Source organism: Balaenoptera borealis (assembly GCF_965194805.1).
Source record: "Balaenoptera borealis genome assembly, chromosome: 8".
In the NCBI taxonomy this organism is placed as follows: domain Eukaryota; kingdom Metazoa; phylum Chordata; class Mammalia; order Artiodactyla; family Balaenopteridae; genus Balaenoptera; species Balaenoptera borealis.
The window spans coordinates 76,773,024-77,061,381 of record NC_138865.1 but is presented as its reverse complement, the minus strand read 5'-3'; the positions used below and the strand labels follow the sequence as shown (position 1 = coordinate 77,061,381).

General features: G+C 35.2%; 2 long non-coding RNA genes across 2 annotated transcripts; one reads left to right on the top strand and one right to left on the bottom strand.

Annotated features, from left to right (window-relative positions):
* The first annotated feature begins 117,703 nt into the window (after positions 1–117,703).
* On the top strand, positions 117,704–138,071 carry LOC309633135. The gene is made up of 2 exons (XR_014247334.1): positions 117,704–122,857; positions 122,901–138,071. It is a non-coding gene; the product is annotated as an uncharacterized lncRNA (long non-coding RNA).
* Positions 138,072–139,771: 1,700 nt separating this feature from the next.
* Positions 139,772–231,240, bottom strand: LOC309633145. The gene is made up of 2 exons (XR_014247344.1): positions 219,101–231,240; positions 139,772–140,182 (listed from the first exon to the last, which is right to left on the bottom strand). It is a non-coding gene; the product is annotated as an uncharacterized lncRNA (long non-coding RNA).
* Between the last annotated feature and the right edge of the window lie 57,118 nt (positions 231,241–288,358).

Here is a 288,358-nt window from a genome sequence, read left to right as displayed (position 1 = left end):
AACAAACATTTACTTTTGTATTTATTTATTCACATTTTAAAATTTACTATTTTTAATGCTTCCTGATAGATTCAGTTGCTGAAGGCATGAATACATTTGACATTTTGCCGAGACATGCAGTTTAACCATAGGTACTGCCAGACTGTTGTGTGGACAGTCACTGGTCTACGGAGTGAGTACTCCTGTTTGGCTGCCTTTAATACACACTTCAAAATGGCTTAGCTGTTGGTTATTATCCTTGCCACTACTGTGATGCAATTTCTGAGATTTAAATCCTGTTTCCTTGTGTAAATTGGCTCCAGAAAGAAAGACAGTCAACATCTAGTATGATAGGCGTATTCGTAGACTTGTGCAATAGTCTAATAGGTCTTCTGACATAGGCCTTGGGAAACCATAGATTCTCTGAAAAAATGCATCTTTGTGTTTATAAGAAGAGCAGTAGTTACTCTGATGGGAGCATGGAGAAATGCTCCATTAATATGTCCAGAGGAGGCAGAGAAAGCTTCATTAAAGACATAACTCTTGAGCTGAGATGTGAGGGTTGAGTAGATAAGAGGGCTGTATCTTCTGGCTGGAATGCATTGTGTACCCTTTATATGCTCAAGTATGGTGGTCTACTCCAGCATAGTGGTAGTGGCGATTGAAATGTTTGGGCAGACATGAACTATTTCAGAGGTGGAAATGGCAGTGCTAGATGATTGAATATGGTGGCAGTGGGAAATGAAGGGTCTAAGAGGACACCCAAATTAGGCTTAAGCAATTGGTTCATTAGGGATATAGGAAACAGAGGTATAGGGAATAACGGAGAAAAGACAAGTCAGATGGAAAATCAGTATGTTTAAAATGGGGATAATGATAACACTTATAGGTTTGTCATGAACAGTAAATGAGTTAATAAATATGGAACACATAGAACAATGTTTATGCATTGTAATTACTTAATAAATGTTAACAGTTATCATTAAGAGACATAGTAAGTAAATTAATGTATAACAAATGGATAGACTCTCATGGTAAATAAATAACATGCCACACAGTTTAAAAATTTCCACAGTAACATAAGGAAATAAAAGCGTACTCCTTAATTAAGTGATCACTATGATTAATGTAATGTGAAATATTGAGTCAAAGTTGTAAAGAGATGCTCAGAAGTGAAATCTGTTTAGTTAGGCTGGTGGGACTAAGAGAAATTTTTCACATTAAAATTTTTTCTCTGGAAACATTAGAATTGAGTCCTTCTGTAAACTTTGAGGTGAAAATGGGTACTATATGCAAATTGCTCATGAGGCATACTGTATTAAAAGAGATGCTAAACTAAAGAAACAAGAAGGGGAACAATTGAGTTTGTAATCTCAGTTCAAAGAAATTCTATGAAATTCTCTGACTGTAAGAGCAATGGTTTTACAAAGAGATGGTGCTAGGATTGGGATGAGGGATGGGAGGAAAACTAGGAAAAGAACAAGGGACCAAACGAGAAACAGCATGGAGAAGTTGGCTGTCACAGGAGAAAGGAGGAGAACACACGGAAAACAAGGCTTTGCTTAAGAATATAAAAGATAAGTGGAGCTCCAAAACTCATGGAGAAAATGGGACCAGTGTTTCTAAACAAACACCAAAAGAAGGAGGGGAAGAGGTGAAAAAATGTAATCAACCAGACCTGATGTGAGGAAAAGGGATAGAAGTATGTAATTTACGAAAGAATTGATGAAATAATTGAAATCACACAAATATTGAGATAGCAGTTTAAAATGAAAAAAAAATGAAGACTATATAGGAAAAAAGGGTTTTACTTATGGTACATTCTGAAAAACTGAAGTTAGGTATACTTTAGCATAAAAAATTTGGCTTGTTTTAGATATTAGAGAAACATTTATTGCAAGTCTTAGGGCTGAGATTGGGGGATTTTGCATCAGTTAACAGTGGATGAGAGCCATACAAGAATGATATTTATGTTAATACATATAAGGTAAATTTTTGAAACATTCTGAGTATGTTGGAATGCATGAGGTCATATATAAGACTTTGGAAAGGTTTAAAAATGAAATGTATAACAATCTTAAAAAATCCCCAAAGGAATGTAAAAGATAAAACCATTTAAATTTATGCTGATACTTTGCACATAACATGAAGGATAATATTGGAAAGGGATTTCAGTGTTCATAGAAAACATGCAAGTAAATGAAAATTTTAACTAAAACTTATCTCTAAAACCAAATATTTAATTGGCATATAGAAATGGAGATACAGAATCACTTATTTAAATGCATATGCTAACAGTTTTTGAGTATTTAATCAAAAGGGGTAGAAATACCTCAGCAAACTTTTTTAAAAAGGTGCAAATAAAAATCACTTTTATGTCTTCTTCTGGTGATTCTATGGTATTAGACAAAAAGAATCACCCCCAAAGTGAGTAATTTGGCAGCTGTGTATAGAGTATGAGTAAATCCCTATTAAAATAGAAATAAATGGAATAATAAGAATGATCAAGTATATGGGAGCTAGTCCCTTTCCAAGATGTCAGAGAAGTTTGAGGGATCATTAGCAATGATGGAAAGAAAGCTCGTGAAAGGAGAGGTAAGTCTGAAGAATTTAAAGACCTAATGAAGTATTCCCAGTTGCAAAAGTGTTAACAGAGTGCTTAGTTAAAATAAAAGCAAAATAAGATAAAAAAATAATAGTAAAACAGAAAATTTAATAAATTTATTTAGATGGTATAAGGATGGATATAATAGAGGGGGAAAATGTTAGGAATGAATCCAAGTATATTCAGCTTAATTCACAGAGTTTTCCAGAAGAATAAAAAGTAGTGAATATAGATTTAGAAGAAAAAGTGTTTTAAGATGGTTTGGAAGGAGAAACTGTAGACAATAAATAAGGTGTTTGAAGAATTATCTTAAAAGCAAGGAAAAAATATCAGTTTCCAAGAAAATTAAAATGAGTGATTTAAGGGAAGGCATCAAGATTCAAAAAAGGGTGTCTGGTCTTGGTTGGACAGTGCTTCAGGGCTAACAGCTCTACTTCTGCATTTTCCACGACTTCTGAGTGTAAAGGAGACCTTAGCAAAGGGTTAGACTTGAAAGGTAGGTGTTCCTAATACAACATCATTTTAAGGATGTTGAATTTTATGGGACTAACACTGTAATATCACTGAAGATTTTGGGCAAGAGGGTGACACACTCATTTGTGTTATAGAAAACACCCTCTTGACATCTTGTTTTAGCAAGGTAGTGGAATAAATTATCTAAAATCTTTCTCACTACAAATGTCTAAAATTTCTGCGTTAAAAGCTAATAAGAATTATTTTTAATGTGTAACAGCATTCTCCTTTGCAAGAAAGAAAGAGGAAAAACTCACATGAAGGAAACAGACTAAAAGTTACAGGCATAAACATTCAAACTTATATTACAGATGTCCTGAGAAGATTTATTTTTCCTGATTCCCCAAGAGCTCTGTTTAATTCCTACTCTTGGGCAGGGAAAGTGGCTGAGGGTCTGTATGAGGCAGAGACTTAGAAGTCATCAGCATAAAGCAAGGGCTTTGGAAAAAAAAACCATACTCTCCTATAAAGGGTGACCAAGACACATTCCACTATTGGCACAGGGAAAAGACAATGAAGTTTGATTCACACTGACTTGAGGTAAAAAAAATATCAAAGTGTTCTCTAAAAATGTAAACTCCAATTCTGTTTTTTTCCATTTGTGTGTGGTCCACATTTATTCTACTTGTATGGTTCAGACAATTTCAAACTGAAAAAAATAATACAAAACTTGGTCTCAAGGTTGCGATTCATTCAGGTTCTGTCAGAGAAAATACAAACTGTTTTAGGAAAAACTCTCACAAACAATGCCCTACAGGATACATGTTATAAATCATATTACCCAAATTTAAAAATAACTCAAATTACAGTCCACCAAAAGCATGATTTTAGGGGGGAAAAAAGGAAAAATTACAATTGGAGAACTCCAGATACTAAGAAAATGTTTTTAAAAAGTTATAAAACAGGGCTTCCCTGGTGGCACAGTGGTTGAGAGTCTGCCTGCCAATGCAGGGGACACGGGTTCGATCCCTGGTCCGGGAAGATCCCACGTGCCGCGGAGCAACTAGGCCTGTGCGCCACAACTGCTGGGCCTGCGCTCTGGAGCCTGCGAGCCACAGCTACTGAGCCCGTGTGCCACAGCTGCTGAGGCCGACATGCCTAGAGCCCGTGCTCTGCAACAAGAGAAGCCACCACAATGAGAAGACCACATGCAGCAATGAAGACCCAATGCAGCCAAAAATAAATAAATAAATTTATTTAAAAAAAAAAAAGTTATAAAACAAATATGCCTAAAATGATAGTTGAAGTAATTGAAGTTCAAAGAAAATAATAACACAATGTGGGGAAAATAGTAGCATGTTGAGATAATTTAAATAACTTTAGAACTGAAAAATATAGTAATTGTAATTAATATAGTAAGTGTTACATGGAAGTTTAGATGCAGATGAAGAGAAAATGAATAAATAGAAATACTGATGTCGGGAGATTACCCAAAGTGCAGCACAGAGACAAAGACATGAAAATTATGAAACAGAGGTTAGATAATTCAAAAAGAGTCATGTATCACAATGTTCATTACAGCACTACTTACAATAGCCAGGACACAGAAGCAACCTAAGTGTCCATCGACAGGTGAATGGGTAAAGAAGATGTGGCACATATATACAATGGAATATTAGCCATAAAAAGCAATGAAACTGAGTTATTTGTAGTGAGGTGGATGAACCTAGAGTCTGTCATACAGAGTGAAGTAAGTCAGAAAGAGAAAAATAAATACCATATGCTAACACATTTATATGGAATCTTAAAAAAAAAAAAAAAAGGGTTCTGAAGAACCTAGGGGCAGGACAGGAATAAAGATGCAGATGTAGAGAATGGACTTGAGGACACGGGGAGGGGGAAGGGTAAGCTGGGATGAAGTGAGAGAGTGGCATTGACATATATACACTACCAAATGTAAAATAGATAGCTAGTGGGAAGCAGCCACATAGTACAGGGAAATCAGCTCGGTGCTTTGTGACCACCTAGAGGGGTGGGACAGGGAGGGTGGGAGGGAGATGCAAGAGGGAGGGGATATGGGGATATATGTGTACATATAGCTGATTCACTTTGTTATACAGCAGAAACTAACGCAACAATGTAAAGCAATTATACTTCAATGAAGATGTTAGAAAATAAATTAAAATCAGAGAACCTTGGAAGTAAATAAATAAATAAATATAACAGAGGTTAGGAAAAATAAGAGTAAACTAAGGAAGTCTAATGTGCATCTAATAAGAGTGATAATAGGAAGAATAGAGAAAATATGTTTAGAGATAATGATTAAAAGTTTAGAATTTATGAAAGACGCCAAACTTCAGGAAGTAAAACTAGTTGAGGGAAAGAAAGACAAAATGATTCCACACCTAGACACATGGTAGTGTAATTGTAGATTTCCCAAAATAGATTCTTAAAAGCTACTAAAAAAGCAAAGACCAATTACCTACAATGGAAGAATAATTAGCCTGAAATGGCATTCTGAAAAGTAAAAATAGGCATCAGATGACATTGGATTATCTTCATAGTGCTGAAGAGAATATTGTTAAACTAAAACTGTATACCCACCTAAAAATAAGAAAAGAAAATTAAATATATTTTCATACAAAACTAAGGAAACTTACCATTGAAAAATCTTCAAGGGAAAAAATTAAAAGGGTTTATTTTAGGAGGTAAATTAAACTCAGAAGGAAGGATTATTATGCAAGATGAAATGGCAAATTTGTAGACAACTCAGAGTACTTATGATGTAAAATAGTGACGATAAAATAATAATAGCAACTTTTTTGAGGTAGAAATAAAGATAAAACTAATAATATTGTAGACAATGGTATTATGTTCATTGAGGATGATCCAGTTTTGTTTGGGAGGAAGATAGAAAAACTGAGTATGTTAGATTTTGTTATATAAAATATTTAAGTAAATTTTAAGGACAATACCTAAAATATAGAAACATCATGTACAAACTTCAAAATTGTAAATAAGGAAAAGAGAAAATGAAGGATAACTTCGTGGAAACAATAGAAGTCAAGAAAGAAAAACCAAAGAAGATGCATCAAAATGAGCAATCACAAAATAGGAGGATAAAAATAAAATCAGAGTAGTAACTGCAAAATTTTAAAAGATTAAATTCACCACTTAAAAGAGAGACTATTCTAATTGTTAAAAAAATAATTAGTAACAGCACTTGGCTCTATGTTCCTACTAAAGACATATGTAAAAGATGACAAGGGAGGTGGAAAAATAGTGGGAAAAGATATAACAGTTCAGATTTTTCAGTTTCACTTTCTCTGTGATTCTTTCGCTTCTAGTGCCCTGAATTTTCAGATACTCATGTCCCCAGATTTGGTCTCTGATACCTCAAGCTGGTAAGGCTTCCATTCTCTGCTGACAGCTAAGTGCAGTTTGGGGAAGACATTGAGTCAAAAGCATAGCAAACTTGCAGATCTTATTAGGAGCAGTTCTGTCTTTCAAGGGTACTCTTCCAATTTCAGTCCCCTTCACCTCTGACTGATTTTGTTGTAGTCTCCCTAGAATCTACAATGATTAGCTGTCAGTCGGTGGTTGGGGAAAAAATACACTCAGAATTTGGATTGCAGTCCTTTTATGGTTGTCTCATTTCCAGCATTCCCTTATATTTCCAGCTGCTCTGCTGTTCTGAATTATAATGTCTGCCACCTGAAACCAGTGAGATTGCAATTCTCCACTTCCAGACCTAAAAAATGGAGTGTCCTCTAAGCAATAAAATCAATGTCTTTTAGGGTTAAATGCAGTGAAGTAGGAATTTTTTAAAAGTATAACCTTACTCAGGTTTCTGGCTGCCTGTAGTATTTTCCATTGCCTTCAAATAGTTGTTTTTAGTATTTTTGTTCAATTTTATAATTGTTTTCTGTAGGAGGAATCATTTAGAATGTTCACACCATCATTTCTAGAACTTCTACCCCGTTTTGTTTTTTGCTTATTTTTAGTTATTAAAAATTTGTGAAAATGAATACATATTAATTTTATATTAAGATAAAGGCCATTATTCAAGTTATCAAATCGGAGCATTGGTTTTTAGTGTGAGGTGCTTTCACAGATTTGGTCCCAGAGTATTCTCAAATCCAAGAGTCCTATCTAGGTGAATGGTGGCAGATGAGGAGGTAGATGGAGTAATTGTTTACAAATCTCTTTGCTGGAGCAATAAGCTAATTGTATTTTCTTCTTGAATTTTAAAAGACTGACCACATTGCTGTAGAGCTGTTGTAATACGCTGATAATTTGGGTATTAATGGATAAATCATATATTTCATTGAATGAGTGTAGCTCGTTTATTTTTTTAGATTGTCAACATATTTCCCACAAATATTTTTATGGTGTCAGAACCAACCCTTTTTGAGTTCCTACCAAGAGATATTTTTACCTAAAACCTCAAATAACTTAAATATAGGATATGTGTGTGTGTGTTTGAGTGTGTTGTGGAGTCACATTTTTCTTCTAGAATTCAGACATACTATTATAATAGTATCAACTGAAGAAAATAGTCAAAAATTGATGCAAAAGTTGTATGGTTAATTGTATGTATGTAATTGTATGGTTAATTATGCTTTTAGTAATACTGGGTGTAAAATGTACAATAAATATAAGGATTTATTAAAGAAAACCTGGCTTTGGGTCCTGTTTGGAGCATGTGCTTTGAACTTTCTATTTTTATTTTTTCTTCATTTCAGTAAATGATAAAACAAATATCTATATTTATGAATTTCCTGAACATTAAGTTTCAAATTTTGGGCCCAGTGAGTAAAAGTTGTTGTGACCATATAGAACCCATGCATGACGATAATTTCTATTACTCTGGCTGCTGGAAACATTTGGTAATCTCAAAATAGCACAGTGTATTTAATACTGTGGAATAAAACATATACCAGGACAATATAGGGTGCAATAAGATTAGGTTGCAAATTTCAATCTTTATCTTTTTTATATGCTTCCAATTTTAATAGCATATTTACACACTGAGGATTTTATATGTAAATTTTCAATCAGTCGCTTCCTTTTCAAATAATTTAGATTTACGCATCAAAAATATTTACAGTTGGTTAATAAAGATGATACTGTACTGTGTGAATAGAATCTATTTTAGTGTTTTATATCTGTATTCTTCTTTAAAATGAATTATAGCAAATAAAAGAAAGTGTTCGTATGTTCACTTTCCTATTACTACTGAAAGAAATTTATCATAATATTCATCTTTACTCAAAATATATCAAAATATATAGAATTTTCATCTTGCAATATTTTTGTTTTCAATGAATATCAAAATAAAGGTTCTTAAAGTTTTTGAAAATACTGTGGAGACATGATAGTATTTACTCTGCCTAGTGTTGTTTAAATTGATGCTTCCTTATTATAGACTATTTATAAATTGTACTGTGTTCAGGGAGCTAAAGGACATCAAAACCCCATTTTTTCCCTTTAAAATTCATCTTGGATTCTTGCCATAACTATATAATATAAAATTTTAAGTGATCTGATCAAATTTTAATGCAAAATTATTGCTCAGAATGATTAACTGCATGGTACTGAAGCATAATGAAAGCTAGTGAAGAGGAGCAGAAAACCAAAATTGGCAGAGATATTATAGGAAGTTGGTGAAATTATTGTAGTAAGAGAATTATTTCTTTTGCACTGTGGCTTTCCATAATATTTTAGAAAAAAAATAATAAAGTGGCTGTGAAAATTATTTAAGTGTGGGGTTCAAAATATCTTGAATGTTAGATTCAAAGAATTCTGGTTTAGGCAGTTGACTTGTTTGCTTCCTAATTACTGATTTTCTGAGGCTTTTCATTCATTTCCAAGTTCATAATCAAAATGCAATAAATGATTGAAGGAAAACCTTGGTTACAAAATGTGTATATTTTACACCATCAAAATTCTCAAGATTTCTTAATGAACTTAAAAGCTCTCTCTTCTCATTATTTTCACTTGGCTCTGAGTCTTTTACAGAGATAAAGTTGAGGTGTGTTTCAACAAAGATATAGATTAAGGTAAAATAAATCTAGAGGGAAAATAGCAGAAGGGTGAGGCTTTAGAAAGGAGTATGAGGCTAAAATAGATGGTTACCAAAAATAGATTAGAACAGAGAGATGGCAACATTAACAGAGAAATAAAGAAAGAAAAAATGAAAAGTAAAAAACAAAAATGAAAGGGAGTGGCAAAAAGAAAGCAAGAATGTAGTAATCAGAGGGTTTAGGAAAAAGGCAATATAAGATGTGTTCATATGTTAGACAGATATAAATAACTTATAGAAAAATTCTTGTCTTTTAAAATGAAATGAAATGTATTACCTAGCACTTAAAACAGAAGATTTCCTTGACCTTTTGTTAATAGAAATGTAGACATGCAGCAATAAAAAACAGTAAAGTTATCTTCTATTGAATTTTATAGATTTCTAATATCTGGTAGTTCTATTTTTCTGAAATTATATGTGAAGTAATATGCATATTATTCTTGAAAAATTAGTAAATTAATTAGTACTACCTTGAAACTTAATGGTAGTATATAAAAACCCTTCCCCTAAATTATTCAAGATTATAATATGGGTTAAGAGTAAAGTCTCATTTTATTAATATATTATTCCACATAATATATTAATTATCTGGAATAATATATTAATTATTAATATAATATATAATATAATATATAATATATTATTAATTAACATATTATTGACTTTCTGCAAAATTTTGTCCACAACTACCTCTCAAATAACATGAAATACAAATATATACTTTAATTCAGTTCTTTTTTTATATTACAGGCAATTAGCACTTATTCCCAAAGGAATAATTTTAAAAGAGCTGTTCTATGATTTGTGTTCCTCCATAATATGCACTGGTATTGCTACCAATTATATTACATTTTTTCAGCTTTATAGAGATATAGTTGACAAATAAATTTGTAAGATACTTAAAGTATACAATGTGATGGTTTGATAGGTGTATGCCTTATGAAAGTATTTTCCTTATCTAGTTAACACATCTATCACCTCACGTATTTACCATTTTTCTTTGTTTGTTTTCTTGGTAAAATGGTTAAGTTCTAATCTCTTAGTAAATTTTAATTATACAATACACTTCATCAACTACAGTCACCATGTTATACATTAGAACCTCGGATCTTATTCATCTTAAAACTGAAAGATTTTACCCTTTTACCAACCTCTTCCTACTTCCCCCAACTCCCAACTCCTGGCAACCACTTTTCTTCTCTCTGTTTTTGTGAGTTAGATTTTTTTTTTAAGATTCTGTGTGTAAATGATACTGTGCAGTAATTGCCTTTCTCTGTCTGTCTTATTTCGCTTAGCATAATTAATGCCCTTCACGTTCATCCATGTTGTCATAAATGGAAGGATTTATTTCTTTTTTAAAGCTCAATGATATTTTGTTGTATATATATATGTGTGTGTTTTATATATATACTACATCTTCTTTATCCATTCATCCATGGACCAACACTTAGATTGTTTCCATACTTTGGCTATTGTGAATGATGCTTCAGTGAACATGGGAGTGCAGATATCTCTTCATTATCCTGTTTTCATTTTCTTTGGATGTGACAGAAAAGTGGAATTGCTGGATCACATGGTAGTTCTATTTTTAATTTTTGGAGGAACTTCCATGTTGTTTTCCTTAGTAGTTGTACTTGTTTACATTCTTATCAACAGTGTGCAAGGGTTCCCTTTACACCCTTGCCAGCGTTTGTTTTCTTTTGTCTTTTTGGTAATAGACATCCGAACAGGTGTGAGGTGATATCCCATTGTATTTTTAAACTTCATTTCTCTGATGATTAGTGAAGTTGAGCTCCTTTTCATGTATGTGTTGGACATTTGTATCTATATAAGTTCTTTGCCCATTTTTTAGTTCGGCTATATGTTTTTGGTTTTTTTCTTTTCTTTTTTTTTTTTTTTGATATTGAGTTGTAAGTGTTCCTTATATATTTTGGATAATAACCCCCTATTGGATATGTGGTTTGCAAGTATTTGTTTCCATTCCATAGGTTACCTTTTCTCTTTTTGTTTTTTTGATGACTTCCTTTCCTGTGCAGAAGCATTTTACTTTGATGTAGTCACGCTTGTTTGTTTTTGCTTTTGTTCCCTTTACTTTTGTAAATATCAAAATATCTTTGCCAAAACCAATGTCAAGGAAATGACTCATGTTTTCTTCTAGGAGTTTTATGATTTCAGGTCTTATGTTCAAGTCTTTAATCCATTTTGAGTTGATTTTTGTGTATGGTATATGATAAAGATCCATTTTTATTCTTTTGCATATGGTCATGCAGTTTTCCCAACACTGTTTATTGAAGAGGCCATCTTTTCCCAATTGTATATTCTTTGCTCCTTTGTTGTAAATTAATTGACTATATATGCAAATATTTATTTCTGGGCCTTCTATTCTTTTCCAATGGTCTATGTGTCTAAAGAATGTTTAAGAGCCAATTTTAAAAAGTCCCCAAGTTTAAGTAACTCAAGACAAATAAAGATAATTTTATGAAATAGTAGATGTTAATAAATTTAATATAATATTTAGAATGAGCCAGGAAATCATGTGCTTTTACTTGTATTACTCATATTAGCAATTACATAAGGGAAATTGACATCCCCCAATTATAAAATTAATATCATATGATATTATAATAATACTTACAATTTCTTGAATGAAGAGAATAGTTGACCCAGAGATACTATAAGTTAAGCACTCCTGAGTCTTTTGACCTCCACCTGGAATGATGTTGTCTATAACCAACAAACATCACCACAAAGTTCCAGCCAGTCATAGAGTTTCACTTGCATCTACTCAGCTTACTATCTTTTCCAAGATGAAAGCACTTCTCTTAAAGTCTCATCAGGCACATGTGTTCATCCTGTCAGTTTCCTCCACTATCCTATTTCAGGGCATGGTGGATATATGACTGTGCTCCTATCTCCTCATTGCAAATACAGACCATGACTTCCTATCACTTCCTGTGTGACATACACTCATGGAACTGGAAAAGCCCAGTGAGAGCAGAACAACAGAGAGTGGTACCAAGAGAAGGAGTGGCTGAGGCTGTTAAATATTTCATTAGTGGGAGCACATTTTCATCAGAGTCATGGCCTTCTGTAATATAAATATATACATTTAATTTTGTTATACATAGACTATTTTTATAAGTAAAATAATCCTAATTCTGTTTAGAAAAAGAAATCAGGAGAAGAAAATGAATGTAATGGCTCAGAATTATTTCCATTCTTTTTCCTTCTTAGTGACTCCCTCATTCACCTCTATCAAAATTGTAACTAAAATGATGTGTAAGATGCCAAGAAATTATTTAATATAATGTCTTTCTGAAAAATAGAGCAATCGATATCCTTAGAAGAGTCATAGTTAACATGTTAAGTCAGTCATGGGAAGCCACTGGTGAAGTTGAATATCAGTGAGATGAGATACTGTAGGAAAATAAATACAGCTGGTTCTGGACACTCACTGTGTTGAACATTTTTCCTGGAGCATGGGGACCTTAGGATCTTAACTGCTTCAAAAGAGAATGGGAAGATAGGGAGCCAATTTGATAAATTTTAAACCAATTGTGTATGAATTCATTTTGGGTTCACATGCTTACAACTCTTTTAGACGCATTTGATCTCCTCAGATTTTAAATATTAATTCTCCATAAAAGCAGACATATTACTTCATACACTTTTACTTTTAAGCAGCTTGAAGAGCATCGTACGAAACCAACAGCCCCCTCCACCTCACCCACACACACAGCATCACAGGAGACTCACTTGCTCCTTTGGGCTACACAAAGCCTGTTGTTACCTAAGGTAGTCAGGAGTGATTGGTTAACTTCTGAAAGCTTTACCTAAACAGTTTCAGAATGAATGTTAACTTTGATCAACATGCTGTTCTACAAAGAACATTCATGGGTCAGTCATGTTGGCACAGCCTCAAGGCAGAGACTGTGCTTTACACAGAAAAATCTGAAAGGGCATCTTGATATAAATATTTTTTCTGTGAATATATCCTTCATAGAACTTATAATCAGATATGTCCCTGACTTGGAAGTTATTTCTTACATAAAGGGTGGTGATGATGATGGTGAAAATAATGTTTGATAATGAAAATAATCTTTTACACATATGAATGAGATGTTGACCTTCAAAATACTGTTAGATCATAATTCGGTTGTCTGAAGAAGTTGCAATGTGATTTGGCCAAGAGTAAAAATCACAGTGAATTCTAAAGAAAACAAAGAAAAAAAAAAAAAGCACCAAGATTTAAGGTTTCACTTTTTTTCTCAGGGGGCAAATGTAATACACATACATACATACTCACTTACATGCACATATATACATATACATACCCACAAATACCTACAAACCACAGACATATCTGTATCTATTTATATCTATACACATACAAACACACGAAACCTTGAATCATTGTAATTGAGAAAGGAAGGCATTAAGCTAAAATGTATAAGGATTTTTTTATTCTATCAAATGGCTAAGTTAGGGGATGCTCTGAATTTTGGATTTCATTTTGATATTTTTCTAACGTCTACTTTTTGGCCTTGGCTTTGTTCTTAACTATTTGAAGTCTGTACTGCTGAATTCCTGTTTTAAATATCACTTCTGATACCCAGTGATGAATAATCAGTATAACCATATCAGTAATAAAAACATATAGGTCATTAGGATTTAGTGTTAAAATTGGAATATTTACTGCAGTGGTTTATATATTTGTGTCCCCCACCCCCAAATTCATATGTTGAAATCCTAATCCCAGTGTTATGGTATTTGGAGATGGAGCCTTTGGGAAGTAATTAGGTAATAAGGGTGGAGCCCTCATGTTTGGCATTAGAGTCCCTGTAAGAAGAGGCCAGAAAGCTAGCTGACTCTTTTTCTGCCTTATGAGGACACAGCAAAAAGACAGCTATCTGTAAACCTGGAAGAGGTCACTCACTAAGAACATGACCAAGCTGGCACCCTGATCTCAAACTTCCAGCCTCCCGCACTATGAGAAAAAAAAATGTTGGTTGAGGCATCCAGTCTATGGTAGTTTGTTCTAGCAACTCAAAATGATTAAGACATTCCCATTGAAATATAGATAAACATTCTATATGCAAATTTGAGTGAAACTATCCTTACAGGATCTATATTTTGAAATTCTGTCAGTAACTGGGTTTTTAAAAATGCATGTATCATTGCAAGAATAAAATGCTTCAGTAGTTGATGATTGTGAAAGTGCTTTACCTACAAATTATTTAATAACTTTCAAATAGTTAAATAAAATTTAAATAAAATAGATACTATATGAATAAATTTCCCCTTTACCATGGAGATTCTGAGGTTTTTGAAGTTTCAAAGTGAGATGCAGAATACTGGGGAAGCACATCAGCCAGATAACACAGGAATGAGAATATTAGGTGTTTTTCAAGCCAACAATTTTTAAGTACTATTCTGAGAATTCCTCACAGAGAAATTATTTTTTCTGTGTTTATAAACCTATTTTAAACATGATTTCTAAGGTATTTTAACAATGAAATCATAATGATAATTAATATTATAGGACTACAGATTCATTCTTTCATCCCCAAATTTTGTACTATGATGGTGATTTTGGCTTTGGTCTCTGCTTCAGCTAAGGATTTATTTTACTACTTGGCTAATCAGCATTTGGCAAAAATGTATGAAATGTATTTTCAGGCTAACTTAGATCCTGGGAGCTCCACAGTAATGGTATCATCTGTCTATCTATCTATGTATCTAATTTTTTTTTTACCTCCCTTGATGAATTCTAGAGGATGCTAGTAATAGGGTACAAGGTTTGCACCGTAATTCCTATGCTCATTTTAATAATCCTTTGAGAAGGATCAGTGCTGAACATTCTAAGAGTCAGAATGTATGTGGCTATTAGCATTCACAGGGTTGAGGCTAAAGGATTAGATTAAATTTTATTTGCTCATCAGTTCACAATGAGCAGTCAAACAAATAAATAAAACAAAATACTAAGCTGAGAGAAACTAAGTTGCATATGCCAGGGTGCTTGAAGTATTCAGAGAATTGTTCCAGAATACACTCTGAGATTCTCAATGTGGTGTATACTGCAGCCATAAGAGAAGATATGTATTTTGGACTCATGAAATGGTGAAACTTTACATATTTCAAAAGTATGACCTTAATGTTATTCTTCATGGACCAAACACGTGTGACTCTTAGATTTTGGTGAATATTCCTAAAAGGAAAAATAAATAAAATGCTATTACTTTATCAAGATATCAATGCCAGGGATCATTGTTGAGACCTGCCTTTCTGGATTCTAACATTATCATGTCATAGTGGCCCTGACATGCACAGTTAAAGCGTGGGTACCTCAATAGCCTACTAGTCTTATTGCACGCTCTTTCCTGTCCATGGAAAAAAGTCAGGTAGGAAAAAATAACAAATGCATGGCATACTCTCATTTAAGAAGCAGAGCTATAAGGAGAAGGTAGTCGAGTGTTCTGTGGAAAGGAATTTCCTTCTTGGGCCTTCATTTTGGAGAAAACCAGTGCTTGCATATCCTGCTCATGAATGTGGTGCATTTGAAAACAAATGTGAAATCTAATGACATTATAAAGCACCTTGAAAGGAGATTGTTTTGCCTAAAGAAGTTTACAAATAGGGGAAGCATTAATTAGTAAGAAGGCAGGGCAACGCAGCAGAGGGCCTCAAGAGAGACCTCTCACCCCATAAGCCAAGGAACACATCACCTCGCTGCTTTTATTTCAGGAAAAGATGGCTAAATTTTCATTGCTGAAGGGTAGTCAGGCTAAAGGGTCTATGGTTGGGTTGCTATGCATGAAATACGTCTGAGCTGAATTCTTAAATTCTAGAAAATGAGGTTGCCGAATACATACACAAACACACATGTACAAACACGCACATAAATACTATATGTATGTGTATACAAAATCAGTATTGCAGAGAACCAGTGTATTTGAAGGCTGACATTTTTAACAATATCTCATATGCAGAATATTAGGGTTGTTGAGATTTACCTCCTTGGTTTTGACCTATCTTTTATTTTGCAGCCAGGTACGCAGCCCCCATCATCTATAGAATAAAATAAAATTTCTTAATGTGACAATGTTCATGTTTCACCCCCTACCTTATCTTGCAAACTTCATCTAGACATATCTTAATGTTTTTGTTCTTATCTCTCCCTTAGACTTAACTGTCTGCCTCATCCTTTCCACTGATTTATAGACTGTCTATAAATCCTTCAAGATTCAAGACAAAAGTCTCTTCCTGTAAGAAACATTCCAAAATACCTCCAATCATAAATGAATACTCTTTCTTTTGCCAAATTAACAATTAGTTCCTTTTTTTCTGCCCTGTGCTCTAGTGGGACAGGAATCATCTGTGTTTCAAGGTCAAATGACACTACTGCAGTTACCCCAGTTAAGATGACCGTTATCTATTTCTGGCATTACTGCATGGTTATTCCTAACTAGCTCTCTTGGATGGAATCTTGCTCCTTCTAACAATTCATTTTCTACCCCCGTAGTTCTCCATTGTTAGTCTATAGCACAGGATATAATTCAAACTATCCATAGGCTGTGTCACCAGATTTTAATGAATATGTGAGTTTTATTTTAACTAGAGCTTTATAAATAAAGTGTTAAAATAGTTTGACAAGATGCTGAGCAGGGTAGGACATATAAAACTGGGGTGCAGCTTGCTCCAAGTCATAATATAATGTGGAATTTATACCAGAGGAAAATCTAGTGTATACTAAAACATGTAAAAACACTTTGTCTTTGATGAAGCAGGAGAACTAAGTTTATTAAACAGAGACACAGAAATGAAGGGCAGCCGATGAATCAAATTCAGTCCGGATGCTTTTCTACACACCATAAATCATTTTTATACTACCCTAATGTCAGAGTCATAATTGTTACTCAGTTGTTTGCTTTGGTTTTCAGACTTACACTGCCTTCATGTGTGTCTCTTAACATTTTTGATATGTGTCCAAAATCCCCCATTCTCAATTCTGAATTCAAAATGCTCTGACACCAAATGTTTCATCTTAATCCTTTTAGCGACAAACCTGATCTGAACTAATTAGTTTCATTTAAGGTGAAACTTATACATTTTGATGGAGGAGATATTTTCATGTATTTGATTGTAGTGTGTTGCTTCATATCCCTCTGAGGGGTCTTATATAATATCCAGGGCATTTACCTTATTACTTTTCCAGAAGTCCAACATATTCTGAATTCTAAATCATATCTGGTCCTAAGGGTTTCAATTAAGAGATTGTGGCCTTGTATTTAAAGTTTGTCTCTCAAAACAAATGTTCAGAATGGCTGATATTCAGTGAAGTTTTCCAAAAGGCCAATCTGACTCTGCCTCTCTGCTCCTTTAAACTCTTAGTGTCTCTTCGTTGTCCTCAAGATTCAAGCTCCTCAATCCAGCACATGTGGTCCTGTATGATTTTGCCTCTGTTAACATCTCCATCCTCAACTCCTGCTCCAGTCATACTGAAGCTTTCAGAAATTGCCCATGCTCTTTTGTAACTACTGCTTTCCACATGTTTATTTCTCAGCCTGATATATTTTTTCCACTCTACCCAGTTTATTAACTCCTACTAAGTCTTGTGTTATTGGTTTAGTTTACTTACCCCTTAAGACTTGACTTGTTGTCACTCTTACGGGCTCCCATTTTATCTTGCATTTTCTCCAGCTGTAGCATTATTCTATGCTTTATTCTAATTTCCTGTTAACTGTACTCTACTTACTCCTGTTTTGTTGTATCTTTAAAGGATGAGATCTTGGTGGCCTCATTGTATTCTTAGTTATTAGTAGAATGGACAAACAATAAATATTTGTTTAATAACTGCATTCAAAAATGAATAAAATGTAGTAGTCTTTAGTTGAATGCAGCTCTGAGGAGAGAGAATATTTGTTGATTTTTGATGATGTATGTTGATATATATGTAGAACTTTTATAATTTAGCATAATCAATGAGTACGATGTTTTTACCTAAAATTTCAAATGATCCAGTCTGGATCCAAAAAGAAAGAAAGTTGAAGAACTGATCCACGTTAAAAGACACTAAATAGATGTGACAAGTAAATATTGCACATAATCTTAAATTTGATCCTAGACCTGGAAAAAATAGCTATAAAGCATTATTAGGGAAATTTTTAACATTTAAATATGGGGTATGGATTAGATAATCATAACATATCAATATCAAATTTCCTGATTTTGTTAACTGAACTGTGAATGAATCATATTCTAAAATTCCTGCATTAAAATGATTGATGAGCACCTGAAATAAAAGCACCAGATATTGTTGATGAAAAAACCTCATGTGCTTTATAAATCAGGAATGCAGATGATGACATTGACATTTGATTAGGAAAACTAATGCCTGACAGTTTTTTCATAGTCATAGTTTAATCCTTTCCTATTTTAATCAAATGGAATTTTCAAATTGGTTTATTATTTATTAGTTACTGATAATTTATTCATTTATCTCCAAGTTTTTTAGGGGAGTATGAACAGGAAGACAGTACTGATTAGAATTCTTTGTTATAATAGTTTGAAAGATAAGTGTGAGAAAAGTGACACATGTTTTAGAGGCAAATCATTTTCTTGGGTATTCTTTTAATTAGATAGAATTTCAAACTTCAGTTTGTAATAATAGTAAAGAGTAAAAGGAACTTCACTCTGCTTTTTACGCAGGTTCACTAATTGTTTCATGTATACATACACACATACACACACATTGTTTTTTCTGAACCATTTGAAAGTAAGTTGGAGACACCATGCCTCTTTAACCCTAAATAATTTTAAGTGAACTTCCTGTGAACAAGGACATTTTCTCACATAACTACAGTTAATTTAACAAAATCAGGAAATTTGATATTGATATGTTACGATTATCTAATCCATACTCCATATTTAAAAGTTAAAAATTATCCTAATAATGCTTTATAGCTATTTTTTCCAGGTCTAGGATCAAATTTAAGATTATGTGCAATATTTACTTGTCACATCTATTTAGTCTCTTTTAATCTAGATCAGTTCTTCAACTTTTCTTTCTTTTTGGATCTTGAGATTTTGAAGAGTAAGATCCATTTATTTTGTAGAATATCCCTCAATTTGGGTTCCTCTGATGCTTCCTTATGATTAGATTTATGTTAGGTAATTTTGGCAGAAATATCATAGGTGTGGTGTTGACTCTTTCTCAATACATCATATCCAGAGACACATGACATGGGTTTGTTTGAATATTGACAAGGCTTTACTTATTAGTTAAGTAATTTCTCTATCCAGTAAACATTTCTGTAGACCTATCCAGTTTGAGTAACTATGCACATTTCTGTTTTGAATATATTCAGCATTTGGTCTAATCAGATTTCAGGTGAGATTACGAATAATTGGAAAAAAGAAGAGACATAGGCCCTACTTTTAAGGAGTTTCATATATCAATACAAAGAGACAAAAATATAAAAGCAAAAAATTTGAATAGAATTCAATAACTATGTTAAACCTATATTCTTAAAGCTTTCCTAATGGCTCTTTTAAAAGAGTTTTCTTCCTGCTCTGCCCATCCATAGCAGCATAATGTCAAAGGGAGACTGCATGATTTGACTTCTGAAGTGCACTCTAATTTGTAAGCAATGACAACTTAAACACAATGCATTCACTCTTGTCATATTCGTTAAATGAGGATGATAATAGTGTCCTTACTAAATAGGTCCTTACCGATAGATTAAATGAGAACATATTTGTGAAAACATTTGGTAATCTGTAAATTCTACACTGACCTAAGATGGTATTATTTATTTTGGTAACTATAATAGAGAAGGCACAAAATTTGTAGTCAGTGGTCAAACAATACAGACAATGGTACTAAATTCTCCATAGGATAGTGATGAGCATCAACTTATAATATTTGTGAAAGTATGCTTAAACTGATGCACTTACATATACAAACATCTTTATGGTAATTCTGTTGACTTGTCAATATACAAGCTTCAGTCAATTTTGTTATTTTTGAGAAGAAACTGTGTCATTTTTCTTTGTATGTCCTTCAGGGTGCTTTTCAGTGTATTGTACTGAGTAACTTTGTTGATGTTATTGATTACGTGTTCAAAATATTATGAGCTATAATAGCTGTGTACATTTAAATCTCGTATTAACAAAATACTTTTTAAATGTTTCTAGACCTTAACTTATGGCATAGTTCAATACTCTCATTAATGTGTTGGGACACAAAATGGTTGGATGCATGTAGGTAGAGGGTCAGTGAATGAGTGGAGGACCTGGCTTCCTATCTGCTGTGTGGTCTTCCAGAAGTCATTTGTCCTCTTTGGACCTAAGTTTTCCTTTCTTTACATTATGTTATATGTTCCCTTAAAAAAATTCTCAAATGCTTTCCCTTGTCTCAATTTTTGCCTCTGCCTTAAATGAATTCAAGAAAATGAACATCCTGGAAATATGTTTTAAATATATGGTATTAACTTAGAAACTTAGTAAGAAGACAAATGAAAGCAAGTAAACTGGCACATGACTGTTTCTGTCATTTTACAAATTCATAAACAATAGTTAAGATGAAAATGTTACATTCTCCAGCCTGTTTGCATTAGTCATCTTTTCATCTTTTCCCACTTATTCCTTTTTGGTCTTTCAAATAATAGTTACCCATGTGTCATTGAAAGGATCTGAAATGTTCATAAATGATAGTAAATGGTCTCCACTAACTGTGACCACATCCAATTTAGCCTTGAGTAAGAGCATTTTAACTTTGGCACACATTGAACTCTATTTCCTGTTAGCTTCAAAGAGCACACTTAAACCCAATTCCTTTAGATAGTTTCTTCAGCTTTCTTGGCTTCTGAAGAGAGTACAATTTGTTGATGACTCTGCCCATGACTAGACATCCAGTGTCTGTGTTCTCAAAGACAGCATTTTAGGTGCTTGAGTTTTTGGTAATCACACATAATCATCTTGTTTGAGTAATTTCTCAATAGCACTAAAGCACAGTCTATGTGATCTGTATCCCTTTATTAGGACTAATTTCTCCAGTCAGTCCCCTCTAGGCCAATAGTACATGGTACGAATTATTAAACCACCATTATTGCAACCATAAGATGATTTAAGAAAGTGGCCAACAGGGTAAAAAGCCAAATAATCTCATGCCCAGGCAGTAGTGAAGGGTCTGAGTGATATCTTATCCAGGGATAAAGGAATGTATAACTTGAGATGAATTTGCCTTATTGAGTAAAAACTATACTTAACACTAAAGAACATGCTAGCATACAGTTATTATTTACATTTGATTGGACAGGAAGACAAACCATTGTGCTATGTGTTAAATATACCAAGAGGTCTTAAATGAGTAACGCCCTCCAAATTCAAGAAACCTATAATGCTGGAGAGGGAATTAGCCAATAACACACACACACACACACACACACACACACACACACTCACACGCACAACCAGTAATATAGCCTATAGTCAGAATTGGGATTATTTAGTATAAATAAGTGTAGAGAGGTGATGCCTGCGTAAAGGGGTAAGAACGGCTTCAGGGACTGGGTGGCATCTGAAAGTGTCTGAAAGGATAGTGTTATTGACTCTATTTACTGAGCAAAACTCTAACATGTACTAGGCTATGCATATATTTTCTCTCTAATAATTATAATTATACTGATAAGAAAATTGTTATTATTTCTATTTTATAGGTGAAGAAACCTATTCAGATAGTACAATTTAGTGCTTCTCAGACTTGAGCATGCATCAGAATTACCTGGTGTGCTTGTTAAAACACAGATTTCTGGGCTCCACTCCCAGAGATTTTTTATTTGGTAGGCCTGAGGTGCAGCTGAAGATTTTACATTTCTACTACGTTCTCTCGTGATGCTGATGTTGCTAAGTCTGGGACAACACTTTGGGAAGGGCTGGTTTAAGTGATTTGACCCAGGTCTCACATGGTTAGTATGCAGCAGAGTTAGGACTTGAATCACAGGTCAGTCTGCCTGTGTCAAAAGGCTGCATTTATTCTTGCCATTGAACCTATGCATCCTCCAAGTCTATTTAGTGAATGAATGAACGCATTTGATAAGTTAGTTCACTTTATCCATTACTCTTCTTCTCTTGTTTCTTTCTCTATATTAATGCAACATATTTTTTTTCCCTGTCACTTAGGGAAATCATTTACTTGTTTGCAGTTATACATGTTCTAGAACAGATCAAGAGAGACACTCAGAGGAACACACCATATTAGAGTGACATCTAAGAAATGACTTCAAGTGAGAATTAATGATTACCATTTAAACTATAAATTAATTTTTGGAAACATCTATATTTAGTATCAATAAAGACACCCATTTTAATCCTACTGTATACCCTACATTTGTACTGTGCTTTGTTAAGGTTTACAAACTCCTGTGTATTTGCACTAACTTCTTTGATTCTCATGGCAACTCTGTGTCCAGTTGGCAGGGCACATTTTACATCACTGTAACCCTGTAACATAGGAAGCCCAGGATCAGAGGATGAAGTGACTTCTTCAAGGTTCCTAGGCTGGTTGGCCTTCTGAATTTCCACGTAGTACGTAACTCTCACCAGTAGAAAAGGACTCAAATGCATTTTAAAGACAAATTTAAAGAAATAAGGCTTTGTGACAGCAGATTGGTTTTTATTTAGAGTATGGTTATCTTTAATTGCTGAAATAATGATTTTCTACTCAAGAACAGAGAACTTGAGTTTTCAGTAGTGGAAGAAGAGGAAATAAAATTTTCAGTTCTAGTTGTATTGCTAACATTAATACAGAGGGTTAAATATGATTATGTTAAATTTCACAGTCTTTTACATCAAGAGGGACCTCTGTTTGTGTACATAAAGGTAAAGAAAGGCAAAGGAAATTTAGTATTAATTCCACTTTCTCAGCATACGTATATCTCTAATAATTCCACTTTTGTAACTAGAGATTCACTGGGTCTCTTGCCCAGAATGATGACGATTATTACCCTTTTGTAAAAGGATCTGGAACACAAGTATCCTGAAAGATGGTTCTTTTCACTTACATTGGGCAGGAAAACTTTTTACTACATGCAGAGCTTCAGCAGTACTGAGTGAGTTGGTAAAGTGATATTCCTTCCTTCTTATAGTAATTGAAGAAATTTCTGATGTAGAGACTCCCTAGACTTAACTAGATTACCCGAGGGCACTTAGGGAAAGAAGTCCCTAATGGAGCTGAGATCCTAAAAGTAGAACAAAAATTTCACAGTCAAGAGGGACCTCTGTTCTGTGCCTGAGGTCCATTCAAATTGAAATCCATGCGGCACTTCTTTTACACTTATAAAAACCAAGCTTTTTGAATATACTTTACTTTTCATATTTGCCTCTGAGGGACTATCACAAAATGAACCAAATGTTTAACATGGCAAATTATGTTACTATATAATAGGATTCCTGAAAACCTGCAGCACTGGCTATTGAAGGAAATCACAGAGAAGGGGGACACTGTGGTAGAGTGTGTCACTGAAGTTTTCTAGCCAGAGCTTTGGGGAAGCAACAACAGTGGCATATCAAGTTCTTACTGCTTTGTAGCAAAGGCAGGTCAACTCAGTGTAGGAAAGGAGGTCAGGCTTTTTCTGTGACAAACAAAGTTGAAAGCAACAAAGGCCTTGCAAGTGGTGGTCCCAAGCACTAACCAAAGAACAAGCTTCTGTGTACTCTGTGGAGAGGTCTGGGGTCACACGTTGGCTCTTTTAGCAACCTCCTGCATGGAGGAAAGAGCATGGGCACAGACTTCATCTTCAAATACAGGGCTGATGACACACATCGCCCGGTCCTGCTTCTCACTCTTGAACAGATGACAGGATTTGCCTTTCTCTTTTCACCAAGTTGTTGATCTCCTATGAGTAGCTCGGTGAGAGGCATCCTTTTGTTCTATACTGGGGTGAAAATACATGACTATTTCTGAGCTTAGAGCATCCTAAAGAGAACAGTGCATCCCAAACCTAAATTTCAACTCATTTTGTATCTGGAATTAAGGTGTTTAAATAACACAGACATACAGTCATACAAAGATTCATTCTACTGAAGTTCAATGAGACTCTAATGACAACAGTTTCACATCTTAATAACTGCAGTTGCACAACACAGAGGCTTAGTATTTCATTTTCCCTCAATTAGCCTTCCTGAAAGATGCTGAATAGTCAGCATAATTATTTTAGGGCCAAAAAAATTGCCTTTAGTGCTAATGGTAATGGCACCCTATGGTTAATCACTTTTGGTGATAAGTTCTGAAAGAGTTTGGTGTTTTGTATTTTTCATTTACAGTACACTTAGGAATCTAGAGTTAATAAAGTACACTGCATATAAGATAGTTAAAGGAAAGTGTCAGAAGTTCAGAGTATAAGTTTTTGTAGTTTTTATTTTTAAAATGTGATTATCCTAATGAAGCAATGGTTTACGTTTGCTTTATTATTATTATTTTTTAATGTTTGCTGCATATTGCCTATCCTAGGCACTGCTGGAAAAATAAAACTCTGTGATCCCTGACATGAAGGAGCTTACCATCTAGTTAAAAATACTAACAATCAATCAGCTTCATGGTACAGAGACTTTGCCCAGATAAATGCCTGGGCAAATCAGTGTTGAATGAATGAATGGATGGATAAATGAATATTTTAAAAAATAACTTAAAAACCTAAAGGAGTAAATACAACCATTGGCAAATAAAATGGTTGCACCAATACACATTACAGCCATTGTGCCATCAATGTTAGAGAGGGGAGAGAGCAACATGAATTCAAATGGTTAAAGCAGGCCTCTTTGAGCCTCAAATTCCTTATTGGTAAAATGCCTATTTATATCAGCTCAATTAAGTGAATTAACTGTGATTGTCTGTGGAAACACTTTGTAAACCACAAATCTGTGTTCAATAAAAGGACATTGTATTTCATAAGGAAAAGTGGAATTTAACCTCAAACTATGGTCATAATTTGGCTGGCCAGGAATGCAGTAAATATACATTTCTATGACTGTAGAAAAGAGGAAGGCACACCTAGGAGACAGCAAAAGACAAGTATACCTAACTAGATTTATATATGGAGTATAGGATTGGTACTGGAAAGATAAATAGGAGTTAGAGGGGCAGATTTTGGGATTTTTGTCTTATAGAAGATGGAGTCTCAGTGAAGAGTTTCAAATTGGCAGATAGCATGATGAACATGGTGTTTTAACAGTGTAATTTGAAGGATGGTGAATAGGCAGAATTGCAAATAAGAAGAGCTTAAAGTCTGGGAAGCCACTGATAGGGTATCAATTCAGTCTAGATGATATTCACCTGGAACATGGTGGACAGGACTTGAAGCCATGAAGAGATAATCCCTGATGATGATCAATAAATTCATTAACATAAGATATAATATGCAGAAGATATAAAAATCTCATCTCAGTCCATGTTTCTTAATATTTCAATAATTATGATTTTTTGATAAACATATAATTCTCAAGACTCCATTCTACTCAGTATAGATAGGCATCCCTTGTGGACTGTTTACTCTCTTCCCAATACAGCCAATCTAAATGACTGCAGTTCAACATTATTATCAAGTACTTATAGGAGATGTTTAATATTAATTGGTTCAAAAATTTCAGATCAAGTGGTGTTCAGGCCTAATTGAAAAAAAATGGTGGACAAAAGTCCTCACTGGGTTGTCTCTGATAATCTATAGTCTAAAGAAATTTTCTATTAAATGTAAGATATGGAAAATAAAATGAACTTACCCTATTTCTTAGCATGCAGATGTCACTAAGTGATAGATGAAATATCTGTAATTAACAATAGGAAATGATTTTTTTCTAACAATTTGAAACTTTGTTTTCTATTTTTTATTCAGGAAGATTAATCACATGCAAATTCAGTTATCAGCACTTTTTCTGTGAGGAAAAAATCCTTGAAAATGTGACCACTATCAGACCTTTGTCATATTTTTTATTTCTGAAAACCTAGAGGAATAATGTAGAATGATATATATGTATATGAAAATTTTATCAACTTGATTGAACTTGATTAAGAACAGCATGTAATTTGAAATATGTGTCTGGTATCTTTGAGATTATATGCTATAGGCCTTAAAAAAAAGTAAGAGGAAAGTACAGTTTCTTAAAAGAAAGTGACTCTCTAAATGAATCCACAAACCAAAGAGTGAAAATGTAGTTGAAAACAAATACATTAGAATAATAACATACAGAAACTGCTGGATAATAAATGTTATGAGTTTATAGTATAGATCATCTCTTATATGAATTTGGATGACTTCCCTCTAATACTGATTATAAAATAGGAAAAGTATAAATATAATACGTAAAAATTATGAGGAAAGAGAAGAGTAGACTTTAAACTTAGACATCTGCTGGAAGTCTTACTTTTTAAAGTTGTCTTACAAAGAGAAGAGGCAGTATTCAGCAATTGCCTTCTGACATTTTCCTTTTTCAAAACTTTAGGCAGCAAATGAGGAGAACCTGTAGTTAATTATTTCAAAAGAAGAGAATTTGTCAATAATTAAAACTGTTAGAAATATTAAAAGAAATTGGACATCTTTTTAGAGTTTAATGAGCCAAGGAAGGAAAGTATTGTGTAGGTGTAATTGATTAGTTAGTCAGCTGCTAACTATTAGAAAGTGCTATCTGTTTGACAATGAATTTTCTACTTGGCTGGCGGACACCCTCTGAGAGATGGTATCTTACCTGGAAAATGGAGATGATAATAGTAATTATTGTATAAAATCTGTACCTACCTCCTGGATCTGAGCCCCTACACATTGGAGTGCCTTCATTGAAGTTTTCTAGATCCCCTTCTGTGCCTGGGACCAGCCAGCAGTGCCACACATGGAGAATGGCCTGACTCAATCACCTGTGTGTCATGGTCACTGAAAGTGCCATCTTCATAATTTTTGAGTTATCCTTTGGTACCTGGGAGTAGCCAGGGTTGGCAATACCTCATGAGAGGGTGTCCTGGACCTGCTGTAGTCCCACTCCCTTCCCTTCTTCTCTTCTACCACTCATCTGTGTCAGTCCATTTGGGCTGCTATAACAAAATACCACAGACTGGTTGGCCTATAAACAGCAGACATTTATCGCTCACAGTTGTGGTGGCTGGAAGTCCAAGATCAGGATGCCAGCATGGTTGCTTCCAGGTTGCAGACTTCTCATTGTATCCTCACACGACAGAAGAGGCTAGAACTCTCTCTGGAACCTCTTCTACAAGAGCACTAATCCTATTTATGAGAGCTCTACTCTCATGATATAATCACCTACCAAAGGCCGCATCTACTAATACCACCATTTTGGGGAGTTAGGATTTCAACATATGCATTTTGAGGGGACACAGACATTCCAAACACCACTGGTGGGGTTGCCCAGATGTCCCAAGAATTTCCAGGACACATAGCTATGGGGTCATTTTAGGCCCTAGTTCTCAGAAGGCATCCTTGCAAACAAATCACTGTTTCATAGTATCACTTGAAATTGGGCTGTTAGAATGCTGCATACACACCGATTTTTGTTATTCAAATTATTTATACAAGCATACCTCGTTCTATTGTGCCATGCATTACTGCACTTCGCAGATACTGCACTTTTTACAAATTAAAGGTTTGTGACAATCCTCTGTTGAGCAAGTCTATCAGTGCTGTTTTTCCAACAGCATTTGCTCACTTCATGTTTCTGTGTCACATTTTGATAATTTTCACAATATTCACAATATTTCAAACTTTTTCATTATTATTATATTTGTTATGGTGATCTGTGATCAGTGATCTTATGTTACTATGATAATTGTTTTAGGGGCACAACAAACTGCCCATATAACATGGCAGACTTAAATGATAAATGTGGTATGTATTCTGACTACTCCACTGACCAGCCATTCCTCTATCTTTCTCCCTCTCCTCCGTCTTCCTTGTTCCCTGAGACACAAAAGTATTGAAATTAGGCCTATTAATAACCCTCAATGGCTTCTAAGTGTTCAAGTGAAAGGAAGAGTTGCATGTCTCTCATTTTAAATCAAAAGCTAGAAATGATTAAGCTCAGTGAGGAAGGCATGTCAAAAGCCAAGAGGCTGAAAGCTGGGCCTCTTGCACCAAACAGTTAGCCAAGTTGTGAATGTAAAGGGAAAATTTCAAAGAAATTAAACGTGCTACTCCAGAGAACACACAAATGATAGAATGATAAGAAAGTGGAACAGTCTTATGGTTGACATGGAGAAAGTTTGAGTGGTCTGGATAGATCAAACCAGCCACAGCATTCCCTTAAGCCAAAGCCTAATCCAGAGTAAGACCCTAAGTCTCTTAAATTCTATAAAGATTGAGAGAGGTGAGGAAGCTGCAGAAGAAAAGTCTGAAGTTAGCAGAGGTTGGTTCATGAGGTTAAGGAAAGAAGCCACCTCCATAACATAAAAGTGCAAGTGCTAATGTAGAAGGTGCAGCAAGTCATCTAGAAGATCCAGCTAAGATAATTAATGAAGGTGGCTACAATAAACAACAGGTTTTCAATGTAGATGAAGTCTCATACTAGAAGAAGATGCCATCTAGAACCTTTGTAGCTAGAGAGGAGAAGTCAATGCCTGGCTTCAAACTTCGAAAGACAGTCTGACTCTCTTGTTAGGGATAATTCAGCTGGTGACTTTAAGTTGAAGCCAATACTCATTTACCATTTTGAAAATCATAGGGCCCTTAAGAATTATGCTCAATCTACTGTGCCTGTGCTCTATAAATGGAACAACAAAGCCTGGATGACAGCACATCTGTTTACAACATGGTTTACTGAATATTTCAAGCCCACTGTTAAGACCCACTGTTCAGAAAAAAAAAATTATTTCAAAATATTACTGCTCACTGACAATGCACCTGGTCACCTAAGAGCTCTAATGGAGATATACAAGGTTAATGTTGCTTTCATGCCTACTAACAGAACATCTGTTTTGCAGCTCATGAATCAAGGAGTAATTTTGACTTTCAAGTCGTTATTTAAGAAAAACATTTCTTAAGGCTATAGCTGCATAGATAGTGATTTCTCTGATGGATCAATTACAAACCTTCTGGAAAGGATTTTCCATTCTAGATGCCATTAAGAATATTTGTGATTTGTGGGAAGAGGGCAAAATATCAACATTAACAGAAATTCGAAAGAAGTTGGTTTCAGCCCTCATGGCTGACTTTGAGGGGTTAAAGTCTTCAGTGCATATGTGATGGAAATAGCAAGAGAACTAGAATTAGAAGTGGAGCCTGATGATACAACTGAATTGATGCAATCTCATGATAAACTTGAACAGAGGAGGAGTTGCTTCATATGAATGAGCAAAGAAAGTGGTTTCTTGAGATGGAAGCTACTCCTGGTGAAGATGCTGTGAACATTGTTGAAATGACAACAATAGTACATAAAGGTAGTTGATAAAGCAGCAGCAGGGTTTGAGAGGACTGACTTCAATTTTGAAAGAAGTTCTACTTGGGTAAAATGCTATCAAACAGCATTGCATGTTACAGAGAAATCATTCGTGAAAAGAAGAGTTAATTGATGCAGCAAACTGCATTGTTGTTTTATTTTAAGAAATTGCCAAAGCCACCCCACCCTTCAGCCATCACCACTACCCTGATCCGTCAGCAGCCATCTAGACAAGACCCTCCACCAGCAAAAAAGATTATAACTCACTGAAGGCTCAATGATGGTTTGCATTTTTTAGCAATAAAGTATTTTTAAAATAAGGTATATACATTGTTTTTTTTAGACATATACTGCACACTTAATAGACTAATATACTGTAAATGTAATTTTTATATGCACTAGGAAACCAAAAAATTCATGTGACTCAATTTATTGTGATATTCATTTTATTGCAGTAGTCTGGAACCAAACTCGCAACATCTACAAGGTATGCCTGTATACCCAGGAGTTCTCCATGAAATGTTTACATAAAATCTCAACAAAACCTGTTAGCCACTTTATTATTATTATTCATAGGTATAATTTTAAAATTGTCTAGAATATTGGTTTAATGATTTTTTGTTATAATAGTCATATGTGAAATTTAAAACCCTTGTGATTGACATCAGGCAGCCAACTATAATTTCCTGGGAAGACATTGAAAAAATGATATTTTAGTGCCATAAGGAGGTAAAGATGATGCCTCAGAAAAGTCACATTCCTTTAAATTAAATATATTTTGCTTCATGAAAAACTCAGTATTTTGCTTCTTTTTTTCCACAATTCACCAGGAACTAGCAAAATCTGTCATGGCCTAACATACCTGCTCTTGGTAAAGCCTAATCTAAAGAAAGTATCCAGAGCCATAGGGAAAATGCATTCTCAGAGAGGAGGGAAGCACAGAACTGACATCTGTATAGAAGAAGAACTACCCACACACCTTAGCCCTTGAACATGATGTAGAATTTGCACTTTTTCCTCTTTGCACAAAGCAACCACCAAGTACCCTCCACCCCTCTCTTGCTTCCTTCCTGCTTATTACCCTCTTCCAACAACAAAGAAACATATACACAATTTCAGAGGTCATAATAATAGAAAACAGCCTTGTGTAATTGTGAGAACCTGGGGACTCCAGGAATACAATATATCAGGGCTATTCTGTTTGGGGACAGGAGTCAAAGAATGAGAACGGATTTTAGTAGAGGAGGTAATTTCCTCTACTGAATAACAAATGAACTGAAAATGAGTCATATTTGAAAAGGAAAGAATGACTAGAAATGAATATACTAGTCTATTGTTAAATTAAATTAGTAATAAAACAGCAAGGAGAATTTGTCCATAGAATTTCCTGAAACATATACATGAATCGAAACTAGGTTATACATCATTAATCATTAGAGAAATGCAAATCAAAACTATAATGAGATATCATCTCACACCGGTCAGAATGACCATCATCAAAAAATCTAGAAACAATAAATGCTGGAGAGGGTGTGGAGGAAAGGGAACACTCTTGCACTGTTGGTGGGAATGTAAATTGATACAGCCACTATGGAGAACAGTATGGAGGTTCCTTAAAAAACTACAAATAGAACTACCATACGACCCAGCAATCCCACTACTGGGCATATACCCTGAGAAAACCATAGGTCAAAAAGTGTCATGTACCACAATGTTCATTGCAGCTCTATTTACAATAGCCAGGACATGGAACCAACCTATGTGTCCATGGACATATGAATGGATAAAGAAGATGTGGCACATATATACAATGGAATATTACTCAGCCATAAAAAGAAATGAAATGGAGGTATTTGTAATGAGGTGGATGGAGTTAGAGTCTGTCATACAGAGTGAAGTAAGTCAGAAAGAGAAAAACAAATACAGTATGCTAACACATATATACGGAATCTAAGGGGAAAAAAAAAAAGGCCATGAAGAACCTAGTGGCAAGACGGGAATAAAGACACAGACCTACTAGAGAATGGACTTGAGGATATGGGGAGGGGGTGGGGTGAGATGCGACAGGGTAAGAGAGTGTCATGGACATATATACACTACCAAATGTAAAATAGATAGCTAGTGGGAAGCAGCCGCATAGCACAGGAAGATCAGCTCGGTGCTTTGTGACTACATAGAGGGGTGGGATGGGCAGGGTGGGAGGGAGGGAGATGCAAGAGGGAAGAGAAATGGGAACATATTGTATATGTATAACTGATTCACTTTGTTATAAAGCAGAAGCTAACACACCATTGTGGGGCAACTATACTTCAATAAAGATGTTTAAAAAAAAAAAAAAAAAACTAGGTTATATTGTTACTAAATCTCAGATCACTCAATTTTCTATCTTATTATATGATGGTGGTCAATGGGTTTTTAAAAACATGTTTCATTTTTCTGTTTTTTATTTGAGATTTCAGTTTTGAAGTATGTTGAAAGGAAAAACTACTTAGTGAAAGACATATGAAATAGGCAGATTGGAGTTAGGAGTGATCAGTCTCTCCAGTGCTATCAATGAAGGGAAAATTGAATACAAGATTAACAAAACTCTGAATATCTTTACATTCATTGGAAAGTTTAGAGGAAAGGGATGGAGAGATCTGTATTTAAAATAGCACCAGTCTAGAACTCTGAAGGCTACAAAAAATGACCAGAAATGTGATATTGGATAACACATAAGTCCATCTGTGCACCAATCTCATAATTTATAGAATAAAGTGATTAAATTATCGCTTGGATCTTTTCCAGTTGTAAGACTTTATGCTTTAAGATCTTAATTTATATATCACTCTAGCAGGTAAGATATGATGTTCAGGAAAGAAATAATAAATTTGGGGAGATAAATTGTATCATTACATTAATGTACCAAGTTTAGCAACTTTTTCCACTGTATTTAAACTAAACTTGTAATTAATAAGAGTATATTTTGTAAGAAAGAATATATAAAACAACTTTGAGTGTAAGGGTTTCCTTCCACAACATATTTTATTTAACTTCTTAGTTAAAAGCCTACATTATATGTATATACACACACATGTACAGTCTCATCCAGTCTGTTAGAATTTGGAATAGTGTGTCTACTGTTGCTTTAGAATTACAAAAATGTGAACTAAGAGGGAAAACTCATCAGTTCAAAAAATATACATTGTTTTTAAAAGAAAAATATATGTAGCAGAGTTGATTAAACCATGGAAAGAAAAATGTTATGGGAATTAAAATTGAGTGAAAAATCAGTGGGATAGAATACTTGACCTCACTGGTACTATATCAAAAGGACCTAAATTAGAGATAATGTAATTTAAAATTCTACAGAGTTTATTGGATGCTTTCCAAATTGCACAGGTGTGATCTTTTGGACTCAGAAAGATACTATGTTGGCAATGCAGAGAAATAGGTGGAAAAAATAACCTGTCTTAGGATAATGTGTGAAGACTAGAAAATATTGATGGCACATTGATATGATTAATAGGATGTAGAATTATTAGAAGGGAAAAAAATTGGCACAGTTAGTACTCGAAACAGGAACAGCTGAAAGAACTACTGAAGGAGCAGTTGGTGAGAGGAGAGAACAGACACTGTCATAGAAACCTGGGTCAGATAGAATCTGTCAGAAAATTTGGAAATTTACTATTTCCGTGGTTTCTAAGAAAAGAATAAAATTTACATTCCTTTAGCCAACAAGTTATATTTTCCAAAACATATTCATTAATCTTATTTTATTTCACAAGTGTTAATTTTAAGGTGAGGAAGCAAGTATATAAAATAACTAAATGGCTTTCTAAATTGGTATAGGTTATTGTAAAACTGAGATGAGAAAGCAGGTATTCTTGTTTCATGGTTGGCTCACTGTACCACTGTATTTAGAAGACAGACATTGAAAATCTTTGTAAGTGTAAAGATATAAGATGGACTTAGAAAATTGTTATTTTTATTTAATAATTTTAGTTAAAATATTGGTATACATAGGTAAGCATATATAAGAAAGCTAGAAAAAGATCAACAGGAAGAATAGGAAAGGGAAGAAAATTAATGAAAAATATTTAAGGAAAGAAGAAACCAATATGTATAAAACTGGACTGGATATAGAGAAAATGATTAGAAGAGATCAAATGGTTTTCAAAAGATAGGGGAGATTTTTATCAAGGGCAGCCCATTTAAACACTCCTAGGAGTCCTGTATGTGGCATCTGGGCCCTTTGTGATCTGTCTGCATTGTATTCAATAGCCTTTCTCATGCTTTTCTTCATAAACCCAAATCCCCTCCTTGTTCTGGATCCATAATATTTTGTGAAACCTGGATGCTTTACCCCAGAGCCTCATCACAGACAAATCTCATTCATTTATTCTATTATCACTTGTATACCATCTCCTAGCAGTAATTTCTCCGTTCTCTGATCTTCTGTAACATGTGTTTAGATCTTTGACAAACTATCCTTTATAATTTACTGAGATTTATTTTATGATTAATTCTGTATTGCTTTTCTAAGCAGGAAGCAGTGAGAGACTTCTTTTAATTTTGTGTTTTTAGTATCTATATCTAGCAGTGTGTCATGATTAGTCCTGATATTGTGGAATAAATAAATGATTTCTTGGTCCTTGACTGAACCACACTACTCCATGTGCTACAACATACAACATATTTTATAGTAAAGCATTTATTTTACTTCAAATTTACTTTTAAGCATTTATTTTACTTCAAATGAAGTAAAATAAAAATCTAAGTTTAAATGATTATTTTTTGAAAAAGAACAAGATATTTAAAAAGAATAAGATATTAAGAAAAAGAATAGTTGTGTGTATATCCATGTCCTCTCTCTTTCTCACAAATTTTTCCTGGTTAAAGCAAACAACAGAACTGTTGGTGGAACCTAAAAGTATACCTAAGAGTTCTCCATAGATGTTGGGGGAAGAGAAGGTGATGGATTTCATTCTCCTAGATACTGTGTAAGAAACGGTGTAAAAGATCTGAGTAAATAGCCATAATTATTATTTAATTTTAATATAAAAGTAAAAATATGTGGGTTACATAATGACTCCTGATGGTGAGGTAGGGAATGCAAGGGAATGAAAAGAATTTTGATGAATCCAGAAAAATAAGAATTGGATAAAGGGGAAATAGACACAAACATATATAGTGATTAAATATAACTAACATGGGAGAAATAAAAACAACTATATAAGACATGAGAATAATTGCCAAGGAACTGAATTCCTCTACAGAAAGACAAGAAGATGGTAAGAGAATCAAAAACAGAAATCCAGCTATGATTTATTTACAAGAAGAATATCTAAAAATAAAATGACAATGAAAACTTTAAAATAAAGGGCAAGAAAAACTGTCTGGTATATATAAAACAAGAAAGTAGAAATGGTAATATTAAGATTAAGGTGTAACTCAATAACAAAGATTTAAGGAGAGTAAAAATAAATTTATTTTTAATAAAAAGTTAAAAATAATTAAAGATATGCTTACTACCAAAAGTATATAGAGAACAAGGTTAAAGAAAATATATATTAATATCTTCCAAAATATTTTTTGAGCACCACCAATATGAAGATACTTTTCATGTCAATGGGAAAATAGCAATACACAAACAAAAACAAAAAGCAGACAGAAATTTGTAACTCTCAAAGAGAAACTGTACATTATTCTCATGGCCAAGGAATTTTTCTAAAAAACTGGTCATGTAATGAGTCAAAAAAGAAAACATTACTAACGTGGAATTAGTAGCATCGCATAATGATTAATCTTAATTTCTATTGTTGAATAGTATCGTTGAATAAATGAACAAATAACTCAATGATTTCTTGGTTCTTCATGATAAAAATCAGAAACACTTAGTGCCTGGAAAAATAGATTATAAATAAACTCTGGATCAAAAATAAGGTAAAAAAAACCTTGAAAATTATTTAGAATTAATGAAGAGAAATTACTGGGACACAACTAAAGCTGTACTTCAGAAGACAATAGCAGGTCTTCAGTATTCCTAAAACTAACAAGAAAGAATGATACTATATAAGATTATAATTAAAATCTAGAGGAAAAAGTAAAAACAGGATGAAACAAGGCAGAAGGAAGAAATGCATAAGAATAAAGCTGAAATTATAAAACAGAATAATAGGCAAGAAGGATAAATAAGATAAAAAATGATTCTAAGGATAGACTGCTAAAATGGAAAAATTTTTGGTGAGTCTGATATTAAAAAAAGATAAATATAATAAAAATATTGCAACCCTTAAGAATGATGGAAAACATATAACCATAAACATAGAAATGATTAAAATTTTATGTGCATCTTTCCAGTATTAATTTTAATACCTAATGTGAAAGGATCGTTTTCTGGCAATATATAAACTAATAAAATTGACTCATAGAACCAAATAACCATAGAGAATTTGGAAAACTAAAGACCTGCAATTAAAAATCTGCCATGTTTACATGGTTTTATCACAATATTTTATCTAACTTTTAAAGTGCAGATAATCTCTTTGCAAAAACTATCCCAGATAATATAAAATTTAAAAAGATTTTATCAGTTTGTTTTATGAAGCTGTCATGCTTTTACATGAAAACTTGGGAAAATAATAGAAAAAGGTAAATTATAATTAAGTAATCTTAGTAATAAATGCTAGAATTTTAATTAGATAATAATATAATGAATATAGCAATATGTTAAAAGATTAACATACCAGTACTAAGTAGGATTTCCTTGAAAAATGGAATGACAGTGAAGACCATAAAATCCATCAATATAATTCATAAAACCAACAATAGAAGCTTAAATAAAATTTAATAATACTTAGCAAAAATTCCAAATAAAACTTCTATGTAAAATAGGCATAGATGGAAACTAATGTGTTAAAGAGTATCTCAGCTAGGAAACTGCATTGAAGAGTGAAATAATAAGTCTAGTTCCACTGTATTTGGACGTACGTTACCACTGCTATTATTGAACACCATTCTGGAAGCACTAACTAATGAAACAAGACAAGAAAATGAAGTAATACATATAAATAGTGAAAATAAAGAAGTGAAAAAGTGTACATTTTAAAGGATATGTTTGGTTACCTATGAAGCATGCAAGATGAGTAAAAACAAGATAGGATTACTCAAATAATCAGTTGATTATGTATAAGGTAAAAGTTAGCAACACTTTGTTCAAAATAAAATAAAACAAAAATATTAGTTTAATAGTAAAAACATTGCAAACTGATAAGAAACAGTTTAAAAAGAAAAATTCAGATCATAAGAAAATCTCTAAAGTTTTTCTGAAGTACAAAAACTAAATGTAGTAAATGAAGAGAGACTATTACAAAATGTTATGTTGTACCTAAAATGCAAATACTATCAATTTACTATTTTCATTAAAATCAAAATGAAAAAAATTAACAAAAATTCTGCAAAATAATTTAATATTGATTGGGAAGAAAAACATTTCAGAAGAAAGTCTGAGAATGGCAAAGCTTTAGGAGGAATTGCATTATTATTATATATGAAGTTTTAAAATATCATAGTTATTAAAAGAAATTGACACATACATATAAATTTAGAAAGAAAATATTTATTTTAATAAAGTACTAATAAAAGTGGCTCTCTATTCTTAAGAAAATACCTATTGAGCTCTAATTTACGTAGTGGGCAAATATAAATTTTACATGGATAAATATCTACAGGGAAAAATATAATGAAACCTTAACATATAAAGACAAATGATTTGGAAGCAACACAATCGAAAGAACCATCATAATATACCAATTACGTGAGAAACATTATTATTTTTTAAATAGAAAGACAACCACATCATCCAGTTTCCTGTAGATAAATGGGCACATTCAAGTAATACACATAAGAAGAAAGTAAAATGGTCAATTAACATATATTCTGGTTTATAAAAAAGGAACTAAAATAGTAATACAACCAAATAATGATGTCACCTTCACCTACTCATTACATTGGCAAATATTTAAATGAAGATTTCAAGTTAAGTGTTGGAAAAGGGGGAAGGATATTGGTACTTCATTACGTTATTTGTTAAAGGCTGAATAGTTACAATATTTTATGAAAATAATCTGGCAGTTTCATTTAAGTGAATATTCTGCAAAGTTTTTGACCTAGGATCTCACTCTGAAGAAATTATTCTACAGAGTAAATAACACTAGAATGTATAGTGATTTTATATATTAACACATAATACGTATATAAGTAAAAAAATTGTATCATATCACTATTGTAGCTGAGTCGTAGAAATTATATGACTTTTTCAATGTACATAATTATGGTAGTATGGAGTAAAATGCAACAAGAAAAAAGTGATATATATGTGTATATATGTATATAGTGAACTGAAAGGTATTGTCACTAATGTTCTATTAATACATTACATTTGTTTAAAAAAACCTATTATGTAACTACTTCTTTGATTTTTTGATATCTTTATTTTACAATTCTTCAATAATGCTCTAAAAATCCAATACTTATTTATATGTTGGTACCTTTGAGATATAATTCTTCTGTGTCTAATTTGTACAAACAAAAAGATATGGCTTTCCTACACAACTCACTACCTTCAAATAAATGAAACAGAGTGAAAGAACTGACTAATTTTGATGGCAAACTTGAGAGCTGTTTTCATGAAACAGGTGTTTGGTCTGTAGGTAGTTTATAAAGAAAACATTATTGAAGATAAACTGCTCATTCTTTCCCTTCAATAATGACTGTGATCTGAAACCGAAATGAACAGTTTTGTTGCACGTAGACATTTATTGATGAACGCGATATTATTTCTCACTTTTCTCTGGTCATATTGTGCAATTCCCCATCTTTAACTACCAGTTACATTCGGATAAACCCAGGCCTGTGTCTCCAGTCTGGGCCTTGCGCCGCAGCTAGACTAATATCCAGCTGCACACAGTGGATCTCTATAATGTCTCACAGACCTCTCAATTTCAACATAACCAAAGCTGAACTGATGGGGAGGGGGAATTCTGTGAAGGATTTAAGGCTGGGCTTATAACTTCATATTTGATATTTGGTAGCTGTGTGATCTTGGGCAATTTATTTAATGTCTTTACTTGTTAGTTTTTCTTAAGTTATGTGAGTGTTAATAGCTATCTCATAGACGATTAAATTGTATTTGTGTATAAGGAAATCTCTAAATAAACTTGCCTCAAGAGGAGGAGAAATTCTTGGCCCTTTGCCATCTGACAGTGCTTCCTTCTTCTGTGAATAGATGGGCTTGAGAAGCTATTACTGGAAAATATTTTTCTGTATTTTATTCAAAAGTGCAGAGAATAAAGGCAATAGATCTTACATGGTCTTTATAAAGTCTACGATGTTATGAGACTTTTTGTGTGCTTGACTTTATATTATTTCTATAAGAGAAGACAGAATGATCTAGCAAAGTACCATAATTGAATAAATAAAAATTGTAATTGGATGTGAATAATTGTCAGGCTTCTCAGGCCTTGTCAAAGAAGGTGGCACACTTTGAGGGAACAAAATTGACTATGGATGGATGACTTTCTTCTCTCTTCCCTAAGATGTGTGGGTGGTGGAGTTGGGGGGCTGTGGGCATGGAGGGGGTCTCTCAGTCTGTCTGGGCCTTTGAAACAATTCAAAAATTCATCATTCTTTAACATTATCTTATTTAAAAGTAAAGGAACTTTGTTGAAAGGCACTTCTGATATCTCTTTTCTGGAGTTTTAATTATTAATTTTGCAGGGCCTCCTAAGGAATAGAGACTCTCCACCCTGATCTGTGCTTGAAATTTGCCTTAATGTAATTTGTTTTACATTTAGCATGGTACTAAGTACAAAATAAATTCTCAGTAAACAATAGATATCATTGTATTCAGGAATTGTTCTGCCTCTCCTGACACATGGACTACTGTTCTTACCTCAGTGAAAAATATTACCATATATTCCTTCCCACGTAGGAAACCTGAAAAATGATCTTACCTTATAGTCTTCTCTTTTACCATCATCATCTCTTCATCATGTCCTGTCAGTTTTACCTCCTGGTTGACACTTATTTTGAGTCTCCTCCTCTACCTTTTCATCATTGCTGCCATAATTGGCACCTTCACTGCTTTCCTCCTAAACTTTACAATAACCCACCTACTTCCAATTTTGTACCATTCTATTCTCTATACTGTTGACAATATTAACCTTAAAAATGTTTAAATCTGATAAAATGCCAGTCCTAGAATCCTCCTTTCCAGATTGAAGTTATACATTGAATCTCAAAAGTTTTCAAAGATATTATTATTTCTCCAGTTACATTTTCAAGATTCATTGTGCTCAGAATTTCTTTCACCTCACCAGCTATTCTATTACCACTCAGCAATATTGACAACTTATAATTCCCTAAATAAATCTCATTATTTCATGTTTCTGTGCCTTTTCATATATGGTTCATACTGCCTGAAACAACAACAAACATTATCCTATGGTCTTGCTTAGTTTTAGTTAACATGGATTCATTCAAAGTGGGTTGAGCACCTTTTGTCCTGAAAGGTGAGATGTAGGAGGAGCAGACATTATCCTCACGTAAGTCATAGTTCATTCAGACTGATGGGGCAAAAACACTTGAATGATTAACTTAGCTCTGATCTAGTGATTAAAATATATGTTTTTGGTTATATGGTCTTCCCATAAGTCATGGTTTTTAAAGTACCAAACACAAGCATTTTTGCAGGTATAACTCCTCAGCAGCTTGCGCATCTGCAATACCATTCCTGGATCTCTGACAGCCTCAAGTCCCGACAACCCTCTTTTTAATTCTTGGAACTCATCCTATCTCCTGTTAATTTTCTATTCATGTAGCCTGACCCACAGCCACCATAACAGAGGCAGGAAGAATCCTCTGATACCTACGTTTGTCTTTAGTGGGGAAGGGTATTCGTTTCATCATGGGCAGGACCATTCATCCTGGATTAGTGAGGAGAAAAATCAAATTTACAATTTTCTGATGTGGTATCTTAGAAGCTTCATTCAAGGACACTGAACAGAACAGAAGGTTACCAAAGCAAAGAAGATCAAAGAAGCACCAGGATCAGGGAGCAGAAAACAGTTTATTTTATAACTGTAAAGAAGCCTTAATATTTGTCTGTTCTTATCAATTTATATTTTTCTTGATTTTTACATATATATACATACATACATAGTTTTAGCTAAAATATATCAAATATTTAACAGCACTACTTAAAATGTATTCTAATTAATTAAAAAAAAAAAAGACCTAGTATTATTAACTGAAATAAATCCTGAAAGAAGAGCACTGTAATTCTACACTGAAATTGCAATCATTAATTTGGTCTGCAAAGTAATAGGGCACCAGGCATGAAAGTCAGAGTATAGCAGAATATCAGGGCCAAATCAGGACGATGGAAATGAATGTAACAGTAGTACTCAGAAGATTTGGTGTGTCAAACTGAACAGAAGATAGATTTTTCTCATTCAGAGCTTCGTTGCTGCGGATTCAAGCAAGAGATTTAGTAGTGGGAAAGAGAATAAGCCTATCTGAATAGCTTTATGTTGGAAACGATGATGTGACTAGGGAAGTAAACAGGTCAGAACTTGACCTTGGATTTTGTTTTAGGGAAAAGAGAAGAATTTGATATTGCCTCTGATAAAAATAATATTTGAGCAGCTGTAGAAGATTTTTTGGAAGTAAACCTAGATTTTTGTGTTTGTCCTACTGAATTTGTTGTGTATTTAGAACTTACAAATAGAAATACTTAAGCTGGTGAGAAAGTCCAAAAAATTTAGAGGCAAAAAAAACAAAACACGAAGCTAGGTCTGAAATCTTTCTGTACTAGGTAATAAGAGAAATTATGAAAGAAACAAAAGCCTCCAGTCTTGTGTAAATGGAAGTGCATCAGGATTATATTTCTAACTTTTTTGCGGGGGGAGGTATAAATCACATATAGCCTACACATAAGGAAGAGACCCAGAGGTATTTATCTGAAATGTGAGATCTTTGCTATTAAATGTCAATCCACCCAAAGTAGGACCTTGCAGGCCCTGAAGGGTTAACACTCCTCCCAAAGGATCTTATATCCAGAGCCTGGTACAGGAGGGAATAGAGCTCAATTTCTAATATGATTCAGTCTAAAGATAATTAGAAGGCTTAGTTCAGTCCCTAAAACCCTTCCAGAATTCACGTGAGTTTGCTGGAGCACTAATGGACTTTGCCTCGTCATGAATTCCAGCTTGAACTTGCTTATTCTGAGTTATTTTAGTATTCACCAAAGAGAAGTTAGTGTAAAATTTTACTGCTTGGATTTCTTCTGTCCCTGGAACACAGGGAGTGACTGATGATCTAGGTAGTGATTCTGCCCCCAGTTAGCCACATTGGGGTCAGCCCCATAGATTTCCCTGAAGAGCAGCAAAATACTAATGAAAATAAGGTTTGAAAATAGGGCAAGAGAGAAAATAAAAAGAAACCCACTCAAATATTGATAGTTAAATTACTTTTTTATAGAAACCTGAGAGACAAATAACTAACAGTCAAAAACTTATTCTTAATTTTATAAATGTTGGCATAAGAGAAACTCTTAGTTTATCTCACTCCCCTCTCTCCTTTTATAAGGGAGATTCTATGAAGTTCAGTGCCAACAGCAGAAAAAACCAAAAGGTATAAACTAGATTTCTTGACCTCTTCTTTTTGTCAAGATCACACTGTTGAGTAATATTCACTGATAGCACAATATTCAACTCCAGTTTAGCCCTCTCAATTTAACTAGATGCATAGATACATTGTCCTTGGGGAAGCCATTTTCCCATGCAGAGCCTCAGTTTTCTCATAACTAAAACTGGCATAAGAACATTGCCTGCTTTACTTATTGGCCAAGATTATTATTCAGTTTAAATAACACATATATGTGTGTATGTGTATTTATATATATATATACACATATATATATATATATGTGTGTGTATATATATATATATATGTGTATATATATATGTAATTGACCTATATTAGAGTTGTTATAATCTTCAAGTTTTTACAAAATCATTTTTAAGATTGAGGGGACAGATAAAAAGTTATGATTTAATTTCTTTTCTCAGGGATTTACCTCATCATTGTGATGTGTTTGCACTGAAGAGAAAGGGAGAATAATTACGTTCTTTCATGTTGGAAATGTGGGCTGGCCTGGGAACAACAGTGACTTTGGACAGAGATTCTCAAAGTGTGGCTTCCTAAGACACTTTCAGGAGTTCATGAGATCAAAACAATTTTCATAATAATGGTAAGCCATTACTATTTCTTTTTATTTTATTCTCTCATGAACATATAGTGTAGTCTTCCAGAGACTACATGTCATGTGATATCACAATAATTTCAGTACAGAAGGAAATTTGAGAATCCAGCTGTCTTCTAATAAGCCAGGCAACGTTTTAAACAATGTTTTAAAAATGTAAAGCAATGCCATTCTTCTCAAATTGTTATGGGATATTGGAAGACAGTTATTCTTCAAAAAAAAACGATGTTTGTGTTAATATGTAAGAGACATTGTTATTTTAAGCTAAATAAATAATTTTTAAATTTCTGTTTTAAATTAAAATATAGTAAATTTTCATATATATAGACAATGTAAACAAAAACTCTTAGGGGTTCTCACTAACTCTCAGAAAGTAAAAAGTTCCTGAGGCCCAAAACTATGAAGAACCACTGACTTAGAAGTTAGCAGAGGATGGTCAGTGGATTGATAATGAGTAATTATGTTAATAAATAAAATGTTTATATCATTTTAGTAATTACAAAGTGCTTTTCACCTCTTTCAATGATTTGAATCCATGCTGTTTTGGTTATTTAGGTTAGTGATCCTTCCTATCATTTCTCTAATCTTCCCATGTCTTCAATTCTCAACTCTGTGTCGTATTGAAGGCATTGGTAAGGACAGTTTTCTCTATCAAGTTCTTAACATTAGATCGGTGGAACAGTGAAGTCGAATTCTAAAAATGAGAGTCGAGAAATGCAAAGAGTAGGTCTTTACTTCAGGCTCAGTTTCCTTTTGTGAGCCAGAGCAGCCTTCTTCAGGTGAAATCTGGAGGCTTCCACTCTTCGGTCAGCTTCTGCACCTGCTCCTCCATAGGTACTGAAGGTTCATCTTTCTTGAGGCTATTCATGGAGTTCTCCTGCCAGACTCTCCAAGACTTGAATCACTGAGGAGTCCATTTCTTTTCTTTTATTCCATTATTTCTAGCTTTTTTAAACCCCTTGTGGCAAGCTCTATCCCCACTTTCTGTCTGTCCTGTTCTGAGTTGTCAATATTTCTGTTTAATCTCCTATCCTGAGTTTTGTTTTATTTCAATTCATTTCTTATTTATTTATTTATTTATTTATTTATTTATTTATTTATTCAACGCATGGGGAGTTTTATATTTATGTGAAGGAAGGAAAGAGTAAGAGGGGGAGAAGAAAATTTCTTGCACTGCTGTATGTACATATGTATGTATGCATGTATGTACATGCTCAGACCCGATAGGAGAGAAATGAGTATGTGCCAGGTGTAAGGGGAAGGAAAAAATGCCATCCAGAGAAAATAAGTTCAGATGGAAAGACTTGGTGGAAATTTAGATATGCTTTTTCTCTCAATTACCCAGCTAAACTAAGAATCTAAACCCAAATGAAAAGTTATTATATTTTAAATGACATCTCCTAGAAAGCTCAAAAGTTTGTGGAGATCATTCTATGAGAGGTTTTGGCTGATCTTTTGAAAGGAGGGCTTACTGCCTACACAAGATTTAACTCTAGGGCATTCAGAGTGATGGTAGATAGAGAAGAATACTGAATACTGAAAAGATTGAGAAAGAAAGAGAAAAAGATGGAAAAGAGGGAGGGAGGGACAAATTAGGAGTATGGGATTAATAGATACAAACTACTATATACAAAATAGATAAACAACAAGGATATTCTCTATAGCACAGGGAATTATAATCAATACCCTGAATGGGATATAATCTGAAAAATAAAACTGAATCACTTTGCTGTACACCTGAAACTAACAAAATATTATAAATCAACTATACTTCAATAGAAAATGTATTTTCAAAAAGATGGAAAGTAAAATTAAAGACAAAAAACTAAGCAGACATTTATGAGGGTCGTTGTAATTTGCTGAAAACTTAGGGAAAGAATTTAAAAAACCAAGTACTTTTGCATGGGACAAAGGCTCTAGAGAAATACTAAAAAAAAAAAAAGAATTTTTCTAGCAGGCTGGTGATATAATGGTTTATTCTTTTCTTCTTTCAGATTTCCACTGATTTTTGGTTGTCACATAATCTCTCTTTTTTAACATCTTTATTGGAGTATAATTGCTTTACAATGTTGTGTTAGTTTCTGCTGTACAACAAAGTGAATCAGCTATAAGTATGCATATATCCCCATATCCCCTCCCTCTTGCGTCTCCCTCCACCCTCCATATCCCACCCCTCTAGGTGGTCACAAAACACCGAGCTGGTCTCCCTATGCTATGCAGCTGTTTTCCACTAGCTATCTGTTTTACATTTGGTAGTGTATATATGTCAATGCTACTCTCTCACTTCATCTCAGCTTACCCTTCCCCCTCCCCATGTCCTCAAGTCCATTCTCTACATCTGCGTCTTTATTCATGTCCTGCCTCTAGGTTCTTCAGAACCTTTTTTTTTTTTTTTTTTTAGATTACATATATATGTGTTAGCATACGGTATTTGTTTTTCTCTTTCTGACTTACTTCACTCTGTATGATCGACTCTAGGTCTATCCACCTCAGTACAAATAACTCAATTTCGTTTCCTTTTACAGGTGAGTAATATTCCATTGTATATATGTGCCACATCTTCTTTATCAATCCATCGGTCGATGGACACTTAGGTTGCTTCCATGTCCTGGCTATTGTAAATAGTGCTGCAGTGAATATTGTGGTACATGTCTCTTTGAATTATGGATTTCTCAGGGTATATGCCCAGTAGTGGAGCTGCTGGGTAATATGATAGTTCTATTTTTAGTTTTTTAAGGAACCTCCATACTGTTCTCCATAGTGGCTGTATCAATTTACATTCCCACCAACAGTGCAAGAGGGTTCCCTTTTCTTCACACCCTCTCCAGCATTTATTGTTTGTAGATTTTTTGATGATGGCCATTCAGACTGGTGTGAGGTGTTACCTCGTGGTTTTGATGTTCATTTCTCTAAAGATTAGTGATGTTGAGCATCCTTTCATGTGTTTGTTGGCAATCTGTATATCTTCTTTGGAGAAATGTCTATTTAGGTCTTCTGCCCATTATTGGGTTGGGTTGTTTGTTTTTTTGATATTGAGCTGCATGAGCTGCTTGTAAATTTTGGAGTTTAATCCTATGTCAGTTGCTTCATTTGCAAATATTTTCTCCCATTCTGAGGGTTGTCTTTTCATCTTGCTTATGGTTTCCTTTACTGTGCAAAAGCTTTTAAGTTTTTTCATTAGGTCCCATTTGTTTATTTTTGTTTTTAATTCCCTTACTCTCAGAAGTGGGTCAAAAAGGATCTTGCTGTAATTTATGTCACCGAGTGTTGCCTATGTTTTCCTCTAAGAGTTTTATAGTGTCTGGCCTTACATTTAGGTCTTTAATCCCTTTTGAGTTTATTTTTGTGTATGGTGTTAGGAAGTGTTCTAATTTCATTCTTTTACATGTAGCTTACAGTTTTTCCAGCACCACTTACTGAAGAGGCTGTCTTTTCTCCATTGTGTATTATCGCCTCCTTTATCAAAGTTAAGGTGACCATATGTGCGTGGGTTTATCTCTGGGCTTTCTATCCTGTTCCATTGATCTGTATTTCTGTTTTTGTGCCAGTACCATACTGCCTTGATTACTGTAGCTTTATAGTATAGTCTGGGAGCCTGATTCCAGCTCCATTTTTCTTTCTCAAGATTGCTTTGGCTATTCGGAGTCTTTTGTGTTTCCATATAAATTGTGCAATTTTTTGTTGTAGTTCTGTGAAAAATTCCATTGATAGTTTGATAGGGATTGCATTGAATCTGTAGATTGCTTTGGGTAGTATAGTCATTTTCACAATGTTGATTCTTCCAATCCAAGAACATGGTATATCTCTCCTTCTGTTTGTATCATCTTTAATTTCTTTCATCAGTGTCTTATAGTTGTCTGCATACAGGTCTTTTGTCCCCTTCGGTAGATTTATTCCTAGGTATTTTATTCTTTGTGTTGCAATGGTGAATGGGATTGTTTCCTTCATTTCTCTTTCAGATATTTCATCGTTAGTGTATAGGAATGCAAGAGATTTCTGTGCATTAAATTTGTATCCTGCTACTTTACCAAATTCATTGATTAGCTCTAGTAGTTTTCTGATAGCATCTTCAGGATTCTCTATGTATAGTGTCATGTCATCTGCAAACAGTGACAGTTTTACTTCTTTTTTTCTGATTTGGATTCCTTTTATTTATTTTTCTTCTCTGGGTGCCATGGCTAAAACTTCCAAAACTATGTTGAATAATAGTGGTAAGAGTGGGCAGCCTTGTCTTGTTCCTGATCTTAGAAGAAATGGTTTCTGTTTTTCACCGTTGAGAATGATGTTGGCTGTGGTTTTGTCATAAATGGCCTTTATTGTGTTGAGGTAGGTTCCTTCTATGCCCACTGGAGAGTTTTTATCATAAATGCATGTTGAATTTATTCAAAAGCTTTTTCTGCATGTATTGAGATTATCATATGGTTTTTATCCTTCAGTTTGTTAATATGGTGTATCACATTGATTGATTTGCATATATTGAAGAATCCTTGCATTTCTGGGATAAACCCCATTTGATCATGGTGTATGATCCTTTTAATGTGCTGTTGGATTCTGTTTGTTGTATTTTGTTGAGGATTTTTGCATCTCTATTCATCAGTGATATTGGCCTGTAGTTTTCTTTTTTTGCAACATCTTTGTATGATTTTGGTGTCAGGGTAATGGTGGCCTTGTAGTATGAGTTTGGGAGTGTTCCTCCCTCTGCTATATTTTGGAAGACTTTGAGAAAGAGAGGTGTTAGCTCTTCTCTAAATGTTTGATAGAATTCGCCTGTGAAGCCATCTGTTCCTGGGCTTTTGTTTGTTGGAAGATTTTAAGTCTCTGTTTCAATTTCAGTGCTTGTGATTGGTCTGTTTATATTTTCTATTTCTTTCTGGTTCAGCCTTGGAAGTTTGTACTTTTCTATGAATTTGTCCATTTATTCCAGGTTGTCCATTTTATTGGCATAGAGTTGCTTTTAGTAGTCTCTCATGATCGTTTTTATTTCTGCAGTGTCAGTTGTTACTTCTGCTTTTTCATTTCTAATCCTGTTGATTTGTCTTCTCCCTTTTTTCTTGATGAGGCTGGCTAATGGTTTATCAATTTTGTTTATCTTCTCAAAGAACCAGCTTTTAGTTTGATTAATCTTTGCTATTGCGTCCTTCATTTCTTTTTCAGTTATTTCTGATCTAATTTTTATGAATTCTTTCCTTCTGTTAACTTTATTTTTTTGTTGTTGTTGTTGTTCTTCTTTCTCTAATTGCTTTAGCTATAAGGTTAGGTTGTTTATTTGAGGTTTTTCTTGTTTTTTGAGGTAGGATTGTATTGCTATAAACTTCCCTCTTAGAATTGCTTTTGCTGCATCCCATAGGTTTTGGGCCATTGTGTTTTCATTGTCATCTGTTTCTAGGTATTTTATGGTTTCTTCTTTGATTTCTTAAGTGATCTCTTGGTTATTTAGTAGCATATTGTTTAGCCTCCCTGTGCTTGTATTTTTTAAAGTTTTTTTCCTGTAATTGATATCGAGTCTCGTAGCGTTGTGGTCAAAAAAGATACTTAGTGCGATTTCAATTTTCTTAAATTTACCCAGGCTTGATTTATGACCCCCGATATGATCTATCCTGGAGAATATTCCATGAGCACTTGAGAAGTGTATTCTGTCATTTTTGGATGGCTTGTTGTATAAATATCAATTAGGACCATCTTGTCTAATGTGTCATTTAAAGCTTGTGTTTCATTATCTATTTTCACTTTGATCTGTTCATTGGTGAAAGTGGGGTGTTAAAGTCCTCTACTGTTATTGTTTTACTGTTGATTTCCCCTTTTATGGCTGTTAGCATTTGCCTATGTATTGAGGTGCTCCTACGTTTGGTGCATAAATAAGTACACTTTTTATATCTTCTTCTTGGATTGATCTTTTGATCATTATGTAGTGTCTGTCTTTGTCTCTTATAATAGTCTTTATTTTAAAGTGTATTTTGTTTGATATGAGTATTTCTACTCCAGCTTTCTTCTGATTTCCATTTGCATGGAATATCTTTTTCTAACCCCTCACTTTCAGTCTGTATGTGTCCCTAGGTCTGAAGTGGGCCTCTTTTAGACAGCATATATCTGAGTCTTGTTTTTGTGTCCATTCAGCCAGCGTGTGTCTTTTGGTTGCAGCCTTTAATCCATTTACATTTAAGGTAATTATCAATATGTATGTTCTTATTACCAGTTTCTTAATTGTTTTGGGTTTGTTACTGTAGGTGTTTTCCATATCTTGTGTTTTCTGCCTAGAGAAGTTCCTTTAGCATTTGTTGAAAAGCTGGTTTGGTGGTGCTGAATTCTCTTAGCTTTTGTGTGTATATAAAGGTTTTAATTTCTCCATTGAATCTGAATGAGATCCTTGCTGGGTAGAGTAATCTTGGTTTTAGGTTTTTCTCTTCCATCTCATTAAATATGTCCTGCCACTCCCTTCTGGCTTGCAGAGTTTCTGCTGAAAGATCAGCTCTTAACCTTATAGGGATTCCCTTGCATGTTATATGTTGCTTTTCCCTTTCTGCTTTTAATATTTTTTCTTTGTATTTAATTTTTTGTTGGTTTGGTTAATATGTGTCTTGGTGTGTTTCTCCTTGGATTTCTCCTGTATGAGACTGTCTGCGCTTCCTGTACTTGATTGACTATTTCTTTTCCCATGTTAGCGAAGTTTTTGACTATAATCTCTTCAAATATTTTCTCAGACCCTTTATTTTTCTCTCTTCTTCTGGGACCCCTGTAATCTGAATGTTGGTGCATTTAATGTTGTCCCAGAGGTCTCTGAGACTGTCCTCAATTCTTTTCATTCTTTTTTCTTTATTCTGCTCTGCAGAAGTTATTTCCACTATTTTATCTTCTGGGTCACTTATCCATTCTTCTACCTTAGTTATTCTGCTGTTGATTCCTTCCAGAGAATTTTTAATTTCATTTATTGTATTGTCCATCATTGTTTGTTTGCTCTTTAGGTCTTCTAGATCCCTTTTAAACCTTTCTTGTATTTTCTCCATTCTATTTCCAAGATTTTGGATCATCTTTACTATCATTACTCTGAATTCTTTTTCCGGTAGACTGCCTATTTCCTCTTCATTTGTCTGGTCTCGTGGGTTTTTACCTTGCTCCTTCAACTGCTGCATATTTCTCTGTCTTCTCATTTTGTTTAACTTACCATGTTTGGGGTCTCCTTTTCGCAGGCTGCAGGTTCGTAGTTCCTGTTGTTTTTGGTGTCTGCCCCCAGTGGGTGAGGTTGGTTCAGTGGCTTGTGTAGGCTTCCTGGTGGAGGGGACTGGTGCCTGTGTTCTGGTGGGTGAGGCTTGATCTTGAGGCTGCATCTGGTGCTGTGTTTTGGGGTGTCTGTGAACTTCGTATGACTTTAGACAGCCTCTCTGCTAATGGGTGGGGTTGTGTTCTTGTCTTGCTAGTTGCTCAGTATAGGGAGTTCAGCACTGGAGCTTGCTGGCCATTGAGTGGAGCTGGGTCTTTGTGTTGAGATGGAGATCTCTGGGGGAAGTCTTCCCAATTGATATAATGTAGGGCCGGGAGGTCTCTGGTGGTCCAACGTTGTGGACTCAGCTCTCCTACCTCTTTTGCTCAGGCCTAACACTGGGCCAGAGTTCCAAGACCCTGCCAGCCACATGGCTCAGAAGAAAAGGAAAAAAAAAAAAAATCAAACAGATATAACCCCAAACCAAATTGTAAAATCAAAACTAAACAGACAAAGTCACACAAAGAAACATACAGACACACACACACTCATAAAAAGAGAAAACAAACAGGCAAACAAAAAATGAACAGCTAGAACCCTAGGACAAATGGTAAAAGCAAACCTAAACAGACAAAATCACACAAAGTCACATACACACTCATAAAAAGAGAAAAAAGGAAAAAAAATAATAAAATAAAAAGTAAAAAAAAGGAAGAGAGCAACCAAACCAATAAACAAATCGACCATTGATAACAAGCACTAAAAACTAAAGTAAGGCAAACATAGAACGAAAAACAACTCAGATGCAGAAAGCAAACCCCATGTCTACAGTTGCTCCCAGAATCCACCACCTCAATTTTGGGAACGTTCGTTATCTATTCAGGTATTCCACAGATGCAGGGTTTATCAAGTTCATTGTGGGGATTTAATCTGCTGCCCCTGAGGCTGCATGGAGAAATTTCCCTTTCTCTTTTTTGTTAGCACAGCTCCTGGGGTTCAGCTTTGGTTTTGGCCCCGCCTCTGCATGTAGGCTTTCCTCAGGTGTCTGTTCCCTGCCTAGACAGGACAGGGTTAAAGCAGCAGCTGATTAGGGGGCTCTCTTGCTCACTCGGGCTGCGGAGAGGGAGGGGTATGGTAGTCATAATTGGAATGCAAGGCAAGCCTGCGGTGGCAGAGGCCAGCATGACATTGTAACAACCTGAGGAGCACTGTGTGTTCCCCTGGGGAAGTTGTCCCTGGATCATGGGACCCTGGCAGTGGCATGCTGCACAGGCTCCCGGGGAGGTGTGAGTAGTGACCTGCGCTTGCACACAGGATTTTTGGTGGCAGCGGCTGCAGCGTTAGTGGTTCATGCCCATCTCTGGGATCCGAGCTGATAGCTGTGGCTCACGCCCATCTCTGGAGCTCGCTTAGGCAGTGCTCTGCCTATGTGGGCTAAAGGAGCAGGAATCGCCTCTCCTCACACACCCAGAAACAATGGTCTCTTGCCTCTCTGGCAGGTACACACTTTTTCCCAGACTCCCTCCCGGCTAGCTGTGGCTCACTAGCCCCCTTCAGGCTGTCTTCACACAGCCAACCCCAGTCCTCTCCCTGGGATCTGACCTCCGAAGCCGAGCCTCAGCTCCCAGCCCCCACCTGCCCTGGCAGGTGAGCAGACAAGCATCTCAGGTTGGTGAGTGCTGGTCGGCACCGATCCTCTGTGGGAGTCTCTCCGCTTTGCCCTCTGTGTCCCTGTTGCTGCATTCTCCTCCGTGGCTCCGAAGCTTCCCCACTGCCCACCCCCCGTGGCGCCAGTGAAGGGGCTTCCTAGTGTGTGGAAACTTTTCCTCCCTCACAGCTTCCCCCCCAGAGGTGCAGGTCCTGTCCCTATTGTTTTGTCCCTATTTTTTTCTTTTTTCTTTTGCCCTACCCAGGTACATGGGGATTTTCTTGCCTTTTGGGAAGTCTGAGGTCTTCTGCCAGTGTTCAGTAGGTTTTCTGTAAGAGTTGTTTCACATGTAGATGTATTTTTGCTCTATTTGTGGGGAGGAAGGTGATCTCCATGACTTACTCTTCCGCCATCTTTAAGGTCCCCTTACACTGTCTCTTAAATAGCATTTTACAACCTAGTTCTTGGGAACCAATGATTAACTAAATGATTAATTTGCCAGGCTCTAAAACATGGTTTAAAAAGTGCTCTCAACCTTAAGGAAAAAAAAAAAACTGGCAGTTAAATAAACAGTTAAGTTGCAAATTGAAGTTCACCACAGGCACTAATTAGTCTGCTGAGGTCACTTTTTATGGACTTTTGAAATAGATGTCATTTAGAGTGTTCATTTATATTCTAAAGAAAAAAAGGTGTAACTTCTTTTTCACCAGTTTAAAAACATTTCTCCTGAAGATTGGCCAGTCTGGCCAAAACTAACCCCTCCTAGACTTTGGGAAATACTGACAATTACTTTTATGCTTATGATTAAACAAAACAAAAACAGAATAAACAACTTTTCTAAGGAGATTACTTGAAAAATCCTCAGTTTAGACAGAGACAAATAGTTTCAAGTTTTATTTTGTGTTTACAAAAATTTGGTTCTACTGGGTTATTATTCTGAACACTTTAAGATGCAAGAAGAATAAAATGGGCTTTGGTAAGAAAATGTATAGTTTTCAGGTTGGAGAGGCTGGGAGAAGAGTAGCTATATATTCTGGGTATTTCTGGAAGAGTCAGGAGCAGAGGTGGTAAACCCCTGTAATGAGTTACCTAGGGGTGATGCCTGGAAAGAAATAGCATAAAATAAATGAAGCCCCCCTTAATTTTGGCCTATTCCTTGCCTTACTCTTCTAACATTCAGAAAACAATGTCACCTTTTTAGATTTTCAGAAGATGAGTATTTAGACTTTGGTTTAGAATGTGATGAAGTGAGAAGAATCTTCCCTAAGTCTCATTGTCCTGTGTCTGCATTTCTTTTAAGATACTGAGCCATACTCTATATGATTATTGTTTACACATGTGACTTGTCTTCATCAGCACATAAAGAATTCTCTGGGGTCAATTTTCAAGATCTATTCATCCATATACCCTATTGTGATTATAAAGGTATTTTTCTAAAAGCAGGTAGTTAAGTTTTCTCAGTGAATGAATTAAAGGTGCTGTCACTAGTTCTCATTTGTACTTGTATTTTCATTATTGTTGAACAAGAACATATTAGATATGTGTTTTTCATTCAACTCTGTTTATTGAGTATCTATTACGTGCCAAAGCAAACATTGTCCTAAGCCCTGGGGATATAAAAATGAACAAGAGATAAGAGATTTCCTCTTATAGGGAACATGGCAACAATACTTCTGTTGCCATGCTCCCTATAAAAGCACCAAAATCCACCCAGCCTCTTGGTGATGATATAGATGTGTGTTTATGAAGCACAAGGGCTTTCAGGTGACACCCAAATTTTTGGTTTAATAAGTGAATATGTAGGAGTATCTTTTGTTAAATAAAGGATGAGAATTCACATTCATTTAAAGCAAAATCTTTATATTCTATCATTTATGATTTTATAGTGCATAGCACAGTGACTGCCACATAGCAGGGACTCAATAAATATATGTTGTCTTGCTTTGAGTAAGCGGTGAATAAAGTTTCGTGTCAGAAGAAACCTTAGAAGAAAGGTTAGAGGTCACTGTATCTTTATTTTACTAAGAAGGAAATTGAAGGCCAGAGATCTGGAGACTCCTGAACTTATAAATAGCTAATTTGTGACAGATGGGATCTAGAACTCTATTACCTTGACTTCCAGTCCAATGTTGAGTCCCTAGAACAGGCTGCAGTTCTACTTCTTACATCATCTTCTGAGTAAATTGAAAGTTGGAGGGGATAGTGGTACATTCTGTTGTTTACAATCAGGTTCAATACTTCCCCTAAAAAATAAGGTAAGAATTAGCCAAGACTTATTAAGTCTTTTTATAGAACTGTATGTTCTATAAAATGATTATCTCCTTCACAAAATTAAATTGTTTAGCTTAATCAAAATCAGCCAGTATTCTATTGTTTAATTAGTCACCTGCTTTGAAGCTAAATACACACTCTTATGAAGTTTTAAATATAATCTGAGGTCATCCTGTTTTGCTTAGTGTTAGCATATGCTAAGAACTCACATTTCTATTTATGATCCAATTTCTACTTTAATCATTTATTAATATAAAACATTTTGTTCCTGTTTTGAAATAAATGTCTTTTCTGGTAGAGAGTCTTAATATAATTATAATAATCAGGATCTACTAATTATTTTTGGCTGTATAACAGATAACATTTTATTAGAAAGTATTCAATAATAGGACATAAATACCTCTTTCCATAACTAGTGTCCATTAATAATTTGTACTTGATTGAGTTACAAATTGTTTATGAAAACATACGAAGTAATTGCCTTTCATGATTAGAGTGGGGATAATGTTGATTGATAAAATTCCAGAAAAGATCAGAATCCTTTCCTTGAGACGATCTAGATCTAGGGTAACATAATGGTTCTGAATTATTTTAGGACTATCATCTGGTTTCTCTCAGATCTGAATGTCATTGAAACCCTTTTCAAAAACTCTTGGAAAGATTTATTGGTTATGAGAGTCTCCTGTTCCTGTTGAAAATTCATCTTTTAATAAGATAAAGTTTCAAGTACAAGGATTTTTACTGTAGCATCAATTGTAAAAGAGAAAACTTGGAAATAACTTAAATATCTCAATAGGAGAATAGGAAATTTCAGCAATTCAAAAACTAGCAAAATGAGGCAAGTCTCTTTATGTTAACAGTTCCAAGACCTAATGTAGAAAGAAAAATTATCGTAACAGAAGTAATTAGTTACAATATACAGATGGTGGAAAATATGCAAAGTAATAGTAAATATTTATGGATTTTTTGATCATATATATTAAAAAAACCTATTTTTAAGAGCAGTTTTAAGTTCACGGGAAAATTGAGAGGAAAATGCAGATTTCCCATATACACATGCACATCCTCTCCCATAATCAACGTCACTCACCAGAATGGTACATTTGTTACAACTGGTCACAGTGTACATTAATGAACCTATATTGACACATAATCACGCAATCATCATCCATGGTTTACATTTTTGTTCACTCTTGGTTTGTACATTCTATGGCTTGGATGAATATATAATGACATGTATTCATCATTAGGATATCTTGCACAGTATTTCCACTGCCCTAAAAATCCTCTGTGCTTTGCCTATTCATTCCTTCCTACCACCACCACCCCCAGCCCCTGGCAACCACTGATCTTTCTTTTGTCTCCATAGTTTTACCTTTTCCAGAATGTAATATAGTTGGAATCATATAGTATGTAGCCTTTTCAGATTGGCGTCTTTCATTTAGTAATGTTTATTTAAGGTTCCTCCATGTCTGGGGCATTTTTACATATATAAATACATAGAAAAAATGTCTAAAGGAACTTACATCAAATTGGTCGTAGTGGTAACTTCTGGGAAGAGAGTAGAGCAATATGCTTGGCAACAGGAGAGAGTCAAAAATAATTTTTTCTTATTTGTAATATTTTATTTACTTATAAGGAGAATGTATTCCTTTGCTTTATATAATTTCAAATTATTTTAAATGTAAATGAATAGGAGTATTCTAGTTTCTGCTTTGATATGTAAATGGCTTGGAAGTAATCCCTACAGTTCTCACAACAAGAAAAAAAGCTGAAAAATCGCAAATCAAAATTCTTCTTAGACCCATCAGAGAAATGAGGTAAAAAGTTGCAAAAATGGTAGATATTAATCCAACGATATCAATAATCATCGTAAATGTGAATAATCTTAATACACCAATAAAAAGACAGTGGCTGTCAGAGTGGATAAAAAGCTAGACCCAACTATAGTTTGTCTACAAGAAATTCCCTTTGAAGGTAAAGGCTCAGACAGGTTAAGAGCAAATGGATGGAGAAAGATATATCATATTAACACTAATCAGAAGAAAGCTGGAGAAGCTATATTAATTTCAAACAATGCAGAGTTCAGAACAAGAAAAATTAACAGGGACAAAAGGTGCATTACATAATTCCAAAGGGTTCATTCTCCAAGATGACATAAGAACCTTAAATGTGTATATATCTAACAATAGAGCATCAAAGTACATGTGGTAAAACTTATAGAACTACAAGGAGAAATAAACAAATCCATCATTATAGTTGGGGATGTCAACATCCTTCTTTCAGTAACTGATACATTAAAGAGGCAGAAAATCAGTGTGGATATAGATAACCTGAACAGCACTATCAATCAACTTGATCTAATTGACATTTATAGAATACTCCATCCAATGACAGCAGAATACACATTCTTCTCAAACTCACATGGGACATTAACCAAAGTAAACCACATTCTGAGCCATAAAACATACCTAAACGAATTTAAAATAATAGACATCATACAAAGTATGCTCTCAGATCCCAATGGAATTAAACTAGAATTAATAACATAGTGAGAGCTGGAAAATCCCCAAATACTTGGAAATTACACAAAACACTTCCAAATAACACATTGGTTAAAGAAGTCTCAAGATAAATTTCAAAATATTTGAACTAAATGAAAATGAAAATACAACTTATCGAGTTTGGGGGTGATAATAATGTTTAGAGGGAAATTTATAACATTAAAAGCATACATTAGAAAGTCAGATAGCCTAAAATCAATAGCGTAAGCTTTCACCTTAGAAAACTAGAGAAAGAGAAAGAGCCCTGTAAGTAAAAAGTGAACAGAAAATATAGAAATAATAAAAATTAGAACAGAAATTGTTGAAATTGAAAACAGTAAACAGTAGAGAAAATCAACAAAACCAAAAGCTATTTCTTTGAGAAGATCAATAAAATTGATAGACCTCTGGTCAGTTTAACCAAAAATAAAAATAAAAAAAGAGAAGATAAACATTGCTAATATCAGAAATAAAAGAGGAGTAATTACTACTGATCCTCTGAACATAAAAAGGATAATAAGCAAATATTATGAATAATTCTATGCCCACAAATTTGATAACAAATGAAATGGACCAATTATTTGAGGAACAACCCCGTCCAAACTCACACAAAGAGAAAGAAATGGCTTGAATAGTCCTATAACTATTAAGAATTTGAATTAATAACTTTTTTTATAAAGCACCAGCTTCCAAAGTTTTTATTTATGAATTTTGCCAAACATTTAATTAAGAAATGATACCAATTCTCCACAAACTAGTCCAGAAAATAAAAGTAGGGGAAACATTTCCTAATTAATTCTATAAGGTCAGGATTATTTTAATACTAAAATAAGATTAAGAGATTACAAGAAAGCAAAAAAATCTACAGACTGATCTCACTAATGAACACAGATGTAAAAATTCTCAACAAAATACAAGCAAATCAAATCTAACAACGTGTAGAAAAAAAAATGCACCATAGCCAAGTGAGATTTTTTTCTAGCTATGATAGGCTATTTCAAAAATCAATCAATGTAATCCACTACATCAGCAGGCTAAAAAAAAAATGATGTAATCTTATAATTTGAGAAAGAAAAAGAAAGATACCTATATAGTAGAAATAAATCTTAGTGGTTACTTTCTCCTTGGTGGAACAAATATAAATTATTTTCTTTATGCTTTTTAAAAAATCAGTTAAACGGGAATAACTATTAATTGCTATTCTGAAAAAATAAAATTTGAAAATACAAATTAAATTTTTTGCTACTGAAGTTATTTGTATTATATTTTGTTCAATAATCATATTCTTCCTATGATTAGATAAATAGATCTTACTTGTTAACAGAGTGTTTCTGAATGGTTTCCAGACACTTGGTCCTGTCCAAAATGTCCATAAGACATTTGGACCATAAGACATTTGGTTCACTGCAGAAGGTGCTTGAAATTTTGTCCTATCCAAAATGTCCACAGGCATATTTTGTCCATGCCAGATGGTTTTGGACAGGACCAAATATCAAGAACCCTTTGGTATGGACCAACTGTCTAATGGACATTTTAGACGGGACCAAATGTCCTGCAAGGAAAGCTATAAATATAATATACATCTGCTCTGATTGTATCTGAAGACTCTTATTTTACATTAATTTAGTAAACTACCTCACATCATTTTGGACATAATAGAAATCCTGAATAAAAAAACTTATGAGTAAATAAATGCTCAAAATTGGACAGTCTCATGCATTACTCATTTATTTATGATATAGCTATTTTGTTTATAAATTGAAATGAGAAATATTCTGTCTATTGAAAATCTGTCAGTTATAATTATGTCTTCGTTGAATCCGTGTAGAAGTATCAAAGTATCAGCAGTATTTAACTCATTCATGTGTGAAAACTGAGAGTTTACATATTCTAACCTCTGAAAAGGATGCCTGAAAGACTATAATTTTGAAACCAACAAATATGCAAAAAGTATGATGAAAATTATGAAAAGCAAAAAATATTTTGTTAATCTGCAGTGAAAAAAATTATTTGGTAAATATGCATAGGGATTCCTATGTTAGAATGTCATGGATATATAATAGCATGAACAAGAATAAAAAAAAAAAACAACTACTTTGAAATGACCTGATGTCAAAATGTTCATTTTGGGATTTGAGTAAAACAATGAACAGCTCACTGATACTCTTTTTACTTCTAAAGTCTTCAGTTTTCTACTTATATCACATCTCTTGTTTTCTTTCTCTTCAAACTTTTTGGTTATTATTTGCCTAGTATATATGTTTTCATCTCTTAGTTTTCAATCATTTTGTATATTTTTGTTTTGTTTTGTATTGTTCATAAATAGTCTGTAGTTGAACTTTATTTTTTGTTTGATTTCAGATTGAGAGTCAAGCATTTTTAATCAGTTCATTTATCCCATTTATATTTATTGTAATTTATATTTTTTTTTGTTTTTATTCTACCAGTTTATTTTGGATTTTTATTTCCCAAGATCTTTATTTTTCTTCTTTTCTATCTTTTAATTATGACGTTTCACTAGATATTTTTTCCATTTTAAAACTTTTATTTTTTTATTTCATAAGATTGGATTTTATTCCATCCTTCAGTTCTTATGTTTTAAATATAACTGGTATCTACTGTTGTTATAAAGCTCAAATTTATTTAGCTGATTTTCCTAGGTAAATATTTTTTTCTGATTGTTTTTAAGATTATTTTTCTTTAGTACAGGTAATGTCATAACAAAATACTACAGTATATCTATATTGCATTGATTTTATCTATCCATTTCAAGAATTGCATTGGTTTACTACAAATATTCAATCTTTCACAATTTTGGTTTTCAGTTTCTTTTAATTTCTGACACCTGGGAATTTCTTTAATGTGCTCAACAATGTATGTAAAAGATAATTTTGTTATATTTTTGCTGTCATTTCTAGGTGTTTACATGTCTTGGGAGGTTTGTCATTATCAACTTACTTTAAGCCATACAATGGAATAAATTGGGAGAGTCTGTAACTAAGCTCTTGCCTCATTTTGTTTGTATGTGAGCAAACCCACTTTGTACTCATTCTGTCATCACAGGAAAGGCACAGAATTTCCATATGACATGGTGAGCTGCTTTCTGTAGCTGTCCTTGTCACAAGGAGATGTGTTTGTTCTATATAATAGATAATCTTCAGGAGATGTCAGAATTCACTAAATTTGCCTTCAGTTGTCTGGCTTTTTTATCCCCACACCATGCTCAGTGCCCCAGTTTCATTTGTTGTTAACTTGCTTCCTTTGTTTTCTTACTCCCTCTGCTCCCCAGGTTTTTCTCTGACCTCAAAATGGGCCTCAATCCTGGCTAAGTTTTTCTGATACATCTTATAACATGAGTGAACCTCAAAACGTTATGATGAGTGAATGAAGCCAAATATAATAGATGCAGTATTGTGTAATTTCATGTATTTAAAATTTCCAGAAAAGGCAAATCTATAGATATAGAAAATATCAGATTAGTGGGTGCCTGGGGCTGGGGATGGTAATGAGGATTGTTTGAAAAAGCATGAAGGATCTTTCTGGAATGAAGTGAATGTTTAAAATAATTGTGGTGATGATTGAACAATATTTCTGGTAAATTCATCAGAGATACTGAATTGTACAATTACAATGGACGACTGTTACAGTATGTAAATTATACCTCAAAAAAGCTATCTAAGAAAAACAAAGGTAAGACTTCCCAAATATTCTCTTTTCTCTGACCTGAAATGTGGAGTTGAAACCTGGAAATGCAGCACCTTTACTGCCACCATGAAAAGAAAAGCTACATGCTAACTGGGGTCAAAGTGAAGAGAAGGAGTCTTGTTCATTATTGGCATAGTCTCCATCAGGACTTACTTTATATGTGAAAACAAGTATATGTTTTTCATTTAATTTTCTAATATATATTGTTTGTATATCCATTTTTCTTTTTAAACATTTGAGTAGTATTCCATTGCTTGATGTCCCACAGTTTATTCATTCACAAGTTGAAGAACAAGCTGGGTTGTTTCCTGTTTTGACAATTATGAACAAAGCCACTATAAACATTTGCAAACAGATTTGCTGTGAATATAAATTTTCATTTCTCTTGGAGTGGGATTCCTAGTAAATGTATCTTTAACTTTGCAAGAAACTGCCAGCTTGTTTCCTAAAGTAGTTGTTTAATTTTCCATGTCCCCAGCAGTGTATGAGCATTCCATTCCAATTATCCTATATCCTCTCCACAACTTGGTATTGTCTTTTCTTTTTCTTTTTTTTTTTTTAAAGCCATTTTATTAGATGTGTAGTGGTGCTTTTTTTTTTTTTTTAACTTTTTTTTTTCCTTTAATTAATTATTTATTTTTAGCTGTGTTGGGTCTTTGTTTCTGTGCGAGGGCTTTCTCTGGTTGCGGAGAGCGGGGGCCACTCTTCATTGCGGTGCACGGGCCTCTCACTATCAGGGCCTCTCTTGTTGTGGAGCACAGGCTCCAGACGTGCAGGCTCAGTAGTTCTGGCTCATGGGCCCAGTTGCTCCGCGGCATGTGGGATCTTCCCAGGCCAGGGCTCGAACCCGTGTCCCCTGCATTGGCAGGCAGACTCCCAACCACTGCGCCACCAGGGAAGCCCTGTAGTGGTGTTTTAATGGGGTTTTATTTCTGATTTCCTAGTGATAAGTGATGTCGAGTGTCATTTCCAGTCTTTAGCTACTCTAAATGATACTGCAATATTGAGGTAATATTCAAAATACTTAACAACTACCAGTACGAGGTGGGCACCAACCAATAATTACAGACACAAGGCAGACCAATCAGAGCAGATGTTAGCTGTACACAACAGTTTGGGCATAACTGGATCTACTAGTCAGCATCAGCCCAGCATATATCATTTCACATGGTTGTGAACATAATTATGAGATAATTTCTAGATGTAGAATTGAGAGGGAAAATGACAGTTGCATTTATAATTTGGCTACTCTTTTTTGCTAATTTTCCTTTTATAGTTGAAATATCACTTAAACACTGCTTTCACAGAGGAGACTATCTGCTCCCTCACGTACTTGGTATTACAGTGAGATTGAACTTTTGGTTCTTTGACAATCTGTCAGGTGAAAACTGGTCAGAGAAGTTTCAATTTGTATTTTTCTTATAATGATTGAGATTACCTTTGCATACAATTAGAGTCATTTGAATTGTCTTTTCTGCAAATTATTGGTGCTTTTATTGTCTATTTTTTTTCTAATTCATAGTATTTTTGTTATGGGCTTGTAACAAGTCTATATTATATGTGTAAAAATTAGCTCATAGTGATATGATTTGTAAACCATTTTTTCTAGTTTTCAGGTTGCCTTTTGGGGTTGTTTATTGTGAGTTTTCCTGTGAAAACTCAAAAACAGAGTCAAATTAGTCAGTATTTTCTTTTGTGGCTTATGGATTTATGTCATATTTAGAAAGATTTTTCACATTCTGAGATTAAATTTTTAATCCTTCAAAATTTTCTTTTAGTGCTATTATTGTCTTTTTTGATATTTAAATATTTGATTCGGGTAGAAATTATCCTTATGTAAGTGTGAAGTGTAGATTAAACTATTTTGCCCATAGAGCTATTTCTTTTTCCAAGTACCATTAATTGAAAAACTCTTCCCTCACTACATTGAAATATCGTCTTTATCATAATAAGAAACATAATTATTAGGTGTATTGAAGTCAATTGGACTTTTGATTTTGTTCCATTGCTCACTGCTCTATCATCTACAAATGTGACGATAATGCATATTTTAACTATTGTAGCTTTAAATATATATTTTGACCCCTTAGGAAAATTTCCTCTCATTTCTCTCTCTTTCTCTTTCTCTCTCTCTCTCTCTCTCTCTCACACACACACACACACACACACACACACACACACACACATTTTTCTAGCTGTTCTTGCCTGTCTTTATAATCAACTTTCCTAGTTTTAAAACCAATCATCATGTTTTTTCCTTAGGATACCATTAAATTTATTGATTAAATTATGGTGAATTGACATCTTTATAAGGTTGAGGTTTTTTGCCTAGGAAATGATGTAACTTTCAATTTATTCAAGTTTTCTTTTGTCTCTTAGACACTTTATTTTTCTATTTATGTGGATTTTGTAAAAGTTTATCCTTAAGAATTTTATTTATTATTGTTTTCCTATTATAAATTGGGCATTACTTATTTTATTACTTCTACAGGGTTGGTGATTTTTGTATATATGAAGATTATTATTTTCTGTGTACTGGCATTATATTCTGTCACCTCATTGACTAACATTTTGTTTATGATGCTTTTGAAGTTGGCTTTCTTGGGTTTCCTAGGCAGCTAGAAATTTATCTGTAAGTAATTGATTTTCCTCTTTCTTTTCAACTAATTTTACATATTATTCATTTTAATTCTTTAATTTTGTTGGCTAGATCACTCAGAACAATAGTAAACAGTGGCCATTTTAGTGGAAATTCTTGTATAAATGGGTATACGCCTGGGGTTTTCCCATTTAAAATTGATGCTGTCCTTGGAATTTTAGTAGATGTTAAAGAAATATATATATATATATATATCTGTTTCTATTTATTAATAACTTACTGTTTAATAAAAATAGAGATGTAGACTTTTATCAAGTGATTATTTAACATTGATGGACATTAATAAGTTCTTTTTTTTCTTATATCTATTCATATTGTAATTTATATTAATAGGTATTCTAATATTGAACCATGTTTGATTTATGAAATATGCTTCTGTTGATCGTAGCAGATTATTATTATTTTAATGTGCTGTGGATTCTCTTTGCCAGTGTTTTCTTTAGGTTTATTTTCATTGATATTCATGAGTGGCACCGTTAGTAGTTTTGTATTTTTAGATTTTTTTTTTTGCTGGGCATTGGTAACAATATTATATTTTACTTATAATAATGTGTTAGAAGAAATTTTTCTTTCTCTGTGGTCTTAAACATTAAAAAATGAGACTACCTTTTACTTTATGATTTAGTAGAGTTCTATTGTGAATCTTGCTTGACCTGATGTTTTCTATGATTTGTTCTCTGAAAACTTTATTTTCTTCTGTTGACTCCTACACCCACCCTCAAAGTTAATTCGATTATTTAGATCTTCCGTTATTCTGGAGTCCTTTTTGATGCATTTTGAATTATTGAATCCAAGTTTTCAAATTAATTTGCATAGAGTTAATATTCCCTTATGGCTCTTTTAATTCCCTCAGTTTCTTTAGTTATCTTCTGTTTGGTATTTTTTATTTCCTCTTTCACTTCCCTCTCTGTTCTCTAGTTATTTGCATATTAAGATTAAATAATAATTTAAATATGTTTTTTTATCTTTAAAATCACTAGCTTTTAGATTTAAGGTTTTTAACTTTTTTATGTTTTTTGCTAACTCAGTTTTTGTTTTCATTAGATTTTGTGTCTGCTTTTTTGTTTTCATTTTTGAGTTAGATATCTATATAACTTATTTTCATTACTTAATAACATAAATATTTAGCACTATGAATTTTCCTCTGAGCATTGTTTCATTTATAGCCCATGAGTTTTAGTCACAGGTTTTTTTTTTTGTTTTTTTTTTACAGTAAATGTTTAAAGACATACCTGGAAAATTTCAAGGTAAGAGTTTTAAATTTCTAGTGTTTTAATTTTCTAATTTTTAATTGTCATCACATAATGTTGTTAGTACTCTTTTATATTTATTTTATGACCCAACGAAAGTCAGTTTTTATGAATGTTTCATGAATCCTTGTATATCTACAACATATCTACAATATATCTCAATTAAATACACTTTACTGATTATATTGTAGTTTTTAATGCCGTTTACAAAATATTTCTGGGTTGCCCACCTCTGCACGCAGTGTAGAGTTGCATCTCTCTGCCCCCACCTTGTGGTTAGGTGGGACAATGAAATGAATTCTACACAAAAGTGACATATGCCATGCAATTGCTGGCGAGATATTCCAGAGTGTTCTTTTCCCATCAAACACAGTAGTTGGTAATGTTAGAGACCGTGGCTAATCTACTATCCTGTGTCCCTTAGTGAGTACTCTGAGCAGAGACCTCTTCTAATCCTTGAAGACATGTGGTGAAAGCAGGAAATAAATACTTGTAATTTTAAGACATTGGGGTTGGGGTACTGTTTGTTATTGCAGCTAAACCAAACCAATATTGATTAAATTATCTTTCATAATGTTACTTACTTTTGTTCACTTGATTGATCATTGTTAGGAGAGTTGCAGTCTTTGTCTCCTGATGTGTCTGTCAGTTTCTACTTGAATCTAGTATAGTTTTTGTTTTATTAAGAATGATGCCAAAGTAACTAGCATCTAGGTCGTAATAACTGCTATATTGTCATAATTAATTACACTATTTAGCATTATAAAATCACCTCTTTTTTTTTCACTTAATGCCTTATTGCATGTTTTAAGCTCAGTTAAGATAGCAACACATGATTTATTTTTATTTGTTTTTATTTATTAGATCCCTTTGACCCTCTTTTTGTCTTCAACATTCCTAGGTCACAAAGTTTTTAGGTATGTTTTTTCCATAAGGCAAAGAATATGGGGAATTTAGAGCATTTTTGCATAAATGTCCAAAGGAACAATATTGCTCTTTGCTCAGTCTTATAGTATTGTGAGATTTCCACTTTTTAAACAGATTTTAAAATATTGTTCAATGTATGACCACTTTGTTTTTTTCCTGAGAGTTAAGAAAGTTTTTATTTTCTTCTAGTAGTTAACTTTATTATACTATATTATAATATAATATAATATAATATAATATAATATAATATAATATAATGTTATATTGTATTATGTTCTTAAGAATAAACACACATACACAATGTGTAGACATATGGGGTTTTTCTTTTGTTTTTTACTTTTCCATGAGAAAGTGATTAAATTTGCATGTTTCTTCCTTCTTACCTTCTTCTTTCCGTCCGCAACCATCTATTTCTTGTTTGTTATATATTTTTTTCTTTTTTTATCCAGTACAACAAATGTATGTATTTACTTATTTATTTTAACATCTTTATGGGAGTATAACTGCTTTACAATGGTGTGTTAGTTTCCGCTTTTTAACAGAGTGAATCAGCTATACATGTACACATACCCCCTTATCTCCTTCCTCTTGTGTCTCCCTCCCACCCTCCCTATCCCACCCCTCTAGGTGGTAACAAAACACCGAGCTGATCTCCCTATGCTATGCGACTGCTTCCCCCTAGCTATCTATTTCACATTTGGTAGTGTATATATGTCCATGCCACTCCCTCACTTCATCCCAGCTTACCTTTCCCACTCCCTGTGTCCTCAAGTCCATCCTGTATGTCTGTCTTTATTCCTGTATTCACCCTAGGTTCTTCATAACCTTTTTTTTTTTTAGATTCCATATATATGTGTTAGCATTCAGTATTTTTTTTCTCTTTCTGACTTACTTCACTCTGTATGACAGACTCTAGGTCCATCCACCTCACTACAAATAACTCAATTTCGTTTCTTTTTATGGCTGAGTAATATTCCATTGTATATATGTGCCACATCTTCTTTATCCATTCATATGTCCATGGACACATAGGTTGGTTCCATGTCCTGGCTATTGTAAATAGACCTGCAATGAACATTGTGATGCATGACTCTTTTTGAATTATGGTTTTCTCAGGGTATATGCCCAGTAGTGGGATTGCTTGGTCATATGGTAGTTCTATTTTTAGTTTTTTAAGGAACCTCCATACTGTTCTCCATAGTGACTGTATCAATTTACATTCCCACCAACAGTGCAAGAAGCTTCCCTTTTCTCCACACCCTCTCCAGCATTTGTTGTTTGTAGATTTTTTGATGATGGCCATTCTGACTGGTGTGAGGTGATACCTCATTGTAGTTTCAATTTGCATTTCTCTAATGATTAGTGATGTTGAGCATTCTTTCATGTGTTTGTTGGCAATCTGTACATCTTCTTTGGAGAAATCTCTATTTAGGTCTTCTGCCCATTTTTGTATTGGGTTGTTTGTTTTTTTAATATTGAGCTGCATGAGCTGCTAGTAAATTTTGGAAGTTATTCCTTTCTCAGTTGCTTCATTTGCAAATATTTTCTCCCATTCTGATGGTTGTCTTTTTGTCTTGTTTATGGTTTCCTTTGCTGTGCAAAAGCTTTTAAGTTTCATTAAGTGCCATTTTTAAATTTTTGTTTTTATTTCCATTTCTCTAGGAGGTGGATCAAAAAGGATATTGCTATGATTTATGTCGTTGAGTGTTCTGCCTATGTTTTCCTCTAAGAGTTTTATAGTGTCTGGCCTTACATTTAGGTCTTTAATCGATTTTGAGTTTATTTTTGTGTATGGTGTTAGGGAGTGTTCTAATTACATTCTTTTACATGTAGCTGTCCACTTTTCCCAGCACCGCTTATTGAAGAGTCTGTCTTTACTCCATTGTATATGCTTGCCTCCTTTATCAAAAATAAGGTGACCATATGTGCATGGGTTTATCTCTGGGATATCTATCCTGTTCCATTGATATGTATTTTTGTTTTTGTGCCAGTACCACTGTCTTAATTACTGTAGCTTTGTAGTATACTCTGAAGTCACAGAGCCTGATTCCTCCAGCTCCGTGTTTCTTTCTCAAGATTGCTTTGGCTATTCAGGGTCTTTTGTGTTTCCATACAAATTGTGAAATTTTTTGTTCTAGTTCTGTGAAAAATGCCCTTGGTAGTTTGATAGGGATTGCATTGAATCTGTAGATTGCTTTGGGTAGTATAGTCATTTTCATAATATTGATTCTTCCAATCCAAGAACATGGTATATATCTCCATCTGTTTGTATCATCTTTAATTTCTTTCATCGGTGTCTTATAGTTTTGTGCATACAGGTCTCTTGTCCCCTTAGGTAGGTTTATTCCTAGGTATTTTATTCTTTTTGTTGCAATGGTAAATGGGAGTGTTTCCTTAATTTCTCTTTCAGATTTTTCATCGGTAGTATATAGGAATGCAAGAGAATTCTAAGGATTAATTTTGTATCGTGCTACTTTACAAATTCATTGATTAGCTCTAGTCGTTTTCTGGTAGCATCTTTAGGATTCTCTATGTATAGTATCATGTCATCTGCAAACAGTGACAGCTTTACTTCTTTTCTGATTTAGATTCCTTTTATTTTTTGTCTTCTCTGATTGTTGTGGCTAAAAGTTCCAAAACTATGTTGAATAATAGTGGTGAGAGTTGCCAACCTTGTCTTGTTTCTGATCTTAGTTGAAATGGTTTCTGTTTTTCACCGTTGAGAATGATGTTGGCTGTGGGTTACTCATATATGGCCTTTATTATGTTGAGGTAAGTTCCCTCTGTGCCTACTTTGTGGAGGGTTTTTATCCTAAATTGGTGTTGAATTTTGTCAAAAGCTTTTTCTGCATCTATTGAGATGATCATACGGATTTTATCCTTCAATTTGTTAATATGGTGTATCACATTGATTGATTTGCATATATTGAAGAATCCTTGCATTCCTGAGATAAATCCCACTTGATCATGGTGTATGATCCTTTTAATGTGCTGTTGGATTCTGTTTGTTAGTATTTTGTTGAGGATTTTTGTGTCTATGTTCATCAGTGATATTGGCCCGTAGTTTTCTATCTTTGTGACATCTTTGTCTGGTTTTGGTATCAGGATGATGGTGGTCTCGTAGAATGAGTTGGGGAGTGTTCTTCCCTCTGCTATATTTTGGAAGAGTTTGTGAAGGATAGGTGTTAGCGCTTCTCTTAATGTTTGATAGAATTCTCCTCTAAAGCCATTTGGTCCTGGGCTTTTGTTTGTTGGAAAATTTTTAATCACAGTCTCAATTTCAGTGCTTGTGATTGGTCTGTTTATATTTTCTATTTCTTTCTGGTTTAGTCTCGGAAGGTTGTGCTTTTCTAGGAATTTGTCCATTTCTTCCAGGTTGTCCATTTTATTGGCATAGAGTTGCTTGTAGTAATCTCTCATGATCCTTTGTATTTCTGCAGTGTCAGTTGTTACTTCTCCTTTTTCATTTCTATTTCTATTGATTTGAGTCTTCTCCCTTTTTTTCTTGATGAGGCTGGCTAATGGTTTATCAACTTTGTTTATCTTGTCAAAGAACCAGCTTTTAGTTTTATTGATCTTTGCTATTGTTTCCTTCATTTCTTTTTCATTTATTTCTGATCTGATCTTTATGATTTCTTTCCTTCTGCTAACTTTGGGTTTTTTTTGTTCTTCTTTCTCTAATTGCTTTAGGTGTAAGGTTAGGTTGTTTATTTGAGATGTTTCTTGTTTCTTGAAGTAGGATTGTATTGCTCTAAACTTCCCTCTTAGAGCTGATTTTGCTGCATCCTATAGGTTTTGGGTCGTCATGTTTTCATTGTCGTTTGCTTCTAGGTATATTTTTATTTCCTCTTTGATTTCTTCAGTTATCTCTTGGTTATTAAGTAGTGTATTGTTTAGCCTCCATGTGTTTGTATTTTTTACAGTTTTTTTTCCCTGTAATTGATATCTAGTCTCACAGCGTTGTGGTCGGAAAAGATACCTGATACAATTTTAATTTTCTTAAATTTACCAAGACTTGATTTGTGACCCAAGATATGACCTATTGTGGAGAATGTTCCATGAGCACTTGAGAAGAAGTGTATTCTCTTGTTTTTGGATGGAATGTTCTATAAATATCAATTAAGTCCATCTTGTTCAGTGTATCATTTAAAGCTTGTGTTTCCTTATTTATTTTCATTTTGGATGATCTGTCCATTGGTGAGAGTGGGATGTTAAACATCCCCTACTATGATTGTGTTACTGTCGATTTCCCCTTTCTTGGCTGTTAGCATTTGCCTTATGTATTGAAGAACTCCTATGTTGGGTGCATAAATATTTACAATTGTTATGTCTTCTTCTTGGATTGATTCCTTGATCATTATGTAGTGTTCTTCTTTGTCTCTTGTAATCGTCTTTATTTTAATGTCTATTTTATCTGATAACACAATTGCTACTGTAGCTTTCTTTTGATTTCCATTTGCATGGAATATCTTTTTCCGTCCCCTCACTTTTAGTCTGTATGTATCCGTAGGTCTGAAGTGGGTCTCTTGTTGACAGCATATATGTGGGTCTTGTTTTTGTATCCATTCAGCCAGTCTATGTCTTTTGGTTGGACCATTTAATCCATTTACATTTAAGGTAGTTATCTATATGTATGTTCCTATTACCATTTTCTTAATTGTTTTGGGTTTGTTATTGTAGGTCTTTTCCTTCTCTTGTGTTTTGTGCCTAGAGAAATTCCTTTAGCATTTGTTATAAAGCTAGCTTTCTGGTGCTGAATTCTCTTAGCTTTTGCTTGCCTGTAAAGGTTTTAATTTCTCTGTCGAATCTGAATGAGACCCATGCTGGGTAGAGTAATCTTGGTTGTACGTTTTTCCCTTTCATCACTTTAAATATGTCCTGCCACTCCCTTCTGGTTTGCAGAGTTACTGCTGTAAGTTCAGCTGTTAACCTTATGGGGATTCCCTTGTATGTTTTTTGTTGTTTTTCCCTTGCTGCTTTTAATATATTTTCTTTGTATTTAATTTTTGGTAGTTTGATTAATATGTGTCTTGGTGTGTTTCTCCTTGCATGTATGCTGTGTGGGACTCTCTGCGCTTCCTGGACTTTGTTAACTGTTTCGTTTCCCATATTAGGGAAGTTTTCAACTATAATCTCTTCAAATATTTTCTCATTCCCTTTCTTTTTCTTTTCTTCTTCTGGGACCCCTATAATTCGAATGTTGGTGCATTTAATGTTGTCCCAGAGGTCTCTGAGACTGTCCTCAATTCTTTTCATTGTTTTTTCTTTATTCTGCTCTGCAGTAGTTATTTCCACTATTTTATCTTCCAGGTCACTTATCCGTCCTTCTGCTTCAGTTATTCTGCTATTGATTCCTTCTAGAGAATTTTGACTGTCATTTATTGTTTTGTTCATCATCATCGTTTGCTTGCTCTTTAGTTCTTCTAGGTCCCTTTTAAACGTTTCTTGTATTTTCTCCATTCTATTATCAAGATTTTGGATCATCTGTACTATCATTACTCTGAATATTTTTCAGGTAGACTGCCTATTTCCTCTTCGTTTGTTTGGTCTGGTTGGTTTTTACCTTACTCCTTTATCTGCTGTGTGTTTCTCTGTCTTCTCATTTTGCTTAACTTAACTGTGTTTGGGGGTCTCCTTTTCACAGGCTGCAGGTTCATAGTTCCCGTTGTTTTTGATGTCTGCACCCAGTGGCTAAGGTTGGTTCAGTGGGTTGTGTAGCCTTCCTAGTGGAGGAGTGGTGCCTGTGTTCTGGTGGATGAGGCTAGATATTTTTTTCTGGTGTTCAGGACCCTGTCCAGTGGTGTGTTTTGGGGTGTCTGTGACCTTATTATGATTTTAGTCAGCCTCTCTCCCAATGGGTGGGTTTGTGTTCCTGTCTTGCTAGTTATTTGACATGGGGTGTCCAGCACTGTAGCTTGCTGGTTATTGAGTGGAGCTGAGTCTTAGCTTTGAGATGGAGAACTCTGGGTGAGCTTTCACCGTATGATATACGCGGAGCCGGGAGGTCTCTGGTGGACCAATGTCCTGAACTCGGCTCAGAGGCACAATCCTGACCCATGGCCAGAGCACCAAGACCCTGTTAGCCACACAGCTCAGAAGACAAGGGAGAATAAAAGAAAGAAAGAAAAAAATAAACTAAAATAGTTATTAAAATAAAAAATAATTATTAAAAATAAGAAAATTGAAAAGTATAAAAAAAAAGAAAGAAGAGAGCAACCAAAGGAAAAAAAAAGTCACCAGTGATAACAAACACTAAAAACTATACTAAAAAAGAACAAAAAACGGACAGACAGAACCCTAGGACAAATGGTAAAAGCAAAGGTATACAGACAAAATCACACAAAGAAGCATACACATACACACTCACAAAAAGTGAAAAAGGAAAAAAATACATATATATATATATATTTTTGCTCCCAAAGTCCACCACCTCAATTTTCGGATAATTCATTGTCTTTTCAGGTATTCCACAGATGCGGGGTACATCAAGTTGATTGTGGAGATTTAATCCGCTGCTCCTGAGGCTGCTGGTAGAAATTTCCCTTTCTCTCCTTTGTTCGCACAGCTCCTGGGGTTCAGCTTTGGATTTGGCTCTGCCTCTGCATGTATGTCACCTGAGGGCATCTGTTCTTAGCTCGGACAGGACAGGGTTAAAGTAGCAGCTGAGTAGGGTGCTCTGGCTCACTCAGGCCAGGGGGAGGGACGGGTAAGGTATATGGGGCGAGGCTGCCTAGGCAGAGGCCGGAGTGACATTGCAACGGCCTGAAGTGCACCATGTGTTCTCCCAGGGTAGCTGTCCCTGGATCACGGGATCCTGGCAATGGCAGGCTGCACAGGCTCCCAGGAGGGGAGGTGTGGATAGTGACCTGTGCTTGCACACATGCTTCTTGGTGGCTGCAGCAGCAGCCTTAGCGTTTCTTGCCTGTCTCTGGTATCCACGCTGATAGCCGCGCCTTGCGCCCGTCTCTGGAGCTCATTCAGGCAGTTCTCTGAATCCCCTCTCCTTGCACAGCCTGAAACAATGGTCTCTTGCCTCATAGGCTGGTCCAGAGTTTTTCCCAGACTCCCTCCCGGCTACCTGTGGTGCACTAACCCCCTTCAGGCTGTTTTCACGCAGCAAACCCCAGTCCTCTCCCTGGGCTCTGACCTCCGAAGCCCGAGCCTCAGCTCTCAGCCCCCATCCGTTCTGGCCGGCGGGTGAGCAGACAAGCCTCTCGGGCTGGTGAGTGCTGGTCGACACCGGTCCTCTGTGTGGGAATCTCTCCGCTTTGCCCTCTGAACCCGTGTTGCTGCGCTCTCCTCTGTGGCTCTGAAGCTTCCCCCTGCCACTCCCCACGTCTCCGCCAGTGAATGGCCTTCCTAGTGTGTGGAAAGTTTTCCTCCTTCACAACTCCCTCCCAGAGGTACAGGTCCTGTCCCTATTCTTTTGTCTCTGTGTTTTCTTTTTTCTTTTGCCCTAGCCAAGTAGTGGGGAGTTTCTTGCCTTTTGGGAAGTCTGAGGCTTTCTGCCAGCATTCATTAGGTGTTCTCTAGGAGTTGTTCCACATGTAGATATATTTTTGATGTATTTGTGGGGAAGAAGTTTATCTCCACGTCTTACTCTTCCGCCATCTTGAAGGTCTCTCCCTGTTATATTTTCTTTCATAGTATTTTAGTGTTTAACCCTATAATTATATAAAAGCATAATTCCATTAATTACTTTGCAGGTTTGTGAATTTTGTTTTGACTTTCAGCAGCATACTATCACTATGTCCAATCTTTGACTCCCAGTTTTTCGTAGTGTAATATTTCTTACCATAATTTCTCTTTTTATTAGTATTAAACTTGAACAGATATTTACTAACATTGACTCAGAAATGCTTTGAGTACTTTCATGGCTGGCTCTGTTCTATCACTTAAGAAGAGTTCATGGGAACATTGTTCCCTCAGTTCTTGCATGTGTATACTTAAGACTGTTTGTTGCTTTTGTATTAGAATGAAAATTTAGCCAAGAAGAGAATTCTTCTTTTTCTTTCTTTAAAATTGTAGGTATTGCCTCACTGACTTCTAGCTTTTAATGTTGCTGTTGTTAAGTCACAGGACAGACTGATTTTTATCTTATATATGCCTTTATTGTTATTATATTTAGAATCCTTGAAATATAAAACTTTCTTTCATTGAAATATGACAAATTTATTAGGGTAGGGGAAAATTCATTAGTCTGATAATTCTGGATTAATTTTCTCAGTGTCATGGTGACCTCTTCAATATATAATCAATTCTTCTTTTAAAGACCTTTTTGTTTTCCTGACCAGGGATTGATCCTGGGCCCATGGCAGTGAAACCACCAAGTCCTAACCATTGGACTGTCAGGAAATTCCATCTTTAAATACTTGTTCATTTATATTATTCCCATTTTTTTTCATGGATTCCAATTATACATTTAAAGAATCTCTTTTGGCATCTTTCATACCTATCATTTTCTCTAATTTATTTATTTATTTACATCACTTCCTATTTATTTATTTATTAGTAGTAGTATTTTTTAAATATCTTTATTGGAGTATAATTGCTTTACAATATTGTGTTAGCTTCTACTGTATAACAAAGTGAATCAGCTATACATATACATGTATCCCCATATCCGTTCCCTCTTGCATCTCCCGCCCATCCTCCCTATCCCACCCCTCTAGGGGGGTCACAAAGTACCGACCTGATCTCCCTGTGCTATGCAGCTGTTTCACACTAGCTATTTTCTCTAATTTTTAAATTCTCTATTTTTGTTTCATTTTCAAAACCTGATTTCTTTATTGTGCTCTGTGTTATTCATTGTATTGTTAGCGCTATACTTTTGCTTTTACCAATTTAATCTTCAAATCTGACATTTCATTTTTCCATTATTTCTCAAGGTCTACTAAATTATATTTTGAATCATTATGTTGTGTTTTATCTCTTCCTTGAGTTTTTTTAATTCTGATTTCTGTTCTTCTTCCATAGTGACTATCATTATTATTATAAATTATTTAAGTTTTCTCCACAGCATGGCGACAGTTTTCTCTGAGAATTCTACACTAAGCATTTGCTTTTACTTTTTTTATTAAAAAAAAATTCTTGCTGAAGGAATTAAGTTTTCTTACACAAGCCGTTTTGAAGGGTATTTGTGTAGGCAGAGACTAGGGACAAATTCTAAGCCAATGAAATTTTCTTTGAGACCTGGGTTACTGTATTGCTTCTTTTAGTCTTTCCTTCTCCACTAACCATGAAGATGGGGAGCTGAAGATGTATTTTTTTGCACATTTTTTTAAATTAATAAACTATTTTTAGGTTCACAGCAAAATGAAGCAGAAACTGCAAGGAGTTCCCATATATTCCCTGTCCCCACACCTGCACAGCCTCTCTCACCACTGTCAGCATTCCCCACTAGAATGGTGCATTTGTTACCATTGATGACCCACATTAACACATCATTATCATCCAAACTCTATGGCTTACATTAGGATTCACTCTTGGTGTTGTACATTTTATGAGTTTTGTAAAATGAATAATAACATAGATCCATCATTTTAGTATCATACAGAATAGTTTTAGCACCCTAAAAATGCTCTGTGCGCTGCCTATTCATCTTTATGTCTCTCCAACCCCTGGTAACCACTGATCTTTTTACCTATCTTTTTACTGTCTCCATAGTTTTGCCTTTTCAGATTGGCTCCTTTCACTTAGCAATATGCATTTAGGTTACTCCATGTTTTTTCATGGCTTGATAGTTCATTTCTTTTTGGCACTGAATAATATTCCACTCTCCGGATGTACCACAGTTTATTTATTCATTCACCTAACGAAGGACATCTTGGTTGCTTCTAAGTTTTGCCAATTTTGAATAAAGCTCCTACATACATCCATGTCCATGTTTTTGTGTGAACATAACTTTTTAACTCCTTTGGGTGAAGACCAAGGAATGCAAGTACAGAAATGATAATAAGAGTATGTATAGTTTTCTAAGGAACTGCCAAACTGGCTTCCAAAGTGGCTGAAAAATTACAAGCTCAATCAAAAGAAAAAAAAAACCTATCAAAATGTATTTGTAAAATATAGAATAGTATTTATTTTTCAAAGAAGAATGATATTTATTCATATTTCATCCTGTTTTCCTCAAACACTCAGAAAGCTAGATTATTTATCCTGCATACTCAAGCTGTGGGGGAAATTAATTTGAAAATTGAAGAACATAGAGACACAAACATTTAGTTCCATTTTAAGGGTAATTTATTTGTAGAGATTTAGCTTTTCCAAACATTAGTATTAATCTTTTTATATTTAAAAAGTACTTCATCATTTTTTATAACTTATTTCTCATCTAAAACATATGGACCACCCAAAAAAACAACTGAAAAAAAAAAACACTCCCCTTATTTTAGGCTTTATCTGTGCCAGTGCTGCAATTAATTTTGTAAAGCTAACAAGGCTCCTATAATTCTATTAGGCATATAATATTTGTATTAAACCTCTCCACATTTAATAATGTCAAAATTCCATTGAGATGTTTAACCCTTACTTATTCTCATGACGCCAATCCAATGCAAAACATGCAAACTTAAATAAATGGAGAGGAATGAAACTAACCTTTTTAAATACCATTTATATGCCAGGCATTCTTCTTGCCTGCAAATACTGTATTTCCTTCTTCCAACAATTCTGCAAGGTAAGGATTGTGACCCTATTTTGTAAGTGAGAAAATAAAAGTTCAGAGTATTTGGTAAAACTAAAACTGTCTGACTTCAATGGGTGGTCTTTCTTATTACTTCAATATACTGTATTCCCAACAGCAGTAAAACACACTCCAAATTCCTTCACTAACTAGGAACATCAAACAAAATGACCCTGAAATACATGTCTGAAACGTTTTGTGTTCACTAATCAGTGGTAGTGTGGAGCAGTGGGTGAAACATGGTCTTTCAACCAAGGTGAACACTGGTTAAGAAACAGGATCTGCCTCTTAAAAGAAGTATGTATGACCTTATTTCCTCTTCTACAAAATGCAGGTAGTAATAACTACCTTGAAGTGTTTTTATGAAAATTGCCAGCAATTTATTTTAATCATGTAACATTTTTCTTGAAACACTATGGTTTCAATAAACGCTATCTTTTAATATATTAGAAGAAATTATACCAGTTTCAACTGTACAAATTTTTATTTGTCCTATGCTACTAATCTAATTTGTTGGGCAGCTAAAATACAAAGATGTTGTACAAATATGAAAGTAGTTAGATTTTAGTAATTCTAACTTTATCAAAGAAATAATGCAAGGGGTCATTATTTTCCCCAAGAACAGTTCTTTTTCCATTTTCTTTTTTTTCCCCTGCCTATTTGCTTGAAGTCAAAAGGAGGGAGAACCGGTGAACTAATAACTATGCTCTGTGTCCCTCTTTTTGAATTTATTAATTTCTCTTTTAGCTATTTTATAAAATGGGATTTCATGATATTTTGTTTGAATAAAGAGCCCCTTAGCCAGCAGACAAACAGCAAACATAGTCTTTGTCAAACCGTCCTAGCTTATGGATACATAAAATTAGGTCCAGGGAAAATGGAACACAAATGTAGAAAATATGGACCCAAGGTCATAACAGAATCAGGTCTAAGATGTACTTATGTCTAGGGAATTTCAGTGGTATTTTAGTCCAAATTTATTTATTTATTTATTTATTTATTATTTTTTTAAACTTTATTTTTTTTTTTTATACAGCAGATCCTTATTAGTCATCAATTTTTTACACATCAGTGTATACATGTATACATGTCAATCCCAATTGCCCAATTCATCACACCACCACCCCTGCCCCACCGCCATTTTCCATCCTTGGTGTCCATACATTTGTTCTCTACATCTGTGTCTCAGTTTCTGCCCTGCAAACCAGTTCATCTGTACCATTTTTCTAGGTTCCACATATATGCGTTAATATACGATATTTGTTTTTCCCTTTCTGACTTACTTCACTCTGTATGACAGTCTCTAGATCCATCCACGTCTCTACAAATGACCCAGTTTCGTTCCTTTTTATGGCTGAGTAATATTCCAGTGTATATATGTACCACATCTTTTCTATCCATTCATCTGTTGATGGGCATTTAGGGTGCTACCATGACCTGGCTATTGTAAATAGTTCTGCAATGAACATTGCGGTGCATGTGTCTTTTTGAATTATGGTTTTCTCTGGGTATATGCCCAGAAGTGGGATTGCTGGGTCATATGGTAATTCTATTTTTAGTATTTTAGGGAACCTCCATACTGTTCTCCATAGTGGCTGTATCAATTTACATTCCTACCAAGAGTGTAGGAGGGTTCCCTTTTCTCCACACCCTCTCCAGCATTTGTTGTTTGTAGATTTTCTGATGATGCCCATTCTGACTGGTGTGAGGTGATACCTCATTGTAGTTTTGATTTGCATTTCTCTAATAATTAGTGATGTTGAGCAGCTTTTCACGTGCTTCCTTGCCATCTGTATGTCTTCTTTGGAGGAATGTCTATTTAGGTCTTCTGCCCATTTTTGGATTGGGTTGTTTGTTTTTTTCATATTGAGCTGCATGAGCTGTTTATATATCTTGAAGATTAATCCTTTGTCCGTTGATTCGTTTGCAAATATTTTCTCCCATTCTGAGGGTTGTCTTTTCGTCTTGTTTATGGTTTCCTTTGCTGTGCAAAAGCTTTTACGTTTCATTAGGTCCCATTTGTTTATTTTTGTTTTTATTTCCATTACTCTAAGAGGAGGATCAAAAAAGATCTTGCTGTGATTTATGTCAAAGAGTGTTCTTCCTGTGCTTTCCTCTAAGAGTTTTATAGTGTCCGGTCTTACATTTAGGTCTTTAATCCATTTTCAGTTTATTTTTGTGTATGGTGTTAGGGAATGTGCTAATTTCATTCTTTTACATGTAGCTGTCCAGTTTTCCCAGCACCACTTATTGTCTTTTCTCCATTGTATATCCTTGCCTCCTTTGTCATAGATTAGTTGACCATAGCTGCATGGGTTTATCTCTGGGCTTTCTATCTTGTTCCATTGATCTGTGTTTCTGTTTTTGTGCCAGTAGCATATTGTCTTGATTACTGTAGCTTTGTAGTGTCGTCTGAAGTCAGGGAGTCTGATTCCTCCAGCTCCGTTTTTTTCCCTCAAGACTGCTTTGGCTATTCGGAGTCTTTTGTGTCTCCATACAAATTTTAAGATTTTTTGTTCTAGTTCCATAAAAAATGCCATTGGTAATTTGATAGGGATTGCATTGAATCTGTAGATTGCTTTGGGTAGTATAGTCATTTTCACAATATTGATTCTTCCAATCCAAGAACATGGTATATCTCTCCATCTGTTGGTATCATCTTTAATTTCTTTCATCAGTATCTTATAGTTTTCTGCATACAGGTCTTTTGTCTCCCTAGGTAGGTTTATTCCTAGGTATTTTATTCTTTTTGTTGTAATGGTAAATGGGAGTGTTTCCTTAATTTCTCTTTCAGATTTTTCATCGTTAGTATATAGGAATGCAAGAGATTTCTGTGTATTAATTTTGTATTCTGCAGCTTTACCAAATGCATTGATTAGCTCTAGTAGTTTTCTGGTGGCATCTTTAGGATTATCTATGTAGTGTATCAGGACATCTGCAAACAGTGACAGTTTTACTTCATCTTTTCTGATTTGGATTCCTTTTAATTCTTTTTCTTCTCTGGTTGCTGTGGCTGAAACTTCCAAAACCATGTTGAATAATAGGGGTGATAGTTTGCAACCTTGTCTTCTTCCTGATCTTAATGGAAATGGTTTCAATTTTTCACCATTGAGAATGAGGTTGGCTGTGGGGTTGTCATATATGGCCTTTATTATGTTGAGGTAAGTTCCCTCTATGCGTACTTTCTGGAGAGTTTTTATCATAAATCGGTGTTGAATTTTGTCAAAATCCTTTTCTGCATCCATTGAGATGATCATATTGTTTTTATTCTTCAATTTGTTAATATGGTTTATCACATTGATTGATTTACGTATATTGAAGAATCCTTGCATCCCTGGGGTAAATCCCACTTGATCATGTTGTATGATCCTTTTAACGTGTTGTTGGATTCAGTTTGCTAGTATTTTGTTGAGGATTTTTGCGTCTATATTCATCAGTGATATTGGTCTGTAATTTTCTTTTTTTGTAGTATCTTTGTCTGGTTTTGGTATCAGGGTGATGGTGCCCTCATACAATGAGTTTGGGGGTTTTCCTTCCTATGCAATTTTTTGAAAGAGTTTGAGAAGGATGGGTGTTAGCTCTTCTCTAAATGTTTGATAGAATTCACCTGTGAAGCCATCTGGTCCTGGATGTTTTTTTGTTGGAAGATTTTTAATCACAGTTTCAATTTCATTACTGGTGATTGGTCTGTTCATATTTTCTATTTCTTCCTGGTTCAGTCTTGGAAGGTTATACCTTTCTAAGAATTTGTCCATTTCTTCCAGGTTGTCCATTTTATTGTCATAGAGTTGCTTGTAGTAGTCTCTTAGTTATGGGATTTGATTTTACTGTGATTGCGCCCCTCCTACCGTCTCATTGTGGCTTCTCCTTTGTCTTTGGATGTGGGGTATCTTTTTTGGTGAGTTCCAGTGTCTTCCTGTCGATGATTGTCCAGCAGCTAGTTGTGATTCTGGTTTTCTCACAAGAGGGAGTGAGAGCACGTCCTTCTACTCTTGCCATCTTGGTTCCTAATCTAGTCCAAATTTATAATACAGAGTTTGATCAGTTACTAGATAATAGGCTTGAAAGGAAAATAAGTTGTATTTCCTGCTTACCCCATAAAATCTTCCCTACAATAACTGAAATTCCTGAAATTTGACATTTATGTATGTGAACAACCCCTCTTTGAAAATTCAAATTCTCTGTAAGGATAACCAAAGTTGTAATCATAATTGTAAAATTAATATCAGATTGTTTTCCTCATACAACCACTCTGGAGGAAATGGATCTTCAATTGAATAAGGTCTGAAGAGGTAAAGGTAAATTTGAAGTACATAGAGCTAGTGTAGAAGACAAGCTTAGGTGGGGGCCTTACATTGAGAAGCTCTAGAACAGTAGAGAGCAGCCAGTGATACTAGAGCCTTTGTCTAGGTTTGAGGAAAGATGCCAAATAGCAGAGGGAAAAACAAAGATGAGATTCTTTCACTTGCAGCTCTGCTTTAGGTACACATGGGTTGTAGTGAATTAGAGAAGTGCTTTCCTGGAAAGTGTGTTAGACTCAGTTCTTGGGTTCAACCTCCAGAGAATATGATTTTGTAGATGATATGAATCACCATGGTTTGTGTTCCAGTGAACTAGAACATAGGCAGAAAACTCGAGAATTGTGGGTCTCAAACCTGGATGTACATTAGAATCACCCAAGGAGCTTAGAAAACTTCTTCTGACCACTTCCTCAGAGATTCTGACTCAATTGTTCATGATGGATAAAGGGAATTCATACTTTGAAAAGTTCTACCAGATGATTAGCATGTGCACCAAGTTTGAAAACTACTGGAAGGACAACACCGGAAGGGCACATAGTGTTTCAATATAAACGACTGCAGTTGGCCCTTTAGAGTGAAACTAACTGTAGAGTGCTAACAGGCAAGCAGTCACTATCCTGTTCCAGCTGATTATTTCTATGAGGGTAGGCAGACTCTGTGCTGATCTTTATGTTGTTTTGAAAGAAGATTAAAATCAAATATTTTGAGAAATATCTAAATATTCAAATATTGACAGCCATTTCAAATAAACTTTAAACTACCATATGGGTAAAAGATAAAATGTTTTTGACCAAATATAGCCCACAGGACACAGGTTGTAAACTTTTGATTCAGAGAATTTCCAAGCAAATGGTCTGTTGGTTCTAATTAGTGTACAAATAGGGTGTGGGTTTTTTCATGTAGAATGACATCTAGTTTTTAAAAACAAATTGGAGTTACAATTATGTTGAAAGAATGATCTCTTCTGTATTTGGTTGAAGGAGGTAACCCAGATTAAAATGGCTTGAAAATGTTAATTAACTACCCAAATATGGTGAATTATTATTATTTTGAAATAAGAGGTTCTGAGATTTGAAAAATATTTGAAAATAAAATGTATTGTTTTGGGCTCTAACAATATGTCTCACCAGTATAGATAAAGCTTTATTAAATCGGATCATTCGACAACTTATTTTGCCTTTATATCTATCCAGAATTTTAGATTGCACTCTAAGTGTACGATATATTCTGTCCCACAACTAATCAATTCATAGATAACTGTGCCCTGAAATACTATACATTTCATAATTATAAAAATTTCATGCTGTGTGTGTTTAAATTTGCAGTGTTATAAATGATGATAACTCAACTAAAATATTATTAAAATTAAATATGTAAAGTTAAAAAGAACTCTAAACAAAACATTTTGTTTATACTGTTAGAGCATCTGTTAGTCTAACAGACCCTTCTGTGTAATTATTGATGAGGTCTATATAACAGCTCTCTTACTGCTAAATTAACTGGATTTTTAAAAAATACAGTAAATCTGTAATTGAAATCTGTTTCAGAATTTTCACACACATGTGATGCAAAATGAATGTATCATTCAAACATAGGCATAAAATGAAGATGAGTCAGAAATCATTCCATACCATAATGAATACATCAAAAAATGTCTTCTTCCTTTTTACCTAGCATCACATTATGATTCTAATACAGTAGGTGAAATGGAGACTCAAGTATTTCCAAGGTGGAAGGGCTATAAAATGATTTTATATAACATTAACACACATTTTATACTATTTTTATACATTTTACATATCCTCTAGATCCCTTGGTTTTAATAGGGATGTTATAACAGAGACTCCATTTCTTCAATCAGCGACATATGACCCTTACAGATAGTTACCATACTTCTGTCTACGTTCTCAAAATGCAAATCAAAACAAAAAGGAAGCTACAACTGCCAACAGTGACTTACAGCAGGGGTCAAACAGTCAAATGCCTACAGGGGAGAAGCAGGTGACTTAAATGAGGAGAGCAGGCCAGAAATACATGCCCTGTCTATAGGTAGAGTAGCTCTTTAGATATAGCTAACGGCTGTCATGAACAATTGTAAGTCCTGTGTTGTAATAGATTGTTCAACAGAAGCCAGAAATCTGGATTTTTTCAGGGAAAATATTCTGCTTTTTAAATATTTCCAATCTATAGAAATGCCTTTATGACATTGTATAAAACAAACAAAATATCTCTGTGCAACATCAATCTCTGGCATAAAGGGGTAGAGATGACAACTAAGGAAACTGAGATAAAATTCTTACCATGGTTGTATTACAGAAAACACATATTGGACAAGTCATACACATACAAATGCCTGTGTGCACAGACACAACTTCCTCACTGAAAATTTGTCAGCAGAAGATTGTTAAATGTAAATGAGTATAAGGGGCTGGGGGCTGTGATAATAAGGAACTTTTCATTCATTCATTCATTCTGCAAATACTTACCAGGCCCTGTTCCAGGTGCTAGGAATATAGTATTAAAAACATGGTCTTTTTCCCTTGGAGTTTATACCCCAGGGAGGATATAGCCAAACAAATAAATATTTGATATGCGTTAAAACTACACCATCATGCAGTAAGTGCTATCAAAAATATTTAGCTATGTAAGTTATAGGATTGTCATTTGTAAGGTTTATGAAAAAGAATGTTTAGTTCTTCTTCTACTTATTCTGTAAAGAAAAAAAAGAAAAAGAGTTCTTAATTATTTTAGCTTGTTTATTTCATGGGTAAAAAACAGACATCATTAAATCATACAGACAAAGTAGAATGGGGAGTTATTGTTTAATGTCTAGGATTTCAATTTTCCAAGATGAAAAAAGTTCTTGAGATGGATAATGGTAATGGTTATACAACAACATAGATGTGCTTAAACCCACTAAACTGCAAATTTAAAAAATGGTTAAGATGGTAAATTTTATGGTATATGTATTTTACCACAATAAAAAAATTGGGGAACAAAGTAAAAAAAACAGGTGAGGGCCAGAATTTGGCCTTCGGGCTATAGTTTATTGACCCCTGACTTATTGTATACCCGTCTGGGTTATCTGATTCTGATCTGGCATTGCTTTTGAGCTATCTTACAATCTGTAAGTTGCAGATAACTGATAGCAATGCAAAATAATTATTTTCTAAACATGGAAAATAAATTATGTCCAGTGGAGATTCAATTGATTTCCTTCTCCCCCATGGACAAAGTCATTTTCATGTCCATTTGCAAATTTAATTTCAATATTCCTTTACTTCCTATAAATTTGTATTTCTCTAACTTTTCATTTGAACTGCTTATAACATCTAAAACAGGTACCTCACATAATCAGTTAAAATCTTTAATATGTGCGTTTTTATAAATAGCTGTATGTCTTATGATTTTACCTTTTTTGGAAAATTATCCATTAATAGTGTGCATATTGTTGATACCTGTTTCTTTGAAGTGGAAGGAGTTGTATTGCTATCAAATTATATAATTATGTGGTTGTTCATTATAATTTCTTTCCAGGAATATTTGTTGAATGAGCCATTTTATCCAAAGAATAAGATTGTGTTTTCACTTAAAAATAGACAATTTTTTTAAAAAAAATGTGTGTTGTATATGGAAATGAAAAAATCCCAAATGAGGTATTTATCTAGTCATTCATTCCCTGTCTCCCTCAGAAGAACTTGTTTTTCCCTCTTCAAAGATAGGATCTAATCACCAATTACCTTATATACCCTAAGTCTGTGTTATTTGTGTGATTCTCAGTTGATGTAACATCAAGTATTGAAAAGTCCTCTGAAGAAGACTAAAATAAGAGCTATCTTTCATGGAGGTCTTCTTGTTTGCCGGCAGACAACTTCCATTTCGGTTCCCACTTAGGAATACATTATACCTTACTGAACCTTATTAAATGAAGAAAAACATGACTAAGGGAAGAGAAGCTTTTCAAAATTAAACGGCAGTACAGAGCAAGTTCTCATTCAAAGACTATTGTTTAATTTTCCATTTATATCAGTCTAGGTTCAACTTATAGCAGATACACTTCACCCTAGCTAGTTGATGCAGAAAGAAAAATACTAAATGGAAATAAATGGATTTCAGATTTGTTAGAAGGCTGAAGAAACAAGGTTTAGGCTGACTGTGGAGCTTGGTTTCTCAAAGCCACGCCATATAACTGGGGCTCCAAGGGAGTTGATGATCTTGCCAACATCAGGAAGATGCCTGCGTAATTGGAAACCTCAGCTGCAGCTTCTGACTCCAGACAAGTCAGCATCTGATAAAACCCAATCAGCAAATTGGAAGCCTCAAGTCCTGCTTCTTTCTCTCCTTACTTAATTCAGTTCCTGTTGTCTGCAGGTGCTTCTGATTGGTGTAATCTCAACCACAAGCCGAGATCTAAGGAATTCTGGGAAATGTATCTTGTGACTCTCCGTCTCTGCGATACAGGAAATCACCAGGAAGACACCAGAATATATGCTGAGTAAGTTAATGTATCTAACTTCTCCCCCAAATTATTGACTCAGAATGGTGCTCATTCCAAATCCTCCCGTCCTTTAACTGTCCTGTAAAGGTAAGGCTGAGGGTAATGAGAGTTGGGAGATGTCCACCCTCCTGAGCCGCTGCCTCCTGGTTCTTTTAATGATCGAATGTGTTGTTTATAGTTTGGGGTTTTTCAGCATTTACGAATAAAGCTGGTATAATCATTCAAATACAGGATTTTGTGAGAACATGAGGCTTTATTTCTCTCAGACAAGTACTTAGGAATGGTATGCTGAGATGTGTGGAAAGTATATGTTTATTAGAAACTGCTAAACTGTTTTCTAACGTGACTGTACTGTATTGCTTTCCAACCAGTAGGTTAATGAAAAAGAATATTGCTTCATTCTTCTTACAGTTATTTTTTGTAGTAAATGAGAGTTCCAGATATTGCGTACCATCATCAGAACTTAATATTGCTATAACATTTTTGGTTTTGGTTTAGCCTTTCTAATAGGCACGCAGTTGTAACTGATTGTGGTTTTAATTTGCAGTTGCCTTTAATTAGTGATGAATGATGTTGGGCATGTTTTCATGTGCTTTCTTGCCATCCATACATTTGTTTTGGTAGAACACTTTATTTTTTGAATACAGGTGTTTTTTAAGATATGTGCCTTGCAAAAATCCCAGTCTGTGTCTTGTCTACATATATGTATACATAGAATAAAAAACACAAAACCCAAAAAACAAAAAAAAAGAGCAGGTATTAAGATAATACTCATATACTCTGTCTGCAGTTTCCCTAATATCAGCATCCTGCATCATTAATGTAGTATATTTGTTACAGTTAATGAACCAATCTTGATGCATTATTATTAACTAAATTCCATAGTTTAAATTAAAGTTCACTCTGTGTTATATAGTTCTATGGGTTTAGGCAAATGAGCAATATCACATATCCATCATTACAGTATCATACAGACTAGTTTCACTGCTCTCAAAGTCCCCTGTGCTTCATTTATTCGTACCACCCTCAAAACCCCTGAGCCCCTGGCGAACACTGAGCTTTTTGCTGTCCTCTATAGTTTTGCCTTTTGCAAATGCATGCAGATTTAATCAAGACAGGTAAAACCGCAAACTACCAGCTATAACCTTTTCAGATTGGCTTCTTTCACTTAACAATATGTATCAAGGGTCAGGTGGATGAGCACAGATGTGGGAATCCTCTTACTGCCAAGGGAGCCCTGAACAAAAGGTTCCTGTAGTTTTATGGACCTGGGGTCGAGTGGGGAGGGAGAGGGAGGAGGGATAGGAGTGGAAAAGTACTGAGTCAGAGTAGAGAAAGTGTTAAGTTTCCTTCTGTGCTCCCATAAAGATGTTTTGGCTGAGGTACCTGAGGAAGGCATTGGCCCAAAGCTCCAGATAAAGAGACCTTCAGACTGCAGGCACCTGGGCTAGGAATGCAAATATCCATAAGGACGTGGCTGCCCAGGAGAGTCTAAATCCTTGACTACAGCTTCGTTCAAAGATGGTAGTGAATGGTTGGGGAAGGGAAGTTCTCCTCTGTGAGGCCTGTCAGGTAAAGCCTTTGTCATTGTCTGTGGTTGGGCTTGAAAAAAAATCACACGTGGGTCTTTTAGTCAAGAGCCAGTGTCTTCAGTAGATTTTATTGTTGTTTCAATATGCAGTACCCTGATGGCATATAATGTCGAGCATCTTTTCACATATTTATTTCCCACCTGTAAATCTTTGGTGAGGTGTCTGTTCAGATCTTTTGTCCATTTTTAAATTGAGTTGTTTTCTTATTATTGAGTTTAAAAAGTCTGTGTATTTGTATATTTTTGATATAAGTTCTTTATCAGATATGTGTTTTACAGACATTTCCTCCTAGTCTATGGCTTGTCTTCTCATTCTCTTAACAGAGTTTTGGCGGAACAGATTTTTTTAAAATTTCACTCAAGTTCAACTTACAGATTTTTTTTATTTCATGGATTGTGCTTTTGGTGTTGTAACTAAAATCTTTTCTTCAAACCCAAGGTCACATAGAATTTTTCCAAAATTATTATAGTTTTGTATTTTACCATTAAGTATATGATTCATTTGAGTTAATTTTTGTAGATGGTATAATAAAGTCTTTGTCTCTCTCAGCAGAAATTTGTAGTCTTCCTCATATTGATCTTATACGTATTTTCTTAAATTTATGCCTAAGTTTTTGATTTTTAGAAGATGCTAATGGAATGGTTCCATTTTTTCTAAGTTTTATTTCTGAGCAAAGAGTTGTTCTTAATATTTTCTTACTATTCTTTTAGTGTCCATGGGATCAATAGTGATGATCCCTCTTTCATTTCTGATATTAGCAGTTTGTTTCTTGTTTTTCTCATAGTTACCCTGGCTAGAAGTTTATCAATTTATTGATCCTTTTAAAGGTTAAGTTTTTGGTTTCATTGGTTTTCTCTGTTGATTTCCTGTTTTCAATTTCATTGACCTCTGTACTAATTTTATTTTCTGTTTGCTTTAGTCTTAATTTTAATTTTTTTTTCTCTAGATTCCTAAGGTGAACACTTAGATTATTGATGTTAGGTCTCCTCTTTTCTAATATATGTATTCAATGCTATATAGTTCCTTCTAGTTCACTGCTTTTGCTGCTTCCACAAATGTTGGTAATTTGTATTTTCATTTTATTTTAGTTAAAATATGTTTAAATTTTTCCCGTCTTTTTATTTTTGACCCATGTGGTATTTAGAAGTGTTTTGTTTAATATCCAAATATTTGGGGATTTTTTTGGCCATCTTTCTGTTATTGTTTTCTAGTTTAATTCATTGCCGGCTGAGAATATATTTTGTATAATTTCTGTTGTTTTAAGTTTGTTAAGATGTATTTTATCATGAGTCTTTATTACTCCTTCACCTTTGAAGGATAATTTCACTGAATACCGAATTCTAGGTTGGTAGGTTTTACTTTGGTGCATGTGCCATGTGAGCGTGGGAAGAATGTGTGTGTATTCTGCTGCTATTGCAGTAAACATACTTGTCCTATGGTCTGGAGGGAGACATTGTATCTATCTTCCAATGATAATTGCCGTATAAAGATTCTTGAGAAGATTGTGCCGAAAAAGTAATCAGTGCCTCATTCCAAGACATGCAGAAATACTGGGAGAAATCCAAATGCAAAAATTACAAATGCACCCTCTTTAATAGAGTACTATTCAAGTTAGCTATTTTATTTTGAGTGAGCTTTGGTAGTTGCATTTTTAAAGAAAATTATCTATTTCATATAATTGAATAAACTCAATTATATGAATTGTTGAATTACTGGGTATAGAGGGTTTTTTGTAACATTCCTTTTTTATTCTTTAAAGTCTATAGACTTGGTAATATTTTCTCTTTTTTATTCCTGTTACCAGTAATTTGTATTTTCTCCTTTTTTTTGTTAGTCAGTTTGGTTTGATATTAATCAATTATAATAATCCTTTTAAAATACTAGTTTTTAGTTTCATTGATATTATCTATTAATTTTTGGCTTTGTAATTGCATTGACTTCTGTTTTTGTTTTTGCTATTTCCTTCTCTATGCTTTCTTTGTGTTTAATTTGCTCTTCTTTTTATAGATTCTTTTTTAATTTTTAATTTTTAAAAATTTTATTTATTTTCGGCTGTGTTGGGTCTTCACTGCTGCGCACAGGCTTTCTCTAGTTGTGGTGAGAGGAGGCTACTCTTCGTTGTGGTGCACGGGCTTCTCCTTGAGGTGGCTTCTCTTGTTGCAGAGCACGGGCTCTAGGTGTGCAGGCTTCAGTAGTTGTCACGTGCAGGCTCGTGGGTCAGTAGTTGTGGCACGCGAGCTCTGTAGCACAGGCTCAGTAGTTGTGGTGCACAGGCTTAGTTGCTCTGTGGCATGTGGGATTTTCCCAGACCAGGGATTGAACCCGTGTCCCCTGCAATGGCAGGCAGATTCTTATCCAGTGCACCACCACTGCACCACCACTGTGCTCTATAGCACAGGCTCAGTAGTTGTGGTGCACAGGCTTAGTTGCTCTGTGGCATGAGAGATTTTCCCGGACCAGGGATTGAACCCGTGTCCCCTGCAATGGCAGGCAGATTCTTATCCACTGCACCACCAGGGAAGTCCCTAGATTCTTTTTTTAAAAATATTTATTTATTTATTGGCCACGAAGCATGCAAGATCTTAGTTCCCCAGTGAGGGATTGAACCCATGCCCCCAGCATTAGGAGCATGGAGTCTTAACCACTGGACCACCAGGGAAGTCCCTGTAGGTTCTTAAAGTGGATCATTGATTTGAGACCTTCTTTTCTAATAAAAACATACAATACCATAAATTTCTAAGCACTCAACAAGTTTTGTTATATTTTATTTTAGCTGCACTCAACAAATTTTGTTATATTTTATTTTCATTTTTATTCAGTTAAAAGTGTTTTTTAATTTTCCTTGACCCATGAAGTCCTTCCTCTTTGAACCATAAATTATTTGTATTCCAAACAGTTCTATGATAAGCCGTCCCATTTTGTGTTTTATTTCTTTTAACTTGCCATTTGTATTTTTGATTCCCTTACTTCATTCTTGGTAAATTGTTTAGATATATCTTCCAGATTACTAATTTTTTCTTTAGCTAATCTATTACAATTTTTATTTTATCAGTTACATTTTTTAATTATGGAAATTAATTATTCTCAACTATGTTTATTTTTCATGGTTAACTATTCTCACCATTTCTATAATTCATATCATTATTTCTTTAAACATTTCATACAATTCTGTTTCCTGTATAGGATAATGACAATTGGCAAGTCTTTAGTGACCAAATATTATGCTGTTTGTTTGTTTTGACTTTCAATAGTTTCTTTCTCCTCAGTCTGGTGATGCTTTGTGTGTGTGCACTTGTGTGTTTTTGTGATCATTCAGGATTTTAATCGCTGGAAGTTCTGTTGCTTACCTTTAGGGACACTTCAGAAAGAGAGTTTGACTTTGCTTTAAGGCCCCAACTACTTTTTTTTCTTTTCTTTTCTTTTCTTTTTTTTTTTTTTTTTTTGAGGCCCATCCCGATTCTTGGTCCTGGGTGTTCCTACTCTGCCTCCAGGTCATAGACATTTGGGCTTCTGGCCAACATTATACCCCCTACCCGCACCCATATAGAGCATGGTATTCTTATTTGTTTTTTTAGGAGATACGGGGAGACCAGCAGTGCCACCAAGAGTGTGTCCAATCTGGAAGTCTGCTTGTTGTGGATCAGGGGTAGTTATTCACAGACTTGCAAGCATAAATAACACCAGTTAGTGTAATCTTTATGTACTAATTGCTGAAGTTCAAAATATGATCAAACTTATGTTAAGAAATTTCTTAACTAGTCTTCTTACTATTGGGCTATATCTTTCACATGAGTACAAATGAGAAAATTTATTTTGTTCTATCCCTAATTAAAATCTATATTGATTCTCCCTTGCTTGCAGAATAAAAATCAAGCTCTTCAGTATAACCTTCAAGTCCTCTCTTCATCTTTTTCCAATCTATCTTCTTAAACATCATCTTCTTCCACTTTTCTATATAAACTTGTTGAACCAGAACATCTAGGCTCTACTTAATATGTTGTAATCTTTCAACAACTATTGTTCTTGATGTTTCCTCTGTCTGTGCGGGCCTTCTGTTGAAATTCAGATATATTTGTTCCATCCTTCAAAATCCTGCACAAGTATTGGCACTATTATGAAGGCTTGTCTAAGTTTCTCTCTATAAGAGGAATAAATGCTATCCTTCCCTCTTCTTCCATACACTCAGAGCCATTTTTTATGCCCTGTTATAGTTCATGGTTTTATGATTTTTTATGTATCTATTTTGACTTACTGATGATATATTCTTAAGAAATGGGAGAGCGTTCTCTGTATCCTCAGGGCATAGCAATCAGTATATGCAGGTGCGTAAAACAAATACTAAGGTATAGTTGTTGACAGTGTATATCTAGACAGAAACAGCACATTACATGGAAATATTCTATAATTGGTGTAAAAAAATCCATTTTGAGTTCTGTATATTATCACTTACTCTCTGTCTTCGGCCAAATCTAAATATTGACCACGTTAAAGCTGACTTTTGTCATCTACAGATAAATACTTGCTTCCCCTGAAATATACATTAGGTATATAGCATCTTTCTACACTGAGAAGCATTATGATAAATAGCTCTAAGAAAATGAATTGGTATCTAATGAAGGGTGTCTTTGAGGTTGGTGTTTACTGCTTTACTTACTGTCCTATTGTAGAAGAAGGGAAGAAAATTACCTTTTTTAATTAAAATAATTCATTGGTCCTGCATAACTATTTTGTTATTATCCCTTATATCCTCAGAATCATATGTTAATTGTGTTTCCCTCTGCTTTATTTTCTAGACGTTCCTTTCTGAAATGTGTGACTAATTTCTGGTAGGCGTATTGGACTTTCTGACGTGGATTTATTAACTTTACCCTTATATTAATATATTTTTATTTATTTTCCCCTTGATCTTATGCTTACAATAATCCTGGTCATCATGTTATATTGTATACATTATTACAAATCCTTCTCAATCAGCGGTCCCAAACCTTTTTGCACCAGGGACCAGTTTCGTGGAAGAAAATTTTTCCACGGAAGCAGGGGCGGTGGGGATGGTTCAGGCGGTAATGCGAGCGATGGGGAGCGATGGAGAGCAGCAGATGAAGTTTCTCTTGCTCTCCCACCACTCACCTCCTGCTGTGCAACCCAGTTCCTAACAGGCCACGGACTGATACTGGTCCCCGGCCCAGAGTTGGGGACCCCTGCTCTAAATAATCTTTGGAATTATGAAACTTTATCAAACATTAAATAAATCAGTCCTTTTGGCTTACTCATATAGTTGTTAGGAGAAGCAAATTAGTTGGTGTAAGTGAAAATACATTGTAAGTTACTAAGCATTTTGTTTATACAAACAATTATTATTTGATCCCATAAGTTAATGGTAGTACATCATCTTTAGTGGTTTATAAGCAAATTAGAGTCAAATAGGGAATTATCTAACCGATAATTTGTATATGCAGTCTCTTTCAGAAACTAATAAATTATTGAATAATTTTAATTAGGCAACTTCTCAGAGTGCTGAACATTATTATCATTACTAATAAAAATCTATTCATTTATCTAATACCAAATCTGTGACTATAATAAAAGTCTGTGGATAACTTTAAAAAATTCTTCTACCTTCCCAAAAGTGATACGTTGAGGTTTTTATACAGGATCCTTAACTACCCTGGTGTAGTGTAAATAGCATGGATTATCATCTTGCCTAAAATTAGACCAAGTTGAAATCATAGTTCCCTCAACTATGAGATCCAGAAAATGTACCTTACCAATCACTAAATTGCAGGAAGTATTAAATCACATACTATGTTCATACTAGACATTCTTTAAATATTGGTGCTATTTTCTTCTTCCTTTAGCTAAATTAGGAACTATATGAACTAGTAGAATTTACAGTGGCACCCTCTTAATTGTTGTTTGCTTTTTGTAGGACCTCAAATAAGTTTTGACTCAAAAATCTGTCATTTTATTGACTTGTGTAAGTGTTCCATCCTCAATTTGCCTAATCCTCAAAAAACTCTCTTCCTCTATGCTCTCTCAATTTTCTTCCACCTTAGAGGAAAAGAAAGTGATTGGCTTAATTTATATTTTGGTGTAAAAGACTGTTTTCCTTACCCTGCATGGGAATGTTCATATTTTTTAAAAGGAAAGGTTTTATATTAAAGAGATCTTTAGTACTTAGATGATAAAATAGGTTTGCTGACTCTGAACCAGTGAATTACCAACTGGACCTAGAGGGGGGAGACGCACACACACACTCACTCTCACACATTTTTTTTCCTCTGACAAGGAGATAATCTGAATATTTAATGATAATAGAGGTCAGGCCAGAGAAAGATCAATGTAATTATTTTAAAAATTAACAAAAGTTTTTTTTTTCCTCTGGAATTTTAGATGATGCATTTTATCCATGTAGCTAAAAATGGGAAATTTGATAGAAAAAAATTACTTCTTTATATGAGGACATTAAAAAAATTCTAGATGTAGAAATTAAAACATGCCTAAATCAGTTGTACATTTATCTCAAGTACAGATATGTATAGTAGCCACTATCATTTTAGAATGTGCACTTTTATTCTTTGACATGGATACACATCAGTTCAATAAAACTGCATAATTTATTTCATCAGAGATTTTCTGTCTTTGCCTCTTGGCTAAATTGAAGGTAAGTTGTAATTTTTCAAATTATACAATGGGTATTCTCACAAGGATATTTAAAATTTTTTGGCTAACCAAAAATCAGTTACTAGATAGAAAATTTACATGAAATCATTCTGTGGCTGCTTTCTCAGTATTATAGAATGGTATACAATCATTTCTAAAATAGTTCTTTTCTATTTTAATTATGCTACTTAAATATTACGTCTTCAGCTTTCAATGTCAATTAAGCATTACTGTATGCTTATAAATTTTAATGTCTAATTAAATTTCGCTGTTGAAAACTTTGTTATTCAATTCTGAGATCTATGAATCAACAAGAACTTGATAACAGTGCGAAAAAAGAAAATAGTATTAGTAGAATCACTAATATAGATGTAAATGCTTGTTTGTACACATATTCAAATATATTCAACTAACATTTTTTCTTGTAAGCCTCATAGATCCAAAGTATTGTTTTTCTCACTTTGATGCATTACGGAAGTTGTTCTTAACTGGGGCGGGGTGGGGGCGGGGTGTGCATTTTGCTCCCAAGGATACATTTGGCAATGTCTGGAGACTTTTTTCATTGTTACAGCTGAGGTGGGAGGTGCTACTGGCATCTAGTGGCTGGAGGACAGGGATGTTGCTGAACATCTTAGACTATACAGTACACCCCCTCTTCCCCAACAAGAAATTATCCAGTCCAAAATGTTAGTATTTCCAGGATTGAGAAACACTGCCTTACAGTCTATTATGTAAGATGATATAGATACATAAGTAACTACAGTTAAATTAACAGTAATAACTAGCTGATTCTAGGCATCATGAGGAGTATTCTATTCAATATTTAGCTCTTCTAATTTAATTTTCACACAATCCAAGGACTGTTATTATCATTTTATAGACATATGAGGAAATCTAATATAGCTCATATAGAAAGTAATAATTGTCAGTCACTTAATTCAAAACCAATATTATACTAATAACAAAACTACTGGAATTTCAACCACATACTACAAGTGATGGTAATGTCACACTTATCTTGCTTCTCTTGGTACCAGATATAAATAATATATTGGGCAAATAATTTACCAACTAGCTGTGTTTCAGACAGGGAAGGAAAGGATCACAAATTTTAATGTCTAATTAAATTTTGATGTTCAAAACTTCGTTATTCAATTCTGAGATCTACGAATCAATAAGAACTTGCTAACAGTGCCAAAAAAGATAATAGTATCAGTAGAATCACTAATATAGTGATTCCAAGTCCCTAAGGATCATTATTAGGCTAGAAAGCAGTTAACTTTTTGGCATTTACTTTGTTTTGTCTACTTTTTAATGCATTTTGTAAATACTATCTTATTTAATTGTAGCTATCCTGTGAAATAGATATTATACTGATTGCATTTCATACTGGAAAAATAAAGCTTAAGAAATATGGCAGAATATCACAGAGTCAATCAATAGAAGACTGGGTTTATATCCTAAATGTGTCTGGCTACAGAGCAATGCTGTTTCTAACACTATGTGATCTCTTCCTATTTTTACTTAGAGATGAGATATTTTGCCATCTGGGCCAGTAGAAAATAACCCAGATTAGTAATGATTACAAACTTAACACAATGTATAAGTAATTCCCAAGGACTAGTATATAAATTATAAGTTTTGAAGGCTAAGTGCCAACATTATTAAGATGTTGTACCTGTTAGGAATGGCTTTGACTGCGATTAATAGAAAACCTTACTAATAGTGTCCTAACCAGTAGGGATTCCTCGCGTAAAGAGAAAACATGAGGTAGGTCTTCTCATTATAGTAGGAGTGTTTCAATGATTCAGTGAAGTCTGGGTCCTTGGTTAGGACCTCTTTTATTCTCCTGGACTTTTTCTCATGGTCACAGTTTGTTTGGAGCAGCTCCAAGCATTATTTTGTCACACTACAGAGAGCAAGGAAGAGAGAAGCAGAAAGGGCTTTATTTTCACGATACTTTGGCCGGCGGATGGGGGTGGGTGGGGAGATAAAAGAAAAAAAGTTTTTCCAGAAGCTCTAAGTAGACTTGCTTTACATTTTATTGGTCAGAACTAGATCACACAGTCACCTCTAGTCACAAGGTTAATTTTTCTTTCCATTCTTTCCAGAACCAGGTTGGGAAATCTCTTAATGAGCCAATGAAAAGTGGCACTACAGATTTTGTAGTTAACAAAGCAATTTCACATGTTTTATCTCATTTGCTGTATGTATAATAAAAAATAACAACAGAATGCTATATAAATATCCTAAAAGTAATGCATTTATTAGTTAACAACAACATTGTTGAAGATTATTTGACCATATATATGAGGGTTTATTTATGGTTTCTCCATTTCATTGCTCTATTTGTCTTTATGCCATAACCACACTGTTATGAATACTGTAACTGTAGTATATTTATAAATCAGGAAATGTGAATCCTTCAACTTTGTTGTCCTTTAACAAAATTGTTATGGCATTTTGGATTCCCTTGAAATTCAATATGAATTTTATGATGGATTTTTTTAATTCTGTAAAAAAAAGGCTATTGGAATTTTGATAGAAATTGTGGGGCATGTGTAGATCACTTGGGTACTATGAACATCATAACAATCTTATTTTTTTTAATACATGAACACTGGATGTCTTTCCATCTATTTGTGTCTTCTTTAATTTCTTTCAGCAGTGTTTTGTAGTTTTCAGTGTACAAGTCTCTCACCTCCTTGCTTGAGATTATTTCTATATGTTTTATTCTTTTTGATGCTATATAAATGGAATCGTTTTCTTAATATCCTTTTTGAACTGTTTATTGTTAGTGTACAGAACCACAACTGATTTTTTTGTGTGAATTTTTTATACTGCAGCTTTACTGAATTTAGTTATCAGCCTAACAGGTTTTTGTTTTCTTTTGTTTTGGTGTGTATGTGTGTGTGGGTGGAATGTTTAAGGTTTTCTACATAAAAGATAATGTCAACTGCAAATTACCTTACTTTCAATACGGCTGCTTTTTATTTCTATTCTTGCTTAATTTACCTGGCTAAGACTGCTAATACTATGTTGAGTAGAATTGGTGAGAGTGGGCATTCTTGCCCCGTTCATGGTCTTAGAGGAAAAGCTTTCTTTCACCATTGAGCAGGATGTTTCTTGTGGGGTTTTCATAAATGACCTTTATTATATTGAAGTAGTTTCCTACTATACCCGGATTACTAAATGTTTATCATGAAAGTGTATGTCATTTTGTCAAATGGTTTTTTTGCACCAGTTGAAATGATTATGTGGTTTTTTCCTTCTTTTTGTTAATGTGATGTATTCCATTAATTGATTTTCATACGTGGAACCATTCTTTCATTCCAGGATTAAATTCCACTTGATCATGGTGTATAATACTTATAATGTGCTGCTGAATTCAGTTTCCTAGTTTCAGTTCCAGTTTCTTTTAGGGTTTTTGCATCACTATTCATCAAGGATATTGGTCTATAGTTTTCTTCTAGTGTCTTTATCCATCTTTGGTAACAGAATAATGCTGGCCTAATAGAATCTAGAGGTTGGAAATATTCTCTCGAAATTTTTGAAGAAATTTGAGAAAGAATTGTATTAATCCTTCTTTAAATGTTTGGTAGAATTCTCCAGTGAAGCCATTTTTCCTGGGCTATTCTTTGTTGGGAGGTTTTTGATTACTGATTCAATCTCCTTACTAGTTATTGGTCTATTTATATTTTCTTTTTCCGTGTGATTCAATCTTGGTAGGTTGTATGTTTCTAGGAATTCATCCATTTCTTCTAGATCATCCAGTTGGTTGGCATGCAGTTGTTCATAGTGTCCTCTTATTTTTTTTTTATTTCTATGGCATTGGTTGTAATGTCATCTTTAATTTCTGATTTTAGTAATTTGAGTCTTCTCTCTTTTTTTCTTGATTAATCTAGCTAAGGGTTTGACAATTTTGTTGATCGTTTCTGCTCTTTTTTCTCTTCTCTAATCTTTTTTATTTCTTCCTTCTGTGAGCTTTGGGATTAGTTTGTTCTTTTCCTAGTTTCTTGAGGCATAAAGTTAGGTTGTGGGTTTGAAATATTTCTTCTTTTTTAATGTATGCACTTACAGCTATAAATTTCCCTGTTATCACTGCTTTAGTTGTGTCCCTTAAGTGTGTGGTGTGTGTGTTTTCATTTTCATTTGTCTCAGGTATTTTTTCTAATTTCCCTGGTAACTTCTTTGGCCCATTGGTTGTTTAATAGTGTGTAGTTTAATTCAAGATATTTGTTGATTTTCCAGTTTTCTTCGTGATGCTGATTTCTAGTTTTATTCTATTTTAATCAGAAAAGACATTTCATAAAAGTTCAGTTTTCTTGAATTTGCTAAGACTTGTTTTGTGACCTAACGTGTTCTGTCATTGAAAAGGTTCTTTGTGTACTTAAGAAGAATGTATATTCTGCTGTTGTTGAGTGGAGTGTTCTGTATTTGCCTGTTACCTCTGATTGGTCCATAGTGCTGCTGAAGTCTTCGATTTCATTATTGATGTCCTTTCTGATTATTCTATTCATTATCGAAAGTAAGCTAATGAATTTTCTTACTTTTATTGTGTTGCTGTCTATTTCTCCACTCAAGTCTGTCAAAATTTGCTTCGTATATTTAGGAGCTCTCAGTTTTAGAGCATAAATATTTATAATTATTTTATCTTCCTGGTGAACTGATCCTTTTATCATTATATAATGTCCTTCCTTGTCTCTTACAATATTTTCTGAATTAAAATCTATTTTGTCTGATATTAGTATAGTCATCCTTGCTCTCTTATGGCTACTGTTTGCATGGAATATCTTTTTCCATCCTTTCACTTTTAGCTTATGTGGGTCATTAGGTCTAATATGAGTATCTCACAGGTAGCATATAGTTAGATATTTTTTTTAAAAAATCCATTCAGCCAATATATGCCTTTCGATTGGGGAGTTTTATCCATTTCAATTTAGTAATTACTCTTTGGGAAGGACTTACTCTTTTGGGAAGGAATTACTCTTTGGGAAGGAATGTCATTGTCATTCTGTAAATTGTTTTCTGTATGTCTTATAGCTTCGTTTCCCCTCCTTTTCTCTCTTGCTTCTTTCCTTTCTGTTTCATTGATTTTTTTATATGATATATTTTAATTTTCCTATTATTTTCTTTTGTGTATAGTCTATAGATATTTTATTTTGGTTACCATTTCAATTCTATAAAACATCTTAAAGCTATAGCATTCTGTTTTAAACTGATAACAACTTAACTTCAATTTCCTACAGAACTATGTTTATAGCTGCATTTCCTTTATTTTATTGATGTCCTAAATTACATTGTATACTTTGTATATTCATTAAGATAGATTTATAGTTATTTTAAAAGTTTTTGTCATTTATATTCTATACATCAAAATTTCAATAGCACAGGTTATGTTTGTCTGTATCTGTCTTTGCCAGAGAACTTATATTTTTATATGCCTTTGTGTTGCTGTCTACCATTCTTTTATTTCAACTTGAAGAATTTCCTTTAACGTTTCTTGTATAGCAGGTCTAGTGGTGAAGTACAACCTCAGCTTTTCTTTATTTGCAGAAGTTTTCATTTCTTCTTCATTTTTGAAGGATAATTTTGCCAGATACAGTATTCTTGGCTGACTTTTTTTTTTTCTTTCAGAAATTTGAATATATAATTCTACTCCTTTCTGGCCTGTACAAGCTTCCTTGTATGTGATGAATTACTTTTATCTTGCTCCTTTCAAGAGTCTGTCTTTGTCTTTGAAAGTACAGTTTGATTATAATATGTCTTGATAGGGTTCTCTTTGGATTAACCTAGTTGGAGTTCCTTGCTCTTAAATCTGTATGTCCATTTAATTTCTCAGATTTGGCATGTTTTCAGCCATTGTTTCTTCAGATATGCTGTCTGTCTCTTTCTTTCTTTCTCTTCTCCTTAAGGTATTCCCATAATACATATCTTGATCTATCTGCTAGTGTCTCATAAGTCCCTTAGACTCTTTTCTTTGCTTTTCTTTATTATTTTTTCTTTTTGCTCTCTGACTGGATGAGTTCAAATAACCTGGCTTCAAGTTCCCTAATTCTTTCTTCTGCTTATCAAGGCTGCTGTTGAAACCTACTAATGAATTTTTAAGTTCAATTATTTTATTTTGAGATCCAGAATTTTTGTTCTTTTCCACAGTTTCTATCACTTTGTTTTATCCTCATTTTGTTCATGCACAGTTTTCCTGATTTTGTTTAGTTGTTTATCTGTGTTTTATGTTAGCTCACTGAGCATCTTTTTTACACTTATTTTAAGTTTTTTGCCAGGAAGCAAAGTATGGTTTCTCTACAATATTATATAAGTTACAGGTGTACAATATAGTGATTCACAATTTTTAAAGGTTATACCCCATTTATAGTCATAAAATCTTGACTGTATTCCCCGTGTTCCACAATGTATCCTTGTAGGTTATTTTATACCTAATAGTCTGTACCTCTTACTCCTCTACCCTTATATTGCCCCTCCCCACTTCTCTTTCCCTACTGGTAAGCACTAGTTTGTACTCTATATCTGTGAGTCTGCTTCTTTTTGTTATATTCACTAGTTTGCTGTATTTTTTAGATTCCACATGTAAGTGATATCATGTAGTATTTGTCTTTCTCTGTCTGACTTATTTCACTTAGCATAATGTCCATCCATGTTGATGCAAATGGCAAAATTTTGTTCTTTTTTATGGCTGAGTAGTATTCCATTGTGTATATATACCAGATCTTCTTTATCCGTTCATCTGTTGATGGACATTTAGGTTGCTTCCATATCTTGGCAATTGTAAATAATGCTGTTATGAACATTGAGGTGCATGTATCTTTTAAAATTAGTGTTTTTGTTGTTTTTGTTTTTTGGATATATACCCAGGAGCAGAACTGCTTTGTCATATGGTCATTCTATTTTTAGTTTTTTGAGAAAGCTTCATACTTTTCCACAGTGGCTGCACCAATTTACATTCTCAGCCATAGTGTACAAGGGTTCCCTTTTCTTCACATCCTTGACAACGTTTGTTTTATGTGTTCTTTTTGACGACAGACATTCTGACAGGTGTGAGGTGATATCTCATTGTGGTTAATGGAACCTAACTAAACTTAAAAGCTTTTGCACAGCAAAGGAAACCATCGACAAAATGAAAAGACAACCTATTGAATGGGAGAAAATATTTGCAAATGATATGACTGATAAGGGATTAATATACAACATTATAAATAGCTCATACGATGCAACATCAAAAAAAAAGAAAGAACCTGATTAATAAATGGACAGAAGAACTGAATAGACATTTTCTTCAAAGAGGATATACAGATGACTAAGAGGCACATGAAAAGATGCTCAACATTGCTAATCATCAGGGAAATGAAAATCAGATCTGTATTTCTTTAGTCAATTTCTGGAGTTTTATTTTGTTCCTTTCCTAGGCTTGTTCCTTTATTTCTTTGTATGCCTTATAATTTTTTTGCTAGGATTTGAGCATTTGGAAAAAAACACCTCTCCTAATCTTCTTATACTGGCCTCATATAGGGGAAGACCTTCATCAGTCATTTCAACCTTCAGCTGGGCTGTAGGTTCTTGGATCTCTCAAACCTTTTCTGATCTCTTGTTCCCTCTGACATTGCTTTGCAGAACTTCAGCGCTAATTTGCTGCATACCTCTGTTTTCTGCAGCCTTCAAAGTCTGGCAGTGGTCCTGTCAGTGCTCTGTGTCAAGTGAGACTGAAATCCACCTCTCAGGCAGCCCCCAAACAAGCCAGAACATTGAACACATGGCCCACTTTTTTGTTTCCATCCTAAGGGAGAAGCCCTGTATGGGTGATTTCCTCTTAGTAGCTTAATGCTTTGCTGCATAAGAGAAGGACAGTGGGCAAGGACAACAAACGCCACAGATCTTCCTACCTATGTCACTAGAATCCTATATTGGTTGTTTTTTTTTTTTAAACATCCTTATTGAAGTATAATTGCTTTACAATGGTGTGTTAGTTTCTGCTTTATAACAAAGTGAATCAGTTATACATATACATATGTTCCCATATCTCTTCCCTCTTGCATCTCCCTCCCTCCCACCCTCCCCATCCCACCCCTCTAGGTGGTCACAGAGCACTGAGCTGATCTCCCTGTGCTATGCAGCTGCTTCCCACTAGCTATCTATTTTACATTTGGTAGTGTATATATGTCCATGACACTCTCTCACCCTGTCACATCTCTGCCCTCCCCCTCCCCATATCCTCAAGTCCATTCTCTAGTAGGTCTGTGTCTTTATTCCCGTCTTGCCACTAGGTTCTTCATGGCCTTTTTTTTTTTCCCCCTTAGATTCCATATATATGTGTTAGCATACTGTATTTGTTTTTCTCTTTCTGACTTACTTCACTCTGTATGACAGACTCTAACTCCATCCACCTCATTACAAATACCTCCATTTCATTTCTTTTTATGGCTGAGTAATATTCCATTGTATATATGTGCCACATCTTCTTTATCCATTCATCTGTCGATGGACATTTAGGTTGCTTCCATGTCCTGGCTATTGTAAATAGAGCTGCAATGAACATTTTGGTACATGACTCTTTTTGAACTATGGTTTTCTCAGGGTATATGCCCAGTAGTGGGATTGCTGGGTCGTATGGTAGTTCTATTTGTAGTTTTTTAAGGAACCTCCATACTGTTCTCCATAGTGACTGTATCAATTTACATTCCCACCAACAGTGCAAGAGTGTTCCATTTCCTCCACACCCTCTCCAGCATTTATTGTTTGTAGATTTTTTGATGATGGCCATTCTGACCGGTGTGAGATGATACCTCATTGTAGTTTTGATTTGCATTTCTCTAATGATTAATGATGTTGAGCATTCTTTCATGTGTCTGTTGGCAATCTGTATATCTTCTTTGGAGAAATGTCTATTTAGGTCTTCTGCCCATTTTTGGATTGGGTTGTTCGTTTTTTTGGTATTGAGCTGCATGAGCTGCTTGTAAATCTTGGAGATTAATCCTTTGTCAGTTGCTTCATTTGCAAATATTTTCTCCCATTCTGATAGTTGTCTTTTGGTCTTGTTTATGGTTTCCTTTGCTCTGCAAAAGCTTTTAAGTTTCATTAGGTCCCATTTGTTTATTTGTGTTCTTATTTCTATTTCTCTAGGAGCTGGGTTGAAAAGGATCTTGCTGTGATGTATGTCATAGAGTGTTCTGCCTATGTTTTCCTCTAAGAGTTTGATAGTGTCTGGCCTTACACTTAGGTCTTTAATCCATTTTGAGTTTATTTTTGTGCATGGTGTCAGGGAGTGTTCTAATTTCATACTTTTACATGTATCTGTCCAATTTTCCCAGCACCACTTATTGAAGAGGCTGTCATTTCTCCACTGTATATGCTTGCCTCCTTTATCAAAGATAAGGTGACCATATGTGCGTGGGTTTATCTCTGGGCTTTCTATCCTGTTCCATTGATCTATATTTCTGTTTTTGTGCCAGTACCAAACTGTCTTGATTACTGTAGCTTTGTAATATAGTCTGAAGTCAGGGAACCTGATTCCCCTAGCTCCATTTTTCGTTCTCAAGATTGCCTTGGCTATTCGGGGTCTTTTGTGTTTCCATACAAATTGTGAAATTTTTTGTTCTAGTTCTGTGGAAAATGCCAGTGGTAGTTTGATAGGGACTGCATTGAATCTGTAGATTGCTTTGGGTAGTAGAGTCATTTTCACAATGTTGATTCTTCCAATCCAGGAACATGGTATATCTCTCCATCTATTTGTATCATCTTTAATTTCTTTCATCAGTGTCCTATAATTTTCTGCATACAGGTCTTTTGTCTCCTTAGGTAGGTTTATATCTAGGTATTTTTATTCTTTTTGTTGCAGTGGTAAACGGGAGTGTTTTCTTAATTTCACTTTGAGATTTTTCGCCATTAGTGTATAGAAATGCAAGAGATTTCTGTGCATTAATTTTGTATCCTGCTACTTTACCAAATTCATTAATTAGCTCGAGTAGTTTTCTGGTAGCATCTTTAGGATTCTCTATGTATAGTATCATGTCATCTGCAAACAGTGACAGCTTTACTTCTTCTTTTCCGATTTGGATTCCTTTTATTTCTTTTTCTTCTCTGATTGCTGTGGCTAACACTTCCAAAACTATGTTGAATAATAGTGGTGAGAGTGGGCAACCTTGTCTTGTTCCTGATCTTAGTGGAAATGGTTTCAGTTTTTCACCACTGAGGACAATGTTGGCTGTGGGTTTGTCATATATGGCCTTTATTATGTTGAGGAAAGTTCCCTCTAGGCCTACTTTCTGCAGGGCTTTTATCATAAATGGGTGTTGAATTTTGTCGAAAACTTTCTCTGCATCTATTGAGATGATCATATGGTTTTTCTCCTTCAATTTGTTAATATGGTGTATCACATTGATTGATTTGCGTATATTGAAGAATCCTTGCATTCCTGGGATAAACCCCACTTGATCATGGTGTATGATCCTTTTAATGTGCTGTTGGATTCTGTTTGCTAGTATTTTGTTGAGGATTTTTGCATCTGTGTTCATCAGTGATATTGGCCTGTAGTTTTCTTTCTTTGTGACATCTTTGTCTGGTTTTGGTATCAGGGTGATGGTGGCCTCGTAGAATGAGTTTGGGAGTGTTCCTCCCTCTGCAGTATTTTGGAAGAGTTTGAGAAGGATAGGTGTTAGCTCTTCTCTAAATGTTTGATAGAATTCACCTGTGAAGCCATCTGGTCCTGGGCTTTTGTTTGTTGGAAGATTTTTAATCACAGTTTCAATTTCAGTGCTTGTGATAGGTCTGTTTATATTTTCTATTTCTTCCTGGTTCAGTCTCCGCAGGTTGTGCATTTCTAAGAATCTGTCCATTTCTTCCAGGTTGTCCATTTTATTGGCATAGAGTTGCTTGTAGTAATCTCTCATGATCTTTGGTATTTCTGCAGTGTCAGTGGTTACTTCTCCTTTTTCATTTCTAATTCTATTGATTTGAGTCTTCTCCCTTTTTCTCTTGATGAGTCTGGCTAATGGTTTATCAATTTTGTTTATCTTCTCAAAGAACCAGCTTTTAGTTTCATTGATTTTTGCTATTGTTTCCTTCATTTCTTTTTCATTTATTTCTGACCTGATCTTTATGATTTCTTTCCTTCTGCTAGCTTTGGGGTTTTTTTGTTCTTCTTTCTCTAATTGCTTTAGGTGCAAGGTCAGGTTGTTTATTCGAGATGTTTCCTATTTCTTGAGGTAGGCTTGTATAGCTATAGACTTCCCTCTTAGAACTGCTTTTGCTGCGTCCCTTAGGTTTTGGGTCGTTGTGTCTCCATTGTCATTTGTTTCTAGGTATTTTTTGATTTCCCCTTTGATTTCTTCAGTGATCACTTCGTTATTAAGTAGTGTATTATGTAGCCTCCATGTGTTTGTATTTTTTACAGATCTTTTCCTGTAATTGATATCTAGTCTCATAGCGTTGTGGTCGGAAAAGATACTTGATACGATTTCAATTTTCTTAAATTTACCAAGGCTTGATTTGTGACCCAAGATATGATCTATCCTGGAGAATGTTCCATGAGCACTTGAGAAAAATGTGTATTCTGTTGTTTTTGGGTGGAATGTCCTATAAATATCAATGAAGTCCATCTTGTTTAATGTATCATTTAAAGCTTGTGTTTCCTTATTTATTTTCATTTTGGATGATCTGTCCATTGGTGAAAGTGGGGTGTTAAAGTCCCCTACTATTATTGTGTTGCTGTCGATTTCCCCTTTTATGGCTGTTAGTATTTGCCTTATGTATTGAGGTGCTGCTATGTTGGGTGCATAAATATTTACAATTGTTATACCTTCCTCTTGGATCAATCCCTTGATCATTATATAGTGTCCTTCTTTGTCTCTTGTAGTAGTTTTTATTTTAAAGTCTATTTTGTCTGATATGAGAATTGCTACTCCAGCTTTCTTTTGATTTCCAATTGCATGGAATATCTTTTTCCATCCCCTCACTTTCAGTCTGTATGTGTCTCTAGGTCTGAAGTGGGTCTCTTGTAGACAGCATATATATGGGTCTTGTTTTTGTATCCATTCAGCCAGTCTGTGTCTTTTGGTGGGAGCATTTAATCCATTTACATTCAAGGTAATTATCGATATGTATGTTCCTATTCCCATTTTCTTAAATGTTTTGGGTTTGTTATTGTAGGTGTTTTCCTTCTCTTGTGTTTCTTGCCTAGAGAAGTTCCTTTAGCATTTGTTGTAAAGCTGGTTTGGTGGTGCTGAACTCTCTCAGCTTTTGCTTGTCTGTAAAGGTTTTAATTTCTCCATCACATCTGAATGAGATCCTTGCTGGGTAGAGTAATCTTGATTGTAGGTTTTTCTCCTTCATCACTTTAAGTATATCCTGCCACTCCCTTCTGGCTTGCAGAGTTTCTGCTGAAAGGTCAGCTGTTAACCTTATGGGGATTCCCTTGTGTGTTATTTGTTGTTTTTCCCTTGCTGCTTTTAATATGTTTTCTTTATATTTAACTTTGGACAGTTTGATGAATATGTGTCTTGGCGTGTTTCTCCTTGGGTTTATCCTGTATGGGACTCTCTGTGCTTCCAGGACTTGAATGACTATAATCTCTTCAAATATTTTCTCAGTCCCTTTCTTTTTCTCTTCTTCTGGGACCCCTATACTTCGAATGTTGGTGCGTTTAATGTTGTCCCAGAGGTCTCTGAGACTGTCCTCAGTTCTTTTCATTCTTTTTTCTTTATCCTGCTCTGCAGTAGTTATTTCCACCGTTTTATCTTCCAGGTGACTTATCTGTTCTTCTGCCTCAGTTATTCTGCTATTGATCCCATCTAGAGTATTTTTAATTTCATTTATTGTGTTTTTCATCGTTGCTTGGTTCCTCTTTAGTTCTTCTACGTCCTTGTTAAATGTTTCTTGCATTTTGTCTATTCTATTTCCAAGATTTTGGATCATCCTTACTATCATTTTTCTGAATTCTTTTTCAGGTAGACTACCTATTTCCTCTTCATTTGTTAGGTCTGGTGTGTTTTGACCCTGCTCCTTCATCTGCTGTGTGTTTTTCTGTCGTCTCATTTTGCTTATCTTACTGTGTTTAGGGTCTCCTTTTCACAGGCTGCAGGTTCGTAGTTCCCGTTGTTTTTGGTATCTGTCTCCAGTGGCTAAGGTTGGTTCGGTGGGTTGTGTAGGCTTCCTGGTGGAGGGGACTAGTGCCTGAGTTCTGGTGGATGAGGCTGGATCTTGTCTTTCTGGTGGGCACATCCACGTCTGGTGGTGTGTTTTGGGGTGTCTGTGGCCTTATTATGATTTTAGGCAGCCTCTCTGCTGATGGATGGGGCTGTGTTCCTGTCTTGCTAGTTGTTTGGCATAGGGTGTCCAGCACTGTAGCTTGCTGGTCATTGAGTGAAGCTGGGTCTTGATGTTGAGATGGAGATCTCTGAGAGATTTTTGCCATTTGGTATTGCATGGAGTTGGGAGGTCTCTTGTGGACCAGTGTCCTGAAGTTGGCTCTCCCACCTCAGAGGCACAGCCCTAATGCCTGGCTGGAGCACCAAGAGCCTTTCATCCACACGGCTGAGAGTAAAAGGCAGAAAAAATAGAAAGAAAGAAAGAGGATATAATATAGTGAAGTAAAATAAAGCTATTATAAAGCAAAGCTATACAGACAAAATCTCACCCAGAAACATATACATATACACTCACAAAAAAAGGAAAAGGGGAAAAATTAATATATCCTGCTCCCAAAGTCCACCTCCTGAATTTGGGATGATTCGTTGTCTATTCAGGTATTCAACAAATGCAGGCACATCAAGTTGTTTGTGGAGTTTTAATCCGCTGCTTCTGAGGCTGCTGGGAGAGATTTCCCTTTCTCTTCTTTGTTCGCACAGCTCCCGGGGTTCAGCTTTGGATTTGGACCCGCCTCTGCGTGTAGGTCGCCTGAGGGCATCTGTTCCCACCCACACAGGACAGGATTAAAGGAGCAGCTGCTTCGGGGGCTCTGGCTCACTCAGGCCGGGGTGAGGGAGGGGTACAGAGGAGATGGGGTGAGCCTGCAGCAGCAGAGGCTGGCGTGACGTTGCACCAGCCTGAGGCGCGCCATGCATTCTCCTGGGAAAGTTGTCCCCGGATCAGGGGACCCTGGCAGTGGCAGGCTGCACAGGCTCCCGGGAGGGGCGGTGTGGAGAGTGACCTGTGCTCGCACACAGGCTTTTTGGTGGCGGCAGTAGCAGCCTTAGCGTCTCACGCCCGTCTCTGGGGCCCGTGCTGATCGCCGCAGGTCGCGCCCGTCTCTGGAGTTCGTTTAGGCGGCGCTCTGAATCCCCTCTCCTTGCGCGCCGCGAAACAAAGAAGCAAGAAAAAGTCTCTTGCCTCTTCGGCAGCTGCAGACTTTTTCCCGGTCTCCCTCCCAGCCAGCTGTGGTGCGCTAACCCCTTCAGGCTGTGTTCACGCCGCAGTCCTCTCCCTGCAATCCGACCGAAGCCCGAGCCTCAGCTCCCAGCCCCGCCCGCCCCGGCTGGGGAGCAGACAAGCCTCTCGGGCTGGTGAGTGCTGCTCGGCACCGAGCCTCTGTGCGGGAGTCTCTGCGCTTTGCCCTCCGCACCCCTGTGGCTGTGCTCTCCTCCGTGGCTCCGAAGCTTCCCCCCTCTGCCACCCGCAGTCTCTGCCCATGAAGGGGCTTCCTAGTGTGTGGAAACCTTTCCTCCTTCACGGCTCCCTCCCACTGGTGCAGGTCCCGTCCCTATTCTTTTGTCTCTGTTATTTCTTTTTTCTTTTGCCCTACCCAAGTACGTGGGGAGTTTCTTGCCTTTTGAGAGGTCTGACATTTTCTGCCAGCGTTCAGTGGGTGTTCTGTAGGAGCAGTTCCACGTGTAGATGTATTTCTACTGTATCTGTGGGAAGGAAGGTGATCTCCGCGTCTTACTCTTCTGCCATCTTCTTCCCCCTCTCCTAAGAATCCTGTATTGGTTTTATAGTGGTCTGAGTGCTATAGCTTCTGAGTGGTTTCTGGAGTTCTCACAGAAGTATTCTGGTCTATACATACATTGTTGTTAACTTGGTTTCTTTGTGGGGGAAGGAGGGCCTGTGTCTTCCTAGTTCACCATCTTGACCTAAACTGGATTCCACATATTTTAATGATAATTCTCTTCAAGTAATGAAGCTCACTTACATTCCTTGCTCATTCTTAGCCTCTCCAATTCCACTGTTGTTTCCTCTGGGATAAGGCATCTGAGGGTGATTTTCTCTTTGGATTCAGTTCCAGAATCAGTCCATTCAGAGTCACAGTCTCTTGATTCATGAACCAAAAAGGACCTTCTCATTTTGTGATACCTTTTTGTAAATGTGCGCCTTCATTTGACTCACCAAGTAACATATCACAAACAACCAGTTAAAAGGAGGAGTAAGTGAGTCCACATGAATAAGTGAATACACATCATTTGGTATATTTTCAGGCTATCCTGACTACTATTGCCATTAGAAGGTGCATTAGTAGGATTCTGTGAGAGCTATAAGGTCAGGATCGAATGATGCTACACCCTTCCCTATCCTCCACTTCTTCTCATAGCAATGTAGAGATTCTTTTCATAAAAGATACATATGGCCAGTTCTTCTAAGGGCTGGTCATGCTGAGTTCACAGTAATAAAAAGAAAATACTCATTAGACATATGTACTCTACATTAGCAGAAAGCTGATGTCAAAATGCTCTGAGAAAATGTGGGTGTGGTTGATAATCACAGCCTCTAATTTTCAAGGGAGATTAAAACGTATAAATATAAGAGTAAATTTTAATCTTAAAGGGAAAACACCTCTAAAAAAACAAAGCATTGAAACTTTGAAAGTAATTCCTGAAAGAGCTCAGAATATAATATAACATTGCACAGAAGAATAGAAGGGAGAGAGATACATACTTGAGGTTCTTTAGAAATAATGGCAAGTGGCTGTTAAAATATTCTCGAGAAGAAAGAGTCCATTATCAGTTGAATAATGTAATAATGGAGGTAATAATAACAGTTTTAGAGTTCTACCCATAGGAAGAAAATAAATCTCCAAAACAGGAGATGTAATCCAGCTCCTGACAAAGAGGTATTGTAACGATCATAGGAGATGGAAAGAACTACTTGCTTCTACTTTGCTTCTATACATTTTTTAGAAGATAATGATCTTTTAAACTGCAGTGTTTAGGCCAACATGGCTAATCATAATCATCACCCTTGGACCAAAGAGAGGAGGAAACATTTTCATAGTGATCACCATTTGTTGAGTGCCTACTCTGTGTCAGGAACTATCCTTAGCAATTTACATAAATTCTCCCTAACCTAAGAACCCTATGGGATAGGTATTATTTTCTGGATTTATAATTTAAAAAACTAATGCTAGACAGATAAAATTAAATGCTCATGGTCACACAAAAGTAGCTTGTATAGAATTAAAAATCCATGTCTGTCCACAATACTGGGCTGTGTAGGAAGTTATTAAGACAATTATAATATGATTGCAAAAACACTTTTTGTGGTGGGTCAGATAAAACAAAGAAAGAGAAATTTGCTAGACAATTGGATTTGGGCTAACATATTCGTTTTTAAAGAAATAGCAAAGTTGATTCTGGAAACCCACAATTGGTAAGTTTGACTTTTGTGCATGGCACAAACAGATGATTTTGAACAATTTTGGGGGGTGAAAGAGGGAAGTGATAGTCACTGGATGCAACCATCAGTTTATTTAGAGTAATTAAGACCAAATTCACCTGTCTTTGGTTTTTTTTTTTCATTTGTTTAAACAAACCATACCATTCATAGTAAAAACTTTATTTTTTTGAATAAAGTTGAATTGGTGAATATTGTTCAAGGTGAATATTGTTTTCATGGTTTGTTTTACATATAAAAGATTATATTAACATTATTTTAACTATAAATTTATTCAGTCTTTTTTAGGATGAGTTAACAGATGTAGGATTGCTGTTCAAAAGTATATGCATGTTTAAAACTAAAACTGAACTAAAAATATATGCACATTTAAAACCTTAATAAATACTGTTAACTTGCTTATCCCAATGGTTTATTTTTAGCACCGATATTTAATAACAGTTTCTGATTTTCTGTCCTTTGATAACTTTGGGCTATTTTTACTTTTTGCTAAAGTTGTATTAGACAACTTATACCTCAATTTTTTAAAATTTGAATTTCTTTAATAGTGAGATTAAGTATTTTTTATATTTATTTTTTATTTTCATTTCAAATTGCATGTTTATGTCCTTTGCCTATTTTTCTAGTGGAGTGTCATTTTTTAATTCTTTGCACTTGCTATTTACATATGAAAGGTATTAAAACTCATGTAAAATTTTGCAAATGTTGCACCTGAGTTATTAAAGTTTTGAATTATTATTTCAAAGTAATGTGTTTTTATGTCTACCTCCTTACTTTACTCAGCAAGCAGTTGCACCTATTTAGGTTTTGTTAACAGATGTTACCAATCCTATGAAAGAGTATTTAATGGCACACATAGCATTTTCATGTGACAAAAGAAAAAAAAAACAGGAGATACTGTTTACAGACTAAATCAGGGTTCAAAACCGTATCTCAACAGATTGAAACTGTTATCCAAGACATACAAGATCCATTTAACAGAAAGGATTATGAGTTTTCCCTTATAGACTCAAAATATATGCTCAATCTTTGCATAAATGTACAATTGGGGTGACAGATTAACAGCAGTTCTGGAAAAAATAACATTTCATTTTCATAGTGCGTGATGCTTTCTAAAAGAAAATAAAGGCAATGGAGAGTGCCTTTTTAAAAGCAAGGCGTGCATTAATCAAAGATAAAATAGGTATGCAGTTCTACACATTGGCAAGACCACTTTTGGAATATTTCATTCAGTTCTGAGACTTGTGTTTTAAGAAAGACCATGAGAAACTATGGGAAGTCTTCTTGAGTGCATTTTTTAGGAGTTGAGGATAGAAGGGCATGAGAAGAGTGGGAGGTCTAGAATCTGTATCATGCAACTGTAATACTAAAGGCAAAAATCACATAAAACAAAACAAACATGAATGAGCTGTCCCTCAGTGTGCAAATAGTCTATGCTTTAATGTTTTTGGAGATTTCTGAGTTGAAGTTCATGTTGAACTAGATCAGCTCTCACTAAGAAATTCTAATCAGTTATTTGCCCTTTTGAGAAATCAAATGGACAAAATAGGATAAAATATTTCCATTATCTGACAAAATAAATTATTTCAAATAGTGTAACATATTTCAAAATAGAATAAAATATATCCATCATCTTTTATTGAGCTATGAAAACAAAGACTAAGAAGCCCTCCAAGAAAATTAAGAAGGACAACAATATAACTGTACAGGTAGGAAGGTAATGTAAAAACTTGAAATCAGAGAACCAAAAGATCATATAAAAATATAACTCAAAAAAGGAAGAAAAAATATAACTCAAGAGAAAACATAGTCTGTAAAATTTAGAATCACAGAAACCAATTTTGAAAATATTGCCTCCGAACTTGAATGACAAAATGTGATAAATTGGCAGTTTACAATTTATAAAAAATTTTAATTTTATAGCATCAAACTTAAAAGTGGTAACATCTATATTAGAATTAAGTTTATTTTTGCTTAGTTCATTTTTCCAGTTAGATCCTGGTACTAGTTATGTTGATATATATTTTATTACTTCATATGTCTCACACATAAATGTACTAAAGTTATTATGTGTGTTACATCAAAATTGGCCTTTTGGAGTTTTCAAAATGCAATGATTCTGTGACAACTGGACGTTTATTTTCAATTACAGGAAATTTGTAGAAAGACCACTCTGAACTTTGTAGACTTAGATAGAAAAGAGACTAGAAATGTGTGTATGTGGCTGTGTGTGTGCGCACATTTTTTATTTCACCCGTCAGTAGTTACCCAGCATCACTTTGATTCTTTCTTCCTCATGTTGAAACACAGCTCAAAGCACCAAACCCATTCTCCAGTGATTGGGACAAAAGTAGGTTAGTAGAGTGGGTTGCTAGGAGACCAATGTCAGCGTCATCTATGACCTTGCAGGATGTAAAAAATAAGTATGGATTTATCGAACTCAGTGGCACATTGTTTAAGTCCTCTGCTCTGGCTGTCTTATTTCATTTCTGTCTACCTCAGTGTTTTCCTCTTTCTCTTTTCTCTCCTTTTCTCTAACACAAACGTGAACATACAGAGCCATACAACTTCCTTTCTTGATACCTCCTAATTCCTCAAAGTTATTACTATGCTTCATTTAACCACAGCATTGTCTCTTAGCTAACAAGGCCCTCCAGTAGCAGCGTCAGCAAGTTCTGATCCTTTTAAAAGGCTGATTCTTCATACCATTGCTGTAAGAAATACAGAAATCAGTTCTACTGGGAACAACATTATGAAAAATGTATAAACATCACAAAGTAATTTTGCTGTCACATTCAAAATGTTTTCTCAAAGTTGCATCCACAGTTTTCACAGTTGAGGTGGCTTAGGTTAAATAATCTCATGCAGGGGAGAACTCTAACATTCTTGTCATCTTCTTGGCATATCTTTTTTTGAAATTGTTTGCAATATGGATTTCTCAGAGAAAAAAGTACCAGTAGAGAAAGTTAAATTAAAAAAACAATTCTCAAATCCCAAACCATTTTTGTTTTCATATTTATAGATCTACTTCATTTTAAAGAATTACAAATTATATTATAAATAAATGATGTGGGAGGTGGGATGGGGAGGTGTGTGTGCACGCACGCGTGTGTATACATGATTCTTTTCTCCATAGGTTGGAATCTTAATTGTAAGGTGTATGAGAATGCAGCCCTCATTCCATTTATAGCAAAAGTCCTGTAGACTTTTAGACTACAGGACTTTTAGACTTGCTATTATATTTGTATAGTTTAATCAGGAACAAAACTGAAATAAATATGGATGTACAGATATATCCTACCAGTACAAATATTTAGACTTTTATTAACTATTGAATAGAAAAAATTATTTCAGTTAAGCTAAATTATAATGTATTTCCAAAATCAATTGAACAGCTGTTATTAAAACAGAGCCAGGTTACTCAAATGAATTGTAAAGCTTTATGTCAGAGTGTGAATGTGTTGTGATTGCACAGAGAGAATTTTATGCAAATCTTAATATATGTGATGGACTAGATAATGGAATTTGAAATAATTTTTTGGTTTTTTTTAAAGTCTCAATAACGATCAGAAAATAGTTACTGAAGGTCGTTGTGTACATACTTACTGAATGTCTAAAAAAGAAAATAGAATTTACCAAATTCCTAAAATTTGAGAGGACAGAAAAATGTTCATAGAGAACCAACTATTACTCTACCAGTATATAAACTAGTCCTTGGAAATGCATGTCTTATTTTTTCTGTGCTTAAGGCATTAATGATTTTCATAATCACTGATATATCGTTTAGACAGCAAAGTTGTACTGTTCTATATAAACATATAGTGATTTTTCCATGAGTTTGTCAAGAGGTATTTAGAGATTAATGGAAGGAATGGATACTTAGAGAATACTAATACATTCACTAATAATGGTGAGGTCTAAGAGCTAAAACAAAAACCTTTGTATGGTATATATTAAAATTCAAATAAGAGAAGTTAGGAAGAATTTTTTTTAAAAGGTATTGGAAGCAGCTCATGGAATTTTTTAAGTGTAATCATCGAGTTGTTACTTGTGAAAGTTATGAACCAGAAAATGGCTAAGACCACTCTAGAATTGTGGGAGCAAGTTCTAGGGCAAAGAACAAATGTGTGATTAGAATGAAGAGAATAAGAATTAGGCAGATGAAGTAGGGGAAGAATGAAGAGTCAAGTATTGGGTGCAACATCAGTGGCAAAGCATTTTGCCAAGTAATCTTATCATCTCTGAGAATATGTATGCCTTCCTTACTTCCAGAAGTCACTAGTGGAGGAAATACAAATTGTATTTCAATATTATACAAATACAGTGTGGAAATCAATACCACATGCAATAAATACAAATTTTATTTCAATTAAAATGATGCATGCATTTGATATTCCATTTATTCATTAACCAAAGAAACACTTGAATCCCTATGATGTGCTAAATCTTTTTACATCTGATCTCTGAGCCTAAATGAGAGCGTTATGTAAAAATACAAATTACAATACAAAGTAATAAAAAAATTACAATAAAAGTAATAAAAAAAGTGCTAACAAGTGTAGGAAAGATTGCTGTGATGGCAGGGTGGATTTGCTTGTAATTGGCATATATGTTATTATTAGAGTGGTCCCAGGACACGTTTGAGATATTCCATAGAAACTAATGTGGTACGTGGGATTTTGCACATTGTAAAATTCTGCAAATGGTGATTTGGTTCTAGTGACTCATTCATTTTCCAAAATGAAAACTGAAAATGATCCTAGAAGACATACAATTACATTAAAAATCATATCTGCTCCAAAAATCTTGATTTTTCCCTCATAATTCAATAATGGAAATTTCAACATAATTAGAATTATTATAAAATGATTGTATTTCTGACCAGGCATTAACACACACAAAATCAGTCAGAGGTATTATCAAGAAAAGAAAATTCCATAGCTGCAAAGTTTTATCAAACATCCATAAGCACTCAGTATAGCAAAATTCTACTCTAAGTTTCACCTTGAATGCATGTACATACTTTACACATTGATTCAATGAGTCCCAGAAGTCTCAAGGGGTATGCAGAACATAAAACACAACTGTTCTATTTCAGATTTTTATCTCTAATATGCAAATTAAACTGAAATTATGTGAATAATGACTTAATATTCCTTTTGTTTTCTTGAGGTTTGGAAAGAATTTTTGGAAAAAATGCTGGGTTGCCATGGGTGCAGAGAGCTAAATGGAGAATTTTCCCCCTCTTAATATATTTTCATTAGCAACTAATCATTCAAATATATTTTTCTGATATAAGATATGAGTATGAAGTGTCATGGAAGATGCTCTCCCTTGATAGTGTTTTCTCTGTAGAAAATTATTTATAAAAGCAAAATCTGAGAGTAATAATTTTCCCCTTCATCCCTTCTGACTCACAGGTGCAGCTTCTTAGAATCAGAGTAAATAAAATAAATTAGGAAGAAATGTATGCTATTAATGCATTCTCCCATCATTCTCTGCTTTAGGACTGACTTAACACTTCACAATTAACAGAGTTTTTTATACTTCTCTGGAAAGTCGTAAAGAACTACAGAATCAATAGGATGGGCATTTAAAATGAAGCTTCAGAAAATTTCTGACAGAGTAGCATAATCTTTTTGTGAATCAGACCTGGTTTACTAAATGCTTGGAAAACTGACATAGGACACTAAACTAAGAATGTTTAGGTAAGTAGAAAGGTATAATTCAAGGCAGTAAAAGGAGGTGACCAGAGTATAAAGAGAATATCTACCAGTTTTGTACGGTTGTTTCTCGCTGAATTAGCAGACCCACAACTATCATCTCCTGTGACTTCCTGATTGGTCTCTAGGTATGTCAACTCTTGGAAAGGCTGATGGTCTGCAGTCTCAGAGCTAAAGTGGGTCTTGTATGTAATTGAAACATTTAAGGATGTCTTAAATGGCTGCCTTTGAGCCTACAGGGAAAGCATACCAAATATAGGGAGGGTGTGGGATAGATAGCCCCAGTGGTCTGGTTAACAAAACAGAGGACATTGTGGAAAGTTAGTTATCAGAGACCTCGAAAGCTTTGTACAACACTGCATTACATACAACAGCCATTTTAACTTTAAAACTGCAGAATTAACAACCCTGGAAGGTTTAAGAAACTAAGAACACCCCCAAGGTAACAAGCAGAAATTCACAAGGGCCTCTTTGGGTGCCCTATTGATTCTGCTAATTCAACAAGGGATAATTGCAGAAAGTTACCAGAGACATTAAAAACTCCCTAAAGCACAAGGTTTCTATCAAATACTGGCCTATGGGCAGAGGGTCTACAAAAGGCTCTTTCAGCTTGCACAGCAAAATGAGCACTGTAGTTTTAAATCTCAAAATGCTATATGCAGCACCTTTGATTCCCCCAAAGGGAAAAAAATAATTGTACTTTTATACCAAGAAATATTTGCCTATAACAAATCTGCAAAGCGGTTATCTTGATTTGTCTGTACTAATTCAAATAAGAGACAATTATGCCACCCAATGATTCTTTGAAACATACATAACTGTAATTTTATCAGTGTATTCTGAAAATTAAAATTGAGTAGAGGTATTTGCCTATTTTTTTAATTACACGGGCTTGCAGTTCAAACACATTTTTAGTATATAAGAAGGTCTTATTTTTTTTCCTTTCTGAGTTTGCAAAGGACCTTTGTCAATGCTGATTTATTAATTTTTTTTTTCTTATTGTTAGGGATTGGTGAGATTCTAATATTTATCCCCACTCCTGCCTTCAGAGCTCTAATCAAATTGAGAACAATTGCAAAAAATTAGATGAGAATTAAAATATAATACCCCTCTTAAAATTCTTAATATAATAGTAGAAAAATGTGGACTTTGAGAACAAAATGAGACTTCCTAATTCATCCTGCTTTCCCAACTAGTCCTTGGGGCCTGTTTGTTAGGAGTGTTAGATGTTTTGAATAGTAAGCTACCTTTGCAACCACATGGAGAATAATGACCTTTAATATACCCCAGCACACGGGAAGCTAGGGCTGAGAGAATCTTGACCTTATTTGAATTAATGTGGGCTCCATTCATGAGAGCAGGAATGGTGGGAGAGAATGCACATCACTGGTGGAAAAACCAATGACAGAGGGAGTGAGAAAAGAGAAAGAAAGCTGAGACTGAGAATGTGGGTCATCTGTGAGCTGTAACTTTTACCCCAGTACACCAATTAGTAAAGTCACTCTTCTTCCCATGGGGAGGAGAGAGTAAGAATGGAGAAAATGGTGGAATTTTCCTCCCCAGTACCTCCCTGACAGGATGGAAGTGTTGGCAAAGGTTCCTGTTTCATGGGACAAGGCAGGAGTGTGGAAAAATGTTTCTCCCAGATCTTCTAAATCTAGATGAATGGACTATTTAAAATCGGAAAGGGCTGAGGACTGTGCCTTTGGTTTAGTATGAAATCTGGCTCCTAGTGACCTTCACATATAATTTAGATAGTACAATAATTAAAAAGAAAATCTTTAGGAAAAATAAGTCTTAAGCTTTGTATACACGCCAGTTTAAATTATGGGGTATTACCCCATAATTTGTCTTTATTGTCACACCAACCATTTTTTCCAGATTTTTTGACAAGTATATTTTAGGGCAAGCCCCTTAGTCTTAGGTATGACTTTATAAGAACAAAAGAAAAATGAATAATTTAGCTTAAGGTATATAATATAATAACAATATATAAACTTGAAAATTACCTCAGAATAGGGACCAGTTATTTTAAGTTAAAGCTAACTTTATGTAACTATGTGCAAATACATTTATCTATTTAAGTCACCTGAGAAGACCCATGAGAAAATCTTGGGTACATCTGAGTCTTATTGTATGGCTTAGTGAGGGACGTTAGCAAAAAAGGCTTAAAGTTTGAACATCTAAGTATTTTCTGTATTTTCAGAGACATGTGATCCGCAGAATTATGTTACCTTCTATGAGACCTTTCAGTCCCTAGTTGAGAAGGGAATGGTATCGTCTCAGTTCAATTTCTTGTTTGCTGTCAATCAGTATATTAAATCAGCTTTTGTGACGAATTTACACTCTAAAATGCTCAACAACCAGTAACACCAAAGAAGTTGATGAAAATTGCTGTGCAACATTGCCTAGGTCAGCAACAACTCCTGGTGTTCTCTTCTTATTTTTGCATGAACTAAACCTTTATGTGCACACAGTTCTGTATACCTTCATATAGTACTTGAATTTCTAGACGGGAAGAACTTAATTGGCCTCTTTTCTACCATAATTTATTTATTTATATATATATATATATATATATATATATATATATTTAATTTTAAAGAATTTTGAATTTTTTTCTAAATAGGGAAAACAAGTTGTAAAAAAAGGTTGGTCTTTCTTGGGATTGAATTTAATGCATATGGAATAACATGATCCTTCCATAGTTTTGTTTATTTCTCTTCCTTTACCTATTTTAAAATTTTGCTTAATGTTCTAGGGTTACCCAGGATATCTCTGTTAAAAATTATGTTTTCTTGCTATCTTCTACTTTGGTTTGTATTTTGTCTTTACTTTGATCCCATCACCTTGATTTACATTCTCCCTTGCTTAAAGTGATATGTAAAATAAGATACCATGACTAACAAAGATTGAGAATTCTGTCCCTAATATAATTATCCAATCAGAATAATATTATCCATTTCAACCCAATACTACCATTATTCAAGGAAAATTCACTTAATGCCACAAATTATTTCAGATGTTCTATAGCAGGGGTCCCCAACCCCCAGACCACGGACTGGTAACCAGGCCGCACAGCAGGAGGTGAGTGGCAGGTGAACGAGCGAAGCTTCATCTGTATTTACAGCCGCTCCCCATCGCTCGCATTACTGCCTGAGCTCCACCTCCTGTCAGATCAGTGGCGGCATTAGATTCTCATAGCGCAAACCCTACTGTGAACTGCGCATGTGAGAAATCTAGGTTGCGCACTCCTTATGAGAATCTAATGCCTGGTGATCTGAGGTGGAGCTGAGGCAGTGATGCTAGTGCTGGGCAGTGGCTGCAAATACAGTTTATCATTAGCAGAGAGGTTTGACTGCACAGAGACCATAATAAATCAATTGCTTGCAGACTCATATCAAAACCCTATCAGTGAGTGGCTAGTGACAGTTAAGCTGCATCTTATGGAGTAGACTGGACATAAGGAACACACTTCGGGTGTCACTGTCTCCAGTCATCCCCAGATGTGACCATCTAGTTGCAGGAAAACAAGCTCAGGGCTCGCACTGATTCTGCATTATGGTGAGTTGTATAATTATTTCATTATATATTATAATGTAATAATAATAGAAATAAAGTGCACAATAAGTGTAATGCACTTGAATCATCCCGAAACCATCCCCACCTCCTCCAGTCCATGGAAAAATTGTCTTCCACAAAACCAGTCCCTGGTGCCAAAAAGGTTGGGGACCACTGTTCTATAGTATATATGTATATGTACATATATGTGTATCTGTATATATACAACATGCATATGTACGTGTGTGTGTGTGTATATATACAGACTGACATAATGCATTATAATGCATTTAGAACACTTATCCATCTACAGTTTCTCTCACCATACCAATGACATGATTAGAAAGATTTTTTTCAAGAAATGATTCATGTCAGCTCTGAAAACCCTAATGGGTGCTAGCAGTAGATGACATATTTTGGACACTTTCTGAAAGGGAGAAAAGATAAGGCTGTACTGATGGCTATATGAGGGCAGAGGAAAGTACAGATTAAACATCCAGGTGAGAAGGCTGCAAGCAGAAGTAAGCCACTGGTTCTGAAAACGCACCAAGTTCAGAGTGAGCAAGTGCTACCAGAGTCATAGGGGGTTGTCTGGAGGGCAGCAATCAGAAGAGGTAATTGGAGGGCTGCGCAACGTACACAGGGAGCGCTGGGAAGGTAAATCGTTCTAGTTTCCTGCTCCATCATCCAAGTTTACAGGGCTCTGGGTGCAGCACTTGTTCTGACTTGAATAAGACAGAAGAAAGCTGCTTTCTAAAGAGAGTGGTGGGCATGTGATACGGATGTTAGGGTTGGAGGAAGAAGAGTAACAGTATTCAGTGTAGAAAGATAAATCAATAAAGGCAGCCTCACAGCTCCAAGGAGAGGTAAAGCATAGCAAAGCTAATTCCCTTGGAGTGAAGTCCTTCTGAACTTTGGGAATTATAGGAGCCCTGAGCCCAGGGCCTGCCTTCTCTCAGCCCTTGCTGCCTCCATAAAGGGAAGCCCAAGTTATGGTAGAAATCACTCTTATATGATGGCCTTCTTTTATGCCTTCTATTTGGTTGAAAGGTATTTTGAGTAAACAGTTGAAAGAGATAGATCTAAGGAAATAAAACAGTTGACTGGAGGAAGTACAGAAAATGAATGAAAATAAAAGAACATATTACAAATTACAATGAATATTCTTAGGGATAGTTAAGAGAATATTATATCCATAATACAATACCAGGCTACCATGAATAAGGAGCAAGTGTAGAACAAGAAAAAACAATTCTTGCTAATTAAAAATATGATTGCCAAAGCAAGTAAACAATAAATACAAAGTCTGGTTGATATAATAGAAACTGAGGTCTATTGTAGAATAAATGAAGAAAGGAATCAGGGAATACATGAAGAAAAATCCACAATTAGATACATTATCCTGAAATTTCTGACCTTCAAGTATAAATAGATATTCTAAAATCTTCTAGAGAAGAAAATCAGATATCTGGAAAGGCGAAATTTTTCACATTAGCATCAGACTTATAAGAGTGGTACTAAATGCTAGAAATTCATGAAGCAAGGCAAGTACTCAGTTTGAATCTGGAAACTATAAATCATTTATGAGGCCAAAAATTAGTATATATATTTTTTAATTAGGCAAAGACAGAACGTTTAGTCCTGTGAAAGATTACTTAAGATTCTGGTCCAGCAAAACAACAACAAGAGAAACCCAACAAAAAGGAAAATATCAGATCCAAAGCAATAGAGGTAACCCAGAATTTTATTTGAAAAAATTCCAGAAAGGCAGATGTGCAACTGACATAGACTTTTATCTGCCCAATTTAGACCAGGTAGTAGAAAGAGCTTTTTAAAGGATACTGTTTTGGACCCAGGTTTGGGGAGGAGTGTTAGGGGGTGGCAATCAAGGGACTTGGAAGCCCTTAATAAGAAGATGAAACTGGTTCTTTTCTGTTCAGAGAAAATGAAAAAGTAATTCAGTCTTTCAGGAAAAGAGAAACAAGAACATCATGATTCAAAGATGAAGCAAACTAAAATGTGATATGAGGAAATGTAAGGAAAAGGGATCTATTTGACCTTAATGCTTGAAGGATTCTATGTTAACTGGCATCTATTTATAAACCTAGAATTATGTCTCTTTCTGAGCCCATTCACTCTAATTGACTCTGTTTTTTAAAAAAATATTTATTTATTTATTTGGTTGCACTGGGTCTTACTTGCATCAGGTGGGCCCCTTAGTTGTGACATGTGAACTCTTGGTTGCGGCATGCATGTGGGATCTAGTTCCCCGACCAGGGATGGAACCCGGGCCACCTGCATTGGGAGCGTGGAGTCCCATCCACTGCGCCACCTCTAATTGACTCTTTAGTGACCAACATTTATATCACCAAATGTAAATAACTCATGATTTTCAATGTTTTCAAATTACCTTAGAAAAATTCCAGAAGATTTAATGGTCCTGTTTTGAACTTTGGCAAGATAAAAGAGTTCATAGAAACTGAGAGTGAGGGAAGAAGTGAAAGCAGAAAAAATATAAAAATCTGGAGGTAGATGAGTGAAAGGGAAATTAAAGATGTCTAAAGGGGTAATAATTATGTCTTACAGCTGGAAATCAAAAGATATTGTCTAAAATTTATCAACCAATCAATAAATGTTAAGAACTTTGCTTAGAATTATAATAATGACCATCAAAACAATTAAAACACAAAGAGTTAAAAGCGGTTACATCTCAAGAATAGTAAAGGAAGTAGGGAGTGGGGTGAAAATAAATACTTTACTCTCTTAAAAAAACAAATTATATCTGTTATGATGTATAAATATGGGTTGTAAACAGATATGAAGGAGTCCCAATAGGTCAGTGTTAAAAGTCCTATATCAAGGATGTTTTCAAATCTAAATAACAGTAACACTGACTCATAATGGCTTAAAGCGTAAAAAACCTTATCTCAAATAACTTAAAGTCTATAGGGTGGGTGGCTACCAGGAAAGGCACCTTATGTAGTTGATTGGCTGTTTTAGTTTGTTTTAGCATCAGGGATATCATGGGTGTTATGCTTTCCTTGCATTCAATTATTGTAACATTCTCAGTAGTTTGGATTTGGCCTCAGGACTCGTACCATTACAAACTGGCTGTAGGAGTTCTAGGCATCCTATCCAAAATGTCAGGGACGTAAGAAAAAGAGGTAATTCTTATTCTCATAATTCCGTTTCAGGAGTGAGAAAATCTCCCAGAAGTTTCCCCTTTATCTCATTGGCCAGAATTTGGTCACATAACCTTCTCTAAACTAATCAATAGCAAAGACAATATTAACATGACTTATTAGCAAACTTATGAGCTGCAACAGGAGCTAAGAAAAAATCCATTTCCCCTTGATCCATATAAACATAGAGTGGATCCTTTAATAGAACCATTATTCTGGTAGGAATAAAAACAAGTAAATGGATGCTGGGTAGGCAAACAACTGTGACCACAAGAGGGCTACAAGGCGAATTATTGACGCAGTGGAGACTGGTGGTGAGCAAACCTTACTTTTAATTCATACTCCCACATCACCTCCGAATCTGCATCTGAATTTCCTCACCTGAGAGATTAGAGTGATGACCTAGGTTAATAGTTCTAATGAATCAGAATCACCTAGAAGGTCCATTATAATACAGATTACTAGGCACCATCCTCAGATATTCTGATTCAGTAAATCTAGGTGTTGCTAAAAATATTTGCCTTTCTAACTATTTCCCAGGTGATGCTGATGCTGCTGGTCTGGGAACTGTACACTGAGAACCATTGACCTAGGTGATGATTTTCATGGAGGCTCATATTGGTATCCCTGGTGCCTGAAATAGTGACCGAAAATAGTAAGTATAAATTTTTTTTTTTAAGTATTAAATGCATTTACTCTAACATTCAATAAGTCTTAGCTTTTCTTTAGGTCTAGATTTATCACAATTACAAAGTCTATTCTTCATTCCAATTAAGAATTTACTGTTACCTACACCCCCTGAATGCACATATATTAGAAAATAATTTAATGTTAATTAATTCCTTGGTTTGATATCTCTAGTCATCTGCCTGCATGCATTATGCAAGTGTATTACACCAGTATGTCTGATTTGTTTTTTAATGTTTTGGAAATCAAGCACTTAATGCTAACAAAATACTATACCTGAGTTATTCCAATGCTCTTTTGTGGTGACCAACATGTAGCCAAAATCCCATAACTATGCTCCAGGCGGTGACCAACATGTAGCCAAAATCCCATAACTATGCTCCAGGCTTCATGCTGTGGGGAATCATTTCCTAAGCCTATTTGACTACAGAACACATTTAAACATTGGCAGACTATCAAGCAAAGCTCATGAGATGTAATGTCCATTTGGATTAAAATGGACAACAAAAATGATCTCACAGATGAATTATTTGCTATAAGAAATAACTGAACCCTGATTTATATGCTTTTTAAGAAACATTGTAAAAAACAAATTAGAACAATTAAGTCATTGTCATTATGAATAAAAAGGACAAAATAAAGTGAAATAATGCACTGTATATGTTGATATGAAACATAACACAGAGAACATTTTAATGAGACCAGTGTTTTTGAGTCATCACTTCCTTTTATACTGAATAGTATGAATACTTTCACTAAATTAAGTTTTTATTCTGGGTAGAATTTTGAGTATTTTGATATGATATCTTTCAATTTTAATGCTGTATGACAATCCTGTTTGTACAGGTCTGTTGCATTAAAAATAATATGATGAACTGAATTTCAGCAATTAAAGACTCTTGAATTAAGATATTCCAAAAATTATTTTATTGATTTCTATTAGATCACTCATCTTCTAATATTTTAAAAATCAAAAGCTTCAATTTTTAATTTTCCCTTTGATTTATTCTGACTAATCCCAAGAAACCAGTTTTTGTTTAAAACTTTTTTCTTTCAACAGTAGGTATATGTGTTTTAAAAATATTAGAATTTGAATAATATTGAATAACAAACATGTTGAAATTACAACCTATCTACATATATGTCTTAAGACATACTAAAGACATATATGTACATAGATTATATGAAGACATACTAAGATAGATAAAGTAGATAGATAGGTAGAGATAGATAGATAGGTAGATAGCTAGACGACATATTAACCAAGTCAAGTTAGAACAACCTTGTGGTGGGAGCTTAGGAGTTTGAAAGAACTTTTATCTGGGAATTAACAATCTGCTTGAAAAATCTGCAGCTAGGTTGTACTTGAAAAGCACCCATTCCTTGATTTTATTCCTTTCTTCTTCCTCTGAAACTTTACTTTGTGTAATGTTTGCTGTACCTCAAATTGGCTATTTCTCTCTTGCCTTGGTCTCATTTTTGTGCTCATGTATAAAAACTTCCCATGGAATGCTTTCCCTAAACCCCCTTCCATGAAAATTATTCTGTCTACTCCTGAAATACTTAGAACTTCACTGTGCATAGTGGCAGCCACTATCCACATGTGACTATTTACGTATAAATAAAATAAAATTTCAGTTCTTCAGTTGCACTAACTATATTTCAAGTGCTCAATATTTACATGTGTTTAATGCTGACAGCATTGGACATAAGTACAAATATCAAATATTTCTATCATCACAAAAACTTCAGTCGAAAGCACTGACTTATAGTCTGTGATGTGTAATTTAGTATCTCTCTTCTAGTTTCTAACAATTCTCAATATTTTCTCTTCTACATCCTTAGGAATTCAGAACGGTGTTTGCCACCTCATAGGTGCTCAATACTTGGGAGCTCATTATATTTTCTCAAGTGCAATTGAGTATGATCTATCCTCCAAATTATAATTACTCAGTAAATACTCAATTTTTTTTTTTTTGGTTTCTTCCTCTTGGAGAAAAAAATAGAGAACCTCTAATTTCCATATGTCAAGAAATATTTCCATGTCAGATAGAAGGCAGATATGCTCAATTAATTAAATTGCAATCCTATTCTTATCTAATTAATCAATCCAACATGAATAAAGTTGATCTTCTTTTGCTCTAATAAGATTAAGTGTAATATTGATTTTGGAAAGTTACTGCCTCTTCAAATGCTCCTCTTACCATGGTGGATTGGCTTACACCCTTAGGGAGACAGTAGTAATATGCTAAATTTCATAAAATTCCAGGTAAGACGATTAAGTTTGCTTTTGTTTGTTTGCTACTTTACTAGGAAAATATAAGGTGAACCCCAAGGGAAATAGTAAACCCCAAGTGATACCTGGTGGTCCTGAAGCTACTTTCATTTTATTGCTTCTTCTGTCTTATGCTCAGCTTCCAAGACATTGAAAAAGAAAGAAAAAAAAATTGGTTTGGGTGGCACGTATGTTTGGGGAGAAATGGAGATTTCATATTACAATGAGACACAATGAGTAGTGAGTATAATAGAGTGATTTTTTAAAACATCCATTTTAGAAAAAAATTTTATTTGAATTTGGGTAATGACATTAAAACAGAATTTTCTAAGTGTATTATAAGGGAAACTGTACCCTTGCTGATGACAAATATTCAAAATGACAAACCGAGGTGAGAAAGTGACATGTTCACCTCTAGCATGATTTACTGTTTGGCTAAGAGGTTTTCAACAGAATGTAAAGATATTTACAATTCAATCAGGTAACTATACAAAGTGATGCAAAGTTTTGAAAAGATCAAGTGCTTACCCTGTTCTCACTTATAGTGCAAAATATACCTACACCAATAATTTTTCCCCTTTTCCTTGTTAATCTTCCCATTAGTTTGCATTCTAGAAATATCTGCCTTTTAATAGCCCTCTCTAATGGTAATAGCTGTGTTTTAGTCAATTTTAAAGAGAATTTCAACCAAATTGCAAAAACTAGCCTACATACCACCACATCACATAACAAAGTACCTTAGATAAAGGCCCTCAGATTTTATATTAACTGTTATGTGAAAGCATAAAAGACACAGAGAAACTTTGCTACCACTGGTGATTTTTTCCTATGAGTGACAGAGAAGTATTAACATACCTACTGCTTATATCTGCTCATTAAGGCACTGTTAGTCTAACCACATATGGTATCCTCCATAATTTATCATAATATGTTGAAGTGTTACCTTCAGGCAACTGATATTATGAGAAACAATTAAATAAAACGCTATGGTGCTATCTCTGTGGGTAGAAAACAACTCAGGAATTCAAATATCTGCCCCACCCAGAGGGCAGCCCGAATCTGCCTATCCATCCTCATGGCTGAATTTATAGGGTTTTTCTTTTAAATCGTAAATTTCACTTGCAATGGGATGGATGTGAATGCAGTGACCTAGCCCTCTACTCATCAATAAAGATTTTTCTGCATCTTTCTCTTTCTGAAATGTTATTCCTAAGGTTTGTATTTCCATACGAATCAACCCTGTAAGGCTATGGAACCAAGACAGACACAGCAGGAACATTTCTTTCCTTGTGTGCTTCCATTTTTGAAGCTGACATTAAGTAACACTACCTGGAATAATGAGGGAAAGCTGCATTGGCTTTTGTAGCCCAGAAAAGTGGCAATGATAGAGGAAAAGTCAAAGCATAATGATCACAAAGTGAATTAAAAAATAAAAGTAAACAACATTAATTATGAATAGTGACTGGTGACTTGAAGATTCAATGTGATGTTTATTGAAGACTACTGTTTTAATCAAAAAGAGGAAGATTTTGACAGTCACTTTGGGTTTCAACTTCACAGTATTTACTGGGTGAAATTTGCCAGCCATCATTCTCGTGTGAGTGTTCTATGATTATTACTTTGTCTGGGATTTTTCTCCTAAAGGAGCCTGTGCAGAATCCTCTGACCTGTGCATATTGAAAGAGTTTAAGTTAAATTCCTTCTGCACCTCAAATCATTTTCTATTCTGATGGTCATTCAGGAGCTATTACTACGTCCCTAAAGTCCACCAGTGTTGAAGTTTCTCTTAGCCTGTTCTCCTGCGTAACAGTAAGTGTCACAGGAAGATTGAAGCATGAGAACTATGATTTGAGAAATACAGCTCAGCCCTGGAATCTGGGCCAGTGCATTTAATTGAGACCACATTTAAATTTCTTTGATATTTCTTTATAGAAAAGTATAATGCCCCAAAGGGGAAACATATTTCATCTTAGTTACATTAGCTTTGTTAAATAAGCAAATAACCACTTACCTGTAAGCAAAAGAAATGGACAAAATGTAAGCCACTGGCTTTATCCTCTTTGCATTCCAAATAAGCAATTGCTTTTCTACAGAATTATTTTCAATCAGCAATTAGCCATGCTGAATAAATATTTTGTAAAGAAGCCATAAGAAACAATTCAGCTTTCCTAAAAAAGTAATTGACTATTGTCTGTTTGCTCTTGAAACATTTTCCTTGGCTTCCTTTGATTGGTTAAGATGGGTAAAGACAAGAACAACATAAATCCCACCATTTTCCTGTTTACTGAATTGTGGACATGCATGGCCTGTAATAGAGTTATAATGGTCATAAAGTTCATTACACAGATTTTAGAATGGGGAGGACTTGTGAATTCTGTATCTGAATTTGCTAATCCTAGTGTTTACAACATGCAGGGAATTAATTTAAAGGGTCTTTAGCTTCTCTCTTTGAGAATACAGTTTGCATACTAACATATGCAGACACACATGGAAACTATACCGTAAGAGAACACAGCTCCACAGAGTCAGTCTGACAGAAGCATCTTTGCCCTCACAGTCAGAAATATACCAGCACTGAAGGAGTAGAAAGGTGGGTCATGATAGAAAGTGACTATAATGAAAAAGATGAGTATAAAGTAGGTGCATGGTACTCCTCTAAGTTGTTCTGAAAAAATAGTAATTTTAAAAATTTCTTGTAGATTCTATGACAGGCTTGTGTAAAGTTTCCATAGCACGTATTGGAGAGTCACGAATGATACGTTCATTCATTTGACAAGTTATTTATTTAATGTCTAACTTGTTCAAAAAAGTATTCATGATAATAAAACTAAATCCAATGAATTTTTTTTTGAAAAGTGAAAAGATTAGCAGATGAAAAAGTAAGGGAAAAAGAGTAAGATAAAGATAGGCTAACGTAATATCAAAAATGGAAGCTGCAGCTAGTGGGTCACCAATTTGTTTCTGAGAGTTTTGGTAGTCAATGAAAACAGAGAAATATAAATCAAACATTCTTATAATCCATACATTAAAAAAAAATCAGAACATTACCAAAGATGAAGTGCAACCATGTGGTGAAGATTTAGACCTAAGAAAAGCTTATCCCATAGATCATAATAAAAATAGTCCTTTATAAAATAATCATTGATGCCTTTGGTGGTGGGGGGTTCCTTACAACAAATATAATGAATTACATCAGGCTATGACCTGTTAGGCTCCTAGGCTGAGGATGTCATGCCTAAAACACAACTTATTGAAACCAGTTCTATTATGAACCAAAAAGAAGAGGAAGAGGAGGAGGGGGAAGAGAAGAAGGAGAAGGAGCAGGAGGAGGAGTAGGAAAGGGAGGAGAAAGAAGAGGACAAGGAGGAGGAGGAGGAGAAGAAATGGTTCACAAAATGCCACCTGCATATCTTCTTCTATACACTGTGAAAGGATTCAGGCATTCACATGCACGTGTGCACACATATAATTCATTGTGAAATTAAAATGCATAATCATACAGGAAATCTACTTAGGAAAAGACATATGTAAAGATCCCTATCTGTAGTAACTGTATTCAGCCAATTTTTGTCTTATGCATGATAGGGCATGACCAAGAATAATGCATAATGATTATAGGAGATACAATTCTCCAGATGTTACTGACAGAAGAGCAGAGAATGTTAGCACCCAATGGAGCCCATGAAAGGCTACCCTGCATTGTTTTCTACTACTCTAGTCCTAGCCTATGTAATGAGGATTTTAGGATCTTTGTGGTTAGTTGATGGGTGCTTTGGGAAGTTTAGCACATCTTCCAACTCAATATAGGAATTCTTTTTACAGTGTTCAACAACGCCTTCTTGGGCACATTCACTTCACCTTTTTTCTTTTTTTTTCAGTGCCAGTATTCACTATATTTTCCCTGGAAACAGAGAGGGAAAGGGAAAAGAGGCAGCATGTGTGTTACAAAATGATGGCAAATGGTAAAGGAAGTCCCCATCATGGCAAAACCAACCATTGCATAAATTCCCCAGTGATAGGGTCACCAAAGCCCAATGGGAACTCAGTCCCCATTCCTGCAGTTCAGGAATGACAGGAAGGGATAGGCAAAGAACAGATATGTACACATTGTTCCTACCCTTCCTTCCCATAAGTTCAAGATTTCACACAAAGCTTTTATTTCTAGCAGTAAACATGGAGTTGTATTCATCTGTCTTCTGTTAAACCATCTTGTGGCCACTTTGACATAAGTTTATTGCACCTGCATAAAAGTTCCTGAGTGACGTGGATATATACTTCTTCTCTCTTTCTTGGTCTCCTGACCCCAATTTCTTTATGAAAGGCCTGCTCATTGCTTCTGTCTACCCTAGGATTTGAGATTAAAGTAGGTTTGGTCCATCCAGTGTGAGTATTATGGCATGAATCACATAAAGGAATACTCTTGAACCAGAAAGTTGGGAACAAGGGATAGAGTGTTCCTAGATTTTTCAGAATTTTTACACAAATTGCTTAAGAGTTGTGGAGACACCCCACAAGTTAAATGTGTATGTGCATGGCTGTGTGGGCTTTTGGGGGATGTATGAAAGCAGGGGTATGGTAGAAGTCAGTTTTTTAGGACAGAAGATCTAGTCCAAAGTAGAAAATAGGAGAAGGGGAAGACAAAAGTTAGGATGGCTCAAGGTCCCTACTTTGAGAAGAAGGGCATCCAGTCTTATATTTCAGATTCTTTCTTCCTGGTTTAGAATTTTTGTCAAAGATGTTTTGGCTGTTTTTCTCTTGATTACAAATAGAAGTTTGTAAACAATAAATCCCCAGAAGAACATGGAGAAAGACCAACACATTATATTTACACAAGCTAGGCCACTTGGCAATCACCACATCAGTGACTTGTGGAGTTCTTACAAGCCCCAACAAGTTCTACAACTAGAGGGGTGAAGCAGTTGGGGGAGATAAGAACCCAGGATCTGACACACAGCACCTAAATTGTTCTCTTGCATTCACCCTATTTTGACACAGTGAGTCAGGTCTGCGGTGATCTCACAGCATGTAAACAAAACTCCTTTTTCTTTTAGCTACCACAGCACTGTTAATTACTGATCCTGGGTAAAACACTGGCTCCAGGCACCACACACACACACAAAAAAACCCCTCATTTATGGGTCGGTCTGGAAGCCAAGGAGGAAAAGCTCAGAATTTTTAAAGGTTAATTTTTAGTCCTCACTTCATACATCTATCCCTGGCCAGCACAAGATGGGTACAGAGGTATCGTTCTTAAAACCTATCCATACAAATTCACATTTTTTTTTAGCAAAGCACACATACACCCTGTTGTACATGGTGTGCCGAGCAGCTCAATACAGTGAAGGATGGATCTGGTATGTAAAGTGAGTCCCGTGCTCTGGCATTAGAGGTCTGGAACAGTTTTCTGCTTATTTTAATCAGCCTCAGACCTCGGATACCTGTATAAAGTGAAGTGAAAGCAGGTATTCATATATTAAAAAAAAAAAAAATACTCAGAATAATTGTCGACTCACTGTCTGAATAGTCCTTACAAACTTAGACAACCAAGCATTTTGGTAATTACTTAGTTCACCATCTTAGTTTATAGGTGTAGACATAGCTTTGAGAAACACTTTTTGAAATTTTGTATCATTCATGTAGCAAAATAAAACCCTATAAAAGGTTTGTGAGATTAGAATGGAACTCTGTAATTGATTTTGTGAGAAAGGATCTTCTTGTAGTTTCTTGCATTTTCATAGAACATGCCAGCAGAACCTTGGCCTAAAATGTGAGAGGAGAGAAAATGATGGACATTGCATTGGGAAGAGTTGCAATAATAACCCCTGTGCAGCCTCCTTATACTTTAGTGGAAGTGAAATATCATTATGCTTTAGCACTGAAAAGAGAAAATGTAAAATTGGGGGAAAAATAACAAGTGGATTGATGAAACAAGTCAAAAATTTGCTATTTTACCAGGAAATTGAGGTGAGAGAATGTTTGTATTTCTGATTTCAGGTAACAAGCATCTATGTCTGGTGCTTTTTCTCCACAAGGCCAGTACATTTTAGTTCAGTTAATTTAAAATGTTATTCTCTTACTAGGTGCCTTGAATTAATTAAGTCTGTATTTACTACTTGAAAGATACAATAGTAAAGTGAAATTTCTGCTTTACTCCTCGAGGTGAATATCTGCAAACTTGGTGTCACTTTTATTTTGAGAAAGAAATATTGGATTAAGCAAATTATGGTGTTCACTGAACTGATACATGGCAGGGGGAGGAGTTCAGAAATGTTTAGCAAAAGGAAGGAAAATTTAGGCATTGGGATCCCCTTGATTTTAATGTGAGTGAAGAGATCCCACTTTCTAATGGTTTAAAATTAAATTATTTTAGCTCTTCTTGTTCTATTCTTTAGGTATCTGTGCCTTCAAAAAATGTTAGAATTAAATAATAAGTATTTAAAATTTCCAAGTAGCATATGTAAACTATCTTTGCAAAACTGTCTGTGCTTAGAGATTTTGGTCAGTTACCTGAAAGAGTCAAAGCAACTTCTTCAAATGTTTAACTAACTTTGGGAAAATAGCTTGGTTGGTAGGACACTTTATCTTTGAATGTTTTAGCTAAAAACTCATTTCTGACCCTACCCAGGTAAGAACATGTAGAGATATTTCACAAGATACAATATTTAAGTAAGATTGCAGTTGCCAAAAGATAAAACCTGAAATTTACTAAAACGTGCAATATGATGATGTTTGCATAAAATTCTGACATTGTAGCACATTCTCTGAAAGCTCAGAGTTGCACAATGAATGTTTTGTGAAAGGAGAACTAAAAGCATTTTTCACCAATTCATATAAAGTCTTCAAGTATGCACATATTATAATTAAAGCTAGTGATGAGGAGGTGACAAATAATCATTTTGTAAACAACTTGATGCATCTTAAAAGCAACTGTTCGGAGACCAAAAGCATAGAGAAATGCAAAATAATAATCATTGCCCAGGTTTCAAAATTTTTGAGTTTTACTCATACAAAAGGATGTGGTCTGCCTGAAAGGTCTGTTGAATTAATGGAAAAAGGAAAGACAGCTAAACAGAGAGAAATTTGAGCCATTTGGAGTTTATACATCATGGTTGGCAGCATGGATTATACTGATTTCGGTAGAAGAAACTGATATAATGAACATTTTTTTTAAAGTAAGATTTTAATTCAAATTGTCATCATAAGTGAGTTTCACAGAACTGGCAGGTTAGAAAAAATAATATATATTCCTTGGTTTGCACCTTGGTAGGGTCTTTGCTTATTTTTTATATGTATATTTTATGTTTGTTAATTTTTTATACTTTTATGCTTAAAAAATTAAAACACTTTAATAGTCACACCTCTGAGCAATCAAGATCTTAGTTTGACAGCCAACCTTCGTATTACAAAAAGATGAGTGACATGCAGGTAAATATAAGTTTAGGTTTTAGTAAACCCAAGTTTTATTTTTAAGGAACAAAACAATTCTTGAGCAGCTGCACATCTCTCCCTTGGCACTGAATTTTGTTATCGATTATTCCAAGGCACATGGTCTCCTGCAGCGTTCCTCTTTCATCAGCTTGTGCTCTGGAAATGTGGCTACTCAAGCCACAGGGTGAGTACATGGAAGTCTGAGGACCCAGGTGGCATCTAGGCACCCCAGACAACTCACACACAAAGTGGCACCTGGGTCCTTCAATTGCCAAGCTCTCTTTTTTCCTTTTCCCTGTTTGAGTGACCAGAGGACTTGGCAACCCTTGCCCTCTATAGCCCTTTAGGATTGTTCTTCAGCAGGAAACATCTGCGACTGGGTCTGGCTCCTGCTGGCTCTGATACAGGCTATTCTATAACCAGAGCTGTTGTAAAGTCATCTGATTGGGCTGATGCTAAGTCATCAAAGGAAAAGAAATATGAGTTGATGCTTATATTTTATTTTAAATCATTTTAGATATGACTTCACTAAAAGGCACAGAAGACATCCTTCTTTGACATCATTTCTCCTTTTAGTATTTATTATGTACATTCCAAATGACACTATATAGTCCATGCACTGTGCTAGGCACTTATGGATATTATACTAATCCTCATAGAAAACATTCAAATTAGGCAGATTTCTTCCCATTTTTCACAAATGGCAGCAGTTAAGTGCTTATTCAAGGGGACATTGAGCAGAGTTGGGTCTCTAATACAGGCCTCTCTGACTCCATTAGCCCATATGCTACTTCTGACTATTCATGTAGAGGCCATATTACTGCGCCAACATGGCTCTGTCTGCCAGCTCTCAGCCAAAGAAGCACATGGCGTTCCCAGTGGCAAGAACATGGAAAACGATCGCTAGCTCTATCCTAGCATTTTAAGAAGTGTGAGTCTCTCGTTTCTTTACCATAGATTGGTTCTGCTGCCATACACAGGAAAGCATACATTTTTCGTTTCCCTCTTTTCTGTGTTATTGATTCCATTTACCTCCCTCCTATCCTTTGTGCCACTATTAGCATACATTTAACGTCTACATAGTTTATAAGCTCCACAAAATAGTATCCTCTTTCAGCAGACAAATATCTTTTAAAAAATCAAGAAAAATGGTCACATACCATAAATAAATATAATATACATAATTTTAATATATTTATATAGTATAATTAACATATTTGATTGTTTTATATATATATATATACCATTCCCCAGACTCTTCAGTCTTCCAGAACAGTCTAAGGCCTATTGTTTGTATCATTTTTCATTCAGTCTAGAGAAATTCCTTTAGTATTTCTTTTCGTGTGGGTGTGCTAATTAAAAACCAAATCTCTTAAATTTTATTCATCTGAGTATCATCATTTTGCCTTTATCTCTGATAAAAAAATTTTCTGGTTGTAGAATTATCGGTGGACATATTTGCCTTCTAGCACTTTAAAATTGCTATTCCATTGCTTTCTGACACCCACTGTGTCTGATGACAAGTTAGCCATAATTCACATACATATTGTCCTGTGTATAGTGTATTGCTTTTCTTGAGATGCTTTTATGACGTTCTATCTTTGTTTCTCAGTAGTATGACCATGGTACAATTAGGTGTAGTTATTCCATGTTATTTTTACTGTTACTTTTTATTTGTATTTTGAAAAAAATTACCAAATGGCTCAGACTTTTTTAATCCCTCTACCTGCTATGTTTTCCACTGCCATTCATTCTGTCTTTCTTGTTCTTTCTCCTTCACGCCACATTTCCTGGCCTCATTTGCCTTTCCTACTTTATACTGTTTCCCCTCATTAACCATATATCTTGGTCTTACATTCCTTGTCTTTGATAATTCTCAGTTATGCTCTCTGTTTGGCAGATTATACCTCCACACCATTGTGTAATCTGAGGACCCTCTGGCTATGAATACTTTACAGAGTAGTTGTACTAATTGTGAAGATTAGTGATATGTGGCCACATGTGTTTCTGAAGTTGAGCAAGTGGTTTTCCTCTTGGACACTTTGAAGACCTACAGATAATTGCTTTATTAACTTGACAGTTATTAAAAAATTTTTTGTTTATGTAATGTCTATTTTATGCCAGATAGAGGTACCCTGGAACACAGGGATGAGTAGCTCAACCTTACATTCAATTTGGACAGAAAGAGCAGGAGGCAAACATTATAATCTAATGTTATAAACTCTCCAAGAGAGTTTAAACAAAGCAGTATGATAAAGAGCAACTTACTTGTGACTGAAAATTCCATGTGGGAGTACATCATATTCCAAAGAGATACCATTTGTGCTAAGTTTTGAAAAACTGAGTTGGAGTTTAGCAGATGGAGAAGTGGGTGAGGATTTCAGAGGCAAAAGAAAGAGAATGTTAAAAGATATGAAGACCTGAAACATAATGTTATTATTTGACAAAGTCGGTAGTTCATTTGCTGAATGGATCCTGGACACTTCGGTTGCTTCCATAGCTTGGCTATTGTAAATAATGCTGCTATGAACATTGGTGTGCATGTATCTTTTCCAGTTAGTATTTTTGATTTTTTTGGATATATATCCAGGAGTGGAATTGCTGGATCATATGATAGTTCTCTTTTTATTTTTTTGAGGAACCTCTATACTGTTTTCCATAGAGGCTGCACCAATTTACCTTCCCACCAACAGTGTACAAGGATTCCCTTTTCTCCACATCCTCTGCAACATTTGTTATTTGTAGACTTTTTTTTTTTTGGCCGCATGGTGCGGCACGTGGGATATTAGTTCCCTGACCAGGGATTGAATTTACACCCCCTGCAGTGGAAGTGTGGAGTCTTAACCACTGGACCACTGGGGAGTCCCTATTTGTAGACTTTTTGATGTCAGTCATTCTGACAGGTGTGAGGTGATATCTCATTGTTGTTTTGCTTTTCATTTCTCTAATCATTAGTGATGTTGAGTATCTTTTCATGTACCTCTTAGCCATCTGTATGTCTTCTTTGGAAAAATGTCTGTTCAAGTCTTTGGCCCATTTTTTAAATCAGGTTCTTTGTTTTTTTGATATTGAGTTGTATGAGCTGTTTATATATTTTGGATATTAACCACTTATCAGTCATATCATTTGCAAATATTTTCTCCCATTCAGTAGGCTGTCTTTTCATTTTGTCAATTGTTTTCTTTGCTGTGCAAAATATTTTACGTTTAATTAGGTCCCATTTGTTTATTTTAACTTTTATTTCTTTTGTTTTAGTAGACAAATCCAAGAAATTTTGCTACAATTTATGTCAGAGTGTTATGTCTATGTTCTCTTGTTCTAGGAGTTATGGTTTCAGGTCTTCAATTTAGATATTTCATTCATTTTGAGTTTATTTTTGTGTATATTGTGTGTAAATATCCTAATCTCATTCTTTTAAATGTAGCTGTCCAGTTTTTCCAACACCTCTTATTGAGAGACTGTCTTTTCTCCACTGTATATTCTTGCCTTCTTTGTTGTAGATTAACTGACTATAGGTGTGTGGGTTTATTTATGAGCTCTCTATTCTGTTCCATTGATCTATGTGTCTGTTTTTGTGTTAGTACCATGTTGTTTTGATTACTGTAGCTTTGTAATATAGTCTGAAGTCAGGGAGCATGATACCTCCAGCTTTGTTCTTTTTTTTTCAAGAATGCTTTGGCAATTTGGGGTCTTTTGTGGTTCCATATAAATATTAGGATTATTTGTCCTAGTTCTGTGAAAAATGTCATGGGTAGTTTGATAAGGATTGCATTAAATCTGTAGATTTCTTTGGGTAGTAAGGACATTTTAACAATATTATTTCTTCCAGTGAAAGAATATCTTTTCATTTCTTTGTATCATCTTGAATTGAGAAATAATATATTTACCCCATGCCAAAGTATCAACCCACAGATCATGCACTGATTACAAATGCTAACATGTACCCTTTTGCAATAGAGATCTGGTGCTTAACAGCTTCACCAAATAAAAAGTTTTGTCATCACTTGTTGTGGTACAACTTTATATGGCACATTTGAAATACACAGTATAACTAGAAAGTATTCTAGCCAGAAATGTTTAATATGAATCTAATATCTTTAGATCTAACTTTCAGTTTATAGAAAATTCAGGAGAGAGGAATGTATTGAGAGGAAACAATAAGCCAAATTCAAAATGCATAACATTCCACAAGAAAACTAGCTTGGATTCTTTAAAGTTAATATCACTAAACATATTCTAAATTAAATGGAACTAAAAAAAAAAAATGATTGAAGGTAGTCATTATGTGAATCTTGATTTGGATTCTGGATTTAAAAACCAAAACATTTAGCTTTCCCTGTCCTTTGCCATGTGAGGATACAAGGAGAAGTTGACATTTGCAACCGAGAGGAAGGTTCTCACCAAGACTCGACCATGTTGCTACCCTGATCTTAGAATTCTAGCTTCGAGAACTGTGAGAAATAAGTATCTGTTGTTTATGGGCCAAAAAACAAAAAGACAAAATCCCAAACAAAGCACTTATAAAAGACATTTTGAGGACAATTTGGGAAGATAGAATATGGAATTGATATTAGATATTATGGAGTTATTGCTGCTTTTTTAGGTATGAAAATGACATGTGTTATGTAAGAGAATGTACTTATAAGCTGATACTTGAAGAATCATTTGGCAATGAAATTTTCTATCTGGGACTCACTTCCAAATGGTTCAGCCTAAATAAAATAGGTTAATTGCTAAATCTGAGTGAAGGGCATATGGTGTTCCTTTTCAAACTATTTTTTAAAATTGTTTTGTAGATTTGAATAATTGAATATTTTATAATTTAAAGGTATGGGGACAAAGTTTTCACCTTAAATATGAATCTTTCAAGTTTGAAGTGCTTACTACAGCATTTTTTCATACCTTTCAAGACTTATTCTCTGTCTGGTTGATATTCAGCTGCCATTATTATTTTTCTCTTTTCAATTTTTTATTGATATATAGTTCACATACCACAATGCCATCTTTTAAAAGTGTACAATCAGTGGTTCTTAGTATATTCCCAAGGCTGTGTGACTATCACAACTACAGTAAGTCCCCTACACATGAACCTCCAAGTTGAGAACTTTCAAAGATGCAAACGTGTATTCACAAGTCCAATCGTGTAAGTTAGTTCATGTGTCTGCAGTACGTTGTCACGTGCGTGCATCCTCTACAAGTGGTTGTGCCTTTGTGTACTTTACTGTACAGTACTGCATAGAGTACAGTAGTATGGTATCTTTATTTCAAGCCCAGGCTGTCCGGAAGCAAGCGTAAAAGCAGCAGTGATGTAACTGGTATTGCTAAGAAGAGATACAGGACTCAGGAAATGGCAAGGGGATTTTCTTTATTTGAGGAGGCACTGTTAGTTTTTGAGGCACAGGACCCAAATGTAGAACTGTACACGAAGGTTGCAGCAGCCATTCAGAATGCAATCCAGTGCTACCGTGTCATCTATGATGAGAAAAAAAAAGAGCTACTACCCAGACATCACTGGATCGTTTTTTCAAGAGGGTAGATAGAATTGAATCCAGCAAGCAACCAGAACCTCTGCCATCACCGTCAGGTGTGAGTGAAATTACAGCTTGCCCTCTGTCTCCTATTGCTAACAGTCCTTCAGCTCTACCATCTCCCACCTCCTCTCCCTCCTCTAATCAGTAACTCTTCTTGCCTGTTCACTCGATGCCAGACCCTGTATGCCAGCTGTTGTACTGTACTACTGAACGTTACAAGCTACTGTACTGTAAGATTGAAAATGTTTTCTTTACATTTTGCTTGTTTATTTATTTATTTTTTTTTAATTAATTAATTTATTTATTTATTTTTGGCTGTGTTGGGTCTTCGTTTCTGTGCCAGGGCTTTCTCTAGTTGCGGCGAGCGGGGGCCACTCTTCATCGCGGTGCGCGGACCTCTCACTATTGCGGCCTCTTTTGTTGCGGAGCACAGGCTCCAGACGCGCAGGCTCAGCAATTGTGGCTCACGGGCCCAGTTGCTCTGCGGCATGTGGGATCCTCCCAGACCAGGGCTCGAACCCATGTCCCTTGTATTGGCAGGCGGATTCTCAACCACTGCACCACCAGGGAAGCCCTGTTTGTTTATTTTTTATGTACTCTTTGTGTGAAAAGTATTATAAACCTATTACAGTACAGGAGTATATAGCTGATTGTGTTAGTTGGATACCTAGGCTGACTTGTTGGACTTATGAACAATTGGACTTATGAACATGCTCTCAGAACGGAACCTGTTCGTATGGAGCGGGCTTACTCTATTTAATTCCAGAGTATTTCATCACCCTCAAAAGAAACTCCTTGTCCATTAGCAGTTACTTCCTGTTTGTACATCCACACAGCCCCTGGAAACCTCTAATCTACTTAATGTCTCTATAGATTTTCTATTCTCAACATTTCAAATAGATGGAATCATACACATAGGTGGCCTGTTTTGTTTGGCTTTTTATTTTTTATTTTTATTTTTTCGGAGTTAATCATTTATTTTATTTATTTATTTATTTTTAACATCTTTATTGGAGTAAAGTTGCTTTACATTGTTGTGTAACTTTCTGCTGTATAACAAAGTGAATCAGCTATATGTATACATATATCCCCATATAACCTCCCTCTTGGGCCTCCCTCCCACCCTCTCTATGCCACCCCTCTAGGTGGTCACAAAGCACCGAGCTGATCTCCCTGTGCTATGTGGCTGCTTGCCACTAGCTATCTGTTTTACATTTGGTAGTGTATATATGTCCATGCCACTCTCTCACTTTGTCCCAGCTTACCCTTCTCCCTCCCCATGTCCTCAAGTCCTTTCTCTACATCTGCGTCTTTATTCCTGTCCTGCCTCTAGGTTCATCAGAACCATTTTTTAAATTTAAGATTCCATATGAATGTGTTAGCATACAGTATTTGTTCCTCTCTTTCTGACTTACTTCACTCTGTATGATAGACTCTAGATCCATCCACCTCACTACAAATAACTCAATTTCATTGCTTTTTATGGCTGAGTAATATTCCATTGTATATATGTGCCACATTTTCTTTATCCATTCATCTGTTGATGGACACTTAGGTTGCTTTCACGTCCTGGCTATTGTAAAGAGTGCTGCAATGAACATTGTGGTACATGACTGTTTTTGAATTACGGTTTTCTCAGGGTATATGCCCAGGAGTGGAATTGCTGGGTCATATGGTAGTTCTGTTTTTAGTTTTTTAGGGAACCTCCATACTGTTCTCCATAGTGGCTGTATCAATTTACATTCCCAACAACAGTGCAAGAGGGTTCCCTTTTCTCCACACCTTCTCCAACATTTATTGTTTGTAGATTTTCTGATGATGCCCATTCTGACCAGTGTGAGGTGATACCTCATTGTAATTTTGATTTACATTTCCCTAATGATTAGTGATATTGAGCATCCTTTCATGTGTTTGTTGGCAATCTGTATATCTTATTTGGGGAAATGTCTATTTAGGTCTCCTGCCCATTTTTGGATTGGTTTTTATTTTTGATATTGAGCTGCATGAGCTGCTTGTATGTTTTGGAGATTAATCCACTGTCAGTTGCTTCATTTGCAAATATTTTCTCTGATTCTGAGGGTTGTCTTTTCATCTTGTTCATGGTTTCCTTTGCTGTGCAAAAGCTTTTAAGTTTCATTAGGTCCCATTTGTTTGTTTTTATTTCCATTTCTCTAGGAGGTGGGTCAAAAAGGATCTTGCTGTGATTTATGTCATAGAGTGTTCTGCCTATGTTTTCCTCTAAGAGTTTTATAGTGTCTGGCCTTACATTTAGGTCTTTAATCCATTTTGAGTTGATTTTTGGGTATGGTGTTAGGGAGTGTTCTAATTTCATTCTTTTACATGTAGCTGTCCAGTTTTCCCAGCACCACTTATTGAAGGGGCTGTTTTTTCTCCATTGTATATTCTTGCCTCCTTTATCAAAGATAAGGTGACCATAGGTGCATGGTTTTATCTCTGGGCTTTCTATCCTGTTCCATTGATCTGTATTTCTGTTTTTGTGCCAGTACCATACAGTATTGATTACTGTAGCTTTGTAGTATAGTCTGAAGTCAGGGAACCTGGTTCCTCCAGCTCTGCTTTTCTTTCTCAAGATTGCTTTGGCTATTCGGGGTCTTCTGTGTTTCCATACAGATTGGGAAATTTTTTGTTCTAGTTCTGTGAAAAATGCCCTTGGTAGTTTGATAGGGATTGCATTGAATCTGTAGATTGCTTTGGGTAGTATAGTCATTTTCACAATGTTGATTCTTCTAATCAAAGAATGGTATATCTCTCGATCTGTTTGTATCAACTTTAATTTCTTTCGTCAGTGGCTTATAGTTTTCTGCATACAGGTCTTTTGTCTCCTTAAATTGTTTTATTCCTAGGTATTTTATTCTTTTTGTTGCGATGGAAAATGGGAGTGTTTCCTTAATTTCTCTTTCAGATTTCTCGTCGTTAGTGTATAGATAGGAATGCAAGAGATTTCTGTGCATTAATTTTGTATCCTGCTACTTTACCAAATTCATTGATTGGCTCCAGTAGTTTTCCGGTAGCATCCTTAGGATTCTCTATGTATAGTATCATGTCATCTGCAAACTGAGTGTTTTACTTCTTCTGTTCTGATTTGGATTCCTTTTATTTCTTTTTCTTCTCTGATTGCTGTTGCTAAAACTTCCAAAACTATGTTGAATAACAGTGGTGAGAGTTTGCAAACTCATCTTGTTCCTGTTCTTAGTGGAAATGGTTTCAGTTTTTCACCATTGAGAACGAAGTTGGCTGTGGGTTTGTCATATATGACATTTATTATGTTGAGGTAGGTTCCCTGTATGCCTACTTTCTGGAGGGTTTTTATCATAAATGGGTGTTCAATTTTGTTAAAAGCTTTTCCTGCATCTATTGAGATGATCATATGTTTTTTATCCTTCAGTTTTGTTAATATGGTGTATCACACTGAGTACTTTGCGTATATTGAAGGATCCTTGCATTCCTGGGATAAACCCCACTTGATCATGGTGTATGATCCTTTTAATGTGCAGTTGGATTCTGTTTGCTAGTATTTTGTTGAGGATTTTTGATCTATGTTCATCAGTGATATTGGCCTGTAGTTTTCTTTTTTTGTGACATCTTTGTCTGGTTTTGGTATCAGGGTGATGGTGGCCTTGCAGAATGAGTTTGGGAGTGTTCCTCCCTCTGATATATTTTGGAAGAGTTTGAGAAAGATGGGTGTTAGCTCTTCTCTAAATGTTTGATAGAATTCGCCTGTGAAGCCATCTGGTCCTGGGCTTTTGTTTGTTGGAAGATTTTTAATCACAGTTTCAATTCAGTGCTTGGAATTGGTCTGTTTATATTTTCTATTTCTTCCTGGTTCAGTCTTGGAAGGTTGTACTTTTCAAAGAATTTGACCATTTCTTCCAGGTTGTCCATTTTATTGGCATAGTTGCTTGGAGTAGTCTCTCATGATCCTTTGTATTTCTGCAGTGTCAGTTGTGACTTCTCCTTTTTCATTTCTAATTCTGTTGAACTGAGACTTCTCCCTTTTTTTCTTCATCAGTCTGGCTAATGGTTTATCTATTTTGTTTATCTTCTCAAAGAACCGGGTTTTAGTTTTATGGATCTTTGCTATCATTTCCTTCATTTATTTCTGATCTGATCTTTATGATTTCTTTCCTTCTGCTAACTTTGGGGTTATTTTTATGTTGTTCTTCTTTCTCTAATTGATTTAGGTGTAAGCTTAGGTTGTTTATTTGAGATTTTTCCGGTTTCTTGAGGTAGGATTGTATTACTATAAACTTCCATCTTAGAACTGCTTTTGCTGCGTCCCATATGTTTTGGGTCATCGTGTTTTCATTGTCATTTGTTTCTAGGTATTTTTTGATTTCCTCTTTGATTTCTTCACTGATCTCTTGGTTATTAGTAGCGTGTTTTATAGCCCTTATGTGTGTGTATTTTTTACAGTTTTTTCCCTGTAATTGATACCAATCTCAGCACTGTGGTCAGAAAAGATACTTGATATGATTTCAATTTTCTTAAATTTACCAAGGCTTGATTTGTGACCCAAGATATGATGTATCCTGGAGAATGTTCCATGAGCACTTGAGAAGAAAGTATATTCTATTGTTTTTGGAAGGAAAGTCCTGTAAATATCAGTTAAGTCCATCTTGTCTAATGTGTCATTTAAAGCTTGTGTTTCCTTATTTATTTTCATTTTGGATGATCTGTCCATTAGTGAAAGTGGGGTGTTAAAAGTCCCCTACTATGACTGTGTTACTATCGATTTCTCCTTTTATGGCTGCTAGCATTTGCCTTATGTATTGAGGTGCTTCTATGTTGGGTGCATAAATATTTACTGTTATATCTTCTTCTTGGATTGATCCCTTGATCATTATGTAGTGTCCTTCTTTGTCTCTTGGAATACTCTTTATTTTAAAGTCTGTTTTGTCTGATATGAGAATTGCTACTCCAGCTATCTTTTGATTTCCATTTGCATGGAATATGTTTTTCATCCCCTCACTTTCAGTCTGTATGTGTCCCTAGGTCTGAAGTGGGTCTCTTGTAGACAGCATATATACAGGTCTTGTTTTTGTATCCATTCAGCCAGTCTGTGTCTTTTGGTGGGAGCATTTAATCCATTTACATTTTAGGTAATTTTCGATATGTATGTTCCTATTACCATTTTCTTAATTGTTTTGGGTTTTTTATTGTAACTCTTTTCCTTCTCTGTGTTTCCTGCCTAGAGAAGTTCCTTTAGCATTTGTTGTAATGCTGGTTTGGTGGTGCTGAGTTCTCTTAGCTTTTGCTTGTATGTAAAGGTTTTAATTTCTCCGTTGAATCTGAATGCGATCCTTGCTCGGTAGAGTAATGTTGGTTGTAGGTTTTTCCCTTTCACCACTTTAAATTTGTCCTGCCAAACCCTTCTGGCCTACAGAGTTTCTGCTGAAAGATCAGCTGTTAACCTTATGGGGATTCCCTTGTATGTTATTTGTTGCTTTTCCCTTGCTACTTTTAATATTTTTTCTTCCTATTTAATTTTTGAAAGTTTGATTAATATGTATCTTGGCATGTTTCTCCTTGGATTTATCCTGCCTGTGACTCTCTGCTCTTCCTGGACTTGGGTGGCTATTTCCTTTCCCATCCTAGGGAAGTTTTCAACTATAATCTCTTCAAATATTTTCTCACACCCTTTCTTTTTCTCTTCTTCTTCTGGGGTCCCTATAATTCAAATATTGGTGCATTTAATGTTGTCCCAGAGGTCTCTGAGACTGTCCTAATTTCTTTTCATTCTTTTTTCTTTATTCTGCTCTGTGTTAGTTATTTCCACTATTTTATCTTTCAGGTCACTTATCCGTTCTTCTGCCTCAGTTATTCTGCTCTTGATTCCTTCTAGAGAATTTTTAATTTCATTTATTGTGCTGTTCATCATTGTTTGTTTGCTCTTTAGTTCTTCTAGGTCCTTGTTAAACGTTTCTTGTGTTTTCTCCATTCTATTTCCAAGATTTGGATATCTTTACTATCATTATGGTGAATTCTTTTTCAGGTAGACTGCCTATTTCCTCTTCTTTTGTTTGGTCTGGTGGGTTTTTACCTTGCTCCATCATGTGCTGCATATTTCTCTGTCTTCTCATTTTGTTTAACTTACTATGTTTGGGGCCTCCTTTTTGCAGGCTGCAGGTTTGTAGTTCCTGTTGTTTTTGGTGTCTGCCCCCAGTGACTGGGGTTGGTTCAGTGGTTTGTGTAGGCTTCCTGGTGGAGAGGACTGGTGCCTGTGTTCTGGTGGGTGGGGCTAGATCTTGTCTTTCTGGTGGGCAGGGCTTCGTCCGGTGGTGTGTTTTGGGGTGTCTGTGAACTTAGTATGATTTTACGCAGCCTCTCTGCTGATGGGTGGGGTTGTGTTCCTGTCTTACTGGTTGTTTGGCATGGGGCATCCAGCACTGGAGCTTACTGGCCGTTGGGTGGAGCTGGGTCTTAGCGTTGAGACAGATCTCTGGGAGACTCTCACCGATTTATATTATGTGGTGTTGGGAGGTCCCTGGTGGTCCAGTGTCCTTAACTTGGCTTTGCCACTTCAGAGGTTCAGGCCTGATACCAACCCAGAGCACCAAGACCCTGTCAGCCACATGGCTCAGAAGAAAAGGGAGAAAGAAAGAAAGAAAAAGACAATAAAAATTTTAAAAATAATAAATAAAAAATGAAAAAAAATTTTAACATAAAAAATAATAATTTAATAAAAGAGCAACCAAGCCAATAAAGAAATCCACCAATTATAACAAGCGCTAAAAACTAAAGTAAGATAAACATAAAAATCAGAAACAAATCAGTCGCAGACAGCAAACCCCAAGTCTACAGTTGTTCCCAAAGTCCACTGCTTCAATTTTGGGATGATTCATTGTCTATTCAGGTATTCCACAGATGCAGGGTACCTCAAGTTTATTGTGGGGATTTAATCTGCTGCTCCTGAGGCTACGCAGAGAAATTTCTCTTTCTCTTCTTTGTTTGCACAGCTCCTGGGGTTCAGCTTTGGTTTTGGCCCTGCCTCTGAATGTAGGCAGCCCTCAGGCACATGTTCCCCGTCCAGACAGGAAGGGGTAAAAGCAGCGGCTTATTAAGGGGCTCTGGCTCACTCAGGCCGGGGGAAGGGTGGGGTACGGTAGTTATAGTTGGAATGTGGGGCGAGCCTGTGGTGGCAGACTCTGGCGTGACGTTGCAACTGCCTGAGGCACACTGTTCTCCCAGGGAAGTTGTCCCTGGATCACAGGAACCTGGCAGTGGTGGGCTGCACAGGCTCTGGGTTGGGGGTGGTGGGGGCTGTGGACAGTGACCTGTGCTTGCACACAGGATTCTTTGTGGCTGCAGCAGCAGCAGCGTTAGCATTTCATGCCCGTCTCTGGGGTCCAAGCTGATAGCCGCGGCTCGCGCCCGTCTCTGGAGCTCGTTTAGGCTGTGCTCTGCCTCCTGTGGGCAGATGGGGAAGGAATCCCCTCTCCTCACGCACCCTGAAACAGTGGTCTCTTGCCTCTTAGGCAGTTCCAGACTTTTTCCTGGACTCCCTCCCCGCTAGCTGTGGCGCACTAGCCCCCTAAAGCTGTCTTCACACAGCCAACCCCAGTCCTCTCCCTGGGATCTGACATCCGAAGCCTGAACCTCAGCTCCCAGCCCCCACCCGCCCTGGTGGGTGAGCAGACAAGCCTCTCAGGCTGGTGAGTGCTGGTCGGCACTGATCCTCTGTGCGGGAATCTCTTCTCTTTGCCCTCTGCACCCCTGTTGCTGCGCTCTCCTCGGTGCCTCCAAAGCTTCCCCCCAAGCCACCCCCCATCCCTGCCAGTGAAGAGGCTTCCTAGTGTGTGGAAATTTTTCCTCTTTCCCAGCTCCCTCCCAGAGATACAGGTCCTGTCCTTATTCTTTTGTCTCTGTTTTTTCTTTTTTCTTTTGCCCTACCCAGGTACATGGGAATTTTCTTGCCGTTTGGGAAGTCTGAGGTCTTCTGCCAGAGTTCAATAGGTGTTCTGTAGGAGTTGTTCCACTTGTAGATGTATTTTTGATGTATTTGTGGGGAGGAAGGTGATCTCTACGTCTTACTCCTCCGCCATCTTGAAGGTCCCCCCGTTTGGCTTTTTAAACTTAGTGTTATGCTTTCAAGATTCAACGTACTATAGCATGTTTCAGTATTTCATTCCTTTTTATGGCTGAATAGTATGCCATTGTATGGACATACCACATTTTATTTATCCATTCATCAGTTATTGGACATTCAAGTTGTTTACAGTTTTTGGCTGTTATGATAAGGCTGCTAGAGTCATTTTTGCATAAGTTTTTATGTAAACATATGTTTTCAGTTATACCTAGGAATAGAATTGTTGGGTCATATGGTAACTGTTTAACCTTTTGAGGAACTGCCCAACTTTTTTCCAAAAGAGCTGCATCATTTTACATTCCAACCAGCAATATATGAGGATTCTAATTTCTTTACTTCTTCACCAATATTTGCTATTGTTCATCTCTTTTTCTTTCTAAAATTTTTGTTGAAGTAAGCCATTGTGTGATTTTGTTTTCCAAATGTAGTGTATGGGTGATAATACTTCAAGGCTTGTCAGAAAATATTTTTACTTTTTCTCAACACAGGTGGATCTATATATAGGAGTGTTCAAAATAATTTTTGATCAGAATTTTTAAAGCACCATCTTCTAGTCTTCAGCATGGATATAAAATTAAGTCTCATCACTTTTCTGGCAGTACGTGTGTATATATGAGTTTGCATGTGTATGCACATGCATGTGCCTGTGTCCACATATGTATTTGTTTCTCTTTAGAAGCTTTCAGAATATTCTCTTTATACTTGCACTTTTAAAATTGCATGAGGTTGTGTCTTACTATGAGTCTTCTTTATTTACCTTTCTTGGCCTTCAATAGGCTTTTTCCATTTCAGAACTTTCCGTTTAAAAATTAAAACTCAGGATAATATTGTTCTATCAAGTTTTGTTTGTTTATTCCTTCCCATTGTGACTCTTCTAGGAACTCCTATTAGGTAGAACTTGAAGTTCAAAATCTAATGTCCATGTGTCTGCTTTTTCCCTTGTATTTTCTTTACATTCCTTTTTTAATATAATTTAGGAATAGATTTTTTCAGTTTTTCTTCCTGATTATAGGTTAATCTTTAGACTAACAACTTATTTTTCTACCCTTCAAATGAATCTATTATTCAATACCTATATTTTTAATATCAGATATTATTTCTTCTTGTTTTCATTACAACTTTTGTATTCTTTATGAAGATAAAAGCTTCTTATTAGAATATATTCTAAATTTCTATTCACTGAATTATGTATTTTTCCTCTAAGCTAAACTTTTTTGTTTATTCATCTTTTTCATCCGTGCTATGAGATTCCTGAAATATTTGGTCATCTGAAGTTCTTGTTTCATAGATCTTGTTGCATAGGTCGATAATTACACTCAGCTGAAATGGAATTCCTCTGTAGTAGCATGATTCTGATGAGCAGGGCATTCACAGACAGGCTTTTTTTTTTGAATTCCATGAATATGAAGCTGACAGGCAAAGGGGCCAAAGTAAAGAGGAATATAAACTGACTCCTGGGCATAGCTTCCTTTTTTTCTCGAGCGTTTAAGACAAGGTTCTAAATTAAGCTAGGAGATGGATGGTCTAGCATGACCTCAGTGGGGATGACTCACCTCTCCTCTGTGTGGTCTCCCATCCTTCAGTAGGTGTTTTTGGGATTATTCTCACGGAGGAGGCAGTGTTCTAAGAGTGAAAGTAGAAGCACACAAGACCCTTTGAGACCTAGGCTTGAAATGAGCACTCTGCCCTTTCTAGCATATTCTTTTGGTCAAAGTAAATCACAAGACCAGACAAGATTAAACAGTAAAGATATAGACTTCATATCTTGATGAGAGCAGTAACAAGGTCTTATTGAAAGGGGTATGAATAGAAGGATGAATGAAAAACTGGGGTCATTTTTGTAATCAAGCTACCACACAATTTTCCAGAAGTTCCTCAAATTTCCCTGCCTACTCTTGTCACTGTGCTAATTATTTATCTATTTCCCCTCGGTTGCATGCCCACCCTTTAGAATCCTTTTTTCTTATACTGGAGATGAGACTCTGCAAGTAAATATTTTATACATTTTACAGTCAGCTGGCTTCTAGTGAGGTTCTGCAAATGGGGAGCAAAGGAAGGAGAGTGGAAGGCAGAAGGAGGGGGGAGAAACTTGCTTTTTGTTTTCAGCTCTGAGCAGTTTCCCTCCAACAGGGACAATGGACAGCTATAGGCTCTAACTTCGTAGTTTCTTTGCACTCCCAGCCCCAGTCATTCCCTATTCCCTCAGAAGTATCAGCAGTGAGCAGTAAGTCATGTACCCCTCAGTGAGTGGAGCTTTAGCTGCACGGTACTTATCTCCAAATAGCAGTCATGCAGCGGCTGGGGGGGGTGGGGGCGTGTTTCTTCTCCAGTCTCCTAGGTCTTAATAACTTTACCTCTTTTTCCTTTTTATGTTCTCAGCCCTAGGAATTCTAACTGCTTCCTGCAGTTACTAATACCTGTGTTAGCTCAGAATTCTTTTAGCTCTTTCTGCCTTCCAACACCTGTATAACAAATTACCTGTGTTATCTATTAAGATAGCCCATATGGTTTCCGTTTCTTGACGTAACTCTAAGAGATAAAGTCACTCTCTTGTTTTCCAGAATTTTGGTTTCATTTGTTTTTTTGTATCTTTTCAGTAATTTTTATAAGATTTTCAAAGGAACAATAGATGCAAAGGCTCAGAGCACTATATTATTATAATTTTAGTAAGAGCATTTAACATGAGATTTACTCTCTTAATAAATGTTTAAGTGTACAATCCAGCAATCCCACTTCTGGATATATATACAAAATCATTGAGATCAGGCTCTTGAAGAGGTATTTGTACTTTCACGTTCATCACAGAATTATTCACAGAAACTTAAAACACGGAAGCAACCTAAGTGTCCACTGACGGATGCATAAGCAGTATCAGTATATACATGCAATGGAATATTATTCAGCCTTAAAAAGGAAGGAAATATTGACATATGCTGCAAAATAGATGATACTTGAGGACATTATGCTAACTGAAATAAGCCAGTCACAAAAAAGACAAATACTGTATACGATTTTGCTTATATGAGATACTTAGAATAGCCAAAATCATACAGACAAAAAGTTGAATGGTGGTTGTTAGGAACTGAGGAGTCGTTTGTTGATCTGTGGCAGCCCCCTCCACAGACCCCCAAGGTAGCTTGAACTACCCCAGGCACGTGGAACTCCAAAGAACATATTTTATAAATGCTGATTTAAGTGAAAATTAGTTAGAATATTTTGCAATTTCTTGTATAATCCTTAAATGAAGCCAAGAAAGGAAGAGAACTTGGAGGTATTGGATGAAAATGAGAGGTTGACACTGACCTCGGAAAGTATAAAATTGTAAAAGTCTAACTGTGAAAAAATCCAAAAAGTAGGTGATTATAACACAGCATGATGAATACAAAAATTGTGGTAAACACATCTCTCTGATAGTTTATAGAATAAGGAAAACCAGATTGACTGGTTATTTTTGTAGTACTTTGTATACCAAGGTCATTTAGCACTGGCAAGGGTGAACATGCACCTCCAGTGACCCAAACCCTCACGTTCACTAGCCTTCTCTCTGTAAGTCAACTCAAATTAAAAGATTTTCCACCTAAATGCAAAAATGCCCAGAAGGGAACCATTGATTAAGAGATATGGATCAACACAGTCAAACCATTTTCTACTTAAACTTACAAAAGCCCCAAAGTCAGACTGGACTCAGTCTGTTAGAACAGTAAATTCATACTGCCAATCTCATTCTGACATTTGGACAATCCTAGTATCACCATTTTAATGGCTAATGATATATGTTGCTAATAACCTAAAGACTGATGTCATGCATGAATACTCTGGAGAGGAATATATAGCCTCATGTTTGATTGTTACAGAACAAGAAAGCAGTTTTAAAAGCTATTTTTTCCTTGCAATGATATATTTTTTTTATTATTATCATGTGACTATTTCCCACCATGATCAGTCATCCATATATAGTTAGTGATTTACTATATGGAAAGGGGAAAGGAAACAATGATTTTTCATTTTTTTAAGTCCTAGATTAAGACCTCCAATGCAAGTGCCTACTGAGTTATAGATTAGTACTATGATAATTTTCCAATGGCTAAAGTCAGTCATATGCAGGAATTAACGATGCCATTTGAAAACATGCCTATTACTGCTCCCAACCTGCTTTGATACATCCCTTATTAACACTGCTTTGAAGCCAGAAAAGGATCTACTTTGAAGTGACTGGTTTAAAAAGTCTCAGTATTCTAAATTAGAACATTATTTTGTAGTCTGATCTGTCTTAATAAATCTCTCAGTATGAAAATTTCTAAGATGGAATTCTTCCTCCTCTTTAAAAAAGCCTTTAAAGAAGTTTCCAATGAAATATCAAGCGGGATATGTTATGCTTTTTGAGTGGATAAACCATTGTTTAATAAGTACAGAACTGATGATTTAATATGAGTACACAGTAATATAAAGTTAAGAATAGAGACTTTTAAAAAATATATACCCTAAGGTATGTATTACTGCAAAAAATAATATAAAAAAATGTATGTCCCACTATACATCTGGTAAGATATTTTGTTGCAAGTAAGAATGAGTAGCACTTTCCTGTTTTGGCAAACAGGCTAGACATATTGTTTTAAAAACAATAAAACAGCAAAACTTATTCACATGGATTTTTTGTTACAATATGCTCTTGCATTATTGAGATATAACTTAAATTCAACAAAATGCACTGATTTTACATACACTATTTTATGAATTTTGACAAATATATATTCATGGTTAACCCACACCCCTATCAAGATATAGAACATTTCTTCATTCCACAGTGTTCCCTCATGCCATATTTAGTCAATTCCTGTCCCTCCTTCTCCCTCAGTACCAAAGGCATCTTGATTTCTATGACCATAGATTTGTTTTACCTGATCTAGATTTTCATATAAATGGAATCATTTGTATTGGTTTCTTTAGTACAACAAACTGTTTTTGATATTTATCTGTTGTAACACTTATTAATAATTTATTCATTTTTATTTCCAAGTAGTATTCTATTTTATAGATGTACCATAATTTGTTTGTCCGTTCTGTCAGTAGACAATTTTTGCATAGTTTATTCACTCAGGAATTACCAAATCCATGCCCCTAGTGGTGGGGGCAGCTGGTGGTAGTTCAGTTTGAGAAGGGGCCTCAGTACCAGACTTGCCAGATGATGGTCTTTTGCCCCAAGTTACACATCACATAAAAACTATGGAAATGGCAGAATTGAGATTCAAGTGGGGACTAGACCAGAAAAAAAAAGTGACACATGACATTAAAATGAAGAATACAGCCACTAGTAAATAGAATGAGCCCAGTATCTTCAACAGAGGCCAAAGAGCAAAGAGTTGCCATGGGAAAATGACAGGCTTAGAGCCAGTGAAAGATTAGTCCTGGGCAAATACTAGTGACAGTCAATACTGTCTAGATTCTGGACTTTTCTTGTGCAGCATGCTTTGTGGGGGAAGTGTAGCTGCTTATATGGTACCATGGATGGTCCATTTACGATCAGAACAATTCAATATTTATTTTTGATTGTAAAAGTAAAAAAGAAAGCAAAGAGAACTTACACCTAGAATAGACAGTTTAAAAGTGGAAATGAGGATCCATCATACACTGGTATAACTAAGTAAATAATATTTTGATCTACTGTCACATAATCCAGAACAGGTTATTATCTTGAAATGGACTAGCATCCCTATTCCTGAACATTACAACCAGGAATATTGTTAGTTTAAACATTCTTTTTTCATTTGAATTCATAGTGAGGATTTCAATGTAATATAATCCTCATTTCGGAAGTGTTTTTATTTAAGCTTGTTTTCTTGCAAGGGGAAGAAGCCCAGTGAGGACAGATCAATTAAAAAGAGGATTTTGGAAAAGGATACCTGTGGAAAGATAGGGAGTGTGGAATCTTGGAAAAATCTAAATGGCTGGGAAGGTTCTCCTCTTTGAGTTCACCCATGCATATTGCTCTCAAAATACTTCTTACATTTATGAAATTATTTACCACTGCAATGTATCATAGGATCATTAGCGGTACTTATTATATCTTAGTATTTAGCAGAGCACAGTACCTGATGTCTGGTAAGCACTCTGTAAATTTGTTAAAGTGAATTGACCTGTTTGCTCTTTCTGGAATTTTTTTTTTTCATTTTGTCTGTTAAAATCCACTTGATTCTTGACTCATCTCAAAATTATCTTTCTCCATGGAAACTTCATTGACTATTTAGAGTTATTTCTTTCTTATTTTTTGCCATACACTGTATATTACTCTTACTACCCTTAAAATTACTTGTTGTGACTATTTATTTACATGTCTGTCTCTTGTAATAGACTGTGATCTCCTTGAAGAAAGAGTGTTCTTCTTCCTTCCCTTTTCCCCATCTAAGACAGGGTGGGTAGACACTGGTTAAATACATTATTCAGTTCATCGCTCAGTATTTGACAATTATTTCTTGAGCATTTACCATATGTCATGTACTGTTTTAACCACAGTGAATTCAGTGGTGAACAAAATATATAAACCACTTGACCTCATGTAACTTGTATTCCTATATAGGAGCCAAACAATAAACAAATAAGACAGTGTGATATCATGTAGTAATAAGAAGAAAATAAAGATAGGTACAGGGGTGGAGGTATTTAGGTAGGGTGATCATGGAGGCCTCTCTAATTTGTTGACAGTTGACTAGTGATCTGAGTATAGTTAGAAATCAAACTTTGAGAACATCTGTTGCTAGAACATTCCATTTTGAGGAAACAGCAAGCAGAGGTCAGAGAAAGAAGTGTGTTTGATGGAGTTTTGAAAGTGGCTAGTGTATCTGGAATAGAAGAAGTGAGCAGAGATTAGAGAAGAAAACTGAGGACAGATCTTCTAGACCATAGTAAGAAATTTGGATTTTAAAATGCTCAGAATAAATGAAAGAAGGAACGGACATTATATTCTCATGAGTCTGTTCTAAAATATGTAATAGCCTGTGACTATTACATAATATGACTATTTTTCAAGTGTAACATATTTAAGATTTTCTAATAAACATTGACCTCAAGAACAGTTATTTTGGAATGAAGGGAACTATTTCAATGATATTCTCACTGTTCAAGACATTTTGGAGGCCCAGCCCCTAGGTGAGTCCCGGGGGCACAGGTCTTGAGTGCATTCCCTGCCTGGCTCTGGGCTCCATGCTGTGTCCTGGTCAGTGTCTGCGTCCCTCTTCCCTGGTGCTGCACCCACAGGCTGAGAGATCCTTGAATACTCCTAGACCAAAGGCTGGGTCCAGAAAATTATCAGAGCTTTTCTTGCAAACTCGGCTACAATTCAGTGAGAAGATGCAGGTGGCACAACTAATGTATGTTATTTCTTTGAGTGGATCTTCATTTCACTAATTATTATGTAGAAATTACAAGGCTTTCAAAATGGAGACTCCTGATAACATCATAAGAGGAGCTCACACCTCCTTCAATTGACCATATGGCTGACAGGGTCTTGGTGCTCTGGCCGGGTGTCAGGCCTGAGCCTCTGAGGTGGGAGAGCCAAGTTCAGGACATTGGACCACCAGAGACCTCCTGGCCCAACATAATATCAATCGGTGAAAGCTCTCCCCAAGATCTGCGTCTCAACACTAAGACCCAGCTCCACTCAACGACCAGCAAGCTCCAGTACTGGACAGCCCATGCCAAACAACTAGCAAGACAGGAACACAACCCCACCCATTAGCAGAGAGGCTGCCTAAAATCATACTAAGTTCACAGACACCCCAAAACAAAACACCAGACGCGGTCCTGCCCACCAGAAAAAAAAGATCCAGCCTCATCCACCAGAACACAGGCACCAGTCCCCTCCACCAGGAAACCTACACAACCCACTGAAGCAATATAACCCACTGGGAGCAGACACCAAAAACAACGGGAACTACAAACCTTCAGCCTGTGAAAAGGAGTCGCCAAACACAGTAAGTTAAGCAAAATGAGAAGACAGAGAAATATGCAGCAGATGAAGGAGCAAGGTAAAACCCCACCAGACCAAACAAATGAAGAGGGAAATAGGCATTCTTCTCTGAAAAAGAATTCAGAGTAATGATAGTAAAGATGATCCAAAAACTTTGGAAACAGAATGGAGAAAATACAAGAAACGTTTAACAAGGACCTAGAAGAACTAAAGAGCAAACAAACAATAATGAACAACACAATAAATGAAATTAAAAATTCTCTAGAAGGAATCAATAGCGGAATGACTGAGGCAGAAGAACAGATAAGGGACCTGGAAGATAAAAGAGTGGAAATAACCACTGCAGAGCAAAATAAAGAAAAAAGAATGAAAAGAATTGAGGACAATCTCAGACAACAGTAAACGCACCAACATTTGAATTATAGGAGTCCCAGAAGAAGAGAAAAAGAGAAGGACTGAGAAAATATTTGAAGAGATTATAGTTGAAAACTTCCCTAATATGGGAAAGGAAATAGTCAAGTCGAGGAAGTGCAGAGAGTCACAGGAAGGATAAATCCAAGGAGAAACACGCCAAGATACATATTAATCAAACTATCAAAAATTAAATACAAAGAAAAAATACTAAAAGTAGCAAGGGAAAAACAATAAATAAAAGGGTATCCCAGTAAGGTTACCAGCTGAACTTTCAGCAGAAACTCTGAAAGCCAGAAAGGTGTGACAGGACATATTTAAAGTGATGAAAGGGGAAAACCTATAATGAAGATTTACTTTACCTTTACCCAGCAAGGATCTCATTCAGATTCGATGGAGAAATTAAAACCTTTACAGACAAGCAAAAGCTAAGAGAATTCAGCACCACCAAACCAGCTTGACAACAAATGCTAAAGGAACTTCTCTAGTCAGGAAACACAAGAGAAGGAAAAAACCTACAATAACAAACCCAAAACAATTAGAAAGTGGTAATAGGAACATATGTATCGATAATTACCTTAAATGTAAATAGATTAAATGCTCCAACCAAAAGACATAGACTGGCTGAATGGATACAAAAAACAAGACCCATATATATGCTGTCTACAAGAGACCCACTTCAGACCTAGGGACACATACATATTGAAAGTGAGGGGATGGAAAAAGATATTCCATGCAAATGGAAATCAAGAGAAAGCTGGAGTAGCAATTCTCATATCAGACAAAATAGACTTTAAAATAAAGACTATTACAAGAGACAAAGAAGGACACTACATAACGATCAAGGAATCAATCCAAGAAGAAGATATAACAATGATAAATACTTATGCACCCAACATAAGAGCATCTCCATACATAAGGCAAATGCTAACAGCCATAAAAGGGGAAATCGACAGTAGCACAATCATAGTAGGGGACTTTTAACACCCCACTTTTACCAATGGACAGATCATCCAAAATGAAAATAAATAAGGAAACACAGCTTTAAATGACACATTAAACAAAATGGACTTAATTGATATTTATAGGACATTCCATCCAAAAGCAACAGAATACACTTTCTTCTCAAGTGCTCATGGAATGTTCTCCAGGATACATCATATCTTGGATCACAAATAAAACTTTGATAAATTTAATAAAATTGAAATCGTATCAAGTGTCTTTTCTGACCACAATGCTATGAGACTAGATATCAATTACAGGAAAATATCTGTAAAAAATACAAACTTATGGAGGCTAAACAATACACTATTTAATAACCAAGAGGTCAGTGAAGAAATCAAAGAGGAAATCAAAAAATACCTAGAAACAAAGGACAGTGAAAACACGATGCCCCAAAACCTATGGGATGCAGCAAAAGCAGTTCTAAGAGGGAAGTTTATAGCAATACAATCCTACCTCAAGAAACAAGAAACATCTCAAATAAACAACCTAACCTTACACCTAAAGCAATTAGAGAAAGAACAACAACAACCAAAAAAAAAAAAAACCCAAAGTTAGCAGAAGGAAAGAAATCATAAAGATCAGATCAGAAATAAATGAAAAAGAAATGAAGGAAACAATAGCAAAGATCAGTGAAACTAAAAGCCGGTTCTTTGAGAAGATAAACAAAATTGATAAACCATTAGCCAGACTCATCAAGAAAAAAAGGGAGAAAACTCAAATCAACAGATTTGGAAATGAAAAAGGAGCAGTAACAACTGACACTGCAGAAATACAAAGGATCATGAGGGATTACTACAAGCAACTATATGCCAATAAAGTGGACAATCTGTAAGAAATGGACAAATTCTTAGAAAAGTACAAACTTCCGAGACTGAACCAGGAAGAAATAGAAAATATAACAGACCAATCAAAAGCACTGAAATTGAGACTGTGATTAAAAATCTTCCAACAAACAAAAGCCCAGGACCAGATGGCTTCAAGGGCGAATTCTATCAAACATTTAGAGAAGAGCTAACACCTATCCTTCTCAAACTCTTCCAAAATATATCAGAGGGAGGAACACTCCCAAACTCATTCTGCAAGGCCACCATCACCCTGATACCAAAACCAGACAAAGATGTCACAAAAAAAGAAAACTGCAAGCCAATATCACTGAGGAACATAGATGCAAAAATCCTCAACAAAATACTAGCAAACAGAATCCAACAGCACATTAAAAGGATCATACACCATGACCAAGTGGGGTTTATCCCAGTAATGCAAGAATTTTTCAATATACGCAAAGCACTCAGTGTGATACACCATATTAACAAACTGAAGGATAAAAACCATATGATCATCTCAATAGATGCAGAAAAAGCTTTTGACAAAATTCAACACCCATTTATGATAAAAACTCTCCAGAAAGTATGCATAGAGGAACTTACCTCAACATAATAAAGGCCATATATGACAACCCCACAGGCAACCTCATTCTCAATGGTGAAAAATTGAAACCATTTCCACTAAGATCAGGAGCAGGACAAGGTTGCAAACTCTCACCACTATTATTCAACATATTTTTAGAAGTTTTAGCCACAAAAATCAGAGAAGAAACAGAAATAAAAGGAATTCAAATCAGAAAAGATGAAGTAAAACTGTCACTGTTTGCAGATGTCTTGATACTCTACATAGAGAATCCTAAAGATGCTACCAGAAAACTACTAGAGCTAATCAATGAATTTGGTAAAGTAGCAGGATACAAAATTAATGCACAGGAATCTCTTGCATTCATATACACTAATGATGAGAAATCTGAAAGAGAAATTAAGGAAACAGTCCCAATTACCCCTGCAACAAAAAGAATAAAATACCTAGGAATGAACCTATCTAAGGAGACAAAAGACCTGTATGCAGATAACTATGGCACTGATGAAAGAAATTAAAGATGATACAAACAGATCAAGAGATATACCATGTTCTTGGATTGGAAGAAACAACATTGTGAAATGACTATACTACCCAAAGCAATCTACAGATTCAATGCAATCCCTCTCAAGCTACCAATGGCATTTTTCACAGAACTAGAACAAAAAAAATCACAATTTGTATTGAACACAAAAGACCCCGAATAGGTAAAGCAATCTTGAGAAAGAAAAACGGAGCTGGAGGAACCAGGCTCCCTAACTTCAGACTATACTACAAAGCTACAGTAATCAAGACAGTATGGTACTGGCACTAAAACAGAAATGTAGATCAATGGAACAGAATAGAAAGCCCAGAGATATACCCATGTACATATGGTCACCTTATCTTTGATAAAATAGGCAAGAATATACAATGGAGAAAAGTCGGCCTCTTCAGTAAGTTGTGCTGGGAAAACTCTACAGCTACATGTAAAAGAATGAATTTGAAACACTCCCTAACTCTATACACAAAAATAGACTCAAAATGGATTAAAGACCGAAATATAAGGCCAGACACTATAAAACTCTTAGAGGAAAACATAGGCAGAACACTCTATGACATAAATCACAGCAAGATCCTTTTTGGCCCACCTCCTAGAGAAATGGAAATAATAACAAAAATAAACAAATGGGACCTAAGGAAACTTAAAAGCTTTTGCACAGCAAAGGAAACCATGAACAAGATGAAAAGACAACCCTCAGAATGGGAGAAAATATTTGCAAGTGAAGCAGCTGACAAAGGGTTAATCTCCAAAATATACAAGCAGCTCATGCAGCTCAATATCAAAAAAAACAAACACCCAATCCAAAAATGGGCAGAAGACCTAAATAGACATTTCTCCAAAAAAGATATACAGATTGCCAACAAACACATGAAAGGATTCTCAACATCACTAATCATTAGAGAAATGCAAATCAAAACTACAATGAGATATCACCTCACACCGGTCAGAATGGCCATGATCAAAAAATCTGCAAACAATTAATGCCGGAGAGGATGTGGAGAAAAGAGAACCCTCTTGCACTGTTGGTGGGAATGTAAATTGATACAGCCACTATGGAGAAGAGTATGGAGGTTCCTTAAAAAACTAAAAATATAACTACCATATGAGCCAGCAATCCCACTACTGGGCATATACCCTGAAAAACCATAATTCAAAAAGAGTCATGTATCACAATGTTCATTGCAGCACTGTTTACAATAGCCAGGACATTTAAGCAACCTAAATGTCCATCGACAGAGGAATGCGTAAAGAAGATGTGGCACATATATACAATGGAATATTAGCCATAATAAGAATCGAAATTGAGTTATTTGTAGTGAGGTGGATGGACCTAGAACCTGTCATACAGAGTAAAGTTAAGTCAGAAAGAGAAAAACAAATACCGTATGCTAGCACATATATATGGAATCTAAAAAAAAAAAAAAAATGGGTTTGAAGAACCTAGGCATAGAACAGGAATAAAGATACAGACGTAGAGAATGGACTTGAGGACATGGGCAGGGGGAAGGTTAAGCGGGGACGAAGTGAGAAAGTGGCATTGACATATATACACTACCAAATGTAAAAGATAGCTAATGGGAAGCAGCCGCATAGCACAGGGAGATCAGCTCGGTGCTTTGTGACCACCTAGGTGGGTGGGATAGGGAGGGTGAGAGGGAGATGCAAGTGGGAGGGCATATGAGGATATATGTATATGTATAGCTGATTTACTTTGTTATGCAGCAGCAACTAACACAACAATGTAAAGTAATTATACTTCAATAAAGATGTTTAAAAAAAAAGACATTTTGGAGAGTATCTCTCATGTTAATGCCTTCAAGATCCCATGGTGCTTTTTTTTTAAATATCTCAGATAGATGGTAAGATCATGATTTGAAGTTGGATTTGTTTTTTGGAAACAGACATTAGCCATTGAGAGCCAAGTTTACTGAATAAAATGGGTAAAAATTCAAGTAGCATAGCTTTGACTCCAATGAAAGTTCTTTAGTGTAATGAGGCTAAATACGAGAGTTTAAAAAACTGGCTCAAAAGCAAATTTCAAAAGAAAATGGCCCCTCTTTAAAAAAAATAATGACAGTTTTCTTGCTTTGGAGGTGAGAGCATTCACTGTAAAATCTGTGGTGCATTTGCTGAAGCAAAATTTGATGTTGTTATTTGAAAAATCACAACTCCTATTGCCAGTAACTCCTTTAAAAATTGGATTACTAGGTAGGTGTATAAGATGCAGTGAGAGAGCATATTGTTATTATACTGTACTTTAAAATACACATATACTGTACTTTAAAATACATTATCACAAAGGAAGAAGGACTTAGGCAAAAATCATTGTTTTTTCCCCACCATCTTTGACCTACCCTTAGGTGTGAAAAGTACAATTTTTTTTGGATTTAGTGTGTGGTGATTTTAGGACTTAAATTATTAGTGGTCAATTTGCTATATTTTTTAAGTGTTTATATTAGATCAGAGAAAAGTTGGATTGTATTATGAGAAGCATTTTAAATGATCAAATTGCCTTTAAGAATTATTTTTTTCTCATTGGAGAAGTCATAGCTCCATACTTTCTGAGCAAGGGCTGATTTTTCCTTCTCAGTCATTTGTCTCTTTATGAACTTGGTTTAAAAAGCAGAGGTAAGGTTCCACATCTAGCATTAACTTTACTGACAGTGTGAACTGATAGAAACATCAAGCAGCTAAGGAAAGAATACTACAATAGCTTGCATTGTGTGAAAATAGTCTTCATTATTACTCTAAATGGCAATTCCTGTGTTGATACTTTTATATTATGAATGAATGGTTTTTAAAATTGCCTCTTGATACTTAATATAAGTGACTCTGAAGACAGAGAAAAAGTTAATATTTTAATTTTGTTTCATTATAAAACACTCAAAACACAAACAAAAATTGTATCCTTCCTTAGATGAGTGAAATTGGCCCTCAGGCTCTAAATTCACCAGCAAGTTCTTGAGCATCAGGAATATGGATATACTAGATTATCTAACAATCCAAGCTGTGTCAAAACAAGACTATTCTATGGGACTAGTAGACATTTTTGTTTTCATAAATGGAGTGTTTGTACTACCATCTCTCTGAGATTTCCTGTAGACACTTCTAATTTTTTCTGTACTTTGCTAATTAAAAGGGGTATCTTCCTACCAGATATAAATACACTGGTCACTTTTAATAGGTTGTTTGTTTTTACAAGTCTCAGAGTTTCCTTTTAGCTCTACTTTCTCATATAGTAAAGGTCAATACTTTCAAGTTTTCATATATATGAGATCTTAGCTAGGATGTATTTATACATCCTTGGTCGGATTGTGAAGTAATTAGCATTGCTCTTATGCCATTCTCTTCCTGCATGTACACATGGAATTTAACTTTGCACTGCCGTGCTCATTGGCTCTAGTGGAATGAATGTTGTAAGAGTTCTTAATCTTTACTATAGGGCATGTTACTAAGTGTGATCTTGGCAATCACTGAATAATTTGACATATTTGGAAGAAGAAGCTAATTGCACATATGAAACTAAGCCAACTCAATCATATTCATATTTTAAAAATACTTCACATATAACCTGCTACATTAAAAAGTCTGCATTTTACATTAAAACCCTGCCTTAGAAAATCAATATTCATTTCAGCTCTATATTAGAACTAATACTAGCTATAGTATCTTAACCTATGTGGTCCACAGTAAGAACAATATAATCTATCTATCAGTCAATCATCTAGTAATTATATATTTATCATCTATTTTTTCATCTCTTTATTTAACAGACATTTATTATGGAGGCACTATATCTGGTGCTAAGAATGTAAAATTAAACATCATTTTCTTCTTGTCTTGAAGAATCTTATATTCTGGTCAGGGAGACTTGTGTAAAAAATGTTTTTAAATATAAAAAAATAAGATTTAGAACCTAGTTATGTAGTAGCATAAGAAACAGTGACTAACTGCCTAGAAGAATGAGAAAACACTTCACAGAAGACATGGCATTCAAGCTGGCTCTGTAAGTGTGAGTAAGAGTTTACTAGGGCATTCCAGGAGTACAAACAAGAGTTGGGAAGAAGAATATGGCCAAATTATAGAGAAAATATTAGGGTAGTATATAGAAAAATGGAGCAGAATCTAGGTATAGAAGTAGGAGCAGTGTTATAAGGGGCCTTGTGTGATGAGCTAATCCTGACCATAATAATAAAAGTCAGTCATTTAATGAGCTCCCCAAACTAAAACAAATTAAACATATTATTTCTCATATTCAAAATAATTCTTCAAGCTAATTATAAATATGCCCAATATACAAATGAGGAAAATAAGACTCAGTACCATGCCAAATATCCTAAAGCTAGTATGGAACAAAGACAGGATTCAAATCTAGTTCTATATGATTCCAGAGTCCTTATTTTCAGAATATTCTAACTCCCATGGGTCTTATGGAAGATGGGAAGTTATAGTAGGAGATTAAGTGAATTATGTCATGGAAATGATAACAATAAAAAGTCAAAGAAATCACTGAGCAGGCTCTCACAATAATTCAAAGATCTGATAATCTCTTCCGATGAACTAATGAAGAGATTAAGAGTATGGGTGAGGGAGATTGGAAATATTTTGGAGGAAAATTAATGGGATTTCATGATCGTATGGCTATAGAAGTTGAGAGAAGGAAAGCCAGGAACAGCTCCAAGGCTTTTAGATTAGTCTGTGGCACAGAGGCCATTTCATTGCTATTAGAGACCCACCCAGATCCTTTTGGCATTCACCTCTGCACTCTGAAGGTGCTTCCTGTGATACCTACAACTCTGTGCTCTTTTGTCTGAATGCAAGAAGAAGCATGTTTGTCTCACTTTGAGGGAAAGTTGGAAGTGCCAGAGCCTCAAGAAACAGCTCTCAACCAGTGTCAATAAAGGAATTGGTGGATTAGTATCCCAGTTTCTTTGTGCCTTGTTTTCAATGGTTCCCTGGCATGTGATACACTAGATCCCAGAGTTTCCCAGTGGGACTGAGCTCCAGTTACTGGCAGTGGTTAACTGGCTTGATAGCAAGCCCTTTATTGGCTATCTTCCCCTCCTTGCCTAATTTCTCCATCCTTTCTGGTATTTCTTGGCATCACCTCTCAAGTAAACTACTTGCACCACTTCAATCTTTGTTCCAGTGTCTGCTTCTGGAGCAACCCAAATTAAGACACACACGTGTCAATGTCTGCAAAGGGAGGGAAAGACAACTAAGAAGGAGAACCTAAAGTACAGGAAAATAAGGAGATCAATCTAGGTTTGGTTGACATCCTATTCACAAATGGAATGCTTAGGATTAGAGAGGAGCAATGCCTATTCCTCTGGGACAGAAAAGGAAGGGGAGTGAAGGGAGGTGGTAAGTGGAACTGTAAATAGAAAGATCACATTTGTGGATTTTCTTTTCTCTGTGAATAAGAAAAGTGTATCTGCCAAGTGTGAGGGGGGAGCAAATTAGTTGGGGTTTTTTGGAGAAACTTGAGTGGACTCTCCGGCTATGAGAGAGAATAATTGGGTGTGATGATGGAGGGAGGCCAAACTAATATTAGGAGGATTTTTAAATAATAAATTAATCCTTGTCTTTTTGTCTTACTCTCAGTTAGATTGCCTTTATATTCCAATTTAGCAGAATTTAATTTAATTTCACAGTACTAAATTAAACATTTCTAATGTAAATTACCTCATTCTCAAGGACTTCATTGACTTTCTTTTTAATGTGATATGAATTTATTATATTAAAATATTTATAGAAGTATTTTATGTAAATAATATTGAGTTAAATAATATATAAAAAAAGCTTACAAATGAATGTCTCTGCACTTCCCAGTGGCAACCAGTTACAAATGTTGTAGTTATTACTTCCGGATTTTACCTACATATTTCTAAATGATATGAGTATATTTCTACCTATAGATTCCTTAGTTATAGACATTACCCATGTAGTTTATATTGTAAATGAAGATTTTTAGCTACCTTACACTTCTTCCTCCCTTCCCTACCTGCCATTATCACTATGTACTGATTTTTTTGGGTAAGTCCCTATTAGCTCATTTCAGTTTTAGAACTCTGATAGTATTGATTACTGTTGAGCTATAATTCTATACTATATTTACAATTCCTATTTATTTTCTTTTACAACTTTCATTTTTTCTGCAGTTAATAATTGCTTCAATATTTTATCTACAAAAAATTTTAATACCTGATTAAAACATCTCTTAATACAAATTTTTACTTGGCCAAACCTGAACCTGGAGCTATACTTATTGGTGTCCTCTAGTGACTTCTCGAAGATGGTCCAGTTGATCCATACATCAGCTTACAGTTGTCATCCTGGGTCTTTATGTGGCTTTTGTCAATAATTCCTCTTCCTTTCTCCAGTGGTAAATTCTCTGCTTTCTGGGTCCTATGTTTTGTTCTTTCTTGGTTTTGGGGGATGTATATTTCCCAAAAAGCTCTGAAAATGCATGAATGGAAAGTCTTTTTTTTGAGAGTATGCATAAATTAAAATGCCTTAATTTTTGGCTCATCCTTGATTAGTTATCTAGATAGAAAATTCTCTATTGGTATGATTTTTGGCTCAACAGTCAAAATATATTGCTTTATTATCTTCTATATTACTTTTTGCTATTGAAAAATTCAATATTACTATGTTTTTTATTTATTTAAAATTTTTATTGAAGTACAGTTGACATATATTATGTTAATTTGAGAAATTAAATATCACTGATTCTTATCCTTTGTTTATGACAAATTGTTTCTCTTTATCAGTGGCATTTTAGTATTTTGATATTTTGTTTTCTTGCAGATTCTTTTTTTCTCAATAGCTCTTTGTTTTTCTCTGATGTGCCTTTTTGCATGGTGTCCTGTTCTTGTTTCATAGATGCAATATGGAATATCTATGCTAGCTCCTTGAGTATATTATTTAAATTTTAGACCTAGTTTCTTCTTCCTTAATTGTTTTATTTTTCGCTGACTTTTTCTGTGTTTTTTTTTCAGGAGTGAAGTAGGGTTTTCTTTGTTTTGGTCTCTACCTTCATATTAAAAGCTGTTCTCAGTGTCTTGTGTAGTACTCCATTGACATTTCAGAGTGATATAACAAATTCTCTGCGTGTTGTGACAGAGTTATGGTAATGGCTTGCTGGTTAACTGAACTAACAGTTTGAATTCTGACTAGATGGCCAGCTATCTATTTGGGGAATGCACAAATGTCAGAATTTTAGGTCTTTTCTCTGAAATGATTTCTTTTTCTCTGGAGAATCCACCTGTCTCTTGCCTAGGGAAGTGTTTTGGAGCTCTATGAAGGAAGAGAACTAGATGTTTCATGACTTAGTGTGTAGAATTTCTCTTAATTATCTTGTTTTTTATGCAGTACCTCACCATCAGCCACCTCTGTGCCTGGAGTTCCAATGTTCAGAACTGTTTGGTTCAATTTCAACAGGATAATTATATTTCTGACCTCTAAACTGGAAATGAACATTTCTCCAACTGCATAAGCTAGTAGGTGGGGGCTGAAGATTAACTCATGATGTTACAGACATTAATATATCCGATTTCCACTCATCTTACCCTTTCCTCTGTTGGTGATGCCACTAGTTTCTGAGTAATGTTTGGGAGCAAAGTAATCTCTATCTTGTCAGTACCCACCTGACTTCAAACACGAATGTTAAATATGTCTCTCTTCTGTGAGTTTTTCAGTTTGCCTTCTCTTTTCAACGTTAGATGTTATGATTTAGGTTAAATATATTTTCTACTTTACATTTCATATTTTTCTTGATATTTCAGATTATTTTCAAGAGAATGAGACAAGGAAAATGTCTCTGTAATGTTATCTTGTCTTAATAATTTTATCCACTAGTTGTCAATATCCTGCAGAGACATATAAACATCACCGTAGTTAACTAAATATATATGCCGTCCTCAAACAGGGTTGATGTGATGGACTTAGAATTTTGGCATTAATAAGGAAAGAAATTCAAGTTTCAGTTTCAAAGAGACGTACTTGATGTGGGAATCATTCTGGGGTGTTGGTAAAAGAATAAAATAATTATCATAGCATTTCTAGAACTCCTTACAGAGACTGGCAAGAAAGAGGTTATAGTGTTTCAGGTGTGAATTCCTCTGTTTACTGGCCATTTCTCTGTGGTCCAGTATTTAAAATTACTTGAATATTTTTATCAGGTGCACTAGGAGACCAACATAGTGAAGGTGGCATCCAGCATTTTCATTAACACCCATTATTTGCCAAGTCACAGAGTTCAGTTTTATTAATTTCTGTCCAAATGAAATTTGCATATAAAGCTGTTTTCATTTGAATTCAAACATTGCTTGTTCTATATACTAACCTAAACTGAAGGATAGAGAAAGAATGTTTTCTTTTCCAGGGTCTGTTGTTTTCTTTAAAAAAACAAAACAAAACAAAACAACTATGAAGCAACTGCCAAAAATAAAGATAAAATTATTTTTCAAATATACATATTAAGATTTGGTATATGGTTAAGCCAATTAAGATGAGAAAGATACTGACTATCAAAAATTATCTAATATTCTTGCACAATGCATATGTTTTGGCTTGCAAAGTAAGAAAAAGCTTTTTTTTACAAGATTATAGCATACTATAATAGTGTAATTACATGTATTTACACTAATTATACACTTATATGTAATTATGCTAATTATGTAAATACATGACATTTGATAAAATATTACTTTGAAATTCACTCAATAAAAGCAGAACGAACTGGCTGGTAGAACAGTGTGCCAATAATGAAGGAAGGAAAATGAAAGGTCTTAAATAAATGATATCTATACTCTATTTTTTCTCTAAAAAGCTCTAATTCTAAAATTTAACAATACAGCAGAGAGTCATTGGCAATAGATTTGAAGTTGAGATACTTATTTTTTTGCTTAAGAAGATTTCTTTTTTTTCTCACAGCTTCAGGTTGGAGATTTCATGAAAACAATAATTGTGATTAATTATTTTAAAGAAACTTAAATGTAAATATAAGTGAGAATGTGAACCAGTTCTTAGTCTAAACGAGTAACAATGACTAGACTGTTACACTTCAACATCTGAAAAGACAGGAAGGACATCCTCTCACACATCGGTCTTTCCCTGATACCTAGTTTACCCATTCACTGTCTCCACCTTGGAGGGAAGGAAGAACAGGATATAAATAATTCTGATTGGGTCTCAGGTGGCTAACTTCATCCAAGGTTGAAAACATATTTATATGTTATCCAATCTTCTGAATAATATTCCTACCTACCATCCATTTTCAAAATTTGGAGATTAAAACAATGATGAAGACTAGGGCAAGGCCCTCATTCTATTACGGATAGCTCAGGATATTCAAAACCTTTCTCTGTTCCCACAGTTGTTATTCTCTGAGGGTACTGGCGATGAGGAAGCTTCATCAGAAACCAGATTCAGAGCTGTGGTCATTCAGGGTAGGGACAAACATTCTAGGCCCTCATACTATAGTCTGATTTCATTTTATTAGACCAATCATTAATAAGCCTTTACTATGTGAAAAGTAGAAGCTCTACCATAAAAAGATCTTCTAGGGTAATATTGATGAAAAAAAAAAATCACCAACTACAATTGTAAGAATAAATAGCTCAGATCAAGACCCATAAGGGTGATAAAATCAAATTGCTAAAATCCCAAATGTTTCTAAACATTTTTTCTGCCTAAACCATCTAAATAATGCAACATATTACCATTTGTGAAAGTTTATCCGTGCTGCTGTCTTTTCAGTCTGATATATAATCTCCTGCAAGGGGCAGGGGGATTCCCACTACTCTGAATGGATTTATTATTATTTTTTAAATTGGATGTTGTTGTTATTGCTGCTATTATTATTATATAATTTTTTTTTTTACTTAGAAACTTGTTCCAGAACTGAGAAAATTTTGGTACTTTGGACTAATTGTGTTGCAGGCAGAACATTTATGTTATAGACAAATGGAAATGTGGGAGCTAGCAGGCTGGTTGTGAAATGATAAGTTTTGTGAGAGCACCTTGATTACTGCATAAGCTATTTGAATACCTAATTATGGGCATTTGAATATGTTAACCTCCTTTTAAAATTTATTTATTTAATTCCCAAAATTGAACCCAAAAATGAGGGCTTGGGTCTCTGTCTCCCTGAGAAAAGTCTGGTGGGGTTATATACATTTTATATGTTTCACTTTAAGTTTTAAGGAAGGATATGGAAACTGATTTATACCTGAATATAAGCAAATGTTAAAAATAGCAGCATCAATGTGTGTTTAATCAGTATGTTTAAGAACTGTTCTAATATCTGTTCATCAGATATTTGGAACAGCAGTTTGATAATCAAAATGCTAATCTAATCTGCACAGACCATTTGTAATCTGGTTGTGCTTGTAATAAATAAATCTTGAGGGCTAATATGTATTCCTTATGTTGCTGTTATTTGGATAGAAAGAAAAGAGCCTCTAAATTCTCTTACAAAACCAAAGAACCCATCTTCTTCGTGTTTTGTATTCCTTTCTCATAAATCCTACCAAACAGATGTGTACACGTGTTGTCAGCTGTATTTGTCACTGTACAGGCTGTCTCTTGCCAGCTTGTCAGCATGTTGTTAGGCATGATTCATTGTGTGCTATCGGTCCTGTAGTTTCTGTACAAAGAAGCAAATCTGACTTCTGGGCCTGAATAAAGAAGTCATCAGGGTAGTAATCAGTGATGTACAGAACTTATCTAGTCCAATGGAGCTTGACGCCTTCTAGATAATCCTTTGGTGAGTCAGTGATCCAAGCTTGAACAATGTTGAATGAAGAAGGAAAAATAGGCATTGAAGTATTTTTCAGACTTAAAAATAAAAGTAAAATAAATGCATTGATATTCAGGGTACTCTTTAATAGAACGGTTAGACTTTTTAAATGTCCTTTATTATGGTGGAATTGAATCTCCTGGGGCTATCAGAATGCTGAACTATTGCCCAATTACCACATCATGAAACTGCTCATAGAAGATGATACACAGGACTGGAATAAATTGAGATTTCAAACTTTGTGTCGCTTCGTAAATCTAGCTCAAGCTGAACTCATCAACATAATCTAGTTCACCTAATGAGGATGATTTATACTAGAGCAAAGTCATGTTGGCTCCAGAGGTGGTGGTGACCAAGAATGGGGTAGAAAGACACTGGGGGGCAAAGATATACAGCACACTGAAATCTCATTAATGCAGAAATGATCTCATTATGAACTTTTGGCATTGGCCGCTTGGTTAGAAATTTTCAGTTATTCACTTGAGAGGTTTGAGTTGTTTTTCTTATTCTCTAAAGCATCTAAAACCTTGTACTAATAAAATGTTTTTTAAAATATAAGAGAATGTGACATAAGATTGTTCTTCTTACTGTGATTTTAGCTGAAAGTGAAACATCAATGATCAGTCATAGGAAGCTGACATTAGTATTCTTGCCTGGAAAAGTTCCTGCTAATTTAGAAGAAATAATTACTCTAAAAATAAATAAAACGAGTCATGAAGAAGAATTACCACTTGCAAGAATACCCTTTTTATGTATATTATATATGTATATACACACACGTCACCTTTATTCATAAATCTTTATCTTACATTAATTCCCAAATAATTATTTTTTACTGAATGTGTGCCAGACACTATTCTAGGTATTAAAGATATAGTAAAAAAGAAGATAGACATGGTTTCTTCCCTCAAGAAACTTACTTAGTATTAAGGGAAACATTTACATGATATTTGTTATTTCACATAACTTATTCATTTTATATATTTTTGCTCTGTATATTATATGGACTATGAGTATATATCAGGTTATTTCTAGTTTAAATATGTTTATTGTATTGAAGACGCAGCGTGGTCATCTGCCCTGTAGCACTAAGACATGTCATATTCATGTACTGTGAATGTCCAACAGAAAACAGTGATTTGTATGAAATGGGTTAGTATAATAAGATCAGTGCCCTCAGATTTCAGGTTGTCCTTCTTTCCATCATGATATCACGGTCTTATAAGCCAGTGTTACATCCATACTTTGAATGTAGGGAAAGCAACTCTGCAAATAAATACAGATTTTATTTTTATTTTATGACTATCTGTGATGATGGCAAAAAGTCATTTTTGAATCTGGCAAAGACTATATGACAAGATTATTTAATCTTTTATGACAATCAGCTCTTTCACTGAACACCCCCCTGACATTTACTTCCAGACTTGAAACTGAAATCTTTCAGTATCTTCTGAGCTGTTCTTTTGTTTTCTCTAATCACTATGTACGGTCTCCATAATGAGTAGAGTCAGGCTCTAAGACTTCATCTAGTTCATCTAGTCCAACAGAGGCTTGATTCTCATGGATAAAACAGCGAATGATGTTGAGGCTTAACTATAAATGCCTCCATTGATGAGGAGTCCTCATCTCTCATAGGAGCCCATTTCTACCTCTGGACAGAGCTAAAACTTTCTTTCTTGTATTCAGCTGAAATCTCTCCTCTTGTAGCTTCCATCCATTTTTCTCAGAATTGTTTATTGAAGCCTCTTAGAATAGGTATAAACCATTTCCCTCTGATGAACGCTATTTAGAAAGCCACATGTTCTTCTCTTTCATAGCAATTATTATAACTGGCAACTAACTAATTACATATGAAGTTATTGACTAAAGGTCTCTCTCCTCCAGTTTTGTCTTTTTCTTAGCACTTCATCAGCATTAGCACAGTACCTGGTACAAAGAAAGCTCTCAATAAATATTTGCTGAAGGAATGTGTGTGAATGACTTAATATTCTAGACTATCTTGTCTTGTGTATTAGGTAGGGTAAACCAGAAGCAGTACCTATAATGAAAATGTGTTGGAAGTGACTAATTAAGGGAGTGATCCAGGGGAAAATGGTAGAAGTGAGGGAAGTTGGACAAGGGTATAGGAAGCCAATTAAGGATGAGATCTTGGGCAAGTTCTTCTAGAAAGGGCAGCTTCATCCTGACCCTGCAGGGCATCTTTACAGTGTAAGTTATGCCAAGAATTGTGCATCCTGAAGCAAAGAGAGCTGACCTTTCATGACCTTGCATGTGTCAGTAATTAGTTAAGAGCCAACACTCCAGGGGACAGTAGAGTCCCAGGCAACTGCAGCTCTCTAAGCTTTAGGAGCAAAGGGCAACCTGGTTCCATAGCTTTAGGCCCACCTGCTGAAGGAAAGCCACAGGTATTGGGTGTTCAAAGCAAAAGCACAGAGAAGGTGAGAGGTAGGAGTATATGCAAAAAGATAAAAATGATCCCAGGGAAATCTAGGTGGAATATCTCATCACAATCTGCTCTTGAATATTCTTCATAAATTCAACATTCCAGTGCCCTTGATCATGTCATATTATGTATTTAATTCACTCCCAAGAGACCCTCTTCTTCCGGAGCTTAATTTGGTTGCAGTTTAATCTCGATCAAATAGAAAAACAAAAGTTAGCATGAATTCTGCATGATCTGACCAAATTCTAGGCAAAATCCTATTATCCTGTATCTCAAAAATTGCTTCTTTCAAATACAACTATATGTGAAAATTCAAACTTTAGCTTCTTTCCTGAAAGGAAAGTGAGACATGAATAGGGCTCTGAGATAAAGACTCAAGATGAGGGCTCAAAACAAAACTGAGCAGAAACTCAGGACATGGAAATGCACTGTGAGAAATTTTGTAACAAAAATACTGGGCTGCTGGGGAATAGGACTCAAAGAAAGAAAAACTGGAAAACAAAGAAGTGGTCTGACAAGCCATTTCAACTCCCATGATTATGAGGTTCACATAAATGAAGTTTCAATCTACTGATCCCAAAACGGCCTGTGGTAAATTTGAAAATAAATCCAGAAATTGAAAGAAAAGAAAAGAAAACAAAACAAAACGATTACCACAGAAAACTTGGCAGTTCTCACTAATTTGCTGCTTTGGAAAAAAAAGAAGTTTAAAATGCCTGGCAGTTCCAAATAAAGTGCTATTGTTTCTAATATAGTACTTCAGATAATACAGACTGGGCTTCGATTCTACCTAAAACTTTCTCAGTTCCTTCTCTATCACTCTTCAGACTGTGAAGCCAAATTCTTCAAGGGACTAAAGAAGGCCAAGTGATAAGGGAAACGTTGCAGGGGATTTTGAAGTGAGGATAGATGTAAGGATTTAGGGCTTCTTATTCCCAACATCAGATCTGCCTTTCTTGATGTATTTCTGGATTTTAGTTTAGGGGTCTGACTGAGACTTGAAAAAAAAGATAGAAAGACAGATGTGAAAAATAATGAAAGTAGCTCTCTAAACTTTTTTTTCTCCCCTAAGGGGAAAAATTATTTCAGGATTACTCAGTATTGAGAGCAGAAGATTCAGAAGAATGACTATTTTATTTTGCTTTTTCCTTTTCTATGACATTGTGAGTCCAATGGAGACATATTCTGAACTAAGAAAACAAAGGCCTACTGATGATTAATGGACAATTTACCCCAGATATGCATACTTGGTGAAGCTTCTCCAAGTAGCAATGCATTTTCATTGCTACATTCAGTTGTTCAATTTTCTCTAAAACAGGAATTTTTCATTAGGAACAATTATTTAGTCATTGTCATTAAAAATAGTATCAAGATGTTTCCATGTGAATTGTATCTTGTAAAATGTGCGTGTGTACACACACACACGTAATTTTTTCTCTTTTTTTAATCAAACATTTTATATTAATTCTTGTTTGCCTGACATAGTTGTGAGCATTTTACCTAAGTTAACTGATTGTTTATATAAAATATTCATAAAGGTGTCAAGCAGCTGACCCATGGTCACACATTTAGTAAGTGTTGAAGCTGGGATTTGGACCTGAGCATTCTGGCTCTAGAGTCATTGCTGTTAATTATCTTGCTGTTCTACTCTCAGTATTATATTTTTAAATGTCCCCAATAAATACACTACATTATCAGTCATATCAAACCAACAGTGAATTTGGAGAGTAATTACTCCTTTACTTGCCTCTTCTTTTGCCCAAAGTGACAACTAATATTTTCAAGTTAGTTATCTAGACTCCAAAATAAGTTGCAAATGAGAAACATATGGAAATATTGCAGAAACCAATTTTTGAAGGTTAAAAAAAAAAAAACCGTCCAGATGATTTAGCTTAAAGCTCTCATTTTATTAGGGGGTGAGAGGTAAGTGAAATGGGTAAAGGCAATCAAAAAGTACAAACTTCCAAAATAAGAAAAAAGTCATGAGGATATAATGTACATCATGATGTCTATAGTTAATAATGCTGTATTGCATATTTGAAAGTTGCTAAGAGAATAGTAGATCTTAAAAGTTCTCATCACAAGAAAACAAATTTATAACCGTGTATGGTAATGGGTGTTAACTAGATTATTGTGGTGATCCTTTCACAAAATATACAAATATTGAATCATTATGTTGTACACCTGCAGCTAATATAATGCTGTATGTCATTTATACCTCACACAAAAGTTCTCATTGTATAGATCAGCAAGATGTAGGTCCAGAAAAATGGAAGTTTATCATTAATGGGACAGACTATAAGAACTGAGTCTCTTGGCTTCCGAGTGGCTGCTGTGTTTTACTCCTTCTCAAAACCATGGCAAATCACAAAGAAAAACACAAATAAGAATAAACAATTCAAACTATAATCTGATCTCCAAAAGGTTGCTTTTTAAATTACCATCTTTATTCTTAAGTATCACTGTCTAGTTTGAACTGTGCATTCTTCATCATTTTCAACTCCGAAATTGAGTCAGTAATCCTACTCTCTCACATATTTACTTATTTTTAAGCTGTATTTGATGTGCTTTATAAATAAGTTTAGGTATGTGGTATGGTATCCACTTCCAGGTAGGATAGTGTGGCCTCTGAAACCTCAGTGGTCCAACTGAGAACAAGTGGAAAAGCTGGAAGAAAAATTTTAAAAACTAATGGCACCGAAAAGCTGTTCAAGTAATGAGGACCAGAGATTTTTCCAGAACAGAAGATTACTGCTAGGTGTCATGGGGTGGGGTAACCACAAAATGTTGGTGGGTTCATGGGGCTGGAGTGACAAAATTGGTAATTTAGAGGGCTCAAACAGCAGTGTTTTGCCCTCGATGCATTTGCCAGATTTTGAAGCTGCATGCAGTGGGAATCTGGAAAGCTTAGCAATAAATCTTTGAGAAGCAGAGTAGAGGATAGAGTGCTGGGAAGGCTATTTCGCCATAATGAAAAGGCCCCACAGAATGGGAGAAAATATTTGCAATACGTATAGTTCACAAAGTACTTGTACCAAACTACATATTAACTCCTACCAATCAAGTAGTAAAAGACAAGACAATGCAAAAGTTTAAAAACTCACAAAGAAAAGGACATCCAAAGGCAAATAAATTAAAACCACAATTTAATTCAGTGCTACTATACTTCACCAGAATTACTAATATGGAGGGAAATATCAAGGATTAGCAAGAATATGAAGCCACTGAGACACTCATCTATTGCTGTGTGGAGTGTAAATTGGTACAACATGATAGAAAGATTTTGGCATTATCTTCTAAATCTCTTTAAATGGCTGTGTTTATTTTGTAAAAATTCATTGACCTGTACACTTATATTTTATGCCATTTTCAATCTATATTGTATTTCAATGAAAACATTATAAAATATGAAGTAAGTGTGTAGGGAAAGATAGGTAAGCCTGTCATTATGTATTACCTGATAATAGTCATTGCTGTATTCAATAATGAATTACTTGACAACATATTTCTTGGGATCCTCGACCATATTTAGAGTACAAATATTAATATAACCTGTTGGATTAAAACTATTCAATCTAAATTAGTCATGATTGTTGCTAAAATGTCACTATCACATGTATTGATTTTGATTGATAAAACTTGGCCTGTGGGGAGATGCAAGAGGGAAGAGATATGGGAATATATGTATATGTATAACTGATTCACTTTGTTATAAAGCAGAAACTAACACACCATTGTAAAGCAATTATACTCCAATAAAGATGTTAAAAAAAAAAAAATCTCCCCCCCCCAAAAAAAAAAACTTGGCCTCTGATTTCTCACGATGAAAGACAGTTTTAACAAAGATTGCAAATATCCCTTTAAAAATCACCTTGGCCAAGCACAGTAGACCTTTGCCATCTGTGGCTTTAATATCCATAGTTGCAATCACTAGAAATATTCCCTGAAGGTCAGTGACACATATTGATTTATAATTTTATTGAGACAGAGATTTGAACCTTCTTGGCCTGATGTGCCAGTCACTCAAACACAGAGTGTGCCTCTTGGTGTGTTTGTTATCTCCTTAACATTATCCAGCTTTGATAGCGCAGGGTGGTTTTGTGTGTTTTCAGATACTTTGCATAGCATGTAAATTACTTATAAACCTTTCTCATTGCAATATCACAGTTTGCAATGATATACTTAGTGAATTAGTTGATTAATGCCTATCTTCCCCATTAACTTCCATGAAGACAGGCATAGTGTCTTCTGGTTTTAATTGACAAGTTTATCATTAATGACTAGCAGAATGTCTGGTTCATTGATTAATGAATGGGTGAATTATGTGCTAAAGAGCAATTCTCAAATTTGGGGCTACTCAAAGATTTCAGCATTTATTTATTGAAAAAAATTAGATATTTCAATATTAGATATCCAAAAAGATCTACTGCTGATTTGGTAGCATGACAGTAGTAAAAACTTAGCCACTAGACATCTTATCTTCCTTAGACTAGGAATCTAGATCATTTCTAAAGAGTTAAGAAAGGGATCTGAGCTAAATTCAAATTCATCAATGTATATGATATTATGCTTTTTTGTGCCAATAATTTAAAAGAAAAACTTTAGTATGTAATATATAACTGTAAGCTTTTAATAAGCTCATAGTTAGTTAATACAGTGTATTGCATTAGTATACAATGTCTCTATCTTACCTACATACATCCCTGTGACCTTCACTAATGATTCCTGGTTCACCAGAAGCCAATTGGGTAAGATTGCCAAGATGACTTGTCTAGTTGTTTGACATATCAAGAACTGCCTTTTTACTGTGGGTCTTGCTAAACTTCTCATTTCCGAAGTAATTCTCCTTAGAGTATGGTACCTGGCCATCATCCCCTGGGAACTTTTTAGAAACAGAAATGAAATTCATGGGCCCCACTCCCAGGAACTCTGGGGATAGGACTCTGTTTTAACAAGACCTCTAGGTAAGAGAAGTACTAATCTAAAGAAACTTGGTTCTATGAATTCCTGCTCAGATGATGACTATATGTTTGGTTTTACTAGAGGATGTAAAGATTTAAAAAAAAATATTAGCAGTAACCATTTTACAGATAGTGTGATTTTCTTTAGGAGTTTTTATTGCCCCACAAAGAGCTTTGCTGATGTGGAATAGAAATAAGCAAGCTACCAGTGTAGAATACTCTTGATATCTTTGAGTTATATCCCGTCCCTGTTGTTCAACTCCTGAGATTGATTTCCTAATCTCTATCTAAAATGACCCCTCAGAGGCTAGTGATCATACCTGCAACTATGAATCACCTGCATGAAAAATTCCTATGACCAGGCCACACCCTATACCATTCAGAATCTCAGGGACTTGGGTTAGAGTGGGAAGGGAGAGGTGAAGGGGTGGTAATGTTAAATCTCTCTAGGTAGTTTCAGTAAGACACCAAGTTTAAGGACCAAAGAACTGGAGCAGTGGTTTTCATAGTGTGGTATTCAGACCAGCAGCATTAATATCATGTAAGAGCATGCTAGAAAAGCAAATTATAACATCCCACCAAATGTAAGTTCTCACACCCCGAAGACTTACTAAATCAAAAACTCTGGGAATATCCCATCTCACTCCCTCGCCTGCTGTGTTTTAACACGCCCTCCAAGTATTTTGATGCACTCTCAAGTTTGAGAATCACTAAATTACAGTATCTCACATCTTATGCTCAATATGGAATAAACTGTGAGATGGCAAAGGCAGAATTAAAGGACTTGAACTTTGTAAGGTAAACTCCTAAATATTTTCAGGGTAAATAAAGATCTCTAGATATGGAATTTTTACCATTGTCACCATCAGTAATTGACAGTCATTAAATGTGCTCACTTCTCATCAAATGCTTGTTGACTCGAAAGGCTCCTTAGAGATGAACTCTTAGGGAAAGTTCCTTCACAGAGGACCTCCATTGGAAAGTACTGATCTGAAGTCTCTCTACTATAGAAAAACTGGTTGCTGAAGGAAAACATGCACTATTTATAGTCATGTGTATAATTCATTAACTTTGGAAACTCATCTCAATTGCAGCATCTGGTGTCAATGAGCTCTTACAACAGGATTAGCCACCTTGCCGCTGAGCTTCTCAGGAGGAACCAGGACATATATGAAAGTGTTCATGTAATGAATGTCTAGTGCCTTTCTACTTCTGCTCACTGAGAGTGCGGAGGGCTTACACTAAGGGGTCTGTGAGGTTAAATAAGTTCCAGCCCTCTAGCAATTGGCAAGCTAATAGAATTCAGAGATAAAATTGTAATAATAACTATTTGTTGGAAAACTCAAATCTCATTACAATAAATCATTTTAAAACTAAAATTCCTGTGTAACAAATACTTTGCAAACTAAAAGTTCATAGTCTGGCTGGTATTTTATCTACTTTATTAACACATTAACTTAAAAAACAAATATTTATCAAGCACATATACATATATATACTTATATACATGTTTATTATATGCGCACATATACATATATGTGTGTGCCTATACATATAGGTGTGTGTGTGTGTGTGTGTATATATATATATATATATATATATATATATATATATATATATATATATATATATAAAATCTCCTAAAGTATAACATATATGTGCAATTTAAATGGAGTCTCTTAGGTTGGAGAGATTAATTCCATCCAGCAACTTTAAAGGAAACTGCTTGACCAAGGAGATATTTGCTTTGGGTTTTGAATCATGTGATAATGTGGAGAGAGAGGGAAAAGATATGAAGTGAGACAGGGAGATAAAACAATATGGAGTACCTTACAGAATAGTTAAAAAAAAAAAAAAAAAAGTTTGGCAATGTATTTGGGACCAGTATCATTGAAGGATTTAATGACCAGGTCAAAGACCTTGTACTTCATTCTCTATGCAGAGACAAGACATTAAATTTTTTTCAACAGGGAATTAAAATGATCAGAAATACTCTTCAGGAATACTGTTGTGAAAGAATCTTGTAATTAGAGAAATGTGATAGTAAGAATGAAGAGAGAAATGGATTCATAGAGATCAGTTAAAGAAGTTGAAAGGTAAAAAGGACTTGAACTTGAGTAATAGTTTTGAGTGGTGAGAATGAGTTAGAGATTTTAACAAGATGGAATGGCTAGAAATGGGAAACCAGGGTGTCGTTATGGGGCAAGAACGATGGGTAAGTCTCAGATATTCTGAAAGCTAAATGGAACAGTAAAAGAAGGACAGAAAGGTGAAGTCAGCTTGAGAGGGCAGACTGTGAGCAGCATTTGGGTAATGAATTTAAGTGCTGATGGGATAAGTTGAAAGTGGAATGCTGAAATTCAGGGTGGATTAGATTAGTGTTATCTGTTTAGATTTTGTTTACATGATGGTAATTGTTGAGTCCATGGGTTTGCCAAAGTGCCAAAGGCAGGTTTGAAAGCTCCTATTTTTAAGAGACTGAAAGAATATGAGGCAGCAAATGAGATGGATAAAAGCTGATCAAAAAGGTAAAGAAGAAAGTAGTTGGGGAATCCAGGGTCAGTGGGACAAAGTAAGAGACAGATTCTAATATCAAGGTAATAGTAAATAGGAAAAAATGCTGAAGTTACGATTGGGAAGAGTTGTAAAAGAAGATCATTGGATTTCTGAAGTCATCCGTAGACTTCACAAAGGTTTTACATGGAGTAGTGAAGCCAAAAGACAAATGATAGGGAGCTGAGCTATCTGTAGGTTAAAAAAAGGGAGTGTAGAGCATAGTTTTAAGAAGTTTGGTGGGGGAAAGATTTAAAAAATGAAAAAGAATAAATGAAAAAATAATTCTATGGAAGAGATTTTGTGGGCTTTTAAAATTTGTTGTTTTTCTTTATTTTATCAATAATGATTGTAACAATTATTTTAATGCTGTGTCATTCAGGAGATGTTTATTAAGAGGTAATAATATACAATTCACAAAGATCAGAAACACTACTGAATGCGATGGCTGATATTAAACCTACTGTAGGCTAAAAAAAAATAAAAGTACAATAAAGGACGTTATTTGGGTCAACTGACAATATTAGAATAAAAATAGTAAAGTAGGTAAATGTCATGTCAATTTTAAATTTACTGAAGTTGGTAAGTATATTGTAGTAATGTAAGAGTAATTCCTTATTCTTCAGAAACATCCCAGAAATACTTACGGGTAAAGGGCCATGATGTATACAGTTTTACTCCAAAATGTCTCTGAGAAAAATTTTTATATTTTCATTTTTGTATTTTATATGCTTTATATATTCCATATATTTATTTTATTTGAGAGGGAAAGAGAGCAAGACTGAGAGCAAATGATAAAGCAAATAGAGGAAAATGTTTCTAATAGGTCATAAGTAAAGGTATTCTTTGTACTTTTCTTATTCTTGCAATTTTGCTGCAAATTGAAATTATTTTCAAGTGAAAAGATAAAACATACAAAAGAACCCAAATTGTGTGGTTGAAATTCAAGACTCAAAGCCAAAGTGAGTTAGGAGATATCTCTGGTGTCCTTAAAACACTTCCTTCAATCAGTACTGTTAAACTGTTCATTCTTCTCCCACCTCAGAAGGTCATTTGTTCCCGAAAAATCTCTTGAATAACATATACTCTTAAGTAAAAAATGTCATTATAGTTTTTTTCAATGAAGACAGTTTTTAATGTGTTCTGGAACTCACAAATTGACATCCATTATAGTAAGTGACACACATGAGAGCAATTTGATAATCAATAACTGTTGTTATAATATCTTAATGAAGTCATTTTCCTCTCGTTAATTTTGTTATGTCTGTTTATCAGCTCTCTTAAAGCCCCTTATTGGTTATTACACATAAATTTGATTGACAAGTTAACGTAATATAGGGTATGATACCAGATATTATCATTGCCACAAAATAGCAATTCATGAATTCTCTAAGAGAACTGAATGCGATATATGCAGCTATTGAACAGCAAGGCAATTCTAGACTCAAGGGAGTTCAACCGCTCCATTAAGTGTGACGAGAGGCCTAGTAGGAAGTGCAAGTGATATATGGAACTTCTTGTTAAGTTCTTTTACCTCCAATAGGTATGCTGTGGGACCTGACTATATGCATTTATTTACATGTTTTAAAATAATTTACATTAATGTGTTTTCCAAAAATAAAATAGATATCAATTTACAATGAATATACATAGACATATCCCATGTTAATGTTGAAAACAAGAAAAATAACAAGGCATGACATTATCAGTTAAAACATTTTTCTTTCTTGTTTGTTCATCTTGCTCTCTCATTAACAATAGTTAGTAGAAATGTTTTCAGTGATATCTCACAGGCTCTCCCTTCCACATTAGCTGTGAGCAGCCCAGTGTATTTAGAAATGGGTGATGAGTGTGGGAGAGAGTGTAAGATTATTTAGCACATAATCTTATAAAACAAATTAACTGCAGTTTATGATAATAAAATCATAAACACTACATAATATATCCATTTCTAGATAAATGAATATTATCATTGACTCATAGACTCTTAGAATGCAAAGTGCTTAGAATGTAAAATGTACTCTTGCACATTTCTAACAACTCACTAATTCATAAGGCAAAATATCTTATTGTATAACTGGAATGATCTTACAGCTTTACCTAAGAACCAAAAATATTCGATTGTAACTTCCCAATTGATGTTAACTCTCCTCTCTCCTCCACATGTCAAAGCCTCACATATTTCATGACAGCTTTTAGAGAATTGATATTCCCCTAAAATTACATTTTCTCATCCAGGCTATACATGTCTAGTTTCTTGAACATTTTTTTATTATATAATATCATAATATCAAAACTCCAATATGAGCCTGGAATATTACTCTGTATATCCCTTTGAAGATAGGTTATATATAGAAATAAGTACACAATTTTAGGGCAAACTGATCATCAAAAAAAATAAATGTTTTCAATGTAAAACTTTTCAACACCATGTTTTCCATCTTTCCCATACAAAAGTTAAATATTGTCAAATCAATTAAGGAAATGAAATAAATTTAGAGCATTTCCCCAATCTAACAGTCTACCAGCATTTTATTTTTCAACTTAGAGTAATTATTGTATAAACTACAATACATTTAACATTTGATATATATAATTATGAAATATTTCAAATCTACAGAAAAGTTCAGAAAAAAATTTAATGAATATTTGTATAACTACCATCAAGATTTAACAAATATTAAACGTTCTGATTGTTTTTCTGAAAATAAAACAACACAGATACAAGAGGAGCCCCCTTTATAACCCTTTCTGATCCCATTGGCTTTCTTCTCTTCTTTGTTGTGTGAGGTAACCACTATCTCTCTGTGTTGTTAAAGTTTTACTACATGCACTTATGTCCATATATAGTAAACAGTACCTATATTGTTTTAGCTAATATTTTTAGCTCCCCTCGTATCATTGTATCGTTGGCACAGTTTTCTTTCTCATCTTTCCTTTTCAGATTCTTCTTTTAAAATGGAATTACTTCTCAACTTTGTCACCTGTAATGTAAACCTTAATAACAGAAAATGATCATTATTGGTGACTAAATTCTATCCATACCTATGTATCCATATGCCTATTTCTCCATGGAGAGCATTTTGTTGAGTGTATTGAATGACAAGGAACGACTCATTTGTTTGTGTATCTTTTGTTTTACACAAGTTAGGTATTTTGAAATGTTGATTGGAAGTGCAATTTATAGCACAGCCTTTGCTGTACTAAGAACTGATTTAAAGTAGGCAGTCCAGAATTACTTCTTCACAGTAAACTGCAAGCATAATTGCTTTGTATCGTGGAGAAAAACTCTACAGTGACAGCAACTTCCATATTTAGGCATTACATTATGTCTGAACCCTTTTGACAGCAATGGATTCTAAATACACAAGTCCCAGATATCCATTTCTCCTCCATTTGATTTGTTCAGTTTTCATTATATACCTCATGTTAAAGTTTATTTAAAATACTAATTATAGGTCTGGCAAGGGTGGTAGAGAAAAGAATCATGTGTGAAGAAGATGAGTCAGGATGAGAAAAAAAGGAAATGGATAAAGTAATGTGGACAAAATTTAATAAAAAAAGAGGACTGATGTTTCTTTGGAAAATTAGTCTGAGCCAGTTCCAAAAAATGTCTTGTGAAGTTTGCTGGGCTGCCTCTGTCCTTCTTTGGAGGGTAACTATCTTTCATTTTTTATTTAATTGTTCAGAACATAGCAGTGTGATAAAAGTTTTTTATGGAAATTTCTCGCAGCAACACAATCAATCATATTTCCAACTCATGTGCTGTCTTGAGCCCCTGAGCCTCAAAGACTTTTTTTCTGGGGAGCTTACTTGTTAAATTAGCACTGATCAAAGGCTAAAACATTTATCATGCTTATTAGTGAATAAACCTAGCAGCAGGTATCCCAAGTGAGGAAGCAAATCCTCATTTCCTGCAAGAATGAATTGGAAATTATCCAAACTGCTTGCAAACATTTTTCAGGAGTGACGAATTGTCAAAAAGAAAGCAGCTGCTAGATGTGGCAGCAACCAGGGTTAGGGGGAAAAAGAGCATCTTTCCGAGGTATCTTCAAACCAGCCCAGGGGGATATTCTGCAGTTTGATTTACTCTAATTGCCTTTGAAATCCTGCAATAGCTGACCTTACCAGTGAGCTCCAAAATAACACCCCGACTAAGATAATTTCGAAATCGCAAATTTTTCACCTTTGCTCTTCGTACTCCTTGTTGTTATTGTTGTTTATGAGAACACAAATTGACAAGTACCCAAATTGATAGAATTTTGTTTCCATTTATTGCAAAATGATGCCCAGTGCTGGTTTTACAGGAACTACTGTCTTATTAGCATAATTTAATCAGTTGGCAGATGTAACAATGAAAAGAAATATGCACTACAAATCCTTTTCTCCAGTTTTAAACTTAGTTAATAAAAATTAAAAATATTAAAATCATTGGCACACTTAGCTGTTATGTCACATTTTAACCGGTTAGAAGTACTTAAAACTTTACTCAAGCAACTGTGAATGAACGAATGAAGTGTTTCAAGCTCAAATTAATATAATACAAGCATATATGTTACAAAATGCATGGGACTGAAATCCAGCATCATTTCTTTTATTTAAAAGCTGATGGCTTTGCAAATGCATTCCCTTTGTTTCTGAGAATTATGATAAATTGTATGCTACTTGTGAAGATTACTCAAGAACAAGATAGAATCCTTCTTTTGCAAATACAACCAGATTGCCCTTAGGAAAGGAGGTATTACCTTATTTTTTTGGCAGACTTAAAAAATCAGATCCAATGTGAATATTTGGGGTCAGATAAATGTGGTGATAACATGGGTTGGTATCATAACTATAACTGCATGATGGGGAACAATGTGGAATGGTGAGAAGGAGGTACTTACAAAGAATTATAAATGATCACGTACCATTTACACTTGCTTCATTTAAGTTAAAATGAAAAGGCAGTTTATTGCTTCCCACACTTTTTCTTCCAATGAAAGTCTAACCATCTTTTGAATAATTATAGGCAACCCAGTTTACAAAGGGCATGCACCTCAGTCTTTCATCTGCTTTGAAAAGCCAATTAGAACCTTCTGTTAATCCTAGAGCCTCTGATCCGTTTTCAAACTGGATTCAGGCACACTGCGTGTCTCTCTTTCCCTGTTTGGTTATAATTGCACTCATACTACTAAAGCTAGTTGGAAGCAAAAAGGAGTCAGAAAATAAACCAGACCTATTCCTGGGCCAGAGGACTCTCTCTCTACCCCCTCTAAACAGGATTTCACGTTTCACAGCTTAGAAAAATATCTAGAACTACATCTCTAACTTTCTTATAAATGCATACATTATCTATTTTCCCCAGAGCTTTGGACTTGTGTCATAAAGAGGACCTTTTAGTTAAAGCTTATTCTACAAGTGTAGGCTACTCTACCCTTTGCAGAGTCTCTTGACCCTGTTAAGTGTCTCTCAGATTTACCCTTTCTTTTCTATCTGTACTGCTGCCCTTCTAATCTAGGTCCTCATTATTTCATACCTGCATTCCTGTTGTAGCCTTTGTGTTGTTTATGCCATCTCTAGTTTCTCCACTCTGGGATAATATTGGTAAATAAATTTTTAATGTAAGATCTTATTCAGGAACACAAGGGGGTTTTCTCTTTCTGCCACTTAAGCACCTGTAAGTTCATGTTCACCTGACATGGTCCAGGTCACTTCTCTTTGTCCTCATCATGGGTTCTTTGTTCCAGCCTTAAGTTATTCGCTCCTCTGCAAGTGTCACTTGACTCATTTAGCAAGTACACATTGAGCACATACTATGTGTATATCTGTGCACTTGTTTACTTATTCTGTTAAGTATTTGCTGTTTCCCTCTCAGACCTCCTATATCCCTTAGATCAAAACTCTTACCCAGTATGAGACTTCTCCATTTACTGCGATCCATCACAATTTCTCTCTTCACTAATATTCTCTTGTCCCTCAAGGCAGTGCATTTGGTTGAAGCTAACATTTGTAATTAGTTGTTTAATATCTTATTCTCTACAACTTAAATGAAAACTACTTAATGGTAGGGATTATATTTATGCTGAAAATTTTTAGATATTTTGTTGATTGTTTATGTATTCTTTTATTGTCTTTCATTTTACTAAGTGCCCAGGTGTTCAATAAAATCATGCTAATTTATTGGTGAATATGAAGAGTATCAAATAATCCACCGAACATATTGGGCTGAGAATCACTCATTCATATAGTTGGAAGAAATACTAGAGTTGTCTAGTCTATATTCTCATCTGATGCTTGAATTCTTCAATAACATCTCTGAAAATAACCATACAACTCATCATTTTCGTTTCGTCTATATAAGCTATGCTGTTCCAAATCTCCATTAATGCTAATGCTGGCATTTTTCTCTCTGTCTTCTTGATCCCTAGTCTACTTCTCAATTGGTACAAAATAAAGGCAAAAATGGAGGTATTGTTAATTTGACACCTCAAATCCTTATATTACCTGCCTTAGAGAATTTATATTAGTACCAAAAGTACTAAATACAATGGGATTTTTAAATCCTATATTTTGTAAACCCTATAATTATATTACTTTTACACATATACATTAGACCCAAGCATTTTTTGTTTCTCACAGTAATAGCTATAATAAATTAAGGCCCCCATTTGAAACATAACAACTATTGGTTTTTCCAATAAAAATGTGACAATGTAAGAAAAATAATGTTCACATTTGTTTCCTGTACATTTAGTGTTCAGCTCTTCTTTGGCTATGAAATAAAATTATAGATTATTAAGTTTGGATGTAGCTTAATTTCTTCAAATATATAGTCATTGTTTTGAGTCACCATAGTTTGCACATGAAAAATGGAGGCAAGAGCATGGTCATGAAGGACAAGTACATCCCCTGAAGTCAGAACAAGGAAAATAAATCAAATGCGTTAACCCTACCCCCAGGTTTGAGTGACCACTCTGGGCATTCTCATTGTGCTTAGTGCTTATGCCTGGGAAGTAACTTCTAATACTATATTTTAATTGTTTGCTGTATATTGGAATAATAGTTCTTAGGGGTTAGAAATCTGTAATATCTCTCTTCATCTGTGTCTGACCAAGCCCCTAGAAACCAATCAATATATAATTATTCAATTGGTTAATGCCTATTTGAAAAATCTATGGTGGGGCAAGAGTATCTTTCTTCAAACATATGCATTTCCTTTCCTGAGCTCTTGAGCACTCAAATTTTTGCTGTTTCTGCTGCTCAGCTTCTCAAGCCCTTGGCTCTAAAGCTGGAAGGTAAAAAGATCCTTAGTATTTAGTTTAACTTTCATGTTTACAGATATGAAAATGTTGGACTGGAGCTATTTAGTAATGGATGAAAGCCAAACAAATTGAGACGCAGTATAGAATAGCTAAGATGCCCTATAATATAGTGGATAAAAGCAAGGGCTCCACACCAGACTGTGTTCAAATCCCAGGGTTTCTACTTATTAACTATGTGCTTCCCAGCATTTCAGTTTCCCTGAATATAAAATAGATATGCTGTCAGCATCAAATAATTTAACATACATACAAGGAACCTAGAATGGTGTCTGGTATTTACATAGTAAATGCCAGTAAGTGTTAACTTAAATAAAGAAGTTTACCCTTGGAGAACTGATTTTCAGGATAAAAGATAGGATTTGTGCACCTTTGATTTACTATTTCCTTTATCATTCAAAAGCGATCCATAATACACTTTTGAGACATCTCACATGTTATGTGTGTGTGTGTATGTAAATTTTTCAAAAGAAGCATCGGGAAGCATTTTGTCCTTCCTGTAGTAATCAAAATAATCAAAGAAGAGTTTTCTATTAATAATAACAGTATGCGTCCAAAACATAATAAATATCAAAATTTTAGCAATAAAAACAAACAATGGATGTGAAATACAGGATATGAAATACAGTAAAAATGAGGAAAATACATTAAATCCTTTCTCTGTGTGAAGTTAAATAAGATGTTTGGGCTTAGTGTGCGGACAGAAGCTGAAAGGTAACATTGGTACAAGGAGGGAGTGGTAGGAGGGAGGAAAGTCAGAGTCTCCATGAAAGAAAGGCCATTTCCTGGCTGCAAAATTGGTACACTGGTGACCTCACTAAAGAACCAGCTCTGGATAATTAGGTTCCCATTGAAGATGAACTATCTTTCCTCCTGTAAAGTCTCTCTCTCTCTCTCTCTCTCTCTCTCTCTCTCTCTCTCTCTCTCTCTCTCTCTCTCTCACACACACACACACACACACACACACACACACACACACACACACACACACCATCCCGGGGACTTTCTGCAATCTTGATGATGATTTTTAGCTATTCTAGTAATTATTTTATTTGCCATACCTTCTGATAGTAAAGTGTACCAACATTGGGGGACTCTCATGTTTTTACTTATAGTATTCTTATTTAGAAATATTTCCAGCAAAATTAATTCTAATGCAAACTTTGAATTATGAATCACATATGTCTAGGAGTGAAAAGACCAAGACAGCAGTGATATGCATGTTAAAACATATTTACCAAGTGAGTTTTACATGTATTTATGTTATTTTCCTTTAAAATTTCATTCTAAATCCTTTATACATGAAGGAAAGCTATTTCCTTTTTATTTAAAAAAAAGTGGCATGAATCATCCATTTAATATATCCCAGCACAACATGAAGTACTGTACCACATGCAGCTTATGTTTAGGAGAAACACACCATGATTTCTATTCCAGTTATTCACTGCCAGTGAATTATCCCTGTGCTGAAAGACAAACAAACCAAGGCATTAAGAGGCTACAGAAAATAGATTTTTGTCAAGTGGTGGTCAGGAAATGAAAGCGGATTTGGATAAGTAAAGTGAATTTGATATGTGGATGGGTATATTGATTTGAAATACTAATAACTAAAATACACGTTTTCTGTTTCATGCTAGTAGTGCCTAGTAAACTCTCCACTTTGACATATTTATTCCTATCCTACAGCTTCAAATGTTGGTAAAAAAAAAATACAACATGTTATCTCTACAATCTCTTTTGAGTGGTAAAAAGCACATGAGCTATCCAGTTTCACTGATCGTTTAAGTTTAAATACAAGAAACTAGAATAAAGTAATTTAACAAAGTATAGAATAACTTTACATAAACTCAAGCTGTGAACTAAATCGCTGAAATAGCAAAAGTGCCCAAATTTTAGATTTTGACTCATTGCCTGCTCCCATATTTGACTCCACAAAACTAAATCTAAAATACCACTAATTGGAAATCCCACCGTTATTTCATATACCACTAACAAAGGAAAAACATCATTGATTAGATTTCATATAGTACTTTCTTATAACTAAGAATTTTTATTTATACTTACCGAAGGAACCATTTTACATTCAATTAGCCATAAGTATTTATTTTGAGCATATATAGAAGAGGTGAGCAAAATAAATTGGTTAAGAGATTTAACTTATTCACATTTAGAATCTCTTTCCTGTTGAGAATACTGCTGTCCACTTTTTTCCATACTGTGTAATCTTCTGTCCCATCAAGGACAGTTTTTGAAATATTTCAGAAAGAATTAAGTGCCATCAAGTGAGGACTCTGAAACCAACTTTGTAGTTATCTAAAGCTGGGCAACTTTTGACTCCACCTTTAACAATAATGACAAACACCTCTGATTCACCTGTTCCCAACCCTTCCCTCCAAACCGTCTGGTTTCTAGTGGATAAAATAATGCTTCACAATTGTCTCTGAGATTTACTTTCAAGCCACTGACACTTATTCTGCAAGTTTTGATGTGGCTGTTTTTATTTTTACTGAAGGACAGATAATGGCAATCAATAATATCAATGGTATGTTATATCCATATATTAGAAATATTAAAATATTAAAAAGATATGTATCTTAGAATTGGTGGGTATATGATTATGCTCTAGTTGAAAACTACTGCAGTTAGTGGGGTGTGAATGTAAAAGCCTCACAAAGCATTTATTCTTTGGCTGACTGATCATAATATATTTAGAATAAGTAATCCTTAACTATTTCTTTTTTTCCCCTAAATTTTTATTTATTTATTTATTTTTGGTTGCACTGTGTCTTTGTTGCTGCGCACGGGCTTTCTCTAGTTGCAGCGAGTGAGGGCTACTCTTCGTTGCAGTGCACGATCTTCTCATTGCAGTGGCTTCTCTTGTTGCAGAGCACGGGCTCTAGGTGCACGGGCTCAGTAGTTGTAGCTCGAGGGCTCTAGAACGAAGGCTCAGTAGTTGTGGTGCACGGGCTTAGTTGCTCCGCGGCATGTGGGATCTTCCTAGACCAGGGTTCAAACCCATGTCCCCTGCATTGGCAGGCGGATTCTTAACCACTGTGCTACCAGGGAAGTCCCCTTAACTATTTCTTCATTCGTTTGAACCAGGAACATTTAATGATCACCTACTATGTTTCTATGTTATGAAAGAGGTAAAAGTCATAGTCTGTCTTCTTGAAGAGTTCCAGCATAGTGGTAGAGAAAGACAGTTTTAACAAAATCACAACTCAGAAGGATAAGCACTTTGCCAGGTAAATTCAGGTTTTATGAACACCACTTTGACAGACACCTAATCCAGCCTGTGGAGAAGAGTGTCAGAGAATGTTTTCTGAAAGCAACAAAACCTTAACTGAGGCAAAGTAAAACTTTCTTGATTAACCAAAGGTGGAGGAATCAGTGAAGTGAGCTGTGTAGGAAGAAGCATGAGCCTGTATGAGCATATGCGAAGGTATGAACATGAGTAAAAAGCATGGTGAGTTCCAGGAACTGTAAGTACAGTAGTTAGAGCAGGTTGGAGAGTAGAGTCTTTGTGAGGTTTGATGGATATTAAGGTTAGAGGGGCAGGCCTCAGGACACAGGTCACAAAATGTCTTTTTGGTAAGCCATGGAGTATAAACTTTACCAAAGAATAACCAGTAGTTTCTGAAGAATTTTAAAGAGGAATTTGATCTACATTTTATAAAAATTCACACTTTATAAACCCAATAGGTTAACAAAGTGAGGGGGAGAAGAAATGATGTCAAGAATTTGGCTAGTGTTCCCAAGTTCCTTGGACTCAGCTTTACTCAGTTCACTCTTTTCCAACTTTTAGATCAAAATGTTGCGTTGTACATAACTATGAGTTTGGCTGATTAGAGAACTAGAGAACATTTAGATCCACGATTAAAGGAGCCTTTATCTAGTCTGGTGATTTTCAAGCTCACTAGACTTTATTCAAGTGAAATCTTACTTAAAGGCAAATATGTTAATGGGATTTTTTTTTTTTTTTTTAAGACTTTGATATATTAGTTGTTGTGGTTAGAAATCTCAAACCTAGCTGCTCAGGAGAGCTCTTGCACCAGTTTGAAATCCCATCTTCAAATCCTGGGTTTAGTCTGCTCTCTCTCCTCCAAAGCTATCTGCTCAAGGTTGATGGAGTTAATCTCTATATTTGGAAAGCTAAGTGAAAGAATCTCACAGCCTGTTTCTCCTGAAAAATGAAGTCCTTGAGATTATTCCTGTATAAATGCAGAATACATCAACCTTGTTACTGTTTCTGTTTTGTTTTTATTTCAGGTGAATCTCTGTGGATTTTTGTCTACTACTCAAATAATCTGAATTTACTTTTCCATATCACATCTTTCCATGGGTGTACTGAAACAGAATGTTTACAAGACAGAGAAAAGGGATATTAAATTTGCCCTTTTCTGTGTGTGTGTGTGTGTGTGTGTGTGTGTGTGTGTGTGTGTGTGTTCGCATACACATATGTTTGGTTACTGAATGGAGGTGGTAAGGGGTATTGATGGTGAGGAGATTAAGGAAAACTAATCCATTTTTTCCCAAATCACCTAGGAAATTACACTAACGTGGCTGTATTCATGATCCGCAGTGTAATGGCTCAACTAAATGAAATAGTCCATCCTCACCCACATTAAATCAATTTGGTATAGATACAATAAGCATCTACTTGTTTGAATATTGGCAGAAAAGAAATGAATTTCATTAAATAACTTCTAATTTAAAATAGTTAAATATTAACATTAAAAGCCATTTGAATCTTTTTTTTTCTATTTTAAAGATTAAGCCCCACTGAAAATTACTTGGTTTATATGAAGTTTACCCTAGTGCTATAGGGATTCTTTTAACTATAGGCAAGTAAAACAGAATTATGGTTGAAGATAAGCTGGAGGCAAAGAATTAATGAAAAAACTATCCTGTTCTGAGACATAGAAAATTAGGAGCTATAAAATGGGTATTATATTTAGCAGTGTCAAAATAATTTAGAGTTTGTGGGCTTGGGGATTTCCATAGGTCTTAATATATCTAACTTAATATTAACCTTGAAAAACAATGCACAAGAGTAAAAAAAAAAGAAAATACGTTGTATTTTAAACTTAAATAGTGCATGTGAAAATATCTAGTTAGGTTTTTATTGTGTGTGTGATAGAGAGTAATTTTAGTAATAATTGTAGCTTCCATTGTGGCCTTTTAAGCAGAAACACATAAGAACACAAAACTTAACATACACTAGAGAAAACGCATTCATTGTGTATTGAGAAGATATACCTGAAGAGTTTGACTTTAAAAAAATATCAGATACATGTTAAATTCAGTAGCTTTCTATTTTCACTCATTTGTGCTTAGTGTTTTCTGGGTAAAAGCATACCTTTTCCTAAAGGCATAGACAATTCCGTTGGTATTTTAACATACTCAATTTTTAAGTATGTTGGAGGTGACATTAGCCTGATTTTCTCCACTGCTGCTACACAAAACCGGCAGAACTGCTTGTCCAGTTGGAAGTGCTCAGGAGAAGATAGAGGTTTTCTCCTTCTAGAGCTATCAGCTCTAACGCCTGCCAGCTTAGGACCCAAAAACGACCATAGATAAAACTTTCAAATATTTTTTTCCAACTGCAGTAACTAAATATAACTTAACTGTTATATTTATGATTCATGCATAAAATAGAGCATGCATTTGTAAAAAAAAAGTGTTTGAAGACACTCTTCATGATACATTATTATGTGAAGAAAGCAAGGTGATGAACAAAGTCGAAACAATCCTATATGTAGTATGTGAAAGTAAAATAGTTTATACTGTGTTTACTCCTACATGCATAAAATATTCTGAAAAAACCGTGGAGGAATTGGAAACACTCCCCTCCCCCATCCCAGTCCTTGAAGGGAGATGGACACTGGGTGACAGGAGCAGAGGGGAACTTTTTACTATATACTGTTTTGCACCTTAAAAAAATTTTTAAATGACCATGACAATGATATCGATTAAAGCTGTTGGTCTGAGAATAAAGTGAGGAGGTCTCAAAGTCATACAGAAAAAAGTCAGTCTGATAGCAAAACAGAGAAGGACCAGGGGCAAAAATTAAGAGCATGAGTGTATTGTTAAAGAATTGAAGAGCCAGAGATATATTCGCAAGGGATGGAAAATAAGACTAGTAAGAGAAAAAGTGATTCAGGGTTCCTTGTATCTATACTTTATGACTCTAACAGGGACATTAAAAGTAATAACAAAACAAAATCCACTATGGGCCAGATATTTTACGTCCTATTAGATTTATCCCTCATAGCAATTCCTTTGAGGTTATGCATTGTTTACTTTGCAGGTATTTCAGCGGAAAAGTTTGATAAGCACTTTCATCATCACGCCAGGTTAGAACAAAGAAACAGTTCACCCTTATTTTTAACCCTTCTATTGCCACGAGCAAGCGGTGATCAAGGCTTTGATCCTACTGTTTATTATTGAATCCACAGCACCTGTCTGGCATATTTAGCAAGTGGTTAATAAGCATTTATTTAAGAAACAAATGGCATCTTACTTGGGTCCACCTTCTGCTCAACCTTCTTTTCTGATTTACTACCCTCAGAATCACCTTTTGAAAATACAGTTCTAATCCGGGCATTTCTATGCATTAAGACCCTGTTACATGTACTTACTTTGTGCTGGGAACTGTGTTAGACGATCTAGCAGTCTTTATCTCACTTACACATCACAGTAATTTTTGGAGATAGATATTATGGTGAGGGTCGTTTAAGAGATAAGCCTGTGAGAGATTATTTTACCAAATTCACATGCCTAATGGCAAAGACAGATTGAACTAAATTTCTTTGACTAAAGCTTATTCATTTCTCTCTGTTTTGCAAGTCTTCCTCTTATTTTTAAAGTTACTATTTGAAGAGCACATGTTGAGGTAAAGACTCTCACGGTACTAGGCACTTTCCATATGCAATATCCTTTAATCCTTGTAACATGTTTTTATTCTATAGCCGAAGATGCTGGCATTCACCTGGTTAAGTAATTTGCCTGTGTTTACATAGCTAATAAGTGATTACAATCACATAGGTCTGACCCGGATATTTATTATTTTACCACTTTATCACCACACAAGTAGTTTGTTGAAAGAATAAATGGATGGATACATGTCTGAATGTCAGACTGTCTATTTCTCCAAAAACCTACTGGCCCAAAGCACTGTGTTCTTCTTAGTGGAGAAGTCAGAGGGAGGAAAACAGAGAGAGTGTGAATAAATCCTGTAGCTGTGCCAGACAGAAAGGAAAGAAAGAAACACAGAGGCAGACATATCCTTCGAGTGCTTAAGACTCACAAATGTGTGTTTGTCAAGAGGGTCCCTCAGTAAAAGAAGGAGAGCATTATAACCAGAGAGAAGTTGGTTTTCTTGAGTTTAGTCCCTTGAATAAACTTTGGAAACTTTTAATCAATTCTCTTAAATTTTAGCCTACTATGATTTTTTTCTCTGTAACCCTTTAACTTGAAGAATTCAGAGACGGGGGCACAGAAAGATAGATTTTAATGAAACTTCAGGTTCATTTTAATTTTGTTCAGCCCAGTATACCCAATACAATCTCTGTTAGGGCACAGAATCTGCTTTTGGCTAGAGATTCTTTTTTCTTGAAATAAAAAGAAGAGAATAAAACAGGCTCAGAGAGTATTTAACTATATACCATATGGGAAGGTCCAGTGGTTATCTACAAATTTCGACCCAACAAACTTGAATGCTTTCTTTAGTCATCCCAGAAAGTAAAAATATCCTTTTCTTTCTTTTTTATAATCAGAAAATCAGAAAACTAGGAGAGATTTTAAATAAGCATTAGGCATATTATTTATATATTGTATATTTCCTTAATTCTTCAGTTAGATCCCAACATTAAAGAACTTTACACAGGTGAATGCCTTCAAGAGGGTAAAGTACCTGCTGACAGGTAGGTGTCACAATATTGTAGCTTTCATATGCAAATTGGAACTACTGAGCTGGGTTCTCATCAGCGACTCACAACCTGAAATGCACACTTAAAAGAAATTAAAATGTTTTAACAATAAAATATGAGAATATTAATATCCAGTTCACTTTGATGTGACAGAATATAAAGTCAGCAGCAATTTCTCTAATGGGGCTGTTTCTCCCCCTTTTCCCAGTAATTGATTTTAATGTCAAATAAAAGATCAACATTTTGTCAGCCAGGACTTGAGGCTACATATTGCACTTGAGCATGTTTTGAGCTAAGGTGTAAATCTTAGATTGGGTTGAATGGTCATGTTTTCCAGATAGTCATGGACCGCAAGTCAGATGCTTCACTTAGAAAAAGATTTATTTGAACCGTGTAGCAAGTAGACATTGATAAATAAACTTATCTTCCTAAGGGAGAATAATTGCTAGGAACATGAGTTTCCACATGAGGCATGGGCTCAATTACTACATTTATTTTTGTAATCAGGGAAAGTTCTTGATGTATTCCAGCTAGAGACAGCATATATACACTAACCTTGTTCTTTACCATCTCTCAATGGCAACAGTGGGATTTTAAATAAGTGCTGGAGAGCAAAGTTGATTATTTTTTTGCATCAAGCTTTCATCTAAGGTTGTGTATTAGTCTCCAGTCCTTTCCATAATTCAGGAATTAGAATTAGTCAGGGCCCTCATATCCTAAACAGCAAATTTGGTCTTCTAAAATTATTCAAAAGCAAACTTACTCTTCAAAAATTTGGATGTATGTTCAGGTGAGAGAGGGGTGCTATCCTAACTCCATCACTTACTGTGTGAAGCTGGGCAAATGACTTGCAATTTCTCAGCATCTCATTGCCATTGCTTAAAAATTTGAGATAATAATAGGACCTACCTCATAAATTCATTGTGATGATTAAATGAGTTAATCTTAGAAGTGTTTCTGGCACGTGGTAGGTGCTACTAGTGTATATTGTTGTCCTTTATTTATTAAATTGCTTATTTAGAAGAAAGTAGATTTCTGAATTCTAAGTTCTATCTGAAAAGTCAAGATTTTAGGATTAAGATTAAAAGTTCACAAATTAACTTTTTTTTTTTTTTAATAAAGACGCTTTCTTTTATTTTTTTATTTTATTTTTATTTATTTATGGCTGTGTTGGGTCTTCGTTTCTGTGCGAGGGCTCTCTCCAGTTGTGGCAAGCGGGGGCCACTCTTCATCGCGGTGTGCCGGCCTCTCACTATCGCGGCCTCTCTTGTTGCGGAGCACAGGCTCCAGACGCGCAGGCTCAGTAGTTGTGGCTCACGGACCCAGTTGCTCCACGGCATGTGGGATCTTCCCAGACCAGGGCTCGAACCCGTGTCCCCTGCATTGGCAGGCAGACTCTCAACCACTGCGCCACGAGGGAAGCCCAAATTAACTTTTGAAAATAATCAAATCCACTCTACATGGGATTGGCATTCATTCACTCATCAATTATTGATATGTACTGAACTGTCAGTGAGTAAACATAGATCTCCAATTTATGAATAAACCAATAATTGTAAAAACTAAAAGATTTGGATACTAACACATATTCTATCATCAAATGATAATTTTAATATAAAAAAAGTTTAGATATAATTCAAACCAAACTTAATAATTAACAAAAATAGTAGAAGCTTCAAATAGGCAAAATAAATCTTCAGGATTTGAAATTCAGTAAGTATTATTTCATTATTGCTAGTGTGCATAGTTTTTTTTATTAACTGTTATTGAAATATAGTTGATTTTACAATGTTGTGTTAGTTTCATGTGTACAGCAAAGTGATTCAGTTATAAATATATATATATATATGTATTTTTTTTAGAGGGGGGAAAGGGATAATTTAGGAGTTTGGGACTAAAATATACATACTACTATATATAAAATAGATAACCAACAAGGACCTACTGTATAACATAGGGAACTATACTCAATATCTTGTAATAATATATAATGGAAGAGAATGAAAGTGTGCATAGTTTAATTCAAGCCCCACTTTAAGTTTTGTTTACATCTTGTTCTTCAGGAAACTAAATTTATTGAACGCAGAATAAGTTTCAGAAATTGTGCCAAACATTTTTACATAGGTTATCCCAACTAATTATCACAAAACCCTATAAAGTAGATATTATATTTTTGTTATCATATAGGTAAGGACATTGAGACTTGACAAGATTAAGTACTTTCCAAAATTTACAGAGTTTAGTAAATGGCGGCTTTGAGCTGTGCTTCAAACCCGTTTTCTTTCCAGACACCACTTTGCATATTAAGGGAAGCATAGGGGTAGAAAGAAGAGGTTATTTTTCTAGTCCAGTCATATCCAGGCAAGTTCTAGGAAGAAATAGGGGTAATTCTTAGAAAAGTAGGATATGTGAAACATCGTGATTTAAAATTCAGCTCTTTACTAAATGGGATTAGTCATCACATTCAGCCAGTATATAGGTTTGCAGTCATTCAGTGTATGCTTAGTTATCTTTGTGTGTGCAGGTAGGGGGAGTTGATGTAAAAGTAGAACTAAGGGAAGATCTGTTTTGCTCTAGAAAACAACAAATTAATCATCTTGCCAAATATAGCCCTCAGTTCTCATGCAGAACACAATTGAGAAAATCAATTGCCTAAAACACAGAAAGGATTCAGAGTGGGGCTAAGGAAGAGATTCTTTACTGACATGGTCATTCCCATAACCTGGAACAAAACAGTCGACCAGCAGTTTACTTATTGCTTTGAAGGGGCGATATACTTGTTAACAGAAATAAAGTGTTAGTGGCTTGGAAATGGAATGGAGGTAAATCCTCCATTACTGCAATCGAATTCACTGGAATTACTGCACATGAATACTTTACAAGGTGTGTATGGTATGTGGGTTTGTTTGATTTAGCCTTAATCAAACAAGGTTGGTTCAGCTACCAGCAAGAATTGAAAATATACATGAGAACCCTACTGTCTATCATTATAATTTTAGAAATTTTGGCTTCGAGATTATCAAAAGGTTTACTAGTTTTTCTTTCTGAAGAACTTTACCTAGTAATTTTTATAGAGAGATGCACTGAAGCTTATCTGCTTGTTGCTGTCAGATTCTGTTTCTCAGAGTAGGCAAACACCCTTATAAAATGCTGGGTTTCTTTCCCTTCACTTGTTTGTTTGTTTTGTCTATTCTTCCCCCAGGTATAGCTTTGCCTGTGTATTTTTTTTTTTTAATTTTTTTATTTATTTATGACTGTGTTGGGTCTTCATTTCTGTGCGAGGGCTTTCTCCAGTTGTGGCAAGTGGAGGCCACTCTTCATCGCAGTGCGCGGGCCTCTCTTGTTGCGGAGCACAGGCTCCAGACGCGCAGGCTCAGTAATTGTGGCTCACGGGCCCAGTTGCTCCGCGTCATGTGGGATCCTCCCAGACCAGGGCTCGAACCCGTGTCCCCTGCATTAGCAGGCAGATTCTCAACCACTGCGCCACCAGGGAAGCCCTATTTTATGTCTTAAAATTAAGTCTACTTAATTGGGGTCATCAATGATAGCTGACGTTTCTTTTCTGTTATGCTCACCTAATCAACACAACTCTCATTATTGAAAGATGGCAACGTAAATGAAGGAACTCCATTTCCACTTTCCTCAGAAATAGTTGAAGTGAAAAATTAAGAGGAAATTTTTATAAATATTGACCTCTCTAGTTTGAGATCATTTGCTACCACTCTTAAAGATAGTTGCAGGTGTAATTCTAAGTGCAAACATAACCAAAATGAACATATAGTCAGTGATTGCTTTGTTTTGACTGTAGGGCATATTTCTAAGAATTTTATGAAGCCAATTCTTTTTTTTTTTTTAATTGGGGTATAGTTGCTTTGCAATGTTGTGTTAGTTTCTGCTGTACAGCAAAGTCTATCAGCTGTATGTATACATATATCCCCTCTTTTTTCGATTTCCTTCGCATTTAGGTTGCCACAAAAAATTAAGTAGAGCTCCCTGTGTTACACAGTAGGTTCTCATTAGTTATCTATATTATATGTATTAGTGGATATATGTCAATCCCAGTCTCCCAATTCATCCCCCCTCCCCTTTCCCCCCTTGGTGTCCATACATTTGTTCTCTACGTCTGTGTCTCTATTTCTGCCTTGTAAACAGGTTCATCTGTACCATTTTTCTAGATTCCACATATATGTGTTAATACACGATATTTGTTTTTCGCTTTCTGACTTACTTCACTCTGTATGACAGTCTCTAGGTCCATCCACATCCCAACAAATGACTCAATTTCACTCCTTTTTATGACTGAGTAATATTCCATTGTATATATGTATCACATCTTCTCTATCCATTCCTCTGTTGATAGACATTTAGGTTGCTTCCATGACCTGTATTGTAAATAGTGCTTCAATGAACATTGGGGTGCATGTGTCTTTTTGAATTATGGTTTTCTCTGGGTATATGCCCAGTACTGGGATTGCTGGGTCATATGGTAATTCCATTTTTAGTTTTTTAAGGAACCTCCATACTGTTCTCCACAGTGGCTGTGTCAATTTACATTCCCACTACAGTGCAAGAGGATTCCCTTTTCTCCACACCCTCTCCAGCATTTATTTTTTGTAGATTTTTTGATGATGCCCATTCTGACCAGTGTGAGGTAATACCTCATTTTAGTTTTGGTTTGCATTGCTCTAGTAATTAGTGATGTTGAACATCTTTTCATGTGCCTCTTGGCCAGCTGTATGTTTTCTTTGGAGAAATGGCTATTTAAGTATTCCACCCATTTTTTGATTGGGTGGTTTGGTTTTTTGATATTGAGCTGCATGAGCTGTTTGTATATTTTGGAGATTAATCCCTTGTCCGTAGCTTCATTTGCAAATATCTTCTCCCATTATGAGGGTTGTCTTTTCGTCTTGTTTATGGTTTCCTTTGCTGTGCAAAAGCTTTTAACTTTCAATAGGTCTCTTTGTTTATTTTTGTTTTTATTTTCATTACTCTAAGAAGTGGGTCAAAAAAGATCTTGCTGTGATTTATGTCAAAGAGTGTTCTCGAATCCATTTTGAGTTTATTTTAGTGTATGGTGTTAGGGAGTGTTCTAATTTCATTCTTTTACATTTAGCTGTCCAGTTTTCCCAGCACCACTTACTGAAGAGAATGTCTTTTCTCCATTGTATATTTTTGCCTCCTTTGTCATAGATTAGTTGACCATAGGTGCGTGGGTTTATCTCTGAGCTTTCTATCTCGTTCCATTGATCTATGTTTCTGTTTTTGTGCCAGTGCCATATTGTCTTGATTACTGTAGCTTTACAGTATAGTCTGAAGTCAGGGAGTCTGATTACTCCAGCTCCATTTTTTTCCCTCAAGACTGCTTTGGCTATTCGGGGTCTTTTGTGTCTCCATACAGATTTTAAGATGATTTGTTCTAGTTCCTTAAAAAATGCCATTGGTAATTTGATAAGGATTGCATTGAATCAGTAGATTGCTTTGGGTAGTATAGTCATTTTCACAATATTGATTCTTCCAATCCAAGAACATGGTATATCTCTCCATCTGTTGGTATCATCTTTAATTTCTTTCATCAGTGTCTTATACTTTTCTGCATACAGGTCTTTTGTCTCCCTAGGTAGGTTTATTCCTAGGTATTTTATTCTTTTTGTTGCAATGGTAAATGGCAGTGTTTCCATAATTTCTCTTTCAGATTTTCATCATTAGTGTAGAGGAATGCAAGAGATTTCTGTGCATTAATTTTTGTATCCTGCAACTTTACCAAATTCATTGATTAGCTCTAGTAGTTTTCTTATGGCATCTTTAGGATTCTCTATGTATAGTATCATGTCATCTGCAAACAGTGACAGTTTTACTTCTTTTCAAAATTGTATTCCTTTTATTTCTTTTTCTTCTCTGATTGCCGTGGCTAGGACTTCCAAAACTATGTTGAATAATAATGCTGAGAGTGGACATCCTTGTCTCATTCCTGATCTTAGAGGAAATGCTTTCAGTTTTTCACCATTGAGAATGATGTTTGCTGTGGGTTTGTCGTATATGGCCCTTATTATGTTGAGGTAGCTTCCCTCTGTGCCCACTTTCTGGAGAGTTTTTATCATAAATGGGTGTTGAGTTTTGTCAAAAGCTTTTTCTGCATCTATTGAGATGATCATATGGTTTTTATTCTTCAATTTGTTAATATTGTGTATCACATTAATTGATTTGCATATATTGAAGAATCCTTGCATCCCTGGGATAAATCCCACTTAATCATGGTGTATGATCCTTTTAATGTGTTGTTGGATTCTGTTCGCTAGTATTTTGTTGAGGATTTTTGCGTCTATATTCATCAGTGATATTGGTCTGTAATTTTCTTTTTTTGTAGTATCTTTGTCTGGTTTTGGTATCAGGGTGAATCAGGTGGCCTCATAGAATGCGTTTGGGAGTGTTCCTTCCTCTGCAATTTTTTGGAAAAGTTTGAGAAGGTTGGGTGTTAGCTCTTCTCTAAATGGTTGATAGAATTCACCTGTGAAGCCACCTGGTCCTGGACTTTTGTTTGTTGGAAGATTTTTAATCACAGTTTCAATTCCATTACTTGTGATTGGTCTGTTCATATTTTCTATTTCTTCCTGGTTCAGTCTTGGAAGGTTATACCTTTCTAAGAATTGGTCCATTTCTTCCAGGTTGTCCATTTTATTGGCATAGAGTTGCTTGTAGTAGTCTCTTAGGATGCTTTGTATTTCTGCGGTGTCTGTTGTAACTTCTCCTTTTTCATTTCTAATTTTATTGATTTGAGTCCTCTCCCTCTTTTTCTTGATGAGTCTGGCTAATGGTTTATCAATTTTGTTTATCTTCTCAAAGAACCAGCTTTTAGTTTTATTGACCTTTGCTATTGTTTTCTTTGTTTCTATTTCATGTATTTCTGCTCTGATCTTTATGATTTCTTTCCTTCTGCTAACTTTGGGTTTTGTTTGTTCTTCTTTCTCTAGTTCCTTTAGGTGTAAGGTTAGGTTGTTTATTTGAGATTTTACTTGTTTCTTGAGGTAGGATTGTATTGCTATAAAATTCCCTCTTAGAACTGCTCTTGCTGCATCCCATAGGTTTTGGGTTGTTGTGTTTTTGTTGTCATTTATCTCTAGGTATTTTCTGATTTCCTCTTTGATTTCTTCAGTGATCTCTTGGTTATTTAGTAGCGTATTTTTTAGCCTCCATGTGTTTGTGTTTTTTACAGTTTTTTTCCTGTAATTGGTTTCTAATCTCATAGTGTTGTGGTCAGAAAAGATGCTTGATACAATTTCAATTTTCTTAAATTTACCAAGGCTTGATTTGTGACCCAAGATGTGATCTATCCTGGAGAATGTTCCAAGTGCACTTGAGAAGGAAGTGTATTCTCCTGCTTTCGGATGGAATGTCCTATAAATACCAATTAAATCTATCTGGTCTATTGTGTCCTTTAAAGCTTTTATTTCCTTATTAATTGTCTCTTTGGATGATCTGTCCATTAGTGTAAGTGAGGTGTTCAAAGTCTCCCAGTATTATTGTGTTACTGTCAATTTCCCCTTTTATGGCTGTTAGCATTTGCCTTATGTATTGAGGTGCTCTTATGTTGGGTGCAGAGATATTTATAATTGCCATATTTTCTTCTTGGATTGATCCCTTGATCATTATGTAGTGTCCTTCCTTGTCTCTTGTAACAGTCTTTATTTTAAATTATATTTTATCTGATACGAGTATTGCTACTCCAGCTTTCTTTGGATTTCCATTTGCATGGAATATCTTTTTTCCATCCCCTCACTTTCTGTCTGTATGTGTCCCTAAGTCTGAAGTGGGTTTCTTGTAGATGGCGTATATATGGGTCTTTTTTTTTTGTATCCATTCAGTCAGTCTGTGTCTTTTGGTTGGGGCATTTAATCCATTTACATTCAAGGTTGTTATTTATATGTATGTTCCTGTTACCATTTTCTAAATTGTTTTGGGTTTGCTTTTGTGGGTCTTTTTCTTCTCTTGTGTTTCCCACTTAGAGAAGTTACTTTAGTGTTTGTTGTAGAGCTGGTTTGGTGGTGCAGAATTCTCTTACCTTTTGCTTGTCTGTAAAGCTTTTGATTTCTCTGTCAAATCTGAATGAGATCTTTGCTGAGTACAGTAATGTTGGTTGTAGGTTTTTCCCTTTCATCACTTTTAATATATCCTGCCACTCCCTTCTGTCCTGCAGAGTTTCTGTTGAAAAATCAGCTGATAACCTTATGGGGATTCCCTTGTATGTTATTTGTTGCTTTTCCCTTGCTGCTTTTAATATTTTTTCTTTGTATTTAATTTTTTTAAAGTGTGATTAACATGTGTCATGGCATGTTTCTCCTTGGATTTATCCTGTATGAGGCTCTGCACTTCCTGGACTTGATTGACTATTTTCTTTCCCATGTTAGGGAAGTTTTTGACTATAATCTCTTCAAATATTTTCTCAGACCCTTTCTCTTTCTCTTCTTCTTCTGGGACCCCTCTAATTTGAATGCTGTTGCCTTTAATGTTGTCCCAGAGGTCTCTGAGACTGTCCTCAATTTTTTTCATTCCTTCTTCTTTTTTCTGCTCCCTGGCAGTTATTTCCAACATTCTATCTTCCAGCTCACTTATCCGTGCTTCTGCCTCAGTTATTGTGCTATTGATTCCTTCTAGAGTATTTTTAATTTCAGTTAATTGTGTTTTTCATCACTGTTTGTTTGCTCTTTAGTTCTCCTAGGTCCTTGTTAAACGTTTCTTGTATTTTCTCCATTATATTTCCGAAATTTTGGATCATCTTTACTATCATTACTCTGACTTCTTTTTCAGGTAGATTGCCTATTTCCTCTTCATTTATTTGGTCTTGTGGGTTTTTACCTTGCTCCTTCGTCTGCATCGTATTTCTCTGTCTTCTCATTTTGCTTAACTTACTGTGTTTGGGGTCTCCTTTCCACAGGTTGCAGGGTCGTAATTCCTCTTGCTTCTGGTGTCTGCCCGCATTGGGCAAGGTTTGTTCCAGTGGCTTGTGTAAGCTTCCTCATGGGGGGACTTGGTCCCTGCATTTTGGTGGTTGGAGCTGGATATTGTCCCTCTGATGGACAGGGCCGCGTCAAGTTGTGTGTTTTGGGGTGTGTGTGAGGTTAATATGACTTTAGGCAGCCTCTCTGCTGATGTTTGGGGTTGTGTTCCTGTGTTGCTCATTGTTTGGTGTGAGGCATCCAACACTGGAGCTTCCTGGTTGTTGGGTGGAGCCAGGTCTTGGTGTTGAGATGGAGACCTCTAGGAGAGCTCATGCTGATTAATATACCCTGGGTCTGGGAGTTCTCTGGCAGTCCAGCATCTTTGGTTGGCTCTACCTTCTCGGAGGCTCAGGCCTGACCCCTGGCCAGAGAACCAAGACCCTGCAAGTCACACGGTGTGGAAGAAAAAAAAAAAAATAGAAAACAAACAGAAAAAGAAAACCCCTAAGACAAATGGTAAAAGCAAAACCAAACAGGCAAAACCACACAAAGAAATACACACACAAAAACAGAAAAAAAAGAAAGAAAAAAAAAAAGAACAACCAAATACATGAACCCAAAAATGAAAACAAACAATAAAAACTGAACTAACAAAAACAAAGTACAAAAAACAAATCAAAAGCAGAGAGCAAACCAAAAAAAGGCAAAGAAAGCACTAAGCAAACAGACAAAAACAATCAAAAAAGAAGAAGAGAACAAAAGGAAAAACACAAAACAACAAAAAAGTAAAAATAGAAAAATATAAAATATACTTAAAAAAGAGATTAAAAACAAAGCAAAACAAAAGAAAAAATACCAAAATGAGTAAAAAAATACAATGCAATGAAAAAGTAAAGTGAAATTAGAAAATAAAATAAAAAATATATTTAAAATAAAAGTATAAAAAAGGAAAAATAAAAATTAGAAGAATAATAAAAAAAGAACAAGAGAACAAAACAAAACAATAAAACTATTAGTAGTAATAATAATATTTTGCTGGGGCCTCAGTCAGTGTCCTTGCCTCCACAGTGAGCCAAAGCCCATGCCCACCTCCCCAGGAAGTCCTCCAGTACCTCTAGGCAGGTCTCTGGACCTGCTGTGGGCACTGTGGGGCCAGCTCAGACTCTGACCTGGCCTGACTCCCATGTGTACTTGCCCCCAGTGTCCACATTTGTGAAGGCTAGACCAGCCTCAGTTGTGAGAACACTTGTTGTCTATTCAGATAGTCCACAGATGCAGGGTTTACCAAGCCAAATGCAGGGATTTAATCCACTGCTCCTACACTGCATGGAGGGATTTCCCTTACTCTTCTTTGGTCATATCACCCCTGGGGCTCAGCTTTGGTTTTGGCCCCACCTCTGCGTGTAGGCCACCCTCGGGCATCTGTTCCCTGCCCAGCCGAGAGGGGGCGAAAGCAGCAGCTGATTAGGGCACACTTACTCAGGCCAGGGAAAGGATGGATATGGCAGCCACTACTGGTATGTGCGGGGAGTGCCTGCAGTTGCAGAGGCTAGTAGGAAGTTGCAACAGCCTGGGCCATACTGTGCGCTCCCCCTGGGGAGGTTGGCCTCTGATCATGGGACCCTCGGTGGTGGCGGGCTACGCAGGCTCCTAGGAAGGTTTGGGCAGTGACCTGTGCTTGCTCACAGGACCCTTGGTGGCAGCAGCAGCATCAGTAGCAGTTTGCGCCCACCTCTGTGGTCTTAGATAGCAACTGCGGCTCACGTCTGCCCGCAGAGCTCATGTGGGCAGTGTCGTGCTGCCTGTGGTCACACGGAGAAAGAAGCTCCTGTGGCAGGCCCGCCCCTCTCCTTGCGCATCCCCCATCAATAGTCCCTTGCCTCTCTGGCGGGCCCAGGCTTCTTCCTGGACTCTCTCAGCTGTGGCGCACTAGCCCCCTCAGGCTGTCTTCACGCAGCCAACCCCAGTCCTCTCCCTGGGGTCTGACCTCCGAAGCCCTAGCCTTGACACCCAGACCCCCACCTGCCCTGGCAGGCGAGCAGACAGGTGTCTCAGGCTGGGGAGTGCTGGTCGGCACCGATCCTCTGTGCAGGACTCTGTCCACTTTGCTGTCCACACACCTGTTGCTGCGCTCTCCTCCATAGCTCTGAAACTCCGCATTCCCCATCCACGCCAGTGAAGGGGCTTCCTAGTGTGCATAAACTTTTCCTCCTTCACAGCTCCCTCCCAGAGGCACAGGTCCCATTCCAATTCCTTTGTCTTTTTTTTTCTTTTTTCTTTTGCCCTACCCAGTTACATGGAGATTGCCTTGCCTCTTTGGAGGTCTGATGTCTTCTGCCAGCATCAGTAGATGTTCTGTGGGAGTCATTCCACATGTAGATGTATTTTTGATGTATCTGTGGGGTGAAGGTGAGCTCCATGTCTTATTCCCCCACCATGTTGAAGATTCTGAAGCCAATGCTTGACATGAGATGGGCTTTTCTAATTCATCACTGAAATAATAAATAAAGAATCTGGATCTAACCACTTGAATGGAGGTCAGGATAAAAAATTGGTTGCAGAAATTGGCCTGGTGTAGAATTTGGATAGTATTCAAAATAATATCTGCAATCTATATGTTTCCCTTCTCTTTTGTGCTGCTGGGTTATTTGAAAGTAACATGAAAGCATATCATCTGGCCAGAGAACTTTAGATTTGAGATGAGAATTCTAGCACCACATAGTTGATCAGACTGTCAGGATCCACAAAAGTATTTACTCCTTGTTTTGTGTAAGTTAAATATCAAGAGGTAGTCATCTCACTTTAGAATGAATGACTAGAATGTAAAATAATGGAATCTATGAAGAAAGTACAATATAAAAGATGTAAATAAATATAGCACTCAAAATATAGGGAAAAACAAACTTTTAAGTAGTATATGTTATATATAAATCATGTTTTTCAAATAGTGTTATCTTCCTTAGTTAATTAAAGAAAACATTGAGAGATAAAAGACGGAGTAAGATTATAGAATGAAACTAAAAGGGATCATCAGAAAGAGTTTAAGAAAGAACCTAGAGAAATAGATGTAGCCATAGTAGAATTAGGATGACATTACTCAAAATCAAGAATCTGCATTGAAGAAAACTGAATCAGAGAGTAGAGACCAAGCAAGAAGTTATTCCAAAACATAAAAGGGAAAGACAAACAAAGGCTAAATGTCAGAGAGAATAAAACCTGACAACAGCCAAGAAAAAACCAAATACATCTAATGTTATTCCTAATGAAGTCACTAGAACAAATGGACATGAATCCGTGGTTAGTTATAATGGAAGAAAACTTTTCTGACTTATGGAATTATAGAACTGCATGTAAAATAGCTTCCTGGTGAACTGAGAAGAGATGAACAAGTGATAAATACCATGGCAGAACCTAGTGATATATTTGAATTTAAAGAATGAATTAAAATTTCCTTAAACATCCAGAGGAAAATGGAATAACAATTTTTAAAAAAGAAGGCAACTTTATGCCTAGCAAAAAATAATGGAGCAATCTTTATAGAATTTGAACAAAGCAAAGATGGTAATTTCTAAATATTTTACTTATAAAAGTCGATTATTCACATTTGACCCCCAGATATGCACAGAACATATCTTAGGTAATTAAAAATATACTCCATTCAAGTGAAAAGTGAGTACAAATAAAAAGACAAATGAAAAATTATATGGAAGATGGAAAAATTATGAAAGAAATAGAAGTAACCATCTAAATATGGAATAAAATCTGAATAACTTATACATATGCACCAAAACAATAAAAATGTCAACAGTAATTTCTGGAAATTAAGATATATAATAAAAAAATTATTTAACAATAAAACTGAAGATAAAACTATGAGATATATCAATAAACACTGTAAGGTCAGGGTTGAATGGTAAGTAAAAGTGGTTTGATTGCCTAACTTTACATAGACCAGAGTTGAAAGGAGCTTACTTACCATTTATGTTAATGAAAATAGAAGAATTTTTGTCTAATGATTTTCTTTAAATCTACAGGCCTTTATTACTAGAATTTAAAGCAGGTTGCAGGCCTTTCAAATGACTAGCTTAAGAACAAGATACCAGAGTTTTTGTTGCACAACATAGAAAGCATGGGAAAAAGGTGAAGCAAAAAATATGTAAAAATATAAAATAAGATAACCTGCAAAATAGGATGATAAAAATAAAACTAGTGTATTCAGTGTAACAATACAAAAATGAATTTGTTCTTCTAAAAGACTAAGAATATCAAATTGGGTCAGAAATAAAATCCAACTGTGCTAATTATAGGAAAGTTACTTAAAATTAAGGTTTTTTAAGAATTTATTTTAAAAGTGTGGGCAAAATATATTGGATAAAGGAAAACAAGATTGGTAATTTTAATATCAGAGAAAGATTATAAACAAAAGCCTTGTATCAAGAGTAAATAACATCAGGTCATCAAAGATGCAGACTTTTATATATCTTAAAAATAGGTATACATTTTAAAGAAACAATTTTATTTCTAAGAATTTGCCCCTTTTCAGTTCTGTATCCTTTTAGAATTATAAGTGGTGAACATGTATGTCTGTATGTATTCATTATATACATTTACAATTTTCAAAAAGTGTTAGTGTCATAAATATCCAACAGTAGAGAATTGATTATACATCCATATCTTGGACTATTCTAGTTGTTAATTAAAATGTGAGAAAGGTTAATATTTAATGTTACTGTAAAATATTTATTATTTATTTCTAAGACACTAAGATATATTTATATAGCTTAGTGTATGTGTGTGTATATATATACTATCATGGCTAATTTAATTTTTTCCTTGGTGGTGTTTTTCAGGGTTCTTTTAAAATGTTTTGCTTTGAGCATATTAAAAATGGAAATACACAATATTAAATATGTTCATGTATATCATATATTCTTAGCCCTTGTCTAGTCCTAGAAGTGTATCCTAAGGAAACAATTTAAAAGAAAGAAAAATCTTTTATGCCAGTAGATACTCATTTCAACAGTATTTATACTGTTTGTAAAACACAAACATTTAAATGTAGAATAAATAATGGTAAAATCAATTTTAGTAAGCTGTTCAGTTATATGTTTTGAGCTACATAGGTAAATTATTCTAAAAACTAGTAACTGTATGAAATATATTTATGATATAGTATAGTACTAAATATAACAGAAGGAAAAAATATATGCATACTATAATTCTGACTCTAAAAATTTTGGGAGAATTATTATAAGTGAACATGTAAAGGCAAGCATGATTATCATGATGGAATGATTATTTTTGTCTTTTAAATTAGAAACTTTTAAACAAAAAAGTCAAAAATAATTGAATGTGTTATTTTATCGTTTAAAAATTATAGAAGCTTCAAAAGTGATTAGGCTTTTTGTATGTGTGTTTAGAATTCTGAAGTAACAAGCACTATAGCCTCTAATAGTGAAGCCAATCACAGTGAAAGAGAACCCACAATCATTTTTCCTTTCCATGTGTTAGAATGTTCGTCTAGTTACCTAAAATGACAATACCTTAAAGAAATAAACACTCCCAATTTTAGTGCTTACAAACTCAGAATCTTATCCATACATTAGTTATTCACGGTAATTAATACCAGAATTATGGGTAGAAAACTTTTTAATCAGCTATTGAATTTTCTTTTTTCTATATTTCTCTCAGTGTTGGTAAACTGAAAATGGCCTGTATTTTATGCTAGACGGTGTGAGGTTCAAATCAGCCTCCACTATTCACTATTGATATAGCCTTGGGAAAGTTTATAAATTTCTGTGCATCTCAGGTTCAACATCTGCAACATGGGACATTTTCCTACCTTACTAGGCACTGTGTATATAAAATACGTACTTTATGCAAAAGTATCTGGTATACTGCAGGATCCATGATAGTTCCTTTGAAATATTAACAGCTTTAGTGGCCAAACACAAGGAAATGCTGCAAACAGTAGTCCTTCTCTGTCACTTTTTACTTTTTCCATTAAACTGTTTGTGAATGAATTGAGTCCTTGACCCTCTGACAATATAGAAATGGCTGAGGAGGGAGATCATTTCTGGGAAAAGACATATTTCCCTGCTGGGATAAGCTGACAAGGAGGATGAAAGGTCATTCTAGAAAAACAATCCAAATGAGTTCTTACTATCTAAGATGCCCCAAAAGGATTCTATAGGAAATGAAAGTAAAAGTGACAGAAAGAGCAATGGTGTTAATATGTTTCTAAAGTAAAAGGCGTATGCAATTCCTAATGTGTGTAAAATGGATACTTTGTATATGCTGTCTAGCCCTCTGGTGACATTCAATAAGTGCTTAATAATGGCAAAGATAATGTGATTATTTTTCCCCTCTGCCCTTTCAAGAGCCCTCTGAAGTAAGGCAGTCTATAATCTATTAATACCCTCCAGGAGACTGTGTCAAGTAGCATTACCTGGACTAAGGAAAGACATGCTAGCAAGATCAAGGGCATGGATGGTTACCATTGTGCTTAGGTATTTTGTCCTACAAATTCTGAATTCAGTGAGGCCTCTTGTCACACAATCACCTAGAGAAAAAGGCACTGGAGAAATAGAAGTGAGCAATTAAAATCCCGTTTGCTGCCCTAGGCTTGTTTTGAGTTCATTGTTCAGCACATGAGCTAGTTCAAGAGTTTCACTTTCAGCAGTTCATTTGATTGAACTTGGGACCAATAAAAGCAAGAGGCCAGATGAAACAGTCGGAAATACCTATGGCTTGAGAACATAGCTAAGACTGGCAATGATAGAAAATAATCTATAAAGTGACAGCTACTAGATTGCTTTATTTCCAAAAATTTTAGATTGTGGGAAGGTAATAAGGTTTAACTTTTGCCCCTCTTCATTACCTGGGCTATTTTAATGAGTAAGTTCTTGGAACATGGTAGTTCTAAGAGTCAGCACTGTCTTTTCTTCCTTTCTTTCAAGCAGCGGTCTTGATAAATTGCTCCTAGATGAATATTCTGACAATCCTTCATGTTTAATTTGGTACCTAGTAAACATGGTGATCTCCTAACTTTCAGATGTGCCATTTATTTTTTAAAAATAGGAATAAGTAAATCTGATTTGAGAAAGTTATAAGGGACTAAGACGTAGCATCTCACACAACAACTTTATGATGGTTCAGAAGACCTATAGCACTTAAAATTTTGGTGAGATAGGAAATATGGGGAGACTATGTATAAAAGAGAAGGCTTTAGATATTTCTAATTTCATGCTATTGGGTGAGTTTGTGAGACTAGATATCCTTGTTAGATAACTTTTTTAGTATGATTCCTGACTTGGTTTGTTGACTTCTTATGATAGTATGTTCTTAAGTAGGGTGCATGAATTTATTTTAAGCATAAAGGATGGCTATGGTAGCTAGCTTTGGGAATATCCCCAGTGACACTTCACTTCTTGGCATTCATATCTCGATAAGCTCCACCAGAATTTTGAAGAAATGACAGCATATGACTTCTAAAGTTAGGTAGTAAGAAAACATTGAGACTTCCATTTTGCTCTGTCTTGAATCACTCACTCTGGGGGAAGCTAGCTGCCATGTGGTCAGGACACTCAAGCAGCCCAATGCAGAGGTCCACATGGCAAGAGATTGAGGCATCCAGATAACAAGTGAGTGAGTCAGCTGGAAGTATATCCTCTAGTCCCAGTCAAGCTTTCAGAAGAATGTAGTACCAGCCAACGTCTTGACAGCAACCTCCTGAGAGACCCTTACCCCAAACCACCCAACTAAGCCTCTCTAAAATTCCTGACCTGCAGAAAAAGTGAAATAATAAACATTTGTTATTTCAAGCCACTAGTTTCTGGATTACACAGAAATAAATAAATTCAGTTGCTAATAGGAATTATGCTATCACTTACTGAGAATAATTGTAATTGTAGTTACTTTGAAAATACTTTCATACATTCAAGTCTCCTAGCTTTATTTTTAATATGCTCTATACTTTTTTGCAAGACCCCTTTTCATGCTGTTCCTTTCTACAGGGATGCTCTTGCATCCTTTGTACTTGTCAAAATTCTACCTATCCTTCTAAGCTTGCTAAAATTCCAGATTTCTTCTCCATGTAACCATCTGCTTCCGTCGAAAGCAAGCTCATTCCTCAAAACTCTCACAGTGCTTCACTTGTACGTATCTTGTAACACATCATGCGTTGTAGTATTCTTCCTTTTGTCTTAAAAATATCCAGATTAGTATTCTTGAGACCTTGGGCCTATATCTCATTGGTCTTTTATGCATCATGGTTACTAGTCTTGAGATTGCTGTAGTGTAAAACGTAGACTCTGAGATGAGAACAAGCCAACTAAAGCAGGGTTAAAATCCTTATTTACATCTCGAAATGTGAGTTGCTTCATCTATGAAATGAGTTTAAGAGCAATGAGGCCTCAGAGTTATCATGAAAGCGTAATGGCATAATTTAGGAAAAGTACCTGGTAGAGTGTTAGCATAGTATAAGTACTTAAAATTATAACATTATGCCATTTTTATTTTCTGTTCACATAATATATAACAATATTTAATATATACTGACTATTACATGTCAATCTGTGTTTTAAGCTTTTCATATTGATTACCTTATTGAATCCTCCCGTAAACCTTATACAATGTCACACTCTTAAGTGAAGAAACCAGAATATAGAGAAGATAGAAAGCTTCTGTATCATAAAACTGATGTCATAAAACTGGTTAAGTGACAGTCTGGATTAGTAACAGCTGTTCTGAGCCTAGAGTTCAGTGCCAAACCAATTTAATATATTGCCCTGTCCATAAATATGAGTTGAATATGTGAACTTAGTGGACACATCCAAGAAGTGTGATTTACTTGGATATGTTCGTTTTTGTGAATCATTTACACTCCATATAAAAACAAAACATATGAGGGTGGGATATAGACATCTCTTATGCATTTCTCTTAGGATAACTCACTCCTTTGCACATTTAGAGCAGACTGATAGAGACTCACAGGGAACAAGGATGGTCCTTGATTATGTAGGAAATTGATTTTTATTGCAAAGTATGAAACTGTACCATCTACTCCATCAATGGAACTCATCAGAAATGGAGTTGAGGACTGTGCCACAGCAGTTAATGGCACGTGATAAAGTTGTATTGAGAATTCATTTGTAAAACAGGAATAATAATAGCAATCCTATATGGATTATTATGAAGAGTAATTTACTAATCTTTTAAAAGCTTCTTACACAGTCCTAGGCTCACTCAATAAATGTTAATCCTCTTATTTCCACAGTACCAGTGGGCTTCTTCAGGATAGGATAGGTTGCGTTTTAGTAACAAGAAACTCCAAAAAGCTCAGTGACATAAAAATAATAAAGGCTTATTTTTGCCTCACACAAAGTCCTTTACAAGCTTAAGTGACTTGCTAAGTCAGCTATGTGGTCATTTAGTATTGCCCTCCATATTAACATATGCTTTCAAGGTTACAGAGGTAAAGGAAGAAAAGTCTCGCACCAGCAGTTAAATGCTTTCACCTAGAAGCAACATGTGCCACTTTCACTTTAATCCCATTAGTCAAAACAAGGCATATGACCATACTTAACTTACAAGAATCAGGCATCCTTGAAAGTACAATACTTTCAAGTACCATGAAGGCAGAGAACCAAAAATAATAGTAATCAGCCTTATCACTACTGCATAATTATTGTTTTATTTGTACTTATCCATAGGATGACTTGCTCTATCATTGACTCAAGATCATAATGGTTAGGCTCTAGCTAATACTGATGTAAGTCACATTTTACCATACAGAGGAAAGGTAGTTGTTAATTGTGTGTTTTGCTAATTAGAAAGTGGATCATTTACCATACATTGTTGTTTCCATGAGTGAAAATTTACCTACAGTTTGTGTGTAGATATGTGTATGTGTGTGCATGCATGCAATGCTGTTTTATTTCATAAAGAAAAATGTCAAAGTGATGGATGAGCTTCTAAAGTCTCTGCTTCTAGCTCCATAGTATTAATAGCTGTCCTTTCAAAGAGAGAAAAAACTTTCAAAGTCATATACAGAAATTTTCTTGCTAAATATCCATTGAAATCAGTTGGGATATCACAGATATTCCTTTTATACTGGACCAAATCTTCCCTCTTCTGCTTTGCTATATTGTATGAAACTAACTGGAGAAGAAATTTGACATATTACGTAGTTGTCATATAAAATAAAAATGAAAACATGATCTTCTATAGAGTTTAACCTCAAATACAATTTGGCTTTACTGTGGCTTCAAACAAGCAAACATATAACTGCATATTAGTAAATTGACATATTTAGAGCATGGGATTTGCAGCATGGGTTTCATGGGATCTTTCATATCTTCTTTTACTCCTAAAAGCTATAATATTGCATTGGAATAAGCACTAGGAAAGGAATATCATATAACCAACTAGGATATCCTCAACCAATGCTATTCTCTATTGTTCCCAAAGAAGTATATTTTTCTCAGCTCTTGAAAAGCCAAACCATCTCTTATCCTTCATGTTGCTTTAACGTTTGAATAATGATCTATGACTCGGGTAAAATAAAGACAAATGGAAGCACACATTTAAATGTATGAGATGATTTCAATTTGTTTGTATTTTATCTAGATAAAACATTATGTTTTATTTAGGTATATTTTTTCTTTAGATGATATTAATGTCTTTTAAGAATCCCAAGCAAATGTCTTTTTTTCATTTCTCAAGTAATAAGTATAGTAAATAGCAGTGTGTATATTATATATTATATATATTTACATATTAGTAATTGTATCAAATAATTACCTTATTAAAAAACAGCGGATAAATTGTAGTTATAAAAGAGGTCAGTGTACTGTACATCCATTATGCATGAATTACTAGTTTCTAAATAATATATAGTCATTAGGAGCAATGTGAAAACTTGACAAATTAAACTCTACTAATAGATATTAATAGCAACCCATTGTGAATTACTGATGCTAATTTTAAAACGTTGTGGCTTTGGAACAGATTTTTTTTTAAAGAATATTTTCAACACCCTGGTGTAAAGCTTCTGTGGGGTTATTTGACAGATGTCCTGTGAGTTCCTTCAAAGCAGGGGATAAAAGTATAGTGCTCCAAACAAGAAAGTGTGAGCAGAATGGCTTTTGGGCATGTGGGTGGAGAGGCTGGCACTTTCTCAATTCAATTAAATGGAATTTTAAATTGTGAATTTGCATAGAGCTGAAAAAAGACAGCCATGTGGAAGTTTGTTTTCATTCTTAAAGTGAATTCTCCTCTGCCCTTGATACACTCGTGTAGTGCTCAGAGCTGGTAACGTAGAATCTTCCTATAATGTGAGATGTTGGGACACATATGTTCACGTGGAGGAAACTGAGGTATAGAGTAGCTAAAACCAATTTGCTTCAACATGACAGGATTGACTTTCTAAAATACATGAATTTTCTCATGATGCATGGTAATTAAATATAAATGGTCTTAGCTGATGATTTTAGCTCTAGTCAAGATGGAGTAAGCACATTCCACCAGATCTCTTCCACTAATTACAGCTAAAACTTCATCTGAACACAACATATAACTCAACTCTCAGAAGACTCTAATAGGGGAAAAGGAGAAGGTGAACTGGATAGGGATGCCCCAGTGAAGAGCACCTAAGGAAGGATATATATGTCCTGGCCTGGGTAATAAAGTAACTTGCAATTCAGAAATGTCAATGAGCATAGACTAAAACAAAACAAAGCAGCCCCAAGAAAAGCCCAGTCTCTCTGGCCACAGGACTAAAAACAGGGTAGTCCCAAAAGAAAGAAACTTTTTGACTGTATAGCCACTCTGGAAAAAATTGGGGCAGTTTCTTATGAAACTAAACATACTTTTATTATATAATTCAGCATTACTACTCCTGGATATTTACTCTAAAGTAATGAAAACTGTTCATACATCAAAAAAACTCAACACTATTTAAAGTTAGTAGTTTTATTTGTAATCAGTAAAAACTAAGTACCTATAGCTAAAAATATAAATGATTCTGTGATGTTATTTTTACGTGATATTATGTTTTGCCTTTACTTTTTCATGGATCATTGGTTACAACCATTTAATATATCTGAAATCTCATAGGAGATGATCTTATTTTGCTGGTGTATGAATAAGGAACATTACTGGAAAGTCAGTGCTCAAGCCACTAAATAAAAATGAGGGAAGGGAAACATTGAAACTAAGGTATTAGAATTTAACTAAAGTTATAGTCCACCTTTTATATTTTGGCCATCAATATCAATGTCCAGGACTATCCTTTGGGATGATGATATAAAATTAATAGTGCCATAAAAATGTATTTTTTTGCATGTATCTTTTTAATGGAGTTCAAGAATATGCCAATTTAAAAGGCTTATTGGCAATAGTAAATTGTTTATCCAAAGCTTCAATAATAGTAGCTTTATCAAAGGCCTGGCAAAAACATGGCTAAAAGAAACTCAGCTATGAGGAACATTGTCACAAGGAATTCTTTCTTTATAAAATAGCACTTAAGTGTTTTCTAAAAGTATCTGCTCACTATTTATAAGGAAATCTCACCTCTTTTGTTATCTTAGTGTTGCTAGTTTCAAACTGATAAGATCGTTTAGTTACTGTATCCAAGGGATGAGGCTAGGTCCTGCCAGACATACTAAGAAATAACAGCTACTGTTGGGTAGATGTTTGCTCAAGGATTTTTACATTTTGAATAGATAGATGAGCACCTAGTAAAGTTACTGGTACTAAGCAAATGCTTAAATATATATTATTGACCTTGTTTTCTTAGCATTTAGGAAGGAATTTGGTGCACTGTAACTGTTCAACGTGATTTTTTAATTGTATTATAAAAGCAGCAGGTCCCATAATTTAAAGGATTATATCAATGAAGAATGGAATGATTTTAGAGTGTTAAAGAACAACAACACTTCAGTCAAAGACACTTTCTGAAGGTGAAGAGCTTGAAAAGGTCACCACTCCAATGAATGTATCATATTTGGATAGTTTGTTAAAGTAACAGCCTTATTACATTATGGCTGTACCTTGCAGTATGTGATGGTACATTTTTCAACTTTAAAATATCGATCTATTATAAACTGAGATTGAAATCTTTGTCACCTTTTCAGTCAAAGTCAAATAAATAACAGCTATGGATGAAATGCCAGAAGTTAAAAAAAATTAAGGCTTAAGCTAGAGATATTTCTAACTTTTCTCAAAATCTCAGTTTGGAGCTAAAAATAAATATACTATTGTCACATTCTTTTAAAAAAATGATTTTATATGCACAGAAAATCATCTGGATCCAAATGGCTCAGAATTTTGGGGTTTTCCTGTGAGACTTCCTGTGAGTTAAGTTAGTTCAATGGGAAGGTAATTCAAGCCAAGGGAATAGAGACAGTGCTATAGAGATCATTGCATTCATTTGACAGTATTATCTGCTAGTTCCTACACAGGGCTATTGGAAACAAATCATTAAGTTGTAACTACAGATAACTTGAAATTAATTTAAAAATAAGCCAGGAAGCAATAATTCTGGCCTATCTCTGGCACTCATTTATCTTACGAAGGTTTCTAAAGTAGTTGCTACGTACTTCTCACCAAGTTTGTGCAATAGGATATCATCAATGTAACGCACCAGTATGATATCCTGTGGACTTCATGCAGTTTGTAACCCTGCAAATTAGAGTATGACAGGACTGAAGAGCTTGTTTGACATCGAAAGTTCTAGCTAATGCCATAAGATAAGAAAAGGAAATAAAAGGTATACAGATTGGGAAGGAAGACATGAAACTTACTTTGATCACAGGTGACATGATCTCTATGTTGAAAAATCTCAAAAAAATCAATAAAAAACAAAAACAAGAATAAATCATGGAATTAATAAGTTATTACAGCAAGTTTGTAGGATAAAAGATTAATATACAAAAGTCAATTACTTTCCTATATACCAACAATGAACAAGTGGAATTTGAAATTAAAAACATAACACGTTTTACATTAGCACCAAAAGAATGTTTAATACTTAGGTATAAATCTAACAAAATATGTGTAAGGTTTACATGAGGAAAACTACAAAACCCTGATGAGTGAAATCAAAGAAGAAATAAATAAATGGAGAGATGTTATATGTGTGTGCATCAGAAGACCCAATATTGTCAAGATACCAACCTTAATTTAAAAAAACAAACTTCATAGAAAGTATTTTCAAGTTGCTAATTGCTATAATTGTTTACCCCAGTGGGCACACACATATCTCATACTGCCATGATGTTATTTAGTTTATATCATTAGAACTCCCACCTTGCCCCATTTCCTAATCCCATGAACTACTCACCCTCTACTTAGACATTTCCAAGGTCTACTCCTGCCATATGACTCTAATCCCTTTACAGAGTGCCATGGGAAGTGTGGTCAATTTTCTTCTCTGACTGCTTTATCCTGTGAGGAGGAGTCACTTAGAATCTGGTGAATACGTTTGCCACCTTACTCAGTTCTAATTGAAGATTGCCTTAATGCAAAGTTGGTTGGGAAGGATCTGGAAAGTCACTGGATATGAATAGCACTCTTAGTCCATACTTATCTTTTCCCCCTGTCATACCTCAGGAGGTATTTCTACATTATCTTTGCATACTACAACTTCACTTGGGCTTTGCATAAAAATGTGGCCAATTCATGTTTGTTAAATTAATAGAAACTCTCAAATATGTAGGACCCCAAACAAATACCACGGAGGTGTGGCCTCAATTTGGCAAACTCTAATTAGGTGCAGACCACAAAAAGTGAACAGCTTATTCCTTTGCCCAAATCTAGAGTGCACTTTGACTGGATGCTGTTGTGCTCTGGTAGACTAATGGTTTGATATGAAATATCATAAGCACATGCTAAATCTTCATTTGTGCCTAAACATTTTGCTCCTAGTTTCTTCTTGAGAATAGTAAAACCCTCAGGTTTGTCTGATTCATTTGTTGTCTCCATTTTAAAGAACAATGTTTTATTTTTTTCATCTAAAAGTTAAGTATATACTCGTGAACTCATAATCCCCAATAATGTAATATGAGCTGTGCTTCTTAGCTCCAAAATTGTTTGGTCATTTACAAAGTTATCCTGGAAAAAATTGTTTTCTTGCCTTGCAAGTACTGGGTAGTCATATTGGGCTACTTGAGATATCAGTAGAAAAAAGATAATCTCAGTAAAAAGAAATAATAAATGATGTGATTTTCCAGTATATTTTCAGTGACCATTCCTTAACTAGTTCCTTGATTTGTTTAAAATAGGGTGAAAGACTTCATGGGGAAAAATACATTAACATTAAAACGGCTCCCATATTTTATTTTATTTTTTCAAATTGTTTATTTAATTTTATTCTATTTTAAATTTTATTTATTTTTTTACACAGCAGGTTCTTATTAGTTATCTATTTTATACATATTAGTGTATATATGTCAATCCCAATCTCCACCCACCCACCACACCCCACCCCCTGCTTTCTTCCCTTAGTGTCCATACGTTTGTTCTCTACATCTGTGTCTCTATTTCTGTGTTGCAGACTGGTTCATCTGTACCATTTTTCTAGATTCCACATATATGCGTTAATATACGATATTTGTTTTTCTCTTTCTGACTTACTACACTCTGTATGACAGTCTCTAGGTCCATCCATGTCTGTACAAATGACCCAATTTCGTTTCTTTTTATGGCTAAGTAATATTCCATTGTATATATGTACCACAGCTTCTTTATCCATTCGTCTTGTCGATGGGCATTTAGGTTCCTTCCATGACCTGGCTATTGTAAATAGTGCTGCAATGAACATTGGGATGCATGTATCTTTTCGAATTATGGTTTTCTCTGGGTATATGCCCAGTAGTGGGATTGCTGGGTCATATGGTAATTCTATTTTTAGTTTTCTTTTTTTTTTTTAACTTTGGGTTTATTTATTTATGTATCCATTTATGGCTGTGTTGGGTCTTCATTTCTTGTGCGAGGGCTTTCTCTAGTTGTGGCAAGTGGGGGCCACTCTTCATCGCGGTGCGCAGGCCTCTCACTATCGCGGCCTCTCTTGTTGTGGAGCACAGGCTCCAGACGCACAGGCTCAGTAATTGTGGCTCACGGGCCTAGTTGCTCCGTGACATGTGGGATCCTCCCAGACCAGGGCTCGAACCCGTGTCCCCTGCATTGGCAGGCAGATTCTCAACCACTGCGCCACCAGGGAAGCCCTATTTTTAGTTTTCTAAGGAACCTCCATACTATTCTCCATAGTGGCTATATCAATTTACATTCCCACCAACAGTGCAAGAGAGTTCCCTTTTCTCCACACCCTCTCCAGCATTTGTTGTTTGTAGATTTTCTGATGATGCCCATTCTAACTGGTATGAGGTGATACCTCATTGTAGTTTTGATTTGCATTTCTCTAATAATTAGTGATGCTGAGCAGGTTTTCATGTGCTTCTTGGCCATCTGTATGTCTTCTTTGGAGAAATGTCTATTTAGGTCTTCTGCCCGTTTTTTTGATTGGGTTGTTTGTTTTTTTAATATTGAGCTGCATGAGCTGCTTGTATATTTTGGAGATTAATCCTTTGTCCATTGATTCATTTGAAAATATTTTCTCCCATTCTGAGGGTTGTCTTTTAGTCTTGTTTATAGTTTCCTTTGCTGTGCAAAAGCTTTTAAGTTTCATTAGGTCCCATTTGTTTATTTTTGTTTTTATTTGCATTACACTAGGAGGTGGGTCAAAAAAGATCATACTGTGATTTATTTCAGAGTGTTCTTCCTATGTTTTCCTCTAAGAGTTTTATAGTGTCCAGTCTTACATTTAGGTCTTTAATACATTTTGAGTTTATTTTTGTGTATGGTGTTAGGGAGTGTTCTAATTTCATTCTTTTACATGTAGCTGTCCAGTTTTCCCAGCACCACTTATTGAAGAGACTGTCTTTACTCAATTATATATCCTTGCCTCCTTTGTCATAGATTAGTTGACCATAGGTGTGTGGGATTATCCCTGGACTATCTATCTTGTTCCATTGATCTATAGTTCTGTTTTTGTGCCAGTACCATATTGTGTGGATTACTGTAGCTTGGTAGTGTGCTCTGAAGTCAGGGAGCCTGATTCCTCCAGCTCTGTTTTTTTCCCTCAAAATTGTTTTGGCTATTTGGGGTCTTTTGTGTCTCCATAGAAATTTTAAGATATTTTGTTCTAGTTATATAAAAAATGCCATTGGTAATTTGATAGGGATTTCATTGAATCTGTAGATTGCTTTGGGTAGTATAGTCATTTTCACAGTATTGATTCTTCCAATCCAAGAACATGGTATATCTCTCCATCTGTTTGTGTCATCTTTGATTTCTTTCATCAGTGTCCTATAGGTTTCTGAGTAGAGGTCTTTTACCTGCTTAGGTAGGTTTATTCGTAGGTATTTTATTCTTTTGTTGCAGTGGTGAATGGGATTGTTTCCTTAATTTCTCTTTCTGATCTTTCATTGTTAGTGTATAGGAATGCAAATAATTTCTGTGCATTAATTTTGTATCCTGCAACTTTTCAAATTCATTGATTAGCTCTAGTAGATTTCTGGTGGCATCCTGAGGATTTTCTATGTATAGTATCATGTCATCTGCAAACAGTGACAGTTTTACTTCTTCTTTTCCAATTTGTATTTCTTTATTTCTTTTTCTCTGATTGCCATGGCCAGGACTTTCAAAACTATGTTGAGGGCTTCCCTGGTGGCGCAGTGGTTGAGAATCTGCCTGCCAATGCAGGGGACACGGTTTCGAGTCCTGGTCTGGGAAGATCCCACATGCCGCGGAGCAACTAGGCCCATGAGCCACAACTACTGAGCCTGCGCGTCTGGAGCCTGTGCTCCGCAACAAGAGAAGCCACGATAGTGAGAGGCCCACACACCATGATGAAGAGTAGCCCCCGCTTGCTGCAACTAGAGAAAGCCCTCGCACAGAAACAAAGACCCAACACAGCCAAAAATTAATTAATTAATTAATTAATTTTAAAAAAATCTATGTTGAATAATAGTGGCAAAAGTGGACATCCTTGTCTTGTTCCTGATCTTAGAGGAAATGCTTTCAGTTTTTCAACATTGAGAACGATGTTGGCTGTGGGTTTGTCATATATGGGCTTTATTATGCTGAGGTAGGTTCCCTCCATGCCCACTTTCTGGAGAGTTTTTATCATAAATGGTGTTGAATTTTGTCAAAGGCTTTTTCTGCATCTATGGAGATGATCATATGGTTTTTATTCTTCAATTTGTTAATATGGTGTATCACGTTGACTGATTTGCATATATTGAAGAATCCTTGCATCCCTGGGATAAATCCCACTTGATCATAGTGTATGATCCTTTTAATGTGTGGTTGGATTCTGTTTGTCAGTATTTTGTTGAGAATCTTTGCATCTATATTCATCAGTGATATTGGTCTGTAATTTTCTTTTTTTTTTGTAGTATCTTTGTCTGGTTTTGGTATCAGGGTGATGGTGGTCTCATAGAATGAGTTTGGGAGTGCTCCTTCCTCTGCAATTTTTTGGAAGAGTTTGAGAAGGATGGGTATTAGCTCTTCTCTAAATGGTTGATTGACTTCACCTGTGAAGCCATCTGGTCCTGAAGTTTTGTTTGTTGGAAGATTTTAAATCACAGTTTCAATTTCATTACTTGTGATTGATTTGTTCATATTTTCTATTTCTTCCTGGTTCAGTCTTGGAAGGTTATACCTTTCTAAGAATTGGTCCATTTCTTCCAGGTTGTCCATTTTATTGGCATAGAGTTTCTTGTAGTAGTGTCTTAGGATGCTTTGTATTTCTGCAGTGTCCATTTTAAGGTCTCCTTTTTCATTTCTAATTTTATTGATTTGATAAAATTCAGTAAAATTCAACTCTTTTTCATGATGAGTCTGGCTAAAGGTTTATCAATTTTGTTTATCTACTCAAAGAACCAGCTTTTAGTTTTATTAATCTTTGCTATTGTTTTCTTTGTTTCGATTTCATTTATTTCTGTTCTGATCTTTATGATTTCTTTCCTTTTACTAACTTTGGGTTTTGTTTCTTCTTCTTTCTCTAGTTCTTTTAGGTGTAGGGTTAGGTTGTTTATTTGAGATTTTTCTTGTTTCTTAACGTAGGATTGTATTGCTATAAACTTCCGTCTTAGAACTACTTTTGCTGCATCCCATAGGTTTTGGATCATCGTGTTTTCATTGTCATTTGTCTCTAGGTATTTTTTGATTTCCTCTTTGATTTCTTCAGTGATCTCTTGGTTATTTAGTAATGTGTTGTTTAACCCCCATGTGTTTGTGTTTTTTTACATTTTTTTTACCTGTAATTGATTTCTAATCTCATAGCATTGTGGTCAGAAAAGATGCTTGATATGATTTCAATTTTGTTAATTTTACTGAGGCTTGATTTGTGACCCAGAATGTGATCTGTCCTGGAGAATGTTCTGTGCGCACTTGAGAAGAAACTGTAATCTGTTGTTTTCGGATGCAATGTCCTATAAATATCAATTAAATCTATATGGTCTATTTTGTCATTTAAAGCTTGTGTTTCCTTATTAATTTTCTGTTTGGATGTTCTGTCCATTGGTGTAAGTGAGGTGTTAAAAGTTCCCCACTATTATTGTGTTACTCTCAGTTTCCTCTTTTATAGCTATTAGCATTTGCCTTATGTATTGAGGTGCTCCTATGTTGGGTGCATATATATTTATAATTGTTATATCTTCTTCTTGGAGTGATCCCTTGATCATTTTGTGGTGTCCTTCCTTGTCTCTTGTAACATTGTTTATTTTAAAGTCTATTTTATCTGATATGAGTATTACTACTCCAGCTTTCTTTTGATATCCATTTGCATGGAATATCTTTTTCCATCCCTTCACTTTCAGTCTGTATGTGTCCCTAGGTCTGAAGTGGGTCTCTTGTAGACAGCATATATAAGGGTCTTGTTTTTGTATACATTCAGCTAGTCTGTATCTTTTGTTGGAGCATTTAATCCATTCACATTTAAGGTAATTGTCAATATGTATGTTCCTAATACCATTTTCTTAATTGTTTTGGGTTTGTTTTTGTGGGTCTTTTTCTTCTCTTGTGTCTCCCGCTTAGTGAAGTTCCTCTAGCATTTGTTGTAGAGCTGGTTTGGTGGTGCTGATTTCTCTTAGCTTTTGCTTGTCTGTAAAGCTTTTGATTTCTCCATCGAATCTGAGATCCTTGCTGGGTAGAGTAATCTTGGTTGTAGGTTCTTCCCTTTCATCACTTTAAATATATCATGCCACTCCCTTCTGCCTTGTAGAGTTTCTGCTGAGATATCAGCTGTTAACCTTATGGGAGTTCCCTTCTATGTTATTTGTCGTTTTTCCCTGTTGCTCTTAATAATTTTTCTTTGTCTTTAATTTTTGTCAATTTGATTACTGTGTGTCTCAGTATGTTTCTCCTTGGGTTTAACCTGCCTGGGACTCTGCAATTCCTAGACTTGGGTGGCTATTTCCTTTCCCATGTTAAGGAAGTTTTTTACTATGATCTGTTCAAATATTTTCTCGGATCCTTTCTCTCTCTCTTCTCCTTTTGGGACCCCTATAATGCGAATGTTGGTACGTTTAATGTTGTCCCAGTGTTCCTTTAGAGTGTTTTTATTTCTTTTCCTTTTTTCTTTAGTCTGTTCCATGGCAGTGAATTCCATCATTCTGTCTTCCAGGTCACTTATCCATTCTTCTGCTTCAGTTATTCTGCTATTGATTCCTTCTAGTGTATTCTTAATTTCAGTTATTGTACTGTCCATCTCTGTTTGTCTCTTCTTTAATTCTTCTATGTCTGTGTTAAACATTTCTTGCATCTTCTCGATCTTTGCCTCCATTGTTTTTCCGAGGTCCTGGATCATCTTCACTATCATTATTCTGAATTCTTTTTCTGGAAGGTTGCCTATCTCCACTTCATTTAGTTGTGTTTCTCAGGTTATATCTTGTTCCTTCATCTGGTACATAATCCTCTACCTTTTTGTTTTGTCTGTCTGTCTGTGAATGTGGTTTTCATTCCACAGGTTGCAGTTTTGTAATTCTTCTTGCTTCTGCCATCTGCCCTCTGGTGCATGAGGCTATCTTAAGAGGTTTGTGCAGGCTTCCTGATGGGAGGGACTGGTGGTGGGTAGAGCTGGTGTTGCTCTGGTGGGCAGAGCTCAGTAAAACTTTAATCCCCTTGTCTGCTGATTAGTGGGGCTGAGTTCCCTCCCTGTTCATTGTTTGGCCTGAGGCAACCCAGCACTGGAGGCTACAGGCTCTTTAGTGGGGCTAATGGCAGACTCTGGGAGGGCTCACACCAAGGAGTACTTCCCAGAACTTCTGCTGCCAGTGTCCTTGTCCCCGCTGTGAGGCACAGCCACCCCCTGCCTCTGCAGGAGACCCTCCAACACTAGCAGGTAGGTCTGGTTCAGTCTCCTATAGGGTCAGTGCTCCTTCCTCCTGGGTCCTGACGTGCACACTACTTTGTGTGTGCCCTCCAAGAGTGGAGTCTCTGTTTCCCCCAGTCCTATCAAAGTCCTGCAATCAAATCCCACTAGCCTTCAAAGTCTGATTCTCTGAGAATTCCTCCTCCCATTGCTGCACCCCCAGGTTGGGAAGCCTGACATGGGGCTCAGAACCTTCACTCCAGTGGGTGGAATTCTGTGGTATAATTGTTCTCCAGTTTGTGAGTCACCCACCCAGCGGTTATGGGATTTGATTTTATTGTGATTGCACCCTTCCTACCGTCTCATTGCGGCTTCGTCATCTTTGAATGTGGGGTATCATTTTTGGTGAGTTCCAGTGTCTTCCTCTAGTACTTAGGATCAACCCTCACTTCGCTGCAATCTGCAGCAGAAAGCTACTCCCATATTTTAAAACAAAGAAAGATGATGCTTTTTATTGGATAGTTTTGAAACCTTTAATTTTGCACATTTTAATGATACTATTTGTTGTATTTGAGAAAATAATAATATTTTTAAGAGAGAATGAGCAATCCTCTGAAACGAATGTCCTGATATACCATTGACTTCTATATTAAGAGGTCAACTTTCTTTGTAATACACTGAAATAAATGCATTACTTGCATTTGAAGGACTAACCTGAGATAGCAGAAAAGATTTTTAAGTGATTGATGCTTTTTATCTAAGAATACCATTTTCTCTCATTTCAAAAAAAATTAACCATTTGCAACATAGAAGAGGAAGTGTGTTTAACCATATCTAGATTTTTGTATTCTGATCTCTCTAATTGTCTTTTCTCAACAGATTTATTTCCTTGGTCTCAAGGGTCACCTCCACATGGTTAACAAGAAAACATGTTGTAATTTCCCTTTCAAGTTCCACTTCCAACTTTTCACCTTCACATTGGACATTTCCAATCAGTGTTCCCACCTCTGCCTCAAATTTAGGATTTATTATCTTTCTCTATCTAACCAGCACAAACTGTTCCCATAATTTCTACTAATAACAATCATTAGTCATCAGTTATCTAAGCTTAAAAACTTGAAACAACTTTTCCTCCACATCTGATCACTCTCAATTCTCTGTTAATCTTTCCTACCCTCTGTTTTTCAGATTGATTTCTTACTTTCTAATCTCAGGACTGTCATTCTCACTCTGATTTCTCAGCTCATGTCTGAACCTTATACTATCATTTCTATAATCAATCTGCATATCACTATGATATTAAAATCCTCAGTTTTACATCCCATTCCATGTTCAGAAACTTTTGAGGAACCCCGTAACTTAATGGGAAGAAACGAAATACTTTACCTTACCAGTTATAGGCTATGTGTCCCTTACTCAGTTTTCCCACATTATCTCTCATTTCTCTCTATGGAAAACCTTTCTACCACCAGGAAGGCTAATTTTCTCACTGTCTCCTAAACACTGTCTACATAGTTTACACCATTTCTCTTTTCTTCTGATCTATTTCCACCCTGGTTTCCAACACAAATAGAAGTATGTAAATCATGTTTATGTTCCTCTAAACAAATCATCATGTTATTCTGCTGTTGACTTACAAATTTTATCCTAGTAATAGCATCAGTAATAGCTAGTTTTAGTATATCACTTAATTAGATTATAGGAAATTATACTTTAAATAAAGGAGATAATTATCCATTTTACATATAAAAACAAATGAAGATCAGTGATGTTTACTAAATTTCCCAAAGTCACACAACCAAGAAACATTTTTTGACCTAATGGTTCTTTCTTTTCAATTATATTCCCACTAGCATATCAGTTGCATTTAATGCCATTTATATCTGTTGTTACTTGGGAATGCCCCTCAATTCACAACCTGTCTGACTGGTGTGAGACAGGGGAAATGTGTTTTTCCACATAACTAATTTATAAAAGGATTAGTACAGAATTGTGGTTAAGAACTACAGCCTTGGGACCAAATAACCCTGGATTTAAATCTCAGCTGTATCACCTACTTGCCATGTAAACTTGGATAAGTTACTCAGTATTGCTAAGCTTCGGTTTCTTTGCCTCTAAAATGGTAACGCTGATGGTGCCTACTTCATAGCACTGGATTATAATGTGTTCAATCAAATGATACATCAAAACACTTATCATAGTGCTTGCCATCTAATAAATGCTATTTTTATTACTGTTTACAACTGGCAATGAGGAGAGTGATTTAGAGAGTGAAATCTATTTCCCAGAGGTATCTGTGATCCAGAGGCATTTAGATTTTTAAAACCACAGATGATGTGTAATACAATGGAACAAATACATGATGATGGAATTTTAGTCACTCTAGTCAACCAGGGTGGCAGTTTTTGATAAAGCTGTCTTTTTGTTAGATTTAAATTCTATCTGAGTTAAGTGTATTATGTTAATTGAGTTAACTGCATTCTCATCGTATATGTCCAATTAGGTCCTGTGGGATGATTAATTTTATGTGTCAACTTGACTGGGCCATAGGATGCTGTGATATTTGCCAGATATTATTCTGGGTATGTCTGTGAGGGTGTTTCTGAATGAGATTAACATTTGAATCAGTAGACTGAGTAAAGCAGATTGCCCTCCCTAATGTGGGTGGCCTCATCCAATCAACTGATGGATGACCTAAATTGAACATCTACATAGAACAAATGAAGACTAAAATAAAACAGAAAAGCTGAGTAAGAGGGAGCTTTGCCTGCCTGACTGTTTGAGCTGGGACTTTGGTCTTCTCCTGTCCTCAAACTATAACTCACATTACCAGCTCTCCTGGGTCTCCAAATTGCCAACTGCAGATTTGGGGACTTCTCAGCTTCTATAACTGTGCGAGCCAATTCAGTCCCTCCCCTCTCTCACCTGTTTCATATTAACATAGTGCTAGATATTACTAGAAAGGAATCTATAGGAGAGTATGTGACCCTAAGATGTACCTGTTACATAAGAGGTACTCAATACGTTCTGTTACATGAATGAGCAAAAGGGCCTCATATAAGCAGAGATTAAAATAAAAACAAAAACAAAAACACCTGAGCACCAAGAACAGAGCCACCTTCTGAATCATCAGTACCAAAGGCAAACATTGTATAGGGAAAAAATAAGGCCAAAAATCTAGCTCAACTCAGAAGTCAGAAAGACTCTCTTTTGAGGTTTGGAGCCTTCATCCCTATGACAACTATAGGAGAAAGGAACTAGGAAAAGAAAAGGGGACATTCTCAAACTCTAAAAAATCATGCTGTGCTTTGAATGATTATTTTTCTAACGGCATCTCCTGTTACAGCTCTATCATGAACTTCTTTAGAAGAGGCTCATGTGTCAAAATGAACTTTTATTTCTCGGCTATTTTGTAATTTTATTCAATATTAGCTTCATTTCATAAATTCTATAAGTTCAAATAAAATATGAATTTTACAAGTCAAGGAAACATGGCCTAAATATCAGCATCTTCCCAAAATAAGGGACAATTAGTAAAAGCACTTAGCTTGAAATCTTAAGTTTTGGTGTAAGATCTGTTTATAGGATCTCTATTTTTGAGTGGATTCATTTAAGCCTTTTTTTTCTAACCTCCAGGAAGGTAAGCTGCAATTCCTAAAGTTAAAATAATGCAAAGAGCAGTTCTCTTGACATTTTCAAGGAGGTATTGGGCTATTCTGATGGCACTTTGGAGTTGTGTGTGAATACTCCCATTGACCAATTCATGAAGTGATACTAAATCCAGATAAATCAGTTCAGGAAACCTGCTTGCCAGATGCTTAAAGAGCTTATGTGGCTTTGACTTGCCTGGGGAAGCAGAAGAAAAACAGAAACAAAGTAGTCAAAAATCCTATCTCTAAACAGCCAAGAACATTCCATTTATTAGAGGCCAAAACTTGGGAGGGCTTTTGTTTTAGTACTTGTAAATTGTCTTACAGTGCTGAGGTCATTTTTTTCTTTTGGTTTAGTTGTTCAGGACACTGTCCTTGTTTTATCTCTTTTTAAAATAAACAAGCAACCCTGTCTTAACATAATAAAAAACAAAATTCTAAGAGATTTTTGTGTTGGTATTGCCTTTTTACATTGTGCCTCTGTAAACTTTCCTTGGATGGCTAAATTCATCTAAGGTCACTTATTTCTTACATATCAAATGTTATCACTGTAATTTATGTGGCATGTGGCCCTTGAGGTTTGTTTTCTTTGCATTCGAAATGTATACAGTAATGAATTTTGCATACTTTTCTTCTTAGATTGATGTTTCCTTTGAATACCTTTAGAAGGCTAAGAAGTGGTTCTCAACCCTCCCAGCCCCAATGTGGAAAACATTTTTATTAGGGACAGATTGTTAATGCCAGCATTGGCAGGGTTTGAGAGTCTCTTCTGGATTTATATAAAAAACATGGGAAGGTGGATACTCTCCTGGACATTCATGAGGTCATTCTTTCAAAATAACTTATCATATACCTACTTTCAACCAAGAATGACCTATATGTATGGCTGTTTTATAGCTAGTTTTAATGCATTAAGTATATGGAAAGTCTTGGGAATAGTTCTAATGATAATTGTAGGAATAAGAACATGAGCTATAAATGTATACTCTAGACGCTAACTATGCTGTTGTGGTAAGATAAATGTCTTCCTTATATCTGGGCATTTTCTCCTTCGATGATGACTTGTTCCATATAAAAATACGAGGGTCTGTATCAGGAAACAGTGATCAACTCTATTATCTAACTGTTTTCTGGGAGTAGGATGTCTTCTCTACATGCAAGCAGATAATAAGAAAGTGAAAAAAGAGTGAAATTATAAGTAAGGATTTTCAGTCAGCAGCTCCCTGAAAAAGGCACAATTTGGTAACACAATGAAGTATCATAGCATTATTCATTTGACAAATGTTTACTGAGAAATCAGTATGTGTTGGTATTGGGAATATAGAAGTATGTTTTTCAGGTCCAATTTCATGTATGAGTTTCAGACAACCTAACATTACAGTAACTTGAGATAGATATTTCCTTCTATCTCACATAAAAATCTCAGCTTTTTCTGTCTTGCTATTCTGTTATTCTCAGCACATGACTCCTGGCAAAAACTTCACCCATAATAACAGTATTTTGGCCAGCATGAAGAAGGAAAAAATGAAGGAAGGACAGCCCTCCTCCCCTACCATCATCTTTAGGAACACTTTTCATATACACAGAATATCTTTACTTATATCCCACCAGCCAGAATTAAATCATATGGCAATAACAAGTCTAAGGAGGGCTGGGAAATGCTGTTATTTCTGAGTGTTTATGTTTATAGCTAATATTTCATAAAACCTTTGAAGATGTCAGACTTTCACAGATGCTCATGTAAATCAGGCAAATGGGTTTTTTTGATATATGAGCAAGAAATCTAAAGAGAAAGGGGAACCTTAAATGACTATAGTGCAATATATTTTAGCATTTCTATTCAGGAGTGATTGTAGGAGAGTGAAGGATGCTAGTGCAGTAGCATTCTTCCAGATGTTCATCCTCTGGAGCTTATCTTCTCTGTCAAAAACTTGGTGAATTCTTGGAGGCGTGAGTTTAGTTGGAGAGCATATTCTTGACTGACGATAACATCATGGTCCACTGAAGGACTGAGGTGAATATCTACAGGGAGATCTAAGAAGCTAATCGACTTAGAGATAAGTTTCTTAAAGAGAATAGAGCTTCTAGCTCTTTTAGTTAAACCCTAATCTACATATTAGAGATTTTTGATTTAGTTAGTCAATACTTTGAGTCAGTGCAAAGCAATATTTCATCCCTTGTATTTCAAGATGAGTATGAATTAAAGACACACAAAAGTTTGGGGTTCTAAACTGAGATGTTACTTACATAAATCACAATTGAAAACCAAGTTCAAATGTGTCTTTATTGGTTGGGAACCTTGCCATTTTCAAAAAATGAAACCAACCCCATTTAAGTGATAATGTATATATATCAAAGCTCTAGTATATATTTAAATTTTTATTTCACATGTTCTCCACATGAGCAGAGGAAATACTTTTACTCATCAAATCTGTGTTTAAATAATGTTTAATGTAATCAAATATTAAGGAACTATTACAGAATTTAAACACTATTTATCTAGCACCTAGCCATATGTATATACTACATTGAGGGTTAGAGACATAAATTGAAATAAACCATACTCTATGCCCTAATAAAGCTTACAGTTAAGTTGAACAAAAGGCAAGATCCAGAATAACTAATAATACAATGCAGTACAAGCTAAATGCCAAACTAATGAAATACATAATAAATGAGGTCTGTAGGAATCCAGAGGAAGAAAAAAATTACTTTAAGCTGAGGTAGCAGAGCTTCAGACAGAAAGTTTATCTGGACATATTTATTAAAATGTGGGTAGAATTAAAATAATTTTTAAAGTATGTGGTCATTTGAAAGCAAAAAAAAATTTTCGTTAAACACTTTGGATATAATTGGTCTCTAGGTACAGTGCTTGAAATCATGTTTATTTTTGAGGCAAATTTATATTCCAAATCTTTTGCAAATATACAATGATCTGGAAGTTACAAAACTCAGGATCAATTGAATGTGCAGTTTCCATGTTGACTGTTGCTGCAATGAAGGGCCCAGGTTATGATCCTCATAAATACACTGTTTGTGTGATGTGTGATACACTGAGAGTGTCTTTGTCACTGCACGTTTTTCTCTTTGGATTGCTTTGATATGTGCTGATCATAGGTAGAAGAACAAGAACAACTTTTTCAAAGAGAAATCCTTACTTTCAATTTCATGGTGACATCCTGTCTCTATAGTATCATTTCTAGCCCTATTAAAATCTCTTATTCTATAATTAAACCATAAGCTCCTCCTTTATAGTACTTCTGGTATCACATTAAGTCTACGTTATTGGTTCTACTGTGGTTAATTGTATGCTGAGTCACACTAAGTATATAAACATTATCAACTAAGAAACTGAATAAGTTCTTTAATGCTTTTCATTATTAGATCCTGGAAAAGCAGAGATCTCTTTCTGCAGCAATAAATTTGGTCTAGGCAAATTTGTTCTACATTTTCACAATCAGCATACCTGATTTTCCAAAATGGATTGATCCTTCTTGATCAGGAAAATGAAAGGTGTTTTGTTTTGTTTTATTTTGCTTTTTGCTTCAAAACATACATACTGACATACTACAGTAATTTCAATATGTGAAATATCAAACTACATGGAAATATCCAGTAATAAATAGACTAAAGATTGCATTGAGAGTCTTAATACAGTGACACAGTGTGTGGAATAAAGTATATAGAACTGAAAATAATTATGTTAAATTCATAGGTGAGGTCTGATATAACTTTTAATTTGACCACCCAAGGTGGTATAAGTATCTTCAAAGCATAAATCCTCATGGTGATCACAAACAAAGCATAGAAATAAACAAGGCTTTTTTCTAAATGTGTATTCACTTTTAACAAGACAAAGTTTATGTAAATTAGGTACTAAAATGAAGAAAAGAAGCTAATATTTGAAGTATGAACCTTGAATGTTGAATTATACATTTGTGTTTAATATTTTGAAATTCATATAATTTGTTTTATTCTGTTGCCCTTTTACCAGCAAAATCATCCCTTACTTTCAGCTTCTGACTGATCTTATCAGCCATCTTGATTTAAATTTTAACTTGATTTAAATTTTAACTTAAGTTTATTAATGATGATGAAGAAGAGTATAAAAAAGTGAAATTATAAAACACACTGAGATCTAAAACAGCACGTACATTTCCATGGTGTGGTAAAATCAAAATCACAGAGATATTTACATACACCTCATAGCATATGGTTGAATCTATGGTTGGCTGGGTTCTTGATCTGGAAGCAGCAGGCTGAGATAATAGGCTTTTGCAGTGTAGAAGAGGTAAACATGAGATGGGAGAATGGAGCCATCCTGGCTGCTTTACCTTTGGAACTAGAATGCAGCTTTCTCACTCAAGGAAATTAGCTAAGTAGCCTGTTTCCCTTCTAGGCAGAAAGCTACAAACCTGAGGAGGTAAGTGAATAAAGAAACATCTCCACATACAGGAAGTTATTTGCTGACCAAATTGTTAATCTTCAAGATCACCTCAGTGTAAAAGCCAATATGTAGAATCATTCTGGAAAGTGGAAGGAGAGAAAGTGGCAAGTCGAGGCACTGGAAAAAAAAAAAAAATACTAGACTAGATGGGGTGAACACAAAGCACATAGAAGGGGAAGGAAAGGGGAAGGGAAATATATATATATATATATATGCATAATTATAATGTAATTTATATATATCACTCAAATTGAACAAGCAAGTTGTAATTCTAAAACATGAGAAAATGTAATGCTTTCAAATTCATTTATGAAGTCAGTTCTCAGAACATGAACTTAATTCAGATGGATTTAGTTTTACAGAATAATTTAGAATATTTTAAAATAAGTACATATAGAATGTTCAATAAAATAAACAAATGAATTGCAACTATGAAAATTATGAAACATAATCAGGCCTAAGCAAAAAGAACCTAAATCAAAGAACCAATTAGAAATTCTGAAAATTAAGTTTATATTCAATTACATTTTTTAAAAGACTATTAAAGGTATAATTTTTTGATTCTGAAAGACAAATTAATAAATTGGAGATTATCCAAAACAATTAAGCATAGAGAAATAAAGGGAAACAAAATATGAAAGAATAATTATAGAGAAGATGTTGAGAAGTTTTAAAATGCATGGACTAGGTTGCAATTCCAAACTACCAGAATGTAGGAAATAAGAATATTTCAAAAGATATATTAGAATTTTCCACATTTTTCTAGAATTAAAAAACACTTGAGTTCTAGTTTCAAAAGTACATATTCTCAATAGAATCAAATAGAGAGTTCAGATATATACCCACACATATATGGACAATTGATTTTCAAACATTGCCAAAGTAATTCTGTAGAAAAAGTTAGTTTTTTTAACAATTGATACTGGAACAGCAGGGTATCATATGGAAAAAAATGAACCTCAGTCCTTACCCAATACCATATAAAAAATTAACTTGCAATGGATTATAGCCAAAATCATAAAAGATAAAGCTATAATAATTCTAGAAGAAAAAAATAGCATTTTAATTTCCCTCCTCAAACTAATGATCTTAGACTGCATTAAATATCGTTTCAAACCTTCCCATCATGTTATCGTGGGTTAACATTTTAGTTTTATATTTTATATGAAATATATACATAAAAGTTATCAATACTTTCACAATCAATATTTAATTATTTTAAATCAAAATTACATACTCACAAAAGAAAATGTAATAGAATTGGTGAGTTAAAAATTGTACTAACACCTTAAAATGATATAAAGGGAAGTAGAAAAATAACTATATATGGTAAATAATTTATGAATGAATAACAATAATTACTGAAACAAATAATAAAATTTGAAAAAGAGTAACAATACCTGTGGAAATCTCAGATTTCTCTAAGAACAACTGGTAAGGTATCAGCATAAGGAAAACATTCTGGAGCCCTCATCTTTCATGTAGGTGACTCAGAATATAACTTTACATATAACTTTCTGATAATCATAAAACCATATGTACAATAATGGATAAAACTTATAAGCACATGTAGAAGTAAATTAGAACTAATATCTTTGAATTGCTAAGACAAAGGAATCAACAAGAAGTCATTAAAAAACAAAGGCATGGAGAAATATGATAGAAGTTGTCAGTTATGATAATAAACATAACTGGTTTAAACTTATCTACTAAAACAGAAAGTCTTGCCAATTGTCTTACAAAACAAAATCTAATTACATGCTGACTGCAGTAGATACCTAAAACAAAATGAGGTTGAAAATTAAAAACTAGGCAAAAAAAAAGTTGAAAATGAAACACTAGGCAAAATTACATTGGGCAAAAGTAGAATATGCAGAAATGGAATATTAATATTAGTTGAACTTAAAGCAAAATAGCCTCAAAAATATTAAAAAAATCATCATACATTGATAATACTTATAATTCCTAATATGATAGTTTTTCATCTTAGAGATCCCAATTTTTTTTTTTTGACATCAGGAGTATACTAATATGCAAATTTGACAAGTCCCTGCTCTTATGGAAATAATATTCTAATAAAGAAGATAAAAGAAAATTTAATAATAAATACTTAAATTTTTTCTGTAAGGTAAAATCTGTAAGCAAAATAAAACATGTGAGTCAGGGGCAAAATTAAGGGATACTGCATTAGGAAAGGTAATCTTATGGACTGTCTGAGAAAAGCACATTTTTACTGAGACCTAAGTGATGATGACAAGGAGCCAGTTGTATGAAGATTAGGGAAAGGATCGTCCCAGTGGGGAGATTACACAGTGAAAACTCCCTGAGGTCAATGCAGAGAGAGTAAAGATGGGAGTGCTAGAAGATGAGACAAGATGGATAAACAGGTACCACATATAGCACAGGGCAAGACAAAATGTTTGGATGTATACTAAATGTAATGGGAAACCATTGGAGGGTGTTTGGTAGGGGTGATGTGTAAAAAAATGGATAAAAAATCTAAATGAGGGAAAACTGGGATATCATACAGGAGGCTTTTGCAGAGATGCTGGAGAGAGATAATGGTGACTTGGTTCAAGGTCAACTATAATGGCTGAAGAAGGAACATTAGAAAAAGGTATATGCAGGCAGACTGGGGACATTTTCTGGTGGTAGAACTGACAGTGTAATGTTGATTGACAGAATGTGGGTGGGGAAAACAGAGGATAGGAATCAAGGATGACATTTAGGTTGAACAAAGAAGAATTCTCTTCTGCACATGTACCTTGGAGTTTGCTGATTGATAATCCCAGTGCAGATATCAATAGATTTGAGAGACTCAGTGAAGAGATCAAGACCAAAGATATAAATGTAGGGGTCATATGCATACTGATTATATTTGAAGTCCTAGTACTACTGGTTCAGAGGAATTCAGGTAGGAGCAGAGAAAGTGAGAGAGCGAGAGAGACAGAAAAAGACCTAGGACTTTACCATGAAACAAATATGAAGAGATTTGGCTAAAGAGAAAAAACCAGAGGAGAACATGTTGCAATGGGTGTATCAAGAAGGAAATTAATACATAGTCGAAAAAGTAAATAATATAAATAAAATTAAGTTGCACTTATTGGCACACAATAGCCAGAAAATGCCGAGAGAAAAATTATAGTTTTGTGTGAAAATCTTCATAGAGCTAATTGTACATGCCATTTACTATGATCATAATTATTACTTAGCTATGAAATGTGTCAACAAAAAATAATCAAATTACCTGAAAAATACAAATAATCCCAAATAAACTCTATTAGTTGACTAAAATTATTGGTTTTAGCTAATAAAAAATGCAGTAATACAACTTATCAGAATTCAAGGACTACCACAAAAGGTGTACTCAAGAGATGTACATATTTTTTATTAATAGAATGAATAAAAATGTAGACTATGCTTTTGATTAAATGATAAATAATAAAAAACATCAAAGAAAGCAAAAGTGAAAAATACATATATTTAATGGTGCTATAAAATACCAAAAAGAAGTCCATTATGTGACTTTTTTAAATATCAGCAACAAAAATACATGAGATAAAATTCTGGGAATCTATTCTTAGCAAATTAAATACATTTATAATTATATTAAAATATTTGGAAAATTATAAATGGTTATTTGAAATACCTTATTACAAATAGCTGAAGAAAATAGATTAAATATAATATGGAAACACATTTATTAAGTAAGCAAATATTGTTAGTGACAGTATTTATTATTCTTTTTTGTCTTTTTTTAACATCTTTATTGGAGTATAATTGCTTTACAATGGTGTGTTAGTTTCTGCTTTAGAACAAAGTGAATCAGCGATACATATATATATATCCCCATATCTCTTCCCTCTTGCATCTCCCTCCTTCCCACCCTCCCTATCCCACCCCTCTAGGTGGTCACAAAGCACCGAGCTGATCTCCCTGTGCTATGCGGCTGCTTCCCACTAGCTATCGGTTTTACACGGGGAGGGGGAAGGGTAAGCTGGAACAAAGCGAGAGAGTGTCATGGACATATATACACTACCAAAGGTATTTAGGATTCTTAAGGCAGGTACTCTCAAATACTGGTAGTCATGTAAGTAGGTAAGATTTTTCTGGACTATAAGTTTACAATATATATGAAAACTCCAAATATTGTATGATAAGCTTCAATTCAAAAGTCATGTTCAGCTAGGCAGCAGAACTATTCAAATAAGTCTATTATTATTATTGTATTATTCATCACACTGACAAACTAAAACACCACTTAAAGTTACCCCAGTTAAGTGGTTAATTTCACTATGGTATATCTGCTTTTATTAATAAAAAAGTTTTAAAAACTATTTAAATAAATAAACTATAATAAACAGTATTAAATTTTATACTATTGTTTAGTTAAGTGAAAATCACTCAAATATTAACTGTCATGTAAAGTGCGTATACCATGCATATACCATACCAATACTCAAATCATCATATGTCCTAATTAAAGGAAATATGCCAAAATGCCAGTAACTGTTTTGTTTGCGTGATAAATTTATGGATGATATTTATGTAGTTCTTTTTATCACTCTATATTTTCTAAACATTTCACAAAGCATATATCTTTAAATTTAGAAATGCATAACAAACACAATGCTTAAAGATTTTTGACAGAAGAGAAATGAGTTGGATTTTGGAAGAGTGAACCAGTATGTGAAGTTCAATAACTTTATGAGGAAGAAAATAAATTTATTATGATCTATGTAAGATTTTAAATGCGCTGAAGCTCATTTCAATGGATCTTTGAAGGTAAAATGTTGGAGCAGTGTTTTAACATTTTCTCCCATGACACTGATAATGATCTCACAAAGTTGTTTATAATCATTCTATTGCATTCATCAGCTGAGACTAATTATAACTCAGATGAAAATCATCCTTGCAGAGTGCATTCTAAATATTAATAAACATAAATAATGCAAGTTTACTATTAAAGCAATTCAAAACAACAAACAGAACCCACAGGGAGTTCCTTAAAATTAATCTGGTTCCACATAAATTCTGTCTTAAAATGTTCAAAGCAACAATATCCCATATCACAGGATATATTAACTTTCTCCTTTCTTTTTGTTCTGTTTTCTAATTTTATAGGATAAAGTAATAGATGTGAGTGGTTGACAGGTCAGGAAGACTTTAGTGGTAACTTCTAATAAGGAAAATGGAACTAATTTAAATATGAATCAGCTAAGAAAAAAACTGAGAACCAGCTACTCCTGATATTGCTTTTTTAAAATTCTGGAATGTTGTTCTGACCCTTTTCCTTTATTTTTTGGACTGTCAAAGATTGACAAGTATCAAGGATTTGAAACATATTTGTAACGTCAAATATCTATTTAAAATGGTTTTCAAATCTCAGATAAACTGACATGTTCATATTTAAAACTTGTAGCTTTTAACAGCATCTCCTATTAAATTTTAAGCAATCTTCATTTTGATTGTTTTGTAATTGAAAATATTATATCACACAACTCAGATGATTGGCTTTATGACCTTGGGCAAATTAATTAACATCTTAGAGTTGCCATCTGATAATTGATGATAAGTTTTTCTCCCTCACAAAGTTGTTATTAGCATGAAAGGAGATATGATATGTAAAGCACAGAACACAAACCTTGTTAATATCTATTCCTATTATTACTGTCATATTTTCTTTCTGGCTCTCCATGCCATTATAGTTCATTGCCATTGCTTCCTGTCTTACAGGAATCATCGAATTTGAAGAGACATGATGATACCAGTTTGAACTCTACCACTTAATGTGTCATTTAACTTTCCTCAATCTTACTCTCTTCATTTGTTGAATGGCATTAGAAATACTGCCTGATGTAACATGTAGTTACAAATACCTACTCCAGATATATTGTAGAGGTTCAAGTAAAACAAACAATGTGAAAATAATTGTAAACTCTAAAGTGCTATTCAAAGGATAACTCAGATTATAAATTATGCACGTTCATGTTACTATCAAAGTTATACAATGCCAAATTAGTTACAGTCTGACATGCAAAGAGCAAATTTCTAAACATTGAATATCACAATATTTACTGTTGCTTTAACATATTATAAAGATAACTTCTTAGAATTTTTGTAGCGCTTGTGTTTACATTATAAAAACACAAATTGAAAAAGAAAACCATGATACTTTCTCAAAGTTTCTTTTTGTCATCTAGAACTGTTAGTATTATGCTTCCTTGGATAATGTCAAAAAGTTTACTTTCATTAAGAAATTTCTAACTGACAAAGTACAAGAAATCTTAACACTCTCTACTTTGATATTCTTTGCCACAAATCTTTTTATTCTAGTTTCTAACATGACTTAAGGAAAGATCTTTCATTTCTTCCCTTCTCTATAAAAAGAAATATGTTTTATCTTAAAAGGAAAAAGCTATTAATAAATATGACTAAAATTAGTACCCTGTGAAAATTAAAAGCATTTCAAGTTCAATAAAGTTAATGGATAAAGAAAATCTCAAAACAGAAAGTTTGACTTAAAACATTTGTTGCATTTTAATGCCATAGATTAAAGCTTGCATGTGGCTGACTCTTAGCAAACTTCAAAATCACAATGTTGGTGAGAACTAAACTACTAAACAAGGTCATATTTCAAGTAACAAGGAAAAATATCTAGATTCAATGTTTATATACTTGCTTAAATCATTCATAAATCCCACTTATATTTGCATAGCGAAAAACATAAGCCTAACCAACTTATATGATTTTATTTAATCATTAGTATTACTAAAATTCCTAAGGTTATCTCCTCCTCCTTTATTTTTGCAGATTTTTCTACTGACGGATTTCATAAGGGAGAATGAATGGCCCTGATGACCAGTCTACATTGAGAACAAGTCACCAAGTAAGTAATGAAATTGAAAAGTTTTGTCCTTTGTCCTCTCAGATCCAGAAAATTGTACAGGTGAGTTATACTAAAACCTAAAGGAACAGATGAACTCTGTTCTATACAGACTCTTCCATGAAATAGCTCCCAAACTCATAATATGTGTCTAAAATAAGTGTGATGGTCAAACTAGACAAGAATAATATGGTAAAGGAAAATCAGAGTCAATCTCACTTATGAACATAATAAATAGGATCCTAAGTGATGAAAACAATACGTGATGATGAAGTAAGTTTTATCATAGAAAGGCAGGGTTTAATTGATTAACTTAGTTCACACCTTAGCCGCTTCTGAGAGTATAACACTAATACTCTTCACAACACACTGCATGTCATTCATAAAAATTACCTTTCTTTTCCTCTGTGTTTCCTTCTTTTCTCTTTTTACTTCCCTCTAACCTCAACCTCTCCTCAGTGCCCTAGCAAATACTCTGAACTTCTCATATGCCTAGGTTAACTCAGCCTCCTGTCTCAGTGTAAAGATATCTTGGAAAACATTCAAACTTACAGATTACATTCATAGGAACATTTATATTTTAGAGGCCCATATAAGATTAAGGCAATAAGTTTGAGTTACAGAGTGTCAGGCAGCAGCAAGAACCATTTTGGAGTTGACGTGGGTGTAATTTTCTTTGTATCTGTACAAATTTATCAAAGGGTTAACCACAGTTCTTCCCATGGGAAAGGTCATGGAAGTCCTTACAACTACACACAGGCTGAATTGCTCTCTGCTGCTGATTCCCTTTGCTTCCAGAGCATGATAACTTCTCTTCTTTGACTTCTCCCATCTCATGTAATGTTGATGTCTGTTTTTCAACCCTTCACTAGTAATGGTTAGATCATTTAGCCTTGTACTTTAATCTGCCCTTAGGATATGTCTTTCAATTTTTTTTCATGCAGGAGACTCTTCCTTAGTACACCCAAAGGATTCTACTTACCATGCTCTGGCTCAAAATTCAATATCAGAGATAATTTCTTCTAATAAATGTATTTCTCTTCTCAATTTACATGGAGTTTCCAAAAAATTAGACATTTTGATTACTATTACATAATAACTACTACATCTTTTATATCTACCAAAAGTACTTACAAATTAAAATAAAATAAAGAGGAAGATATTTTTAAATTAAAAAAAGGAATTAGTGAGGGTAGGTGCTGTCATATATTTGGAATGACTAAAATCAGGCATGTAATTTGACAACCAAGGCAAAATGGAAACATATTACAGGATTAAATTTTCTACCCCTACCCCATGAATGCCATGAATCTCTCAACTGAGATTTCTTTTTATTTTTCATATATAAAGGATACAGTTATACAAAAGACAGGAAGAGAGTCATAAAATAAATTTATTTCTATTGCTCCCATCCTTAAGGGTATCTTTTTGAAATAGGGCTGCAAAGGAGAATATGTGCAGAGTGATTTCCCTCTAGATAGAGAAAAAACCAGAAGAATAGTATAACCATTCCTGCATTTCCATCATTCTGTTCCACCCAACAATGAGGAAATGTTGCACTGGAGATCTATTTGCAAATTTATAATATTTTAACCTTAAATGTCAACATGCAATATATTCCTAAATTTTTTAACACAAAAATAATGAAACTGGAAGAAACTTGAAAGATCCAATAGTTTTTCTTAGGGTTGAACTGTTCAGAACAGATAGTTATCTTTTTTGTTTTTAAGAATTTACACAGCTATCTATGACGTGATTTTATAACCTGGGTGGTCAAGAATGAGCTAAACCATTCTTAGTTAACAAGAAAAGTACAAAAATAAACCAAAAAGGCTAAAATATCAAAATGTTCTGTTAGATAATATTTGAAACAGATTTTCACCAGAGCATTTCATAAGTGATTAGGTGTACATATGATTAGAAGCACAATTTCTCAAATGCAATCAGATGTTACAGCATTTCCTAAGATATTTCATAGATTTTTGCTAAAAAATAAAGAAATTAATCATTTTTAAAAATTAAAAAAAATTTTCCTTACTAAGAGTTTTAACAGTGATTATAAACATTCATTTAAAGAGCCAAAAGAAGAATAACTCATATAAGTATATCCTGGACATCTTTGTTCTTCTTTTTTTCATTGTGAAATCTTGATAAAGCCCTATAGGGTAACGATATGGATATCTCCGTCTGTGGCCCTTCCTTTGTTTCTGGGATGACTTACAGTGTTTCCACACAGTATGATAGAAATAATGGAGTACAACTTCTGAGGCAGGTTTATAAAAAGCAATGTAGCTTCTTCCTGTGTGTGTGTGTGTGTGTGTGTGTGTGTGTGTGTGTGTGTGTGTTCCTGAGCTACCATGCAGAAGTCTAAGTATTCTGAAGCCACCATGCTATGAGAAAGACAAGCCACGTGGAAAATCCATATAGGCGCTCTGGCTGGCAGTCCTAGTTTTAGATTCATCACTTTTTAGGTACCAGATGTGTGAATGAATGAGCCTTCAAATGGTTCTAGTCTCCAGCTGTTGAGTTACAACCAGCCTTTAGGTCTTCCCAGCTGAGTACGTAGACATCATGGAGACCCAGAGAAACTATGAACATAAAATCATTGTTTTAAACTGTTAAGTTTTGGGGTAATTTTTTGAATGAAAAAATAGTAACTGGAATGTCGCTGATGATGAACAATAGAATATATTTATAAAGGTTAAGTAATTATTTTTTATAAACAAAGCAGAATATAAGGTCATGATTTATTTCTTAAAGAGAAATATTAAATTTTTAATGGAAAAAGTGGATCTAATTTTCAGATTCTACCAAATAAAATTATCCTTATTTTTGCTCTCTTAGGTAGTAGTCAAAACTGTGGTCAATACTATTTCTTTCTGAGTGTTAAATCCATGGTATAAAACTATCATGTGGAAAATTCTCAGTAGCATTATTCTAATGCTGCATATTAAACATCTATTTTGAATGAACTGAATTTTAGAGTTGAGATAAACTTAAATTTTTTAGTAAGTTTTGTGATTTTTTGCCTTATAAATATATTTCAGATATATGATATTTTTTATATATTACTTAAATAAGTATTTGTCATTAAAGCAGAAATTTCTGCTTCCACACACACAAAAAAGTTAAAGAGCCAAGAAGAGAGATCTCAAAAAGTTAGTTGAATGGTGCACACATTTATTATGGTATTAAATTTTTTAATTAAAATATTTTTCAATCACTTTTTCCAACCATAATTTATAATACTACCATTATCCTTTGATTATCTATGTGTGAATCTGTGTATTCTTTTTCCTTTACATTCAGAGAAAGAGTATTCATTGACTTATAAAATAAACTAGGATTTTGAAAAAGGAATATATCATTAATGTAATTACTTAACTATTAATATTTTAAATCACTGCATTTTTTTTCCCTTTCGGAAATAAGTACATTTTTCCATGTGGATAGAATAAACTAACAATGACCAAAAGCAGTACTGCAAACTTTAAGCCCCTTCTCTCCTACATAATTTCCTTTCTTTTCTCTATTTTTTATTCATAGGAAAATTGCTTAAAAGATTTTGGAATTCTGGTTTGAAGAGCATTAAAAATAATCACATTTATCCAGATACTTGGTACTCATATTTCAAACGAGATTTTATTCAACCTTTCCAACTTCCAGTGTTTCTACAGAAAATCTATTCACATTTTTTATTGGAATATCTGACTTTTTTGCTGTAACTTGGGAAGTAAAATAACAGCATTTGTCTGCTTATATGGGACCTTTCCTTATATTATAAATTTAAAACATAGTAAAAAATTTATTCTCATGCTTGACAAATCTTAATGAGTAAGCTATAAATGTGGATCCAAATGAATAGATACTGAGGTAAGAGACACACACACACACACACACACCTGCCCTTACACCAAAATTTACTAAGATTAACTATTTCTTAACTTCATTCTTCTTTGGTAATTAAGGAAGCACCTAGATTATTCTTTTGGAGGGGTGGCTAAGTCTTGTTTTACAAAATGTTGTCTTTTCAAGGGAAGTGACTCATATTTATATCTATTTTCATAGAGTCAGAGAACTGTTACCTGGAAGGGAACATATAGGTATTCTGTTATAACATTTTCATTTAGTTTGGAAAGCCTCATGCATAAGTCACATGGTTGGGTAGTGACAATGTGAATCTGGGAATGGTTCCCTAACCCACCAATTGGGTGATTTTTCCATTAACTTATATACCAACTTTTCCAACTGAATTAAATTTTGACAAAAGCACTTCATAGAAGAGTTTCCTAGTTGTACCTCATTATGAAACCTTCAGAAGAAAACCAAACTAAACCTCCCAAGAAAAAATAAACAATTGGATGAACAAAACAAATGAATAGGCAGGTTAACCATAAACATAACTACAGACCAGAATTAGGGGGATAAAGGGGGAAAAAAACCTCAAACTTCTGCCTTATTTTTCTTTGAAGAGGATTAAATTTTCCACAGAAAACTAAAAGTGTGATAGATTATTTTTTTAAAGTGCAGTACGGCCTTTGTTCTGCTGTAAAATTCTCAATGACCTGTAGAATCAAATGCTTTTTTGGAACCTAACTTTTGATCATCTATACAATTAGTGTGGAAATCAAATTAGCCACAAGATCCCTTTCAACTCTAAAAATCTTACTTATAAAACAATTAGCAAAAACAGAAGCAAAACAAAAAATCCACATTTTTTCATTATAGTTTGTCAAATATTTGCCAAATGGACAGCCACAAAATGTCATTCTCAGATATTACAGCAATGGTTATTTTCAGGAGCATAAAGTGTAGGAGGTTACATGAAATAAAACAAATACTAGCACTAGTTAATATTGAAGATAGAGTGATCATTAAACCAAAAAAGAGATGTGGATAATCACTTTACTTTTAGATCTCAATCGCTCATAAATTTATTTTTGAAATTACCCCCATCATTGACATTTTCTTTCTCAGTAAAATAAACTAGGTATCTAATTAGAAATTTGACTATGCTCAGTAAAATATCAGAGCTTATTATTATGCTCAGTATACTTTAATAACTTTGAGATGTCAGGGGAATCTTACTAAAGAGACAGGAACCTGCCCAAAGTTTCAGAGTGAAAATACGGTTGCAATCTTGGTCTCTTAGCATACGTTCCTTTAAATAATTATTTAAGTTCTAGAAACTGTCTTTCAGATTTCAGTCAAACTTTAAATTGAAAATGAAAATGAAATCTGTAATTTACTGAGCCAGTGCTGGATGGCTAGATGGATGGATGGATGATGGATAGAAACTGAAAGACTTATTCCATTGGTATACAGTGCTCTGTTTTTGTGAGAGATTCAATAAAAAGAATGAAAAACAAGTAGATTTGCAAAACATTGCCATTTAATTTAAAATTTTATTTTCCTCCAAGTTTCTGTTTGGAAAGCTGGGCACTACTAGTTTAAGTGGGGGAAAAAAAAAAAAAAGAACAGGCAACTGTTTTCCTTTTTAACTCCGGTCCTCTTTCATGTTTATTGGGTGCATTAAAAACCTCTACTGATAGCAGTTTTTACCTTTGTTTCCTTACGTACATTTTCTAGGTTGCATTTTACTAATTTATTTCCCATTAATCTTTATCTACTAACAAACTGGCAGAATGGCAGAGATAAACAGGCAAAGAGGAGAGAATGCTAAAATTTTATTTTCATTCCACCCCCAAGCAGTAAAAAGGAAGAAGACACCACTTTTATCATTTTGATATGAATACTTTTTTCACTCTTGGAATGAAAGAGTATATCTTGCTTTATTTGAAAAGTGTTTCCCTTAGGAATAAAAGAATTGTAGATAAAGGAAAACATGTTATACTCTATAGTACTTTTAGCTAGATCACCTGGCTACCTCTTCTTGTAAAACTGGTCTTCTGAAAAGCTGAAATAAATTTACTGGCAGCTATATTCTTTTGGTATAGAAAATATATCCAGTTTATTAAATTTTGCTCAAATTGTTAATTAGTAATTTTGCCAACAAATGCCAAAAGTAAAGCGTTAAATTTTAAGTATTTCCCTTTCCTACTTTCTAAAATCTATAGATAGATAGATGGGGAATTGGATCATGTGATTATGGAGGCTGAGAAGAGGATATATGTATTTGTGTGTATATGTATACTTACACATAGGAGTTATACACATATATAGGAATTATATGTATTATGAATTATACATATATATGTATATGAATTAGCTTATACCATTATGATGGCTACAGAATCCCATTATCTGCCATTTGCAAGCTGAAGACCCAGGAGAGCCATTGATGTAGTTCCAGTTCAAGTCCTAAGGCCTGAGAACTAGGAGAACTGATGGTTTAAGTTCCAGTCTGAGTGGAGGAGAAAACCAATGTCCCAGCTACAAAACAGTGTAAGTGGAAGAGAAAAACTCAATGTCCCAGGCAAAGAAAGTGAATTCTCCCCTACCTTGCCTTTGTTCTATTCAGGTCTCCAACAGATTGTATGCAACCCACTCACCTGGGGGCTGACAATCTGCTTTTCATAGTCTGCCAATTCAAAGGTTAATCTCATCCAGAAACACCCTTGAACCATACCCAAAATATTAACCAAATATCTGGTTACTCTGTGACTCAGTCAAGTTGACACATAAAATTGACCATCACAAGCCCACCTCCTGTCAATATGGCACCCACTGCGTCTCTTTAAACCATATTAAATTCCAATGAAGATGATAAGAAGGTCTTAATTCCTCCTAAAGTGACACTACTGTCCTGCATACAACTGAAAACCCACTAACCCCTCCCCCAGAAGAGAAGTTTAAGGCCTTGTGTGATATTTACTCTTTTCCTTGATATCCTGTAACTTAAATACTATAATCTAAAATTAACAATACTTAAATACTATGGAAAGTCAATACATGATATTATAATTAGTTACTTATTAATTATCAGTCAGTTCATCTTACTTTACATGATAAGAGGGAGAAAAACAAAGATATTTGCATAATATAGTAATATATATAAAAATAACATATCTCTAATAGATGTAATTATATAATATCAATATATTTATTATAATATTTTTATATTATAGTTTATATCACATTTATATAGAATTAATAGATATTAATCACATGCATTAAAATATATATGTATGAAAACATATTTATAACACAATAAGTAGGAATGCTCATAACAATTAAGGTCCTTATTTCTGTAACTGGTCATGTGGTTGTAGCTGGTGTTTATAACTACCTTCTTCTACTACCCGTTCTGTATTCCCTTTGCCTTCAGCAAACCCATCAGCTAGTTGTTGTTGTTTACTTGGTAAAGTGACCCAAATCTTCATTTCTGAAGGGTCCTGCCTACACTGAGTTGTCATAATTTTCCCTTAACTTTAAATACATGTCATGATAATACTAAGAGATACCCTAGGGGAACTTCTGTATTCCAGATATACTCTTCCTTACCTCCATTGGAAAGTAGCAGTCCAGTTTCCCCTGGTAGTTAGGATCAGTCAGCCCATCCTGGACAGGAACTCCCTTCTTTGCCTATTGATGCAGAGGCATGAGGATTACCTTTTGCTCCTGTCCTTCAGGGATGTCCCAGAAAGGGTCGATAGTGCTTGCTGCAGTTGTCCAGCATTGTGCAGGTGGTGCCTGCATATCATGAAAGCCATCTGTAGATCAGGCCTGAGTCTTCTCTTCCTCTGCCAACTGATTGTAGGGAACTCCCCATTAGGCCATAGGTGCAGGCTGGGAGAGAGAAGGCACTGTAGCAAGTGTGGAGACCATGGGCGTTTGGGCCATTTCATGTAATTTACTTGTACCTTTGGGGCCTGCTTGAACCTGATCACATATGTACACTTCCACTTGATAATGGAGTGTTGCTGTGCATGCCCAACTTTATGACTTGGTGGGTCAGATAATGACCAGTTCATGTGGGCAGCTCATGTCACATGGAAATTTAGTGGCCCACGTTTAAGCATTCAGTCTCTTCTAGTGCCCAGTAGCAGGCCAACAGCTGTTTCTCAAAAAGAACATGAGTTACCTGCACTGGATTGTAGGGCTTTGCTCCAAAATTTCAAGGGCCTATTCTGCAGTTCACTTGAAGGGCCTGCCCAAGGCTCCAAACAACATCTCTCATCTGCTGTTGACATTTCAAGCACCATTGTATCTGCTGGATCATATGGCCCAAATGACAAAGCAGCTTGCACAGTGGTTTGAACCTGTTTCAAAGTCTTCTCCTTTTCTGGGCTGCACTCAAACCTAGCAGCTTTTCAGATCAGTGGTAAATGGGCCAGGATAATACACCCAAATGAGGAGTATATTGCCTCCAAAATTCAGACACCCACCAGACATTGTGCTTGTGTTTTGGCTGTAGAAAGGGCCAGATGCAACAACTTATCCTTCCCCTTGGACGGGATATTTCAACATGCCCCATGTGGTAACAGTCAGTGGATCCAAATAGGGGTGCACCCTTTTGACTAAGCTTAAACTCTCCATTTGACACCCTCTCCATCATTTGCACAATGTATATGTGAGTCCTTTCAACCAGCTACCTGTCATTTATACCTTCCAGGTACTTAAAATGTATATTTGCAACCAAATCTAAACCTATAAGGATTAAAAAAAAAAGTCTTTCTACCTGCCCCAGAATTGGTTTAGTCGCCTTTTCTGCAGTGAAATTAATCCTACGCATTATTCCATAATTAGTTTCTCTCTTTAATTTCACTGTCCATCTATGCCTAGAAAAAATGATAATGGCTCCCTTACTAAAGGAGATTCCTCTTGATGGCTGCATCCTAAAACTACAAGACAAAGAAGAAGCTTTGAAACGAATGCATTTAATCTTTATTAGAGTATTGACAAGCCCTCTCTCACGAAGAAATTCTCTTCATGCTTTAGGGGAGGGGCAAATTTTTTAAATTCGTATATTTATGCATACTCAAGATACCTTATAAATGTAATTCAATTTACTTACCTCAATAGTAGTAATTATGAATAATATGCTTTAAAGTTTATTAAGTTTTATATAAATTTAATTATATTCTCAGTAAAGAGATGCCAGACTAACAGCATTTTTTGTTTCCATATCATACATTCAGAATTACAGTACCAGTCAGAATAAAGGCTGCACATAATAACTCATGTTTGATTTAAGTTATGAAGGCTGAATACATGGATGCAAAGGAGACAAGGAGGAGACAGTGATGTTAGGCAGAGGTAGCAGTGTGTGCACAGCATGGTGATGTGGAAGGGTGTGTTGTGTCTGAGAAACAGAAAGTACTTCAGTTATGGCTGAATTCGAAGGTAATAGGGAGAGTGATGGAAGCTGTGAATGTTTGGTGAGTAAACAGAAAGGGCACAGAGATATAGCCACTATTAAAATAAGCCTAGCATCCTATTCACGATACAAGACACTATCTTTAAAGCTTGGTGGTAAAGGTTGGCAAAGTTGGGTTTATGGTGTAGTAAGAATTGTGTTAAAAAGAGTTTATGCTCTAAGCAATATGTGGTATGGACTACAGAGCAAAGCAGCTGGATTCATGATGTAGAGTAATTAATTAATTAACTTTAATATTGTAGACAAGGCATAATATGTGTGTTATATAAGGATTTGGGAATGGGACCAAAGTGTACAAGAGAGTTTCAACAGATATTTTACAGGTAAAATTGACTCACTGGATATGGAAAACTGAGAAATGGCAAACAAAATTGATCAACTGGATGAGAAAAGGAGAATGAGTCAAAAAAAAAACCCAAAGCCCTAGCTTCCTAGCTTAAGCAAGTGCATTCATTGGATCAGCCCTGAAATAATCTGCATGATCTCTTTTAAGCCTTCACACACAAACACACACACACACACACACACACACACACACACACACACAAAATCTGACATGCACACAAGCTTGGCATCTTCCTTTCTAAAAGCTTACTTTGATACTTCAGTTCTTCAATCTATGTTTGTTAATAGAAAAATGCCCCAGTCCCCATCTAAAATGATACTAGGACTCTGTCTCAGAATAAGTTAGGAACATGGATGGATTGATTCCCCCTAAAATACCAGTTTAGCCAATTGCTGCTTTTGCCTCCAACCCTTGCCCATCTTGCTCATTATCTATGTGAGATTCAATTGAATTACAAGCTTTCTTTGACCAGTGAATAAATGATGAGAAATTTTGAGTGGCATCCTTTCATTTACATAGAAACTATAAATCAGAATCAAACAAAGCAACCTTTTGAATCATCAGAGTCACTGACAATATACCCACATGTCTCATCATCAAAGAACCAGCCTTTTGGTTCTCTTTTATTGACTGTATCTCATATATTAGAGGTAAAAATCCATTGAAGATTATGGCCAGAATATTAAGATGAGAATGAAGTCCTCCATGGAACAAACATATATTATATCCACATGAAAATAAGCATTTGATAATAAAAAGAACTTAAATCTGCAGCTCAAAAACAACAAAGGTTTTGATTTCAATCTGAGAATCATGTGCATATAGATAGCAGTGAAAGCCAGGGTTGAGCTTGAGATTTTCCAAGGATATAACCAGAAAAAGGAGAGAGACAGACTAGACAGACAGACACTAAGGATAGCCCTGTGTAATTTAAGCTTTGAAGGAATATATGAAGGAGTGAGAACAATTCTGAGGAGACTGAAGATGGAAAGGAGAAGAATTGTCCCAGAAGCCCAACAAGGAGAGACTTTCAAGGGATGAGTGATATACTGTGCATAATAGCATATGAAGTTAAAAGAAGGCGAGTTCTTTAAATGATCCACTAAAAGTGACAACTGGAGATCATTAGTAGTCTTATCACAAAGATGAACAGTGTAGGGGAAACCATTTGAACATGTCTTGGAGAGTGTTTTTTTGCTTTTTGTAAATATGTTGTTTGATATGATTCAATGAAAGGATTATGTGGATTATAAAAATGTAAAAGTTTGGTAGTGTATATATGTCCATGCCACTCTCTCGCTTCATCCCAGCTTACCCTTCCCCCTCCCCGTGTCCTCAAGTCCATTCTCTACGTCTGCATCTTTATTCCTGTCCTGCCCTTAGGTTCTTCAGAACCATTTTTTTTTTTAGATTCCATATATATGTGTTAGCGTATGGTATTTGTTATTTTCTTTCTGACTTAGTGGGAAGTAGCCACATAGCACAGAGAGATCAGCTCGGTGCTTTGTGACCACCTAGAGGGGTGGGATAGGGAGGGTGGGAGGGAGACGCAAGAGGGAGGAGATATGGGGATGTATGTATATGTATAGCTGATTCACTTTGTTATAAAGCAGAAACTAACACACCATTGTAAAGCAATTATACTCCAATAAAGATGTTAAAAAAAAAAAAAGTAAAAGTTAATACAAAGTAAATTAGGAAGTTTCTTATAAAGTTTTATGTATACTTCTACCCTATATCTGAGTAATTTCACTCCTAGATGTTTGTCCAAAAAAAGAAAAACATATTTCCACAAAAAAGCTGTGATCATGAATGTTCATAGTAACTTTATTCTTAATAGCTAAAACTGAAAACAGCCCAGGTTTCGGTCAGCTGGAGAAACAAATTGTGGTATATTTATATGACAGAATAGTACGCAGCAATAAAAAAGAACAAAGTACTGATACATGCAATAGCATGGCTAAATTTCAAAAATATAATATGAAGTGAAAATAGCCAGACACGAAAGAGCAGCTATTGTATGTTTTCATTTATGTGAATTTTTGTAATAGGAAAACCAAATGATCATGACAGAAATAAGAATAGTGTTTGCTTCTGAGGTGGTGAGGGACTGACTGAAAAGGGAACTTTCCAAGGATGGAATTTTTCTGTATTTTGTTAGGAGTGTGGGTTAATACAGTTGTATGCATTTGTGAAAACTCATAGAATTGTACACTTAACATTTCATTGCATGTAGATTGTTCTTTTAATCAAAGGGAAAAATAAACCAAATGTTGATGGGAAGAATACACATGGAAAATGATATTATAGAAGTTTATCTGGATTGAGAAGGGTAAAGAGAGATATCTAGAGATGAGAGACAAGGCTGAGGGAAAATCGCTTTAAAATAGTATTAAAACCATGGAACTTGAACATGCTAATATAAAAAAATGAGCAAGAGAGAGGAAAATGACAGTTTTAAAGAGAGGGCATTGATAGAGAAATATCCCAGAGCAGGCAGAAGGGAATTGGATTAAAATTACCAAACATGTTTTACTTTTCTGCTCTGAAAGGCCACAAAAGAGACAGAGCAGGCTCAGATTTAGGGACTTAGTCCAATTAATTTATAGTGGGTTACATAACCAGTCATGAGAAGAGACTAAACATAAAAATTTCATTATTTGGGTCCCACATAGTCCTCACAAGGATAAGAGTACCTCTGGGGCCTCTGTAATTGACTTCCAACAAGACAGATTATTTTGATCATGTTACAGACTTGTATCTGAAATGGACTCTATCCTGAGCTACTCTTTTGGTAAGGACTAAGCAATGGCAATGCTCATCTAAAATTGTTTTTATAGAGGGAACAGTCAAGCACTGCCAGAAATTTTGAACAGGAATTACAGTGGACTGTGAAGCCTGATGCAAACCAAAACTGCCAGGTGCATTTGGAAAGAGCTGATAGATCAGAATATGAAATGTTAGCTTAAGCGTGAGCCCTTTCATCTTACTGAGTTTAATGAAAAAGTACTTGGGTATCTGTAAAACAACAGAAAATAAATGGGAAATATCTAGACAATCCGTGAGACATTTTGGCAAAGTCACATCATAGCCCCACAAACTCTGGAACCTAATAGAATATATTGACCAAAATTATTAGGGAGATATGAATGGGTAGAAAGCACTTCATGTATGTTTGCGCAGTGCTATTTGAAATTTGAGAATGTCTGAGAATGACTAGAAAATCTCAAAGAATGATACTGGTTTAAATAATGATGATAGCTCCAACACTCCAAAAACAATGCTCTGAAGCGGCTTCATTGAAAATTACTTACATTTGAAACTGTGGATTAGGAGACTTCAGTAGATAGACTAACTGGAAACCATCTGAGAGGAGAATGGAAATTAGAAATATGCTCAAAAACACAAAAATATAATAGGAAGAAAACTTGCATGCTTATATTGAACATTTGGTTTCATTAGGAACAAATCTCTCTGCATTGTTATTTTAAAATTCTAGCTGTGTTTTGTTGTGTAAAATTCCACTTTTTAATTACTTACTTAAATTTTATTATTTCAAAAAACTCCTCTCATTTCCACTCAGAATAGACATTGAAATTCTATAGAATCTTTATATAGTTTTTTCCTATTATCTGTGACATATCAAGTTGGTTTTATACATATCCAAATAATGCAATGATGGAGGATTTTATTTTTTTAATAGAGGATACCATGTTATATAAAGAACCAAGCCACTGTGAATCTAGGAGGTTGTCTTACTCTGCCAGGGCTACCATAACAAAATACCACTACTGGGTGGCTCAAACAACAAAAATATGTTTCTCACAGTTCTGGAGGCTGCAAGTCCAAGATCGAGGTGTCGGTGAGTTTGGTTTCTCCTCAGGCCTGTTTCCTTGACTTGTAGACAACTACCTTCTTACTGTGGCCTCACGTGGTGTTTTCTCTGTGTGACTGAAACCCTGGTATCTTTCCTCTTCTTCTAAGGCTACCAGTCCTTTGGGTTAGGGCCCCACCCTTATGTCTTCACTTAACCTTAATACTTCTTGATAGGCTCTGTGTCCAAACACAGTCACATTGGGCATTAGTGTTTCTACATATGAATTTGGGAGGGGAATACAACTGAGTTCATAACGGGTTATATCAGGTCCAATATTTGAGGGGGCCTCTGAGACAACAACTGGGTAGTGACTAGGGAAGGTTAAGTGATAGATAACCCAGCTAATATTAAGAAAATATCTTGGCTATAGACATGTAGGATTAGCAAATGTGTTTTTATCAGGGTGTCTTCTCACCCTTCACCCCATGAAAGTGAACCATGTCAGACTACTTATTTCTTCTTACCCTGGAGAGTTGAACTTTGTGATTTCTCTAGATGAAATTATATGAATATGAACTTTCATAACTTAAGTGCCTCCTACTTAGGGAGGGAAGTTTTCATTAAGTATGGTAGCCAATCCTGCATATTTTGCCTTGGTGCCTTTTGGACTGTGAGATCCTGATAGAATTGGGAGTGCCTTACAACTGCAATATGGTGGGTTAGAAGTGACAATCCAGTTGATACTTATAATTAGATTGAGATTTTTTTTTTTGGCACCAGCTGGTAAACCCAGATACTCTGCCAGTTCCCACCTCCTTAATAGTTCCTACTAGCAAAACCAAACTGGTTGAAGAAGGGCAGAGGAGGAAAGAAAAATCCAAATTGGTCTGGCTTGAGATCTGAACGGAAGTTGAAGTGTATCGTACTCTTTGATAGGGTTGACTTTAAAGCAGGGTTTCTCACCCTCAGCACCAGTGGCACTGGGGCCAGATAATTGTTTGTTGTAGGGGGCAGTTCTGTGTATTGTAAGATACTTAGCAGTATCCCTGGCCTCTACTCACCAAATGCCAGTAGCATCTTTAGCCATGACAAATAAAAATGTCTCCAGACATTGCTAGAATATGCAGCAAAAAAATATGCAGGACTAGCTATTCCCTTGGGGAACAAAACTGCCCCCAGTTGAGAAGCAGTGCTCTAAAGGAAAGGAGAGAAATTGAATGGTATCACTAGAGGGGTTTAATGTCCTGTGAGGTTTTATTTTTTTCAAGTGGGTTTGCTTTACTTTAGGATGGAAGATGCTTTGGAATATTTGAAGTTAGCAAAGTAACTTCTAATTATCCATTATCTCCTCGCTCTCCTGAGACCTCACTTAAATGACGGTGATAGATAGTAAAGGCTCAAAAGGGATACAACTGAAAAGGACAAAGGAAATACTGGCATAGACATGAACAGATGAACAATTCAGTGTTCTTTTTTTTAAGCCAGAAAGGAGATGGAGTGATTACTGAATTAGTAGATAAGAGGAAGCCATAGCAAGTGTCCACACAGATATGACCACCTCACCACTAAAATACCTAAAAGGTCAAGATGCCTCAGAAGGTATGTGTGATACACAGAAATAAGTGTCAGAGAATTGATTGAAAGTTTGTATTTGGAGTGGTTGGGTTTCCAGGTCCCCTTTGCACTTTTACTCAATCAGGAGGCTACTTACCAAGTTCCAAACAGGAGATTGGAGTCCTTCCCTTACTCCCTAAGCAAACGAATCAATTGGAACAGCTCTAGATTTTAACATATGAGACTTAGCAGAAGGTTCATATTTGCAAACAGAGGGATTCATAATAGTATTCATGCTCTATGTTGGAATCATAGTTATCTTCTTCATCTGACACCTAAGAATACTTTGTTTGGCATTCATCTCCTTAGGCAGAAATTTGGACAATTTTGATACCAATTTCATTAGTCAAATTGTAAAATTAGACTGAAAAAGTGTATAATTGTTCAAAAACAATAAAAGTTATTTCTCACTTATGTAAATAGTTCAAAAGCATCTGGGGTCAGTGGTCTGCTCTGTTCTACATAGTAAACTCCAAAGATGTAAGATTTTAGAAGGAGAGTATCATATGAATACTGGAACAAGGAGAAGTTCAGAAAGAAGGTAGAACAAGTTTAGAATCCTTGAAGTGGAAACAAGAATGGTGTTTTCAAGGAGCAAAATGTTAGAGAGAGTAAGAGTAATGAGTGGTTATTGAGGAAGGCAAGGAATGCCTTCTCCCTATCATAAGGAGCTTGTGTTTTAACCTAAATATGGTAGAGAAACACTAAACGGTTTTGAGCAGTGTTGTGAAATAATCTGGTTTATCTCTTACAGGATGATTGTGGCTACTACAGTGGGGCAAATGTAGAAAAAGTAGGAATAAATGAGAACTTGACAGTAATCTGAAACAGAGCTAACAGAGATTTGGGCTAAAGTCATGGTGGACATGTTAAGAAAAGTTTAAAATTGGTATTTACTTTTGAAAGCAGGATTTGCTACTGGATATGAGGAAGAAAGAGAGAGAAGATTCAAGAATATATAGCTTAGGTTTATGGCCTGAACATCTGGTAGAACAGAAGCATATTTTACTGAAGTGGGAAATTGAGGGTTTGGCTAAGGCTAGAGATACTACACAGTTGGGAGGCTTTAGCATAATGATAGTTATGTGAAACCACAGATCTGGATACATTGACAAAGGAGATAATTACTTTGAGGGAAAAAGAAAAAAACTTTGTCTGGGACACTTTGATATTCATTGGTCCAGACATGATGCAGGAACCTGCAATGTAGACTTCAGGGAAGAAACAGGAGGCAGGAAGAAAACTAGAAGCATCTCAGAATCTAAGTTAAAAAAAATTTGTCAAGAAAGAAGGAGTTTTCAACTGTGTAAGAATTTGTGTAAGATATGGATAGACAATGTTTAAGATCTGGCAGTGTTTTGCTACAAAGGAGTTCAGTGGAAAGAGGTAGCTAGAGGGGTATGTGGAATCAAGGGAGGGTCTGTATTCAAGAGAGGAGGGATCCAGGGGGAAGAACTAGTTTTATGTAAGAATGGAGACAAATCATGTAGTTTCAAATAACGGTGAGAATATGATTTTTATTTCCTTTTTTGCTTATATTTTGCAGTTGCACCTCAGGTGAATAGATGGACTAATCATTAATGTTGGTTTATGCCACATTTTCATTGTTGGTCCATGTGTAACCATCTTTTAATTTTTGTTGTTAAACAATTAAATAAAGCAATTGAGAGGAAGAGATTGAACCTAGCAAACAGAGCATCTGAGGAAATTTCCAGGCTTAGAGAGCTAAAATCTAGTTTAAAGCAGAAAGAAGACTCTAAGAAAAATTGCCATGGGAAAATGGAATTGATTATCTGATATGTTTATATGTCTTTTAGATTGTTCCCATCAAAGATGCCCTCCCATTGTACTTTTAATACACTTTGTTTGCATTTCAAAGCAAGAGAGCAGTTTGCCTCTATTAGTAAGTTTGGATTCTGAATGATATTGTCTCCATCTTCTGATAAATTATATTTTTAACTCATTGTCAGGTGAAGGAGATGTCTTTAGAAAATGCTGTTGGTGATCACTTTAGGATAAATGTCAGGTCTGTAGTGTTTGGATGCCAAATAACTGTACTGCATTTATTAATGTTCCATGGATGATTCCCTAATATAATCCATCCCCAGTTTAGTATAAGAGCCTCAGGGGAAAAGTGAGCTCTATATAGGAATGTATTTTCATAGGTGAATTCGCTTAGTTGCAATTAAAATAGTTAACGTGAAGGTATATCAAAAAGGCATCCATAGATTAAAAAGAGTTTCCAACACACTGGTGAGGAACTCTGAAAAATAAATCAAATATAGGAATTTAGGAAGTGACCTTAAACTTCCCTGGGTTAGAAAAAAAATGTAAACTTGTGACATATAATTGTAGAAACCCTTGGACAGGTTAGAAGTGATTATGGCTTTTGTCACTCATGGAATTCCTTACATGTAAGTTCAGAAATTTATACTGAAATTTGGTGACAAAAATAAAGCAGAATGCTCAAAATTTAACAAACCTCTTTTCTCAGTCCCTGAATGTATTGCCAGTGAGTGTTGAGCCAAGCCAAATTATAATTGAAGGTACTTGAGCAAAAAGAGCTTTTAAATGAAACTCATGTATTTAGTTAGCTATCTTATTTTAAGAACTCAGAAAATTACAAATAATGTTTAGAGCCTGTATTGTATTATTTATCATGTGAACAAAAACACTGAAGCTCCTCTCATACTAATGTTGATGTGTGTGTAAATAATAATAATAACAATAAATTATACAATTTTGTTGAGTCTCTAGACATTTGGCATCATGTAAACAGAGGCAGACCTCAGAAGAATAGAATAGGGAAGCATTACACTGAGTTTTGGTCATCTGTTTTAAATAACTTATAATTTAATTTGACTTAACGAAAACAATATTTCAATCTTGTCATTGGCAACGAAAAGAAATGCAACACAGGTTGGCATCAATGTAATTCAAGATAATGGTTAAGACACATAAAATTCTTAACTATAGAAGAATTAAGAGTATAGAAATAATAGAAATCACAAAGAGGCAATACATGTGCAAAAAATGATTTTTCAAATCTCTCCACTTTGCTGATGTTTTGGTATGTGTATGATGTTCTCCCCAAACCCTCTTTCTCTGTCTCAAAAATGTGACTCTATCTACCCTTTAATAAATTGTTTCTTATGCTTTCACTCTAGTGAACTGGTCTATGTTTTTTTGGGTGAACCTACAACATATGTGCATCTGGGTGTATAATATTAATGTGTCAATCATCTACCTTTTACAAAATTGACAAATGTTATAATTATAATCGTAATATTGATAATGCAAAATTAATATCATATTTAAGTTGCCAAAGGTGTTTGTTATAATACTGTATAAACAGAAAATCTAAGAACAGTGCACATGTGACAACACATTTTATGTGTAGTTTTATTTCTTATGGAAAGAGGTGAGACTCATTTTTGAAAAGGTAAATAGATAGTACATTTCATGTAGTATTGGTAAGTCATTTAAAACAGTGCAGTTGGAAGACAATGCATCTACTAACAACCAAATATGAAATAATGGTAGGTTGCAGTGTCTTCTTTTGTAAAAAATATTTCTTGACTTCAGTTGTAAAATGTTGGTTCATTAAACAATATATTAAAAGATTTCACTAGTAAAATAGGCTACTTAGAAGACAGATAAAAAGTAAATATGATCTCTTCTTTGAGATTCATCCACCTCTCCCTAAATTTATTTTAATGCAAAAGGTATAATTAAGTGCTCTCAGAAAGTTGGTCTTAGTTGATCTTCTCCTTTATATTTGCAATAAAAAAAATTCAGCTTGTGGAGCTGAATAGTTGGAGATGCTTGTGGAGAGAACAGCAGCCCTGTAAACTCTAGCAAGGTGGCATGCTTCAAATGGTCAGTGTAGTGATAAATAGGAGTGGTTCTCAATGTTGGCTGCACATTAGAGTTGGCTGCACCTGGTGTGATTTGTAAAGACCAGTTGCCTGGGTTCCACCCCCAGAGATTCTGATTTAATTGGACTGGGAACTGGCCAAGACAAATATGCCTTGAGTGCTGGCTTAGTCACTGGCAAATAGCTGCTTTTAGTAAGCCCACATTTTCAAGTAAAAAAGAGAATTAAAAAAGAAGAAAGAAACCTAAATCATAAAGAACTGGGAAACTCACAACATGGTTTAACAAAGGTGAACAGAGTTTAGTATACAGGTCTAATCTTTTTTATTTAGATAAATATGTAAATTGATAAAAAGAAAACCATATCTCCTTTATACTGTGTCAAAATGATCACATCACATATTTTATAATATGTAAGAAATTTATGTAGATGTCAAATTCAAAACTTCCCAAATAGTCTCTTTCAAAGATTTGGTTAAATTATGATTTTATTTTGCTTCCTTAAATACTTTACCTGCTCTAAAAACCAACTACTTGAGCTGACCCAAATCTCTTGCCATAATTTTACCTGTCTCCATGTAGTTATCTTTGAAGTTAATTGTAGAGATGAGTCCCAGAATGTTTACTGAACTGTTTCCCCACTTTGCCCATCAAATGAGGTTCAGTTACACTCAACAGGAGGAATAGGTATGGGTGTAATTTGGTACTCAAGCAAACAATATTTACGACATCATTTGCTCCCTTGGCTTGGGCAAATGGTGAGCAAAAGTATGCAAAAGAGCTATAAGCTTTCAGTGAACTGGGAGATCTTGCATTTGCTCAGTCACCTTGTCATTTACCTGATTTTTGAGTCACTATATGATGATAATGTGTTTAAAGAGCCATGCCTCTAACCTTTCTCTCTAAATCACAGATTCTCAACAGGGTAGAGATGGGAGTGTATCTATCAGAATCACCTAAAGATGTTTTTTAAAAAGTACTAATTCTACTGCCCTCAAGTGAACACCTGCTTTATGTTTAAATATGTCACCCTTGTTCTCAGGCAGCTAAATTATAAGGGGTAAGAAGATAACAACTCTATTATGACACAAAACACACTATGAATTCTGGTGACCAGCTTTTTGAATGGGAACTCTGAAAGCATTTTCCTGTATAACAAAGAGGTTTGGGAGTTAGATAAGATCTATATTCTTTCTAATCATGCTATGACCTTCGTGAACCCCAGTTCTTTATTTCATTAATGGAGAAAACAGTATCTACATTTTAGGAATATTTTAAGAACTTAATAAACAACATGTATAAAATGTTAGGTCCAACACAGTTACTTAGTATATATTAGTTATCATCTCTTCTACTTCCTACAAAATTCTAGGGAATTTTATAGGGAAGACCCTAAACCTGGACATGAGTGGAATAGGATCTGTCATGGATGCTACTGAGTCTTACAAGAAAGTAGAATCATACAGGTTGGGAGGACTGCTTTAGAGATCATTGGCGATTAGTCCCATTTCCTAGAGTAGGGGGTAAGAGCATAGTTTGAATGAGAGCTCAGGCCTATTGTCTGTTATGCCATTTAGGAAGAGTGTTCTTTTTTTTTTTTTTAACATCTTTATTGGAGTATAATTGCTTTACAATGGTGTGTTAGTTTCTGCTGTATAACAAAGTGAATCAGTTATACATATACATATGTCCCCATATCTCTTCCCTCTTGCGTCTCCCTCCCTCCCGCCCTTCCTATCCCACCCCTCTAGGTGGTCACAAAGCACCAAGCTGATCTCCCTGTGCTATGCAGCTGCTTCCCACTAGCTATCTATATTACGTTTGGTAGTGTATATATGTCCATGCCATTCTCTCACTTTGTCACAGCTTACCCTTAACCCTGCCCATATCCTCAAGTCCATTCTCTAGTAGGTCTGTATCTTTATTCCCATCTTACCCCTAGGTTCTTCATGACCTTTTTTTTTTTTTTTCTTAGATTCCATATATATGTGTTAGCATACTGTATTTGTTTTTCTCTTTCTGACTTACTTCACTCTGTATGACAGACTCTAGGTCCATCCACCTCACTACAAATAACTCAATTTCATTGCTTTTTATGGCTGAGTAATATTCCATTGTGTATATGTGCCACATCTTCTTTATCCATTCATCTGTTGATGGACACTTAGGTGGCTTCCATGTCCTGGCTATTGTAAATAGAGCTGCAATGAACATTTTGGTACATGACTCTTTTTGAATTATGGTTTTCTCAGAGTATATGCCCAGTAGTGGGATTGCTGGGTCATATGATAATTCTATTTTTAGTTTTTTAAGGAACCTCCATACTATTCTCCATAGTGGCTGTATCAATTTACATTCCCACCAACAGTGCAAGAGGGTTCCCTTTTCTCCAAACCCTCTCCAGCATTTATTGACCTGATATACTTTCATCTTTCATAAGTTTTAGGGATTTATTGAGTTGTAGGAAAAGCATTACCATGTCTGAGTCTATCACCTCTCCTAAATTAAGCCAAAACATCACATTAGAGAAGCTGATCTGGACATAGATTAGTACAAAGATGTTTTCATGACCATAGATTCGAGATGTGGCTAACCTGTGGTTGGTTCCTTTCAGTGTTGGTGATTTTTTAAAAAAAATTCTAACAGAGAAAAAAATTTGCATAGAAGTAATAGGATTACTCTAAAATTTCTGAAAACTTTACTTCTTTAGAACTACAGACATACAAAAGAAAAATATTACCAACATATATCCCTATGACCAAGAAGTAACTATCATATTTGTATACTTGTTTCTAGTCTTTTTGAATAGATACATAGGTTCATAGACATAAATATATCTAAAGTCCCCTTTACTGCCACCCTAAATCCAAATACCCTTCCCTTTTACTAAGGAATCCTTACTGTGAGTTTAATTTAAACCCTTCCAATCCATTTATAAGTGTTATATACATACATATTTTACATGTATATTATATGTGTGTACTCATAATTTTATTGTTTTTTGTGTTTGCACGTTCATAGTACGTAAATAGCTTCAACCTTCGTCTGTCATCCCACGTATTATTTTTTAAGTCGATATTACACCTTGAAATTTTTCTTTTATATGGGTTGAATTGATTGTTTGCATTTGCTGTATACTATTCCATTTTACATGTACTCAATTTTATATATTTAGCTAATGATGAGAATTTAACTTGTTTATTCTCAAAGATTATATTCCGAGTTACATCCTTATATAATACAGGTCTCTTTGTTCACATGTGAGAGAATTTCTCAATAATATAAAGCCAGAAATAGAATTGGTAGGTCATTCAAAGAGCTATGAACTCTATGTAATTACTTCATTGTCCTTAAAAACTTGTTGCAAATAAATTTGAATTACGCTCCTTTGTAATAGGTATAAGTTAGATTTCTATCTTACTGAATTTAGTAAAATGTAACCCAAAGATTCCTGTGGATACTAGCATGTACTTCAGAAATAATGGGAATCGTCTTGAATCTTCACTAAGTTTTCTACTTCAGTTCATGTATAATTTCTTGACTTTATTTCTGTCAATGATGGTGCATCCTTATACATTGATTTTGGAAAGCAATACAAATAACTATGTCTCAGGGTTAAGTATGTGAGACTTTCCAGCCTATTTCAAACTAGAGATTGAAAATAAGAACAGATTAATGCTTCTAAACATGCTTGTAAGCCTAGAATATTGAAGAAAATTAAGCTCCAACTTTATTCATTTTAGAAATAATTAGGCTTTACATCTTAGTTAAAATATTAAAATAAAGTTATACCAAGCCCTAGTCTACTCATTATTCTTAATATTTTACAGTGTCTTTATCCCATTCGGTCTTCAAGCCACTAAGGACATACTGCATTCAACTACCATGCCAAGGCCTGAGTAGCCAGTATAAATATTCCTAGGACCTGGTCATTGACCTGAAGGAAGCTTATTGTCAAAGGGAGAAGAAAGATACATTTATAACTAAAGCCAGGGAAGAAATAAGGATAAGTTAAAAAAAAAAAATAAGACTTCTTGTGGGTAGAGGATGAAATTATCCTGGAACAAGCAAGAGCAGTGGGAACCATGCAACTATCAATCCCACACTCTCATTTTACAGGTGAGGTCCTTAATCTCTAACAGATGCAAAAACTAGTATTCAAGTCTCCTATCATGTGTGACAGGGATAATGTCAGAGTGCCTGGTAAACCACAAATTAGTTCAAGGCTGCCAATTTTCAGTTTGGCATTTGGGGGAATGAGACACAACGATGATGATAGAAAACTAAATATGTTTTAGTGGTTTCCCCTGTGGAATCCAAAGGAGATTTAAATAGTTTGTTAACATCTAATCTAGCTGCCTGTTTTTGGAAACATAAAGCAATTCAATTCTGTGCTTTTCTGTTCTTGTGTTTGAAAATTTTAAACAGTTTTCTATTTAAACAGTAGATCATATCAATTGAAATGAATCAAATTATAAGGGCATGAAGGTTTCCATAGGCTTTCTCTCATCCAGATCACCAGATTACATTTCATGAAATAAGATGGTTCTTTATCTTAATACTCCAGATGCTATAGAATGGTATTTGCCCCCATATACCAGGTGGATTGGTAGTTACTCTGCTAGTGCAAATGTACTTGCATTAAACTATCATCAGAGAAAGAAAAGGTACAATTTATTTCATGTGTCCATGAACACCTATGGAGGACCGTATGACACTTTTGAATACCAAATGTAGTCATTTTGAGCCATAATATTTTAATGAATAGCAAGTGATTCTATAACAAGAAGACCCTAAGCATTATTGTGACCAATTCTGTCACAGTTCCATGAGTGTTTACCAACAGTATCTGTAAGTTATATGTCATAGAGCAAATATTGTGATTTTTAAAGTAGATTATGAGATATAGTTCCATACTGTGAGGTTGTAACTGCCAAGTTAGTATTTCTGTGTGCATTTGATTCATACTCTAGGAAACAAAGCACATTTATATACCAGGATTGAGTAGAAAGAACATATCCCAATATTACCAAAGCTATGACAACAACGCAATGTAATTTTACATTGCCTAATGCCTCCATCCTATCAGCCATTGTGTACTGTTGTTTTATTTTAAATGCCATGTATTTTTCTACTTTTCTTTCCTTAGTTTCAAAATAAGTTGATAGAAGAACAATGGAGTTAATATTTTTATGAGTTGAGAAAGTACAGGATATAAAATTACGTGAAAATTTGGGGGATTGTCTAAGTGATGAAAAAAGTAAGCATAAAATATTTACTAGAGAAGCACAGAAATGATGGAAACTTAAGTAGGAAGGGCAGTAAGACAAGAATATGTGAATGGAGTTTCAAAGGGTAACCTGTTCTTATAGAAGAAGCCAGAGAAATACTGTAACTACCTCAGCTTGGTTATCCTTAGTCATCAAAACAAATAAGATAATGGACATAAAGATAGTTTGAAAAATAGAAAGCAGTAACTTTCTGTAGGTTAATACTATGATAATTACCAAATACTGCTTCAAGTAAGAAATATACCAATCTTTCACCTAAACAACGTATTAGAGCCAATCCTCGGCTTTAAACTTATCAAATTCTGTACTTTGTTCTTAACAGTCTTCCTTATTCATTTTTGTTTCACAGTATACAAGAATTTGACTTCCAGTTCTCCTTCCTAATACAAAGATGCTGATTGGGAGAATTAAATTAGGAAATATGCAGGAACTCAGCACAATGTATATAAAGATAACTCACTGACACATAGTTGTGCGACACGTACACAGTTACTTAATTCAGGTTGACTATAACTATAATATTGTAAATTATATCATGGAATGATAAGGTCAGTATAATGAAGTCATATGAGCAGAATATGGTAGTTTGGAATAACCTGGGTTACCATGATGTAATTTCATTACTTTGGTCAAGTTACTGAATTTGTAGGGAGAGGGTATTAGTTACCTCAAGTGTAATATTAACATGTTATTCTAAAAAGGTTGAATAACAGGCAACCTATAAACTTTATCATACCTAAAGATAGCTTCATTTTTTGCTTTGTTTTGTTTAGCACTCACAATGTTTAATTTTTAAATGAATAGCCAATTTAAAAAATGTAAGTGATTTCACACAGATTCAAAATTTCTATCAAAAAATTGGATGAGCAGGCCACACTGAGCTGGCATTTCTGTATGGCAACAATTAACTAGAGGTTGCCCCTTCAAAAGAGGCATGAACTCTCCTGTTTGCCGTATTCTCTACTTTGCCATTTTGTACGGCCTATTGTCTCACATTTACCTGCTGTTTACATCTGAGCCCTCTACCTCTTAAATTTGCTTCTCTTGGTCTTAATGATGTCTGAAGTTTCTATGAATGCTAGCACTCTTTGCCTAATGACTATCCACTCAAATGGCTATATTAAATGTTTGGTTATTAAAGTCCATGAAAAATATTAAATTTATTATTTTAATGCTTTATTTTTACCATTCAGGCAAGAATAATAAATTACTCAAGTAAAGTTGGTAATACCATGACAAAAAATTAACTGAAGAATTTAAGCTATACTGAATCTCAAGTTTACAAGTATATTAAAAGCATGATGATTTTCAGGTTATTTTGCAGTTTGCATCATATGCAATGGTGACAGTATTGTTTAATACCACCTGACAAAGTATCCATTATTGGTAAAATGGACTTTCTACCTGGATCTTATGTGCCAACAAAGGGCCTGCCCAAGCAAGAAATCCATAAATTTAGACCTTATCAGCAGCACCCAGTTGCCACAAAGACATAAGACGATGCCAAAGAGACCAGAGAATATAAGAATATATGCCAAATTTAGTTGGCTAATGTGCTGTTTGCAAGGAAAAGTATTAAGGTTTTCAGCCTTGTAAATCTCAGTCTAAAAAATCCCATTATGATGTTACCTCTTAAGAATTCTGTTGTATGGCATATAACCAAATGAGAAAAGTGTCATGAAGTACTAGATTTTGGTGATAGAAGGCAAGAGACAGATGATTAAATCATTAAATTTAGTGCACAAACAAATAACATCTATTTTGCACTAAAATATAAGGTCACAGAATTTTGGTATCTTGGTTTGGATGTAATAGTGTACATTACAATAATGACTTTTCAGTTTCTGTTCTATCTATCTATCTATCTGTCTATCTATCTGAAACATTTTATTTAGCATGGAGGCAAACAACCTCTAAGGAATTACATTCGTATTTGTTCATATCAACAAATGAAATTAGAACACTAAAAAAGGGTAATAAAACACACATGAGGTTTTTGCTCAGCATATACCCTTGAGGATATTGTTGGTTTTGTTTTAAAATCATGTTTTATGGTCTTCATTCAACCAGGTAAAGGATATCATAATCAACTATCCTGCTGAGTCAGGGACAAAGTGAAAATCAAGGTCGTTTTTCAACCTGTGTTTACTAGAATGTCAGTTACTCTTCTGCTTTGACACAAAGCAGTCAGAGCTTTAGTGCACAGCCTGGGATCACGGGCACCCACTCAGCAATAACCTCCAGGCTGCTGTCTAGAAAGCAATCTCTCTTTACCCTGTTTGCAGTCAATATAACCCGTGAGCAATTTTTAATTAAAAAATGAAATAGTTAAATCTAAATCACTCTCAACTCTTTTTATATGCCAAAAATGATTTCTTTTAAAGTTTGGAAATAAAAAAGGCACATTTTTATTCTCTCCAAAAGTTAGGATTTATTAATAAATAATGTCCTGGCTATTTATTTGTAGACACTAACAATCTGTACTTTAAGGTCAGATAATAATAGTAATTGTGAACATCTCTTGAACATTTGTTGTGTGTCAGACTCTATTTTAACGACTTAAGATACATATGCAAAATGTTTATTTAAATATAAGCTTATATATATATGTATATATAATTTAATCTTTAAAACAATGCTTAGATGTAGTCACAATTAAAACATCCATTTTGCACATCAGAGTAGCATATAATAGAGAAGTTTCCATAACTTGCTCAAGTCCTAGAGCTGCTAATGGTGGAATTAAGCTGCCGAGCGTGTGTTAGGCTAGAAGCAAACCTTCTCCACTACACCATGTTGCCTCTTCATTTCCCCAAGAACAAAAAAATACTGAAACACTAATTAATGAGCTCAGGTGAGCAGTGTAAAGAACAGCCCAAAGCCACCTTTGGGAATATGTGTTACATTTAGGATCCCACAACAATTTGCATTGTTTTCTTTTCTTTTTTCCAGAGGAAAAGTCATTTGTAAATTCTTCCTGTCAGCATGCTTTTGTGTTTCAGGTCACAGTGTGCAGTGTACCACAGAGATAAAAAGTCAACTCTAAATTTTCAATTGTTACATTTAAATATATCCATTCTGAATTCCACTGGAATCCCTGCGTAGTAGTGAATTATAGGGGAGCTTTTTCCTAGAGGGGGAAAAATCCACCTCAAGCTTGATTAGTATAGTGTTTCCTGTTCACTTTTTTTCAGGGTTTTCACAGTAGAATACATCAGGGAAAGGAATATTTTGTCCCAATCCTCATTTCCATTCAAAACTTCTAACACATAATAACACCAAAGTTTAATGATTCTGAAATAAAGTTACCACTAAGAGGGATTATAGTGGGTCAAATCACAGCTTCTAAAGTTAGACTACTTAGGTTGGGACTTTGCTTAACTCCACAAGGTGCCTCACCTACAGCAAACTGTATAATGTCTCTGTGCCTCAGTTTCCTCATCTGTAAAATAGTAGCACTAGTTTTTGCCCCTAAAAGTTCTTAGGAGCTAATCCACGTACAGTATTCCAGTACTTAGTAATAAGCTCTCTATTATTGTTCATTGTTATTATCAACACCATCATCATCCAGTTCTTTTCCCTCCCTTTACACTCGTATTATCCATTCTTCTTCCAAAGTCAGAAAGTAGCCTCAAAAATTATTGTATTCAACCTACTTAATATAAAAGAATAGTTTGATATCAAAATTTCTATTATTTTTTTTATTTTTTTTAAAAAATATAATAATCATTTACAAAATCTTTAACACTGATAGTCAATTTATAGGATGCCCTTGCCTTTGAATTTAGGAATTAAATCTGTCCTCCAAACTGATTATAGAGTTTTTAAAATGGCAGAGTGGGGATCCATTCATTGTAACTCATTTTGTGTTTAACACAAATATGGGTTCCTTAGAAGAAAACATATCTCTTAGAACCTCCATCATTTGAGAGGCTTGAACTGCATTAATAAGAGCTGACATATTAATTAATTCAACCCTTGGCTCTTTCTTTTAACTCCTGGCATACAAAGCTTAAGACATAAGTTGGTTTCTAAGTTGTCAATCCAGTTTAAGAATCCTTTGTTTAACAGTCAAAGCTCTGGCATCAACTTCTGGGTATTTATGTTTGGATCATATCAAACTAGTGAACTGCTGATAGGATTGTGGGCTTGCTCAGATGCCAACCCATGATAAGCTATTTGCCTGTTACCCTATCATGCAAATGTGATGTGTTAAGTGCTTTCTGATGTTTTAAAGTTGATCAGTTTCATTTCTTACAAGAAAAATTAGAGAAATAAAATTAGATTAGTGGTGAGTTTAATATTTGCAAATCCAGATTTGACCCTGTTTGGCATTTGACATATAAAAAACAGCAAGAGAAAAGGAATCTGGTGGATAGATAATTAAGTAGATTTTTTACATATACTATTCCCTATCTCAGAGAATGGTAACACCATTCATTCATGTTACCAAGTCAGAACACAAGGCATCTAATACTTTTTCCTCACTAATCCACCAACAAGTTCTAACAATTTGACATCCTAATTATCTTCATAATTTCACCTCCTCGTCATCGGCACTAGTACCATCTTGTTTCACAGCATCATCACCTCATACCTGGACCCTGTGAAAGCCTCCTGAAGGTCTCCCCACAGTCGCTGTTCTCCCTCATAATCAGTTATCTCCAGGGTAGCCAGTTATCTTTACAGAACACATCTGTTTATAACACTCTCACCTCCATTCAGTTCTCTTCAGACTCACCTCCCATACTGCTCCTATCCCTGCATTAAACCCTTTAGCAGTGCCTTAAAACCTGCTGCATACCCACATTTTCCTTGGCCTCTCTACTCCGATTAGATTGCCCTGTCAGGACTTTAGAGTATTTATGTTGCTTCCTTTCACAGGGTCCTAGTGCAAGCTGGTTTCTTTGCCAGGAGCACACTCTCCCTCCTCCCTGCCTAGTAAACTCCTAACCACTCATTAGACCTAAGCTCCATCATCACTTCCTCAAGGATACCCTCCCTGGCCAATTTTGATGAAATCAATCCCATTGTTAAATGTTCTTACAGCGTCATGAGTTTCTACATTAGAGTGTTTAACATGTTCAGTAGTTACACTTATTCACTGAATTAAGTGACTATTTTCAATAATATCATCTTCCACTAGACTGCTGGTTCTTTGAAGGCAAGAACTAAGGTATTATTTATGCTTTTTGTTCACCTCTTTTCCCATTGTTCCACACAGTACCTGATACAAAATACAAATTCAATGACTGTGTTTTAATTGAATGAATAAATTTTAAAATGATTTTTTTTGACTATATGTAGCTTTCAGGTTAAACATGTTAGCATAGAAAATGATAATTTATCCACCTCCTTACTATTGGAAAACGTAAAGTATACTTATCTTTATATTTCTTCCACTTAGGAGGGGGTTTACACTTTATTCATCTTTGAATCTCACCACTTAAGAGTAGTGCCTCTCAAGTGGTAGGCACTGAAGATATATTATAGGTGAATAAGCAAATGGTGTTGCATGAACTTCATAATTTTTTAAAAGCAATATTAAAATAACACTTTATAATTGTTTATGCCAGTTATTGAAGGATCTTACTAATTCTTCTGCTGTCTAAGAGAAACCCTGAACATACTCTGCAAAGATTTGCCCTCCAGGAGCTGTTATCCTGATTTCAGGGAAGGGAGCCATGTGAAACAATGGCTGAAATCCAAGTTGGTGATAGCTCTAATTGGACCACATAATCAGTCAATTACATAACCATGAAAGGCATGCAATGTTTCTAAATCTGTAATTGCAATGTATTCATTGCAATTGGATCCAGAGGAAATTGAAACTGCAGTGCTATTTGTTGAGAGGCAGAAGTTATGAGAAAAACTACTTGGAACATTCTTTAAAGAGTATGCTTAATTTATGAGTGTTCCAAAGTTTAATTCTCAATCAGACTGTAATATAATCATAAGAAAGAAAGATACAGGTAGAAGCATGGTCAGAGATGAGGTAGATCTTCATCCTGAAGGCAATAGAGAGTCGTAGAAGGAGAAAACAGGAGTGAGGCATGCCCACAATTACCTTTTGGAGAGACAATCCAGGTGCCAGAGTGGAGAATGTATCAGAAGAAGCTCAGAATAATTAATATTTTTTAAATGTCTGGACTACCCAAAGTTATCTACAGATTTAATGCAATCCCTATCAAAGTTCAAATGTCATTTTTCACAAAAATAGAAAAAAAATCTTAAAATTTATAGGGAACCACAAAAGACCCTGAATAGACAAAGCACTCTTGAGAAACAACGAAGCTGGAGACATCACACTTCCTCATTTCAAATTATATAACAAAACTATAGTAATTAAAAAAAAGCATGGTATTAGCATCAAAACAGACAAATAGATCAATGGAACAGAATAGAGAGCTCAGAAATAAACATATGTATACATGGTCAATACATTTTTGACAAGAGAGCTAAGAATATACAATGGGAAAAGGATAGTCTCTTCAATAGTGTTGGGAAAACTGGAGCCCTATATTGTATCATAGACAAATATCAAGTCAAAATGGATTAAAGACTTGAACATAAAATCTAAAACTGTAAAACTCCCAGAAGAAAACATAGGGGGTAAGCTCCCTGACATTCACCTTCACAAATGTTTAATTTGCTTTTGACATCAAAAGCAAAGCAACAAAAGCAAAAAAATAAAAAAATAAAAAAATAAACAAGTGAGACTATATCAAATGAAAAAGCTTCTGCACAACAAAGGAAACCAACAACAAAATGAAAAAGCAGCCTAGGGAATGGGAAAAAGTATTTGCAAACTTTATATCAGATAAGGAGTTAATTTTTAAAATATACAAGGAACTCATGCCACTCGATAGCAAAAAAACAAACAAAAAACCATTAAAAAATAAGCAGAGGTCTTGAATAGACATTTTCCAAAGAAAACACAAATGGCTAACAGGTACATGAAAAGTGCTCAGCATCACTAATCATTAGGGTAATCAAAGTCAAAACCACAATTTCACACCTTTTAGGATGTCTGTTATCTAAATCAAGAGATAAAAATGTTAGAGAGGAGGTGGAATAAAGGGAACCCTGTACACTGTTGGTGGAAATATAAACTCATATAGTCACTATGAAAAACAGTACGGAGGTTCCTCAAGAAATTAAAAGTAGAACTACCATATGATCCAGTAATCCTACTTCTGAGTATATATCCAAAGGATACAAAACCATTATCTGGAAGAGATATCTGTACTTCCATGTTCATTGCAGCATTATTGACAATAGCTGAGGTATAGATACAACCCAAGTATAAGTCAACAAATAAATGGAGAAAGAAAATGTTATATAACTATAATATGTAATTGAATATTATTTAGTCTTTAAAAAAGGAAATTCTGTCATTTACAACATGGATGAATCTGGAGGGCATTATGTTAACTGAAATAAGCCAGACAGAGAAAGACAAATACTGTATCACTTACAAGTGGAATCTGAAAAAGAAATGTCAAACTCATAGAAACAGTAGAAGAGTGGTTGCCAGGACCTGGGGGTGGGGGAAATAGGGAGAGGTTGGTAAAAGGGTACAAACTTTCAGCTATAAGATGAATAAGGTATGAAGATCTAATGCATAACGTGGTAACTATAGCTGATAACACTGTATTATATAATTTAAATTTCCTGAGAGAATAGACTGTAAATGTTCTCATCAAAAATAAAGTAAAATAAAAGAGTAAATATATGTGAGGTAATGGATGTGTCAATTAACTTGATGGGGGGGGGGAGTTCTTTCACAGTGTATACCTATATCAAATCATCATGTTGTACGCTTTCAATATTTTAAGATTTTATTTCTCAATTATGCATCAATAAAGTAGGAGGAAAAAATAAGCTCAATTTGAAGAAGGTAGATGAGCCTATTTTATTAATCCAAGGAGATAAATGATGAGGACCAGATAAGGATTTTGAGCTGAGTGAATGAGTTCAAGTAATCTTTAAGTGATGCAACTGAACTGATAGAACATGGTTTGTGATTGAATGTGTAGCTTTCTGCCTTGGCAGCGGGGTGGACTGAGGCATCCTTCACTTGTATGTAAATTGAGGAGAAAGAAAGCTTGAATAATAGATGTAGTTTGGGATGTGTTCTGCTTGAGATGCCTGTATAAAGATAGACTTGTTTGCTCCTCCAGCATTTCATATTTACACATCTTATAGCAATGACCACCTTTTATTGTAACTGTTTTTCATTAATTAGTCTTCTTCACCAAACTGAATTCTTTGAAGAACTTAATTCCTTGTTTTCCAAGTGTGTAGCTCAGTTCCTCACATATGGTAGGCGTTCAGTAAATATTTTTTAAAGGACCAAATGAATGCCATTCTTTGAATGAATGATATAAAATGCAGAAATGAAATTATGAAGCTTAATAGAGAAGTTAGGGCTAGAATAGTTTATTGTTCTGGTCTATTGTTCTAAGTCATCAGCAGATAAATGATTCATTAAAGGCAGTTATGAAAGTTTAGGGAATTTTTCAGAAATGGAAAAGGAAATATTTGAGTTGGAGAAATAAAGAGCCAAAAAACAATAATTGGGAAACTTGGATTGAGAATGTTAATTGGAACAGTCAGCTGAAAAGGAAAATCATAAATAAGTTTATAGCCACTTTAAACTCTGTACCTTAATTTAAAAATAGACCTTTTGAAGTAGGGCCAAGGCTTTTTATTCTGAATCTTTCTTTTTCTCACCTAAACTACACTTATAAAGACAATGTTTATCATTTCCAAATTTGATTTTGTTAAAGTAAGAAAATTTAAATAGTCTGAAGCAGTCTAAGTGGAAAATTAACAATTCTTTATATTCTCCCCCGAAGTTTCATCACAGTTCTTGTCCTTACCCAGTTTGACATATGGGTTTTTTTTTGTTGTTCTCATTTCTACCTTAATTTTCAAAGCATGTATCATTGATACACACGCACACACAATCATGTATTTTTTGAGGTATTATTTAATAAAATTATATAATTACTAAGAAAGTGACACTGACTTAAGTTGGTTACAACACAACTGAAGCTTTAGCAAGCGTTCAACCCAATTTGTAGGAGCAGAAATGTGCAGGTGTGTTAGAAACGTGCTCACTTGCCTGTCAGCAGTAAGATCCAGTTGTGCTAAGAAAATGGAAAATTTGGATAATTCAGGCCACTTAAGTAGATATTGTTAAAAAGAGCTTCTACTGTATTTTTAAAGTGTTATTTGATTGACCTGAGACAGCAGAAGTGAAATTAAAACACATGTTTTTGGCAGAGGGGAAAGAAAGCCAGTAGCTATAATGAGATGAGAAAATGGAAATAACATTTCATGAGCTATTCAATGGGGTCTTCTTAATGCAGACCAGAATATACAAATAATAGACTTCTTTAGCTTTTTATTTTGTGTGCTTATGGCCAAAAATTCCAAAAATTCAAAATAATGTTTAAAAAATTAAAATTCTTCTTCCTCCCCACCCCATATCCCATTTCCCAGAGCTCACTAATTATTTTAATCCTTTTGGAAATGGTTACTTGCACAAGCCTATTTGTATGTGTATCTATGTCTCCCTATATCTCTGTATGTCTCTTTTTCAATCAAAATTTTATATGGGCAGTCTCTATGAAGATAGATAAATTGTTGGTAGTTACATAGATCTTCTTTCGTACAGCTATATAGAACTCCACTGTTTAGATATAGCATAATTCTTTTAATCAGTTTCCCATTGATAGAGAACATTTCTGTTTTCAATGGACAGTTCTGGTTTATGTGTGATGTCCTTGCATTATTGTTAACAGCTCTTCCATTCATTCTCAAAATTGTCCCAGTTCAGATGATAAATTGTATGGTCACCTACCTACAAATAAACATTTAGTTTATTTCCATTTTTTATTACCCACATATTGAAATAAAAATATTTGTTCATAAACCTTTCACACTTGTGGGAATATTTCTGAGTGTAAAGAATTATAATTGGAATTGCTGGTTCAGAGAGTCTGTGCCCTTTTAATTTTGAAAAATATTACCAAATGACCCTTCAAGAAGTTTGTACTAATGTATACTCCTTCTAAGAGCAAACATATAAATCCCAGAAGAATCTGAATTAAATATAAGTTCGTTACCAATTCCTTCCTGACCTGGCACTTTCCTATTTCTCTGATCTCATAAATACTGTCCTTCCTATTATCCATTTTACTATAACCACACTATTGTCAATAGGCAAAAAATACCCCTACCTCCGGACATTTGCACTTTCTGTCTTAATTACCTGGGATACTCTGCCCCATATTCATATATAACTTTCTCCCCCATTTCATTTAGGCTTCTGTTTCAGTAGATGTATGCCCTGACCACCTTATGAGAAAACATTGCTCTGTTAACCACTACCTAGCCTTTGACTCAGATTTATTTCTTTTTATCAATATCTGACATGTTATGTGTTTCTTTCCCTTCTCCTTTCTAAAGTGTTAACTTCTTGAGTCAGAGACACCTCCTATCTTGGTTCCTGCTGTTTTCTCATTGCCTAGAAATGTGCCTGGCATATGAAGGAAACTCAGTAAATATGTGTTATCAAATGAATGAATCAAAATATAAGAGAATGTTTGTTTCCCAAACTGGGTGTCATCAAACATTATCTTCTTTTGCCAATTTGATAAAAATGGTATCTTGTAATTTTAACTTTCTTATCTTTGATTGTGAATAGATTGTACAATTTAGTATCTTATTAGCAATTTTTAATTTATTTTGTTCTGTGAATTTTCTCTACATGTCCTTTGTTAGCCAGTCCACTTGAGTTAGTGATCAACATTTAAAACGGGACTAGGAAACATGGTTGTGTGTTTTCTCCACTGCGTTAATTGTCTGGGTGCAGAAATGCAGTAGACAGTGTTGGGTGTAATCTGGTAGACAAATATAATGCAAGGATAGCAAAGTAAGTGCATCCAGTGAAGTGGCCATGATGGTGAACGTAGAATATTTTCTAGGTAAAGATGCAAGTGAGAAATTTGGAGGAGAGAGTTTGAACACAGAAAAGTAGTAACATCAATTGATTTTAGGTCTCAGTAGAGTCAAATAATTGTTCTAATTTTTTCAGAGGTTCTGCTGAGAAATCAAAACCATCAAGATACTTCTATTAAAAACTACCAATATAAAGATTCGACTTTACCGATGGGTGGTGTGATTTTAGAGAAGTTCAAAGAATCGAAAGATTAATCTGGAACTACTGAGTGAAATATATATTCATAACCCCTATGATCTAGTGGCTAGCTCTATATTAGAGTAAAATGCTCAACATAGTTTGTGGTGGCAGGTAGTTGGGGGCAATCTGAGAGAGTGGATAGGTAAATTCAAAGGTGAAATATGGTGGATGCACATTGGGTTGTATATTATGTGCCAGTACAGCAATGGTTTACAATTATTGTGCTGTTATATAACTCATCCTTCAACTCTACATTCATTCTACAGTTTTCTCTGTGATGCTAGAGCTGGGATGCTACAAACTGCTTTTCCCTGAAACGTATCTTTCTTTCTTAGATTCTGCCGAAAGGAGGCGCTAGAAGAAATAATTAGGCAGGGATCAAAGGAGGATGGAAAGTTTTCCCTGATCCTTTTTCTTGATTTTCCTATATTTGTCATAGTTACTCCAACAGCCCCAGTTGGGTCAGCCTCCAGCTTTTTACAGCATCCTCAATACCTGAGCCCTCCCAGATTTGTCAGCAGTGGCTATGTGGTGCCCCCCGCCCCCAAGAGGTCTGAGCACCAGCTCCATGAAATCCTTTCCTCTAAGCTCCTAGTTTTCTTTCCCCTTTTGTTGCTCCAGCCCTAAGTTTCATAGCTTTTTACATGTGGGTTACCTTATACATGAATTGCTCTTATATATGGGTTACCTCTGCTTTGTCTCTCTGTGTGTTTTTAGCTCTCCAAAAGTGTTGCAGCTAACTCTTTTTATTATATCCCCGCTACATGAAATGACTCCTGTAGTATTTCCTGTAATAAATATATATTCAAAACAGTGCTGACTCTGAATTTGGCTACTATGGATACCTCATCTAAGTGGAATCATACAATAGCAATGTGAATGTACTCAATGCCACTGAATTGTATACTTAAAAGTGGTTAAGAGGGTAAATTTTATATTATGTATATTTTACCACAATAAAAAAAACAATGCTGAGTGGAGAAAAAAAAGAAACAAACTGAAATCTCAGCATAATATATTTCTTTAAGTTAAAAATATAACTATGAAAAATAACTCTACATGATTCTCCCTAAACATTTGCTTTAGGGCGGTTTCTCAGCCACAGCACTATTGACATTTGAGCCAGATAATTTTCTGTTGTGGAGGGGTAGGGGGATGTCCTGTGATTTATTGGAGGTTTAGCAGCAGCCCTAGCCTCTCCCTGCTAGATGCCAGTAGCACCTCCACCCAGCTGTGACAACCAAAAATGTTCCCAAACATTGTTGAATGTCTTCTGAAGGACAAAGTCAGCCCCTTTCCCCAGTGATTTGGAAGCACTGCATTAGGGAATGACAACAAACTGTCTAATTTGTGAGTTTGGGGAAAATCCATCTGCTTCTACCTTATCGTCTTTGGGATCTATTTGCTTTCAGAGAGTATGTGCTCTGGCCCATTCTCAAAGTCATGGTAAGTTTAGTGGTGAAAACTTTTCTTTCAAAGCCTGTGGATTCTCAGTGCTAACTATGGGTCAATATTAGGCAGTTCATCATTTGTACATACTTGAGCAGCATTCCCCAACTCTCTCAGATACTTTTATTTCAATATGTCTGACTCCTCTATCTATCAGTATTATTTGTTAGCTCCTTCAAGCCTCAGCCAGTTCACTGAGCTGGGCAGCATGAGATATGAGCCAGATGTGGATTGAGGTATTTCTGCTCCATGGCTGAATTATCCTTTTCAATGTACCCTCATAATGATAAAGTGTCCCAGGGGTCTTTGATTGGTCCTGCTATTTTCTGTCTTCATTCATTGCTTATATGTTCTCATGTGGGCTCACACCTTTTAATGCCATCTCTTTGATGAATCCCACTATTTCTCTGCTAAACTCTTATTATCTACTAAAAATATTTACTTGGTTATCTAATAGGTATATCAAGTACTACATCTCTGAAAATAAGTTTCTTATTTTCACCCCACCAGCTCTGTCATCCAACCTGCTCTTCTTGCAGTATGCCCTGTTGTAGAAAATGGAAGCTCCATTTTCTTCATTGCTTAGGCCAGAACTTTAATTCTTCTCTTTCTTTCATCCTCCACAGCAGAATATTAGAATATTCTGTTCACTTATCTTCAAATATATCCAGAAGTTTTACCACTTTTCATCACCCTTACTATGACTACCTTGATCCAAGCCACCAAATCCCTTACATACCTTTGACTATTCCTATACTTGCCTCATCACATTCTATCTTCCACACCAAATTCAGTATGGTTCACTTAAAATGTAAGTCTCACTGTGACTTTTATATGCTCGAACTTTCCAATAGCTTCACATTCTAGCTTCACTCTAAGTAACAGCCAGAGCCCTCCCTGTGGTCTACACGGCTCTGTGTGATATGCCTTCTCTCCATCTCTTCAGTCTCAACTCCTTCTTGCCACTCCCCTCCAGCTGTTCACTCCGGTCCTTTGTACTTTCTGTTTCCTATGCCTTGAATGAACTCTTCCCAGACAAACACAAGGTACTTTTCTCTTTCTTCCTTCAAGTCTCTGTTCAAATGTCACTTCAACAAAGAAATCTTCCTTGAATACTTTATTAAGTAACTTTTCCACCTTCTCCCTCTCTCCTGCTTCCCTCTTTTTGTTCCACTAATCATAGCCTAACATATTGTACATTTATATCTTTATAGGTGTATGTTATTTTTCTCCTACAACATTCACATTTCATGAAGGCAGGAATGGTGTTTTATTTATTACTCTTTGATACCTTGTGCTGTAACAGTGCCTGCCATGGGCTCCCAGCTCGTATTTGGTAAAATAGTAAATAACTGGACTTCTCAAAATGTGTTGAACAGCATAGATACACTTAATTTGAGATGGGAAATAGATTAGGGAATAGAAATTCAGCCGAGGGTAGAGTGGCCTTGTAGTTAATTTAATAAAAGTGCTCTTTTGACCTATTTCCAAGCCATCCAGCAGCAAAATCAAACTTATTTAATAGTGGGCCCAAGAGTATACATACAGAAGCAGTGCTTGGGACTCTAAAAACAGTCTGATGAAATAGATACAGGAAGGCACAAATAGGCTGCTGATTTCCTCCCCACATGGTGATGATCAAACTTTTGGTTAACCATAGAGTTAAGAAGTAAAACAGATATAAAGCTAGAGAAATTAGGAATGGGGGACCCACTTTCCTCTGGCTTTATGCTTCTGTGTAGAAACTAACTCTCTTTGTTGCTTTAGGCCTCCTTACCTGCACCTCTCCAAGGGAGAAGGTGTGAATGATCTGATGAGTGTAGCTTAGACAATTTCCTGCTGCTTTCTCTTTGGGAACTCAGAGAGCCAGAGCTTTGACCTGCTTCTAGATCTTTTGGTAAGCCTAGCAGTAAAAGCTCCACCCTTAGCAGGAACGGATTATGTTTTTTCTGAGGGTAGATACATCTTTTTCAGGGATGTACTATTAGCAAATCCATATGGATAACAATCCTTAAGCCATATGTTCAGATTAGCCATAATCAGTAATAAAGGTGCTGCTTGGATCTCATTTACCTGTTTGAACATTTGTCATTCTCAGTTGATGCAGAAATCAGGCAAGAGGGAGAAATGTGTGATGCATTAGCTCCTTCATTCCAGCTACTTCATACTTTTGCCTCTTTAGAAATGGATTAGCTGTCTATATCTTGCAGGTTTGTTAAGAACATTTAAGTTGATATATGTAGGAGTACTCAAAACTAGTGTGAGAAATTCAAAATATTTTTCTTCAAAGGAAGCTAGGAATATCCCCTTTTCAGTCTGGGTGTACCATATCAGACCGGGCATACTGCATACAGCACAGTCACAATGCCCAGTCCTAACCTTTGAGAGCCTTCCTGAATCCCACAAGTTTTAATGATGCATACAAACTTCTATGATGCCCAGTTCCTATCATATAGAGTTTTAAAATGAATGAATGTAGATTAGTTCACTAAAAACATATAACTTTGCATACTGAGGTCATTTAATCAGTAATAAATTACTGTTATCAGCTAAAGGACTTCATCAGAATGAAAGTGACACTGCAGTCACAACAGTAAGGCACCACTCCACTATGTCTGTAGGTTAAGTAATTGTCATCCTTTGAAAAGTCTGAATTAAAAAGGAACAAACTATTACTTCAAGATAGGTAAGGGGGGCTTCGCTTCTGCCCACACCTGCGTCTTCAGCACATCAGTGGAGGCGCTGCCCTTTGCTAACCACCAGTCCTCATAGGAGGCGCTGCAGGAGGGCCGCTCCAGTACCTTCTGAGCCCTGACAGCACCCCCAGGTTGGCCCCTCCAGCAGGGTGCAGTGGCAGGGGGCAAAGTGGCCCCCTGGAGGCACTGTGCCCCTCCAGCCAGCCAGACTCGCTGGTGCGGGTCATTTTGATCCAAACCTTCCTGTAAAAGGCCCATTAAGCTGAGGGTTTTAGAGGATGCGCTTCGCTGGCCCTGGAGCCCACAAGACCTGTGAGGTCGAGGCTACTGCCCCCGAGGGCCAGGCGCAGCTGCCCCAACCCGAGGGCGTCCTGCCTGGCACCTGGCTCCGTGGCCTGGGATTCCTGCCAGCCCCCAGGCCCAGGAGTGGGTGTGGCCTAGCCCGCTGGGCCGGGAGGAGGCAGGCGGCCCCTGTGCCCACGCCCACGTGCATGCCATGCCAGAGGCAGCCACGCCGATAGGAAGAGGAACTGTTCCCGCCGCCCCTGAGCAGAACTGGGCCATTTCAGAAGAGCTTTTTCCTGGGCGCCAGCTTCCTCCTCCAACACTGGAATGCGTGTCCGACTTTGTGTGCTGTGGTTTTGATTCCTGGATACTTTTTTCATCTACCTGGATTACACAGCAAAAGAAAGCTACTTTTTGTTGTTGTTCTGTTCTTACCAACATGGTCAAATTAAAGCTGAGATCTGAAACAATCTTTGAAGGATTGCAAAACGTCATGAAAAGCAATGGGCTTAATGCCCCATGTTAGGAGAAAACAAAGGAAAGGCTGCTCATCTCCACAGGGACCAAGCATGACAAATGTTATTCGAAAAGTGAGAAGCTATCATGGACATAGGAGTCAGAGACATTGCCTGATCAGTGTCACCAGAGATGTTGTTTTACACATCATCCACTGCCCACTTTAGGAGTATGCACGAAGAAGTTTTTTTTCAGAATAATGTTCATTCTGCCATAATGGTTTGTTTTATCCTTGTCATGTTTGGAATCTCATTTTGATTCACATGTATGTCCATCTTATTTTGGCTTTCCCAAGAAACACCCTCTGAGACAAGGATTAGAGTAAAACTGGCAAAGAAGTGGTGAGGTAATATAGAAAATGGAAGTAGATGAAAAATCTACCATAGCAAGCTACTGAAACTTAATATCACAGAGAGACTCTGGGAAGTGATAAAAACACATGCCTTAAACCCAAAGAGAGCCATATGGCTGACAGGGTCTTCGTGCTCTGGCCGGGTGTCAGGCCTGTGCCTCTGAGGTGGGAGAGCCGAGTTCAGGACATTGGTCCACCAGAGACCTCCCGGCCCCACATAATATCAAACGGTGAAAGCTCTCCCAGAGATCTCCATCTCAACGCTAAGACCCATCTCCACTCAATGACCAGCAAGCTACAGTGCTGGACACCCTATGCCAAACAACTAGCAAGACAGGAACACAACGCCACCCATCAGCAGAGAGGCTGCCTAAAATCATACTAAGGTCACAGACACCCCAAAACACACCACCAGACACAGACCTGCCCACCAGAAAGACAAGATCCAGCCTCATCCACCAGAACACAGGCACCAGGCCCCTCCACCAGGAAGCCTACACAACCCACTGAACCAAACTTAGCCACTGGGGACAGACACCAAAAACAACAGGAACTACAAACCTGCAGCTTGTGAAAAGGAGACCCCTAAACACAGTAAGTTAAGCAAAATGAGAAGACAGAGAAACACACAGTAGATGAAGGAGCAAGGTAAAAACCCACCAAACCAAACAAATGATGAGGAAATAGGCAGTCTACCTGAAAAAGAATTCAGAGTAATGATAGTAAAGATGATCCAAAATCTTGGAAATAGAATGGAGAAAATACAAGAAACATTTAACAAGGACCTAGAAGAACTAAAGAGCAAACAAACAATGATGAACAGCACAATAAATGAAATTTAAAATTCTCTAGACGGAATCAATAGCAGAATAACTGAGGCAGAAGAACGGATAAGTGACCTGGAAGATAAAATACTGGAAATAAATACTGCAGAGCAGAATAAAGAAAAAAGAATGAAAAGAATTGAGGACAGTCTCAGAGACCTCTGGGACAACATTAAATGCACCAACATTCGAATTACAGGGGTCCCAGAAGAAGAAGAGAAAAAGAAAGGGACTGAGAAAATATTTGAAGAGATTATAGTTGAAAACTTCCCTAATATGTGAAAGGAAATAGTCAATCAAGTCCAGGAAGTACAGAGAGTCCCATACAGGATAAATCCAAGGAGAAACCCGCCAAGACACATATTAATTAAACTACCAAAAATTAAATACAAAGAAAATATATTAAAAGCAGCAAGGGAAAACCAACAAATAACATACAAGGGAATCCCTGTAAGGTTAACAGCTGATCTTTTACCTGAAACTCTGCAAGCCAGAAGGAAGTGGCAGGGCATATTTAAAGTGATGAAAGGGAAAAACCTACAACCAAGATTACTCTACACAGCAAGGATCTCATTCAGATTTGACGGAGAAATTAAAACCTTTACAGACAAGCAAAAGCTAAGAGAATTCAGCACCACCAAACCAGCTTTACAACAAATGCTAAAGGAACTTCTCTAGGCATGAAACACAAGAGAAGGAAAAGACCTACAATAAGAAACCCAAAACAATTAAGAAAGTGGTAACAGGAACATAGATATCGATAACTACCTTAAATGTAAATGGATCAAATGCTCCAACATAAAGACATAGACTGGCTGAATGGACACAAAAATAAGTCCCATATATATGCTGTCTATGAGAATACCCCTTCAGACCTAGGGACACATACAGACTGAAAGTGAGGGGATGGAAAAAGATATTCCATGCAAATGGAACTCAAAAGAAAGCTGGAGTAGCAATACTCATATCAGATAAAATAGACTTTAAAATAAAGAATGTTACAAGAGACAAGGAAGGACAGACACTACATAATGATCAAGGGATCAATCCAATAGGAAGATATAACAATTATAAATATATATGCACCCAACATAGTAGCACCTCAATATATAAGGCAACTGCTAACAGCTATAAAAGAGGAAATTGACAGTAACACAATAATAGTAGGGGACTTTAACACCCCACTTTCACCAATGGACAGATCATCCAAAATGCAGATAAATAAGGAAACACAAGCTTTAAATGATACATTAAACAAGATGGCCTTAATTGACATTTTTAGGACATTCCATCCAAAAACAACAGAATACACTTTCTCCTCAAGTGCTCATGGAACATTCTCCAGGGTAGATCATATCTTGGGTCACAAATCAAGCCTTGGTAAATTTAAGAAAATTGAAATCGTATCAAGTATCTTTTCTGACCACAATGCTATGAGACTAGATATCAATTACAGGAAACAATCTGTAAAAAATAAAAACACATGGAGGCTAAACAATACACTACTGAATAACCAAGAAATCACTGAAGAATTCAAAGAGGAAATCAAAAAATACCTAGAAACAAATGACAATGAAAACACAACGACCAAAACCTATGGTATGCAGCAAAAACAGTTCTAAGAGGGAAGTTTATAGCAATGCAGTCCTATCTCAAGAAACATCTCAAATAAACAACCTAACCTCACACGTAAAGCAATTAGAGAAAGAAGAACAAAAAAATCCCCAAAGTTAGCAGAAGGAAAGAAATCATAAAGATCAGATCAGAAATAAATGAAAAAGAAATGAAGGAAACAATAGCAAAGATCACTAAAACTATAAGCTGGTTATTTGAGAAAGTAAACGAATTGATAAACCATTAGCCAGATTCATCAAGAAAAAAAGGGAGAAGACTCAAATCAACAGAATTAGAAATGAAAAAGGAGAAGTAACTGAGACTGCAGAAATACAAAGGATCATGAGAGATTACTACAAGCAACTATATGCCAATAAAATGGACAACCTGGAAGAAATGGACAAATTGTTAGAAAAGCACAACCATCCAAGACTGAACCAGAAAGAAAAAGAATCCAACAGCACATTAAAATGATCATACACCATGATCAAGTGGGGTTTATCCCAGGAATGCAAGGATTCTTCAGTATATACAAATCAATCAATGTGATAAACCATATTAACAAATTGAAGGAGAAAAACTATATGATTATCTCAATAGTTGCAGAAAAAGCTTTCCACAAAATTCAACACCCATTTATGATAAAAACCCTCCAGAAAATAGGCATAGAGGGAACTTACCTCAACATAATAAAGGCCATATATGACAAACCCACAGCCAACATCGTTCTCAGTGGTAAAAAACTGAAACCATTTCCTCTAAGATCAGGAACAAGGCAAGGTTGCCCCTCTCACCACTATTATTCAACATAGTTTTGGAAGTTTTAGCCACAGCAATCAGAGAAGAAAAAGTAGTAAAAGGAATCCAAATCGGAAAAGAAGAAGTACAACTGTCACTGTTTGCAGATGACATGATACTATACATAGAGAATCCTAAAGATGCTACCAGAAAACTACTAAAGCTAATCAATGAATTTGGTAAAGTAGCAGGATACAAAATTAATGCACAGAAATCTCTTGCATTCCTATACACTAATGATGAAAAATCTGAAAGAGAAATTAAGGAAACAGTCCCAATTACCCTTGCAACAAAAAGAATAAAATACCTAGGAATAAACCTACCTAAGGAGACCTGTATGCAGAAAACTATAAGACACTGATGAAAGAAATTAAAGATGATACAAACAGATGGAGAGATATACCGTGTTCTTGGATTGGAAGAATCAACACTGTGAAAATGACTATACTACCCAAAGCAATCTACAGATTCAATGCAATCCCTATCAAACTACCACTGGCATTTTTCACAGAACTAGAACAAAAAATTTCACCATTTGTATGGAAACACAAAAGACCCCGAATTGCCAAAGCAATCTTGAGAAAGAAAAACAGAGCTGGAGGAATCAGGCTCCCTGACTTCAGACTATACTACAAAGCTTCAGTAATCAAGACAGTATGGTACTGGCACAAAAAACAGAAATATAGATCTATGGAACAGGATAGAAAGCCCAGAGATAAACCCACACACATATGGTCCCCTTATTTTTAATAAAGGAAGCAAGCATATACAATGGAGAAAAGACAGCCTCTTCAATAAGTGGTGCTGGGAAAACTGGACAGCTACATGTAAAAGAATGAAATTAGAACTCTCCCTGACACCATGCACAAAAATTAACTCAAAATGGATTAAAAACCTAAATGTAAGGCCAGACACTGTAAAACTCTTGGAGGAAAACATAGGCAGAACACTCTATGATATAAATCACAGCAAGATCCTTTTTGACCCACCTCCTAGAGAAATGGAAATAAAAACAAAAATAAACAAATGGGACCTAATGAGATTTAAAAGCTTCTGCACAGCAAAGGAAACCATAAATAAGACGAAAAGACAACCCTCAGAATGGGAGAAAATATTTGCAAATGAAGCAAGTGACAAAGGACTAATCTCCAAAATATACAAGCAACTCATGTAGCTCAATATCAAAAAAACAAACAATCCAATCTAAAAATGGGCAAGAGACCTAAATAGAGATTTCTCCAAAGAAGATATACAGATTGCCAACAAACACATGAAAGGATGCTCAGCATCACTAATTATTAGAGAAATGCAAATCAAAACTACAATGAGGTATCACCTCACACCAGTCAGATTTCCATCATCAAAAATTCTACAAACAATAAATGCTGGAGAGGGTGTGGAGAAAAGGGAACCCTCTTGCACTGTTGGTGGGAATGTAAATTGATACAGCCACTATGGAGAACAGTATGGAGGTTCCTTAAAAAACTAAAAATAGAACTACCATACGACCCAGCAATCCCACTACTGGGCATATACCCTGAGAAAACCACAATTCAAAAAGAGTCATGTACCAAAATGTTCATTGCAGCTCTGTTTACAATAGCCAGGACATGGAAGCAACCTAAGTGTCCATCAACAGATGAATGGATAAAGAAGATGTGGCACATATATACAATGGAATATTACTCAGCCATTAAAAGAAAAGAAATTAAGTTGTTTGTAGTGAGGTGGATGGACCTAGAGTCTGTCATACAGAGTGAAGTCAGTCAGAAAGAGATAAACAAGTACCGTATGCTAACACATATACATGGAATCTAAAAAAAATAAAATAAAGTGGTTCTGAAAAACCTAGAGGCAGGACAGGAATAAAGACACAGATGTAGAGAATGGACTTGAGGACATGGGGAGGGGAAGGGTAAGCTGGGACAAAGTGAGAGAGAGCCATGGACATATATATACTACCAAATGTAAAATAGATAGCTAGTGAGAAGAAGCCGTATAGCACAGGGAGATCAGCTTGGTGCTTTGTGACCACCTAAGAGGGGTGGGTTAGGGAGGATGGGAGGGAGACGCAAGAGGGAGGAGATCTGGGGATTTTGTATATGTATAGCTGATTCACTTTGTTATACAGCAGAAACTAACACACCATTGTGGAGCAATTATATTCCAATAAAGATGTTAAAAATAAGTAAGGGGGTAATTTTGTATAATTATTTGTTTATTAAGTAAGTGATTTCTATTATAAGGGATTAAAAACAATAGTGATAGATATTAGAATTAATTTTTTATTGTGTTTTTAATTGGTATTACCCTGTTGGTTAAGGATGTTGAGCACCTTTCCCATGGGTTTACTGGCCATTTTGATATCCTCTTGTTTTTTTTGTTTTTTTTTAACTTTAAACGCAAAAACAAGGACATATCCAGCAGCATGACCCAGCAGTCTCACCCAAGAGAAATGAAAATATATGTCCACATAAAGATGTGTATATGAATGTTCACACCAGCTTTATTCTTAAAAATACAACCCTGGAAAAAAGCCAAAGTGTTCCTCAATCGATGAATGGATAAACAAATTATGATATATTTATCCTCAACAATAAAAAGGTACAAAGTACTGATACATTCAACAACTTACATACATCTGAAAAATGTTTTTCTAAGTGAAGTCAAACATAAAACACTACATTCTTTATAATTCCACATGTATGACCTTCTAGAAAAGGTGACAGAAAGATCAGATATTAGGTGATAGGGTCAGATCAGGCACTAAGCTGCAAAGAGGCACACGGAAATTTTTTAGGGTGCTGGAAATGTTTGTGGCTTCATTATGTTGGTGGTTACATGATCATATACGATTGTTAAAATTCACCTGCAATGGGAAATTTATTGTATGTAAATTTTACCTCAATAAATGTATACAAATATATAGAATTAGAAGTTACAAAGAAGGAAGTAAGAGAAATGTTTAAAGAGCAAGAGTATGTATTTTTGCAATGTATATAGAAAAGGAATATGGAAGCCACAGAATACAGTGGGGTGTAAACAAAAACTGTTTTTATTTTTCTTCAACTACTGCCTTCAAATATGCTCTCTCAATTATCCCTCACTCTCTCTTTAATTACTTCTTGAGCCTATCCTATTGTTTTCAGGCTCCTTTCATTTGTGGGAATACTTTCATTTTTATAATTTAGATGCACTTTAAATATTAAAGACCCAAGATTTTCAAATTTAATTTTGAATTTCACATTCAGTTCAACCTCTTTCCCTCTCCCTCTGCTTAGTTTTGACATGTGGCTAAGACACCCATAATAGGGAAGGGTTTAAAACCAGTATTTAACTCTATTTTCCTTCCTCACTCTGCCTCTCCCTCTTACTCTTCTGCTTTTCTCTTCTTTCTTTGATATATCGAGGTTAAGGAAGAGAAATAGGAGAAAAATGGCAAAATGATATATTATTTGACTGCTGGTTTCTTTTCTTCTACGTGGAACAGTCTTAAATGATCACCTGAGGTTTTCTCATGGGTCACACATCCCTGATGTGCAGTGCACTTTCTGCCTGATGTATTGGTACACCCTTAGCTTCTATTTCCAGGGGTCTATTCATTACTTTGTACTACTGGTATCCCCTTACCTACAGGCTACCCTCCAATGCAGAATTCTTTCACAATGGCTTACAGCCTGGCTAACCTCCATGACCTTCATTCAAACCCATGGGAAATTCACTCATCTTTGTCCCACGAATGGTGGGTGTACGTATGTTGCTTCTCACTGGTTTCCCAAATCTCTCTGCTGTTGCTCACTGTTCCAACCAACATTCTGCCTTCAAAATTCTGGTAGGAAGCAGGCACATGCCCCCAAAGTCCAGGGTTAAAGAGGAGGGCCAAACATACCATTTTTTATTAATACATTCTCTAACTTCACTTTCTTCAGCTCAAATGGCAGACCCAGTACAGCCTGACTAATTCAGCTGCTTGGCGAGCATTGAACCAGGGTATGAGATGTTTATGCAGTTACCTCCACCTCTGCAAGCACCTCTTCGAGTGAATGTAGTAGGGTGGGGAGGGGTCAAACACTTGCCTTTCTCCTCTACTAGAAAGGGAAGAGAAAAAGCATTTTCTCTCTAAGCCTATAATTAGCTTTCCTAAAGGCTCAAGACCACTGATGAGTTGGTGATCTCAGGAACATCTTATCTACCTTTGAGAAGCCCTGTAAGTCTTACTAAGCTCTGCAGTCTGGAAGCTCCTTAGCTGCTATGCAGCATTGTTTGCTATCAAGTCAGTATCCTCCCACCTCCTGTTACATTCACCCTTAGGTTTGAAGGAACAAATCTGGGAAGCATATTTCCCAGAATCCTTTGTCAGCACAGTGTGAGTCTGACTCTGCCAATAAGAGATATTCACAGGAGTTTAGGAAAACTGAAGAGAGAGAAGACCATTGTTCTCTGATGAGAGCTTCTAGGTAGGTATGGTATGTGGGTCTTGGCAGGTGGCAGATGAGAGGTTTTCAGACAGCTGCAGGCATCCTACTCCTCCTTTTGGTGCTTTAGGCAGATGGAGTCTTTGATGGCATTTTCCCTGCAATCCTTGCCCTCCCAAATTTGGTGAAAACAAACAGAGACCTTCTTGAATACTGTTCTCCCAGCCATTCTGATAGTTGTGAAGTCTGTGAAAACTCTTAAATTTCTTTCTACTCCAAATTCCTAGAGTGACTTTTTCTTTCCTGCACTATACTAATTGATGCAGCAACTCTCTTTAAAATGTAGTGGCACCTATCTCCTATTTTTCTTTGTTTAGGAACTCAACTTGAAATTCTCAGACAGTGGCATCTGGTTACATAGCCTGAGGGAAAATCAAGACTTTATAATCCTGATATCAGTTACAGACAACAAAGATATGGATAAAAAGCATCAATAGAATCAGACCAGTGTCCTGTTGTGGGCTCTGGCCAGAATATATCACTATAATAGAACCCTTTGTTTAGGGGAATGAAGATTGAATAAAAACCCTTGGGCACCCATTGGTATTTCCCACCTTAACTCAGTTGAGTTATGTATGTTAATAATACTATTTACTCAACTTTTCTTCCTCTGTAGTCATAACTAGACAGCTTAGGTAATAGGAGCGTAGCTTAGGGATAAATAAAGTGAAGGAAGCATTTTTTTCAGAGGGCTTCATGAGAAACAAGAGCATCATTCAGAATATCTGCACAATCACCTAGTTAGGAAGCATAGAATATTTGAATGTCATTCAGGGCACGTGTCACTCTGGTAGTCCGACAGCAGGCTAACGGCCCAGCATTCATACGAGTAGTTCTCTCCTCAGAAGCAGGCTTCTGTTGTTCTACCTGGCAGGCTCTGGTTCTTTCTGGCTGTCTTTTCCCTTATCTACCTCATTTCTCTTTCTACTCTCCTCTTTACATCATCACTTTTGCTTACTGCCTTCTTTTTTTTTGCTATACGCTGATTGTTTCCACAGAGCTCTCCCTTCAACTGGAAAAAAAGAGAAGTTAAGATTGGTTCAGTTGGTAGCTTTTCAGGGTAAAGAATTTGGGAGCAGATCATGTCCTATCACCACAGTGGCTGATGATTGGCATGGAGTTAGTTGCTTTCAGTCAGTCATCAAGCCTCATCAACTTATCCGTCCAGGGAAGTAGGTCCATGAGGCAACAACCACAGCAACTTAGGGTATGAAGCAATCTAGGGCTTATTCAGAAGGGTACTTTGGATATGGCTGACTAAAAGTTGAAAGCCAATAAATTCTCTAAGATAGAAAGCAACCACATCTCTAAAGCATCTTCTATGACAAGATTATTTAAC